The 288,358-nt window shown below is 42.1% G+C and overlaps 1 protein-coding gene and 1 long non-coding RNA gene across 13 annotated transcripts; one reads left to right on the top strand and one right to left on the bottom strand.

The window, feature by feature from the left end:
- Nucleotides 1–103,474: 103,474 nt before the first annotated feature.
- Nucleotides 103,475–252,742, top strand: MBNL2 (muscleblind like splicing regulator 2). 12 transcript variants are annotated; one of them, XR_004325892.1, is made up of 11 exons: nt 103,475–103,698; nt 150,660–151,436; nt 201,634–201,798; nt 209,472–209,672; nt 212,349–212,612; nt 219,154–219,207; nt 219,835–219,988; nt 227,082–227,117; nt 228,419–228,513; nt 237,551–237,852; nt 238,857–239,189. XR_004325892.1 is itself a non-coding variant. In XM_032496751.1 (11 exons), the coding sequence occupies exons 3-11, from the start codon at nt 151,263–151,265 to the stop codon at nt 237,584–237,586; spliced, it is 1,179 nt and encodes a 392-aa protein (XP_032352642.1). In that variant the 5' UTR covers nt 103,475–103,698; nt 138,247–138,360; nt 150,660–151,262; the 3' UTR covers nt 237,587–239,189. The 12 variants fall into 12 exon arrangements, 11 of the variants coding, with proteins under 11 accessions (XP_032352642.1, XP_032352641.1, XP_032352640.1 ...); XM_032496751.1 differs by adding an exon at nt 138,247–138,360 and having other exon boundaries at nt 237,551–239,189; XM_032496750.1 differs by adding an exon at nt 136,145–136,251 and having other exon boundaries at nt 237,551–239,189.
- Nucleotides 106,050–126,835, bottom strand: LOC116668658. Its single transcript, XR_004325894.1, has 3 exons — nt 126,580–126,835; nt 114,046–114,052; nt 106,050–106,060 (listed from the first exon to the last, which is right to left on the bottom strand). It is a non-coding gene; the product is annotated as an uncharacterized LOC116668658 (long non-coding RNA).
- Nucleotides 252,743–288,358: the final 35,616 nt, after the last annotated feature.

The raw sequence follows: 288,358 nt of genomic DNA, 5'->3' as shown, positions 1-288,358 counted from the left end.
CAATCCAGCATCTATCTCCACCAGTGGTTCTCCAACCAGGGCCAGTGTCACCCACCAGGGGACACACTTGTCAGTGTCTGGGTACATTTTTAGTTGTCACAACCTGGGGAGTGAGGACACTACTGGCATCTAGTGGATGGGAGCCAGAGATGGTGCAAAATATCCTACAAGACACAGGTCCACCCCCACGACAAAGAACTCCCCAGCCCAGAATGTGAGCACAGTGAGAAACCCTGATAAACATTTGTCAATCTGCTCACTGATGTAACAAATGTTTATTGATAACTTACTACGTATAATTCACTATGCTAAGTATTTGACGAAGATAAAATAGATGTGGATCCCGCATTCACCATTTTTAGAGATAAAACATTTATTTAAAACAGAATAGGTAGGGGGAAGGGTATAGCTCGAATGGTAGAGTGCATGCTTAGCATGCACGAGGTCCTGGGTTCAATTCCCAGTATCCCCATTAAAAATAACAATAACAAATAAATAGACCTAATGACCTTCCCCACCAAAAAAACCAGAATAGGTAATTAATAATGTCACAACAGGATGATGTCATAAGAAGAGACAGTAATAAGTGATAAGTAGAAGTATGAATAATTTCTCACCTACATTCTTTGTTTCCAAAAGCTAATGTGAAATTTCTACTTGGATATCAACAAAGCTAAAACTTAACTCACCACCTTTTCCTACAACAAACCATTTTCTAAGCATATCATTATTATTTTAATCTCCTAGGGTAGAAAATTTGGAGAGAAACTTTAACCATCTCCCCTAACTTCTCTCTTACTAAGATTTTCAAAAATTTCTCTAATTTAGTCAACATAAATAATTATTGCTTTTCTTCCTTTCCAACTGTGGGTAAACAATTTTAAGGGCATATCAGTACAGTAAAAAGTATAAGCATTTAATACGGTCCCAACATGTAATCTAGCAGAAGTATGTGATCTCTTGAAATGCCAAAAAAGATGACCATCACACAGGTAGTATGTAAGAGGCACATAAATAGTAGAGATAAATGTTATAGAAATTCTGAGGAAAATAGGATAAATATAAAAATAAGGAGCCTGTGAGCAATTTGCTTGTTATTCTATTCTAGGCTTCTCATACCTATATTGCTAAAAATAGATTCCTCTATTTCATGCTCTAAACCCAGTATGTCATTTTTGTTTAATTTTCTGAAAACATTTCTCTTATCCTGATAGTTCTCCAGTGCCCATAATGACTTTTTCTTCCCTAAGGTATTAAATGCTCAGTTCCTCTTCCCACCTTTCAAAGCATTTTACAATTTGACCCAATCCTACCTTTATTTCTCACCATCCCCCAGCATGCAAACACCACACCTGCAGGTGGGCCGATTCATGAGCCCCAACCCCGTGTGTTTGTGGGGCTGTCCTCCTCCATCCCTTTGCTGATATCAACTCAAGCCGTCTTTCCAGGTCCATCTTGATCTCCTTGAAGCCTTCCATACTCCTCCAGGGCACATTCTTTCCCTTCTTTGAACTCCCCTGCACTCTTAACAGACACCGTCCAACACTGAACATTTTTATTCTCTGGGAAGAAGCCATGTTGAAGTGCCCTTTCATCACCTGAACCCACCTAAAACAGTCCCTAGAAGATACTCCATGTCTTTGTGCTGCTTAAAGAATCATTGACGTTATGTCTTTGGAGAAATATAACTAAGATTCTAATATGAAAAAAAAGGTATGTAACTAACACCTTTAAGCAAGCAGATCAAAATCCCTTCCACATAAATGTTACATTTCAAAGCAATTAACTTGAAGAGTCCACGCATACCCTGATTTTAAAACTTTTCTAATACTCCTTTTAAAGAATTTCTTTGCGAGCCTGTGGCACATTCTTTTAATATATTCAAAGCTTACAAATCTTAATTCTGTGAAGGTGAACTTGGCTTCTTAAACTGGCATTTGGAGCCATGTCAGAGGATTAAGATGGGTGAAGCTGGGTAGTATCATAAATGGTTTTTAAAAGAGGTATAAGTAGAATCAAGAGACTCACTTTTCCTATTGATTTTAAACGATTTCTGAAGGTGGTTTTAAATAAATGCTAGTGTTCTGATTCCCGGTGGAAAGCGCCCCCATCCTACACAGGCGGAGCTCACAGACAAATATTAATTGGCTAAGGCAAGATTTCTATAGAAATCTTCTGCTTTGTGCTACTCTTCTATTCAACTACCCTTCTCCAGTAAAGCACACTCTCGGGCAAAAAAAAATGTGTACTTTGCAACACCTACGAAGCCTTGCTAATTCCAGGGCAGCCATGATAATTGAGAGACTGGGTGGGAGTTGACTGCTGGTGCAGCCCTGTTCAGGTTTTTATTGACAAGTTTTAGGATGCAGTGACCTCTCAATGAAGCTAAAAGATGGGGAAAGATGATAATCAAGACTTCAGAGATAGAAGGAACACTACTGCAAGACTCCCCCCCCCCACCGTGTGTGTATGTGTGCACACGCTCATCTGCGTGTGCTCTTGTATGTGTTGAAGGGTAGAGTAGGAGGACCAGATAGATTGAATATAACTTCAAGTACCAATATTTAGACCTTCAGCACTGCATATATTCAGTACCCATCTGTCAAACTCCCATCACAGTTGGCTGCTATGGTATATAAAAATAAATTGGATTTGAGGTACTACGTGGCTTTTCCTGGTCCTTTTGGATGTGGTACGTAGGTCTCAAGCAGAGGGGAACAGGTGTTGTATTGTGCAGATGTTTCTTAACACACATTATTTCTTTTAATTCACAGCAACTGTCTCAGGTGAAAACAAGTGTCCTCACTTGCCACAGAGGGGGAAGTAATCTTGGGACTTTAAGGATCTTGTCAAGGTCAGACATGTAGTAAATTTTTGAGTGGAACTGAAGATAGTAAGCAGCCAGGCCAGGCTCCCAAGTCTCCTAGAAGATTCTAAATCCAAGTGTGTGAGTCTTCCTGAAAAAATCTGCTAAAGTACTCTTTCCTTTTGAGTCTTCTTCAGAATGATGACCTTCCACTTTGACGGACTGCCAGGATTCAAAACTTCTTTGAATTGGGGGTTCCTTTCATCCTTCTGAACATCAGCAGTCTGTCTCTAGTGACCCTTCCTTGTTTTCGAACGTTTAAATGAGAGAGGACAATGCAGAGTCACATTCTGATATTCTGTAGCTTGTCTCTGCTTAGTCATGTCACTAAGAACCTTGTCCTGTGAGAGGCAACATATAAGCTATTTGCTGAGTGCATGAAAATAGGCTTATTTTCCCATTTACAATTTATAAAGCATTTTCACGTGTAACATCTAATTTTATTTTGCCTTGGCAAGAAAAGGTGGTGCCAAGGCCAAACGTTTCCACAGCAGTGGTTAATCAAGGTTACTTCTTTTAAATCATTATTACTTACCTCTGCACTAAAGGACGGTGAAAGCCACAGAAAAGAAATGCCTTTAATAAGTTACTGACAGGGCAAGCGAGGAAGTCTAAGCGTGCTGTCCTACCCCATGGCTTCTCAATCTGCTCTGGGTCACCTCGGGGGGCTTGTTACAAATTCTGGGCTCCCATCCTAGACCTACTAATCTGAGCCTCTGAAAGCGAAGCCTGGAAATCTGCATTGTTTTAAAAAGCTGTCCCATGAATCTTTTGTGTAATATTTTTTATTAGGATTGCCCAGCCAGAGGTCTCAACGTGGAGGCTGCTGTACAAAACAATGTTTTAAAGTCCTTCTGGTGGCATTTTCCATGATCCGCAGTATTCAACTCACTGAGACCCAGGTGAACAATCTACCAGCCCCTCTAAAAGAGTTAATTAAAATAAAAGAATCAATTTTTAGGCTACGTAGAGTGTAACTGTTTTTACAAAGCTGCTGTGGTCTCTGATTAGTTTACTTATAGCCTGAGAACTAGCCCAGACATGGATTTGGGGTTATTTTTAATTAGAATAATTTTCATCCGTTATCCAAAATTAACACAACTATGATTGCTTCAGAAAATAGAAACGTTTAGATTTTGAAGGGAAAAAGTGAAATCCTTAATCAAAGGGACGTGGATATACACTCCATCTCTGTAACAGATTTTATCACTGATATAAAATGAAACATTTAGCTCAGTGACTCCTGGAGAGTTAATGCAGCTAAATTTGGTTACCCAGCTAAGCTAACAGTTGAAGCAGTGTAGGATGAACCTAAAAGTTCTCAAATAGAGCATTCTACTAGGTAAAGAGACGCTTGACTGTTGAGAAACATAGCCTAGACCCAGTTGAGTAACTACAGCCACAACACAATGCCTGTTATGTGGGAGGAAGCCAGAAAACTGGCGTGCACGGTCTGAACCTCAGACTAATGTTCAAAACGAATAAAAGGCATGCCCACCCATCAGCTCTACCAACCCCAGGGTTTCTCAGCTTCTGCCCTCCTGGCATTTGGGGTCTGAAGAGTCTTCTCATGCGGAGCTGTTCTGTGCGTTGAAGGATGTTTAGCAGAGTCCCCAGCCCCCACTCACTAGATGCCAGTAGCGTCCCTTTCCCAGTGGGGCCTGCCAGAATTGTTCCCAAAGCCTGCCAGTATTCCCTGGGGTGTGCGTTCTCTCCCGATTGAGAACCGCTGATCTACACAATTGAATTTCTTTAATTCTTTAACTTCTGCAATACTTAAAAAAAAGTTTTTAAAAATTAAAGGAATTCCTTAAGATGTGCTTCAAGTAACTAAAAATAAATTTATTTAAATATTTGAAAAACACTGCAAAACGACATCAAGATCAAAGATGTAGAAAGGGGGGAAGTGTTCCAAATTTTACATAATGCAGCAACTTCCATTATGAGGTGATGTGGATTTATCTCAGTGCTAAGTGAAGACTCAAACTGTTAGGATTCAAGGCAGGATTAGTTTAAGCCTCCTGCAGTCCCTGCCTCTGAAGCAACCAGACAAGTTTTTTATGTGCAAAACAGACCCTGAGAGCAGCCGAAGAGCGGGAAGTGCGGTTGGAAGAGCAAGTGGTCTCCCCGTTTTGAACGTGTTCTCTTGTAATTCCGGGACATGGGTCTCTGAAAGCACTGGGGTCACGCTGCACTTAACCTCGGAGTGTATCCATGTTTCTGCGCCAGAAATGATCTCCCCGTCCATTCCTGCCCCATTCCCAGAGTCAGTGGGACCAGGGTCTTCCCTTCACATGGCTTTTTGCACTCCCTCCCAGGGAAGCCCTGTGTAAACCGGGACTTCCCAAGATCCTAACGCCTCAGGTCGGGCCAGAAGAAAGACATTTCAGGGAGAGTAGAGGTCTTAGTATGGACTCCTGGGAGAAGGGCAGAAAAGGGGCCCTGAGATACGGGGCCAGGGCCCCACCTGGACGGCTGGGTTGGGAGGAACGTGGCCAACATGAATCCAGCTACCAGTATACTTGTGTTTATTCACACAAAGTCTCCTACTCCCAGCAACTGGGCGTGGATCTGCAGGACAGCCCCAAATTAAGTTAGGAGACAGTAGAGAGGCGGGCCTGATCTGTCCAGCCGACAATGGTGAGGGTGAGGAGGGGCACTGCTCTGGGGTGGCCCTGCTCTGGGCCAGGATGACACTGGCAGTGTTATTCTAGTTCCTGCTCTTGCCAGAATCCCCATTCTGATGCTGCCTTCCTCATCTTCCTCTGTCAGCCTCTCTCTGTGGTTTCGAGTCCCTGCCGGCTTTACCTGCAGCCTCCTCACCATCACCAGCCATCTAACTTGCCTAATTCTGCCAGCTCTTAGCTTGGGCTTGGGTACCACACATCCTAACGAGGTCTTCTCTGGTCCCCCAAGTCAGGCCCAGACTCTGCTTTCGTGTGCCATGTAGCACTCTCTTTTTCTTCTGCTTCAAATTTGCTTCTTCATCCATGTCCTTGTCTGAACAGCAGGAGGAAACATGTCCTGGCTGTTCACTCATAGCCTCAGTGCTGAGTAGAGTGCACAGCACTTGGGGGGAACTCAATAAGTATTTGTTGAATGAATGAATGAACAAATGAACGAATGATGTTCTTTTCCAGTGAAGAGCAGACCTAGCCTCAAACCTCTTGGAAACACTAGCAGGTGGCATCTCAGAACCCAGAAGAGAAAACAGCAGACCTCTGTGTGATCGCTGCCACGTGCAGCCTTCTCGCAATAAAAGCTCCTTCACATCTGTGATTAATCAGTCCAGAGAGACGTCTTCTGTTTTCTTAACTGAAAAACTTAAAATTGTTTGCAGCCGTGAGGCAGCTAAATTAGATCTTGCTCTGGTGTGCCACAGATGGGGTATAGGTGTGGTGGCGGCCCTTTCCGTTCAGCATGAGAAGGCCCAGGGGTAGCTGGGCCCCTGCCCCAGGCTGCTGGCCTTGCACAGCCTCATCCCCCTACCCCAGTGTGTCACACAGACATTAACATGGGACATCCACAGTGGGTGCGGACACGCTTGCAGACACTGATGGCCACCATGTTGGCAGAATGGCCTGTAGTACTTCTTATTTTTAGCCTTAATTAGTTCTTATGTAGATGTGTCTTCAGGTGGGAAGTCCAAGGAAGCATCATATTTTCAGTCTCTGCAGAACTTAGCAGCAGTCCTAGCCCCCTGGAGTCCTGGGATTTCTCCAACTTTTTTAAAAAAAAAGAAGGAAATGAGAGTGCGTGTTATTATGAGCAGCAGTAATAGCAGGGGTAGTAATCATACTAACAGTAAGAGTGGTAAGCAGTGTCTGCAGTACTAGTCATGGTAGCCGTGCTGTAATCATATTTCTAAGGCAAAAATTTTAGGTGGAATGAAATGTCTAATCTTACATTTTTCATATGTGGGCACCCAATGGCTCAGGGGTCAATAGCTAGAAGCCGTCAGCTACAAACAAGGAATTTCCTTAAAATCTTGTGCTCTATCTTTAAAATCCTTGCAAAATTTGCTAGCTACTCCATAATATGTCAGTGCCATCTCTTCCTCCTTCCCCCACAAAAATAAAAGCTGTGAGTTACACACATGTTCCAGGAACATGGGCCAAGTTCATCCTGGGGCTCCAAGAACCCTCTGCCCCACTTCCTCACTTCCAGTCACCCTGGGGGTGCTGTGCATTCTTGCATAGTTTTATTTCTCCAGATGGAATGAAATAAAAGACAAGCCACAGAAATTCCATGTTAATAGGGAAAATAGTGCATGGAACCGAAAAGCACCCAACAAACAAACAGAAAGCCAGAATGAATTTTTTTTAAGGGACTAGGAGTAGACGTTTTCTCTAAGCTGGGATGGCAGCATTTGGGGCATGCAGCTGGACCTCGCTGCATCTCACTGTAACTCCAGAGCGGCTGGGAACCTTGTCCTGACAGCATCACAGTCTGTCAGGGGCCAATCATTGTTTATCACACTCACATTCAATTACACTTGGCATGTGCTTTCGCTCTGGAAACTCGGCCAGATACCATCTCTGACTGCAACTTGGCTCCCTCCGACTAAGCGGCTTTGATTAGGGTTTGATTGGTATTTTATCATCAGTTCAAGAGTGGACATTATTTGGGCCTTCTTAGGTAATGTGAGGTACAGTGTTTTCATGAAACTGGATTAGCCCTCCAGATGCCATGTTCAGAGAGAGAGAGTTCTGGAAAAGAGGCTAATTTATTTTTGGCACTAGACCTGACTTTCTGAGCTGGTGAATATAATAATCAGGCTGAATCCTAACTTTCCGATGGCTGCCCTGATTCTGTACTGACTCAGCTTTCCTGGTGCCTTCCTCCAACGTATGCAGGGGCCATCCGAAGTCCTGGAAAAGATTCTTGGTCTATCTCTTTTTATTGTTTCCAGAGAGCTCTCCTTATTTGGACAAATAGCTCAGACTGTCATCCATAAAATAAGGGAATGGGATCAAATAGTCTCTAAGGTGTCTTCCAGTTTGTTTGTTTATGGATTTTGAAATTTTCCATTAAACTGTCTGAGAGGCAGAGATGCTTCACACCCCCATGTGGACAAACAGATCTTTAAAATATTTTATGAGCTGAAGATCACAATGAACTAGAAGACTGTCCTAAGTCAATATCCAAACCAGACAGAACTGAAATGTCTACCCACTTCACACCAGGAAAGAACCAAACTAAAACTCCTCGAAGAATGATTCAGACTGAAAACAAGTATGCCTGAAGCACATGGTAAATGAGAAAAAAAGAAAAGAAACAAAACAAACAAAAAAACAGGGCAGGAGGAAATTTTTGGAGGTGATGGATAAGTTTATGGCATTGATTGTAATGTTGGCTTCATAGGTGTACACTTACTCCAAACATACCAAGTTGTATACATTAAATATCTACTGCTTGTTGTATGTTGAGCATACCTCAGTAAAGCAGTTTTTAAAAATATACATGGTCCCACCAGCTCATTAAGTGGGACCTTGGGGACCCACCCCAGAGAGTATAAAAATGGTCATGTCTCCTGGACCCTGGCAGGCTTGGGACGACCTGCTCAGTCGGTGGTATTCCTTTCTCAACAGCATAAACTGTGTACCTTGGTCAGATTTTTAAAACTTGAAGGTTCGTTTTTGAGAACACAGCTCTAAGATTTTGACATAACTTGGAGAAGGATGGAAGCCAGGTCGCCTCTGGAGAGTATGCCAGGGGACCCAGCATGCTGAGAGCTACAGGGTAGGGATGGGATCTGATCCTAGCAGCTTTGATGATGAGAAACACATGGTCCCCCTGGGCACCTCCCCCCATAATCTATTTCTCTGCAACAAAAGCCAATAGTAACAAAGGCTTGTACTCAGAATGGAGAGCACCGAGACTCAGCATCACTGAGTACTTGGTACAGCCCCACAGCTAAGGAATGAAAGAGGCAGGTGTAGAAACCGGGTGTCCCGAAGTCCTGGGAATCCTGAAGAAAGAACCTCATTCCAAACCTGGCTGCGTCTCTCCCTAGTCATGCTCTTCTCAGTAATGTCCCCAGTCTCCTCTGAGCCTCAGGTTGCTCATCTACAAAACAGAAGCGAGCCCCCTGCTTCCTGGGGTTCCTGTGCAGACTACCTACGTTCAAGTACATTGCTCAGTACCTTCTTTGTTGGGAAGGCACTTCCCTTGCCTTATGTTTTCGCTTTAATCGAAACGCCAAGAGGTCGGTGATTTCCTTTTCTCCAGCGTGCTCTGACTGCAGTCTGGTGTTGCATAACCTGCTGGCTGAGGATACAGGTCCCCTGGGAGCCGCGGCGATGCGACCAGACACGCCGGCGCGGGCGGGCGTTCCGTCCAGCAGAGGGCAGCAGAGCACGGCCCGAGCTCCTCCGCAGCCTGATTTGCGCACCGCGAGCCGCGAGGTTCCCCTTCGGGAGAGGCCTAACGAGCTTTCCTGCAGCGTGTTCTTTTCAGTGGAAGCGTTTTTCCCGTCTCATTTCAGTGAGGACACAATATTTTGGCAATTTTTTTAAGTTTCTGCTTTCTTTGGTTCGGTTTTGTTTGAGGGATCATCACTAGGTTTACCAGGCATCTTCCTCCCGTGCACCTGCGGGGGCACCTAATAGTCGTTACCAGTCATTCCCTACTTAGAGACGAAAACTGTTTAAGTTCCGTAACGTGTAAGAGGCAAAGAAAGGCTCTTTCTAAACCAAGGATGGGGCTGGGATGAAGGACGGGGAAGTATTTCATTTTTCTGTGTCTGCCTCCCTTCTGGCTAAGCATATTGGTCATCTATTAAGTGCCTGATATAAGTTAGGCGCTTTTATAAATGCAGGGAAACAGGAAACAAGAATACGGGGAGTCTTTTTCTTAACTTTATACGATTTTTGCTTCTCCTCTGAGCAACTGATTTGGGAGGAGGTAGGACTTGTCAGGAAGGGGAATCACAGGCCCCAGCCCAGAACTGCTGGATCAGAACCTGCAGCTTCATGGCTTCCCAGGTGACTTCTGTGCACTTTCAAGTGTGAGACACAATGCCCTGGAGGGCAGCCAGTAGCTGCCTTCAAATATTTGGAAGGCCAGTATTTGAAAAAGAGTGCATTTGTTTTGCTTTGCTCTAAAAGGCAGGTTTAGGTTTAATTAATGTAAGCCACATGAGAAGGAGTTTTCCAAATCCTTAAAGAGCAGGGGATTTGGAGTTGGACCTTATCCCAAACTTTACTAGCTCCCTAGTAGTCACCCGGCTGAGCTGAAACTAGAGAAGCCCAGCTAACCCACTCTCTCTGATTCTCATTATCTATAAAATGGGGATGTCGCTGTCCAGACGACTAAAGCTGTTCTATAAATGAGATAATGAATTTGAAAATGAGTTGTATATTTGAAAATACTGTACAAATGTCAGTTCTAACTGTTACTATTTGCAGTGTCCAAGACGGAGTGACTGTTGCCCTGCGGGGAAAGCCCTCAGCGTGGGCTGATGGACAGTGTGAAGGGGTGCAAGGAAGGATGACTGAGGCCCTTTAGAAATTCAGTTTGGGGATGGGGGTGATGAAAAGCTGGACGGGAGAGCCAATGGCAAAATTGGAACTGGAACCTAGAAGCTGACTCATCCCACCCGTGTTGTGTCCTGAGGGAGATCAGCCCTGTGCCTCCAACCCCGTCCCCTTCAAACCCTTGGCTCTTTAGAACTAACGGATCCTAGGTAGCATCTGCTTGTTAGAAGCCTTACGAATCACCCAGGCCCTTTGACTTGATCACGAGTACAGGAGAAAGCAGTCTGTTTACTGCTTCTTGCTGCCTCTGCATTCATTCAATTAAGCTCAAGTGGAAACAGTGCCAAGAAGAGCCAGTGCGTCACTTGGTTGTGACCGCTGGAACCCAAAGTAGCACTTGTCTTGTCAGCACTGTGTTATTGAGCAGGAAGGACACGGTGGCCTCTTCTAGGAGGCCTGAGGCCCTCAGAGCTGTGGGTCCAGCCCTCTCAGGGCAGCCAAAGGTGCAAGGGTGAAGAGAACCGGCAGGGGGGCTGCGCTGGGGCCGGCACACGGCAGGCCTCCAGAAGTGCTCGTGGAGGAACGACTGACAAGCAGGAAACTCAGCCCGCATCTGGCTTCGCCCCCCATCTGCATACCCCACAGAGCACCCAGGACAGGGCAAAACTGCCACCCACTGGTCCTGATTTAGCCCTTCGATCTTGGATGGCATCTCTAAAGCCTACAATATTAAGGAAAGAGCAAAATATATAGAAACTGCTTCTGTCAGGTTCTGCCTTGGAGAACATTTTCTTAACGTTGTCCTTGTCACCTGTTGTTGGATGCCGAGATCAGGCTTCCCACCACAGTCACTTCATGTTGGAGGCCTATTTGATTTTTAAGCCATCTGGTATTTTGTTTTCAAGAGTGGAGGCTGGAGTGGCCGAGAAGCTGTGACTTGTAATGCTGGGCAATGAGGAAGGGGGTAGGAGCTTGCATCCCCTCTGGGCAAGTGGTCCTGGTCCAAGCAACCTGCTCATCTATTTTCAGGCTTGTTTTTCCACTGGGACAGTTTCCTCTTAAGTCAGAGCAAGTCTTCCTGCCTCCCACCCTCCCTTCCCTTCCTCTCCCCCATCTCTGCGTTGAATCCTTGCAAGGTCCAGAAATTCCTCCAGATGCTCTGTTTTCCAGAAACAGGCAGCATCCAGTTCTTTCCAGGGATGCCGGAATTCAATACTGCCTGCTTGTCACTACTTTGTACCCTAAATTAGTAAGCAAATACATGGCACCCCTTAGTTTGAACTGAATTGTGTAAATATATTTAAGTGTATTTTTATCCTTTTTTTGAGTTTCCACCTGAGTAGCAGATGCCTGTCTCTTTCCACATTGTTGACAGTTTCCTGTAGTTGTATTTTTTCCTCTTCTCAGATTGTCTGAATCTTTTTTTTAAACTTTTTGCGATAAAGAGTATAGAATTTGGACTCAGGTTTGTCTGCACTTTAGTTCTAGCCCTGCCCCTGACTAGCTGGCTGACCCCAAGACGCCACTCATTCCGGTGAGCCTCAGTTCCCCCGTCAGCGAGCAGAGACCCTGTGGGGATGCACGTGAAAAGGTGTTGTGCAGATGTCTCTCTCTTTTTTTTTTATTTTAATTCCTCTCCTGTGTCATTCCCATTCTCTAATGTTCTTCTCTCTTCTCTCCTCAAAACTGGCATTTTAAAAACTGTTGCTGTTAAAATGAGTACTTGCCTTTTAAAAATCTTCAAGTTGCTAAGCAGCATCTCCCTCCCCCCCTTCCCTTTTATGCAGCCTGGTTGCCATAGTATCATCTGAGCATGGGAGCAAGAAGCAAAGAGCAATCATTTTTCGCTAAATAGGCTTGGGCAGACAGACAAACAGGCTGAAATGTTTCCTTACAGCCCAGCTCAAAGGGGGGATCTGCTTCATAGTACACAACTGGGTTTCTGGAGTCAGCTCCTACCTGGACTTCCCTAGCGCTGTTCTGCACACCTGTGGCTCCCTGGGTGTCGCACCAGCCCTGGCACCACTCTTCCTCCAAGGCTTTTGAAGGGCTGCTGCTGCTGCTCCCTTATTTGTAGCTATTTAGGGCTGAATGCAGACTCAGATCCTCTCAGGTAGTTGCTAAATATAGAAGGAGGAGCATGAATCAGTATTGTGACTGAAGGTACCAGGGTCACAGCGGGTTTGGGGAAGACAATAAATAAACGTCATCAAAGTGACATCAAAGGGTATTCTTAAAAAAATGGAAAAGTGTCAGAGATATGAAAATAAAGAACCTACCTGAAATCCAACATGTATATGAGGAATACAAATTCCAGACTCCTCCTCTCTTCAACTCAGAGCTCACACGGCCAGGCACTTGATTATCAACCACACAAACTGAAACACAACCAGAAGTGACTTTTCCCCTCTGACCTGTGTAGTCCTGGTTGGTCAGAATTTCACAGCCAGATGTACAGGCACAGCTGGACTGGTTGCGAAGACATTGCGGTGTTTCTCTAGCGCCTGGTGTTCCCCCTCGCTCCCAGAGTGTCCTCCTGCTGCTGTCTCCAGGCTCCAGCTCCAGGACCCTCAGGCCTCCCCGCAGTCCTGCACCTAAGGGGTCACAGCTGGCAGGCAGGGCCTCCAGGAGCCCGGCACAGAGGTGAGCATCTGTGCTGATTGGTCTATGTCCAGAGCAGAACTATTTTGAATATCAGCTCTTTACGCTGCTCTCACATACGCCAATCCTTTTCATAAATAATTCAGTATTTTCTTGAGGCAGCAAAGTTTACTCTCCCAGATAAAGCCATCAGGGAGGTGTTCCTGTGCTCAGCCTTCTTGGGGAAGACACTGCCTTTGAACTTGGGTCATAAGATTGAGATGAGCGGGCACAGTGGCCTGCAGTCTTATGCTTGGCTGCCCAGTGACAATGGCACACAACTGCCAGGCAGCTGGTTAAGACGGGAAGCTCCCTCCGTGGCCCCACAGTGCTGTGTGTGTTGATTGCCTGGGATGACGGCTCAAAAGGCAGGCCTCTCTCAGACTTGTTCAGACAAACCAGCTTCTCCCTCAGAGTGAACAAACTTACCTCCACTGGTCCTCCGGGGTCTTTTTTCCTGTTTGACAGCGTCTGCTCTTCCTCCACCCTCTGGAAGCCACTTCAGGGTTCATGACACATCTTGCCAGGGGAGTCTTAGGACCTCGGAAGGGGGCAGAAGAGATTTGCCAGCCTTTGCTTCAGCCAGGCAGGAACCGCAGACGTCTCAGACAGAAGGGACCCACCCAGCGCCTCTTACTGCCACATCACTCGGTTCCACGGCTTGCTGATCCTCGCTCTAGGAACGTTCTCTGTGATGCCTAAGGAACATGTTGTTGGAGCCCACTTTTCTTTGGTTTGGGCTCTGGCAGAAGCAGAGGTTGACTGTCAGGATGCCCTCTGCATTTACCCGTCTGAGGCCCAGCTTCCTTGGTTTTCCCAGCTTCTCATTCATCTGGTGAGAAAGGTTCCCCACTGCACACCTGGGCCACACCTGGGAAGTGCCTGCCACACTGTCCTTTCCACAGCGACTCCCAGACTCCTTGTCTGTGGCCATGTCTATGACTACTTAACAAAGGTGTGTTTTCCAAGAACTCCCTCCCTCTTCCCGGATTCTACAGACTTCCATGTAGTCCCTAACTCGACTAGACCGCGAGGGCCATTGGTCAGAGCTTCACAGCATTGTGGCTGTTTTGCTGGCCAAATTATCTTTGGATTAAGTTGCAGTGGCATGCTGATAAATATTGTATAACTGGTTCTCTGGAGAAAAAAAGGAAAGAAAAGGCCCTGATTTGGGGCATTTGCCAGTTTTGATGGTGTAAATACTTCCGCTGTGGCAATGTCAAGCTGCTGGATGTTGAGTTGGGAAGAGATGTGTGCATATGATTGTTTCTTGTAAGCTGCCCCACACGAGCCGTCTCACACTGGCAGCCCACACGAGTCGCCTCACACAAGCCACCTCACACAAGCTGCCTCACATGAGCTACCTCACACGAGCCGGCTCTGGAACATCCTGGACACAGTCCCTTTTTGGAGAAATATGACCACTGACCTTTTTCATGTCTGTTTCTGTATCTTGTTTCTACCTAACATCTAATTCTGTCAGACATACCAATCCTTTAAGCCAGTGGTTTCCAAACTGTTATTTGGTCAAAGGTCTTCCTGTTTATATAAATAAATGCGGTACATAAAAACAACCCCGGCCGGATGGAGGGACTGGGGAAGGCCCCATACCATCCTGTAACTATGGGGAACACTAGGAATCACTGCTTTCAGTTTCTTCCCGCTTTTTAAAGATTTGAAACAACCAGAATTCTATGGAAAATATGACATAGTTCTTGACATGTGATTGTTTTCTTGAACTCTTTGGAATAGATTGAAATGAGCAATGTTTCTGGTCCACCTGGAGCCATTTGTAAAATCCATTGCTTTTGGCTGGGAGGGGCTCTTGGGGTCTCTGTTAATCAACATACAAGAAATGACTGCTACGAGCTGCAGGAGAGGCCTTCGCAGCGGGAGCCCGTGCTCCACCAGGACACCTGACTTCAGTGCTTGTCTGCAGGGCTGGGCGTTCTCTACCCACAACTGGGAGCTGTGAGTCATACCACGTAATGGGCTTGTGGGTTTTCAGTTCTGCTGTTTTCTCAGTCAATACCTTTCTTTTATTTTCTCTCTCTCTCTCTCTGGGTTTTCTCACAGTGTTATTTCATGTAATTTAGATAGCCCTAGAAGGTTCTTTTATCTATTTTTCTTCCAAGAGAGTGCCTCTATTTTTATTCATCTGTTTTACAATGTAAATCATGGTTTAATGGAGATGCACCATTCACCCTTAATGGACTCGTGATTCCATCTGATGAGTTCCTTTCATTTTGTCGGGAGAAATAGGCTTGGAATTTTCCTGCGATTTCGGCATTCCAGTTATTAATAAAGAAAGAAAAATTCTAAAGCAGGAAAGGAGCCTCTGAAGACAAAAGAAATCGCAGGGATGTTCTATCTCCAAAACCTACGTGTCTCTCTGAGTGTCACTGCATTGTGTAGGATTGAAAGGTTCCTTTATTTCTGGTCCTTCCTGGACATACTCTCAGATCTGAGAGCAGTAGTAACTGGGACATATAAACGCTCAGGACTGTCTTCGGGCTAAGTGGTGATGGAGGTGGCAATCCCAGGCTCCCACCCTGCTGGGGGCACATGTGTGCAGAAGCTCAAAGGGCTTTAAGCTAACGGTGTGAAGTGCTCATAGTTGGATTTCAGACATCAGACTGGGTTAGGGAGTAGGACTAGGGGAGATCCAAAGGCACACATGTAGGTTATTGCTACCTGCACCTGCACGTGAGACCTACCTTGTCAGTCCACTAGGACCACTTCCCCATCTTCAGGGCGTTACTGGGCCTCTCCATTTAGACATTCTAACATGCTTCACAGTGAGTAGACCCCAAACGGAACGACTCAAATCCAAGCGGTAGACTGTGCTCTGCATCTCAGCTCGAGGCGCCACTCACGAGGTTGCCCAGACCACAAAGCAGGGGGTCGTCTTTGGCCTCTTCCTCTCTACTCTGCACTGAGCTGTCATGTCCTATCAGCTTTCTTTTCAAGGTCTCACATTTCTGCCTCTTTCTTTCCAGTTCCAGCACCATTGCCCTAATTCAGGCCATTTTAATTTTGCCTCATCGGGAATAATGTTTTATTCATAGGACACTTCCAGGAACTGTCGGTTGAGTGGCTGGATTACTCTAGACTCTGCTCCTGATTTGGCTGCCCCCAGTCAGTTGTGCTTTCTGTCTCCCCTTTATGCTCCGTCCTCCAGGCAAAGTCCTCAAACAGAACCTGGAGCGTGTCACTCTGGGAGGTTGTCCTGTTGGACCTGCCGTGTTCCCCTGGCCTGGCTCGTCCCTTCCCTGGTGGCCCTGCACCCTCTTCAGGTCGCCCTCCCAACCCCTCCCACTGCATTCGGCTCCATCTGCAGAAGCTGCTGGACTGTGCCGCCCAGCGTCAGTCCCACCCAGACCCAGCCCTACCCAGTCCCTGGGTCAGTCTGACCCATTGCAGGGAACCCTTTCAGGATCACATCCCATTAGCAAGTGGGGTACCATTAGTGTTCCTCACGTAGGCCTTGTTCCAGGTCATCTCTCTCCCCCTCTCTGTGCTCCCTGAATCACACAGGCCATGAAATCCAGAAACTCTGTTTCCCAGAAGCCTTTCCAGAGGTTTCCCACATAGGTTTTTCCAAAAAGAAAATCTCAAGCAAGATTAAAAGGTACGCGACAACTTGACCTCAACACTGCCTGTAGCAGTGACGGGCAGGTTTAGAGGCATCACCAGAGGACCTCGGTGAGGTGTCCAGGACTGCTTCTGTGGGTCACCTGTCGTGCAGGTCCCCTAGTGCAGGCATCTGAGATCATTGATCAGCGTTTCCTGAAATTCCTGCACTTCCTCGTTGCCTAAATCCCAAAGGCAGTTTTCACTGCCTTTTGTTCCCTTAGCCTCCCAGAGGTTTTGTAAACCTTTGACCCCCTGCATGAAATTTTTTCTTCTGGAAATATCTGGAGTAGGTTCTGTTTTCCTGATCAAACCTTGACAAACGCAAATCAGGTAGCCAATGATCTGGAAATGTGTTTAAGCCTCAGCTTGGAGCTCACTGAGCTACAACCTTCTGTCCCATCTGTGGTTGCCACTTCTGCTGCAGTTCCGGGGCTGTATTCTGAATCTTCTGCAAGAATTAAGCCCTTGCTGTGGATCCCAGCCCATCTTGCCGGTATTTCCTAAATTTTGCTGGGTTTTGTATCTGAGAACTTAACTCTGTTCCCTTATCTACTCTACCTCTTGAACTTATGCTCCAAATTAGACAACATCTGGAATCAAAGGACTGCCATCACCCAGCTCTGATATTCATTACTGTCTGAAAACTTCTGTCATTCTTTACTTACTTCTTGACTCCGATCAATGTTGGTTAACCACTGAATGCTTGCCCCATCTCTCCAGGTGACACATTATACAGTCAGGTTTGCTTCCACGGCTTGGGCCCTACACCATCCCTGTTTCGTCCTAGTTTATTTCCTTCTACTGCTAGTCTAACCTTGAAGTCCCAGCGTGTCCTTCAATCAAGCCTGTCATGGGTATAGTATTAGTAATAACATACCAGTTACTTAAAAGTATAGCATTTTTCCATCCCTGTCATTCCACTTCAAGTCTCTGTTGTACCCAACTTCAAGTTCGAGTATAATTCACAATATGAAAGGAATTCACTAGGGTCATAATGAATGGATGTTATGTTATTTAACATAGTAGCACAGACCAGTTAGTCTGGTCAAAACCACCCGTAACAGATCTTCATTATGCTGAAGTCACCTGCTCTATTTTTCCTATGTATGACATTATGACAACTGGTCTTACTTTTTCTTCATATATACTATTTGCTGTCCTGAAGAATCTCTTATTCCATTTTCAGGTATCAAAACATACACATACACTCTGCTTCTGAATCAACCTTCTGTAGCTGCTACGTGTTGCTGAAAGAGTTCTTTCTTTTCTCTGGCACACTCTCTGCTTTTCCTCTCTGGACAATTTTTGTAACCACATGTGTGCATTTAGTACTACAGACTCTTCTTTAAGAGGTAATTTATGGAAAACCAATCCATGTGCATTACAAGTGCCAATGTTATAAGTCCATGTAATCATGTAATTTTGGATTTTGTTTCAGCCAGAAAACAGGGAAATCAATCTTTGGAATGCCTGTGCAATCCTCATGTCCATATTCAAAAGGGAATACTTAGTCCAAGAAATCATAGCAGCAATTGTTTTACCTGCCTCTACTCTTAATATTTAAGTGGAGAAACAATTTTTGCTGAAAATTAGATATGGACACATCACGTATTCTTCTTGGAAATCTTTTAAAAGAGATTCCTCCCACCTATCGCATTGTTCTGCAGGATGAGTCATGAGCACTGTAATGCCACAAAGGAAAGATTCTAACACATTTACGCAGAGACCTCCTGGCCGGATGGACCGGCTGTTCAGCTCCGTCATGCTCCAGTCTCGGATCCGTGGTGTGTATTTTCATAGGCACAGCGGCAGCATGATGACCCCCTTCCTCTTCAATGTCTGACTTCATTCTGGGGCTTCAGACGTCCCCCTCTCTCTTGCCATCAAGCCTTGCTTCATCCAGTTTCCAAAATCCAACTGCCTGCTTTCCAACAGGGGTTTCCATGACAACTTCTGTTTGTGGTGAGGTTGACTCCAGCGCTCCATTTCATCTCTCCTTTGTGGCACTGAACTCTTCCTTCCTAAACATCCCTGGTTCCTCTCTGTTCTTATGTTATGCTTAACTCTGACCTCAGCCTCTCTGAGTTCAGTTTACTTATTGATGAATTTAATTCTGATTCTCTCTGGTTTACCTAAGAACAAAATTCCTATCACAGAGAACTGAGTCAGATCAAAAGTCTCCTGCCTTGTCGAAGTGGTGGCCATTAATTTTCTACCCTGGAAAACGAGGATTAGATAAGAAAGAATCCGTGGAATTCCACCCTCCAAGAAAACATACACTTACAAAGGTTACCTTTCAAAATAATTCTGCATGTTTAACCAATTAAAAACTCATTTAAGATCATGTGTCTTTTTTTTTCCAGATACATTCCTTAATAGGGAATGCCTATCAGTCATTCACCTTTTAGTATAAATGACAAATTGGCAGTCCTGGATAAATATGGGAGATTGAGGAGAAGCCAGGTCATTTTTAAATGTGGACTACAGAGCGACAAGAAGAAAATGATTCTGTAGGGAGACATTCCAAAAACGTAAGGGTCCCAGAGCCTGAGCAGATGAGACAGCATTCTATATGAGCTGGTAGTGCTGCTGATGAAGGGAGGTTGGGGAGCAAAATCACATATCTTGCAGATTTCTTTAGCACATCAGTGGCAGCACCTGCAGCAGATCACTGTGAAGCCTCTGCTCTTTGCCCTTGGCATGTGCTGTAGGTTGTTGATGCCTGCGTGTGCGAGTTATTTCACCAGAGGCAGTTTAAATCCTCTTTCTATAATATTCTTAGAGGAAGAGCAGACAAACAAATGCAGATCCATCACTCTGTACTTAGAACATGGGCCAGGCTCCTCCTCATTCTCATCTCCTTTTTTCTCTCTGCTTTAATTTCTTCTTTAAAAAGGGCTCATTAGAAATCATTTCCATGTAGTTCTATTGGTTACCTTACCATCCAAATGTATATAGTAATGACAGATATAAAAAGGAGAAGTAGACACAGTCTACAGAGAGATGAATAAATCTCTTGAAATCTTTGCAATACCAAGCATCTTTATGTGCTGGAGAGAGTAAAGGTTCTGGACTTGCAGGGTCTGAGTGTGGGTCCTTATCCTGCCTTTTCTCTAGCCAGATGCCCTTGAGAAAGTTACTTAACCTCCTAGAGCCTGAGTGTGCCCAGAGAAGGGGGAATAAAACTGTCTCCCTCTTAGGATTATGAAGATTATAAGATGAAGTTTGTAGTGTGTCTGGTAGAAGGTTAAGCCAAATTAAATTTAAATAAAGGATATCATATACATACGTATATATGGTAGAAATGAAAACATTCTTAGTTTTCTAGAGCTTTTTTTTTCTAGAAAATTTTCTATCAATATTCATCCAAAAATTTATCCAACTAAATAATTAAGGAGTGACTAATCGGTGCCAAACCACTGTAAAATTTGATATAATTCCTTTTTATAGATTTCAGTTGAGGATGTGACTTAGACCTATTTTGAAATCAATCTTTGGAACAGAGTCACCTTCATTAGACCCATGATATCTGTGCTCTTGTTGACTGGTTTGGAATGCTATGCTTGCTTACTGCATTTGAAAAGCCAGTCATGACTCATCTTATCCAAATTCTCTTGAGAGCCCTCAACCCCGTTCATTTCAATGCAATCAGTATTTATGTGCTCCTTCCTGTGTGCAGAGGGCAGTGCTAGAAGCTGGGAGTAGTTAAGGGAGAATAAAACACTGTTCTGTTTCAAGGAACAGTAAATATGGCTGAGAGCCAAAGCATTGGGCAAATGACTAATAGAAAACAATGAAGTGAATGCAATGAGCAGTGGTGTAAGAAGTGTGGGGAGAGAGGTTCATTCTGGCTCAGGAACCAATTAGTACACGAGGTAGCATTTATACTCAGCCTTAAAGAGTGAGCAGCATCTGACCTAGGAAGATGGGAAGAAAGCGAGCCATGTAGGCAAAGAAGGTTGGGCATCTGGGTTGCCATATTCAGGGAGACGATGAACGTGGCTAAAGGTATAGCTTTGGTATTGCTGGAAGGGACCCTAGAATCCAAGCCACTCATTTAAGCAGTGTGTGTTAAAGGGAACTATGGGAGGTATGTTTAGAAAGGCATGTTGGATTAATTCATGGAGAACCTGGAACGTCATTTGCAAAGCTTGTATTTTCTACCATAGGTCGTGGATATTTCAGGGGAGGGATGTGTTGAGTAGTAGAGTTGAGTGTATTTGTGGCTCTTATTCCTGTTTTGGATCTTTCTGTAGCATTGGTTCTCAATAAATATTTGGAGAGCTTGTTAAAGCATTGATTGCTGACTCCTACCCCAGCGTTTCTGATTCAGTAGGTCTGGATGGGGCCCCAGAATGTGCATTTCTAACAGGTTCCCAGGTGATGCTGATGCTGCTGACCTGGACACCTCACTTTGAGAACCGTCGCTCTAGTGTGTGAGTGGTGGTGCTCAATCCTGGATGCCCGCTCAAATCATCCAATGAGCTTGGACAAGTTGCCGAGTGCCCTACTGCAGACCAGCCGACCCGGCAGCACGGAGGATGAGGAAGAGCTGTTGGAGATTTTTAAAAGCTCCAAGTGATATCTCAGGTGAGCGCCTCTCACATTTTCTCGTGCATATGGATCACTGGGCAGGTTAAGGTGCAGATTCCTTTTTAGTACATCAGGCTGGGCTTGAGATTATGCATTTCTAATAAGCTCCCCAGCAGGTATTAATGCCGCTGGTCTGAGGACCACGCTTTGAGTAGCAAAGCTCTAGAAATATTCAATATTCTTTCCTTTTTTTCCTTCTCATTTCCATTCAGTGGTTGAGTCAGTCTCTCTTCCTCTGCTCCCAGTGTCACCTAATTCCCAAACCCCTATATGAGTTGTGCCTAAGGAAAAACCAGAGGGACTGGGTAAAGGACTTTGGGTTTGGGTTTGGTCAGCAGCTCAGTCGACCTGGAGATGGCACTTGGGCAAACTCCTGCTTGGCAGCATGAAGCCTGACGCAGAGCAGGAAAGTGTGCGTCTGCAGCGCAGACCTGGACACGTCCACCCGAAGCCTTCGGTCCCCACCAACTGCCGCGCCCGGCAGGAGCCCACAGGCCTGTGCGGCCGCCTCCCAGCCCTTCCTTCCTTGCTCCCGAGCTTCCCCTGCCCATCCTCCTCCAGCAACTTGCTTTTTTGCACAAATTACTCTTTGTTATAAGCATAATTCCCAAAGAGAGAATAAGAAGCTTTCTGGCGTATCTATTAATCATGAAGGAGGTTGAAAGCTGGGAATAAGGCAAGGGAGAAAGAAATGTATAAACTAAGTACAAAATGCCCACATGAAATGAAGATTGTCTGATAGGCTCCCTGGTAGCACGTGCTCTCCTAGCCATTACCTTAAATGCCTCCTCCCTCCCTTTTCTGTGTGTAGAGGGGTGGGGGGCCGGAAGACTTGGGGGAAAACGGAGGGACAGGGGGCCTTTTCCCCTTTTATTTTCTTCAGTAAATTCTGATGACAACTTGAAATGCTCTTGGCTATAAAACTATACTTGGAGGAGTAAAAATGAAAACATTCCAAGGTTGTAAGGCGCATCTCCTACCCATACAACCTTGGGTAGATAAACGCTAGGACATCCAAACCATTTCAATTAAAGGAAGGCTATCTGAGCACAAGCTGCACTGTGCCGTCACTGAGCAAAGAAAGAAAACAGCAATTGTTTTGCTAAGCTGTGTTTATGTTAACAAAAGCCTCTGGAAGAGTCTAGCCCTTGAAATTCTTCTTCCTGGGACCTTGGGACATTACTACTTAGGAGCGGGAGCTGACAATTTATTTGCTGATTATGGGGGGTGAGGGAATTTTCACAAGGGTTCCAAGAGCGACTTCCAGATGGACATGATTCTAGGTCCCCGCAAAGGGTGCAGGAATTCAGGCCAAGAGTGAGATTCTGTGATACTCACAGATTTGGGTCACCCTCTCAATTAGCTTAGCTCCTCATCCGTGTGAGCGCACAAACAAAAGCTACTTGGAGCCCTCGCGGGTTGGCAGAGCATCTTAAAATACCCTGCTAAAGAGGCAGTGCTGTAAATTCAAAACAGACTTCCAAAATAAACTCAGCAGGGCAGCACTCCGGGCCCCGCAGCGCCAGGCGTCCCCAGTTCTAGACGCTGGAAACCTCAGTCCTGTTGACTTGTTACAGCCCTCCCTCTAGGAGCTGCCTGTCCTGGGAGGAGTCGATCATTCTGAAACACAGTCCAGATTTCTGCCATTTCCAGACGCACGCTTTCCCGAACCCTGCCCACTCCCCCTCCTCCGTTAGTCATTATCGATCTTTCCCTGGCGGTGGAGGGAATTTGGGGCACTTAGCGTGCTGGCTAAGGGGACTTGCGTGAACGCCCAGCATTTGACACAGGACGTTGGATCAAGGCTTTAGTCTCGAGTGTTGCCTGGGAACATGGGGTGACGTACAATAACAAGCACAGTTCTCTTCCAACTAAATCCAAATCCCGTCCTGTTTGTCTCCGCCGTTTCTGCCACCAGAGCAAACTTTTCTGTTTTGGAGCATAAGTGCAGATCATCTGCTGTGCTTTAAAGTGGGTGTTTTTTTTTTAAAGAAGCTAATTTGGTTGTGCAATACCATCAAGAGGAGCCACTTGTAAAGTATATTTAGGTGTGTGTATGTTCTTCCACTTGTGGCGATGATGAATCATATCCATCTTCATTATATTATGTAACTCCGCACTTACACGAGGGCTCCAAGACCCCACCATGCAGGAGAGGCCCTAGCCACCTGTGCTCCAGCCAGCAGAAGGGTCTCTGCTCTTCCCTCCACCTGGCCTGGCCTTTCCACAGGGAAGAGAGTGGAGTGACCAACTCATCCAGGTTTGCCTGGGAGCTTCCTGGTTTTAACCAAAAGTCTTGTGTTCCAGGAACTACCCAGTCCCACTTAGTGCCAGGCAAACTGGGACAGCTGGTCACCCCAACAAGTCTGGCTGGCTCTTTGCCTATTTCTGGCCTCAGGTGATGAGTGTGTGGACATTAGCACTGGGTCCCGATGGCTCTGGATTCCACCCAGGCCTTCCTGCTCCAGCATGAAATCAAGAAGATTCCAAGCCCTGGAGTCAGGAGGCAGGTTTAGGGGCACACCAAGGTCTGGTACGGAGAGGGGGACAGCTTGCTCCCTCCACATGGGGCCATGGACAGGCATTAGGGAGTCCCCTGTGCCCAGGGAGGCAACGGCCCTGCAGGTAGAAGCCTCTAACTCATAGTAGTAAGACTAAAACCAGAAGTCCGTGTGTGTGGAGGGGAAGGGGGTGGTGAAGTGGGTGGGCAGGTGGCTCTGGAGCCCAAGTGGGTTCAAGTGTTACTCATGCCGCTTACTCGTCCTACTTCTGGGCAAGGTACTGAGACCCTCTCAGCCACCACCTCCTTGCCATTAAAATAGAGATCATGACTCTTAACTCTCTAACTTGTAGACAGTATTTTCCTGATGGAAAGGCCATCAGATTCTACTTTACTTCCTCTAGACTTCAGAATGAGGCAGTACCCTTGGCTTCTTGACCAGGTCTATGCTGTCTCTAAAAGGATATCACACGCATTTAATGCGCATAAAATGTGTGCAGTGTAATTAGGATGTGGAGAAATGTACATTTATTTTTCTATAACTGAATTAAATTTCCTCATGAGCCTTCCTTTCCACTGCTGGAGGGGAAACTCTTGCCTCTTGAAGACTGTTCAGCTGAAGACTAGACTTCTCCAGATAAAACCCTTAGTTTAAATTCAGTCCATTGAAGACCAGGCTCTCGCCGTCTGTGTGTCCTTCTCCCCTGGGAGATCAGGGCAGACGTGTACCACCGGCCGCAGGAAGGGAGGTCAGGCCAAAGCCCTCCGTTCTAGCTCACCCTGGGGCGTCCTGCGCAGCTGGGGCTTTGTGTGGAGGCCACCGCGGCTACTGGGAGTGGCTGGCCCCTGGTGCCCTGCGCCTGTGTCTGCTGCTGAGTCCGCATTCCTGCTGCAACCTCCATCATGGGGCCCGTGTGTTCCTTCTTAGTCTGAGCCCAGACCTGTGTGGCCTGCTGATCCTCTCAGCATCTTGGCTGCCTTCCCTAACACTTAATGGAAAAGAATCTATGAGAAAATCTCAGGCTCTCTTTGCCTAAACATGCAAAGGCCACCATGTTGGCTCAGAGCATAATGCAAGGTGTTCCAAATCTTCCAGGGTTCCAATAGACGGTAGGCATAGGCCTTGAGAGTTATGGAATCTTTCTTAACCTATCTGGTGTTTCTAACCTCTCACCTGTCCCTCTCCTGAACGCAGTTTTGACAAATGGGGCTGGACCAAAGCGATGCAAAAACACTGATCCAATTCCAACACTCTTCCTTGCAACAATCCTCTTGGTTCAAACTCCAGCCCTTTCTGTGCAGAGGAAACTGCTTATACCATTGCTTATAGAATGTCCTAGGCACTTCCATGTTCTAGACCTGCTGCAAAAATTCTATGGTCTGAGTCCTTAAAAGCTTGAGCTTTCAATCTCTCAAACAAAACTCTTTTCAAAACAAAACCATCTTTTTTTTTCCTTCCCTCTCCCCTCTCTTTCCTTCTTCCTCCTTTCCTCAGCCTCTCTCTTACAAATCTAATGTGCTTTGACATTCAAGTAATTATTACTCTCTGTGTACTCATTAAAGTAAAAACAACTGTCATAGCAAATCAACCCCTAAACTTCAATGGCTTAATGTAATAGAAGTTTGTTTCTTACTTTTAGAACAGTTTGATGTAAGAGAGGAAGGGGGTGTTCTGCTCCGCACTGACGCTTATCACCAGAGTTCACGTTCAGTTGGGGTAAACCAGTCACACGGGCTCCACCTCCATGCAGGAGAAGCTGGGAAATGTAGTCCTTGCCTGTGCGACCAGTTCCCAGCCACAGTTCTAACTAGGAGTTGTCCTTCCGCCTGCTGACCTTTGCAGACTTCTAGAATGTGTGGGGCACTGTGCTGGGCATTTGACAAAAAGATAATTGAGACACCTTAAATATTGGTAAGCAATTAACCTTCCTATACTGCTCTTCCTTGGCCTGAAGCAGTAAGAGTCAGCCTTTTGGCTTGTCTTTATGGATGTAACGGATAATGAATATAGAATTCAGGGGCAACGAAAATCAGCTAATAACCAAATTTAAAGCTGAGAAGCATCTCGGAAGTCATTGTACAAAACTTTTCCCCAGGGATAAAAAATCATGAGACCCAGAGAATTGAAATGACTCGCCCCAATTCTCCTACAGCTAATTTGTGCCAGAACCAAGTTAAAGCCCTACTCTTTCCATCTTCCAGTCCTAAACACTTTCCAATATATCAGGATCTTTCTGATGACTGTGCAACATACAATAGTTTGTGAGCTTAACCCTTTTTAAGTACATACAGGCAAACAGGGCTAATGGTTAGTGGAATTTGCCAGTGTGGTGCCATCTGTAGATGACACAGTCAGCATTTGTCATTATACCTGTAGAACACACAGGCACCATTGCTTCACTGGGAGGTTATGGTGTCCCTTTGGAGTATTATCTTTACATCCACCTTGGTTCTCCCTGCATTCAAACACACCTCAGCTCACAGGCCCCCGAACTGTCAATATCTGCTCAGATAATAACATCTACCAGGTTTAATTTGTCCAACTAGTGGTCAGATGCTTGATGCAGTCAGAAGTTTGAAAAGTGTTTTATTTCAACACACAGTGTTCTCTACCATGTACCCAAAGCTGCTGGCCATATCTGTAAATTAGTTTAGCTTGTATTTAATGGCATAGTTACTGTGACCTCTCCCAAAAGACCCAGGTACCTTAGCTTAAATGGCCACGTCAGCATGATCTGTCATCTGTGGCTGGATTGGCCTTGTCAGCTTCTACACAGAGATATACGGGGTGTGGGGAATTTCTGAGAGTTAATCCTGATCTGAGAATCCCTGAGCACATGGCATACCTGGTACGTGGTATGAATTCTCCTTAAAGGAGGTCTCCTTTAACGGAGATGCTCCTGACCTGAAAACTCTTAACTCCAGAAACTCCCCACCTGGTGTACACTTCTCAGACACACACTGACCTGTGAGGCTGGAATTCAGGCTGTTCCTGAAGAGCCAAAATCTCTATCCTAGAGATTTATCAGAATATGTCAGAATAAAGTGGGGAAAAACAGTTTACTATTATTCAAGGTAAGATCTTTGAGAATATAGGCCATGTCTTAATTGTCTTTTTATTCCTCATGCCCTATACTGGAGCTGTTCTGTGAATTTTATTTCTATTTCTGAATCTGGCAATTGAGACCTTGGAGAAGCTTAGTCTCTGGTTCTGAAACGAAAGAGAAGCTGTGTATACCATGCAATTATGAAGTTCTACCCAGACAGTAGGTCTGCTTTGAACCCGGAGCACATGGCAGCAGAATTTCTAGACCAGAACAATTCTGGGGTCTTGGAATGAACACACACACACATACACATCCCAAAGTGGCCCATAAATAACTGGGAAAATCTAGAAACTCTATTATCAATTTCCCAATATGTTGTTGTCTATGCTGCTAGTTATGTGGCTGAGTTAAAATCCCTGGGGAGTCTCAGACGCCACTGCAGTCTAAAACCATGCACTCAGCTGTTCAGCTGGAAGAAAGAGAGTGGGATGGGAACCCTCATTTCTTAATGTGTAAATAAAATGAAGTTTTCCTACAGTCCTAGACTAGGATATTTTTGCTACAACTCAATATTTACCTACATGTTCCCAGAAAGCTACTAAGACACCAATTAACCTTCCACAGACATGTTTTAAATTCTGTTGAAATGGCCAAGTTTCTCCTAAGTTGAAAAAAAAATCCATTCCATGTGGCTGGAATCATGTCCATTGAAACTTCTCACCAAGAGAAAAATTAGCTTGGGTTATATCAAAAACAGTTGGAAAGAACCAGCTATATTTTTCTGCACCAATATCATCAGACTAATGGCATTGTAGTCAATCAGTTGGCGCTGTTCTTTTTGGTGTGCATAGCCAGAGGGGCCCAACTTAAGCTGGCCGAAGAAACCTGTCCAGTCTTCTGAATTCTAAATTTGAATGTGTAGTTTATGTTCTTGTCCTTTTACATGCTGACATTGGATGACTTTATCCAACTGTTCACTCAGTCATCCAGCAAAGATTTATTGAAAGCTTATAGTATGTGGGACACTGTATTGGGCATTAGGAATTCAAAGGTGAGTAAGACATGACCTGTACATTTTTAGAGCTTACCTTAATGTCTGGAGGAAGAGACAAATATGGCACCAGATGTGTTCACACTGGGAGAGTGGTCAAGTTTACTCAGGACAGCATGTAGTGCTGCTCTGCTGCACACTTCCAGGAGGATCACATACATTATTTTCTATGTGAATGGCAGCCCTTGGGTACAATGTGAGACGTACCACATGGCTGTTCTGGGAGGAGTCACAGAAAGGCTTCACAGAGGATGAGACACTTGAGTTGAGCCTTGAAGTGATGAGTAGGTACACAAACATAGAAGAACATTGTAGAGAATGACCCAGGCAAGGGGTAAACTATAGATATGGTAAGACTAGAGTTAAGTGGACAAGAGGAGGTGTGGTAGGAGATGAGGTTGAAGACGGAGGCAGAAGCCAGAAAGAAGTGTCTTGAGTGCCATTTCAAGGAGTGGAAATGCATCCAGTTAGTGCTGGAGAGTCTTTAAAAGACTTTAAATATGTCAGTGACTTGCATTTTTGAAAGTTCACCTTGAAAGTGATGTGGAAGATGGACTTGTATAGGGAAAGGGTCACCTGGAGAACACGGAGCTAAGTTAGGAGGCTATTGAAAGCACTCAGCAGAGAAGTGATGGAAATTTGAGTTGGGGTGATGAGGTGAACAATGATTCAAGATACACAGGAGGTGAAATCATCAGATCCAGGTGACTACTAAGAAGTCAAGGATAGGCGAAGGGAGTGGCTGGAGGTGAAAGCCATACGGGTGAATTATAAATCATTTAACCAGGGAAGGAGACCCAGAATGAAGGTGGCTTTGGGCACAAGGATGACTTTGGTTTTGAGGCAAGTTGAATTGGAAATTGAGACCACCAGGAGGGTTGCAGAGATAAGTCTGGAGTTGAAGAGAGATGTCTGGGCCATGGAAAGCAATTTAGAGGCATCCCCCCAAATTCCTAATTTCTCCCTTCTCTCCACTCTACAATGACCTCTGATGAACTTCCCTGATGATTTAACTTTTTTCAAGGCCATCACTTGGAATCTACTCAGTCTCAGCTGTCAGATTGAATAACCACTTACATGGCCCTCTACTTGATAATCACAACTCCAAGTCCCTTCCTAAGGTTTCTCGGCTCTTCTCTTTCCCTGATTGCTTCTAGTTAAATAGTTGAATAGACTTTCTCCTGGGCTCTGGTCCAGCATAAATGCAGTGAAAAAATCGTAAGTCTGATTCCCTGCTCTACCACATTCAAGCCATGTGGTCTGGTGCAAATCATTAAATTTCTCTGAGCCTCAGTTTACTTATCTTTGGAAGTAACTGTAGTAATAACCTGAGCATGAGTCTTTTTTGAAATTTCAGTGAGATGAACTGTAGTAATGTTTAGCATACCCTATCAGTAGATGCCTTGCAAACATTAAACTTGCTCATTCATCACTCTTGTAAATCAGAATCTAGTAAAGTTGGGAGAAGACTTCAAGACTCTCTCACCTGATTGTATCAGATTAAAGAGGAGAGATTTGGGGCCCAGAAAATGAAAATGACTTGATCAAGATTATGTAACCAGTTAATGGCAATCTTTGGATGCCACGTCCTCATGTTTAAGTCTCTACCATGCTCCTTCCTTCCAGCTTGTTTTGCAAGAGTCCCTGGCTCCTCATGTATCACCAGGGCTCTCGTGGGCTTCCTGTAGGGAGATAGGAAAATGAAGGCTGGATTAACTCTGTATAGCTGCATAACAAATTACAACGAATTTAATGGCAGAAAACAATGCCTATCTGCTAGTCCACAATTTCTGTGAGTCAGGAGTCCTGGCACAGCCTGGCTGAGTCCTCTGCTCAGGGTCTCAAAAGGCTACAGTCAAGGTGTCGGCACGGCTGAATTCTCACGTGGATGCTCAGAGAGGGGAGAGTTTGCCTGCAAGGTCACTTGAGTTGCTGGCAGACACTTTATCTCCTTATTGTTATAGGACTGAGGTGCCTGTTTCTTCGCTGGCTGCCAGCTGGGGACCACTCACACTTGATACCATCTGGCCCTCTCACAGATCCCTTTACAACATAGCATCTCACTTTTGCAAAGCCAGCACGAGACACTTGTCTGATAGCAAGTCATGTATATACAGTCATGGGACATAATTACAGAAGTGATGTCCCATTACTTTGCCATATTCCATTGGTTAGAAGCATGTCCAGGTCCCATTCACACCTGAGGGGACGAGATTACACAGGGCATGATACCAGGGCTCAGAGATCACGGGGCCATTGCAGAATTCTGCTCTCTGCAGATCCCATGGCGGATTGCACTGTGACAGTGTTGTAGAGCACAGTCTGGTTGGCCGTCAGCCTCCTCTACGCACACACCAACACACCACACTGATTTTAGGGGGCTGGCTCTGCGAGGGCTCCGGAGTGACTGAGGAAGCCAGACCCCAGGTGTCCTCAGGAGACTCTGTCAGGCCCATCGTGGCACCAAATGACAGTGTGGTGCTGTTGGGAGGAGGAAATTTGTGTGTGTGTGTGTGTGTGTGTGTGTGTGTGTGTGTGTGACAGAGGGGCCCTTCCCGAGAGCACATCAGGAGACACTGTCTGCCATCCCAGCATCATCTGAAGTGGCTTTCTCCTGAACCGTTGGTACACTTTGTGACATGAGTCACGCTGCCTCTTTATTAAAAATCCATCTTCTCCCGCTGAGGCAGAGCAAATATTTACCCATCTCTAACTCTGGTCTCAGCCATGGCAGGTGCCTGGGCCTTCTCCGTGGAGTTACCCAAACCCCCAGGGTATGGCTAAAAGAAGGAACCCACTCTCTTCCCTCAACCCTCCCGGGGACTGAAACACTGGAGGGTGCTTTCTCAGTGTGCAGGCCCTGCCGGGAGTGGAGTCTGCCCCCCGCCACCGGACGGTCTTCCTGAAACACCGCTTTCACCACGCTGCTCGCTTGCTCTTGCTGCCTAAGGTGCCTCGTCTTTCCCTCTAAGATCTGCCAAGCTTGGTAACCCTCCGTGCTCCACCTTTCCCCTTACCTCCTGTAAGCTCCTACTGCTCCTCGACACCCAGGCCGTGTCACCCCCAGCAAGGCCAGCTGCCACCTACCTGATAGTGTGAGGCTACTGTCTCTTTCTCGTCCCACCAAAGTGCCCTCCTTCTCCTACCATGACCATCTTCTGAGTCCCACCTGAAGCCTCACTGCCCCCCTCCCCTCCTCGGCATCCTGCAGGCATTGGTCTGCACCAATTCTGACCTCTCATAGCATTTGCTAACTGAAGCTAAGGGCCTGTTGTAGGCAATGTATTGGGCCCTGTGTTGCATTCTTATTTAATTATTTCATAGAAATGAACCTTGTCCCTCTGGTGAGATTATAAATCTCTTAAAGGCAAGACTGACAATTTCCCACTTTTTCTTTTTTTCTTGTTCCCTCCTCCTCTCCTTTCCATGGTGTTTAACATTTGAGTTACGGGCCCGTATTTAAATCTCAGCTCCAACACTTTCTACCTGTGTGAAACTTCTGTGATAGTCTTCTCAGGTTTAAATGAGGATGATAACTATCCCATCTGGTTATTGAGAGACATCAGTGACATAACGTGTGAAGAAATTAATGTACATGTGTGTGCTGGCCTACAGGAGGTATCCAATGAATAAAAGGTCTTATAGAATCTTTAATTCCATGTCAGTGACCATTTCTGTTTAATCCAGCAAGAAATATTTGAGCCCCTTCTGTGAGCCCGGTACCATGCTTAGGTGATGGAGAGCTGACAGAAGGCCAAGTGAGCATGCTCCGATAACCTGTGGAGGCTCTGCAGCTTCCAGGAATCTCTAGAATGTGACCCAAAGCCCTAAAAGAAAAATAGACAGTAATTGTTTTTAAAAATTGCTGAGTCCCCCACGATGATTTCATTGACAGCAGCCCTTTCGGTGCACAGTGCTCACACTCAGGAGGAGAGTGGCACAGGGGTCCCAGCTGGGGGCTGTTCCCAATGTTCCCACTACCCCTGGTGGCACTGGTGTGCTGAGTGGTCAGTGAGGTGAAAGGCAGCGCCTTCCCCTTCTGCTGAGAGTGCAGAGGGGAAGCGGGGAGGGGTTCATCACCTGCAGCGCCATCTCTCCTCCGGGCTCATCCCTCTCCCCACCTCTTGTTCCTCATGCTTGTCCAAGAGACCGGGGAAGTGTCTCCTGATGCACTTGCCTCGCAAAGCTCCGGGGGACCCTCGTGTAGGCTGGTCACCAAGGTGGTAGTGTAGTGAAGCCCAGCAAACGTGGTCCGAGTGCCTCCTTCCTCTGGTCGCTGATGCCTCAACCCTCTAGCACCTGCCCCAGTTGAAAGGGATCAGCGTCCTGGTGAGAGTCCCCTGCACTCAGAGTTAAAACTGGAACTTGGGAAAATGATCTTGAGGCTGAAGTGTAAAGGCTTATCTGGGTTATTCTGCTGGCACATGAGCTTTTAAAGGAAGTCAGGCTTTCTCTGCTCCCTTTTGTGGGTGGCTCAATAAAACAGGAGACCTTCCACATTAATTCCTGTCAGGCTAAAACTGCAAGTGGTAGGATTCATTGCTTTTCCCTTTACGGAATGCAGAGCGTGTTGATTATTGAAATGAAACACTGCATTATGAACGTCCTGAAGGAACACGAGATTTCTGGTCTGAGAGGCGCCCAGGGAGCCAGCTGTTGCAGACGAGAAAGCACAGGCTTCAGAGGGCGGGGGAAGCCTGCAGTCGTGCGCCTCGTCCACCGAGCAAACCCTGGTGGATGTGCCAACCCTTCTCCCTGGCATTTGGTGATGTTCTGTTTTGCCGCCCGGCTTGGCGAGTTTCCTAGGTCCACTGATGTCAGTTTGTGCCATAAACTACCCCTTAAACCCTATTGCCCGTACACCTGCTGAATTCAGGACGTGTCCCCTAAAGAGCTTAGAGGTGGGGAAGGCAGTTCTGGCCCTTGAACCTCTTCACCTCTGTGGCCGCGTGATGGAGAAGAGCAGGGGGAAATTCCGCATCTGAGAAGCCTGCAGCCCTGTGGCATTGAGGGGCAAGACAGGGTCCACTTCAGCCCTTCTCCATCCCCATCCTTGGGTCCAGTTGGGCTTGGGGAATTTTCAACCAATGTTCCTGACCCCATACAACTACAGCTTCTGACGGTGTCCTTCCCCCTCCTCCTGTGAGAACCTAATGGAAAAATAAAGGACAAGCAAATGGTTCCTTGCCTCATCGCAGGATTTAGTAACAGAGTCAACCTCTGTACATTGATCTCCTCTTCCTGTGTGGCTGGTATTGTACTAAGCACTTTTTTACACTCTGATGTGCCCAGAAACTCTTAACACGGAAGTGCTCTTAGTTACTGATGAGGGAAGAACCCAGCAATGTTAAGTTAGGTACCCAAGAGCACAGAACCAGACAGTAAGAGAGCTGGAGCGTCAGTCCCAGTCTCCTGATTTAGAGTCTAAACTCTCAGGTGCCATGCTATACTGCTCTGTGAGTTTAAAGAAAAAAAATCTCCCCAAATTCCTATTTTTGTCTCTTCGTCTCTTCATTTCCCATAAAACTTCCACTCCTTTGTGTTCTCATTCCTGCTTCCTGCCCGTCACCCTCCCATCAAACCAAAGATTAGCTGATATTGTTAGTTTATTCTTAACTGTAACTGCCTTGGCAGACACGGTGCTGGACATCTATGAATACTTCATCTATCACTCATTCCTACCAATCACGTGGTGAGCACAGGAAACGGAGCACAGTCTTGGGGACTAGCCCAACAGGTCAGGCCCAAGAAAGGCAAGGACTTGCTGAGGGAGACTTCAGCCTGGGCTGAGGTCTGGTGCCAGCACAGAAAAGCCTGCTGGCGGGCAGGCAGTTCAGACAGCAGGTTTGGGAGTTAAGGAGTGGAGTTTGGCCAGAGCTCAGAATACCACACCTTAACCTACCGATTTGTCTTCATATCACAAAATGTGGGACAACCTGTGGATCCTGCTGCACTTTGCTACAAAGCATGCAGCCTCATCGATGAAGTCATTCTGCCAAGTCTCACTTCTAGCTCACAGGAAATATAGGGGTTAGAAACCAAGGTAAATGACTCAAGGAGCAAGTAATGAGACAAATCCAGATGGTGGGGCACTCTGAAAGAGCCCTGCCAGTCGCCTCTACCAGTCAATAGCATGGGAATAAAAATGTGGAGGTAGGAAGTGTGGTGGGGCTCTGCAAGATTCAAAGAGAATAAAGAAACGTAACAACCAAACACAAATTTGTGGACCTTGATTGAATCCTGCTGTGAAGAATGAGTCATTAAACACATTTTGGGAGACCATGGGGGAAATCTGAGTAAGGAACAAGGACTACATAGTATGTCGGTATTATTGTTAATTTTGGTAGATGCAGCAAGGCGATGGTGATCATAGAGGAAAATGTCTTTAGTTTTTAGAGATGCTGCTGAAGTCTTCAGGAGTAAAATGTTATGATGTCTGAAATTTGCTTTAAATACTACATCAAAAAATAATAAGTATATGTGGCAGAATGTTAACAATCGTTTATTCTTGGTGATGGGTGTACGGCTTCCCCTATACTATCGTGACTATGATAAATCTAATGAAACGGAAAATTACCACCTTGGTTTGGCAGTGTAAAGACAACATAGTGATTTATAAGACCTATTTATGGGATAATTGCCACATGTACAATGGCTATTAGGCATATTGTGAATATGTCAGATTCATTTTGGTGAGTCTTTTGATTCCCAAGCCACTGTGTTCAAGCACCCTCAGACGGCTGTTGTGGAGTGGAAAGAACCTTCTTGTGTGGTGCGGTCCAGCTTGTGAAGCACATAGAGGGGAACTTGCCTGAGGCTCTCAGGACACGCAAAGCCACAGGGCTGCTGGCCAGCCCATTGCATGATGCCGATAGTCAGCCCCTCCAGAGCAAGGGACAGTGGCCGCTTCAGCTTGGAGGGAGCGTGCTGTTTTCCATTCTGTCCCCCTTCACCTCCTCTACTCCTCTTACCCCTCCTGTTTTCACACACAGCTGTTACATTCATCAGCTTCCTTACATAGAGGCTGGACCCCTTCTCTTGCTCCTAACAGTCACATGAGATCTATCGCTTAGCACTTTTCCCGCTTAATTTCCCCAAGTCAGCGTCACTTCCTGATGTCTTCCACAATTTCACCTGTCCTTTCCTGAAGCTTTTCTTGTTGAATTTTTACAACTCATCCTGTTTTTACTCTGCTTAAGGATTTTATCATGATTTATACTGCAGTTCTCTGTTTGACAACTTTTTTTTTTTTACTGGTACCATCTGCCTCTTTGTAGAGAGCCAGTGATATACATACAGATTCACACACAAACACGTACACACACACCTTTGGTGAATGTCAAATTTGAAATTGTTCACGTACTGAGTAACACTTAGGGAAATGCTTGTATAAGGTGAATCCTTTGTCAAAACCACACCGTATGTTCAGCATTTGGGTCAATATGTGAGTTTCATTTTGTTTGCTGTCACAGTATCTTCCTCCCAGAGGTCAGAGCAGCTCACCTTCCCCTGAATTCTTCATCCACTTCCCTTATGTGGAATCCTGGTTTGTTTGGGGGTAATTTAGGTTTTGAGCATTCTTCTCTTGCTAGAGTCTATAATGCCTTTTCTAAATTGAAATTCTTCCTTCAGGGAGCCAAGAGCTCCAGTGCTTCTAAATTTACATCTGGGTAACAGATTTGCTACAAAGTTGGAATACAGGGGAACAAATCCATTGTTTCAGAAATTTTACAAAGTTCCATTCCTCAAGGTCTCCTCCAGTGAATTCTGTCATCAGGGACAGATGGTCTACTTTAGGGATGATCAGGAAGTTTCAGACACATGACACAATATTTCTCTCTCTTAAGATTTTTCTTTTTGGTTTGGGTTCTGAGAAACACTCCCTGTGTGCCCTTCTCATTCTCTCTTGTCAGATTTTTATAGAAATAATGTCTGGAAAGGCTTATGCATTGTCTTTTATACAGAGAATCTATTTGCTTCTGGTATATTGGCTATCCTTGACCATCTTTAGATCACAAAAATTCAGTTTTTTTCTCTTATGAAAAATAATATGCTTGATTTAGAGCAAACAGATAAACCATAAGCTTTCTGAAAAAGACTATTCTAAGAAAAGGACAAAAAGGTAATCATTTTGACCCCAAGTTATGATCAAAATTGTCCTTTATACCTGTCCTACATCTGACATTTAGACTCAAGTTCTAGCTGCAGAATCTCATGAGCTTGTTCCTAAGATGACATTTAATAGAATGGGTCTGGTGACATGATGCAAGTTCAGTGATTTTTTTAAAAATCTGAAATGCAAATCAATTTTAAACCATCTCCAGAAAAGAAGGAAGATGCCCCCAAATGCAACCGTGTCAGTTCCTTTGAGGAAGTAGTGTTTATTTAGAGGCAATAATACACATTAGAATTTTTAAAATTGTCTTCTACACTGAATATCCTTCATTTAAAAGTAGCACATGTATTTTTTCCCTCCTGTGTTGAAATGTAGGTATATCATGCCTATAATTTGTTTGAAGCTTCTGTGCCCACTACAGTGTGCACACACTGTGTCATCCCTCCCTAACATTCTATAGGTCATGTAACGTAGATCAAAGTCCTCAGAGCTCTTGGGGCTGGGGGCTGGGGCCACAGGGAAAGCGAGGACTGTGCTAAGCTGTGAGTGTGAACTCCCTAGCAGTACAGAATGACTCACGTTCTCTGTGATATGAGTCACTCCCATGCAGAACTGGAGTTGTTAGCTACTACATCGCCTGGGGCTGTTTGTTTATTCTGGAGGCAGATGGAAAGCAGCCGTGTGCAGTGGCTGGGGAGCCGCAACTGAGAAGCCACGGAGCCTTCTCCACAGAGCCAGCAAGCGCCTGGTCACCTTTTCTCCTTGCCTCTTATATCTCACTACATCCGGTTCCCTAAAATAAGGCGCTGCCAATATTTTTCACCTAAGGAACTGAGCCAAAGAGAAGGTTAATTGACAAAACAAAACAAAACAAACAAACAAAAAATTAAGTAACAACTCTAGATGGAACATTGATGGAGGGAAAAAAGGGAGCAAAACAAGAGGTAAAAGCCCAAGGGATGTTACCTTCCACATTTAATGAGAACTAAAGCATATCATTACAAAACATTAGAACGTGGTTGATTAGATAGAGAAGTTTAGTAAAGATAAGGTATTACTAATTGTGTATTTTTCGCTAAAATGTGTCAACATGGTGAACATTGAGGGAGACACTTGAAAAGCTTTCCTGAAGTGTGTCCATCACCTCATAGAAGCATCCATGTACACATAAACATCCCCAGTGTTAGACCAGTTTGTGTCTGATCACGCCACACAGCCTTCTGGCTGACTGGAGTCACGGTACTCCGGGTAGCACGATAGCATTTGTCGAAGGACCTTCCTGTTGTCAACATCTCACGAATTCCTCAGTGTCCCTACGTCATTGAATGCTACCCAGGAGGGAAGTCTCAGATACAAAGCTGCACATGACTCTTCAGTAGAGGGGCTAAGAGGCCGGAATAGTAGGCATGCTGGCTTCCGGCTTGCTGGTTGCTAGTGCTATCTGACTAAACAGTAGAAATGAATAACACTTATACCCAAATAAAGCATACTTGCCTTTCTTCAACTTCCAGGTAAGTTTACTGATAGCTAAGATTTGGGTTTACCCCAGCAATTTCCCTGTAATTTTACAATGTTGCTATTTCCTGGAATTCATTCTTACTATAGGTGATGACAAGTAACCTCCCCTTATATTTTTGCTTCGTTTCTTTACTATATATTTATAAAGTGTCGTGAGAATAGTTTTACCCTGACTTCCTTTGGGGACAGCTGAATGGTGGTTATGGAGGAAGAAAGCTTACTGAAGTAGTATCACCAAGGAGCCATGCAGAGTAGGGAAAGGGAGAGTGTGCTCCAAGTGAGTCTTTGGTCCAAGCAGCATAACTTTAGCACCAACCACTGGGAAAGACCAGTGTCCACCAAGGCTGCATCTTCCAGTGAGGCAGGAAGCCTGAAGTAGGGCCTTACAGCCTTCCCTTCTACTTACAGGACTATCATCATGTTATAACAGAGACTAAGCATTGAAAACCATGACAGTCCTCTCTCTGCCTCTAAGAGATACTTCCTGTGACTCTCCTTGGTGCTGCGACCACCCACGTGGTGGGCTGAGGGTGAAGTGGAAATCAGGAAGGGTCTCAAACAGGGACAAATGAGGAGAGCAAGGGACAGGCATGGAAGGAAAGGAAGTTAGAAACAGAAGATTGGGAGGATTCTAAAATACAACTGCAGAGTCGACGGGAGGACTGTGGTTCTCTTCAGGGGCATTTCTTTATGTTTGGACTCTCGACCACACAGGCATGTGACACAAGTCCACTGTCCACATCAACTTGAAGTGTGTCCGTGTAACTTGCTTTGACAATGAAATATGAGGGAGGTGATACATATTTCATGTCTAGGCGGAAGCTCCTATTGACAATGTGTGTTTCCACACGTTCTTTGCTCCAGCATCATTTGAGAAAATGGCTGCTCCATCAGCCTGGATCCCTGGGTGACTACAAAGTTCCAAACTGTGCTGGGCGTGTGGAATGATTAAGAAATGAACTTTGTTGCTTTAAGCATCTGAGATCTGGGGAATACTTGTTCTTGCATTGTTGAATTTTGTCTAGCCTGACTGGTGCTGAAGGAACAGATAGAAACTGAGAAAATGCCAAGCACAAACATAGTAAGAAAAAAAGTGAAAGGCTTAGAGATGAAGAGAAAAGAGAGGAAGGAAGAGAGATCAAGGAAGATATGGAGAAAAGAAGGGAACAAAAAGGAATAAAAGAGAAAGGGAAGAGCTGAGGATTTCAAGAGTAAAGAGGAGAAAAGTGACAAAGAAAAAGAACCAGGGTGACCAAGGGTGTGGTTACCCAGTATATCTGGAGTGATACTTGACGTAGGAAGTAAGTGCATGGGCCCTGATATTAACTACACGTTTTGCTTTATTTCTTAAATTGTTGTTAGCAAACCTCCTCTTGGTTGTGCCTCAGCCTGTATATTTAAGGCTAGCATTATTTTTACATGAAAACACGTGCGGCCATTGGATGGTGTTTGAAACTAGACAGTCCAGCTTTATTATGAAATAATAGTTCATTGCAAAAAAGAGCCTGACAGATCCTCTGAGTCTAAGTTCTTCAGGCCAGGCCCGTGGTGCTCCAAGGCTTCGGCACAGCTATCTCAGGGGCTGCTCCCTGAAGCAAGGCAAGGCGGACCACGCAACTGATGTAGGTTTGTTTCTACCAGAGCAGATGCACTTTTATCTGATGTGTATAGCGGCTTCCACATAAGATTTTATTTGAAGAAAGATGTTCTCATTTTAAAAGAAGAAGTGTTCTAACAACAGATCCAATCCATCATGGACGAGATATTACACACGTCTCTAGTGTTCCGTCCCAGAATCATGTATAAAATTAACTTCATTCAGAAGAAATGAGGTTTGCGATTTTAAAATATGACTTATTCATGGAAGAGTGTTGTTGGCTAGACTTGAGCAGAGGGTCTTAAAAATAACCAGTGGGTAATGAAAGACTTACAGAGAGGGTCCTATGGAGGGTCCTGTGGAGGGAGCACACTTTATACTGTGGGAATGACAGCAGGAAATTGCCTGAAGTTCTGGCTTTACAGAAAGCCTTTTCCCAAGCCACATTCTAGCATCTTCATTAGCATGCATGGCTAATCTCCCCTCCTCCCCAAAGCCAGGAATAGCTGCCGGGGATGCCAGAACACATTTTGTTCCTAGTCACCCAACAATCAGAGGGGTGATTGACTTCTGGGGATGAGGCGCACAGGACCGAATGAAGCCTTATAGACTGCTTCTGTTTTAGATATCCCTTCTTCTCGAGGAAAGTCACATTGGCCGCCTCTCAGTTGCAAGAGCACCCTGGGTCTGCAGCAGGACTGGGGGGTCCCTGCTGTACTGTGCATTGCAGCAGACCTTACTTGTTCTGGATAGTTTGGTTGAAAGCAGGTACAGAGCAGCAGCATCTGGAGGAGAGTGTTGGACACTAGATTATACTGGAAAAGGACTATAATGGCGGTGGTCCAAACAGGAGCAGAGACAAGAACAGCATCTGGAAATTTGAAAAAGTAAATGAGCTACCATGGTTGGCTCTCCTGCTCCTTTGGTTGCTTGCGAAGCTGGCAAGTTGCATGAAGCATGAGAAATGCTTAACAGTACCCCTCACGCTGACTGCACTGCCCATTCACTTTCTATTATTTCAGACTGAGATACTTGCAGGAGTGTTTTTCATCTGTGGATTGGTGAGATTTCTAAATTCAAAATGTACGAAGGTAATTTGAGCTGTGTTTATATAATCCATGTTCACGTTGGCGGTTGTCCCTAGCTCTATTTCCATAATCATGTCTCCCCACCCAGCACTGTAACTTTGGCTGAGTGTAAAGCAATAGCCCACCAGAGACTCGGAATGGTCCCACATGGACAATCCAGAATGGTTTTTTCCCCACTAACTAAATAAAGAATTTTCTTATGTACCTGATTTTTCATCTTGGAAATGAAATAGTCCACTTCTCACATTGGTTATGGTTTAGGGGGTGTTTGGTACTGTAAAAATATAATGGAGCCAATGAAAACTAGAGCTTTCTCTGCTCTTAATGTCTAGAGAGAAAGGAAACTGTTAAAATCAGCATCGATTTGGGTACCCAAGGAAGGATGGCAGAAATTGCTTCATCTGATGTCCAGGACATGCTTCCTGTGAGAAAAAAAGAAGAAGTCATAGTTTGAAGACATAGTTTGTAGATTCATGAGAGTGAGTGAGGGGGTGATTGATCAGACTCCAGAATTAAGGGGTGGTAACCAAGACACAGAATGCAGGGAACAGGAGGGGAGGGGGATACAGAACATCAAGGACCCTCTGGCTCTGGGCAGTGACAGGCGGGAACTAGAAAAAAGGAAGAAATGACTGCAAGCCAGGCATAGGTCAAGGCTCCATTCAGCCCAAATTGCCAGTGCATGAGCTTGACCTTGGAAAAAACAGTCAGCATTGTTGAGGATAAATGGCTGAGAAGCAGAGATGCTGAACAAATTTAGTTACAAGGAAAAGAATAGCAAAGCAGGCTCCATCCCTGAAAATACATTCATTTATTGACAATGTTAATTTGAGACTTCCATGAAGAAATATTTTTTTTTAAGCTGGAGCCTTGTTATATCATTAGAAAGTGTTCTAAGTAGATGGGTAACTCTGTGTTTCTTAGTTGAGACCATTCTGCCCATGGAACCTGGGAAGGGAAATCTCTGTTTTCATGTCTTTTTCTTTCAGTTGAGTAAAGACCAAAGAATTATTCAAATAAACCTTGGATGTACGGCATTATACATTTGTCAAAACCTATAGAATGCACAACAGCAAGAGTGAACCCTAAGGTAAACAGTGGACTTCGGCTGATTATGACGTGTCAGTGTAGGCCCATCAGTTGTAACACATGTCCCACTCTGGTCTGGATGTTGGTATTGGGGAAGGCTATGCATGTGGGGTGGGGCGTGCGGTATGTGGAAAATCTCTGCGACTTTGGTTCAATATTGCTGTGAACCTAAAACAACTCTAAAATAAAGTCTACCTAAAAAGAAAGAGAAAAATCTATGACCCTACAAAGAGGCAGCATCATGTAAAATATAGATCAATATTACCTTATTACTTACTGTCTTCCGTGGAAAATTTCAAGATGTTTATGCAGAGGTGTATGCCTTATACCTGATAATGTTCAGAGTTAGTGTCTGCGGAGGATGTGATGAAATCCAAAATGATTTTTTGTAGTGATGACTATTATTAAAAGTAAAAGTAAGCGGGAAGGTATAGCTCAGTGGTAAAGCGCGTGCTTAGCATATATGAGGTCTTGGGTTCACTGGCTTCACAAAAAAGTGAAAATGGACTAATTAGGTTTGATCTTCTTAGAAATGTATATGCACTCATGTGTGCACTAGCACATACACACTCACACATAGAGGAACTCACACATGTACACACACATACACAAAACTGAAGTTTCATGATTCAAAACAAATTAAAAATGTCTAGAGAGAAGCAAAGACTCAAACCCAGCTTTAAATTTGGGAACTTCCCATATGATGTGTTTGCTGTGTGTATGGATTTGATGAAATATGCCTGTGCTCAAGCCAGGACACCCCGATGTGTCACTGATGCTGTTTATCTTAGAGATGCAGGGCCCGGCCATACAACTGTGTGGGTGTCAAACAGAGGACAGAGAAAGTGATGGGGCAAGATGCAGCCTTGGCAGGCACGGAGAAAATGTACCACCATGCTTCCTACAGAACCTTCTCATTAGTGATTAAATGAGGATGTGTTCATGCTTCTGATGGATGTTTAATGCCTTCTCTTAAGTGAAATGTTCCTGGAGATAAACCCATCTGCTTTGGGATATGCTCTGGATGCTCAGTAAATATTTGATGTCAACTCTGCATCTTCCTTGGTCTCACTAAGTCAGTCTCTGCTTTCTCAGGGAGCAGGCTGGCACTTCCCCAGAGTAAACCCTGTTCCTCCATCCCTACTTTCAAAAGCAGCCACCTTGGCACAACTGTGAGCTGCCCGGGGGCAGACATGCTACCCACAGGAACAACCCATATAGTAAACACTGAGGGAGCTCATGAGCCAGCCTGGGAGCTCCTGCTTTTCACCTACTCCTCCCAGTAGCTTTCCCAGGTAGCTCTTATTATTACTTCACTTTCCAGAAGAAGATGAAGTTTAGAAAAGGACAGTTGCCTGAAGACAAATGGCTAGAAACTGGTGGAGTGGAGGTTAGGACCCACATCTTTCTAACTCCAAATGTGTGCTCCTATGATGGACAGTTTACTCTTATACTCTAGCATGGTGCCACCGTTTCCTGATGAAATCATTTATCAACTCATTTCCCACACTTGAAAGATAAATCTTAAGGAGATGGATCCCTTTCCCTCTTGTCTCAGTGGGGAAGTTGTTCTCCAGGACTTAAGGTCAGGAAGTGCACTAAAATGACCAGTCTGAAGTGCTCCCACCATGTCACACACCAGCTCACCATGAACGAGGTCCCCCAGGAATCTGGGCCAACAATTTGGAGCATATTTACTTTGGCACTACACTCCTGCCATCACAGGAGTATCTTTTTGTCTTGGAAATTGTTGTCAATCTTGCAACCGAAAGTGGAGAAGTTTTCCAATCCACAATAATCAGCCACCCTATACTCACCACTGGTAGGTCCGCCAGGCACAGAAAGAAAGGAATCAGCAGGGCCTTATCCTTGTCCAGCGCACGTTTTTTGTTAAGTAATCTGCCCAGAAATGCCATTTGTTCTTCAGAGTTATTCATGCTGAGATGCCTCCTTACCTCTTGGATCTGAAAAGCTGAATTTAACAAGATGAATGGTGTGAACCTTGCGGCTGCATGGAACAGGAGCGAGATTAGTTATTTCTCAGTTGCCAAATAAATTCTAACCAATTTATAGACCGACAGGTAATGGCTCAAATCCACAGGATCTCTTCAGGTTGCCCTGGTTCTTGGAAAGTTTTCTAAGAGAAAATATGCATGTGTTTTACAAAAGCCAATAAGAGGGAGTTTTCAGAAAGTCAGAGTTACCAAGTTTGTAGCAGTCGGCCAAGCCCTGAAGAGCATCAAGCAAGTACTTAACAAAAACATGGTAACTCCATCCTTACTTCACGTGGTTCTGCCCCGCCCAAAACGATCCCAACCTGCATATTATTACCTGGAGCCCAAGAATGGCCACCTTGGCTGTGGGGCTGCCCAGGGTCATAAGCGGTACCTCTGTGTGGGCCTGGGTTAGAAGGAGTGTTACTGGACCTTTCTGACTCTTGCTTGGCCTACCTCTAACATACTGTAAACTCTTCAGTTCGACTCTGGCATGAAAAAAAGTAGATTGAGCTGTGTTTATCTTGCTTCTCCCTCAAATCTCTGAATGAACTGTAAAGGGTTAAAAAAAAAAAAAAAAAACCCTCAACAAGAAAAAGGCAGAAGAAACCTGATTTTGCATACCAGAAAACAGATGGATGAATGGCCACTGACTTGGCAGATCCCAGAAAGCTGCAGCCTCAGCCACCAGGAAAAGACTAGAAGCAACCTGACTGCACTTTAGAGACCCAGGCGTGGCAGTGCCAGGTGCTTCTCTAGGCGAGGGTGAAGAGAGGGCAGAATACAGGAGAATCACCTGAAAATCAGAGAGGCAGTGAGATACTAGAGTCCCCCTCTCTCCTGCTCTGCACAACCTCATGATCACGCTTCCATCCCCTCAACCCTGGCAGGAGGCTGAAAGTATACTTTTAGAGGGGTAAACCAGAGGAGTCCTGGCCTAGGGACAGACCAGATACAGCTTGGGGCACGCTTTGTGTGCTCCCAGAGCACTGGTTTTGTTAACAATTCCCTTGGGCTGGGGGAGGGGGAGACAAGGTATAGTCATTGCCAAATTCAGAGGTAGAACTACTCCCACCCAAGCAAATTTCAAGCTAACAACATAACACCTCTGATCATGGAATTTTTAAGAGATGTATATAGTCAGCTTTTTGTGAACTGGGGCAAGCTGACTCCAGGACCACCAAGAATGCTCGAAATAGAGAAATTAAGTGGAATATCACACACCAAACTGTGAAATAACCTCCACATTCATCCCCTTCTCTATTTGATGTCCATATTCAGGTAGCCAGCATAATACCTTATAGACAGTATACTGGAAGTTTTTTTTTTTTTTTTTTCCTTTGGAGAATCTGAGTAGTTGGTAGGAGATAAGGGAAACCTGGAAATTCTTACAGCCATCAGTGCCCCCACTGAAATGACCAACCAGAGTGTTCTGTAATGAATCTCATCTGACAGCAAGCCCTCCCTGCAAAGAACTTTCAATGGCATGTTAAGGACCCGTGCATATGTGAGCAGACAGTGAAAGATGACCAGTTGTTCCAGGAAATATGCCAACTGGAAAGAAAAAAAAAGAAATTAAAAAAAAAGGAACTTGGAATAAAAAAAGACAATGTAGAAAGAAGAACCCTTCAAAAAGATTTAGATGGATGATTACATTCATGAAACAAGAAGAAGAAGCCTTTATAAAGGAACATTCAGAAAGCAGAAAGAAATCTTAAAAATATTTTAAGTATGATAGGAAAGCAGGAAGATCTCAACAGATAAATTAAAAGATAAAGTTTAGGAAAACCTCTAGAAAGGATAAAATACTAATAAGTGAACAATGAGAGAAAAATATTTTAAAATAGATTATTAATCCAAGAGATCCAAAATCAAATGACAGGGAACTTCATAAAGAAAGAGAAAACAGAGAGGAGAAAATAATTCAAGAAGTGCTACAAATAAAATGTCCAGAATGGAAGTACATGAGTTTCCACATTAAAGGGACCGCCAAATGTGAGCAAAATGGATAGAAAATGCCTAAGGCCATGCACATAACTGTTAAATTTTGGAATACAGGAGACAAAGGAAAATATACACAAAGTTTTCAGAAAGTAAAAACAAATGATCAGGATTCAGAATAGCATTGAATTTCTCAATATCATGCCGGAAAGGAAAGATAAGTGATCAATGCAAGCCTTCAAAATTCTGAGGGGGATGAATTCCAATCTAGTATTCTACACCCAGCCGTACCATCAATTAAGTGAGAGGGTAAAATAAAGACATTGTCAGATATTCAAAGTCCAAAAATTTCCCTCTCTTGTCCCTTTTCTAAGGAAGCTACTGAAAGAGAAAATCCTCTGAAAGAAAAGAGTGTATCAGTAAAAAGGGCATTGGATCCAGGAAACAGGTAATCAAACACAAAGAGCAGCCAAGGGAATCCACAAGATGATGGTGAAGAGAGACCCCAGGAAAACATCTCAACAGTAAATAAACAGAACATGACCTCTGGATTGGAGCAGGAAGGCAGAGGGCTCTGGAGGGATGTCTCAAAAATGGAACCAATGTTACACACCAAGTTTGTGTGGCTGCTTAAAGGAGATTGATGTTTATGGTAAAGCGTTTGGGGATTAATTGTTAGTGGGTACCTAGAAAATTAAGCAGCCCCTACAATCCATCAATCGTCAATTAATCAAAACAATTACTAACTCTACAGACATAAAAATGAGTAGAAGAAAGGAAATGTAATAGTTCACTACACGGCTCAGATGCGAATATTGTTCTCCAAACTTACAGCAACATAAAAGACCATATAAAGATCCAAGTCAACATTGCAACATAATCGTGTAAGAATATAAGGGGAGTGTGTGTGTGCATGTGTTTGTGTGCTGGGAGAGGGAGGGCTGAAAAGCCTCAATCCTAGTCTTCTACAGAGAACTAAAAAAAGTAACAGAAACAGTATGAGCACATTACTTAGATAAATATAATAAATAAAAATAATCAAATGGATGTAGTTAAAAATTAAGGTAGTTGGGAGGTCGGGATGCAGGTGAGAAGCAGCTGCTGGGATTTTTTTAAATGAGCCTTGTAGGAAAAATTTTATTTTAATCCCACAATCCCCAATATATTTGATTAAACAGTAAAAATAAAACAGGAAAGAAAATGATTATATTTAGAGAAAACAGAAAACCTTTAATAAGACTGAAACTATCTGTGAATACCTGAATATCCTCTGAATGATTATTAGAACAAAGGATAGTGTATATACTCCTGGCAGAAGCAAACCATGAAGTATTGTGCCCAAGCCCAGAGGTCTGGTGTCCACTCACGAGGGGCTGGCAACCAAAGTGGCCAACCGCTTGACCATGTCCGCCTTACCATGAGATTTCTTAAATCTTGGGAAGTTTGCCAATGTGCTGTCTTCTGGATAAATTGTGCCTATAAGTTTCTCCTACACGCTGGGACTTCCCTTCGGCATACTTCTATGCAAAAGTGACTTAACCAAACTCTAATGATTAATTTCTATGTCTGCCTCATTCACTAGATGTTGACTCTGTGAATTCAGTTTCTTACAGTAAATACTTCTGGAGGACAAATACTCTGTGTCAGACCATACAGTGTGCTCAGGAATCAAAGACATTCCTTCCTTCTTTCATTCATTCAATATTTGTGCCTAATATAAATGTCTAGGAGCTGGAGGACCTTGATTAGTGAAACAGGAAGAATTTCTTCCTCCTGGAACCCACAGTCATAGAAGGAAACTAGATGTGTAAAAAAAATTAGACTGGAGATGGACCAACCTTCTTATTCCCATAGAATCTTGGATAAGGTTTTTAGTTTTCAGAAGAGGATTTTAACCCTGTTTTTCACCCAGTTGAGTTTTTAAGCATATGGATTCACATCAGCAGTGCAAGAGGGAGTGATTAAATCTGTCTGGAAGTAGCAGGGAAGGCAGCACAGAAGTGTGTCTTGTTCTGCTTTTATTCCTAATGCCTAGCAGAGTACTTGGCGTGTTTGGTACTACATCAGTGTTTCTTGAATGCACAAATGGTGGAAGGATGGATGGATGCATGGATGGATGGCTGATTTATCTGAAATTCACCTTGGCTTATTTAAGAAGGTGATTCTAAGTGTAGAGGGACCATACATTGGTGACTGTGTAAATAGGTTGTGTTGATTCCAAAAAAGAAATCCTTTGGGCAGATCTGATTCTATGGCTTCTGTTACAAGCAGGACATGAATATTCCAGCCCTTTCAGCTTCCATAAGTGCACATTTGAGATGAGCCTAGACCCCCGGGGGCCACCCTTTTGAAACGGGCTCGTTTTTTGAGCTCTTTGTTTCATTGGTTTAGATTTCAGGGAACCATGGGACTAATTACACCCATGGACTTCAGGATATTTTTTAGCTATTTTTATTTGAGTTAGAAAGCACATTTTCCATGCTCTCATTCCAAGTTGTTCTCTTTAGCAATGGTTAATACATGTATTTTTAGATCCAGGTTTTAAATAACTTTTCTGTCTAAAATCAAGTTCTGTTCCTCCCATTCTCACCCTTGTCTGAATCCAAAGACATTATATTTGCTGGAAAGGAAGTTATTTTCTTATGTTTAAAAGACAGTATAGCTGTTAGGGGACAAATCTCTGTAACATTAACTCTGGGGTAAAAGAGCCTTCTGGAATTAAACAGTTGTCTCTCAAGCCAATCGTGTGATTTAAGCTGAGTTGTAAGGAAATTCCAAACTGCATGTAGCCCACCTTGCTGAGCTAGCTGCTTCCATCCTTGTTTCCAAAGGCAAGAAGAAACCCCCATAATACATCTCAGCTTGTTTTCATTGAAAGGGACCATTGCTTCGAGGTAAGAATAAATGTAGGTCCACCCAAAAAGGATGGCTTCTGCTTACCAGAAGTAAAGAGCAGTCATTTCTTTGTTTCTGTCTAACTGCATTTAGTTTGCACTTCATAGCTCTTTGAAGACAGTGTGGAAAATGAGACAGCACTCACTTCAGTAGCTTGACTCTGAGGCACCTAAACACACACACACACACACACACACACACACACAGAGAGAGACTGACAAAATTGGGCAGGTGAGCCCATAAATATGCTTAAAAGTTCTATGGCCAACTATAAAGGCATCTTTCGAAAATTAAAAATATTGGATCCATCAATTCTCTTTTGGATCCCTGCACTGAACTGTCTTGTCTTTGTAGGTAATTCAAGGCAGCGTTTGACCGTTTTATTTATGGCATGTAATTTATGGGGCAGTAATAAACCATTCCGGCCGATTCTCAGCCCCCATTTATTCTCTGCGCTGGAAGTGCTTTCCCTCTGGCTCTCAGGGCGTGCATCAGGTGGGTGCTGGTGAGCTGTGCAGCCCTGGGTGGCCAACGCCCACTGCCTGCAGCACGCGCCCTCTCTCCGCCGCCTGGGCGGCTGCCCCTCTGCTTCAGTAGAACTGAGCTCACCATGTTTATTGGCACTGGCTTTTCATTCTCGAGGATAAACACCTTGGAATGAGAATCGGGAATCTTGGCTCTCCAAACTTGTTCTTAGTGGCATGGATGCACCAGAGGTGAGCTTAACGGTCTGCTGAAGAGGGATTTATTTCATTTCACTCAACAATTGTTTACCGCTTTAAAATCTTTTTTTTTTTTTTTCGGACATGACTGTTTAGGCGAAAGTGAAAAGAAGCAGTTCGCACTTAATTTTTCAATAAAGATGGAGAATGCCATGCAAAGTTTTGTCTGAGATGGAAGGTGGGATTTTCTGTGGTTTGTGGGAAGATGCTGGTTAGCCCTTGCTGACCAAATTGTGGTCCATGGACCACAACATCACCTGGGAGATTTTAGAAATAAGGAATCTCAAGCCTTCTATCTTCTTTTAAACAAAATCCCCAGGTGATTCATATACACAGCCAAGTCTGAGAAGCACTGGTGACGATGTTGTGTGTCACTGGAGCCAATGCAGGTTAATTCCAATGGCATTTGGCATTAAAAGGAAAATCAATCCAGTTAGACTCCATACTCATTGGCTTTTGAGAACGCAGCATCTTCTTTTATCCACTCACCTCTGGAGACTTTTGAGTATTTGGCTCTGTCCTCATGACTTGTTCATTATTATCATCACCTTGACTCCTTTTGTAGCTCAGTTGCACCTCACCATAGAGGGTGAAGATAGGTCTTTGAATGGATTCCATGCCAGTGCTGGACCTTAAGTTCCAAAATTCCTGGAGCATGTTGGAACTTTCAGCTACTCTAGTGGCTTTTATTACTTTTACTTTAGTAACATTCTGGATTTCAAAAGTTGCAGGCAAAACTTGTACAAATAATTAAGAGTTTTCATAATAATTAACATTTAAACTATACTATTTTTAAGAATGAACAAGTAAACTTAAGAATCACTTTGGAAGTATGTAAAATATGCACTTATAATAGAATAGCAGACTTGAGATGACCATGAATTCTATCGTTACACTGACAACATAAACACTCCCAGTAGGACTAGGAATGTAATAGCAGTTGACAATTGAGTGTTTGCCATGTCTTCAGTTGTCCCAAGCTGTGAAAATTACCTGCAACTGGTAGACACATTTACTTAATGTTTGGGATTCATTTTTTAATATAGTAAGAGTGATTTTTTAAAAGACAAAAATCTCTATATTTTAACACCAGGACACAGGATCTGAGAGTATATGAAGCCAACTTTAAGAATAAAAAGTATGATGGGAAAACAAGAAACAGACTGTTAACTGGGCTCCAGCCTCAGATAAATGGAAACAGTCAGTATGTAAACAGTGGTTCATGTACACTAAATCTTGCATAGAGGACACTCTGATGTGGAGAGATGAGTGTGTTTTCTATTTAACATTTATTACTTTCAATACGTGTGTGCATCCATAGGTCTTTGTATCTTACAATGGCAGTTCCGCTACTTGTGGCTTAGGGAAATTATGAAACTGTGAAAGGCAGGTCTTAAAACCCTAACATAGGTGGGGATCTGGTGCTCCTCACTGTTCTTTCACTGTCTTCAGGAGGAAGTCAGGACAGTCACTGAGGAAGGAAACGGACATTGTTCAGCTCAGCCCCTCCCCACCGTCTCAGACTGGCTGGAGTGAATATACTTATCCTAGCATATTGCTCACAAGACTGTGAACCTGTGCAAAATTATAGGTTTTTTTTTTTATCATTTTTAAGGTCTAACATAAAATAGGTTTATTCTTCATACCTAGCCAAGGTCTGGGTGACCAGAGAAGACTTGAGGTTGGATGAGGAGATAAGAAGTCAGGACATTTGGGCAAAGATGGCAAAGACCACAGGTCTTGAGAATCTCAGGCTTCCTAGGTGGGCGATTCGGATGTTCAGGGGAAGAGGAAGCTACACCACAGAAGATCATTTCCTTTGCCAGCCTGAGCGTGAGTCCACCTTCAGCTGCAGACTAGTCAGATTGTAGACCACCACCACAAACGACCACACGATGACAACAAATGACGGGGAAGAACATGCTCTGTCCTTGCAGGTTTGAGGAGAAACAAGGCATTAAGCAGAAAAAGCCTTGCACAACAGGGCGAGTGCCAGTCTACAGCTTTCATGGCCCCACCCTCTCTTTTTGCCTCCGGGCTGTAACATCTGTGGGCTGGGACAAGAGGATAAATGAAAGTTCAGGTCGAGACCAGGTATTTAAATCTGTAAATTACAAAACGCAGTCCCTGGCCAATGGGCACCCTGGCTTTCCCGGAGCCTGGAAGGGACACAGAACGCATCTGCTGGGGTAGGCGGACTCATCAGATCCTGAAAGGGACTGACCTGCACAGCTCTGCGGGGTGCCAGGCAGCGCAGGTGCCCCTTCTCCACACCTCCCATTTCCAACTCAGGATTCCACATCAGGCACTTCTGAGCACCTCTCAGAACTTCACCAGCTGAGCAGGTAGGGGGAAAGGATGCAGCTCTAAGAGGAACCAACTTCCCTACACACCCACCTGGGTGATTTCTGTGGTCAGCGTTGGCCAAAAGCACCCACTCTCCCTCTGTCTCCCACGGGAGAGGCCGGGATTGTCTTCCGCCCCCTGCACGCACTGCGCGCTCAGCAACCACCCCATCTTCCACCCGCAGGGCCCGGTTTCTTCCTATCCTGCCCTCAGGTAATTCCTATTTGCTCAACTGGTCAATGACTTGCAAGCTATTTCTCTTGATCTGAGGGGGAAATGCCTTGTATTGTGATGCTTCAGATACGCGGGGACGCTGAAGAATAGGACCCAGTGCTGGGCTGTCCTTGCTCAGATTAAAGCGGCACTCGTCTCCTCTGGTGCAGCTGCCAACAACAGGTTCCTTTTTGCTAATGGCGCTGCCTTTGCCTGGGGTGCCTGTCACCACTACCACACACACCTTCACACACATCCCTGTTCATACACACCCCTGCACACACACACACACACACACACACACACACACACACACATCCCTTCCCATATACACACCTGCACATACATTTCTTCCATCTTGGCAACTCCTACTCGTCCATCAGATCAGCTTTGATCCTCTCCATAAAGGAAGTAACAGTTGAAGCCCTGATCTCAGTACCTCAGAATGTGACCTTATTTGGAAACTGGGTGATTGCTGATGCAATTAGTTAAGACGAGATCACACCGGAGTAGTGTAGGCCCCTAATCCACTATGACTGGTGTCCATATGAGAAGAGGAGAGAGACCCAAACAGACAGAGAGGGGAGAATGTTTGTGAAGGTACAGATGCACAGCAGGAATATGGCCCCATAGCCATGCAGGCAGAGACTGGGTTGATATATCTACAGCCAAGGAAGGCCAAGGACTTCTGGCAACACCAAAAGCCAAGAGAAAGGCACGGAACAGATTCTCTCCCCGGAGACTTCAGAGAGAGCACGGCCCTGACGATACCTTGATCTCGGACTTTCAGCCCCAGAACTGTAAGAGAACAAATTTCTAGTATTCTAAGCCACCTAATTGTGGTACTGGTTAAGACAACCTTAGGAAATTCATACAGTGACCATCGTCAAAACTTGCAAGCACAGCTGGCTGATGCCCCCTAAAGTTGGCTATACTTGATTGAGGCCTCAATCACATGGGTATGGTTAAGATTTACATGCCTAATTAGGATTCTGGTACGCGCTGCTACCCTGCCATGTTGACTAGTATCTCCTAGCACAGTGCCTGGCACGCGGAGGCACTTAATACACACTGAATGAGCAGATGAATGAGAAACTGAGAAGGTTCACGCAGGAGGAAAAAATATAAATACTTAATTACAAGTTTAGGGGAGGCAGCATCCACAGCACAAAAGGAGGCGTGAAAATGGCACCACATAGATATTCCTATTGTGCCCCAGCCTAACAGGAACTTTTAAAGTCTTCCATTAATTTTTATATTTTCCATATTTTAGAGAGAGCCAAATTTAGACAGTTTTTTTGTTTTTTGTTTTTACAATTCCAAAGCAGGTGATCACTTTTCCCTATTTCAGAATAATGCCAATGAGAAAAATGCCTCTTAGTTCCAGGGGATCCCAGTTCTGATTTTACCCGTGCTGTGATGCCATCAATGAGTAGGTCTCCTTGGCCATGTACAAGGGTCTAGTGTAGGCCTCCTGGGGGGAGAATCATTCTCATTATGTTCCCACACTTTAGAAAAAGAAAGTAACTTCTATTTCCAAAACAAATGCTAAGGTGCTCTGCAAAAATATAGCCTGAAGGAAAAGAGGAGAAATGAACATTTTTGTAATAATCTCTTAAAAGGGGAAATGTCACCTTAATTTAATTGGGGCTTTGCTATTACATTTCTTCTCTATCTGTGACACAGTTAAACTCTATTATCGAAAGCACTGACCCAAGATGAGCTACTTTTTCTCCAAAAAAAAAAAAAAAAAAAAAAATCTTCCTGACATAATTTTTCCAGTGTCTTTTGTGAGTCCTTTGGTTCTGAATTAATTATTCAGAGGAAAGGAGAGTGAATCAGAATTTCAGTTGGAAGGTTTGGGCATGAGTAGCTTGGAAATCAGATGCAACATTGTAACATAGATTTATTTCTAGAAAAAATTTTTAAATGTGTTAATGATGCAAACCATGGAAAGTAAAGGGTGACAAATCCTCACCAGCAGGCACATGTAAAAGACAGACATCTGAGTATCGGCAGCTCACCAGCAGCACCAGGACACTCCCTACAAGAGATGCTCTTTATCAGAATCTTAAACTTGAACACCAAGTGATATATTTATGCTTATTGAAAAAATTAAAAATATGAAACCAAAAAGAAAAAGAGAAGAGGGGCGTGTACTTTAAAAAATGTACCAGCCTGTCTAATAGTCTTATTTTTTGCTTCACATAATTCATATTACCCAAGACATATAGAGTCCCCAAACCTGGGAACTGTAACCTATTACTTTGAGTAGAATTCCTCCATCATTGAAAATGTGCTTGCCTCCTCTATGGCTACCATTTATCAATGTTTTAAGGCAAGTAAGTAGACACCCTTTCTAATCCTAGCAGAGAGCTGCCATGTAAACACAAAGAAATCTAACAGGAGTGGAGAAACATTTCATGAGTCTTTTTGGAATATGAAAATGGTATTCCATGTTGTTTAAAGACAATATTAGGAGCAGACATGGTGAATTTTTAACTTAGGAGACATGTTGTTTAGGATGTTTCCTCCCAAATTAAGTAAATTATCAGGCAGCACATGAATCATATGAATTCAGAAAATCCTTTCAGAAAGTCTGTTGACATGTCCATGTGCTTACAGTACTGGATGTCTTTCATCTCCACCTCAGCTTCCAGTGTGGACAAGACAGGTAGATAAGGCTTAGGACATCCACGTGCTGGGTCAGTTCTTTCCTCTGGGTAATTCTGACTCTGCAGCATGTGGGGATGGAGGAACCCTAGCAACCTGAATGTCTTCTTCTACCCAGATCTGCCCACTGAGCTCTGCTCCCATTAGAAAGTTTAGATAAAAGGAAACCTCTTGAATGCTACCCAACACAGAGTAAATGCCTAATGATATTTGTTGAACTGATGAATAAATAAATGTTAAAATATTAGGTGGCTACCTACCTGTATTTGTTGTGGAAAAATGTGTTACAGCTCAGTGTTATAGCTTGGCATTACAGCTCAGTTGTGACAGCAACCTCGATCCAAGCAGGAGACCAAGCAGCACTCGGAGAGTTGGAGAACTCAGGTTTATTATGCCAGCAGGCCCAGAGGAGTTAACACTCCAAGCTCTGGACCCCTTCTGTAGGTTTATACAGGCATTTATAGACTGGCAGTTTACACTTTACAACATCATATGCAAATAAAGTATAACAAAAATTGACCAACTAGGAACAAGCTTTGTAGAAACAGACCAATCAGGAGGGAGAGAAATAACCAATCAGGAGTGAGGGAAATGGACCAATCAGGAGTGAGAGAAATAACCAATCAGGAGTGAGCTCCATGCAAAAGAACTACTACAAATGGACCAATCAGAAGTTAGGGAAATGGACTAATCAGGAGTGAGGGAAATAACCAATCAGGAGTGAGGGATATAACCAATCAGGAGTGAGGGAAATAACCAATCAGGAGTGAGCTCAGGGTACCAATAGAATTTTAGGGGTAAGTAAGCCATTTCAGAGGCAAAAAGTGAGATAGAGGCTCTGGGCCAGGGAACCAGATGGTGCTGGCCGGAGAGTAGTGTCTCTGCCTGGGGGTCATGCCGGTCTTTCTATGGGGCTTCCCGCCTCATATTAAGAATAATAATTAGTGGGATAAAATGGCAAGGAGTCATTCAACTTGAAATCTCAGGAACTGAGGTCAGTAACAAAATAACAAAGCAAATCAAACAGAATGTGTGTAGGAGAGGATACACAGGTGTAGAAGTGTGTTTAGAGATAAGTCAATTGAATTGCTATCAGAATTGCCTCTCAATTGTAGCATTCACCTACATGCTCCACAATGCTGCCATCTTCTTTGTCCAACCATGAGAAGATCAATTAATGACTTATTTTTTTTTAAAGATGAATCTTAGAAATGGGAGCCAGAAAGTAGAAATTCTTAAAGGAAAACCTAAAAATAATAAAGTATTAAAAACAATGAAGTATTAAGACAAAAACAAACAAAACAACCAAAAAAGCAAAACAAAACAAAACAAAAAAATCTCTAGAGAATGAAGTCCTTTTATTTATTTATAAAAGTCTATATTTCATTGTTTTCAAATTGGACTCACTTTTTCTATTTTATATTTTTATAAACCAGTTTATTTAACCTATTTAGACAGGTTATCGCTGAATTTTATATTTAATCATAAAGCTAAGTATTCAACCAAAGGTTTCATTCTATATGGGTTATAGACATGACCTTAGAAGCAATGTTTTTCCTATCCTTCTAGAGTTCCTTGTGTTCCCACATGTAGAGATCATTTTGAAAATAGAAAATGAGGTCTGAGGAATGAGCACCTTCTATCATGTCCCAAAAGTGTCTGTTTTATTTGTTCCTTAACCTATATATTTGTCAAATTTTAAATTGACTAATTTCTTGCCACATTAGCATACATTGTGGCAGGGGGGAAGAAAAGAAGCTCCAAATTTTTTGTGGGTGTCTGCTTTAGTTTTAAAAAAAAAAAGTGGTCCAGAAGTTTAAAAAGAGCAGCTTCAAAACTAATCAAACACAAATAATCCTCAAATTAACTTTTATTTCTCTTGTACCTCCCCAGAATTGTTAGCAAATGAAGAACAACAAAGAAAAAATAGATACTATGCAAACAAAGGAGACTAGAAACATTATATAACTATTGCATTCTCCATTTCTGTCTCCCTTTCCCACTTAATTTTTTTCCCCATTGAACTTGCCATTTTCTAATATTCTATATGATTTTTAACTTTGTTTATTGTCCTCTACCCCTGCTAGAAATAAGCTCCATGAGGGCCCAGAGTCTTGTATGTTTTTTTTTTTGTTTTTTTGTTTTTTGATGCATCCCCAGTGTTAAACAGTGACTGGTACATAGTAGGCACATCATAAGTATCTCAGGATTTGAATAAGCCTAAGGAAGGACTACAAATAACATGCCAACACATGTAGATTGGAGCCCCAGTTTTTTATCAGCATTTATTTAGAACAGAATGTGGTATGGTGTTTCCTCAAGGACTACCAGGTCATGCTTTACAGAGACAATAAATTAAATAACATTTCGCAAAGCACGTAAGCAATTTACAAAGTGCTTTCTCTTGCATCGTCTCATTTGATTTCCTAGCAGCCTCTTGGGGAGCTTTTTCCATTCTCAACATTTCACAAAGGAGGTTACTGAAGTTCAGACAGGTGAAAGGATTTGTCTCAAATCACCAAAGACAGAAAGTGCTGGAGCTTGGATGTCTAGCTGCCTTTGAAGGCAAAATTTATCTACTTTCCCCTTGGCCACATGATTTCTTATTTCTGGATTCTTCTCAGGCTTGTCCAGTCTGCACCCAACCTGCCATCCATGCAGCATCTTGGTAAATGGCCATTTCAGCAGCCAATGACTTGTCATCAGTTATCCAGCTCTGATGGCTGAATGCTCCATAATTTCAGATAACTCTTAGACTTGAGGACCATGTTTTTGTAGTTTGTATTAGACACTATTTTGTCAAAGGAAATAAAGGTGGTTTCATTTCTTTTCATTCATATCCCCCAACAGTTGATTGTAAAAACAAAACAAACAAAAAAAAAATACAGTTGACCCTTGAAGCAGCACAGGTTTTAACTGTTCAGGGCCATTTATACACAGATCTTCTTCAGTAAATATATGCTATAGCACTGCATGATCCACAGTTGCTTGAATCAGCAGAAGTGGAACTGGGTATGCAGAGAGCTGACTATAAAGTCATATGCAGGTTTTCAACTGCTCTGGAGAGGGTCAGTGCCCCAGTGTCTGCATTGTTCAAGAGTCAACTGTAATGCAATAAGGTATCAGACATTGCAGGACACTGGGGATTCAGCAGTGAACAAGAAAGGCTTGAAAAAATGATGGTTTCCATGATAAAAACTCTAAGTAAACTAAGAATAGAGAGGAGCCTCCTCAACTTGATAAAGAATAGCTACAAAAATCCTATAGCTAACATCATACTTGATGGTGAGACTCCAAGATTTTCCACTGAGATAAGGTACAAGGCAAGGATGTCCCCTTTCACCACTCCTTTTCAACATCATACTGGAAGTTCTAGCTACTGCAATAAGAGAAGAAAAGGAAATAAAAGATATATACCAATAGGAGAAAAAGTATAAAACTGGCTCTGTTCATAAATGATATGATTTTCTTTGTGGAAAATCCAGAAGAATAGATTAAAAACGAAAAAACAAAAAACTCCTGGAACTAATCAGTGATTATAGCAAGATTGCAAGATACAAAGTTAAAGGCAATCAGTTTCCTATATAATAGCAACAAACAAATGAAATTTGCAATTAAAAGCACGATACCATTTACATTAGCATCCCCTCAAATGAAATTGAGATGTAAACCTAACAAAATATTTGCAAAATCTATATGAGGAAAACCATGAAACAGATTAACAAAAATCAAAGAACTAAATAATTGAGAGATATTCCATATTCTTGGATAGGAAGACCCAATATTGTCAAAATGTCAATTTTTCTGAGCTTTGTCTGTAAATTCAATGCAATCCCAATCAACATCCCAGCAAGTTATTTTGTGGGTGTTGACAACTGATTCTAAAGTTAAATAGGAGGGCAAAAGACCCAAAGTAGCCAACACAATATTGAAGGAGAAGGACGAAATTAGAAGATTGACACTACCCAACCTCAAGACTTAACATAAAGCTACAGTATCATGACAGTGTGGTACTGGTGAAAGAACAGACGAATGGATAAATGGAGCAGAATACAGAGCTCAGAAATGGACCCTTACAATCAGCTGATCTTTGACAAAGAACCAAAGGCAATAAAATGCAGGCCAGAATAATCTTTTCAACAAATGATACTGGGACAACTGAATATACACATGCAAAAATATGAATCTAGACACAGACTTTACACATCTTACAAAAATTAATTCAAAATGGATCACAAACCTAAATGTAAAATGAAAAACCATAACACTTCCAGAAGATAAAATAAGAGAAAACCCAAGTGACCTTAAGTATGGTGATGCCTTCCCAGCTACAACACCAAAGACACAATCTATGAAAGAAATAATTGATAAGTTAGACTTTAATAAAATAAAAAAATTTCTATTCTGCAAAACACAATGTCAAGAAAATGAGAAGATAAACCACAGAATGGGAGAAAATATTGGCAAAAGCACATCTGCTAAAGGACTACCATCCAAAATATACAAAGCACTCCTTTTTTTTTAACCGATTAGAATCACCAAAATTTAAAATAATGACAGCACCAAATGCTGGCAAGGATGTGGAGCAACAGGAACTTTCATACATTGCTGGTGGGGAATACAAAGTGCTACAGACACTTTGGAAGACAACTGGGCAATTTCTTACAAAACTAAACACACTCTTACCATACAATCCATAATTGCACTCCTCGGTATTTACCCAAAAGAGTTGAAACCTCAGGTCCCTACAAAAATCTGCACATGAATGTTTAAGGCAGCTTTATTCATAATTGCAAAATCTTGGAAGCAGCCAAGAAATCCTTCAATAGGTGAATGGATAAATAATCTGTGGTACATTCAGACAATGGAATATTATTCAGTGCTAAAAAGAAATGAGCTATCAAGCCATGAAAAGACTTGAAAGATAAGTGCATATTACTAAGTGAACGAAGCCAATCTGAAAAGACTACATACTATATGGTTCCAACTATATGACATTCTGGAAAAGGCAAAATTACGAGGAGAGTAAAAAAAAGTTCAATAGTTGCCAAGGCTTGGTGACAGGGGAGGGATAAATAGGTAGAGCACAGAGGATTTTTAGGGCAGTAAATTACTATGTATGATACTATAATGGTGGGTACGTTATACTTTTGTCCAAACCCATAGAATGACTGGACTCTTGGGGGATAATGACTTTGGACTCTTTGGGGATAATGATTTGTCAGTGTGAGTTCATCAATTATAACAAATGCACCACTCTACTGGAGGATGTTCATAATGCAGGAGGCTATACATGTTTAAGGATGGGGTTATATAGGAAATCTCTGTACTTTCCTTTAATTTTGCTGTGAACCTAAAACTGTTCTAAGAAAATAATAAAAGCTTAATGCACATACACACAGACACACACTAACACAGTCTGATGGTTTCATTTCTACCTATCAGTGTCTGGGCATTTCCTTAAATGTCCTTAACAAGAGATAAATCAGGTTGGAAATTTTGTAAAAACAAGATTTCTCTGCTTTCATCGTTTTCTGAGAAAACCCAGGCTGGTCAAAGCCAAACATTTTGCTGTATATTGAAAGCTGTTTGTGTCCCTAAATAAAATCATGAATGCAAAATGACCATGAAATTGTCTTTTGTATTTAAAGTTCTCCATCTTTCCTGGGGTTTATAGTTGTGTATGTGAAAAGATCAGGTGAGAAAGTCTCATTACAGGACTCACAGTCTTCTTTTCACTCTGCTCCTTCAGCCTGCTGTTCCATTTATTACTGGGGCCACCCTTGCTGAACCTCGTCCGGTGGTCTGACGCATAAAGTGCTTCCCTGTTGTCCTAGGCTGCTGACTCGGTGGTGCTCTGGGCGGTTATTTCCCTATAGTGCTGCCACATGGAGTGAGCCTTCAACATGGAACTCACATGGTGCATTCAGTTTCACAACTTTAATCCTAATGAGATGACTTCAATTTAACACATTTTGGAAAAGAAATCCAAGTGCTAATATAAGAAGTATCTGGTTGTTCTTTACTTTCATTGCAATCACATCCTAACAACAACTACCTAAATCATTAGAACTCCAAGGCTGAAGTTCTCATAATCTTAACGGTGGCTGTTCTGGTCATTCTGACACTACACCTTTCATTTGGGATAATTGTCTGTGACAAGGATGTCAGTTTCCTTACTTGCCTGAGATCAACCTAAATTCTGTGTTAACAGGAGATGGTTAAGAGTTACATATGGGTTTTTTTGTGATGATATTTAAAGCATGTGTGCGTGAGTGCTACTAATAATTATCACTCCCATTTATTGAACCAACTGTGAACCAGTCATTATGCTCGTGCCTTACATGTGTTATCTCATTTAAAACTCCCAGTAATAATGATAGAACACAGTTATCACTGGACTGAGTAATGGAACTTGCCCAAGGTTGCACAGCAGAAATGCTGGAATTTAAACGTAGGTTTGTCCAATCTCAAGCATTATACAGGACTGTCTCTCCACTCCAATTCTAGGATTTTTTAAAGAGTTCAACCATGCATACTTAATTATAATAATAGTAAATACATAGCAGTTAGCACTCACCCTTAGCCAGGCACTATTATTGCTTATATATTATCTCATTTAATACTCATGAATGAGGTAGGGGCATTATTATAGTTTGGAAAACTGAAGCATTAAGGATTTTGCCCAAAGATCCTTGCACACAGCTTGCAACTTACAGAGTCAGAATTTGAAATCCAGCAATCTAGTACCAGAGGCCTTGCTAATAACCATTGCATTATGCTAGCTTCTCAGCTTTACAGATACCTTTTAAGGTAATTTTGTGAAATCATTAGAAGTGTAAAAGTTTTCTTTTAAGCTATGTAAATGTATTTGTGTGTACATATAGTATACTACACCCACACACTATTTGTATATGTAAAATCCTTTCTTAATGTCTTCACCGTGTGATTCATTTACAGTCTGAAAATTTACCATGCCAGATATATCCCATCTGAGAATACATCTAGAATTGCCCCCCTTTTCCCACCAGACAAGTCTACACAGATTTCTTGGACACCAAGCCAAACAGGATAGGAAAAAGAATCAACCTGGCATGCAATTCATTTTTAGCCTGCCACTTCATTTTCATGGGTCCATTCCAGGATGAGGGAGGTGAGCTTATTTTGGTGGCATCCGGCATCACAGACAGAGATCCAAGGCACTGCCTGACACTTAGTCAACTGTGTGAACTCTAAATTGTCCTGCTCTTGTTCCAGTGTCTTCTTCTGCCTAGCCCTGGGCACATTCCTAGTCTCTGTTTTGTTCTCCACATAAAATGCTAGCCATTTATTTAGGGCAGAGCTCTGATTTGGATGTCAAATAAAACTGATTGATTTTATGATTCTATAAAGGTTACCTCAAAAGGTGAAACGATTTCTGCTGCAGAAGAATATCCATAAATCCAAGCTATTTGTGACAAGTCTTGTCCCACTGTGGGAAGATGGATTCTTGGATCTGCATCTAATCTAGAAGAGATGGCAAATTTTCCACTGGATGAGGCTAAGGAGCTCATGTCCCTTAGGTCTAGGGGAAGCTGACATGTACGAAGACAGCGTGGTCAAAAGAGAATTTGTTGTCAGTTGTTCTTAGGGTAGCACCATGAGAGTAAAAAATGAAATCACCTTGCTGTTCTTTCAGCAAGATAAAACACTTCCCACACCTGTTAGTTACCTCACTGCCATCAGTTAAGAGCCCTGGAACATATTGCCTCCAAACGATTGCAAAGGTCAGCCCATGACTAGAAGCCTTCTGACTCTCCCAGCTCTTCCAAAACTCCAGAGGGGCAAGGAGTGTTCTTGCTGGATGTCAGAGAGTAAGTGCTCCAGTAGATTTCATGCAAGCTTTGATACTTCTTGAATTTCTGATTATCCTCAAAACTGTTTGGGATTCTCAGCCTAGCAAATGGAAGGATGAGAGCCATGGGAGATGGTGAAAATGGTAGGAAAGTGAGGGAGGAAAGGGATGTGTGTGTGTGTGTGTGTGTGTGTGTGTGTGTGTGTGTGTCTATAAAAACAATGTAGCAGTGGATGGGTGGGCTGTGGTGCACATTAGTTTAACAAGAGGATCCACTGAGCATGCTTCCTTATCGTGCCAGTCGTCCTAAAATAGCTACCAAAGAAAGGCAAGACAGTAGGGAAAATGGGAAGTTACTTGAAAACATGGAGTGAGAAAAGCGAATGGAACTCCGGCGTATGTGCCAAGCAGCACGGCAGCCTCTCCGTGGGATTGTCCTCTGGTGCGCGGCACTGACCGCAGGGCAGGGAGTGCGGTTCCGCTCTGCAGGAATGAGGCTGAGTGACATAATGTGCAGATGACTGGCAGAGTAACCATTCCAGCCTGGCCTTTTGGCTACAGTTGCTGCCCTTTATTCTTCTCAATTCCTGCTCTCGCCCACCTGGTTCAGGTCCTCATTGCCAACTGCCAGCCTGCCCTGCTCTCGCTTTAGTCCTTGTGGCCTCATCAGACTGTACGTATGTATCCAAGTCAGACCACGTTGCTCTTATTTCATTCCTTGAAGCAGCACCAAAGGGCCCCTCTATCTGGCCCTTGCACTTCTAGCCTCCTCTCAGGTCACCTCTCAGCCTCCCACTTGCCCCCTTCTTACAGCTCCCCGCACACAGCCTGACATTTCTCACCACCACACACTAGCTTACTCTATCACTTATTTCTGGAACAGCTGCTTCTCCCATCTTTGCCTGGCTAACTTAGCATCAGCCAGCACTTAGCTGAGACCTCAGTTCCTCCAGGACTCTTTGCCTGATTCCTGCATTGATTTAGGGGCCCTCCTCTATGTTTCTGTAGTATTCTCTATATTCCTGTGCCATAAAAACTTACCAAATTATGTTAAAATGGCCTTTTTACATTATTTATCTCACTAGTTTAAAATTTGTTAAAGGCAAAGTCCAAACGCTACATGTTTTTGTACACACTGGTCTTTGTATGCAGTGCCTTTAATAATGTTTTAAAATTTTGCTTTTCTCTATTATGTACAAAATACATAGAAATGGGAGGTTTCTTTTAGATAGAGTGGAAATGTCATTGCTATAAACTGCTCCTGGAATGATAGTGATGGGTGGGCAGAGGGCTTGAGAGAAGATAGGCTTATAAGAGGAAACAAACAGGAGTGCATTCAGGGGGAACAGCCTCAAATCCCAACCCTACAGCCACACATCCACTGCTGTCTGTACCCAGTTCTTTCTGATTGTCTTCTGGTCACATGGAAGAGTTGGCCCTTCTCTGGACTAAAATTTATCACATCATCTCTAGATCCCATTCTCTCCTTCCTCCCGAAAGACCCTCATTTAACTGATTATCCTTCTTACCTCCTGAATTCTCAACTGATTGAGGCCTCCCATCAGAATTTGAACACGCTCCAGTCTTAGAGCTTCTAGTGAAAGAAGGTAGGTTTCATATATTCTTTTTCTCCACTCCCTTCTCCAAATCCATAAGAATAAAGGAACACAAATGGTACAGACCCACTAACACAAAGAAAAACAGGACAGAAATCTACAGGGGATGAGAAATGTCAAGCAAGTTTTGAACATGGAAAGAGGATGTATATAAATGGCTATTGACGTAGCAAAGGAAAATTACCTGAAAACTATGTGCCTACATGGAGAAATGCTAACAAGAAGCATATTGACTTGTGCTGTAAACCCAGCACAAATTGAGGGACTGGAGGTGTGAGGTACCTCAGAAGGCAGGCTCATAAGGTATGGTGGGAAACAAGATTGGTTATATAAGGAGCTGACTCCTAAATTTCACCACCCAGTTTGCAACTAACTAATTACCCTCCTTCAGCTCAGCATTAGAAGGTTTGTTTTGGGGAAAAATTGAAGCAGAGACTCTTCAGTTTCAGAAATGCCACCAGTGGACAGAGGTGAAAGTCCATAAACTCATACAATATCCTCCGTCCCTTCTGCCCTCAACTCACAGATTACTGCAACCCAGACTCGGGTCTTTAGAAAGGAGATTATAGAATCTCTCTGTTGAGAAAACAACTACCTGTGGTTGCCATAGAAGCGCAGGTGGATAATGAGTTAAACCCCAGCAGATAAGAGGAAAGAGATGACTCATCACAGAAGCTGAATTAGCTATCATGTACCGGGAGTAACTAGCAGTGTACCCCTGGGACTAGATTTTGAGAGTGATTGATCAAGGGGGCCAGAATATAAAGCTGGATGAACAAGAATATGTTGATGTGGGGGCTTTTTCTTGGAACATGGGATTAAGTACTCTGGCTAGGATCTCAGGGGTTGGGAGCAAACTCACTGTTAGACAAGCCTCAACATGCTTGCCCCACACTGAGAAAGACTGAAATGCCTGGGTTTTTCTGGCAGGTGGTAGAGGAAGGCATAAAAGGTGGAGGAATGCAGACCTGCTGGAGCAGATATACTACATGAGGCCCAAAGTCCCTCTTGGGGATTATTCTCCTCTAGAGGGCTCAGAGGATGCCATAGTCACCCAGGCCATCAGGAATGCATGTTGCAAGAGAGGAAACAGCGTCATTAAGAAGTGCAGCCTGTGCTACATACAAACTTGCAAATGCTTTGAGGGGAAGAGTCCCCCCAGATGCAGGGCTTACCTCAAAATGTTGCTCTTCTCTCACAGATCTCGGTCCCTCAAGTTCCGGATGCCTTAGTAGCCTTGTGATAGCTCGCGTCAGATGTCTTATGCATATTGCCATATATTTTTAGTTATACTTTGTAGAGGATTAGTCTGCAATGAACTCCTTTGCCAGTACAGAAGTAGATACCCCTCCAGCTTTTTCAGTACCTATGTATGAATACAAGCCCATCAATAGTGAATATAAATAGTCAATAAGTAACGAGAATGAACCAAGACTCCATAGACAATTGAGAAAATTGACTAACTTGAGAGGCAGATACAAAGAAAACAATAAAGGAAAAATAAACTGCAAGAGATGGTTATGAAGCATGCAGCAAAAGAATAAAAATGCATGTCCTCATCAGACAAATAGGAGAAGCTCTGGCAGTCATGAAGAAACAACAGGGCAGCATCAAAATGGAATATCTGAAGAATAAGTAGAAGCTTTTGAAATTTAGAAACCATTAATTCTAAAATACTATATTCTAAAATACAAATCAGTAACTCTGTAGAAGTTTTGGAAGATAAATTTCAGGATAAAGTAGGAAAAAAAAAGGTGAACAAGAAAAGGCAAATAGAAGAGAAAAATAAGAAAATGGAAAATCAATTAATTCGGTCCAATGTTTCAGAAATAGGAGACAGAAAGCAGAGAAGAAAATTATCGAGGAAATAATAGAAATATTTTTCTAAAATTTAAGAAATGTGTTTATAGAAAATTCCTTAAAGAACATAATGACTGAAAATGTAAACAAGACACATCATCATTAAACTTCAGAACACTAAGGATAAAAAAATAATCACAACAACTTCCATAAAGATAAAATGTGCCACATATAAAGGACAAAAATTAGAATGACATCAGAATTCTCAGTTACAATATTGAGAGCTGGAAGAAAATGGAACAATGTCTTCAAATTCTGATGGAAAATTATTTTCCATCTAGAATTCTCCAAGGCAAAATATTAAGTATGAGCATAGATTACTCCCACTTCCATACGTTTGAAATCTCAGAAATTTGCCTCCTAAGCATTTGATCTTAGAAAGGCACTGGAGAAGTTGCACTACCACAATGACCATGTAAACCAAGAAAGCCAAAAACAGAATCTAGGAAGCAAGGACTCCAACAGAGAAAGAGTCTGTGGGAATTAATCCACGGGATTCTGGCAAAGAAAATGCCAGATGACAGCCTTTTGGCATAAAGAGGGAGCAACCAGGGTGGATTGAAAGATAGAGGATGACAGTAAGAGAGGCTTCAGTAACAGTAACAGCTAGGACAAGGGACCAGATTTATTTACGTGCTTGACTATACTAAAAGGAATATACAATTATCTTGGAGAGGTTGGGGGAGAATTTATGGTCATTACAGAGAAATTTAATGAGAAAACAAACTGTACAAGAAAGAAAAGGCTATAATAGTACAGTTTGTAGCTCAACATAAATAATAATTATATAGTAAACATTGAATACTTAACTTCAATAAAAATTTGTCACATAAACATTTTGGGAAAATAGAGGAAAAGAAATATGTATGTGGGTACAGAGGTTTTCTCTAAGAGTGCTTTCACTTCATCTTTCATAGTAGGGAGTCAATAGAAATGTCCAAAACGAACATTACTTAGAAATGCAATGGCAAATATCAACATAAACAGCTAAAAACATTGAGCATGTTTCTAGGAAGTAAGTCTTGGAGATGGAAGGTTAAGACAGGGGAATTATGTTTGTTCTTATTAGCCTTTGAGCCATTTGACTTTTTAAAACTTTGTACATGTACATATATAATTTGAGACCTAATGATTTACATGATGAGGAAGAACAATTCACAGACATTAAGCACATACTAGTCTCCCCCATCCTCAAACGAGGAACGCCACAAACCTCGTTTGACATTTTGGCTTCTTTGACTTTCTGCTCCATTTCCCTCTCTTCACAGACCAGCTTCTTGAGCAGTGATTGTCCTCACTGTCTCCACATTTCACTGGCCACTAAGTTATCCCTACGCCTTTCTTATTGACCTCTTTGTTGCTCAGTCCTATGGATTCAATTTCCTTATGTGACAATGTCAGCAGACTTCCCTTTGGTTTACCTTCCACAATTTCTCCTACTCCATGTGCCCCTCTGATCACTCCTTATCTCCTCACCCCTCCAAACTTCTAATTTTTTCTATTTGACATGCAGATGTGCTCAGAAAACCTCTCTCCGTCCATGTAACTCAGTCCCCAGGTCATTTCCTAGGTTCCTCTCTGGACTGAGTTCTCGGGCTAACCCTTGAGCAGAGTGTCTTCTTTTCACTTTCTTGAACTTAAATTCCAAGATTTACTTGGATTTACTTGCTTCCTCACCTGCTCTCATCAGATACGAGGTCACCAGTTTCCCTTGAACTATGCCCTGAATCTCTGGGCCTTTTGCTCACCCTTCTGCCCAGCCCCATCTTTGAAGCCTGCCGCCTGGACCAGAGAATCCAGTTCTTGCTTGTCCAGGCAAACAGCAGGCATGACAGCCCTCAGGAAGGAAGGACAGAAAAAGAGGTCTAGAGGGGTCAGAGACGACAGAGCAAGGGACACAGTGACTACAGATGCAGCTGAAGAAGTGTGCTGGGGCTACCTGATACAAGGCCTTTTATTCAGCTTGAAAATTTTTGTCTTTTTTTAAGACCAGTGGAAAACCACTAAATTGTTTGGAGCACAGAATAATTGTGATCAGATTTCCATAAAAGATGAATTTCAATGAAGCACAGAGAATGTATAAGATATGGATAAGACAGCACCAGTTAAGAATGGTGCAAATGAAAGACAATGGTCCTTAGATTAGTGTGTGATGGTGGAGATGGAGAGATGGGATTGAAACAGAGGGAGATTTAAGAGGTAAAATCAACAAGACTCCATAATGACTTGGTTAGGTGTGTCAAGGGAAAGGCATCAAAGTTTCTGGCTTGAACAGTTGAGTAGTTGATGGCAGCAATCAAAGATAAAGAGGACACTGGAGAAGGATCAAGTTTTGGGGAGAAGATCATGAGTATTTGAGCTTGAGATATGTTTGAGACAACTAAGTGAAGATTTTTAAGAAGTCAGCTAGATACACACACAGTTCTGGAGCACAGACGAATTATCTGAGTTGGTAGATAAAAATGATGCAGTGACAGGTATACCGGTTTCCTGTCATTGCTGTAACAAATTGTCAAATCTATTAGTGGCTTCAAACAACACATCTAGTATTTCACAGTTCTAGAGGTCAGAAATCCAAAATGAAGATCGGAATTCCAACGTGGATTTTACTTGGGTAAATCAAGGTATGGCTCTTAGGGAGAATCTGTTCCTTTGCCTTCCCAGCTTCTTGAGACCCCTTGCATTCTCCATTCCTTAGCTTGTGGCTCCTTCATCAGTCTTGAAAGCCAGCAGTGTAGCATCTTCAAATCTGTCTCTGTGTGTTTCTCTCCACCCTCTTCTTCTCTTTCTCTCTCTGACCTCTGCTCCTATTGTCACTTCTTCTATGACTCTCATCCTTTGGCCTCCCACTTATAAGGACCCTTGTGGTTACCCTGAGGCCACCCAGATAATCCAGGATAATCTCTTCCATCTCAAGTTATTTGATCATATCTGCAAAATCCTTTTTGTCAAGTAAGGTAACATACTCACAGGTTCCTGGATTAGGATGTGGACATCTGTGGGGGACCATTATTCTTTCTACCACATGCGTAGAGACCCAACTCTGTAAATGTTTATTGAATAGGTGATTTAAAAAAAAATGAATGAGGTATTTTAAGTGAGATGTTGTTTTCCTCTAATCTGACAGAATCAAACTCAAAGATAAGGAAGTATAATGGATGAGCCCAGAGAAATAACAGAATTTACAGTACTGCTGAAATCCATGTTGTCTTTACCCAAAAAGTTGTAGGTATTTTTGCCACTAAATATATTGTTGCTTTTGAACATGTATAGGACAGAAAAATTATTCCTGAAGCCTGGCATCTTGAGAATTTGTTTCGCTTTTTTTTTAACGGAGATGTTCTAACCATGAGTTTGGCTAGTGGTAGTAATATATGGCTATCGAGTTCAATTAAGACACCATTCTGTAAGGAGACTTCTTTTCCTGGTCTTCTCACTCCAGGCACTAGTATCTTGACTTTCTTTGTCATGCCCTCAGTAAACAAAGTACCCAGTCGCCATGAAGATGACATCTCTCATGGTTATATCTGATGACATATTCATGAAAGTTTTGTTTCCTGCCCCTGTAACTCTAAGATGGGCTAGTTGAGAGATTTCAGTACCCAAGAAAATTATACTTCCATCAGGGAACACAGTGTGGTTCCAAAGAAGTAGCAACTCCCTTTAGGTTGGTTATTTCATCACGTCACTGGACAAACATGCAAAAATAAGGGTTAACATTTAGGCTGGGGTATCTGATCCTGACTTTCAAGGAACGCTAATGGTGTTGCCACACAGAGTTGGAAAGATGTACGGATGGGAATCACACTGCCTTGTAATACCACGTGCATCGGATGACTCACACAACCCAAACAGAGAGATCCACCTAGAACTCAGAAATATACGCATGGCAAGGGACTCCAGTCAAAGAGAAACTGAGGCAGAGAGGGGAAGAAGGAAGTCATGAATGCTCAGTTACCACCCAAAGGCAAGTTATGGAAATCATCATGGCAACTCTTACTCGTTCTTCCTTCTTTGTGATGCTATGCATATATTAAACATTTCACCTGAGTACCTTTCTCTTTCCTCTCCCTGCCCCACTTTCTTATATAGTCTTAGTAGTGACGTATATGCCATTTAGCTCATACGTGGAAGACTGTTGATGGGAATGATAAAACACAATGGAGCAAGAGGTGGAGAGGGCATCACTCAAGTAATCGAGACTTGGAGATGGATGGAGAAACTGGCAGAACTGGGTTATCTTCCTTTTGAGAGAAGAGAATAGTGAACTGTTGATGTGTCAGGAGAATTAACTTATGTTAGTCAGTTTGGGGCATTTTTTGAACTGTCAAGATGAGAATAAAGATGTGGTGGATTTTTTAGTCAAGCCAGTGGACGTTATTAGGCATATGTCAGCTCTTTTTTGAGTTGCACGGCACCTTTCCAAGAGTATGCTGAATTCATTCTGGGGAATTACTCCCTTCCATTGTATATTTCATCCTGACAAGGAAACTGGGTTGATCTTGGGAAGGGGAAATGCGTGCTGGCAGCCAAAAACAAAACAAAAAAAAGGGCAAATGTCTGCAGTGAATTCCACCAAATATAGATATATCTAATTCCATATTTGGAGAACAATCAAACTCAAGATTTTTATCATGTCAGTAAAAATGTCTGATTCTTTTACCACTATAGAATGAAAGTATATACAGTTTACTATGCAATTATTATACAGTGAAGTCAAGCATAAATGCAGATCTATCAAAATCAAGTGTTACAGAGTACGGCTCTCTTATCAACTCTAATCTTTCAACAAGGAATTGAAGAAAGTTTGATCTAGGCGTGCCTACAGGATGTGTCTCTAAATTTGATTTTCCCTTCTGCTTTGATGGTTCAGTACCAACAGTCTCTCTGTGTGTCTCTGTCCCAACTATTCCTTCCTGTTGTTACAGTATTTAATAGAAATTGCAGCAAATACTCTCAGAGTAACTATCAAAATTTAGCAGTTATGTTTCTCAAACTCTAGTTACCTCTGTTCTTAGTTACACAGAACTTAAGAAGATTCCTTCTGTTTCCACTGCACCCATGAAATCCCTTCCCTTTGTTTATTGCCTGAGACTGGAGTCTTTCTATTTGAGGAGATGCATTTTGGCAAATGCCTTCTCATCGCCCTGCTGATCTCTCCCTCTACCTTTTTCTGAGTCCTCCTCAATCTGCCATCACACTCTGCCAAATACCCACTGGGATTCCCTCTCTGCCCAGATATCCATTTGTGTTTCTCCTAAATACATAGTGGCAACACCTGGTGTTGGACAGCTTCTCACACACAGTCGGGCACCTCTCACAAAGCACCTTGGCCCGATCTGACTGGAAGGTAAATGTGCATCCTCCAGCGCATGCCTTCCCTTCCTCCTTTAATTCTCCTCTTAATGGTTTGTTTTTTTTTTTTTTTGATGATGATATAAAAGGAAGAAAGATTAGAATCTTAACGGTAATTTTTGATCCTTTGTCTGAGCGGATGGTGTTTACCTGCTTTCTGATATTGGTAAGAGGGAGGGTTGGTTGTCCTACCTCTTTTACGGTGTTACCATTTTGTTTCCCAGTTGTTGAATCACTTGCATAAAAGTGCTTCTAGGTGAGTGAGCTAATTGTTTGGCCTGCATGGGAATCAGACAATTGGGTATGAAACCAAATCCCGGTCTCTTTTCTTCGCTGTTGTGCTTTGGTCTAACCATTCTCATGAGAGGGTGAAACTAAGGCTTTTTAAATGGAGCTAGAGATTTCAGAGAAGGATATAAAATATTACAGCTTAAATGATTATTAGAGACCGTCTGATCCAAACCATACATGTTAAAAATGAGGAAACTGAGGCTCATCAGATGGAAATATCTTTCCCACAGTGAATTAGGGAGAGAAGAGGCTGGTCTCATACTCACAACACTACCAGGCACTGCTGCTCTTTCCTGCAAGATACAGAGTAGCAGCTAAGAAAACCTAAAGTGTATGTTCAGTACAGCCTAGCTCTTGTTACACAGCTCTGCCTGATGTTTTGGTCAGAATGGAGAAGCCCGTCTCTTCTCTTAAAGGAAAAAAAAAAAAAAAAAAACCAGCCACTACCACCACCTCACTTGCTGTACTGGTCCCTGGCTGCCATGATGTTTTGCTCTCATCTTTCCCTCACTGACCAGTGATCTCCAGCTGCTGTCCTTATGGTCTCCAGTATAATCCCTCACTGTCCTGCCTGCATTCCCACCTCACCCCTGCAACTGCTCCTCCGCCACCATCACCAGTGACCATCTTACTCTGCAATCTGCAACTCCTCCATTGCCATCATTTCACCTCCTTTCTGCATTTGGCAGTAGTGACTTATTCCTTCAGCTCATCCCTGAGCCAGACCCTTATGAATTCTTTAGTATGTCATTTTTAAAAAACAGTTTTAGTGGGGAGGGTAGAGCTCAGTGGTAGAGTGCATGCTTAGCATGCAAAAGGGCCTGGGCTAAATCCCCAGTACATCCATTAAAATAAATAAATAAATAAACCTAATTACCACCACCACCACCCCCAATTTTTTTTTAAAAGAAACAGTTTAAAATTATTTTTTATTATAGAATGTCTGAGAATTAGAGAAAAGGAGGAAAGTATGATTGGCAGTCCCATGTTTCTAATGAAACAATTATTCATTTGATGTATTTCCTTTTGGTCTGTTTTCACACTTCATATACGTGATCTCAATTATTTCTGTGTTCCTGCATATTTTTCATGCTTTTAATCATGAAAGCAAAGGTTGGGGTGAAGTGCTTTGAAAGTCGAATGGGCCATGAGCCAAGAAAGTGGGCAGCTTCCAGCAGCTGGAAAAGGCAAGGAAAGAGGTCTTCCCCTGGAACCTCCAGAAGGATTGCAGATCTGCCAACACCTTGAGTGTGCAAAACCCACTTTGGACTTCCAGCCTCCAGAATTGTAAGATCATAAAATCTGCCTTGTTTTAAGCCACTACGTTTGTGGTAATTCATTACATCAGCTGTGGGAAACTGATTCAGTCCTCTTCCATACTCAAGGCCAAAACTCTAGGAGCTCCATACAAAACACTTCTGGCTTGTTCTAGTGACTCGTGGTCTCCTGAACTCTACCTCCTACCTGCAATTTCACTGTTTCTTTTCTTTTTGCTACTTTTGCCCCATGCCTCGTTTTTTCCTATATACTCAGCCCCTCTGAATTCGGGTTAGTGAACTGGGTTAAATTTTACCTGGACGCTCTTTCTTGGTAACTCAGCTTTTGTCTCTTGAATGTCTGGCCTCAGGACCTGGAATCCTAGGCCTGTCCTGTGCCTTTTGTCCTATGGAGATGAGATTCTTAAAGATCTTATCTCATGTTTGCTAACAAATGACTGCTTAGAACTTAGAAAGTATAAGGAATATGGAGCTGTACAAACCATGTGCTTTTTGGAGTGCAGACTAGAAGGTATATAATTTTTATGTTTCCAGATAGGATCCAAACTTATTGTTTTTCTGCTTATAAAAAAAAATTCTCATTGCCAAGAAACGAAGGTAAATATAAACTAAGATATATAAAATAACTGCCATCTTAAATCCACCACTGAGATTTAGTTACTGTTTACATTTGGTTCATATTCTTTCAGGATTTTGTCTAAGTAGCAAGTATCTCAAAGACTTTTGTCTGTGCCAGAGGGGGAAAATGAAATAAAGAAGCTAAAAGGTTCAAAAATAGGAGAAGCAATCTCCTATTTGTGCTGTGGCAGCAAACATAAGGAGTCAGAGCCCAGAGCCACGCATAATACTCCCTAATGCAATTAGAAAGCCAAACCTATCTGTTTCCTTCTGCCATTGGAAGGCCACACACCATGCAGTAAGCAGCTAAAAAATTTAAAATGAAACTGACACAATATCTTTCCTTAAATGCACAGAGGACTAAGACATTCGTCCCTAGCCCACGGAGAACTGATGTAGCCCTTGATTTAGTAGAAAAATCTTCTGGGGAACAATTGTGTTTCTCATCACCACCACTGACAGATTCACGCTTAGAGCAAGGCTGCTTTAGGTTGCAGAGGGACTATTTTCCCTAAATTCACCCACAGAGTAATTGTCCTTAAAAAGGAAGCTACAAAAGGTGAGAGGGTCCTTAGGAGGCACTTGGGCTGACAAATGGCTCTGCTGCAGCCGTCTTCAAAGAGACAGGGTAACTCCATCACCTTGCCAGATCCTGGCTCTCTCCCCTGCATGGTGGGGCTAGAAATCCATGCTCCAGACTCCTCACAGGGTGCTTCCCCAAGTAATGTCCTGTACGTGGACATAAGGGCGCTCCAAGATGACCCCAGGCATGCACAGATACCAGGAATTACCATCACTCCTGAGGCCATGATCATACCCATCATCTCAGAGTGGTGAAGTTTACTGGGAGGGGGACGCACACACCTGCCTCTCCTCCTGTATTCCTGTTTAGATCACAGAATCCACATCTGCTACACACATACTGAAATGTACGATGCTTTCTCCTTAACCAGATCTACTCTTTCTTATAGCTTTCTGAATCAGCTGGCTGAGGGAACCAAGCATCTGTATGCAGCTGATGCATTACAGTTTCCCCAGAACACCGACACATGTGAGAACCAAGCCAAAAGGAAAAGAAAAAGGAGGCAAAAAGAATACATATCTGTGAAGCCTTATTTTTCACTAAACCCACCTGATTTCCTTTGGGCCCAGGGCTTCCTTGAGCATGCATTCTAGTCTCCTTATCATGACATCCAGTGTTCTCCATTGCTCGATTCCTGTCAGTCTCTTCGGGCTCATCCCTCACTGTCCCACCACCATCCCCCTTCCTCCAACCCAGCCTCCCTGACTTCTTCACCTCAGCCAACATTGCCTGAAATTTCTGAAAGAGCCGTGCTGTCTCAGGCCTCATGTGTGCTCATCTCTCCCTGGGACTCTTCCATCTCCATCTGCCAATACATCTTATCCTCTGAACAACTCTCACACCCCTTGACCAAGGAAGCCATATCCTATCATTCCGAAGTGAATGTGCACCTTGTACTCACCCCGTCACAACCTCATCCCCTCAGTTCCAGGCGTCGTCTTAGTTTCCTGGGTCCCTCACTGTCAGAGTAAGGGACTGTGCTTCTATCTTTGTTTTACAGGTACTTGGTACATGGCAGAACTCAGTAAATGTCTATTGCAGAGAAGAAGGAAGGAAGTTAGTTCAAGGTAGAATCAGTGCATTTTGGCTTTGTTCAGATGAAACTGAATATTTTGGTAGGAGAAGAACCAAAACAGTTCTTTGTTTCTGTGGGGAAGGACACACACACATACATATATAGGTGTGTATGTGCATGTATGCATATGTGTGCATGTATCAGCATAAAATGTACACGTACACATGCACACATTTATATGTATGTACATATGTGTCTGTATATATCTGTGTGTCTATATGCATAATTGTATGTATTTATATACATGCTTGGATTCATGCACACATACATGCATACTTATTCTAGACTTCCTGGATCATTCAGCAGCATATCTACGCAACCCACAGTACACACAAATGAAATGAATATGATGATCACAACTTAAAGGGACAGATAAGGACTTTTAACCAATTTTCAGCAAATGGTGATTGATGTTTACCTTTGAAACCACATGCACAGCATGTGCAGCTGGTGACGCTGTGTGGGCCACCTGCTACCTTGTGCTTCCTCAATCATGCTTGATTACAAAGATGACAGAGAAAAATACCAGATAGCCCAATCTGATATGTATTTGATCACTTAGTCTGTGTTTGGGTAAAGGAGTTGGAACCACGCATGTCAGCAGTAGATAAGGTGGCGTGGGGCTCTGGCCACCTGCCGCAGCAGGTCCCTTGCTTGGTTTCCATGTGCTCTGCTAGCATGACAGAGAGCAAATCCAACCTGTCACAGTGGGTGGCCAGAGCCAAACTCAGCCCTTCCTGAAACCAACCCATAGCCTTGCTGATCCTGACAATATTCTGAATAAATTTTCCAGTTCCCTTGTCACATGTAAATAAATTTTAAAAAGGAAACAATCATCAGCAGCGATATAAAAACATTTTATGAAGACCAGCATGATTATCCCCCCTTTCCTCTGGGTGACACTTCACAGTTTGTTCAGTGTTTCACATCTATCATTTTGTTTGTTCTCTGTAATATTAGAGAAAAGCATACAGAATGTGCTTTTTAAGACAACAAGTGAAGAAAAGAAATATAGAGAGGTAAAGTTAATTACTCATGATAAGCCTTAAAAAGTCATGTTTATTTTGTATCAGATATTTAGTCCAAAACAAAAGTGCAAAATAAGAGAAAAACAATGAGCTTAAAGGTAGAAGATCTTTGAATTTGTCCACCTACCTCTATAGGACTTGGGCAAGTCATTTGCTTTCTTTGGGACTGATATTCTTATCACTAAAAAGGAAACATCTGCCTTCTGCATGTCCAAGGAGATGGTGCATATGAAAGAATGTTGTGAGTTATGAAGTGCTGACTCCTGTCGGGGGTGACCACCACCATGGTGAGTGGTTATCATCTGCTCTGATTGTTGGTCTTCAGATGGCGATCTGACAGAGTTTGAAGCCTGAGTCTGAATTTATGATATCTAAGACACATCTGTTTCTAACACCCCTATGCAAAGGAGAACAGGTTGCGTATTGATAAATCACAGACTGGTGTCACCTTTTATTGTAACTTATCATCTGTTGGCTAATATATCTCCTGTTACTTTGATTACAGATAATGACACAAAGTTTTAATGAGAGATGGACACTTACATTAAAAATAAGTCAAATGAAATGGAAAATGTCTTTGTTTACTTGGGAATCATGAAGATGAAGTCATGCTGTTGTACAAAGAATGGAATGACTAGCTGTGATCCACAGAAGCGTTGTCACCTGACAGGCGTGTGGGAACCTTTTTCGATTTATATAAAGATTGTGCTCCGGAAGTTCGTGTATAAGTTGGTCATTCGAAATTTATAATTCAAGTCACACAGAAAAACATGTTACCCTCATCAGGTCAACCCACCAATGCCTATTTAATCACAGTGTGGGCAAGATGTAAGAGTAATAGTGCTGCTGTGTTTTGGATTAAAAGTAGACTAGCGTGGTTTTAATCTATTCACTGTTCTAATGGGAAAATGTACTCATGAATGGAAATTCAAGATGCTGTGAATACACATTCCTATTTTCAGAACAGTTGGGGAAAACACCCCCTGCCAACGAGAAGAGTCCCCTGGGGAAGGGGACTCCCTCTGCAGCTGTGCCGGGCACTTGGCACAGGATGAGAAGGGATCTTCCACCGTGCATCTGCCATGGCCTCTCAAAGGGAAGGAAGAAAATGTTCCTCCCACGCTCTGGGGCTCAGCACAGGATGTTCCTATATATAGGACATTCATAATGTAGGTGTTTATAGGTCAAGGAGTGACTATGAGTGCATTTCCTAATTTTTATTCCCTGCTATGGAATAAAGGGAATGTAAGACAGGCATTTTTTAAATATAAGATCTAAAAACCAGAAGTCACCTGGCCCCAGGATAATCAGCCTTGTTGCTGTGGCAGCTTGGTTGGCCTTTTCAAGCTTAACATTCAAATCCTCAAGTGGAAGAAAACAATATAAGAAATTAACATTTTCAGTAATGGAGGCAGACCTGATAGTAAAGGATATTTATTCAGGAAAAAAAAAGATCTTTATTGTTCATGCTTTTGCAATAATGTGTCAGCTATTTAACTGAGCTTCCATCCGACTCCATCCCTATTTTTTCCAATGTAACTTTTGCTCCTGGTACAGATGTGATCCTGGGAGGGACCTGAACTATCACTAGAGAAGATCAGATCAGACCTGGTCCACCTGGCAGATGTCAAATGCAAACAATCAGAGGTAGAAGTGAGACTAAATAACTTGGAATTGAAGGCTGGACTCATATCAGAGCTTAAGAAATTAATTAATACTCCAAAGGTTAGGTTAGTTGGAAAGAAGATGGAATTGATCCCGTCAGCTTAGACAGGGTGCCCAAGAATTGTTGAATCTGAACAGGCTCATGGGTACGTGGGAAGGTGAGCTGCCCATTTACTGTCCGTGGTTTGGCCATCAGGAAACCCAGGATCCTGAGAAGAGGTCAAGAAGAGCCTTCCTACACCAGAAGCTGGAATCACCCAAATGTTAGAATTACTCCACCTGCAGAGGTTCTGATTCAGTTAATTTATGGCAGACTCAGGAATCTGTGGACCACACCGTGAAAAACACTTTACTAGGAAATAGTATTAGATTTCATCCTAAAACAAGTAGGTCATCCGTGACACCAATGAGAGAGTAAATTAAGAAAAAGAGGAGGTGAAGTCAAAGTGCGTACGGATGCCCAGTATCAATCAGCAGTTTCACACGAACCTTGAAACAAGGCAAGCATGAAGCCAGAAGATGAAGAATAAAAACTAAAACCATTCTGGGCTTTGATCCCAGGACAACTTAATCAAGGGGGACTTGGTGGATATTTTGATGTGATAAGTCTGCCCTAAGCCTCTACCCATTTCCTATCCAAGTCTGAAGAGCCCTGCCATGTTTTTAGCTGGATGGTTACATAGAGGACAGGAGCAGCTTTGAGAGAAGGTTGCAGGCAGGGACCTGGTGTGGAGGACTGGACCAGGTGTAGATCGTCAGGAAGAGGACAGAAGGGAAGGGAAGCCCAGTGGTGAACAAGTAGCAGCAGCACCTCTGTCCAGAGGGTGGACAAGATCTCCATCCTCCTGAGTACTTTCTTCTTTAGACAAGCCAGCCCTGGAGACAAATCTACTCAATTGGTGGATTTGGTTCTGCCACATTTGGTTCACACGCCAAGGGCCCTTAGAATTGTTGAGGGCAAGATGTGGAATAGTGGAGAGGCAGGACGCTGAATGGTGTGTTTGATGGACACTGAGCTGGTGGGGACACATGGGCTTGTTGGTTCTTACTGGGATTAAAGCTGACAGAGTGGGAAGGAAGCATAGTGCAGGGTTTTAAGAGGCAGGTCTTGCAGCTGAACTGAGTTTGCATCTTGGTGTTAGTGCTTTTTGGCTTCAGAAACCATGGGCAAAATATTTGAATTTCAACTGTTTTATCAGTAAAATGTAGATAATTATAGTTTCTACCTTTTGGGTTCTTGTGGGGATTAAATGTGATAATCAAGGTAAAGTGACTAGAAATTACTGGGTAGACGCTACCTATGAGGGATGTTCCTGTAATTAAGAAGTTCTTTGTCTTCTTAGGCCTTTCTCTGTCAATCAACCCTCCTCCTTTCTATGTGCTCCCTGACCACTGACTCATTCCTCTTAGCATTTACACACGCTGCAGTCTGCTCCAAGTTTTAGCACTCCAACCCAACCTTGCTTTAAAATGAGGCTGCTTAAAGGATTCAACTGCACTCTGTCATTTCCTCACCAACCACTCACGTTTGCCTCCACCCACCCACCTTCAGCTGCTCTTGCCAGGGCCTCTGATAGGATTGCCGAATCTCCAGGTACCTCTCAGAAGATTGTGTCGAGGGCTCCTTGCCACCCCTGGCCTTCAGCCACTCCCTCCTTCCTGGGCCTGCCTCCCTCCTTGCTGGCCATTCTACCAGGCTCAGCTGTTTTTCCACTTCATGAGCCATTTGTACCTTCTCAGTGTCCCGGAGCCGTCCCTCCAGCGTACCACCCTTCCATTGCTTTGCCTGGAGCATCTCACCTCTCACTAGCCTTTTTCCCCACTGTAGTCACTTCACCAGTGTGTTATGGTAACCTTCTAATAACCATAGCATGAGGTAGGCTATGATAATAAAATTATATATAATTGCATAATTATATCTGGTATCAGATAATTAGGTGTGATAAGTGACTTTAAAAAATTTTAGGTGCATTTTCACTAATGGGTGATTCTTGGTAATCCTGGGCATTTCTTATATTACTAATTAACATGTAACTTGGCGATGATCCATTTTAGCTGTAAGGGCCTCATATTCTGCAGCATATTGTTTCCCTCTCTAATGGTACAGCAAATGTTACTTTATTCATTCGTTACATTGACAGCATCAGTCAAAGGTAAGTAGAGGATAATCTCAAAGGACTTTCATAGTCCCAGCAAGACACATATGTGCACGTGGCTTCATTTGCTTCAGCCTAGAGAACATTAGTTTTCAAATAATTTTGACCATAATCTTTCCCTTCCCGTGTCCTATATCAGTCCCATAAAACAATGACAAATATAAACCACCTTTTTGTGCCTTGCAATGTTGAAGCTCCTCTGTGGGCATAATGGAAAATCTCAAAGACTGAGATATGACTGTCTTAAGAGGGAGGCGGATCCAGTTGACTAGGGCTCCAACAGCTTTGCACAGAGCCCATAAGTCATCAACAACTTCTGCACAGAAATGTTAAGATCGCACTGCATTTGAAATACCATAGAAAGTGTTCTGGGAATTATAAGAGTATGTAGTCCCTAGTCTTCAATTTTTGTTGCCACTTAAAAATTACCTAGCAGTCTCCTGTCATTCAGGGGAGCAGAATCCAATTTAAATGGTTCAGAAGGCTTTAAAGAAGGGACTATCCACAAAGGTAGAGGCAGGGTAAAAGCAGTTTATAAGAGACATTGAGACACCCAGAGATTATCAGTGATGGGAAACCATTATCACCTGCAGGACTGAAGGGGAAAGGCAGGGAAAGTGTGGCTGGGGCTGTGGAGGAGGGGCCTGGGACAGCAGCTATTGCTGTGAAGGGTCAGTCACTTCCAGAAATGCACCTCAAAACGAGGGGGGAAAATACCTCCTCTTGAGTGTCCAAGTGATTTGGTCCCTAAAGGATCAATTCCAGGGCACAGAAAAGTGGGGAGGAGGGAGAGACAAAAGGAGAATAACCAGCTAAATTCCACAACTCTAATTACCATGATCCCTGCTACACACTTTCTTCCGAACCTTCCCCATTTCCAAGATATTCTTTGCCACCATCTGGTTTTGAAGCTGGCTCTTTGAGAACCAGCAGCCTAGAAACATGCAATTTAAATTGAATGTCCCTCTAATGTCCCTTTTGTGATCTTTGTTATTCAGATTGTTTACATAGACCAAGGGTCACCAATTACTTTGCCCCTAGAGCTAGATTGTGGAATGCCAGGAAATTGCTTTCAGTGATACTGCAAATTAAAAAGCAGAGTCACAGAACCTCAAAAGACATTGATCATCCAGCTTGCTACTTGATGGGGCAGGTCAGATACCTCCCAAATTAACTCTCCTATCTGTAAACTGGGCAAGCAGTTTTCCTTTCATTTGAGTAACAAATACACTTTATTTCTCATGTAGATAAGTTGTCTTGATATTGTACTTCTAATTCTATTAAAAATTACTGTTCATTGCATACGCAATCATTCTGCCTCATACCTACCCCAGTCTTTTACTAAATCTCTGCAATAGATTCATGTTTTTATAAGTGAAATTATCTATTGCCCACCCCTGGTTAAAATGATGATTTCTGGTATTCCTAGTTATTGAGCTTCTATGTTTATCCCATTAGTGTGTCAAGCTCAGCTTTCTGTTTATTCATTTTCCTGAAATAGTATCGATAATCTCTCTAAAGTTCTGCTACAATTGGTTTTCTTTGCATTTGCCCTAGAGATAGTTTTTCATTTGTTCAGGCATTTTTTTTGTCTGGCCAGTATTTTGCAGCCCGCTGTCTCATTCTCCCTGCTCTCTTTCTGATGCTCAGATCTCTTGATAAAAATCACATGAATGATATGTTTATGTTCTTTGATCTACAAATTCACTTCTACTATGTTTGAAGTATTTATAATTCCCCTAATTTTGATTTCAGTAATGTAATGTTTCTCTGGAGAATAATATTAATGGGTATTTGGATTATATTGGGATCCAATTAAACTAGTTAGTTAAGAGTTTTTTTAACTCCTTAAGCATTTGCCTGATTTTTTCCTTTAATTCTTTTTCTTTTCTCCCCACTGCGGTCATGTACTGAGCCCCTTCTTCTTTGCTGGATACAAATGTTAAGCAAGCACAGATTCTGCTGTCAGGAAGATTTTAGTACCAACAAGACTCCCAAGATTGGATCCCCTGCCCAGCCCTCTCCACCGAACTGCAGACTCAGATTCAGGTGCCTTATCTCCAGTCGAACCCTTGACTTCCCTTCACTAATCTTCTCCTATAGTCTTCCCTTTCTTAGTAACTGGCAACTCCATCCTTCCAGATACTCAAGCCCAAACCCTTGGAGCCATCCTGGGCTTCTCTTTTTCTATGACATTCCACAACAATCCTTCTTAAAAACCCGCTGGGTCTATCTTCAAAACATATGCAGACCCTCCACCCTTATCCAAGCCACCACTGTCTCTTGCCTCCTGAAATTATCCACAGCTTCCTAATTGGCTTCACCTCACCCACCACAGCTCCTCATTGTCTGTCTTCAATATGGGTGTCAGATCATGTCACTCTCTGCTCAAAACCCTCCAGGGGCTTCCTTATGACTTAGAGGAAAAGCAAAAGACCTTACAGATTGCCGATTTGCCCGTTCTGCCTCTCCAGCCTGTTCACTGCTGCTTCCCCCTTTGCTCATATGTGCTGGTCATCCCAGTCTCCCTGCTGTTTCCAGAACGTGCTGCCTCCTTCAGATTCAGGCCTTTGTCTGTGCTGTTCTCACTTCCCAGGATACATGTCCTCTAGGGCTCCAGTAGCTGGCCCCCTTGCCTCCTTCACATCTCTACTCAAGTATCACCTTGTCAGAAAGCCCCTCCCTCCCCCCCCCCCCTGAAAAGAGAAACCCTCTCCTCTCTACAGCTCCTGTCTATCAATCTTTTCTCCGTAGCAGCTATTGTCTGCTCACATGTAACATATCAGATCTTTAATTTGATGTGTCCCCACTAGAATATAAGCTTCACAAGGGCAGGGAGTTTGCCTGTTATGGTCCCTGCTGTATCCTAGCATGAAGATCAGTGCCTGACACCAAACAGGTACTTAAGAAATACACTGACTGAATGAATAAGCATGGGAACAGATAACCCTCGATGAATGTGGAAGGTATAATTACCATCCAAGACTCCTGAGACAAGTGCTGTGCACATGGAGATAAGAGATGACTCCTGGTAGGAAAGACCAAGGAAGACTCATGCCCAAGGAACCTCTGATCCACAGTCTGATAGGATGGAAGGCTGATGGCACCTTGGTTAAAAGCTCGGGCCTCCTGTCAGACATACCTGGATTCCAACTCTGACCTTGCCACTTAGAATTTGGGGGAACTTTGGGAAATCTCTTCAGCTGTCTCACCCTCCATCTTCTTAACTGAAAATGTGAGCAATAAGGCATGTTTCTTAGAGTTAATGTGAAGATTGAAGGGGTTAATATAGGTCATGTTTAGCAGGCACGAGAGCCACATCTCAACATGTGGTCACGCTTAGAAAAGGAGAAATTGGAGGAGGCATTCTAGGTAGAGGAGCCTAGGAAAGTAGTCGTAAGAGGTGGGGAAGTACAGGATGTGGCTGGTGAAAAGCAGAATGGTCTGATCTTTCTGAACACGAGGGCCAGGCACAAGGAACATGAGATAAAGGTGGAGAGGAGGTGGTTGTGGCCAGACTGTTGAGAATCTTAGATGGCAGCCACAGGTGGGAACTTCATCCAGAGGCACCAAGGAATCATTGAAAGCACTGCATAGGGACACAGCTGGAATGACATGATCCTGATAAACCCATTCTAGTCAGTATGAAGGAAGGATTGATATCTCCATGTGCCAGTTAGAACCTTAGTATTGAATTTATAATGAGATAAACCTGGCTCCCAGCCCCCACTCTGCAACATTCTAGCAAGCTAATCTCTCTGAGATCTCAGTCTCTTCATCTGCTTCATGGAGGCAGGAATTGTTCCTACATTACAGAGTTGATATGAAGCTTCAATAAGTTAATACATATAAAAAGCTTACACTGTTCTGATAAATGGAAAATACCCCGTTAGCTATTTTCAGATGTTGCAAGAGAAAGAAGAGGACAAATTCTAAAGACATGTTGCAGACAGATGCAGAAGGACTCAGATCTTGCAACCACTTAGGAATGAAGAGGATTCTGATGTTTTGCTCTTCTGTGTCTGCATCAGCCAGGGTTCCTAATTGTAAGTAAGGGAATCTGCTCTAATTGGATTAAGTGTTTAATCCTGCCTACCTAACTCATAAAATCTTTAGAATACACAAATCAAGCTTGGTGACTACTTGGTGACAGTGCATGAAGCATACAGACCACAAAGTCTCTCCTGTTGTCATGGGAAGCAGACACCACAGGTCCCTCCTCAAAACTGAGTAGGAGAAACCAGAACCTCAACCCTCGCTGTCCTGGAAAGCCAAAAGCATCCAACTACCACTTTTGCCAGAAAGTGAATTCTAAATGGACCCTACTCTGTCCATGAGTTTCCTTGAAGCAGATGTCTTGCCTGGCTACAACTGATGAGGACAGTCTGTCAGACACCTTCATGGAGCTGCAAGGAAGGTGGGGAAAGAGAGTTTCCTGAAGTGAGATTCAACACATGGGAAATTCCCCAGACATAGGAAGTGTTTTTAAAAGATACTCTGAGGCCACAAATTATGACAAACGTCCATTTCTGCTGTTAACAGAAATTAGGAAGTCAGCTGAAAGAGTATATTTGTAATTTGAAAAATCGAGTTTGGGGTTGAGATTCCCATGGAGTATTTGACAGAATACATCTAGCAAACACTTGGATGTGGATTTGGAGTTCAGAATGGCATTATGGGAAATTTCATCCAAAGGTGAAGACTGCTGAAGCAATGCAAGTTCATGAAATTGCTTCCTAAACTCTAAATGGATGGTTTTGGGACATTTCTCCTTGATTTTGTTTCTTTAATTTTGAGAATTTATTTATAGTTGATAAAGTAAAAATACACAATGCAGCTCAAAACCTATGACATTTAATTTCATTAAGCGACAAAATATCTTCCTGTAAATTCTGTAATGGTCAAATCATTATTTAATTCAAAAATTATTGAATGAATTGTTCAATTTTTGAATCAGAATTATTTAATGTTTGATTAAAGTATACAATTTAATCTAGATTATTATTTAGAATTTATTTTATTACATTAAATTAAATATTTAACTATTACTAAATAATAATATTAGAATTATTTCTTATTTAGAATTGTTTGCATTTTGATCTTTTAGTCTTAAGGAACAGAATATTGATTAATAAATATCTTGGTGAATCAAGAAAGATCAGCTGCAATTTTATATTCATTATTCATAGCATTTGCCAATTTGAGGGGCTTTATGTGAATTCTGGAGGATATTTTTTCCTTCAAGCACTGACTGAATTTTAATTTCTGAATGGTTTTCCTGCTTCATAAACTTACTGTATCAGTCAAGGTTTGATCAAGGAGCAGAATTGCTATGTGTACTAAAACATCAGGGGTTTGTTATAGAGGTTAGACCTTCTGCCAGTGTGGGAGCTGGTGGTGCAGTCTCTGCTGGCTCTTGGCTCTGCACCCTATGTTAAGCCAGAAATGTAGAGCCTTTGGGTCATTTAGACTGGCAGGTGGGGAAGAAAGCTGGATGTGGCTGAGAGCAAGGACAAATGGAGCCTACGTTGAGCCCCACCAAGTCAACTGCAACCTTCCAGACAGACTGGGGTCTGCACCTGTCTCTCACCTCTGCCAACCCCAATGCCCCGGCAGGGAGGAGTTGATGTTTCAGCACAGGGGTGCAAGTGCATCTGCTCTGCGCTTCGGAAAAGTGGAAGGAGCAGCTCTCCTGGGAGCTGGAGGTTTGGTGAGTCCGGATGCTGCTCCCGCCAGCTCCACCAGCCTCCTGATGTGTATGGGCTGTAGCAGTACTTGGAGTCTGGCCCTGACCTTCCGAGTGTGGAAATAGGGCGGCAGCTGCATTTCCACATCGCACATCAAATGTCTCTTGTGGCCAGAACTCATGCAGAATCGTACAAGGAAAGGCATCTGGGGAAGCATAGTTCCCGCCGAGCCAAGTTGACACACCACCATTATTAGGAATTTCTACTCATAATATTTGCATTTTATAGCTTATGTCTCTGTATAAAATATTAATAAACATTGGACAACAAAAAAATCATCTTGGATTAGATTTTTCATAATTTTACCTATAAACAGTTTTAAATAAATTTTGGCCATGTCTCTTTAAAATTAGCAAATTACTTAATCCCTCACACATTACTTGTATTTGAATATCTTATTTAATATTCTAGCACCTACAGGTAGCACTTAAAGATGACTGAAGGAATTGCGGAGCAGTCTAAACTAAGTAGACAGTGAATCACTGCACGCTAAGGAAGCACTTTGCAGTGGTCTCTATTCCTGGAGATATTCCCAGATGTGTGAGGGAGGTGGGATAAATGGTTTCTTCCAGAACCCAGGCTGCCCAACCTTCAGCCCAAGGTCCTGCAGGTCTATATGCCCTTATTTATTTCCTTTAAACTCTGCCTGTGTTTGTGGAAGTTCATTATTCATCACCCATCCTAATCCTTTCTCCCTACTTTTGACCTTAGACTCTCTTCTCTCTCTGAGATTATTTCCTCTCTCTCTCTCTCACTCATTTAGCTAATAGACTAGAAAGAAAAAAATTTCTTTGAAAGCCACTTCTTCCTTGAAGCCTCTGAGTGATGAGCTTTTAATGATCTATCATTTTCTTTGATAAAACGAAGCTGGAGGGGGGGGTGGTCAGAGTCATCTGCCCATAAGAAGAAAAGTGAAACTTCAAAGACCATCTTATCTTTGGAAACACATAAGCCCTCCTGTCTGATTCTCATCTGAGTTTGCAGTTATTTCTTTTTTCCCGCATATTATATAACAAAGCAATCACACTTATAATGTTATAATTCAGTTGCTTAACTATGGTTTGGGTTCTGTGAAAAATAGTTTCATTTCACATATTACCTAAAAACTACTTTTAGACATATGTCTTGCTAGATATATAGGTAGGCACATGGTTTGATGTATGGATAAGTGGATTAGGTGAGTGGGGGGCTAGGTAGGTGGATAGATAGGTAAACATACTGAGTGTCAGAGAGGAAGAGGCTATTTGAAATCATTTACCTATTAATCCTTTTTAACACCAATGATTCCACTTTTTCAAGTTTGAAAAGGCAGTCCACTAAGGAAATCTTATTTATGAAATAAAATATATACATAAATATATATATACATTTGTGAAGTAGAATCTGTTTTACACATATATGTAAAATAGTCTTCAGAGAGTTCTAGAATTTGAGAATTCTGAATTAAAAATCACTGATAGTTCCAACTCCTTATTTTATAATATAGGAAACTGAAGCCCTAAGGGTATAAATAGTAAACTTAAACATAGGAACCAAAACTTGAACCTAGATTTTTCTAAATCCTACTGCTTTCTGCTATGTCTCTTGGAGAAATACACGGCCTCAGCAACTTGCACTTAAAATAGTTTCATTTGATCAAACACAATTGAAGTGTCAATGCTGGAATACAAATGGTGCGATTAGTGGGTTGGTAGATTTATTTCTTCATCTGTACCAAATCATGTTGGTATATGATTATGACCTTGTAGTTAAACTACAGTTTGAGACTGGATATTTGATGTTTTTAATGAATTATTGTTAATATTAAGAATATTAAAATCTAAAATCTAAGAAAAAAATCTAAAAGATGTGATCATTATATTGTGGTTATAATTTTTTAAAGTTTTCCCTTAGAAATAAACTGAGATGTTTATCAATGAAGTGATCTGGATGTCTCGGATTTTCTTCAAAATAAAATAATGTTGGAGGGGAAACAGATGGAACAGTACTAGCCTTATTTGGATACTTACTGGGTGATGAGTACATAGGAGCTCATTATGCTATTCCTTCTACTTCTGTTCCTGTTTGAATTTTTTCATAACCAAAAAATTAACTTAAAAAAAAGAAGCACTGTCTCTGGAGCATTGAGATGATGAACACCTGGAATCAAAATGAGGGAGATTTTAATTCCAGATCTGCCCCTTGCCACCTTTCCATTTATGGAATGCATGTAGAGTAATGTCTCCATAGGGTTGTAAAAATTAAATGAGATAATACATGCAAAACCCTTAAAACAACCCCAGCATATTTGTAATGAGTCAGATTTTACCTGATATATTATTGCTGTGATTTTCATTATTTGAAAAGCTGCCTTATCTCTATGGCTTTCTGTTCCTCCACCCCTATTTAATGGTTAAAAAGGAAACATTGAATAAATAAAAAATGTGAATACTATTACCCTAGGTTTTGAGATAGAAAGAGTATTCACTGGAGTTTTTAGATGAGATGCGGCAAAGAAGTCAAAAGGTTAGATTGCTGAATGCAGAAAGGAAGAGAAAAGAAATGCTCTTGATTATAAAGATGAACCTTTACCAAAGTCAAAGCCATGTGACATCCCATACTCAGCTGAGGAGTGGGTGCCATAGGGGGCTTTAGCCTGAGCTGGATGTGTGGTCTGTCACAGCCAGCAGGTTTCATTCGTTGGCAAAGGAGTTAATTGTTCAGTGTTGACTCCCTTTGACTCCTCTCTTTCTGTGCTTGTCCTTCTTTCTCGATTCTTCCACCACTCATCTTCTTGTCTTTTTTTATGGAGAAGTGACCTGGTTAGAGTGATGGGTAGACCAGAAGGCTCTGTCTGCAAAGGCTATGCTAGGGATGGAAAAGCTGTGGAAGGGCATGCCTTTAGCCAGAATCAAGTAATTTTATTCACAATATAGGCCACTTGCAATAAAAAGATCAAGACCCACTGTTTTGTAGAAGACTTCTGGGGGAGTCATCAGTATTTAGCCAGTGCCCATTTTAAACACTGTTAAGTGTATGAATGTGGAAACAAAAACCTGGTATTGTTCATTCAAATATACACTGATAAGTGCAAAACAGATTAATAACTATGAATAGAGGCCAAGTTCTTTGGAATATTATATGAATCTATACATTGTCTGGGGCACCACCGGCCATCACCCTCATCCCCACATTGCAACTAGTCTAACCTCTTCTTCTGCCACTTCCATCACCACCCCAATGTGCTCCAGGTAAGTGCACCCCTATTTCAAGCTCTTTTTGTGCTTGTTTTTAATTCCACCTCAAACACTGACCTCTCAGGTACCACTATGGCTTTGCTTCCTTAGTGTCTCAAATACAACCTTCTTAGAGTGGCCTCTCCTGACAACCAATTAATACGGTAAACCACCACCTGAACTTGCATTCATTATCCCTTTTCTCTGCTTTACTGGTCTACTTAGCGTTTGTCATCTTTTAACACACTCTGCAACTTACTTACTTACTTAGTTCATTATGAATCTCCCCCCAACGCCAAGAAGACAGGCATGTATTTGTATCTGTTTTCTTCTTTTACGCATCCACAATGCCTGGAACACAGCCTGGCACCTAGTCAGTGTTAAATAAACATTGTTTAGTTGAGTGGATGATAATGAATGAATGAGCAAGGGAAACAGGTACTGAAAGAAAGGTAAAGCTTGTCACTACAAGGTGTTGCTCATTCATTTTCACTGGCAAAGGCCAGTTCCCTCTTCTGCCTACCTAGGATCTGTCTTCTGAGTCCCAGCTACCTGTCCGAGGGCCTGATTTACCCCAGACATTCACAGGAGTGACAGATGTCCCCTTTCTAAGAGAACTGCCATGTGATTAGCCCCTCCAGCCCACGACATGAGCTCACCTTTTCACGTCAGTAAGCCTTACTTTCCCATGTCGGGTGGGGGCTGCTGTGTGTCATAGAGGCCCAGAGTTTAACCAAAGAGTATTTTAAGGTCTATGTTTGAATTTAATGCCTTGGCCAGTTATTAAATACCTTAGGAAAAGGCTTATCTGAAATAATAAAACATCCATTTTAAATATTTTACAAAATATAGTCAAAAGAAGACAATTTTGTTAGTCTAAGTACACAGAAGAAACACACACTGTTAACAAAGTATTACCAATATGAGGAATTCCTATTTCTTGGAACATGTGAAGTTCATTTATTGTAGAAGCATTTATTTGCAGAAACTGTTTCTATGTACTGTTTAAGAAAGAAAAAACAAACCTATGCTCTCTTAAGAATGTTGAAAAAATTTTTTTAAGTTATGTAGTAGTTGAATGATGTATCCACTTATTTAGGAAACCTTTTCTTCTGAAGAAGTCAGAAGGGGATTGCAGCTCAGCCCACTTCAGCCTGTCTCCCCACACTTTCTAGATGTTGACAGCCCAAATCTATGCAGTGGTCTCCACGGCAATTCAGTGGTTTCTGCAGAGTTCTGCCTGCATATAAATTAAATGACAGAAGTACGCTGTCCCCTTGAACTCTTCCCTTCATCAATGTTCTTGCTTAACAGTAAGTTGGGATCTATGAGTCCTGCCTTTTAAGACAGAGTATCCTCTTAAAAGACTCTAAATATGACATTTAGGTTGGATTACAACTTATATCAGTTTCCCTCTTGTAAGAAGAAAACTCTCACTCAGAATAAGATTTGTCAGAAGGTGACAGCTGTTTTTTGTTGGATGTGGATTTAAGTAAACAGTTAAGACAGTGGAGCTCTTACTAAGATGATTTAATAAATCTCATTAATGTGGTTGATTTACATAGCTGACCCAAATAGAATATGAAATTCATCTCTCTGCTGCAGTAAAAAGTGTCATCGAAATACATTGATGTATTAAATCCACTGCCAATGCTAAATTTTAATTCTAAATGTAATCAACCTTGTTAAGACCAAAGACATCAAAAAGGGACAAATATTGGAAATAGATTACATGCATTTTCCTCTGTTTCTAACCCATGTGAAGTGCTCAGTCTACCTCATCAGGAAAGTATTAATATCATTTCCATTGGTATGAAAAACAAAACACTGACTTATTTTTGAGGTTATATATCAAAACTATTAGATCAATCAATATAAAAGCCAAAGAGTAGTTAGAGGAAAGCTTTAGCTCCAGTAAACATCCCACTGCCTTGCTCAGCTATATCCACAGTCATGAGTCAGCAAGAAAGCTCTTGACCCAGCAAAACTCATGCCTGTGTCTGAATTGTGATTCCTACAGTTCTGAGCCTCAGAGAACAAGCCAGTTGGATATTTTCTATTTTCTAGTTCCATGCTCAGTGCTTTCACTCTTTACCGCACAGTGACTGAGGATATCATAGAGTCTACTTGCCCCCCCCCCCTTCAGCTTTAGGGGAGAGGGGAGGGGAGGGGGATTCTATTTTACGTTTGATCCCAGTAGTCCCTGACAGTTGGTGGCTGGACCTTGGCTGTGAAACTTGCCATATGTGAGAGTTAAGTTATGAATAGTAATAATAAAAGCAACTGGCAACATCTATCGAGTATTTATTTGAATTGTGACGGGAAGTATTCAAAGTATTTTCTGAACACCAATTCCTTTAATCCTCTCAACAATCCTATGAGGATTACTGTTCCCTATGGCAGAGATGAGGAATCGTAGGCATGGGGGACCCCAGGCAAAGTCACATGCTATTATTAGTGGTGAGGGACGGCACTTGGACATCAGCACTGGTTGGAGCCTGCACTCACCACTGCAATAGTGTGAGGTTATGCCGAATGTAACCAAGTGGAAGAGCCTGGGATTAGGAGTCAGCAAAATGGGTTCAGGTTAAAGCTGTTCACCAAACCAACAGTGTGAGCTAAAGCAAGCTTTAACTTGTCTAAGCTTCACTTTCCCCATATTTAAGATTGATTTAATAAAGCAGGGCCAGGTAACAGGCCTACCTTTCTCAAGTTCCCTTTGTCACCTGTCTGTGGTTCCTTTCCCTCTGCTTACCTCTGTCCCTCAAGTCCCCTGGATCCCTCCTTTTTCTTGTATGCAGGCTGTTCGAAGCTCAACTCATTATACAATGAAAACCCATGAGGAAAACCTGTAAATGATCAGGGTTGTGCTGTGCACCCTATTATGAAGGCTAAAAACTAGCTAACCAGTGAGGAGGAGAGCAGGGAAGAGTCTTAGAGAAGCATTATTTATAGAACTTGTTTTTCTGTATGCTTACATTTCCCAAAGTGCATTTTAATAGCAATAGGAAGTTACCAAAAATAAATAAATAAGTTTGGGGATAAACAAAATTAAACAAATGTATTTCTTGCAGGACTTCTCAGAGCCTTTAATATGCTAAAACACTGTGGATCTCCAAGTAGACAGTATAATATGCAATGTTTCCCAAACAAATTTAAAAAGGAATCCTTTTTTTTTTTTTTTTTTTATTTTCTTAGATCATCTTTCAGGATCAGGATTAAGCAGGAAAAAAAAATGTGGGAAGTTTTGGGCTCTGGTGGCACCAACCAAGAAATGTAGGACTCAGTGCTTGGGACTGTTTCTGTGACTTAGAGATTGGGGCCCTGAGACTAGCCCCATACCTCTGATTCCTTTGTAGAGTTGGAACCAGAGCCTCTGAGGAAGACACAGCCTGGCCCAGATTGTACAACAGAACTAGATTGTTCCTAGAACTCTAGAAGTAAAAGCTGATTCATGGATTTATCTTATCAATCTCCTGGGACATAGAAACCCTAGTTACTAGTCCTTAGGCTATTAGGGACAATGTAGAGAAGTCTCAGGTGTAGATGTGTATGGGTCAGGGGCTTGAGAAAGATTTGAGAGAATAATGACAAGATTTACAGAAGACTAGAAGAGAGTCAGAGGACAAACACAAAGAGTATCTAAAAGTGGTAAATCTGTGACCACCCTCTGTTAGTATCTACTACCTCAATCTTAATCTGAAAATGTTAACTTGACAGACTTGTATGGTTGAGCAAGTTGTACACTGCATAACTCCAGCGGAGCACATAGTATGTTGGTTGCAGAATGTGGACTATAACCTGAATGACGCCCTGGAGATTTGCCACACAACCTCCCTGGTCATACAAAGTGGCCCTGAACATTAACCTCAGCAACTAAGTAAACTAACTGAAAATGTGTTCTTATAAAATATTACCTGGGTCTGTTAGGCTGCAGCCAGTTTGTCCATTAAGCAGAGTTCTTAAACTTAGGGGCAGGAGGTGGGCAGAAAAATCAAACAGGCCATCCAAGCAGCTAAAAACACACAAGAAATGAATTCAAAATACTGTAAAGATATGATTTGGGTAACTTAATTATGAATTTTTAAATTAAACTTCTGCATTTCAGGAAGTTCTCTTTATTTCCATGTTTCCAAGACAATCACTTTTCTTATTATTTTCCTCTTCATGAACAAGAGAGCTCATCAAAATTTCGCTTGCCAATTCCCTGCTAAAACATGGCAACTGAGTATGAATCTTTGCTCAAATTTCAGGATTAGATTGTGTCTGAGTATTTGTGCCACAGAAGGATCTAAATTTTATACAGAATCTGAGTTTACCACCCACCTCAGCTCCTAGGGTCTCAGGAGACCCAGGATGAGGTCTTCCAACTTTGCCTCAGTTTCTCTATCTGTAAAATGAAGGCAAAGAAAGTGATCTCCCAGACTGGCTATGAGTATGAAATAATAAATTATTATGAAGTGCTTTTCAAAAGACAGAGTACAATGAATGCTTATTAATAATCTTCCCAATATTGAAGAAACAAAGATAAATTAAGCAGCCCTTTTCTCTGCTCCGAGAACAATGATAGAATCTGTATTTGGGTGTCAGTTAGTCTAATTAGGCAATAAGTACTTATTAGTTGATTCAGTATGAAGAATGTGTTCTAATTGCTCTTTTGGTGAAATCTGCGTTTTTTAGAAGTTTGGGAACCTTTTGTTTCGCTATTTTCAATATTAAAAAGTCCTTTAAAAGGAAAATATTGATTTCCAAACAAAAGGCATTTCCTAATTATATTTAAATATGAAATCCTGAAAATAGAAGGTTTCTTAAAGTGTGGTCCAAATTATTAGCTCAGCAATGTTATGTAACTCAAAGTATATATAAAGTGCAGTTATAAATGCTTAATTATGTTAAAAATAACTTTAAGATTAAAATAGATTAAAAATATCACCTCTGCTTCTTAGTCAGGGATCCAGCAAATTGAGAACTTTTGAAGTCACTTTTGGAACACGCCAGTTAACGTGTGATGAGAGCTCATAAAGGAGGTCTTTGTGTTTGTAGCAGAGCTTGTGGTTTTGAAAGCTGAGAGCCTGGTTTTGCCAAAGTGTCATATGTATGTGGATAGTATTCTGTTCGCTGATAGCGAATTTTTCCTGTGAATACATACAAATGTTTATTGCTATAAATAAACATAACTTAAATGACCCTACACAACTGTGAATTTTGAAATGTGATTTATTTTGAGACCACAGCCAGTATTTAAACTTCTAAGTGGAAGAGTCTCAGTTCAGTTTCCGGTACAGGAAGGATTTCTGATGGCTGTAATTCACCGACTTGGGTGTATGGAGTTTCTGTGTATGGAGGAGACCACAGGGGGAGGTCTGGGGAGGGATGGTGGGGGGCAGATAACTCCCAATGCATGGGCTGACACCCTGTCATAAACCTTCCTGAAATTCTGGGAAAGTACAAGCTTTCAGAGGGTTAAAATCTTTTCCGTCTTTAATAAAAGCCAAGCACTGTGTTTCTGTTTCCTCACCTTCAAATAAGGGGCTAGAATCTAGATGAATAGTCAGAGTTCTTCCAGCCCTAGGATCCATGATTGTAATCTCACCATAATCGCCTCAGGACTGGACTGCTTTGCAAAATAAAATAATTACATTTGTAAGTGATCAGGCTTGTTGGGGAGGCTGGCAATCTGATGAGTTGGGGGCACAGAGGGAGCTTGTGGGCATCAGCTCAGCTTGGGAGACACAGGGGTGCAGGCAAAGCTCTAGCAAAAATTGGACTGAGTCAAAAAAGAACAATTCTCATTCTGTTTGGCTGTAGAAGAGAGACCTGCTAACAGAGTTCAAGATTATAATGACTCAGTGAATATTCAAATATGGTTATTGCTTCCTTTCTTTTAAATGCAGAGATCTATAAAGCTTTGAGATTTAAAGGTTTGAGATTTTCGAGAAAGAACACAGTGACATGAGACCAGAATGATGTAAGGTGATGACATCAGCATTAGAATGCTGTTGCTAAGGTGAACCTGTTTTTCTGTCTGACCCAGATGGAAGGCTAAATAATTGCCCATTTCTGGTAAAGAATCTATCCATGGCATGATCCCTTTTCTGTAGCAGATAAAACAAAGCCAGATGCTTTCTCTTTGCACCAATTACTTTTAAAATAAAGATAAAAAATTTTATTATTAAACATACCTCATGTTCTTGGAAGAAAATTTAAGAACACTTTACGTAAGTTTGAAATTTTAATATATGCTGATGATGTCTTCATGAGATGACAATCGGGTGAATCAACCTGGAAAGAGGTAGCGGTATTTTTAATTTAATGGAAAGGGAAATAGGGAAACATCTAAAAGTGAAAAGAAAGATCTGTCACCTTCTGATTGTTGACAGAGGGAAGGCAGCAAGGGGAGTCCTGAATTGGAAGCCAGAAAGGCAGGAGACACCGTTTACTGGCTGTCGACTGAGCTGAACTGAATAATGGCGTATGCCATTTGTCTGGAGAGAACAGGGCATAGCCGAGAAAAGCTATGAAGAAACAAGGGGTGGGATTCAGTGATGAATTGGAGGCCAGAGCAGTTGAACACGGAAGTCCCTTCCACATGAAGGTCTTCCAGAGTTCTCCCTGGAGTCTGCATCTTCTGTGTGCAACAGGCTTCTCCAGAGAGCCCATGACACACTCCCCCACGTCTGCAAGGCTTGGCTCAAAGGGCACTTTCTCAAGGAGGCCTGTCCTGCCTACTCATTGTACGTGGCGAGTGTCCCCTCCCAACGTGCCTCAGATCGTCAGGTCCCCAGGACTTTCCCCTACGTTTCCTTTTCGTTTTTTAAAATTTGTTTCTTCAAGTCTTAGCACTTGATACCTCCTCATTTACTGCATGATTTTTTTTTCTGTTACATTTAGAGCCAGCATGCTGTAGTGGTAAAGAAAATGGATTCTTGAGGCCAGTCTGCTTGGGGCAATGGGCTCCACCACTGACCGACTGTGTGGCCCCATGAAGATTACTTACCTGTGCAGGTGGCTTTCTCATCTGTCAGTTAAGGGTGGGATGATCGCGGCATGTATTTCATAGTGTTGTACTCAACACACGGTAATCACTATGTATATGTTTAATAAATAAATTGTCTCTACCCCTTCCAAGACTATGGAAACTCCCAAGAAGCACTTTTCATGAGTGGCATTTAATGGAAAAAAAGAAGAATTTATCCAGAAATTGGTATTTTCACTGGAACTTAGAATTTAGACTGGGCTAAGATTTGGAAGGGTAATTATGCCCATAGGTCGCATACAGTCACCAGGGGTCCCCTGCTGGCCAGGAAAACCTGGGCAAATGACCTCCAAGATTGGTTGAGAAGGATGGCTGTGAAGGTCTGGTCCAGCCAAGATGTCCTAGAGCCACAGGGACTTCCACGTAACTGTGGTTCCAAGAAAGGAGTAGAAAGTAGCACTAGAGACGTGGCAGACACCACACAAGTCATTGGCAAAGTTGAGGACCTTGATACAGTAGGAAGATCTGGCATCAGATAAAAGACCTTGAGGTGCATGAGGTAAGCAGATCCAGACATGGCCCAAAGAACAGGGGAAAAAAAGATTTATCTGGGCCAGTGTTTCCCTAAGTGCATCCCCCATACTAGTCAGATGTTAACACCATTACAAGTGAGATGCTTTTTAAATAAAAGGGTAAAATAAATTCTCAAACATAGCAACTACATATATCCTGTCTTGGAGACTCACAAAGCATATTCCCATATGACTTTCGATGAAAGCACATGATTAGTTGGTTATTCCAGTATTTCTTGAACTTACTTGACCGTGGACCCTTGTCTTCAGGAACATTTTGAGACTAGTGTCCGCAGATCTCCCCTTGGGGATCATGGTATAATTCTTCTCACTCCTTGGGGTCGTGTCTCGCTCATCTCTCTGCCTTTCGTATCTCAGTTGGAACCAATGTATGGCAAGTATGTGATAAATGCTAATCAGATGAGCGGAAAAGTGAACCGAGGTGGAGTCCAATCCTGGGAGAAACAAAAAGAGATGGAGATGGGAGTGAGTGCTTCGAAAAGTGTTTCATCAAGGGATGCTACATTATACTAAATCAAAGCCAGTTGCGTTCATTTTTAAAATCAAGCTTGCAATCAAAGCTGCACTTACACACGTGCCATGCTTCATTTCCCACATCTAGTCCATACTTGCGCCCCAAGGTGACAGTCGTCCTCTCTAGTCAGCCATCTCGCACACTCCCGCTGTCACAGGCTGGCCCAAGACCTCACCAAGATCTTTTTTCTCAAACTCGTCACCCGCTTCTGAACCTTTTGAAAAAGCGTTTATTCCCATTCTGTTAAAGTCCCTTTCTAGGGATCTGGGCTGCCCACCAAACTTCAGTGAAACATAAAACCTCCACTGCCAGAGCACGCACTGCTGGGTGGCACGAAGATGCACTCTCCATCCCTGGTCTTGATTCGCCCCTGGTTTTCACACATGTGGCTCTAATGACCCTTGGAAGGCCCTTAGGAAGCACCACTCCAGCTTTGATGGTTGGCCCTGTGTCTCAAACACAGTTTCCTATTCACCCTGCACCATATTTCAGTCCTTTCATATTTTATTCGTTTATTTAGCGAGTATTTATCATCAGCCCCGTATGTCAAGTGCTGTGGTAGGCACCTAAAACGTGCTAATGAACAAAACAGAAAATGCCTGCTGCCCATGGGTGCTTACGTTCCAGCAGAGGAAAGGGACAGCAAACAATGACTATCTGGTAGATTATATTTTATGACGAAAGGTGCTCTGGAAAAGAAAGGGGAGTAGAGCAAAGTGGGTAGATCTCCTTCCACCCAATTGCTATTGGACCCCAGGCCAGCTGGTCCCCTCGGTCAGAAGATGAGCAGGAGGCCGTAGACGGAAAATCTTCCAGGTGATCCACTGGGGAGCACATGCCTGCACCTTCCAGCATTTCAGGTTGGGAGCATTCTTTGCTCTGTCCAAAATGGCACCTTACCATAAGGAGGTGGAGACAGAGTCAAAAAATACTCCCCCTTTTTTATGTGTGGAGAGTCAAATTATAGTGAAACCCACAGTAAATGTGAGGGAAGCCGGGCTGGCCTAGGAGAACAATGCGGCTGAGCCGCGTCATAATGGAGAGGAATCACAGGAAAAAGACTCACTGTTTCTTCTTTGCACGTATTTTCAGAACTGACCATTTCGAAAGGCAAATGGTCACTGGCAAGTCCCCCTCCCTGGGAAGAGCTGGCAGCATCAGTATCCACTTTGTCCCATCCTGGTTTTTTCTCTTTGCCCCTGAATCATCTGAAATACTGGAGGACCATAAGGTTCACTGACGTCTCAGAAGTTTGTTTTCAGACGACCTTAGTTTCAGGGCTGGGTGCATCCTGACCTTGTCTCTGCATCGTCAAAGGCCCTTGGGCCTCAGGACAGGAGGCCTGATGCAACTAGCACACCAGAAAAAAGACAATGAGTATGGTTGATGTTGGCCAGCCTGTCGGGACTCTTGCCTTAGTGCCATGGTTCCCAAACCGTACCATGAGTCACCCTGGGAGACTGCAGTGAACTCACAGGGGTTCCATGTGATGTTTTATATTTCCAGAGGGAAACACAGCAATATTTAACATTTGTCATATGCTGTGCAAACTAATTCAAGGTAATTCAATTTCAATACTAGAATCGTACTACATTCCTTTCAATGATATCTGCAAATTTGGACTTTCAGCAGTTGCTCAGAAGAAACCAAGTGCCACACAAAAATCAATGTGGAACAGGAAATGAGAGCCATGCTTTCAATCTTATTTCAAGCTCTGAGAATTGTGTGCAGTGCCCAACAGGCACTCGCGATCCACTATAAATATTTCATTCTTAACCAACTAGGGTTATTTAAGAATGAAATAAAAATAGTTTTTTTCTTTCAGACTTTTTGGTATTAACTTTTCAATCAGCTGCAAAGTTGTTAAAACAAACCCTAAGTTGTTAGGACCTAATTACTTAATAAAAGGTGTTTCTTTTGGGCTAAGAGCACAGTGGGAAAAAAATACTGCCACAGACCGAGAAAGTTTGGAAGTCCCTACTTTAATCCATCACCACATTTTCACTCCTCAGTGAAATCTTGCTAGAATTCTAGAAACTAAAGATGATGATGATGTTGCTGGTGATAACAGCAGTAGTGGTAATAGTAGTGCTCAACATATATTGAGTATTTATTACTTACCATGTTCTATGCAATGGGTTTCTCAACATTATCTCATTTACATGCTTTATGCAATTTATTTTTCTAACCCAGAAATGTTAATCTTAATTGTTCCCAGGGCCTACTGCCCCTGGCTTTACAGAGAAAATTTAGGAACTAGTTGAACTTCTTGTGATAGATTTAATTGAAAACACTACCTTTTTGTCTAACAATTATAAAACAAATTTTCTATTTCTTTCTGCATTTTCAGCAACTCCCATATTTAAAAAAAAACTACCAGTCTCTTCTAAGTATGCAAATTTTCTCTAGAATCATAAATAAATATCCATCAACCAAAATTAATTCAGCACTGCTTCATGCTGGGCCCTGTAGAGGATACAAAAGGACTTAAATGCATGGTCTGTGCCCTCAAAGGACTTCCAATAGGATCTATACATAAAATAACCAGAATAAAATAAAAAACAGGATCTACTAAAGGACCAAGTAAGGAAGTATTGGGTAGAAATATTCTATTGAGAGAGGAATGTGCCCTAAGATTGAATTGTCATAGACCTGGCCCACCTGCAACTCACCTTCCTGTCTCATCTCTCTCTTGCTGTAAACCAGCGTCTCCTTGCTAGCCAATCTCTTCTGGAAATTCAGCACTTCCATCTGTTTTAGGACACCTATCCATTTCCACTCAAAGGCAGACTTTGCTTCTATGGAAATCACCTCCACTTTAAACATCATTAACGGTTAATTTTCCTCTTGTCTTGCGAATTTTGGTATATCCAGCAAAGGCGATGATCTCAGAACTGCATACGCCTTTTGGCTTTTATAGTATTTCTCCTTTCCCTTCTCTAGAGGAACTTTTTAAAATATATGGACCAAACCCATTGTCTCTATGGCTTCATTATCAATCTTTATTAAGAACCCGAATTTGTCTTTGCCACTTTGTTACTAGTGCCATTTTCAAGTTTATCCATTAACCATTCAACTACTATTTAGTAAATGTCTGTTATGTCACTTGTCACATTAAATGTTGGATGGAAATATGTTAGATGGGTGTAAGATGAATAAACGATGTTTCATGCAGAAGGAATCCAGTCTCTAAATTAGAAAGGGCATAACACATTCTAAGGATTAAAATTAAAATTAGTAAACTAACCAGTCATACTAGTTGTGAAGCAGGAGAGAAGTGAGTTCAAGAGGAGTAGTAAGAGAATATACTCAAGAATTAGGCAAGAGATTTACCCTGAAGATAATAGGGAGTCATTGAGCGACTTTATGCAGGTAGTGGCATTATAAGATTTGTTGTTTTCAAAAGATGAGTTTGGCTGTGGTGTTGCAAATGGAGTGAGAAGTCAGGGGCAAGATTGGAGGCAGAGAGGTAAAGAATAGACAGAAGGTGATGGGGGCTTGAATTAGGAACACAGCAGAGGAGGAGGACAAAAAAGAAAAAAAGAAGAAAGTCCAGCTAGGATCTGCAGTGTATTGTATTGATCAATTAATTCAACACACGTTTATTATTGAGAATCTCCTCTTGTGTGCCAGGCACATCCTAGATTAGATGCTGGAGAGGCAACGGTGACTTCTGACACTGACAAGCTGGTTGGGAAGATGGATCTTAAGTAATTAACCAAATAAATGTGTCACCATACCCTGTGAAAAGTGCTGTAAAGTGAACAACATCTATAAAATCTTACTACTCAAAGACCAGTCCACGGACCAGCAGCATCAGCATCACCTGGGAGCTTGTTAGCAGAGCAGAATCTCAGTATCTACCTGAGACCTACTAAGATAGGATGTGCATTTTAACAAGATCCCTGAGGGGGAATCTGCATACATATTAAATTGAGAAGCACTGCCATAGGGTACATAGAGCTGTGGGAGAAAACAACAGGTGGATGTGAACTCATCTTGGGGTCAGGGAAGCGTTCCCCAAAGAAATGGCCTCTGATTAGGCTAGGGAGGTGGGCAGGGGCTGAATAGCACAAGACCTTGTAGGCCATTCTGAGAACTTACGCCTCTTCCTAAGAACAACTCAAAGATGTTTGAAGATTAGATTAGTCGGCTTAAGCAGCCATAACAAAATACCATGTAGACTGAGTGGCTTAAACAATAGAAATTTATTTTCTCACAGTTCTGGAGGCTGAAAGTCTGAAGTCAGCATGCCAGTATCACTGGGTTCTGGTGAGGGCTCCCTTCCTGGCTTCCAGATGACTACCTTCTTAGGGTGTCTTCACTTGGCTGAGAGAGAGCAAAAAGATCTCTCTCTTCAACCTCTTTCCTTATAAGGGCACTAACCCCTTCACCAGGGCCTCACCCTCATGACCGAATTACCTCCTAAAGGCCTCATCAGCAAATGCCAACATATTGGGGCTTAGAGCTTTAATGTATGAATTTTGGGGGACACGGTTCAGTTCATAGCAAAGAAATGTGGAATAATCAAAATTCTGTTTCTGGTTATTATTCTGGCTGATATGCAGAAAAGGGATTGGAGGGATCAAGAACACATGCAGGACACCAGCCAAGAGGCTATTTCAATAGTAAAGGACACTGATAGCTCAGACAGAATTCCATTGGTGGAGATGGAGCAGAGTGAAACACTACAAAATATTTAGGTGCTAAACTTGACAGGCCTTGATAATAGATTTCATAGGGTGGTTGGGGAGGAGGGTCAAGAATGATTGCCAGATTCTTGGCTGGTGCAGCAAGGTGGATATATTATCAATTCTTGAGACATGAGTCATGCAATCAGTGAGTTTGTGCATGGCATCTTGCTAAATGCAATGAACAATGTAGAAATTAAGATAAGAATACCCATCATTTAGTGAGCATTTATCACATGCCAGCCACTGTATAGACATTTTAGGTACATTATCTTAATTAATATACTACACAAGCCTAGCCTTCTGAGATGGGAAGATCAACTCATTGCTAAGGGTTTAATGGTCTGGGAAAATGGACAGTGCAGAATGCTTTTAAAGGGGAAGAATGAATGTTAGAGAAGACAGGATGAATAGGCAAACCATCACAGAAGAAAGAAGGTGTAAGTTGAGGTCTAAAGGTTAGGTAAAAATTTGTTAAGTTAAGCTCTTGGGAGTCAGATCTGAAGATGGGATGTAGGAGCGAGGCCCTGGAGAATTAAGTCATGGCTCCGTCAGAAAATTCACTTAGAAAAACAGTATAGAAAAAGCTGAGTAGAAAGGGAGGGCCCAGATTATGAAGGACCTTGAAGGTCAGTAATTTGGATTTTATAGAGAGAAGAATCGAATATGAAAGGAACATGATGCTACATGACTTCAGAAAACCTGTCTGGCAACAGGGGAGCTTGAACGTGGGGAGGCTTGAGTCCCAGAAGCCAGCTTGTTAGCATTTGTATTAGCCAGAGAATAGGTCAGACTTGTGAACTAGCTAGAAAGAAAATATCAACCAGATTTAGTTTCATTGAATGAAAACAGAAGATTGAGTCAAAGACTATGATTTCAGGGTTGAAATTATGGGAAAGGTAGTTTCAAAGTCAAAATCAGAGGGGGATCGGGAAGAGGGTATTCATAAACCTGTGATATCCCATTTACGTGCGGCATAATATTAAGAATATTGATATTTAAAAATAATTTTACCTGTTTGACCACAGAGGTGATTTAAATTTCCAGAAAAATTATAGTAGATGAAAGTAGTTGGTGTATTTACATTGGGATGAAAAAGAGCATTATAAAATTTGAAGGGAATAAAGTGTGATATTCTACTGAAGAAATCGCCTACAAATCATATGAAACACTGTGATTTTAAAGTGCAATTGGCAAAATCAAAAGAAATCATTACATTCCACCCCAACTGTTACTTCATTACAGATGCACTGAACAGTTTCTTATAAGCAATAGTGCATTGGGTTCAAACTTTCAGATGAATAGGGCTTTGTTCCTGCCTTGGTCTAGCCATGTAATCATGACACAATTTTTTTTTAATGCAAAATGTTGTGTTTAGTGGAAGGAAAATGTATACTTTCTGCATTTTCTAAATGCCATGTACATTTTTTCAAAAGGGAGTACCGTTGACTGGGATAAAAATAAATAACCCTTACTAACCTTTCCATTTCTCTTCTCTAGCTTTATCTCAGGGAAGTTCAGCACCTCCAGACCACCCTTTGTGAAGTCACACCTGATGGCACCCCTTGAATCACCTGCCATGTGTATTCAGCTGTAAACATCTTCCTGTAATCGTTGCTTCATTAATGACAAAATGGACCAATACACTGTATTTATCAATCGGCACCTAAGAAACCTTAGGGTTAGGTGAACACATATCTAATCCTCTCATGGGAGCCTGCCAGGAGCACAAAAAGGTTAAGTATAGATACCAATTTTATTGTTCAGAATTCCCTAATTGAAAACTTAGACAGAAGATACACGGGCTGCAGTAATTAACCTCCACAGTAACAGATGTTATGCAGGAAAGCGGTGCGAGGTATAGAGGCATGTTTTGACTTTGAATAGGCACTTGGGCTCACAGGTTCTTCCTCACTAATGGAAATCACATGTACATTTTTTGTAAGGTATATTAATTTCCACGGCAGACACTGAATTGTTTTCCCTTTAAAAAATATATATATATGCTTTGTCCAGTGGGACAAGGACTTCAGTTTCATGTACAACCTGGATTCCTTTTGAATCTGCGGAGTTTGGTATTTTTCAAAGTCTTTCCAGGGCAGCCACGAGCTTTGGGCTGGCCGTCTTCAAGGGTGCTTTCCAGAGCTACCCCTCTCTCTGCTCTGCCAATTATGTGCCACTTTGTCTTGGTGCGATGATCGCTTTCTTCTGAGAGGGAAATTCCTCTTTCATCAGTATGGATGCACTGTTTTCACACACTGCAAGTGCTGTGTTGCTGTGTCAGTCATCCTATGAGGGCCAGTTTCAGACGAGTAGGGCTGACGAACTGGCTGGGGATTGGCTGCCCGCGGCTGGGAGGGATTTGTCGGAAGGAAGGGCTGCAGCTTACAGCAACAGAGTTTAGACTGTCTTTGCTTCATCATCAGAAGGCAAAATTTTCCAGATACGGCAGACGGCTCTCAGAGTACAATAAACAGGGAATGAGAACTATTTACATGGAAATTTCTTCCTCATGATGCAGCGGAGAAGCCTCGGCCGCTTGATTCTGCCAGATGTTCCTGGGGTTACTGTAAAAAGGAAGGCGAGGCAGAGCTAAACAAGGTAGGGGAACCATCCCCCCCTCCGTGGTTTTTTTTTTTTTTTTTTTTTTTTGAATGTTTAAAGAGTTTGCTGCAGTATGCTGCATTCCGTGTGTGTTGCTTAGGGAAGCCAGGGAAACCGGATTCCACTAATTCAAATGTAATACTTTCAGGGGACCCTAGAGTTTTACGTAACATTTTGATTTGAGAAAAAGAAATGGCAAAGCGTGAATCTATGCCGCCTGTTTGGGGTGAGGCATAAAACGGGTTTTTATTCAAAGAATAGGTCCATTGATTATTCACCAAAAACCATTTGAATTCTTGGGAGCATTCTTATTTTCTTATACAGAAAAATTTTCATACTGCCATCGTTAGCTCCCAAATACATAAAGTTTACACTGATCCTGTTATTTGAAAACAGGCTTGTAATTAAGGAAAAGAAAAAAAAAAAAACTTCATGGTAAATAATCATCGATTGAATGTTTAGCCAAAAAAAAAAAAAAGTCTATTTATTAGAAATTAGGGACCTACCTAGCTCCATAATGCCCCGGCTTTAATTGAGTTTCCAAAGCACATTTTTAACAAGCCAGCAAGAGGTAGCTTTCTGACAAGTTTTCGATACTGTAGTTCAATGTTTACACTTCTTTTTCTGGCATGTCTGAGCCTTTGTTTCCAGCTTTTAAGTGGGACCATTATATTCAAAAGTAAAGCTGGGTTAATAATGCTTACTGCAATTATCTGATCTTTATGCATTTTTAATGAGAACACACAGCCAGCAGAATAATTTAATGAGGGCAGGCTAGCTTTTAAAGCTGTGTTTTCACTGTGCTGAACCATATCAACTTTCTTGCCGAGAAGCAGCAGTGAGAAATGATGGAGAAGATTTATTTTTAACACACTTGGCCCAAGAGAAGGAAAGGATATATATTTGTTAAAGAATTCTTTCTGCCCTTTTCCGTTTTAAATTTCTGCCAGGCATGAGGAAACTGTGCTTTTTTGTTAGGCCTCGGAAGCATATGTTTACAATAAATGTGTAACATTTTTAGAATAGTTAGCAAGCACTGAAGCAAAGGAAAAAAAAAATCTGACTTGCCTAACCACCACCACTGTGAATGTTCTTCAAGAAACAGGACTGTCTTTTTCAAAGACAAAGGTTAAGTGGAAAGATATTTGTTAATTGAGTAATAGTTGCATTTGGGGGATAATAAGTGTTAAAAAAAAAAAAGGAGGACATTCTTATAACCTCTAAAGAAGATGAAGTTTCTTCCGCTAGCCTGCCTGTTTTGTAAGGAGCAGGAGTACTCCTTGAAACAAGGGCAATGCCACGTCGATTCTTCTAGATCCACTGTTTTTACTTTCAAGGAGAAGTGCAGGACACTAGCCCAGAACTTCTGACGTCATCTCCCAACTATTTCTGCTGTGTGTTCTTTTATTCAAGCTCGTGGAGACGAGTATTTCCTTACGTCCTGGCTGGGAATGTTCTAACTCTCACTTGGCAGGTCTTAAGTTATGTCTTCAGATTCTCATCCTTTCTAAACCCTAAACCGACCTCCAGCATAGGGCATCTTCTCCTACCTGCCTCCTCACGTCGGGCAGGTCAGAGCGGTTTTTCTGCAGGGTTCTGGCTGTGCTGACAAAGAGCGGCAGGGAGTGGAGCTTGGCTCTGCTTCTGGCCCGGCTTCCCCTCCCCTCGGTGCAACCCAGCGCTGCCACCTGGGCCGACAGTCCCTGTGGCCGCATTCCTGGTTCCCCTGGAGCCACTTTTTAGGACCCAGGTGATGCCACCAAGTTCATGGCTGGTTGTGATGGTAGGAACACCATGTCCTAGTGCAGACGGCCCCAAGGAAGGGCAGTCCAGGACTGCAGGCGGTTAATCCTGGGTCACAAGTGGCAGCCTTGGTCGTAGAGATCGGGGATGGCTAGTTTTTCATAAGGAGCCTTTTGGGAAAGAATTTCCATCAGGACAGACTGGAGTTCTTGGGAGTTCCCAGTTTTAGTTTGCATCCTCTTCAAGGCTGCTTGTTTTATGTACCTTGAGCAAACACCCATCCCAATTCTCCTCTCTCTTAGTAGAATTGAATACTTCCTACACTTTCCCTCATACTTCTAGCATTTTGAGAGGCCTTGACCTTGTAGCCAAAAAAAAAAAACAAAAAAAACCAAGTTATTTGTCTCTTGACACAGTGAGCTGGTTAAAGTACAAAGGAATAGAACCTCCGTATTAATGAAACTGTTGACAAATACCTTAGGGTATTAAGATACATAGTCACAATACACAGAATGCTTCATTCTACTTAATGTTCATGTAAATTTCCTAGGGCTATTTATCCTTAGACCAACACATAAAATTTCCGAGGAAGTCAGAGCGTTGCTGTGTGCGTCTTCTTCATTGATCTTGTGCGAGATACTAGAAGCCGTGCAAACCAGACCCTCTCAAACACAGGCCTTGTAGTGCCCAAAGCATTTAGCGTGATTTTTTTGCTTTGACTTTTTTTTATTAAATGTGTGAAAGTGGAGTGAATAAGAGAGGAAAGGAGAAAAATACGCTTGTGAAATCTGCCGGTTACGTAGCGTTGCTGGTTAACAGCCTGCCTTCTCCCTGCTAGTTGTTTTAATTTGCTGTTGCTATGGTAAAAACAAATCAATATCACATGGCTTCCAGCCAGTCCCGCTCGGGGAGTGCCAGAGAGATTCAAGATCAGGTACTCAAGATTCCAGGCAAGAATTGGGAGAAGAGGATTTAGGTATTGAGTTTAAGAGAATTCCTTATGAGAGACTGATAAGGCTCAGTCCTGCAGGCATTTTCTCTTCATTTCTTCCCGTCCTTTTCTACTGATGACAAGAAAAGATGGGTATTGTATGTCAACTATACTTCAATAAGGAAAAAAAACAACAACAACAACACAGGAAGGCGTATTGGTTTGTTTACATTTTCCAAAATGACAAAACATATTATCAACATAGAAGGAGGTTGGTCACATTGCAAGTGGTAAAGGATTCTGATTAATGAAGAGGTGGTACAACCACAGGGCATGTCGGTTGCTGAAAACATAGTTTGGGGCTTTAATAGCTCCAGGACCAGCTGCACAGGAGAGCTGGCAGGGTCAGAAACAGTTGCTACTGCCGTGTCAGGAAGAGAAAGCTGGCATCTGTGGGAGGCAGGTGGGCAGTGGAGGTGAGGGGCGTTGTGGAAAGGTGGGGAGGTATGAAGCACCAGTGACAGCAAGGGGCAAAGTCCAGAGAAAGCTGTAGGTCCAAAGTCAGGCCAGGTGAACCCTGAACTCTGGGGTCAGAGCAGAACAGGGGACCGGACACTTAGCTCTTTTCATAAAACCTGCCTGAGGCCCAACCTGAAGGCCTAGAAAGAAAGAGGGGAAGTGGCTGTAAAGAGAAGTAAAGATACCACGGGCCAGGCACCCTTTCTGGAGTGACCCAGTGGGCACAGATGTCCACTGCTATGGGGAGCAAGGAACCTGCTACTTCAGGCTTTGGTTTCTCTCAGAAGAATGAGGCGGAAGACTGAACTGGGCTTTGTAAAATTAGTCAGAACACTGTTTTTCCTCTGGCTTTTTACTCAGCTCTGTTGTTTTTTGGGTGGTGGTGTTGTATTACTATTATTATTTTTTTAATGTGCACAAACTGTTAGTGATAATAGTCGTAGGAGGGAGCCCATGGTGGTGTCATGGCCGGGCCACATCAGGCCTTTGCCCCCAACTGCTCGGCGCTGCCGAGTGGAAGCTAGTCCCCACTCTGTGCCGAGAGTGAGAACAGGTGTGAAAGGTAAGTCCGGGGGCTTTCCTTTGTCAGCCTGAGCCACAGTGCTGATGGATACGTTTTCGGCTGGCCTGCTCCCCTCAATTTGGCAGAAACCCCTGGTAATAAAAGTGGACCCACCGATTCACCTTAGTGCTTGGACAAAGAATGCATTGTCTACAAGATTCTTGGTCGGGATATTCCATCAATCAGTCAACAAGTGTTTATTAAACACCTCTTGGCTTCTCTAGCTTTGGCTGTTTGGTTAGAATAAGTCAATAACCTGATACCTGACTTGGAGTATGTGCAAAATGTAACACAGAAAGAAGTGATGCCAAATTGTAAGTTTCAAGGACTTTAATAATAACTTTATGGCTAACGTTAATTTAACCTTGTTAACCATCAGACATTAATTGTAGGTTTGAGATAGTTTTGGTGTTTGGGAGGAGAACAAGAGAAAGGATTGTGAGTTTTAAATACCTATGTGTACTTTCTTCGCCTCTATTATATTTCTCTGCATAAATACTGTTTAAACGGCATAAAAAGATGTAAGATGAACCATAGGCATTCAAGAATGCTACAAAAAAATCCCAAAATATTAGGCTACTGAGAACAGTTACCCAGTGTCAGCAAGCTGAGATTTAGCCCCAAGCTGACTGGGGAACAGGATGCATCGTCTAAAAAGCCTTCACCACCAACCAACAAAAGGAAATCCTAGACCTTCTTCCACACTTCTGAGCCTTGAGGTGGCTGGGAAGCCCCTGCAATTATGTCACCATCCCCATCCCCATCCCGGTGAGGAAACCTGATTCCTGACCCTGGAGGATTAACTACCCCTGCCCCCTTTTGAAGCAGAGTTACTTTTAAAAAAAATCTATTTCCCTTTTTAAACACAAGGTTTTTGTTTTGTTTTGCTTTTCACTCTAACATCAAAATTAGTGCATATTCTCTGGGTGCAGACCAGCCTCAGGGGAGGGGACCTAGTTTGGGAAGACCTGGGAGAGGAGACTGAGGATGTAAGCGAGCCTCAAGAATTATTTTCAGCGATGCGTCTTAGCAGACAGATGGGCAGGTTCTCAGGTCTATGAGCATCTAGGCAAGCTGGCTGCTGTGGAAGAACTTTGGGGGTGGTGAAGCCACCTCAGAGGACAGTGGGAGGAGGCAGGAAACACTGAAGACTCCCTGGTCCTGAGCAGTTTGCAGTCCACACTCGCTGGGAAACAAGATGCTTACAAACCAGATAAGAACAGGTCAGCACACAAATGCCTGGAGAAGGATAATTAACATATGTATAGTTCCGTATACCCTCTACAAAGGGCTTTCACAGACATTATCTCAATTAACCGTTCAAATAGAAGGTTTAAAAATTGGGAGCCTAAAATTAGAGCACTCCTGTGAGGATGTGCGAGGTAAAGCTCCTGGTGGAGCTGAGTTATAAACTGGGTTTTTAAAACTTTTATTCATTGATTTTTTTTTTTCAGCGGTTAATTGATTCGAATTTTGAAGAACAGGAAAAACTGGCAATTGCCCCTGGTACATGAAGGCATGTCACTTTCTCCTGTCCCCAAATGCTTCCTTGGATGACAAGTATATTTATAACTAGTTCAGCAGGCAGCTTAGGTGCAGAAGCAGAGCAAGAAGAGAGGTTGATGGGCTTCGCTTTCTCAGCTCCGACTGCTCAGAAGACATTAGGGGACAAAACCTATACCGGCTTTATGCCCCAACCCAGGCACCCAGTAGCATCGACAGTTTGCATATAACTGGCAGGGAGGTACTTCTAGAACATAAAATTCATAAGTGGTTGTAAGTGGCTCGCAGGTCAGGGTACAACCAAAGTCAACATTGAAACCAAAATTCAAAGTATTGCTTTTGCCCATGAGAGCATTTCACGGAGTTCTCTTAAGCCTATTAAGGCTAGGTGCTTTATACACGTCTCTTGTCTTTTGAAATCTCTTAAAAGAACGTCTTGACCTTAATGTTATCCCCCCAAGGTTGATGCCGGCCAGGAGTCCTGAAAGCTTCTGTAACACACCCGTGACCCCACAGCTAGTGCTTGGCAGAGCCAGGATTTAAACTCAGGCGCAGTCCTACCTCCGAGTTCTGTAGGGAGGCAACACTTTGTTTTCAGCTGAGCAAATAAAGTTGAGAAAATTAAAATAATTCATTTGCAGAAAGAAAGAAAAATTCCAGGAAGAGGTAGGAGGTTGATTATTTTAGAAATCTCAGATGTGCTTTGTACAGTTTACACTATAATACATAAATACCAGGGGTAATAACACTAGTACGGTCTACACCATGTATTATTTCTGTTTTTATGCTTATCCTCTCTTTTCATGGCCACAAAGTCCCCTTTTTGTCCCCATCTTATAAATTAAATAAAAACCAAATTTGAGTGAGGTTAAGCAATGTGTTAAAAATCTCCCTAGCCCAAAAGTAGAAAAGCTGGTCCTCAAAACTATGGGGATCTGTGCATATATTTAATGACATAAGACGTCTTTAAATGAAAGTACATGGGTAGTCTGACTTGGAGTTTTCTTGCAATGGATGTTACAGAGTGGATTAAGGCCCAACTCAAGTGATTTTGGGAAGACAGTATGTTTTAAATTGATACTGAATTACTTTTTAAAAATCTGTAAAGTTCTGGCATCCCAGATGCAAGCTTCAATTAATCAGCTACAAAGTATTGGTGAAGTACACAGCATATCAATGATTTACTACTTGTAATTTTAAACACCCCAAGAGTTCAGGAAAGTAGAACTCCTTTTGGGCTGGAGTAGCAGACAGGGCTTTGAGGAGGAAGAGATACTTCCTCTAGCTCTGAGTGGATTTACTTCGTCTACACAGGTGTTTCTAAAATGGGATGTCTACACCTCAGGCCTAGGGCAAGAACATCCTCTAAGTGAGGAAAGGAAACAATTGGACTTACATCTTATATATTATTTAGCTCACCCTTTTAAAATGTCCATTTTCACATATATTTGATAATGTAACAGTATGATTGTTATACAAATATAACATTTATGAATAAGTAGCTAATCTTACAATGGTTGTTCCTGCTCAAAAGTGTTTTTTCTGATAGGGGTCCATGATCCAAAAAGTTTGGAGAGGACAATAGTCAAAATGAGAGAAAGGAAGATTATCTTAAGAAGGAGGAACAGCATGATGTGATGTAGGGACCAGTGTGGACTTAACTTTGAAGAATAGTGATTAAACGTTGAGGAACAATGGGAAATAAGCTAAGATGAATTGGGGGAAGTCAGAATATGGAAGAGCTGAAGGGCCAGGTGGAGAAGTTTAATTTTGTTACCTACAACTTTGCATCTCATGCTTTACAAGGATTCCATGGAGACTTGGAAGGTAGGGTGAGAAGTTAGGAAATTTGTAACAAGAGATACCATTGGCCAAAACACTTCTGCAATAGGAACTGGATTAGAATGGCAGTGTGAGGATGGAGGAAAAATGGCAAATCTAAGAGGCGTCTTGAAGGAAAAAATAATAGAAGTTAGTGAGAGCTTAGAAGAGCCAAAATGACATTGGAGTTTCCGGCAGGAAAAATATTGGTGGGACCCTTACAGAAGATGGGGGTGGATCGAAAAAGGGACCAATCAGTGGGAATGCGGTCCAGGAGGGAGGGAGGGAGGATGAGGTTTGAGTTTTGAGGTCTGGTAATGGCGTTTTTAAGCTAATGATGGGTCATCCAAGTGGAAAATCCCGTAGGCATTTGACAAGTGAAAATGACAGCTTAGGGCTGCAAACGTAAACTGAGATACACCTGCATTGAAGCCATTGTTGAGGCCAGGGATGTTCACTTCCCCCAAGAAGAAGGGAGCATAAGTAGAGACAGGCAGAGGACCAAGGACGAGCCTTGGGGAAGACTCCCAGGGCCCAGAAGGGAATAAGAGCCAGCAAAGAATCAGGAAAATAGATTCCCACAGAGGAGCAAAACTGTTCATCAGAAAATGAGTAACAGAAACTGGGAAGTGCCATCCCACAGCCTCCACGGTCCCCAGGGGTGACAGTGCAGCCTCCTGCACGGCGCTGTCCTACCCCATGTCACCTCTCTGATATGAGTGCTCGGCCGTGGTCCCGCCGATTCACTGCCACGGTTAGAGCCACAGAATGCTGGATGGATAAGGAGAATTTCCTACCTGTATCTTTCACGTACATATATAGTCGACTATTCAAAAAGTAAATCTTCACCAATAACCAAAAGAAAGCATTTAAAACCAACAATTGTCAAGACGTATGCATCTGTATCTCAAAACACACATTTTGAGGGTACAAGTGGTTAGGACAGTAATTCCAGAGTGATTGGAGATATCACTGGACACTGGCCTCCTATCATCAAAGACCAGGGTTTATTTATTCCTGGATCTCACAGGTGTCAGTTGAACCCAGCCAGAAGGACTCCTTTGACAAAAATGAGACACTATCCAAAGAAAGCAAATGGTTGTTGCCCCCATGTGTACAGTGAGCACAGCAGAACAGCACTTCTCAAACCTTCATGCACACAGCAAACCACTGGGGAGCTAATTAAATGTGTAGAGTCTGATTCAGTAGATCTGGAGTGGGGTTCAAGATTCCACATTCCTAACAAACTCCCAGGTGATGAAGATGACACTCTAGAACAAAACAGTGGCTTTGCCAGTGGACACGTAGGTGGCAGCGGATCTCTAGGTCTAAGGTTGTTTTCAAGGAGTGCTCTGTAGGGCTGAGGGCCAGGACCTACCTGCTCAACACAGGAGGCCTTTCCAAGCTGCCCAGGCTCAGAGTGGAGCTGCGGTCCAGCTGACTTATCCCACAGCCTTGTACCAAAGCTGCTGTGGTCCAGGGCGTGACGGTGGGTACTTGAGCTGCTTTTAGCAGCTCTCTGGCCACAGACAGCCGGTCTGTGGATGCCTCCCTGTGCCTGCGATGGCGTACTCTCTGTGGACAAAGACTTTCACCAATTCCCCAAGAGATTTGCTCACCGCCTCCAAGGAAGCCTAGGGTGTTTGTTTACATGTCTGCCCCAGAGATATTTTTTTCCTACCAAATATGTGTGTTCAAAATCAGCCTTAGAGGCTCTCCTCTAGATGGTGGTCAGAGCTGGGGCCTGCAAGTCTGACATGCCTTCTTCAGTCCTCACACCCTCCGGAGATTAGTTCCAGGAACTCTGACAAACTTGTTTCCCTTAAGATAATGCCATTCTCCCCTCATTCTCTCCACAGAATAGGAAGAGTAAAGAAGAAGTGTTATGTGCAATTAAAACCGCATTTGTTTAAAAGTTCTAATTCTGAAGTCTTGAGATATGAGTGAAGACATTAGAAAGGATAGCTGTGTCACGTGGTAGCTTAAGTGCAATGCCCGGGCCAGCCTGTGGACAGCCTTAGACCTTGTTTCGTGTCCTTCTGACTTCCCCTCCCCTCAAGGCCTTCATTTTTTCTGTTTGTCCGGCATGTGGACCCTCTTTCCTAGAGCCAGAAGTCTCACTAACCTGATTTAGAGGAAGTCTTCCCTGCCCAGATGCCCATTTAGTCCACACACAGATGGCCGGTATTTTTACGCATTTTTAATTTACCAATAACCTTTTAGGACCTAAAGGAAACAAGTGTTTATTGAGTGTATTGAGTGCCTACTGTATGCCAAGCCCTCCGCTGAGAGCTTTATGTACTCAGTAAAACCTTCTCACGAAGCAAAGAAAGTGCAGGGAGGCAGAGTTACTTGCCAAGGTCACACACAAACAAGTGACAGAGGAAGGGGTGAAACTCTAGTTGTGAGAGGAGGTGGGGGTCTCCAAACACTCAGACCTCTTCTGACGGTGCTTCCCTAGGGGGAGCAACAAAAGGAGTCTGCTTTAGAAAAACTGCTCTTGCATTTGCACATGACTGTTAGCAGAATTCACTAAGGAGTTAAAGAGAACACGAACCAGCAATTACCGGCAGACTGTGCGGGCACGAGTTCAGTTTTAGCCACGAGCTCCTCCTCACAGAGGGACTTGGGGAATGGCCAGGGGCGGCTCGCGCATCACCTCCACCGTTTGTTGTGGTTCGTGGGCCTCTTCCTTACTTCTGAGTCGCCTTTGTGTGTGTGTGTGCGGGCAGGACGAAGCTTCAAGAAAGACCTCCTCTGAGGTCTCCTCCAGATACTTTCGGTCGAAGACACATAAAAGCGCGTGATCAGCTGCGAGGCCCGTGCAGAAGTGAGATGTTTTGTGTTGTGGTGGCTTGGCTACCCTCTCTGAGAACCTGGAAATCTCTTTCTTTGTGTCGACCTCCCTCTGCACGTGCAGGGCTGTTCGTGCTCTCGTGTGCCACCCATCCTCCAGCGAGGGCACGCGGTCCTCCTGTCTGGCGGTGCGCGCGCTGCAGGCGGCCCTTCTCTCTTGCTCTGCGGGCTCCTGAGCTGACCCGTGCCCTCTTTTCCCGGGTTTTCTTCTGGCTGCCAAGGCTGTTCCTGGCATCCCTACTAAATAGCACACAGATGCCCATGTCTCTGGGGTTCTATTCACACCTGACTCTTAGCTGGTAGAAAGGACGATTTATTTGCCCCTTTAGGAAGCTCATCATTTGAACCCTAAAGTGTCAGCTTCCTGGCAGCCACCACAAAGACCATCCCCTCAGGAAACAAAACAAACCCTATCTCTAGAGTTTCCCCGTTTCTTTTCTTCAAAGTTCCCTGTTGCAACTGGGCTGCAATTAAGAGGCAGGATCAAAGGGACTCGCAGCCTCTGGGGCTGCTGGGACCCACGGAGAGCTTTGGTCTTTTTAACTCTCTGCTTCCTGTTGCCTGCTACTCCAACTGCGTCTTTGTCTGGGTGCCCAGGTGTCAGAACGGGGAGCTGTGGGGACACACGTCAGAGGCGGTGGAGGGACTCTGCACACTGCACCAGCTTCTGAGGGCCCCTGCTCTCTGAGAGCCGCCCCATTGACACACACGTAAGATGCAAAGCAGGAGGGAATCCCAAGTTGGGAGGGACCGGAGGGGTTATCTAGCTCGTGTCCGCCGTCCCCCGCAGTCCTGCCGAGCAGCTCCTAACTGCCCTCGTCCATCTCTATACGTGGGACCATCACGACTCCACAATGCACACAAATGTAACAATTTGTTATACAGTTTTTCCTTGTGGTTAAATGAAATGTGACTCCCCATGACCTTCACTGCTCAGCCCTTGTTCAGACCTTTGGAGTGACCCTAGGCCAGTCAAATGCCCTGTCCCGTGTTCCAAGGTAGCAAACAAGCTTCCTCTGATAGGAGCAGTTGGCACCTCCTGTTATCTGCAGGAATCTTACTTTTGTTTATGCAGCCTAAGACCCCCGAGCTCTGCTGGCAGCTTTGTCACTTGCTGGCCCGTATGGCTCGTATACTGGAACTCGGAACCGGCTGTGATCAAGACGGGGGTGCGGCTCTCCACTTCCCCTCAGCTTGGCTCAGGCCTGAGCGCCGTAGGGGAAAGCTGATGGGTGGAAGTGAGACAGGGAGGGCCAGACATCTTTCCCCACCTCATGGAATGGGTTAAAGTCATCTTCCCTTCCAGCAAGAGACTCTAGGCCCCTCTGGAAATACCTGGCAAGCTCCTGGGCGTTAACTTGCAAAACTTCCCATAAAAGGATAGAAAGATGGATGTGAGATAGATGATGGGCAGATAGATTTAGACTGATATGTATGTATATGTATAATGCACCCACATTGCTAGAGATTAATACAAATACAGATGTAGACAGATACAGACATAGATTTCGATTAATATATAGATTAGTATTTTATATGCAGATAGAGATGGGTAGATAAAGATTTAGATAAATATATACTCACAAGTAGATAACTATAGATATAAATTAATATATATATGGACACAGAGTGGTAGGTAGACGATAGAAAGATAGATAAGCCGGTAATAGTCGCACGGTGTGAATACCACTCTAAGGCAGTTTTCTGAGGAAAACCACATGTTTTTGGTTTTTCTGTTGTTTTGTCATGTTTGTTTTGTGGCACAACAAAAGGGCGCTCATTTTAGCAGTGGCTCTGAGTCCTCCAGAGTGTCTCTGTGGCTCTCAGCACGGTCCTCAGCAGCTTCGAGACACACTCTGTCATCAGTAGATGCCAAGGTCACCGAAGGAACTAATTAATCCCAGCTCCAGTCAACAGCAGACGGCACCAACCTGCCCTCCTTCCTCCGAGAGGGAGAAACCAGGAAGGATTTTCTCCCTCAGTTCCGCCAGATCTACTCAGGGCCACCCTGAGCAAACAAAGGAAGGGAGGGAGGGCTGGTAAACCATTTCCCGACTTGCAGGTCAGGATGCATGTAGAGAAAGCCTGTTCTAAGGCGTTAAAACTTGAGTTGAGATAAACCTTCCAGTTTTTCTTAGGAAAATTCCCAGGTGGATATTTAACCTGAAGGCCCCCAGGCCCCTTTTCCATCACAACATTGCCTGTTCTTTTTTTTTCTTTACTACTAATCTCTCTAATGTCCTCTAAAGCCAGCCAGCATTCTTTGCCATGCTAAAAATTTGCCTTTTTAGTTAAAACTACGAATTTTCCAACTGACCGCTAGGGAGCATGAATTCACCCCCACCCTCCCCCCAGGGAAAATTGATGTCATATAACCCAGACCACACTAAATAATTGATCAGGAAAAGTAATTGAGAGGAGTGATGATTTTTGGAAACGCTGACGGGCGAAAAACACAAGATGCGAAGTTGGGGAAGTTTGCTGTTAAACGCTGTGGATCCCTGTGTTAATGTTAGCCCCTTAGCCAGGTACGCGTTGGGTCTTCAGCGAATTGTTCTGTGGCTGTGGATTTTTATTTGATGCTCTGATCTGTTCCTTCCAGCATGAGAGTCAGTGCAGAAAGTCATGGAGAAGCTCCCACATGGCCTGCATGCTTCATCAGGTCAACAGTCCAGGGCCAGTGCCACCATAGTTTGGCCCAGTGCCGTCCGTGGGTCCTCCCCGGACCCCTGGAAGCTGCTGGAGCAGGACGGGCGCTGCTGTGGGAGTTAGTTCCCCCTCAGAGTTTGGCAGAAACTGCAAATCCTGGAGTTAGGTTTGTGACACTCTCCATCTTGTTCGCTGGTTCAAAGCCGACAAAAAAATCAAAACCATATGTTCAATACAGTATCAGGCTTCTGGTGAACACTGGGCTATGAAATAATAACCAGCGACCCCGCCACATATTTGAAGGCTCGGGGAGCCGGAGCCGACCTGCTGCGGCCAAGGCTGAGGCAGGTAGAGAAGGCGATTCTGTTTGCTTCCTTTCTCAAAATGGCATGTCGCTGGAATGCGTCCAGCTTCTGATGGGGAAACCAGAGCGAGGCTGCATTTAGTGACTTATTTCCCTCCTTCACATCTTCCTTCTTCCCCTCACATTTTCAGGATTGAAAATTAGAAACACTTTTCTCCTACACAGAAAATTACTCCCTCACACGCACTTTTTTTTTTCCCCTCTGCTTTGAAATGGCAATTGCTGCCCAGAAACGGCTTCTCAAAGAACACATGCTGTCCTGGCCAGAACAGTCAAAGGGTTACTTTAAATTGCCACCAGCTAGTTAGACATCGTGGCTAGTTAGGGTGAGAGGTCACCCTTTGCAGAAAGAGAGGTGTGACCGAAAGGAATGTCGAAGAGGCCTCCTGGGTCCTGCTAATAGGTTACTTCTCATTCTGGGTGTGGGCGACGCAGTGTGTTCGCTTGGTGGCAATCCAGTGAGCTGGACACTTAGGAGATGCCGTCTTTCCTGCCTTTAAGAAAAATTTTTTAAAAAAGTAGCTGGTTGCCTGGCACTGTCTGTTATCAGATAAAGGGAGAAAGAGTTGGAAGTTACCCCTATTTCCTTCTTTGGTTTCGACTTACGCCTCCCTGCCTGTTTCTCTTCTGACCTTCTGGGCTTCCTTGGTGGAGCTGCTTTCCCACTAACAACAAGAACCACGAAGCCCCTTAACGCCCTACCCCTGGGCCAACGGAAGTGAATGCTTCACATGCAAACTTGAAAGGAAACCATCAATGTTAAACAATAATGAGCGCTGATAATGATAATTACGGTAGTAATAAAGAAGCTGCTTTGTCACAGTGTATGAAGCATCTCCTTTCTCTCCCTGTTTTTCTTATGTTTTATAAACACGTGAAAGTTGCTTCAAGGGTTTTGGGTTTGTTTGTTTTCTTTTTCTAATCCTATTTGGCAGTCAAGACTAGTGGAAGGAACACCCTGGAGACCACAGATGACAGTGTCCTTTGCCCTTTCGAGGGAGTGCAGGTTTCAAAAGGGCAGCTGAAGATGGCCAGAGCCCAGAACTTTCAGGTCATCAACGTGGAGTTGAATCCTGGGCTCCCCTGTGAAGGGTGAACAGAAGTTACCAAGTCACTTGGAACTTTGATCTCCTGGTTGGCACAAGTCAAAGTGATCATGGCACCTCCCTCCTGGGATTTTTGTGAAGATTTGGTGAAACAATGTACCAGAAGTGCCCTACATACCGGGAAAGCCCCGGGGTCAGTGGGAGAGGGCTGGCCATTGTTCATTTAATCTTCACCTGCTCTGCCTGGGCACATGTGTCTACTTTAGTAACATTTTCTTGGCTACAGAAAAGTGTATAGAGAAAAAGAATGCTTTGTCAAGGAAGTAGGTCTCCAATTTTCCTCATTTCCTTTTTTCTTATGGAATTTATGCTCTGGAATGACAGACTAAATATATAAATAAATTGCCACGGTGAAGGTAATCTGTGCCACGAGGGAGGCGAAAGTTGCCTCAGCTGTAGATTAACTGCTATCCAGGTGAGTCAGGGAAGGCTTCCTGGAGGAGACAGCCTCTAATGTGGCCTGTGAGGGAAGGGCAAGACTGCTGCCCATGCACTGGGGGAGCAGCCATGCAGGTGTCTTTGGAGCAAGGGGCAGAGTCTCCGGAGTACTTGCGGGGACATGGCTAAACTACATGGCGTGGGCTCAACTGTTGAGGACCCTGAGCACCAAGCTGTGGATTTCCAACTTTACTCCGAGTGCAGCAGAGAGCCACCCACTGTTTTTGAGCCGGCGAGTGATGGAGTCAGACCCTGCTTTAGGGAGAGAATTCTATGGGCACAGTTTAGAGCCAAGGATCGCAGGCACCCAGGAGTCATGAGGGCGTGAGCTGGACTAGTGGCAGCGAGACTCCGTGGGATGCGTGATGCACCCATGCGGGAGTAGCGCCCTGAGGTCACCAGCGGGACTTGCGGAAGCCGAGGGAGAAGGAGGGAGTTTGTGACCTGAGGTCACTCGGAATATTCATCCTGCCAATGACAGAGCCAAGCAGAAGGAAGGGGAAGGTAATGAGGCTGGTTCTGGTCACTAGAAGTTTGAAGTGACGTTGGAATGTCCTCATGGAAGTGTAAGTGTAGGTGGTGGCTTCTTCAGAGTGCAGAGCTTGGTGTACGGGGGGGGTTCAGCCACACAGGAGTGATATCTGGACTCCTGAAAGGAGCTGAGATTGCTAAGGAAGCAAGTATGATCTGGAAAATGGTTGATGGCACAGCCCTGGGGAATGTTTACATTTAAGGGAACTTCCTCTTGCTGGTAAAGAAATCCAATGTGAAGGGCATTTCAGAGGACAGGGGCTCCTTGGGACAGGAGTGTGGACCTCAGGACGTCTCCCATTGCCTTTGGATCTGTGAGAAGAGATCGTGCTGTTCACTATGTTGTAGAAATAACGCCGGTCAGTGATGCAGTAGGGATGTGGAGTAGGGTTTCCTAAAACCAGGTGACAGTGGAAACTAACGCCAGATCCTAAACAAAGTTCAGTAAAGATGAGGACTGAGGCAGGCATCATGATGCGCGGGAGTGAAGACGGCCCCCCGACCTTGGGGAGGCACTTTGGAAGGGTTGATGAAGGGGCAGCTGAACAGCAAGGTACCGGGGGAGTGGAAAGTCCACACATTCAGGGAGGGGGTGTGAATATTTAGAGCAATCAAAGGAGAAGGGGAGGTAAGTGGAAGGGAAGCAGGGTTAAGATCAGACTGTGTAGGTTTGGGGGCAGGTGGGCTGGGCTGGCAGATGGCACCTGGTGCAGTTTCAAGCCCAAGGAGGCTGCAGCAGATGGATGGGCTGAGACCACCATGGAGAAGTGGTTTTTAAATTGTAGGAAGAAGTCTGATTCTGCTGTGACGGGAAAGGTGAAAAACATGAGATATATTTGAAGGAAGGTGTAAGTTGAGGTCGAAATGCTTCTCTAGGGAGACTTCCAGACTTCCAGATGCCTTGCCTTGCAATGGAATCCTACTCTATTCAAAATAACTGTAGTGGGGTGAGGCCAACCGCATTGACCTCCCAATTACTAATTAAAGATGGGCTTTACATCACTGCAGGCGTAACTAAAATTCAATGATTGCTGCTTCTTTCTAGAGCTCTGTACCAATGCTATTTGTTCTTCCTATGTTATTTTATCATTCGCCTTAGCTTTTTCCTTCATCTCACTGGGTTCAGCGAAAAGATAATCCATGTGACTAACACTCTTTTCCAAAATAACAGAATCTGCCCATAGAGATATCACATGTGGAATATTTTTAAAGCCTCCTTATTGTAGGAATCCCCATGGAATTTAAACTTGAACTAATGTCTGGTAAGAAGTAGGTGTTCAAAAAGTGTTGGCAAAAAAAAAAATGTTTGTGGGACACAATTGAATGATTACAGTATTTTACAATTGAGACAGGCCTTTCTATAGAGGATTATTAGCTATGAGTCATAATTACATTAATCCATAGTCCATCATCCACCCAAATACACCCAGCAGTTTCTATCACAGATGCAGAGAGAATGCATTTCTCCCCAGAGGTTGTACACATTTCTATGAAGTTGTCTTTAGTACTGAAGAGGGGTCAGCTAAACCCCGACCCCTTCAGCCAGGGCTCTTTTCTCACTTAAACTCCAGAGAAGAGCTTTGACTGATGAAGGCAACAGGCAGAGAGAGACTGAGGGCGAAATGCATAAACGGGGGAGTAATCTGGAGTGCCCTAACTTTTAAAATAAGTTTTAGCTGCTTAATTGCTGTAGGACAGACACTTCTGGTTGTGTTCAGCTGCACGAAGTGTCCAGCACATCTCACAAAATGGATTGGCCTATTTATTCGCCCTTGAGGGCCACTTGAAAACTGAGAAAAAGATAAACATGCCCACAGTCAAGGCCAGGATGAGCTCTTGTTGCCACTGGGACAAGGTCAGATTTCTGCACTGTATTTGCTGCCCACCCCCAACTCTAAACTCAGGAGAAGAGAGAAGGTACCTTTTCTCTCTGAACCCATTCCAAAAGCCCTTACCAGTTACTCCAAACGTTGTTTTCATTGGCTGCACAAACTCTTGGGAAGTTTGTTTAAAAAAATAGATGACAGATTCCTCAACCTCAACTCTTGAGATTCTGACTTGGGACATCTGGGGCGGGGCCCAGGAATCTGCATTTATTGCAAAACCACAGAACGATTTGAACACAAATGACTACTAGACCTCCTGGCAAAGAGATTCAGAGACAATTCAAATCCTGCATACAAATTCTGGTTGTGCCACAGGCTAGATGCACAACTTTAGGCAAATTAAAGAATGTATCTGAATCTCAGTTTTCTCATCTTTAAAATGAAGGTAGTAATACCCACGCCTTTGGGTGATGGCTAGTGATACCTGAGATTGCCCACGTGAAAAGCTGTCCATCCTACACAGAATGAAGGCTCAATACAGAATATTTGAGACTGTTTCTCTGGGTGAACGTGACGCTTTTGAGGACTAATCCCCAGTTAATGCTACAGACCATCTAAACAGTTCCAGGCAGAGGAGGGGCTTCACCACGACTATTTCTGCAACTTCTTAAAGTCTTGTTATTACTCACAAAGATGTTACTGTTTTAGAAGCAAAATGCAAGAAGGCTTTATATTCTACAAAATCATGCGATACCAGACTTTTGGGAACACTTCTATTTGGTAGGATAGAAGACACTGGAACATATTACCCTGGACTAGAGGAATTCAATCGCTTTTGAAAACAGGAGGACTGGGCCACGTTCAGAAGTTTTCATGTAGTGCACGTGTGAACGTGGGGCTCTGTGGTAGCCCATGCCTTGAGCTGTTTTGGCAAAGATAAAATTGATTCTGTCCCCACTTAGCCCTTAGGTCGTTCAAGCAGATGGTAGCTTGCTTATATGGGGACCAAGTGCCTAAACTTGAACTTTTGGACATGAATGAATGAGTGAATGAATGAATTTTCTCTGAGGCGCCAATACACTTCTGACACCTGCCAGTCCATTCTAGCCCTCTGGTCCCTGAGGAAAGGTTGGCCCTTTGTTGCTTAGAGAATAAATAAGCAAGGATTACTCCAAGGTGTTTCCTGCAACCACGCGCTCCTTCCTTCCTGGATGTAGTGACCCAGTTGCCTGGGTTGGAAGGCTCAATGTTGCATGTCCTTTTTTTCCCACCGAGAAGCCATCAACAGCAGAAGAATTTTCACAAGTTAGGTGCTTGCTGGTGCTCCAGGTTGTGAGATCTGGGTCACACACAAACAGGAGGAAAGAAGTGTGGTATAGAGTCCATTTGATCAATACACAGGGAGAAATATCAGAAAAGTGAAAAAGAAATTCAAAAATAGGGGATGGAGCACAAAGAGAAATTTATGATACTCAGGATAGAGAAGTCTCAGTTTCAGCTTAGTGTATCTGCAGATCTTCAAATTCCTCATGAGTCATGTTCAAAAGGCTCATTTCCTCCATTCAGAGAGTGTCGATTAAAATCCAACTGTGTGCCTGTCCACAGAGGCTATGGAAAGCAAGCAAAACAAGGATGTCTGGTAGCCAGCAACAGCACTGAGGTGTTCAGACACATGTGTGCAACATATGCATACACATCTTGAATACACATGCATACAGGCACACACAGTGGAGAACCCTGACTGTCACTCTGTTTGGATTAAGGGCCCCAGACACCGAACTCTTAATCTAAGGCAGGAGGGAAGGAAAGGCCATCAGAGTTAGACCAGCTGGGCCTGACTCCAACTGGAGTGGCTCTTGGGTTGAGAAGGATGCCTGGATTTAGATAACTGGGAGGGAGAGCGGAAGACATCCCATATCAAAGGAAACCATTCAAACAAAAGCCAATAGGAGGAAATGAGCTCTTATTGTGCGCACACATGGGGCTCCACAGAAAGGAAATTGCCTGATTCAGGACACTTCCGATGCCTCCTGAAGGAAAGGCCTATGTTCCCACAATCTGGAGAAGGTGTCTTTCTCAATCCAGGGTTGGCTGCAGTGAAATGGGTAGGACTTTAGCAAAACCACCCATGTTCCTACACTTCCAGAAACTTCAACTGCAAAAAGTATCCTTGGAAACCTAAAAGCCATGTCCTTATGCTGCTCCTTGTGCTTTAGGGTGTTTAGAGATAAGAAAAGGTAGGGAGCAGGCACATGGGTAAAACTCATTCGTTCTTCGGGTCCAGTAGCCAGCTGAGACACAGCCTGTGCCCCCCAGGGCCACTGCTCTATGGGGCCCTTGTTGGCTCCCTGGGGTGGGTCAGGCCGCCTGGGTTGAGGCCCCTTCATCAGCTCAGAGGGATTTTACATCCGGGCCCCTCTGCTAGACAACAGTAGCATCACCAGTCTTGCTACCTGCCATCTTCTATCCAAAATATAATCCCGACGTGAGCTTTTGGTTTTGCAGGGTACAACGTGATGCCTGCCTGGTGCTTGTCCAAGGCCCCATGGGGAACACGGAAACACATAGGACATTCCCAGGCTTCAAAGACTTTGGGGTCTAGAAGTGAACGTAATAAGAAGTAGGAGCTCCCCTGGCCCCTGGATCCCCTGGGGTGGGGTGGGGCACCTAAGAGTTGTTAAAAAAGCATGGAATGAGCAGGATTTGCTACTTTGTTTTCTCCTTTGTGTTATTTGGTTGACAGTCTGAGTACAGTTAAGCTAGGATCTGTGAGGATGCTACTCTAAGTGGCGTGTATTATGGAGTCATTTTCCACTGACGCCATCCTCTGAAAGTAGTGCTGATGGAAAGAGAAAGGGAAGAGAACTAAGTAGGGCTTGGTGCTTAGCGCAAGGGCCAGTCCCCTCCCCCTGGCTGAGTGCATGTGGTCCTGCGGAGGCATCGCCATCTGCTTCCGCCTCAACCCCCAGAGCTTTGGCACAAGCTCAGAGTGTCACCGCCCCAGTCATCCTCTCCCCTACCCTCCCCCTCGTGACTGTCTGCAGCAGTGGCCAGTGGCAGGCATGGACAGTGGAGGTACAAGAGAGAGTTGGTCACAAGACAATGCTCCGTGAACACATCAGGTTTCACTGCAGTTCAGGGAGATAGATTTTCCATTCACTCTGAAGGACTGGAAATTAAGGCCCTTAAATTCTCTTAGGAACTGCTCTTGGATCATTTATTTATTTGATCAGCCAATCAGCCCACAAACCCTAGGTGGGTACCCAGATGCTGTTGTCAGGGCTGAGCTAGGGAGAAGGGTTAGCCTGGCACCTGGGCTCGGTTGGCTCATGTTCTAGCCAGACTCAGCGACAACCAGGTCAACTTCAAGGACATGAGGACTAAAGTAGAGGGTGCCGCAGGGGTCAGGGAGAATGCGCGTGGCTCTCTGGGGCAGTGGGGATGGGACAGGATTGGGAATGATTTTCCAAGAAGGGACATTCTAAAGGGGGGCCTTGGAGGATGCACCAAATGACAGCCAGCAAAGAAAGAGGAGAAGGCTGTCACAATGTCCTAATTAGCATGCTCCTTCTAATTAGTGGCTTCTGAGGCTTATCAAGTCTCATCTACAAACTAAAACTAATGGGCAGTTAGATAGAATTTTTTTTTTTTTTTTGCTTCTTTCCTCCAATCCTTCGAAGGAAAGACACATGAATTAAGACTTAATTTGCCAGCAAATAGCCTAATGAGGATGCACAGAAACAAGACTGTTTTATTCAGCATGGATAGGGCTAGAGAGAGATTTAGGGGGAATTCTATCCTCCAGCCTAGATCTTGTTTTGTTATCATTCATCAGAAGCAGCAGGGAAAAGGGTAGAGAAAAACTTCTCCGCAGATTCCTACATGTTCTCCCACCTCTGCCTCCCACACCATCGAAAAAGCAAGAAAAAGAACCACACCCTTCTCGGCCACAGAATGGACCATCTCCTGCCCTCCCCACTGGCTAAAAATGACGAAATAAAAAAAAAAAATTCATCTCACATGACATTGGATAATGGTGGTTTCAAAATCCCTCATAGTTTAAAGGCATTAGCATTACAGGGTTAGGTCACAGAAAGGCTTGTGAAATGCCAGTGCGATTCTTTAGTTGTCTTTAGTTTATCTCAAATATTACCACAGTCCCAAAGAAAAACCCCACTCGTGAAAATGCTTGCAGTGAATTTAAGGTCGCTTGCATTGCAAACATGATGACTTTTTTAGCCATCCTGAGTAAACACGGGCTATAATTTTCAGAACAACAAATTGAGAGGTACGGAGAGAAACGGAGGCTGGTACCCAGCAACAGCGCTGCAGAGATCATGACCAGGAAAGCTAAGGGAAACGTGTCATCTGCGAAGAAAAATATGGAAACAAATAAAGACAAGTCAACTGAAATTCAGGATGATCCCACAAACCATTGAAGTTCGCTGAGAACCATGAAACTTGGGCTTTTTCACGTATTAACAGGGCTTTTGTGCCTTTGTTTTACAATGTAGACCAGCTGATAATGCGCCTTGTTCCTCATTGACTTTGCAATCTCATTCTTTGCCACAGATATAATGGCCTGTTTGTTTTGCTACTAATGCACGCTGGCCAAAGAATCAGACCTTTGTTTCCCAGGGCTTGTTTTGAAGAAATCAGCTCTGGGTACATCTTTACTCTGCCCGTAAAAACAGAGACTTATCTGGGTGAAAGGCACTCCGGGTCTGCGCTGGGGTAGGCTTACGTTTGTCCACTACTACAGCAAATGAAATTGAAATAGAATAAACCTTCATTTCAATCTAATTACTGAAGAGCCTGAATTATAGACTATTCATAAAGATATACACTTTTATTAATTATAATGACACACAGCAATGTGAACTGGCCAAGACTATTTTATCTCATAATGGCTCTTAAGAAGCTCTTATTAATGAAGAGAGAAGAATGATTTATAAGTACTATTACAGGTATTTATATCTAAATGAATGGTAATGAAACGCCTGAGAAGTTTGGTCTCATAAGTAGGGTAAATATTCCCATTAGAATTACATTGAGACTGTTAATTTATTCAGCAAGCACGCACCTTCTGCCCCCGTTTTTCATAAGTAGTTCAAAGGTAACCTTTAGCCTAGTCTGGGGGTGGTTTCAACTCACAAGGGAACTCTGACCAGTTGGTGGTGGCTGCCTGCCTAGAAACTTGTTTTGAGAAGTTTTTGAATGCCAAGTCTAGATTCACAGGGAAAACGTACTGGGATCAATTAGTCATGCCTGCCGAGGATGGGAATGGTGGGAAGAGGGGACCTGAGTGACATCCATTTGCCAGCCTTGGTGTAGACCCTTCCAGTTCTCACAAAAGTCATCTCTGGAATAGACCACAAAGCAGTAGTAACTTCCATGTTGCAGGTCACACAGTTCCTGGTGTCTTCAAAATCCAGAGGTGAAGGTTCTTTCTTCAAGGGTGGTAGCCATTGAACTATCTCACTTAAACCCTGAGTCACAAAATTAAGTTGCATTTTCTAAATTAGCAATGTAAAATGCATTCTTATTTTCACTAAGTTTGAGGAAGCAAAATTATTTCACAACCCTTCTTTCTCCTGAATGTAATATTAGCAGAAGGGGTGGCTGTTAATACTGGAATGAGCCCTTTGAAATGGTATTTTGATATTTTGTTATAGTTTAATTTGGAGTCATTAACTATTGCAGTTTTTGAAAGAAAGTGAACAAGTGCTTATGTCCCTCCACTAAAACAAATCTGAAATTCAAGGCCAGGTCCACAGAGCAGCACAATTTTCTTTCATTCTAGATTAAATAACAGATAATGAATAGAACAGAGGAAGGGAACTGACTCTTCTAAAGCATCCGCTGTGTCCTCGGCACTTTGACAATTACTTTCAAAATGTTAAAATTTTTTTCTAATTTAATGTTCCCCACTGCCCTGAGAGATAAAATATTGTCTCATTTTATAGATAAGAAAAGTGAGGTTCAGAAATGTTTAAACTGTCAGTTCAATGTAGAGCTTCAGTTGGAACCAGCCTCTAAAGCTGGCTGAAATTTCTGTTTGGAGTTCAGAATTTAAACACAACCATTAAACACAACCACTCGTGCCAACTTTTTAACAGGACTTTAGCAGTGACGTTTTATGTATTAACTAACAAGAATTGTAGAAATTTAGCATTTTGAGAGCCCTCAATAAATGTTGGTTGCTGTTATTTCCCCCCTCTCTGTATACGTATATACGTGTGTGTGTGTGTGTGTGCGCGCGTGCGTGTGTGTGTGTGTGTGTATATATATATATATATATATCTCTTTCTGGGCCAATGCCTATTGAGCTTCAAATGTTTATTGCAAACCACTTTGCCTTTCTATTTCAAAAAGAAAACGTGAATGCCTACTCTTTATGTTAGAAAATTATCTAAACCTACAAAGGGGAAATTTTTATAGGAGGATAAAGACTGTAAAGTATACAATAAAAATCAGCAGTGTGTGTAAAGAACCAGAATATCATCCTGACATTTTATACAGTATGTAAATTGCAGCTCTAATCCAGAGGAAGTCTGCTTTTAGTTAAGCACTGTGAATATACTCCTGTTTCTAAAATTTTCTGTCTCTGTCTTTTGGTGGGAGGGGGCAGTGGGGTTGGAGGTAGGGAGAGAGGCTTTTTTTTCTTTCCCCTCTGAGAAGGCTTTTTATTAATTTCTTTTGCTGAATTTTTGACCCTGTAAAGAAAAAGAGAGCTATTGTACTAAGCCACACCACAGGATAGGCTCCCCCAGACAGGATTTTTCCTTCCTGCTGAAGGACACAGATATCAGCTTTAAGCGCTGGTTACAGTCAGCTTTATCACAAAGCCAGTAGATTTTCTTAATATGCTTATTGCTGTTCTGTAAATAGCTCTGGGGCAATCATGAATCTGAATCACTTATGGGGTCAAAATGAGACCGATACTGATAATCTGGGGAAGAAAGTGTTGAGTAGCCTAAATAATGAAACTAGTCATTGAAATTCTTCCTTACTTTGTAGGCTGACAGTCTCCAAACCAATCCTTTGAGTACCAATTGTCCACTCCCAAAATTTAATGAGATAGTGTGTTCTAGAAGCACTTTATCCACTGTATAAAATTCTATGTAAATAACAGCTGATAATATTAATAATAATAATTGTATTGAAGCTTTTAACCAAGACATGCAGAGAGCCCTGACTGACCACCAGGTTTCTTTTAAAAGGCGATTCAGTAAAGACTGCAGTAGCCATACTCAGTCCTTCATGTTCAGCGGTGTTAGGAGGAATGGGCACCTGAAACCAGGCTATATGTTAATACTATAAAAGCCCTCAGAGAACAAGCTGAGATTTTTTTTTCCCCTTTGGTACGCTACCCTAATTTTTAAAATTCTGAATTGTCTTTTGATTCCCTTTGAAAGAAGGACAGGAGAAGAGATAACATTCTAAGGTCTGGGACAGAAAGCCACCAGCTTTTCATTCTAGAAGAATGTTACTATGGTTCTTCTCAGAGCTCTTAGGGTAGGTGTCATTTCTTTCATATCTATTTCTCTTGTCTATTGGCTCAAGTTAATGATAAACTCTGGAACACTCATCTGTGGATTCAAGGCAGTGGCGTTGCTTATGTGAAAACTGTTTAGAACTCTAGATGTTTTCTTGAGTTTGTTCATTAGTCAGATAGCTTTTAAAAAAGCAATTAACAATGTCACTTACCCTATATTTTAACTACATTTTGATTGAGCGCCATTATCTTTATTTTAAATCGTTTACAAGCAGTTAATATTTGGATCTGCAGACCAATGGCTCTACTTATGACTTTTAACCCCCAAACCTAGAGGCACTCATATCTGGAAAACATTTGGTTTGAATGCAAGTAAAAATGGCAAAATCCTTCATCACACTTTCTCATCTTAATTTATCATCAGACAATCTCATTCTAGTGTAATGTTTTTATGTTGCACTAGAAACCATGTTTCTTTGCAAATATTCCTTCCCATATTTATTACTCCTGGATTTAACATGTAATTATTTATTCTTTGCATAACAATTTACTTTTCATAATATTTCATAGTCATGTTTGAGGCTCTTGTATGTGGTTGAATAGCTTCTTTGATTACAGCATGACAGTGATTATGGGTAGCTGATACCACAGACTCATGCTTCATTCCAAACCTTAGCCAACCCTTCTTAAAAAACGTGCTGAGTCCCCAAAGAGACCAAACCTCAGCCTAATATCTTCAACCATTTAAAATACAAAAAGTAACTCTATGTTCATTATTGCTGTTAAGAATAGTAAAATTCAGATACCTTTTCTTTTCTTAGACTCCACTCTTTTTTCCTAAAATCCTGTAAAATCAAAGGAGATGAAGAGGAAGTGGAGCCATATCCTAAATGTAATGTTAAAACTGTCTCATTTGGTGCCTTGGTGGTTAATTTTACATTAGTTTTGTCTTATTATTAGAAGTAATAATAAGCAGTTATAGTGTAACATTTTTATTCCAAGTTCTATGAAAAGTGTTATGCAAATTGTACTATTATTAGAAAGCTACAATTTGCAAGCTATTGTCACTCTGTTCATTCTTTCATTTAATCTCTTTTCTTAAAAGTTGGCCAGCCCCCGACCACAACCCACTCACTGTGAGTTTGAATTATTCAAATTAACATCGAATTGTTTAAATATTAAACTGTATTTTACCTTGTGACTTATTTTTCGGTAATATTTATTATTATAATTTCTGCTGAGCAACTTGGACAACAGACAATGATATATAATATGCTTATTATCTCATCTAACTGGGCAAAGTTCACAATAATGAAAATATGTCCACACTTAGCAAAATACTGTGATTTCCCTATCTTGCTATGTTCTTGCATTTGGGGATATTCAGTCTGGAAAGTGTATCCAATTTGTAAATGATTGTCCCTAGATCTTCATAACATTTGACCTATTGTTCAGTTTTAAATGAGGAAGTGACATGTTCACAAGCATAAAAGCCCAGGGGACATTTTTAGAATTTTTGTCTCAGAATGTTTTTTGTTTTATTTATTTTCCGATAATAAAATATTTGCTTCCTGAAGAAAAAAATATAAAATATTTAATATCACATGAGTGTTTGGACCTGACATTCTGTATTATTAGAAAACATGGTTTTTAAGAGCTGCTTGATGTCCAGTGATACGAAGTACCATCATTTATAGTAGCATTTCCTGTCACTTAACATTTACATTAGTTCTGTTTATTTTCATAAATCATGCTGTGATTAACATCCTGATATATGAGTGTTTAATCCCAATGCCTGATTTTTTTCTCCTTTAGGATATATCCCTCAAAGTGGCATTCCTGGGAACTGCTGTATTTTTTGATTCCTGCATATTTGAGAATATTTTTCACTTTGATGCAGGAAACCTAATATAATTGAGTATATTCTTTGGAGTAATAAATTTTCCCCTCAAAATTCAAGAGGCATGTTTCTTTTGGCTCTTAGGGTTTTGTACTGCAAAAGAGAAATCAGAAGCCAATCAATTTATTTGTAGCTAACCCTTTTTTGGGCAGAAGGGCTAATAATTTTAGAAATCTTCCTTTATCTTCACAATTGCTAGGATGCTCTAAGTTCAGAAGCTTTTTTCATTGCTTTGCTCAGGACACAGAAGTCTCTTTGGATCTTCTTTCTCAGTTCCTTTTTGAACCTCTCAAGACTTTCTTACTTACATCTTTTAATTATTGCTTCTATTTCATTTGCTCCCCGCTCCTCGCTGGGGCGTTAATAATTCTAAGCTAGGATCTTTGTTGTCTGACATCCGTATATGTCACTAGGTCTCTGATCATTTTAAACTCTTGTTCCTTTTTCTCTATGTTGTATAACTGTGTCTTGTGTATTCTCCACCTCATTGAGTCCATTTTGTATCCTGACAGTGCTCTTTACTACAGAAAATTAAGATTTTTAATCTGCCATTGAAATGTTGGTTTACTCAGATTCCTTGCTTGTGTCAACCAATTACCATTTTTATTTCTGGCTTTCTCTCAGTTCCTTTTCAATCCAGCCTGTTGTCTTTTCTTCTCATCTTTCCTTTCCTATTTTGTAAGTTCATGAAGAAAGGACGAGCTTTACTGAACTTTATTGAAAACTCAAAGCAAGATGCTGTCTTAATATTTCCTACTTATTAATGATGAATCTTGGGTGCTCCATTGTGACCCTCTTTTTGGTTTGCAGAATCTTTCCATCGGTCTCATGTTGAATCTTTGTTGCATATCTAATTTTTATCTTGTTTGTCTTTTCTTCATTCATTCATTGTGCATGAAAAGAAGTCTGTCCAGGTTTGGTCCTTTTTATTCAGACAGGGCAGAGAAGTCTTTTTACAGCTCCTAAATTGCCACCTGACTGTAGATGGAAACCTCTCCTCAAATATTAACTAGATGATTCCTTGGTGTCAATTTGATTGAGTTCAGCGGTGGCGCAGCTTCAGTGGTGGTGGAGGGAGTTCCGGCCACGGGGTACCCAGCAGGGATGTGTCATCTCTGCTCAGTTTCTCGTCATAGGAGTTACTTCTCTCTACCCAGCCTTTCCTTTGTTTAGCTTGCATGCCGAGTATCCAACCCAGCCAAGCCTCCCTGCCGTTGCTATTTTGGCTGTGCAAGGGAGAAATCACTGAACTGTTGTTTTTCGGTTTAATATAGCTCCTGGGCAAAATTTGGAGTTTTTCAGTATAACTAGTAATAGCACAGACTTCAAAACATGCTGATACACTTTCCTTGTTTCTAACACAGCTTAAAGTTTTCTTTTCCCATATTTTTTAAATCAGCCTTTAGTTATTTCACTAGGGATTTTGTGGGGGAAGTTAGACAGCTACTTATGCTCAAGTTGACATTATACCAAGAAGTCAGAAGCTTTGAGTTCCCACATATTGAAGCCATTAAAGATTGACCTTTCTGTTGTTGTTCTTTATTTTCTTTGTTTACATTGTTTGTTTTTTTGAATTCTTAGAAAGACTTGCATGCCTGTTATCCATTAAAGATTCACCTGTATTTTCTTTTGCCTTTTTCTGGATGATCTTTTTAATCAAATCAACATGGAGTTTATTTTGATGAACAGTAGAAGTTGAGTTTATAAATTAATTTTTTCCCCAATTTTTCTAAACAATTCTTATTCGATACAAATAAGGCACCCTTTCCCATGTGCAGTACTTATTATCTTGGACCCTAAGTTCTTAGTTATAGTGGGATCTCTTTCAAGATACTTGTAGTCAATTCTATTGATTTATCTATCTATTCCTTCATCAGTAACAAACTGTTTTGATTGTTTTAGATTAGTATTATATGTATGCATCTACTAAGGCCAATTCCAAATATTATAATTCTTTTTCAGAAACTTCATTCTGCCCTCATCTATTTCTTCTTCAGATAAATTTCAAAATACTTTTTAATCTTTCCCGTACTCGGAGCAACCTCTTCCAGCAACAAAAAATCCTTTTAAGACTTTATTAAAATTGTGTTAACTCTATAAATTAATTTTGTAGGAACATATTTAAATGATAAGAATGTTAATCTAGAAATAGCTCTCAATTTTACTTAAATGTTACTTTATATCTCCAGGTAAAGTTGATTAATTTTTATGTTTGTCCAGTACATTTTCAGTTAGCATTATTCCCAATTGTTTTATGTAGCTATTATGAATGATATATTTTTCTATTATATATTCTACCTGATTTATTGCTATGCTACAGAACAAGAAAACTATTGGTTCTATTTAATTTTAGTTATCTTACTTCTGGCAGCTTAACAGGACTGACTTTTTCCTTGTGAGAATTAAATTTGATTCTCTTAAATTTTCTGGGCATATAATCATATTATCTGAAGATAATGATAACATGTTCTCCCCTTTTCCAATAGTTATACCATATATTCTTGTTACATATTAATGTATTGGCTGCACAATTTCATGACTTTTTGAAAATTCTGAACAGCTGATGTTCTGAAAATTCTCAAAAATAGTGACAGAGGTTTCTCTCTATTTTATATCCTGCTATGAATGCAAGTTTCCCTGGAGAATTTTAATAATAGCAACCAGCAGATTTTTCATCTTGCTAACTGAAATCTAAGGCACTTACACATCTCATAAATATTAGTTTTATGATATTAAAAAAATTCAGGCTCATACATTTAGACTAATTGCACAAAAGTTTCTTGCTTTATAGAAAATATAACTGATATATAAATTTAAAATAAAGAGAACCAAAACTTTTTTTGTTTTGTCCCTTCCATCCATCCATCTATCCGTCCATTCATTTATCTACTCAACAAATATTGACTGAACCTTGTGCTTAAAGCAAAGTAAGGAAAAATTCTAGTCTCAACTCTAGGGAATCTCAGCCTAGACTTAGGGATGCACAGTTCTGGTCACATAATTGTACCCAAAAAAGTTCATGACTTGATTAAAGGATATCAGGTGAAAACTTACACAGTTATTAAGTTCTTATTACATTCTAATTATATAATTATATTCTTATGAGTTAAAACTTCATCCTTTGAAATAGAAACACCTGTGACACAGGAGTAAACGTTAATATCACGTATGGATACTGTTCGTTTGTTGCCAGAGTGCTCTTCCCAACTCTCCCGTTTTTCGTGTCTTCTTTAAGCTTGCTCAGTTGATTAAAGTGTGGACCTATACAAGTAAATGCAGGGAAATTAAATGTGCTCCAAGTTTACTAGTGTTCACACTCATTAAAAAACCCTTTAGCTAATCTTCCCTTTATGAAATAATGATACACAAAAATTTTCTTTTTATAGTAACACCATACTTATTATTATACTTATTACAGAAATGATCATAGAGTGTTCTTTGGAAGTTTACATTCTAGAAAATGTGCTACATTTTTCTTAGGAGTTTTCCAATAAAATTTTTTCAAGCATCTAAAAGTTTGGCTGATAAATGTTGCTGAGTAGGAAGCATTTAGATATTTAGATTAAAATATTATAACACTGAATCATTTCCAAATTTGTTAAATTTATGATTTCTCTTTGAAAAATGTATCATAATTCACACCTAGAAATATAAAAAAAAATTCCAATTTTTGAAGCATGATGGAGGATTTTGTTACATTATGTTTGATAAGGAAAGCACTTAATATTTTAAGAATTGGAGCTTATGAAAATTTTGGTTGTAAAAGTTTAAATTAAAATAAAATTAATATTACTAACTTACTCTAACAGTCTTACTGTAACTTATCTCTTCAATACCCTCTGAAAAGCATTTGCCTCTATTCTGAAAATATTTTTCTCAGTCTAAACATTTGATTTGAACTTGCACTTTGACTTCTTTTGACCTTAGACCTAGTCCCCCTTCCTTTAATATAAAGAGATATAAAATGATCTGCATTCCCAAATCTGCTTCTTAATTACTGTACTGTCCTTGGTCATAGTGTAAATTCCTAAGAAAAATAGTTAGTTTCATGGATTTCTTAAAGCAAGATTGACTCCTGTCAAATGTGAGCAAATACAACTTAAACCCAAAGGCTACTACTTTTCAGTGACATGAACAGCCCAGGTGCTCTTGGCTGGTCCTGATGTTGTAGTAAATTCATTGGCATATTAGATGTCCCGGCTCCAAAGGTGACACTAAGTCCAGAGTACACCCCCATGATCATTTTAGGCAAGTGAATGGCCTGGGGAAGGTTTATTTTCTTTTTCGAAGGGGATTAGTGATTCAGATGAAACCTTTAGCTTTAATGAACTTTTGTGTTTCTGCTGCAGTTAACAACCCAAACCCCACTAGATCACGCATCTCCCTTAAGTTCCCTCTCACTGCTAGGCAACCAGCACAATCCCTGGCATGGAAAAGTCCTGCTGTCCAGCATTTCTTACATTTTTTCCACTGAGGCATCCCGATGGCAGAGGAGAGAGGCGATGTTCTCCTGAGGCATAGAAGGACCGACAGAACAGGTTTCCTTACTTATCTAACGTTTTCTAAATCTTACCTTCTACTCCGTTATATGTATCTGCTCTACTATAAAATTATTTACCCCTTTTATACCAAAACTTTTTAAGTAAAATTGATTCCTCCATAAACTACACTATATGTTTATCTTTGGCCATGTAGCATCTTACATCTGAGTCTGAAAACCACTACTTTGTCCTTTTTTTATGATTTAGTAAACTGAGGCCTGGAGGGGGACTGCGCAAAAACTAACACTCAGCTCTTCCAGCTGCCAGCCCTACCCATTTGCTGACAGGCAGTTAGGCTGCTCCCAAGGGGCAGGCAAGTGTGTTTCAGAGGGCCTTTTTATACTTTTCCACTTTGGAAAAAAGAATACTGGTTGCCCTTTCCTTCTAGAACCTGCCCAAAACCTAATGAGATAATGGTGGTTTGGGTAGGGAATGAGGGGCACTAAGACAGTTATCCACACACTGTCCATGATCTACCCACGGACTTGTGCCTCCAAACACTCTTCTTTCTGACTCTTGGTCACCAAAGTGCTTCTCTTTCTGAAGGGAACCTTTAGGAGTTCTAAAGCATCAGCTTAAGACAGATAAGAGAGAACCCTTAAAACTGCTGGCTTGAGGACAGGGATCTTTATCAACAGTTTTCTTTGAAAATAGCAGAACTAGCGTTTGCGAAGCTACATGAGAGCTGGTGACACCTGTGGGCAGAGTTGATGGAGCATTGGTTGCAGGGCCGGGCACAGTGAGGAGCGCGTAGCCCGGCTTCATAAATGTTTGCTGCTGCTGAGTCATTCTTCCTGGGAAATGTGGTGCAGGCAGGATCCTCTCTGCCAAGTGCTGCAGAGGTTATCACTGGCCTTCACCAAGGTCTCTACCGTCAGGTGCAGTGCTCACTGCCACAGCTCGAAAGGACCCCAGGAATGAAGTCCTTATGCTAGTGTTCTGTGTTAAGTCTTCCAGATTCTTTCAGAGATAGTTTATCAGTAGGGTCTTGGCAACAACCTAGTATTGATGGGGCAAAGGAACTTTCAGGTTTAACCACTTGCTCAAGGGCACATGGTCATATAAGCTGCATCTCTTGACTCTCAGGAGCATGGATTTAGGTAAACTATCCATTTTTCATTTAGATGCACACTTCTCTTAAATCCTGAAAAAGTCATCTTGATTGCTGCCAAGCAGACCCATTTCAATAAGCAAAACATCATTTACATCTACACAGAGGTTTTTTTTAATTGAAGTACAGGCAGTTACAATGTGTCAATTTCTGATGTAGAACACAATGTCCCAGTCACGCATATATTTGTTTTCATAGTCTTTTTTATTAAAGGTTATGACAAGGTACTAAATATAGTTCCCTGTGCTATACAGAAGAAACTTGTTTTTTAAATCTATACACATAAGAGTTTTATTGTCATCATAAAAATTATTTCCACTTCATCCCTGCTAAAAAGAGACGGCATTAGGAAAATAATGCTTTCAATGCAAAAGCATTACTTCATGGTCAAGTTGCTGTTTCACACAGTGTTAATGACAAAAAAAAATTTCGGGCACTGTAATAGGCAAAGAGTGTAAGTAGGTAGCCATGTGATAATCTGCATACCAGAGAAGGTGTTATTCAGACTCTACCCTTTTTCCTCTCTCTCTTTTTATCTTGTCAGATCTGGTTTGATTCGAAGCTGTTGGCTCTCTTAGAGAAGGAGGTCAGACCAGTTTCAGGAATAAGCAGCATTAGAAGAGCAATTGAAGTAGGCACATGGGAACGCAGGTGATAAAATCATTTTGAAAAATAATGAACAGGTAACTTGAGAGCTTGTGGTGAGGGTGGTATCACAGGTTATACCAGGTTATTAATTTTCCAACTCAGCAGTATGCCTCTTAAAAAACACTTAAAGGAAAATGGATATGTCTTTGAAAGAAATGCAATTGGCAGAGGAGAATTAAGGAACTGAGTCACGTCCACAGACCAGTAGACCTGGAAAAGCAAAACTACTTGCATTTAAATAAGAATTGTGTGTTTGAAGAAAACGTGCAAGGTATGTAGTTAAGAGAGCAGTGGTTAAGACATTAAAATAGTTGTCTAAGGACCCCTTGGCTCAAAATATTGACGCACCCACCCTCACTGTTTGTTTATTTGTCCTTTTGTTCCCGTCACACTGGATGCTTGTTGAAATGACTCAGGGAACTCCATGTCAACAAGGGAGCATGTGTAGGGTGTGGTCATCAGGCTTTCCAGGTTCCTCCTCACTCACAGGAATGAGGGAAAGCGTTAGCCCGTTCCTCAGTCTCCCCTTCTGTAAAATGGGAAGAAGCACGTTTGCTACCGCAGAAGTTGCTCGTGACTAGGAGCAATGACTATTTTTCCTTTCCCCCAATTTCCCTGTTGCACTCCTCCAAGTGGTGGCCCACGGTTGCCATGGTGACACAGCACAGGGTGACGTTGCTTAGAAATAATGACAACTGGCGGCAGCGGGGAAGCAGAGCCAGAGTGGTGATTAGCCTCCGAGGAGTGCCCCGTCTGGGCGGAGAGGCAATACAAGAGGGAAAGGATGGGAGGGCGAGCCGCACTGAACAAGTCGTGCGCCGATGCTACCCGCCTCCAGCCATTAGCAATCCGGTTACCTAATAACGCCCAGTATCAGACTGCCGTACATTGTACAGAATGTACATGTTGTTGCCAGGTTTGTCCTTTTTTATTACCTTTTTATGCTCCGGGTTTTAAGCGCAGTAAATACTTGTTGTTGGTTTCGATTCTAGCAGTTAGCTCCATTTCCTGAAAGATAAGAGGAACCGTTGACTCACACCATTTTTGTAGCCTGAAATACTTGGGACTTGAGTCATGCCTTGTGGATTCAATGGCGATTTTTTAAAGTGTGGCAGGAAATTAATTTTTTTTTAACTTCCAGGGTGAGTGAAATGACAACAAAATTAAAATCCTATTTCAATAGATTGACCTCTCCCTGTTCCTGAATTCCTGGGTTCTATTTTTCTGCAGAAGTCAAATGGTGCTCTGTAGGGAAATTTTTATTTGCTTAAATATTAATGAAATGCCATCACCTGCATGCCTGACCTGCTGGTATCTTCCCCACCGTGTTCAAACAAACGTGTAGCATTCTGCATCCTTCTGGAATCTTCTGAACCCTTGGCACATCCAATCCACATACCCCATATCTGGTTCTGTGACAGGTTGTTTTCCACAAAGTTAGTGGGGTGGGGCTGGATGTGAAAAGTGGTTGGAGAGCTGGAAATTTCTTCCCAGCAGAACCTCTCTGGGATGTGTTCAACACGGAATCACAAATCTTAGGAAGAATGGGACCAAGCAATGGCCATTGCCTCAGGCAACCAGAGCAGAGGAAAACTTACTGTGTCTGGCCTGCCTTCAGAGATGTGTTAACCCCCCAGGGTACCCTATGTTGAGGGTCCATGTGGCTCAAAAATTGGGCCTTTACTTGCTAGAGAACACCAGGGCCAGGGATGGGGCCTCCTGGAGCCCAGTTTTATCAAGAAACAAACTCACATCTACTTTTAGCAACCTTTTTTTGCCGACAGACTTCAGGAGCCAGTATTGCTCCCATTCAGAAAGTTTGAGACCCTCTAGGTCTGAGAGCAGCTCCCAGCACCACACAGGAAGACAGGGCTGGGGGTGTTGAGAGCTCTTGGTGCACAGGAGCAGTCTCTGTGCTGTTCTAATAGAAAAGACAACGTCAAGAGGAAGAATGAAACCTCTGGGGTCCCAAGACCTAGATCTGTGTCCTTTTTGCAGCCTGGGACTGGAGTATTCAACACCTGCTCCTTCCTGGGCCTGAGGACAGCACCCCACCTCCTCTCCTCCCTACCTGGACACCCCCCTGGATCTGAACTCCGGAGGAAGAACACAGTGAGCTCCCCAAATACCTCCCCCACCCCGCACCGATGTTCCTGTTAGATCCCCTGGCTCAAAAGGCCAGCTAACAAATCTAGGCCAAACCCAGCCAAGCTGATAAGATTTCCAGAAGAGTTCCTAAAAATACATTTCTCCTTAACTCATCCTTGCCAATCACTGCATAATCACAGAACTTTAAGGACAGAGGTGGCCTTAGAAATTGTTGCACCCTCTTGGTTTTTAAAGCTAAGAAGTCAGAGCCCCAGAGAACTAACAGTAAGAACAACAATGGCTGAGAAATATTCCAAACCCCATCATGAGGCTGGAACAAAACAAACTCTAAAGGCAGCACAAACTCTGCACTGGGTATTATGTTCACCCATTCACCTGTTTGTCCATTCAGCCACTCAGTTATTCAGCAAATATTTATTGAGTGTTTACTGTGTCCTAAAGTTTTGGTGTTGCATCAGATGTCAGAGAAACAGATGGACTCTGCCCTTATAGACATCACATTCTGGCTGGGGGAGAAAATGAACAGATAAGTACGTAAATATGTGAGTGTCAAACAGTGTTAAGGCTTTGAAGGGAAATAAAGCAGGGTGAGCCAGAGTGAGGAGGTAGGACTTATACAATATCACATCAGGAATGGCCTCCCCAGGCTGATGTCTGAACATCTGGGAGAGGCACATTCTCCGCAGGGGAGGAACAGGTCAAAACCCCAGGCAGGCCCATGTTTGGCTGCTCAAGGCCCAGCCAAAGGTGATGATGGCTAAAGGGGAGTGGACAAAGTGGGAGGAGGCCAGGAAGGTGTGGGTGGATCATGGAGGTCCGCAGAGGCCACTGCAAGGCTCTTGGTTTTCACCCTCAGGAGGTGGGAAGCCACTGGAGGCAACTGAGCAAAAAAGTGACACGATCTGATTATGTTTTCAAAACATCCTTCAGAATAATACATTGAGATGGACCTGTAGTGGGCAAGGATTAGGAGGCCACTGCATTAACCCAGGGGAGAGAGAATGGTTTAGATGAAGGTGGCAGCAGTGGAGGTGGTGAGAAGGGCCTAGATTCTGGATCGATTAGCAATGTGAAACCAGTGGAATTTCCTAATGTATCAGATGTAGGCCATCAGAGGAAGGGAGGGAGGGAGGGATGGCAGGAAGAGGTGAGAGAAAGGGATACACATTTGGGAGTCAACATTATCTAGCAGGTTTAAAGCTACAGTCTGGAGGAGAGAATGATGAAACAGAGGCCTGGCCGATTTTGCAGCCAAACTGCCTGTGTTCTAGCCCTTCCATCCCCCTTTCCCCTCACCACTCACCATCCATAGGTATACTAGCCTCCTCCTCTCCTCTTAACACTGGCCACCAGGCATAAACTCTTTGCGCTCATCTTTATTACCTTTCACCTGAAAAAACAGTATCTCAAATGCTTCTCAGTAAGTGTTTGTTCTAAGCTAGTACCTGGGACTTACCTCGCTGTTAACCCCCAGGTTAGCACTGTCATCCCAGGAACCTATGAGTTGGCTCTGTGCACGCGCCCCCTCCAGCACCTGCCTCCTGGTTCTTGGGCTTCTCATTGACGCGTGCGTGCTTCCTATGGCACTTTCTGCGCAGATGCTCCTTCTCATCCAGGGGAAGCCTCTGGCTCTTCACTCTCACTGGCAGATCACATGTGCTTCTTATATGCGGAGCCCACGACGGATCCAGTCCCTCTTGGTTGGGGATTCTAGCCATTCCTGCTTCTGATGGCACGCACGCATGCGCACGCGCACACACACACACCCCCCCATATACTTTAGAATGCACTCAGAAACAGTCATAGGATAAACGAGACAATTTCCACAAGGGGAAAAGTACAGCCCTTTCACCCACATCCTTAATTTCAAGCCAGCTCCACGTGTCCTCTTGTTGTAATAACTCAGGCCTTTGTGTTGCTTTAAATTGTCCCATCTGCAAGGCCTGGACCTTTGAGTTTGGCAGCATCCTTTCTGTGCCCCTGCTCTGAGTGTGCCAAGGGTAGAAGGAGAGAGTGAAGAAACCATAATTGTTCATTTCGGAACAGGTTCACGTTGCCCTACTGAGGTTGTGTCTTCTGGGCTGCTTGTCACTCCCTGGCTTTAGCACTCTGACCGCAGGGACATCCCACGCTTCCAAGCTTCGGAACTCACCTCGGCCTGTCTCAAAAGTAGAACATCTTCCTGACTGAGCTGTAGGAGCCACAAGAGAAAACCTGCCCCCACCTCCATTTGCCTGCCCTCTGCCTGGAAACCAGGCTGTCGCCCTCACTTTCCACCCTCTGTTGGCCCTGTGCCCGAGAAATGAGCATCTTGTTTCTCGCCGAGGCTGAGTCTCCCCTGGAGCTAGTGGGCCCGTCCCTCACCATCCTTTGGGGGCCTCCTCTGGCCTGTCTCAGCTCTCTGGTCCACACCTCCATTCCTGCCACTTTCCCAAGCTCCTGTTGTGTTTCTCTTCTTCCATTTAGAAAAGAAAGGAAAGGAAAGGGCGGTGATGGGAGAAGCAGGTTCTCTCTCCAGCTCCCCTGGGTCTTCCCACAGGGCGACCTGACAATCCCGTGAGCAAACCTCAGGTTCACAAAAGCGACTTCCCCAGGAGCGTGCAGGTCATCGGTGCCCTCCCGCCTGCCAAGCAGTGGAGCTCAACACTCTCCCGCAGGATACCCCAGATACTCGGGAGAGCTCCGGGCGCTGGGCACCTCACTTCCCGTCCTCCCTCCCCTCTCCGCCTGCAGCCAGTGCCACAGAAACTGCCACCTGGAAAGTCAGTAGTGACTTCTAGCTACCACCAGTTGTCCCCATGCCCTTGATCTCCTGGTGACACTGAATTTGTTTGGCTGCTCGGTCCCCCTTGAACCTCTCTCCCAGAACTCTTGATGTGGCACTGCTCAGAGGACCTTTTGTCTCTCCTTCTTCTCCTGTGGTTTCACTGGCTCCTCTTCTTGCAGTCACCTCTGCATCACTGAGCAGAGTGTCCTTGACTCTGTTCAGGTGTTTCTTTTTTCTCTTCTAGATATAGGCGGATACAAATATTAGTATGTGTTTCTGTCTCTTTTTTCTCTCTCTTACTTTAGCCATTCTGTGGTTTTAGCTATCATTTATGAATATTAATTTCAACTGTGCATCCATGACCACGACCTCTATGTCCCCATTTCCAACCCCATTTCCTAATGTCCTTCCTCCTGGGAAGAGGATCAGTGTCCTTCTACCCACACAGGAGCTGAACTTTGAAGTCCTCTTGGGCTAATCTCTTTCCTGCACTCCTCACTCCCAGTCCCCCCAAATTATCTTTTTCTAATGGTTTTATCCCAGCTGCAATCTTAGTCGCCTTCCTCCTCTTCTTTCCTACCCCTGCAGTAAAACTCAGGGCCTGGCTCATTCCTTTTTTCCTGGACCGTTGCTATAATCTCCAACCAATAATGCATCCTGGGCGGTGCTAGCAGAGAGAGCTTCCTCTGGTTGGGGTCTTGTCCAGCTCTCTCCAGTGCTCCTCAGTATCTACCATAGTAACGATTTTATAGCCCAGTCCACTTAGACTTAGCCAAGACCCTATAGCACTGTTCTCAGTGGGGACAATACTACCCGCTATAGAGAACTTTGGAAATTCAAAGGAGCATTTTTGCCCCCCATTGTCCTAATGACTAAGGAACATCTCTGGAATGTAATGGGCAGAAGTACGGGATTTTGACATCTTGCAATGACTGTGACTCCCTAGGAATGAAGAACTGGTCTGCATCTCAGTTCTGAGTGTCCTGCTGGACATTCCCATAGATAAAAATCCTGTTCAGGGTGATCTGGGTCAAGATCTTAACTCTGTTTTACATATTTGCACAGACTGTTTTTTTATTTATTTTTTATTTTTTAAACAGCCTTAATATAATTGAAATCTTCAAGTGTGCAACAACTGTATGAATTGAGGCAAGATTGTTCTTTAACTTGTGAGGAACTTTAACAGGAGTTGTTTGGCACTTTGAAAAGCGGCATCACCTGTCTTTCCTATGTCATTCCGCATTTGTGCCTGTCACTTAAAATAGTGCTACATTCATACAGGTGTAAACATCTGATCACTTCCTTCTGTCTCCTAATATACTTGTGCCTGAGCGTGGACATTTTAAAACACACATTGTTTATTTTATAATTACTTCTTTTGATATCTTAGTTATATTTCAATTATGGCAATGTATTGATTTTTTTTAATGTGCATATGTTGCCTAGATTATTTACAATTTTCATTTGGTGGTAATTAAAGTTATATTACAAAAATTTTGTCAGCGAAAGGGGATATTGGCAATTGTACGTGTACGGGCAGATGAACCAGCCTTCAACTGGTGATGACGGAGAGAGAGGGAAAAGGAAAAAGTTGAGCTGAAAAGCAGTCCTGGCCTCCAGAGGCTGTGGCTGGGAAGGAAATGAAGGTTCTGACAAAGACTTCCCTGGGAATTCAGGCCTAGACTGCAGCGTGCAGCTCAATAGTCGTTCTGACTGCAGCCACCGGGTCCTGGGCATCCAGGAAGCCGGTAAGTGCTGTCAGTCTTAAACGGTATCTAATACAATTGCTTTTATTCTAATAAGACCAGGTCCTGACTGAATTATAAATGTTTAGATAGAAAACACAGGCCCAGGGAAAAAAAACGTAATTTGACTACCAATACACGTTGAATGTATTATACCTGGCTGTGCTTTTAGGAGTCTATTTAGAAATCTCTCCTCTTCTAATTGAAGGTGGGATTTCTTTCTCTGCCCATTCCTGGAAACTATAATGAAGACAGGCTGGAAATTGTCACGTGTTAAAATGAACCCTGGATTTTATGCATTTTTTCACTTGGACTTTAAGATACAAGATCCGAGAGAAGAGTTTTTGGTGGGGAAGTTTCTTTTTTTTCCTGTTGCCATGAAACATTGGCTTATCTGACTGACCTTGGGTGCCTCAGTGTTTAATTTTCCCTACGGAAATATATTTGAAAGTAGGTTTAAAAGAAAAAAGTATCATGTGAGATGAAGATATCGCTGCTTAGAATGAACAGGTGTTTGAAATTAGCTTCTAAAGAGCATCTATCAAAGGTCTGTGTAACGGGTGTTCTCGGAAGGACTTCATAGCTTGTACTACCTTCATAGAAAGACATTCTACTGTCTTCAACTTACACTTCATTTGCTTTACAGCAATGTGTACCTCTTAGTAGGAATCATATCCACCTGTCAGGTGTGTGCGTATGTGTGTGTGTGTGTCTGTGAACGTGTATGTGAGGCAGGTCGATGCCTCATCTAATGCTGATCTGAGTTAGACACCAGAGAGGACTTCTACTACTAATTATAGTTTGGTTGCAGTTCATATATATATGACTTAGGTCTTTTCAATCCCCATGATTCCAAACAAGGAAACTGAAGCCCAGAGAGCTTAGGTGACATTACACAGCTATTCAGGGTGGAGGAGCAACTGACTAGAATCCTGGGTAGAAAACTTCCTTCTTACCCCTAATCCATGCCAAGTTTCAAAACACTGTTTCATTTATATTTTCAATATATTAAAACAATTTTTTAAGTTGTCTAGAAAGAAAAGTCTTTTTAATGACAGTCACTTTTGCTGTGCGCTTTACTGTTTTTCTTCAAAAAGTCAGTGAGGTTCTTTATCGCTTTGGCAGTGGGATTTTTTTTTTTTTTTGGTCCCCTGGGGTTCCTGTGGGACGGCCCCAGTCAGGGACCTCCTCTCAGTGGCTGTGATTACTGGGCAGGGTTACACCCACTCCTGGAGGTCAGGTGGCTCTCAGCCCACTGCTCCAGCCGGCGGCTGCTCTAGGTCCCTCCTCAGCGCAGGCATCGGCACCTGACAGGCGCAGGGAGGCACCTGGGGCCCACAGAGACAAAATAATACAAAATGATACAAGATCACATGCAGAAATGCGAGGGCTCAGATACAGATTCTCAGGCCAGGGCTTTTACTTAAAATCTTTGCTTCCTAGTTTGTCGTTGTATTAAAACATGGGAGAGAGCACGTGGAAGGTTATTTTATTAAGCTCCAGAAATAGCGGTGGGGATGCTCAGACATAAAGCCACTCACAGAAAAGGAAAAAAAAAATTAAAAAATATTTTTTAAGAATGTAAAGATTAAAAATACCCAAGATGCTCCAAATTAGAAATTAGGAAACTCAAGGAGACATAGTTTCTTTATTGTAATTAGATTTATGCAAAATAAAATTAAAAGCATCCCATAAACCTCTTAATGGATAATGAGTCCTTGCCTGCCTGACTCAGAAATCGGTTTGTTTGGCAAGGATCCTTTAATCAGCTCCGCAGGAGGCCGCCGCCTGGCAGACAGCTGAAACACCTGAGCTGACCAGGAGCGGGCTGCAGGAGCCGTGTGCGGCACAACTATTTTCCTTAAGGCAGTCTTACATTTTGATCAATCTCTGTCTCAAGATCGGACACGACTGAGGCTTCCCCCTTCAAAAAATGTTCAAACTAGCTACAAAGCGCCTGGCAAGGCGAGGACACCTGGGGGTCCAGAGTCCGGGCTTGTTTGAGGGGCGTGGCCGGAGGGAGGTCCCCCCCACCCCCACCCAGGGTTGTGGAGTGAAAACCGGGCTTTCCAAACTCCGCCGGCTCCATCCCAGAGTGGCGGGGAGGGAATGAGAGCAGCGAGTTCGTTTCTACAGTCAAAAGTCACAGCTTTCTGAAAACCTAACACCTAGAAGAGTCTTAAATATGTTTTGAAAAAATGAAGTGTCACGTAAGTGAAGACCTTAAACATAGATGGGAATTATTTTGTAACGTTGAACAGCAAGTCCTTTGGCATTTCAGGAAATACGACAGATCCTCACTTATCCTTGAACTTCCATCTTGCCTCTCCTTTGAGGATGAGTCAAGCAGTGAACCTCCACATTCGTCACAGCTGGTGCTGTGTGGAGCGGGTGGGCACTGCGCAGCGGCCCATCCGGAGAGAGTCCTAGCAGGAAAGGACTGAGGACTAAGCTGCTGGCCACCAAGGACGGCCAGCCCCCTAAGACGGTCCTCTCTCAGACAGGGGTCCTGGAAACAAAGCCCTGCTCCCCGCACCGAAGGCCGACTTCATCCTTAGCAAACTCTGCAAGTTTTGAGATAGTCTATTTCTCAGATTCTTGTAGAACAAAGTCACCTGGGAGGAGTCTCTCAGGTGTTTTAGTGTATCTAGTTTATTTGGTTTTGTTTGAGTGATCAGAAGCACCGCCACTGGGGAAAGCCCCCAGCCAGCCCTCCTGCAGTTGTTTCTGTGGGAACCAGTGACCCCCAGACCTTGTGACCAGCTCACCTTGGTTCCCTCGGCCACCAAAGGATGCCTGGCAAGAAATGCTTACCACAGTGGTTGTCAAACTTGAGAGTGCTTCAGAGTCACCCCTGAAGGTCTTGTTAAAACAGATTGCTGGGCCCCGCCCCAAGGTTTCAGATTCAGGACCTCTGGGCCGGGGCCTGAGAATCTGCATGTCCACTGAACTCCTAGGGGCTGCTGCTGCTGGCCCATGCATACACTTTGAAAATTGTGGAGCTAGGGATTCGGGGTGTTGAAGCTCAAATGATTTACCCCCGGGGCAGCTCCTCACCCTCACCCTCAACCTACTTGGCAACAACAGGGTAAGCCAGTGGCATTTGCTAGAATTTTCCTGCAGAATAATATTGAGATTCTGTACTCAGAGACTGTTTCCTTTGGGTTAGACTTTGGTCTAGATTAAAATGAAAATGCTTTTTGGAGGAGGAACAGGAGTTTATTTGACAAAGTTGATCATATTCTGTATACCAGGCACTGAACTGAACTCTGGGGATTTGGAAAGAATAGACTGTCTATTATATATACACAGGAGCTACTACTGAGGGAAGCAGTTGGATAAATCAATGTTTACAGTTCTTGTGAATTAAGGAGTGATGATGTCTACTTAAGAATAATTACCAGGCTGTATTAAAAGACGGGCTGAGAGAGGCCATCGGAAGGGGAGAGAAGGAGTGCAGGTGGACCCCACGTCAGGGTGCAGGGCAGGAGGCTCAGCAGAGCCTCAAGGCCAAGGTCATGCCCCGCTCTGTGAGGGGCTTAGAAAGGCAGGAGGGGAGAGAAGGGGGTGGCTGAATGCCTGAAGAGGACAGGGGAAGGCATACCAACAAAGACACAAGGCCGGGCGGTCACTGGGAACAAGGACTTCGGAATTCTGCCCAGGTTCTGCCGGAAAAGGAGCTAATTGCATGGGATCGATTGCGAGGTTGGAAATTAGACTGAAGCACAAGGAAAAAGGAGTGAAGGAAAAAGGAGCAAGAGCGAAGCTTTAGGAGAAACTTAAACAGGAAAAAACTGGGAAATAATGTGAGCAAGAGACTCAGCCTCCCAGTGCAGCCCAGAAACTTCCAGGAAAACTAAATGGTGCCTGGTAACTCATTGGGCCAACGATGACATATACGGGAGCTTTTGAAGAATTAGAAAGAGGCACCCTCTCCACGCAGACACGTTTTAACAGGGGTCCCTCTGGGCAGGTGAACTAGAAAGCAGCACCCTTTCCTGCCCCCTCTCCCGGGGTGCTGGGGGCTCAGTCAGCAGCGTCCACCAAGCCCTCAGACCAAGGAGGCTCCCTGTCACTGCTGCCAGTGCATCCAGGGTGACTGCTGGGCCCTAGGAGTGTTCATTTGCTTCTCAGTTGGTGGCCCCTGGAGGAAGACGGCAGGCTGCAGGCCTCTGCAGTAACGCTGTGGGATGTGCACTTGGGGAAACTTCTCTGTGGGTTCTGCTCCCTTCGGCTGCAGGTAAGGCAGCTGAGAAATGAGGGGCGCTCCAGATAAGTGGCCCCGAGGGCCCCTTGCAGTCAGCTTCTTGACCTCCGTGGCGCCGTGGACTCTGTGGCTGGAGGAGATCCCCCCCAGGCATGATCTGGTTGCAGATACAGAAGTACTGCAGAGAAGAAGCCTGAAACTGCACTGATTTAATAAATATTTATGAAGCAGCTCCTCCTTCCATCCCTTGTATTGGGACAGCACTTTACTGTTCACGAAGCGTTTTAATGTTTCTTCCATAATCAGTCCTTCGTGGCAGCAACCGTGTGATATAGGCAGGAACTGTCATCACCATTTTACAGATGAATAAACTGGATCTCAGAGACATCGAGTTACCCAAGGTCATATGAAGGAGCCTTGGCAGAATCAGGGCTAGAAGCTGACTCTTAGGACAAGGTACTTTCCACTATTCCAGAAGATTCTGTGGCTACCTGAAGACATATAAAAGCCCCTAAGACAGTGCCATCCATAGAAATATAATGTAAGCTACATATATAATTCTGATTTTTTTTTGGTGGGAGTGGACTAAAAAGAAACAAGTGAGTTTAATTTTAAAAATAATACTTAATCCAGTTTGTTAAAAATATCAATTCACCATGTAGTAAATATGAAACAATATGAATGAGATATTTCCTTTTTTTTTGTACTAAGTCTCTGAAATCAGTGTGTATTTTGTACTTAGAGCACATCTCAATTAGTATGCTGGATTTTTATTGGAAATGTTTGATCTGTATTTAGATTTCATAAAATTTACAACTAAAGAGTAGATTCACATACTCAGGTCAGTCCAAGCATACTTAAAAGTATTCCAGTAACTAAACTGAAGATTCGTTTTTGAGTTAAATTTACATTAATTAAGAATAAATAAAAAATTAAATTTAGTTCCTTAGTGGCACTAGCCACGTTTCAAGTGCTCAGTAGCCACATGGGGCTGGTGGCTTCTGGATAGGAGAGTGAAGCCCAAAGAAAGAACCTTTCTCCCAGGAACCTCCAGTCTGGTAGATGCAATATGTAATTTGGCCTGTGTGTTAGCATCATTTGGTCTTGCCCTTTGATAACTATGGTAAAGGTTGGTCTTTTCCCTCCTCACCCATCATTGCCCCTCTCCTTTGGTGGCCTCCCCTAACATAATTTCAGTCTGCGCTCTCTTCCTCATTCCCACAGCTGCTTGCCTATACCCACTCCAGAAGGTGGAGATTGGAATGGCCCAAGGGAGGCGATATCTTTGATAACAGCAGCTCTGTAATTTTTAGGATTGAAACAGAGAAGAAGCTGGGAGAAAGAGTGGATTCATGAGCGGTTAGGATGGCGATGTATTTAGGTGCAACAGGATGCAACTTCTGTCTTTGACTTGCACAGGACTGGCCGTCAAAACTTGGCTCCTCTGTTTTTGAAAGCAAGTTCACCTTGATAGAGTCTGACCATCTAAATTCTGGTTGGATTTTCATAGTCGTAGAAAGAGCAAAGTCTCTCCCAGTGGGGGAAAAAATGTCTTCTTATCTAGAAGTCTACACAAAAGTATACCCCATTCACTGGAACCGGTTTAAGAGCATTGTTCCTGTGTGGTTTTTAGGAATACCTGAGTAGTTATTCATTTGCCATCTCTGCGTAATACATGTTTGCCTGTTTCTTTTCCTACACATGAAGGCTTGGCAAAGACTGTGCTGCCTTTGAGGAAAAACGTCCCTGCATTGTTGTTGTTCTGTAACCCCGTTGGACACAGGTCTTTAGGACTCAAGGACCGGTAAAATATTTTGCAGATATGAACTACATGTGTCCAGCCCCTCGCTTTGTCTCCGCATTATTGGTGCCTCAGCTCCACTGAATACACAGGCAGAGATGTTTCTTTGTCCCTTGCTTCCCTCATCCTTTGTTCTCACGGGGGGTTAGAGGTGGGGGTTGAGGTAATGAGGGTGCAGGTCCAGGCTGGTCGGTGAAACCCGATCCAGAGTCTTTTTGGTTATTAAGCTCATCTTCTTAAACTCCTGAAGTTAAGACAGTTGATGTTAGCTGCTGGGAATGCAGTGCTGCCCAGCAGACAAGCGGGAGCCTGCCTGGCCCCTCAGTCATTTCACAACTGGAGTTAGGAATGTGTCATAGCCTTCGAGGCTGCCAATTTCCTTAAATGTACATACAATTGTAACTCATTCAAACACTTCTCCTAACAAGTCAAAGAAGTATTGGGATGAAGAAGCGTTTCCCACTAGTCCCAGGCAATGTCCTTCTGAATAAACGTTCCTCAATCAGATAAGCTTGAGAAACGCCATTGCTTCTTTTTCTGTCTTAGAGACTCATTCAAGGCTGAAAAAGCCCTATTGCAAGGAAGCCTGTTCAACTTGGTCTGCCTGGAATTAACTAAACTTATGATTGTAGAACCTACTTTTTCAGGGAACACTTGTGAACCACTCAAGAATTATTGCTCTCTGAACTTACTTGGTTCAGACAATTTTAAATAACCTGCTTCCAGGCTCCATTAAGTTCTTAGTTATAAATTTTTTAGAAGGACGTCAAGGGTAAGCACGTATCTAAGGTAGCCTGTGGCATATACAATATATGAAAATGATCAACGTCTAGTATTTAGTCCTTTATTCATACTTGACTCAGTAATGTTCAATTTTTAATATTTTAATAATTTCTTAATTCTTGGAGGTATTAAAAGAAATGAAGTATGCTGATTTTAGAAATCAGAATTGACTCATTATATTTTGGTTGTAGATATGTGATTTAACTCCAGCATTCCACAGAATAGAAAGTTTTTAGATTGTGACTCTGTTAAAAACTAAATTGGACTAAAATAAGATGAACTTGCATTCATTCACTTAGTCAATGAGTCAATCATCAGTTAAATCAATTGGTTAATATTTTTTGAGAATCTAATAGCCATGAACTAAGGCACTAGGAAGGCAAATGAAAAATACAGATGGTCATTACCCTCCGTGTGCTTACAGCATAGAGAGGAACAGACATCGAGCGAGTAGTAACAGTAGAGGGAAAGCATACGTGATCTGGGAGTAAACATCAGGCGGCTTTTACCTGTCCATCTCAAAGTTCAAATCTCTGTGAACTAGAAGGGATGTAAAAGTGAAGAGCCCACACTTCATCCAGAATGACAATATCCTCATTCTATAGGAGAGACACATCCCAAAACATTGTTTATACCATTTCCAACAATAAAATCAATGGCCTAAATGTGAAATTAATTGGAAGCCACAGTTCTAATACACTGTTTTGGCGATTAAGCACATTAGATTGAACTGTTTCAGAATGCCTAATTATTGTGTCTGCCACACTCGTCTGTTTGAGTCACTCCTAACTTTTGGACCGCTGCCTAGACCATTTCTGCAATACGGTTGCAGTTTCGTATTCTCTCTCTCTCTTATAATGTATAACTTTCCTGACTACATTCCAAGCTGAAAGCTCTAAACTGCACTTTCGCAAATTCTAGATGAGAGCTAAATAGTTTGTTAAAGTGTTGATTCCATTGAGTTTGGGTGTAAGTTGATATTTTATTTGTGTTTTGCAGGTTCATGATTTAAAAGTGCCTGTGTGAAGTCACTTTTGCTGGAAACTGCAGCCCAGGAGCTCTTGTGTTCAAATCTTGTTTTCCTGTCAAGTACACAATTACCGTGACCTTACAAGTGGATGAAGATACCTCAATTGTCTGACTTTGCCAATTGCTTGACTTCAGAATTTTGAAAGGTGGAAGGGAAAAGAAATCCTGCTAAGATCTGAACATCTCAGTGGCTTATTTTCCAGCATCGTCAATAGCTGTGAGCATCAGAACTAAATACTCTCCCAAGGAGTGCCATGATATTGAAGTCACTTTATTAAAAACAGTTGTGTCTGGAAAGCGATCAAGAGACCCGGACGTTTACAGCCAGAGATGACACTGAGCATGCTTTCATTGCGGCGCGCAGTCTTCGAGTGGGGCGTGTTGATTGATGAGTGACTGCCTGCCGATAAATTCTCCCTTCACTCTGTTTCCTGGATTGGACTTCATTAAGCAATTTATCACTTACCTTCAGACTTACATGTGGGATTTTTCACAATAGTTTTGGAATCATTGGAACTTGGATTGATTTCATCATTTAACAGAAACGAACAGAATCCAAATTACTTTATCATCATGGCTTTGAATGTTGCCCCGGTCAGAGATACAAAATGGCTGACGTTAGAAGTCTGCAGACAGTTCCAGAGAGGAACCTGCTCCCGCTCTGATGAGGAATGCAAATTTGCTCACCCCCCCAAAAGTTGCCAGGTGGAAAATGGAAGAGTAATTGCCTGCTTCGATTCCCTAAAGGTAAGAGGATGCCCTTCTGTGTCCCATTGATGCCGCATTGGACTTTGCAATGGAATGTTTTTCATTGTACTTTTACAGAAGTTTGACAATTGATTTTTGATTGTTTTCTTATTTGTGGTGACTATTGGGAGATTTTCAGTCAAATGTTTTCATATCAGGCATATATAAATTTTTCACAGATCCGTGTTTAAATTAAAAATACATCACGGTGTATTTTTGGTCTGGCATGACATTCATGTACCCAAGAGTCTTAAATCAAAGTCTGGCTTGTGACAACTAAAGATAAATATTTTATTAACGTTTGATCTTCTGGAGGTTATATAAAGGTGAAGAAATTGAGTGTGTCACTTTTATATACCAGTTTCTCTGATTCACCTCCTGAAGAATTTTCTACTCGTGTGGCTTTCTTTCTTGACCAAGGGCTTCCTAAAGTACTTCTTAATAGGTTTTTCATTCTCTTTGACAATTTGTTGTGGCAAACAGAAATTATTGAGTGCATATTTAATGATCCTTGAGAACCTACTATGTGTAAGTTAACCAATAACATGTAGAATGAATGTGAATAGAAGAAGTGAATATGATTTAGATGGTACCCTTGATGAGCTCACAGTCTGGTAGGGAAAATACAGCAAATAGCCACAATGCAAGACAGAAAGGGACAGGTGCCCTAAGGGAAGAATAGGGAGCAGACTTCTGTGGGGATCTATAGAAGGAAGGGCAGGCTTCCAGTTGATTGTTTCAAGAAATATTTTTGGTTGTATACTGAGTTGGGTAGAGTTTGGACTTGAATTATAATGAAATATCTAATGGAAGGAACTGGGGATGACTTAACCCGTAATTCTTTGAGGTTGATTTTTCCCTAAAATGATGGATTGTATCAATCCCCAATTGCCTAGGAAACTTCTAACATCATCATGATATTGTTTTCAATGGATATAAGTAAAGTATATAGAAAAAAGAGCTTACATTTTAGCTTACCAAACAGTTAAAAAAATGTAGACTCATGCTCTTGATATATGCTTTGGGAAATCATAATGCTGTGAGTTTACAAAATAGTGACCTTAGCCTATTCTTGGGTATTGAAGGGACTGGATTTATTTTTTTGGAAAATTTCATATTAAAGTAAAAAATTATGTCTTACAAGATTTATAAGTGAAAACTGAAATATAAGATTTCAACTCAGATATTAAAGGGAAAATCTGTCTATATGCTAAAAGCAGAAGAATACAACAACAGCTCAATAGAATTATTTTAAGGATTAAAATTTGAAATATTAGATAATACTACCCCTATTTTATTTCTTTTTTTATCACACGAAGTTTATTAGATTAGACTTTAAAATTATTATTTTGTCTACACAGGAATGAATAGATGGATAGACCACAATTCATTTAAACTGTAACAGCATGAACACATTTTTATATTAGTACTTATTTTGCTTTTAGACAAAAAAATAAACAAAAAGTATGTATTTGCATCTATGAGTATCACTAAGTGGAAGCATTCACTATAAAAAGCAGCGTAGATCAAAAACTAGAGCATAAGAACATATCTGGAAACAGGTCAGCAGTGAATAACTCATTTTCAGGTCACCCCAATCCCTTCATTTTATTCATCCAACTCTTCTCTGGTTGAATATTTACTATTAAAACAACACTTTAGCCAGTTCCCTAAAACTTTTAATTATTTTAACTAGTTAGGGAAATATGCCTGAGCTATTTAGGCTAAGTGTTTGTTAAATATCAACAGGGCAGCAACTGCCAGATCCTTATAATTCATTACCTCACTGTGGAGTCACCAAGGCCGCAACTTTTTGAAGATTCCAGCCCATGGAGAAAGAATCTAGAACAGTTATGTTTAGTATAAAAACATAAAATAAGCCATGAGAATGTTGAGCACTGTTCCAAAAGGAGCTTTAAAAATCATGTTCAGAAGTGTCTAGTACAACCATTTTCACGTGTGGAAGCATAGCTGTATATGCCTCAAGTTGCTAGTCCCCTTTTAGAATTGTGAGTTTTGGGGTTATTTAATCTGAGTGTGATGTTATGTATTTGTGACATTGTCAAACTGTAAAGAATGTGGAAAGAGCCCACAGGCACGAGGAGTAAAACAGATTCGAGTCTAAATACCTGCTCAACCACTTCCCAGCCTTGGGTGGGTCATTTATCACTGCTTCGCTTCGCTGTCTCCTGGGTGAAATGAGGACATTCACCAGAGAAACTGGCTAAAGTGTGCGTGGTGGCCAGCACCATGCTGGCCTGTTCACCTTGCTAGGTGATCATAAGGAATACAAATCCTTACGACAGAGGCTGGTGGGGAAAAAAAAGGGAGAGAGACACTCTAAACTAGCAGCTAAGATGAAAAATTATGACGATGATAATAATGAACTATTTAATTTGTTTCATTTCATGTATTAAAAAAGACGGTGTCACTCAGTAGAATTGGCCTGCAGTAGAAAGGAGGACAAGGGCTTGAAGGAACCCTGGCGGGGGAGTCATTTGACACAAGTTATTTTACCTCCTTGACTTCAGTTTCCTCCTGTTTGAAACTGATATGATAATTTCTACTTCATTAGTACAAGGAGCAACCGACCTAAGACATGCTGGATGCCCCAGCTCAGGGCCAGACACGGTCGGGGCTGGTGATGTTAGTTTCTTTCCCTTCATAATAATGCATCACGGTATCAACACTGATTTTGATAACTGGCTTTACAAGCAAGATGTGGCCAACTTTTAAAGTGTCCAGTTTTTAATGTGTCCAAACTCTTAAGAATCTTCCGTGATAATACCCCAGTGAGGCAAATTAGTCATGACGTTAAAAGAAGTCAAGTTCGAGGCAGACATCATTTTTGTTGTTGTTATTTATTACAAGATATTTTCTGCAAACACTGTCAGGTATTTTTATTTATAAAAATGGATAGAAGGAATCCAAGTTGGCCTGTGTAGAGGCAAGTCAATTATAAGCCTGAGAGATTTTTTTCTTTCTGTTTTGAGTTGTTTGTGTATGTGACCAAGCTTCCATAAATACATACTAAAAGACTTGTGGGTGTTCGGAAAAGAGATTGCTGAGGTCTTTAGAAAGAGAGTTTTACAGATATACTTTTATAAAAGATGTTTCAGAAAATACAGCAGAGTTCTTACAGCACATTTGTACTTATTCTCAACTGTTACCTCGCTGCATTTTATGTGAAACCACAGGACATGCAAGCATTTACGTTTTTTTTAAGTTACAGTATTATTATGAACAATGGAATTGCTCAAGGCTTCTCCAGAGGGCCAGAACATTCCAGAACACCGTGTTCCACAAGTTAGGTTAACATGACAAAATGCAGATTGCTTCATGAGTAACTTAACTTCCCTGTAGAAAAGACCTTGACCAAGTTAACCCCGTCTCTACACCTTTATAATCCGTGGAACAGTTTCCCTCGCAGTTGAGATGTTGAGATTTTTCTTCTCAGATTCCATACCAGCCCCACTGCCTCTGTGATGTCCCCTGAATATGCCAAGCAGCCTCCACCTCTGGCAGCTTGCACTTGCCTTCTGCTCTCCTGGAATATTCTTGCCTCAGTTATATGAAGAGCTTGTCTCCTCCTTCCATCAGGCTTCTGATCAAAACTGCCAACAGCTTAAGCCTTTCTGCCAACCTCATTTCAAATAGTAACTCTCTCATTGCTGGGATCCCATTTCCCCATCGTCTTGCCTTACTGTTCTCCCTGGCGCTTATCACCATCTGATAAACTTTCTATTCGCCTGGCTTTGTTCATTACTTATTTCCCTCCTCCACACTCCTCTGCTCCACGTAGACAGGGATCATGCCTTTTTCGGTCACTGCTGTATCCCCAGAGCCTAAGACAGGGTTTCACACACGGTAGATGCTCACTAAGTGTTTGCTGAATGATAGAGCACATTCATCAGGAAAGTGCTCAAGCCCCTCAGATAGGTGTACTGAACAATAGAAGTGGGTTTCTTACCATAGTCAATGTGATGGGCACCCCGTGTAGTTGTGCAGTGCACAACCTGTGCAGCTGTGTACTATGGCCCTGTTCTCAATATCCCAATAGACTTCAAAATCAGGGAGCTCTGTGCAAGAATTGGAGACACAGCTGTGACTCTGGAAGTATTATACAACATTGGAAAATTGACAAGTAAATTATTCCATTTTCTCTGAAGCTATATATGATGCAAAAACTACTTTGTATTATTACTCTCCCATTCTTTCTAAATTTTAAAACTGTAAAAAAAATATGTCCTGCTCATTTACCTATGGGATGCTGACTAAGTGGGCTGATGGCAAATAATATTTCAGTCTCCATGTTTATGGATGAAAAATTCAAAATTAGTAGTGGTAGATATGTTACCATTTGGAAAGTTTTTTTATAACATACCAAAAAAGGCATCAGAAATATCAATGGACTTTGACCTTAACTTCATGTTCTTGAGCTGCTACTGGGCTCTTAAATAGAGGCTAATTCTTTGCAGAAATTGCTTGAGTGTTTTCTAAGTTACATGCCTAATTTTAGCCCAGTTTGAAACTATAATCTCAATTACTTCATTATCAATAGAAATCATTGTAGTCATATGGAACCTACCGTCTGCTAGGCATTTTTCATGCAATTATTTATTCCTTCCAACAGCTCTGTAAGGTAAATATTATTCAATCAACCATTATAGATGTAGACACAGATTCAAAAATAAAAGTATTTCTCAGATAACTTATAAATGGTGGAGAAGGGGCCTGATCCCAGGAAAGTGTGATTCCAAAGCTGGTACAATCCCTTCCCTCCTCCTAACTCCTCTTACAGAATAATCATCGATGGAATTAATTCTAAAACTCTTCATAGCTTATTAATTTTTATGTTTAACAAGTTTAGCATATTGAAGTGTAAAAAAAATTCCGAAATAGAAGCCCCCATGAATAAACCTGTTTTAGGTATTTGAAAATTAAATATTTTTTAAAAAGAGAAAAACTGTAAGAGAAAGCAAGTCACTTGTATTTATTTTTGTTTGTATCTGCATACAAATATTTTACCGTCGCTTACTAGATCTCAGTAACGAAAATGGTTTGGGTCTGAGGTGTTGGGGTGTGTGTGCGTGCCCACGGTGATTCTGAACTGTGCGATTTCAGATGTTATGATAGCGTGATGACGTGTGGGACAGCTTCATACTTTAAGGATTCTTAGACCCACCAATTTTACTTCCTGCCTGAGAGATCCATTTTCCTGTCATAACTTCTGCCCCCCCTCCACCTTGTAACTCAACCACTTCCCCTCGCGCCCTCCCCCGACACTAGTCAGATCTCCACATAGTGCTTTAGTCTTCTAAGCGTGTGTCCCTGAACAAGCGTGTAAGCTTCCCAAAGGCAGATTTGTGTCTTATTCGTCATTGTGCCCCAGAACCTAGCGTGGCATCTGGCACGTGGCACAAATGCATAAACTAACAAAGAATCCCCACAACTTTTCAGAAGGAATTTACTGATGATCATCAGTGAACTTCAGACCCTAAACTTTTCTGCATGACTGTTCAGCATTTTCTTTAAGTGTTTCATTCTGCAAGTCTGGACAGCCTCTCCTTTGAGTTCTCTCCTGTTGCTCCCCCCACGGTGTGCACGGGTTCTTTTCCCACTCTCATCTTCCTTCCTGCTTCCCCTCTAATGCCACCTCTTCCTCCCTTTGCTCCCCAGTGTAGACACTCCCCAAGACTCAGCATAGGTATTTCCTAGGTCAGGTTCAGTGATCAGCTCTGAAAGTGTACCTGCGCTCAAATACTCAGTTCCTGCCTTTGTGCTGATCAATCCCAGTTCTGGGTGTGTGCCCTCTCCTTGCCAACTGTGTGGCTCCAGATGCCTCCTTAACAGCCCAGATGAATGGTCCACTGTCATCTGCAGTTCATCATATCTAAATCCAAATTCTTTATCCTGTGCCCACCCCAAGCCATGGCCCTACTGTATCCCTGTACCTTGTTCCCCGAAGCACAAAACCTTGGTTTGATCCTGACCACCATGCCAAGCACCCTTTAATGCATTTTTTTTCTTTCCTTCTTGTTCTGGTTGTGGGAAAGTCTACATCTGTAAGAATTAATCAAAACTATGGAATCTTTACTCAGAAAAGTAGTCTCACCTACAAACTGTTGCAATCTTAAAATCTCAAAGATCTCACTGTTAGCCTCTTAAAAACTACCTATGGGCTGCAAGTTAAACTCTTATTCAAGGGGAAATCTGACACATTAAAGTGGGTACATGAAGACTACAGGGTCATTAAGTATACTTTTTATTTCCCAACTCTTCCTAGAGCCAAGATTAGCACCAAATTCTTCCTAATACACAAGATATTCTGTGCTAAGGAAGGATATACTTACAGCACTTTCCTGGGGGACAACCTCCTGCCAGTGAGTACCTATATTCCAACACAGTTTAAAATGAAGAGTCAGACAAGATAATCTCTGTGTCAGTCTCCTGGGGCTGTCATAACAAATTACCACAGACTGGGTAGCTTAAAACAACAGAAATTTATCATCTCCCAGTTCTGGGGCTGGAAGTTTGATCAGAGTGTTCACAGGACCATGCTCCCTCTGGAGCTTCTGCTGGAGGGTCCTTCCTTGTGTCTTCCAGTTTCCTGTAGCTCCTGGGTTCCTTGGCTTGTGGCAGCATAACTCTGATCTCTGCCTCTAGCTTCAGATGTCTGTCTTCTTATCACGTCATCTTCCCTGAGTCTGTGTCCAAATTTCCCCTTCTGACAAGGACACCAGTTGTATTAGGTTAGAAGCCCCCTTCTCCAATATGACCTTGTCTTAACTAATTACATCTGCAGTGACCCTGTTTCCAAATCAGGTGACATTCTGAGGGACAGGGATTAAGATTTCAATATATCCTTTGGCAAGGGTGGAAGGGTGGAGGGAGACAACACAATTCAGTCCATGACATTAGAAATCAAGCATTGTGATCTAATTCAATGAGCCCAAATTGGGGTTAGGGTTAAGGTGAAGGTTAGGGTTTCAGAGTTCATCTCCACACACTGCCCTGAATAGCCATCACTGGAGTTGGCAAAAGAGAGAAGGTTTACATTTGCAGAAACATGGATGGACCTGGAGTTCATCATTCTAAGTGAAGTAAGCCAGAAAGAGAAAGAAAATACTATATGATATCACTTGTATGTGGAATAAAAAAAAAAAAAAGACGCAAATGAACTTATTTACAAAACAGAAACAGACTCACAGACTTAGAAAACAAACTTATGGTTACCAGGGGGATAAGGAGGTGGGAAGGGATAAATTGGGAATTTGAGATTTGCAGATTCTAACTACTATATATAAAATAAACAAAAAGTTTCTTCTGTATAGCACAGGGAACTATCTTGTAGTAACCTATAATGAAAAAGAATGTGAAAACAAATATATGTATGTATATGTATGACTGAAACATTATGCTGTACACAAGAAATTAACACAACATTGTCAACTGACTATACTACAATAAATAAAAACACTACAATAAAAAAATAAAAAGTAAAAAAAAAGGCTTAAAAACTCTAGTTGAAACTGAGTAAAAGAAGGAATGATAATAAACTGTCATTCTATGATTATAAAATTCTGTTTAAAATATGTAAGAATAGATAGCAATAATTCAGAGAAAAATGGCAAAACTTATCCTCCGCAAAACTAGTAGAGTAAAATATCAATTTAACCTTAATTATATTCTTTAATAACTGTATTTGTTTATGATTCACTTGGCCTTGGGCAGTGATGTTAACTTTTGTTAGTCTGTGTAGCAGTTCTTATGAAACCATTTCTCACCGAAGCTTAAGGAGAAAGATAGATTTATCATGATAAATGATTTGTTTAATATTCTGTTTTTTCTGAACATGCAGATAGCATTTTGTCAATACCATTCTTTCATTCAAACTTTCTGCTTTATTTTGGATGTTTTCATACAACTACAAACTAGGAAGCAAAGATTTTAAGTAAAAGCCCTGGCCTGAGAATCTGTATCTGAGCCCTTGCATTCCTGCATGTGATCTTGTACCATTTCGTCTCTCTGGGCTCCAGGTGCCTCGTCAGTAACTATCCATTCATTTGTTCATTCATTCCCTCTTTAACTAAACAAGAGGTTCAAAATCAAAATCTGCAGGAGCCAGCAAGTTATATGAATGAGTGACTCAGCACTCCCTGCTGGGGAGACCAGGGCTCGCTGAGACTGCAGGAAACCCGCTGAAGAGAACATAACCCCTCTGAGTGTGGCTGCTGCCACACAGCCACAGACAGCACTGCCTGCCCTGTGAGACTCCTGGGGATTTTTGAAAAAGAACCACAAATACAGGTTTTGACGTGAAGTCTCCCAATTCTAAATCTTGGCAACCAATTAAAATATCTTTAAACCCTGACATTCAAATAAAACACATCTACAGGATGGATTCAGCCTGAAGACTCTCACATTTAACCTCTGAAATCAACAAACAAATATCCATCATGTGACAGGAGCTGCTAAACCCTAGGAATAGAATAGCATGTACAGCTTTTCCATCAGTAGAGCTAACTGAGGGCAGAGGGAATTTATAAACTGCTCTTAATCATCACTCGGCTTTGGTGATTCACTCCCTGGTTTTCCCCTTATCTCACTGGCCACTCCTTCTCTGTATCCCTTCCTGAATCTTCCTTCTCCTCCTGACCTCTCAATGCTGGCATCTCCAGGCTTGAGCCTTGAGCATCTTTTCGACGTTTGCTCACGTCCACAGTGGACACCTTGCTCTTTTGATAACTCACCAAGCATGTTCTTGCCTCAGAAACTTTGCACTTTCTGCCCATCTACCAGAAAACTGGACTCCCTAGATGACCTCATCCAACCCAAAGTCTGTAAACATTTTCTACAAGCTGGATATTTCTTCGTTTCTATCTCTAGCCTTGATTTCTCCCCTGAACTCTAAATTCGTGTATCCAGTTGCCAACCTATCATCTCTACCTGGATATTTAAGTGACCTCTCAAATTTAATATATCCACTAATAGGTTTTTGATACCCCCTTCAACTGTTCCCATGGTACCTACTCTCAGTAGATGGTACCATTTATTCAGTAGATCAAATAAAACATCTTGAAACCCAGCTTGAATCTTCTCTTACCATTACCACCATATCCAGTCTCCCTGTCTATTCTATCAGGATGTCCTATTCTCTCTGTCTTCAGAAGATGTCCTAAATCTGAGCACTTTTTGGCACTTCGATCATGACTTCTCTGGCCCAAACTACCATCCTGTCCCTCATGGATTGTTACAATAGTCCACTTGCAACTTTCACTTTGGCCATTTGCTACTCTAGCAGACAGAGTGGCCCATAAATCATATTGCTCTCTTGCTCAAAACCTTCCAGTAGTTGTCCATTTCATTTATGAAACCCAAAGTCTTTCAGGCTCCATGTGGTCTGCCCCCTCTTGCTGCATTTCTGGTCCTACTGTGCGCTCATCACATTGGCCTCTTTTGTCCTCAGGGCCTTTGCACTGGCTGTGCCCTCTACCTGGACTGCTCTTCCCCCAGGTCACTGCAAGCCTCAGTTCTTCATTTTGGTCTGGACTTTGTTTAACTATCACATATCTATCCACAAAGGCAACCTCAGAACTTACCCTTAAGGGATGTTATCTACCTACATGTCTCTTTCTTGTACATCTCCACTGCTAGAAGGTAAGGCTGTAAGGCAGGGGATCTCATAGCTCTGTCCCTGTCCTGGCAGCTGCTGGGTGCTCAGTCACATTTACAAGTGACTAAATATATCCTTAAACCCTATACTTTAAAGTATTGCTGTTGTAACAAAATTCAAATCCTTTTTCTGGCTCCCTACTGCTCATTTTTTCTATTAATCTCAGGCTGCAAACCCCTCAAAGTTAAAGGCTTTGTACAAATAAATTCTTTGGTTTACAACTCAGAAGGTGTTTTGGGATCACGTTCATGGTTTTGACTGCCCTGATAGGCAGATCACATGGAGACTTGCCCCCGAGTGTCAGCCAAGAGCTATTAAAATTCCTGGAGTGGCTTGTTGGACCCACGTGGGCAACTAAATCAGCAGTTCCCAAAAGCCTGGCCATAGACTGAGGCTAGTGTTGGACATTTTCACTAGTCTGCTAGAAAATTAGGACGCTGAAATACATCTTATGTTTTGTTCTGTTTTGTTTTCATTGTGGTGAGAACACGAGATGAGATCTACCTCTTAACAATTTTTTAAGTGCACAGCACAGCATTGCTATCTGCAGGCACAGTGCTGGACAACAGTTCTCTAGAACTAACTTATCCAACTGAAGCTGTATGAAATACATTTTTTTCATGAAGGTGAATTCTTTAAATTTAAAGGTTACTTTTTTATTCTGAGATTGTTTGCTTCTTGTTTTTTTTTCTGATTATCATAGTATTCCTTTCTTTTCTAAAATGATGGTGTTAATAGATGCATTTTGTTGTTCTTTTTTTCATAATGTTCTTACTCAGCAGAAAAAAAGTGGACAGCTCTCCGTTAGTTTCCCACTCTTATGAAATATTACTGCTCCATAAAATGCACAAAAATCCATATTGTTTGGTCTGAAATCCCAACCATCAGACTCATTCCTTTGAATCATACACACAGGAAAGGCTTTGTCATTAGAAGGTCACTGTTAAGTCCGCATGTTACCTGAGAGGACCCTAGAAGTTCCTCAAACTCTTTCCTGTTAGCAAATGAGGACAGTTTGGCCCATCAGATAAGAACTGACCAGAGTCTTTGAGACCTAGGAAATGTTTGTTTTGTTGTACAAGAAGAACATGTTCCCAAGAAGCCAAAGACAGTTGTCACTCGGTGTCAAGGTCTAAACCATGGTGGGGGCTCACCCCTGGGCTGGGGAGACCAGGGTTGTTCTGGGGGAGCTTCACAAATGATGGACTTCACCTGATTTGCAATTTCTCAATGAATTGACCTGCTAATACTGAAGAGCATATTCTTTCCGCTTGGTTTGGTTCCGTTTCCTCTGGCTCGAAGATTGTCGTCTAGTGTGTGTTACTCTTTCTCAGCACTGTCATTGACCAGGAAGGATAAAACTCAGAGTCAGAGGACAGGTCCTCCCCTGAGCACCCACCCTTGGGATTCAGGGAGTGAGTGGATGCTGACATATTTGTTTGTGATCAGCCTTTCCTTGCCATCCTGCCTGGCACTTTGGGAATATGACCGATGAGACCATTTTCATATGACTTCGGTCACATATCCATAATGAATATTAAGGCCTGTAGAAGATGAGATCCTTCCAGGAGAAAAAGGAAAGGAAAATGACTCAAAGGCTTCAACGTAGTTAAAGCAAAACAAAACGGCTGGATTCAACTTCGGGCATTTTTATACATTTCATTTAGATTACTACCATCTTACTAGAGCATTTTGTATTATTTAAAAATTATTGCTTATAATTTGTGATTGAATATGATATGGACAGTAAGGCATGCTAGCAATCAGTCTTAATATAAACACTTATTTGTTGAAAAGCACAATACAGTCTATGTAGACTTTTAAAAAATGCCCATCTGGTCCACATCTCAGATCTTACTCAGAAGAATATTTCAAGTGCTCCCAGCCCTTAGTAAAACCATTAATAATGACACTGAAGGTGTCATTTCCATACCTGCTATGACACTCAGCGCTGACCCAGATGCTCAGGATCTAAAACTAATCAGCAGCAGCTTGAGTTGAGTGATTTAATGCGCATTGCTTCTCCCCCTTTCCCACTGAGCACCCCATTGTTAACAGAAACAGGGATACCTCAAAAATACTGGGATAGCAGAATTCTTAATAAAGGATTCTAGTAGATTGAGACCTTCTGAGTGGTGCATAAAGCAGAGACGAAAGAAATTTCATTTCCTAGAGAACTTCGATATCTTTATTTATTGATTTACTCTAGAAATAGTCACTGAGCCACCCCTAAGTGCCAGGCACTATGTTTGGTGCCTAAAAGAGTCACAGGAACCTTGTTCCTATGGAACCCACAGTCAAGTGAAGGAAACAAGAAGAGAAAAATAAACAAACTAATCAAATAATCACAATTTATGGAGACTCGTGTTCACTCAGGAAGTGCTGAGTGCCCTCAGCGTGGAGGCAGTACAGCATGGTATAAAAGCAGACAGCTTTCTTGACCCGATGGGGGTCTTCAGTCTAATGGGAGAGACAGAAAAGAAAGGGGGTGCTATTTGCAAGTTGTGAGAAGTGCTAAAAAGGAAATAAGATATGTGGATAGAAAACAATGTGATTGAGGGAGAATTTAAACAGAGAGGATGGTGGAGGATGCCTTCCCCAAGGCGGTGCTTTCTGAGCAGAGACCTGAAGGAGGAGAAGGCTTCCCCGGGCACAAGGACCTGAGAGCTCTAAAGCCTGGAGATAAAAGAACTTGGCCGGTTTCTGGAAACAAGAGGCCAGGGTGACTAGAGGCTGTCCAGTCGGTCAGGGAGAGAGGGGCCTGAGTCAAGGAATAAGAGAGAAGCTGTAGGAGCTTGAATTTTATGCTCGGTGCTGCGATTTGAGTGGGAGGATGTTTTGTGTTGTGGGAAAGTGAGAAGGCCCTCTATCTGGAGAAGGAGTTGCAGGAGGAGGTTGGGCCAGGAGGTCAGTTCCGGAAGCTTTGCATCATCCAGATCACTGCCAGTGCTGCCTGGGTGGGCAGTGGTGGTGGAGACAGAGGAGTGTGTAGATTTAAAATACATTTTGGATGGAGGTATTATTAGGAAAGGTGCATCATGGCAGGTTATTAAAAAGGCCAATTAATATGCATCCTAACCTCACTGGCTCCTTCCCTTCATGGCACCTGGACTGACTGACTGGAGAACTGGCTCTTTCCTCTTGAGAGTGCGTTTCTCCTGGCCCTGTTTGCCCTGCTGGCCGTTTTGTTCTTAATGTTCTCCAAGGATAGTCTCTCTGTGGTCACTCAGGGGCTGGATGTGACCCAGAGCTCCAGGGAGAACTTGGTTTATTATTTGTTTTTCAGAATAATTTATTATTTCCAATTTCAATCCTAAACTTAAAAACCGAGATTATTCTTACGTGGAGTTTAAATCCAGTTCTTTAACGACATGGCAGAAAACGTTCCCAATTCCTTTCTGAGAACCCTATGTCCCAAATTTCTAAAATCTCTAATTGAAGTAAAAATAACTTTGATAAGTGATACAGTTTCTTCTTTCTTTGTTTATAGGTGAACTCATTAAGTTCACCTTTATTTACATTCTCTCAGATAATTATTTCACTCAAGTTTTCAATTTAATCACTCAAAATAATTTATTTTACTGTTACAAGCCTTAATCTTCTCTCTAAATGTTATTAAATGATTTTTAATACATTTATTTATAAATGTTATAATTTTTCCTTGATTAAGTTTTCCAGATTTGCCAGAGATTTATCTGTTTTATTTGAAGAATATGTTCTTGGTCTTAGCTATCAATTCTACAAAAGATAGATTTATTTTTTTCTTATTTTCATGCTTCATTTATTTTTTGTTTCTATCTTTATTATTTTCTTTCTCTCCAGCTTTCCTTAATTTCTTTTATAAATTTTTTTTGTGGATTCCTATGTAGAATGTCTAGTTCTTGTCTCGTAATTTTTTTCTTTAAAAAGCATTTATGTCTGTGAATCTGCTACGTTAGCTTCGGCTGTGTCTCATGGGTTTTTGTTCAATGACATTCTCACATGTGTTATTTTCTGGTTTGTTTAATTCAGTTATTATTTATGTGATTATTTCTAAAATATCCAAATAATTTGGAGTGTTTTTTCCCTTGAGAGCTCCAATATTAATTTCGAGTAATATTTTATTATTAAAATAGTGAAGTTGTGCATTGGAGTATTTTATGGTCCAGATCATGATCAGTGTTTGTGAGGCTTGAGAAGATGTTCTTAGGTGCAAAGTTTTATCAATGCATAGATCTATTTATATAAGCATTAAATAAATCATTTGCTTTATGTCTTTAATTACTTATTTTTGTCTCCTTGACCTTCCAGAGAGGTGTAGTAATGCATGAATTGCATGAAAACTCACGTGATTCCTTCTACTTCTAGTAACTGTTGCTTTTCATGGAATGACACTAAGTTACTCTGTGCCTAGTGTTTCATTACTCTAATGGCTTATTTATGGTTCTGCTTGTATCAATATTCAGTTAACCTTCTGTCCAGTTTGTTCTTTAATATAAATGTACCACTCCTGCTTTTTTTCTTCATGCTTTCCAAATATATCTTGTGTCATTCTTTTATTTTCAGCTTTATTATATCTTTTACCTCAGATAAGTGTCATTTCTTTGAATTTGATTTTTAGTTTGAATTAATTTTGAAATCTCACGTGTCTTTGATACAAAAAAAGCCTATGTAACTATCTAAGGAAACCTTGAAACTTTTATCAGGGCCTACACTACCCTCACTACAGACTTGGTCAGATGATCAGATTGCACCAAATGATAGAATTTGTTTATGTCTGGTGTTCCAAATGGGCTAGAAACATAGGAAATTATAGACCTCTGGCCATATTTATTTGACCTAGTCTAGTGGGGTACTGTCTGACATCTTCAAAGATCAGGTCTGATGGAGGCAGAGAGCTCAAGCATCACCCACGGACTCTCACTTACCCTAGTGGCAGGCCACAGCACAGGGCAGGAGAAACTTCTTTCAAAAGAAAAAGACTTGAGTCTCCCTAACCTTAAATTTTTCCAGTGAGATTCCTACAGTATCTGTCTCCCTTTTGTCTCTAACTTCTTCCACTGCCTCCAGAACCCCTCACCAATCAATCAATGACTCTATTCAATGTTGTGCCATATTCCTTGGGAGAGACACGGAAAGGCGAGACTCAGCTCTTGCCTGCCCTGAGGGATTTTATAAAGTAACTGAGACATGCAAAATTAATAATTAAATACCAAACTATTTGGTACTATTAGTGGAAGAGACTTTTTTAGAAAAGAGAGAGCTCGGCTGTAATAGGCAGCCAACAGGTGTCACAGAAGACTCGTGCTTACAGGCTAGGGAGAGTTCAGCTAGAAGGAATGACTGATCTTCACATTGTGTCCCTTATTTCCGTGGCTCCCAAATGCTTTTCCTTTAGGGACTTTTGGAGGCACCTGTTCAGTAGGTCTGGGTATGGATCCCAAGAATCTGTATTTTTAGAAGCTCTCTGGTGATTCATATGCATGGCCAAATTTAGAAAATATTACTTTAAATGATCTCATCCCACGCTCCGAAACTGTTTGTTCCTCTGCTGCATTAATCTATGAAGCGTCCCTGAAGGTCTTCCCTAAAGTTTCCACTTGTCTTTCAAGGTTCCAATAAGGCACAAATGCTGTTGTTTCTCACAGGTAGCATTTTCCAAGTCAGGATAAAAAACAAAACCATAAAAACAGGTACCTATCCCATACCCTTTGACTTCTTATTCCCACATCAGTTTTCATCACAGTGTTCAACAACACAACAGCCTACAAGTAGTCATAACTGTAAACTATAAAACAACCACCAACCCTAGTTATGCCCAGTTTATAATATGATGGTGCCATTGAGAGCAGAGAACAACCAGGATGTGAAATAAGGGGGTGGATAAGGGAATGGATCGGGTGTGTTTACTCTGTAGAAAGAAAGATTTAAAGAAGACATGATACCTTTCTTCAAGTAGTAGAATTGGCCTGTTGAAGAGGAAGTAAACTTGCTCTGTGTAGAGTGGAGCCTAGTTATGAAGTCTGTAGAAAGACAGGCATTTGTTCAATGTGAGGAAAAAATTGATAAGCATGCCTGGTAGGATACAAGTTCTCATCTCAGGAACTTCAAATAATGCAAGCCTGGGATCTGTATTAAATGTCCTTTAAAAAGTTATTTCTAGGGAGCAGTCCCTCATAACAATCTGGGAGGCTGTCATCCCAGGCTGAGTCCTCAGAAATGTCCACCAAATAAAACATAACTCTCAAAAAAAGAAAGAGTTACTTCTACACCAGAGATAACTATGAGACAATCCCATGAGTAACTAATTACTAAAATGGCCAATCCTAGCTCAGCAAGAGGAATTTTCCCTGATGTCATGGGGCAATATTTGGTTGCCTAACAACCAGCAAATATCTATGATGCAATGGAAAATCATTAGTTTGTGTCTGAGTTGATCGTGTAGTTCTTAACACCACTCTTGGTTGGCTTCATTGATGATAAGTATTTCCATTACAGTTTTGTTACATATCAAAATGGCGTTGAGCTGCACCCTACACCCTTCTAACTTTTATCAAACACTGGCCAGCTGCCCAGTGAAGCCATAACACATACAACGGAAATAGATGTTTGGTTCAGGCAGGAGGTGACAGGATAAGACATTGAGAACAGAATAATCTGGGGACTATAACGCTGTTACATAATGTTAAATCTAGTAGCATCCTTAGAGTGATGGTACAAGTTTAATCATGAACTCTTCAACTTTGGAATTGTGTGGATTTTTAATAAGTGATTAATACCATCATTTAAGGTATAGAACAAATTTTAAATATATAACATTCTTTAATAATTTAATCATAACTTCCCATTCACAGTCTCCTAGGAAACCGACAAAATATATCCGAGTAGTTTAAAAGTTTGATCTCACTTATAAAGGGCTGCTTTACATTATAAGAACCCAAGAACTGTTATTTGTCAAACTTCCACATTAAACATCTGCCAAGATATCTCATTAGGTTTTCTGAGCAATAATGACTCAGTATAAAATAAACGATGGAACCCTGTTGGATTCTATCCACACTGAATACCTGAGACACTCATTTTCCCTCCCTTGTTTGATCTCTCAAACCCAAATCATAATTTTTAAAAGTAATTGATATGGATTAATTTCTCTTTCTCCTGGTAAAGATTTAGAATTGCTTTAGGTAACTTTTTATTAGCCAGTCGAGGACATTTGTACAACAATATAATTAATAGCATTTTTAATGAAAATGATGGCATATTAATTGGTAATTTTTGGATGACTGTGCTTCCTAATTACTTATTAACCTTTAAATCAGATATACACAAGGGAGCAGAGCAAGATTCATGTCTTTGAGTATCTGAAACCTCTTTTCAAGGTGCTTTTTATAAAAAGAATCCAAAAGAACTGTTTTTGCCCCCAGAGGAAGCTCAAAATTATTATCAGGAGCTAAGTGTGGTATGATGCTTAATGCATTAATATGCTGTAGAGGTTTTTAGTGTATCTATTCTTGACACCGGTGAATCATCATTAACAGAAACATGGTTTAATAAGATAGTAAAGATGACGCCATCAATTTTTCTTTATCATTTAAATTTGGAGGTAGTTGCAAAAGGCACCGGAAAGAGGAAAAAAGACCACTATTAGTTGAGATAGTCTATTTGAGTATTTCAGTATATATACTAGAAAATGAGGAAGGCTAGACCTACAGAAGGTTTCCAGATCTTTTGCCCCAAACATCAAGTCTGACTTCACTGGAGCTAAAACAGGCTGTGAAGATAAGACATGGTGTGAACCTGACCTGTCAGCGTTCACACAGCAGGTCCATTGAAATAGTTAAACATCAACTAGATGAGGAGACAAATAGGTGGATTTCAGAGGGCAGGAGTCCATTTCACTTTCTCCAGTAGGAGTGCACATCTCACTCTGGAGATCTCCGTGGACCTGCGTTTCTCCAGGTTTCTATTTGGCCTTTCTGTCTATTTAGCACTATTGAATGAGAGCTACTCTTTGAGGGTCAAAATTGCTTTTCACTCCTTCTGGAGATTCATTTTGTACCTGTGCCTCACCTCTGGACCTTTGCCCTGTTAACTTTTCTATTTGCTTTCTCTGTCTCTGCCTTATTTCATTCTTCAAATGTATTTATGAAAGCCGCTACGTCCCAAGTTCTGTCTTTGGCACAGAGAACCCAGCAGTGAAGATGCTATCCTGCCTTCAAGGAGAGTCTGGTGGGGGTGGGGAGGAGTCAGAGATGACCACCAGGCAACTGCTGCCCAGGGTGATGAGTACCAGGCAGGGTATCTGTGTGCTCCAGAGCTCTGGAAGCACACTGGGAGGTAGCCAGCTCCGACTGGGGGCTGGGCAAGGTCAGGGAAACGTCTCATCAGACTTTACTGGGAGAATGGAGGTGGTGGTGGTGGATAAGGCAGAAGGTACCACCTCTGAATCTTCCTTCTCCAGCTCCACGAAGCCACCTGTTTTCTCAGTTACCCCCATCCCTGCCCTTTTGCCTGGTTTCATACGTCTCCATCTTCCATGTCTCCCTCTGCTTTAAGAGTAGACCCTGTGAGAACCATCCACCAAACCGTTAGGCAACGATAAAGAACAGGACACTGCCTGAAGGCCCAGCTGCAGGTTGAGAATTCTATCGTGCCTTGCCTCCCACTTCCAAGAGGTCTGTTGCAGACGAAGTTATAACCGTGGCTCTGCTGCCATTCCAAAGAAGGGATAATCATCAAAGACAAGACACAAAGACAAACACTAACCTGTAGAGAGAGAAGCAATAAACACATGCATGCTCTCACACTTAAATAAACAAATGGATAGAAAAATAAACCAAATATCTCATGAAAGGAGAAAAGCAGACAAATGAAAGAAAATAGTACCAATCCCAGCTGCATTTGCTGAGCACGTACTGCGTATCATTGGCTGGACCAGCCATTTTCAATATATGGATGTCATTCTTAGACAATCCTGGGAAGCAGATTCTTGAAACAAGCCCTGAGACAGTCTTTGGCACAAAGTATGAGCTCAGTAACTACTTCTTGAATAAATGAATAAATCGGTCTTTCTCTTTGCTTGGAGTATCTCTCCCCGCCTCCACCCCCAGAATATAAGTTCCTTGAGGGCAGGAACCTCATTTTGCTTCTTCTTTGTCCCAAGCACCTAGAGTGGAGGGTGGCATATGGTAGGTACTCAATAAATATGCCTCTTCTAAAAGACGAAGAAACTGAGACTTAGCACAATTGGGTATTTTATGCAAAATCACACATAAACTGGGATGATTGGGGTCTTGATTGTAAGTCAGTCCATACTTTTCTACCCTCCACATCATGCCAATATGGCCTTTCCTTCTGTACAATTATTCTTTAATTATCTCAGGCATACTTGTATTCCAGAGATGGTTTGCTGTCTCAATTCACCAATACAGTTTTGTTTAAAAGACCCAGCACAATAGCATATATTGGTTGATGTTTAGCACATACCTATTAGAGTGGCAATAATCAACTTTCCAAAAACATAATTTTGGGGGGAAGAGAAATGGGAAAGTTGTGTTCCTCCTGCTCGTGTTGGAAAAGCACTAGAGGAGCACACAGGCAGGATGGCTTGCTTGTCCCCCACAGCTGCCGTGGGCTCTCGCTGTTGGGATGATGCAGTTTAGTGTCCTCATCAGAGTTTATTTATATTATTAAAATGTAAAGACAGATTCACTGCTCATCCTCATAATTACCTAAGGTCATTATGGTAACCTAGCATGCGTGTGCAGACTATAAATCTCATGGTCTAAGAGCACAGTGAACTGGGTAAGCTGTAGTAAACCTGGCTGTTTGGGGAGAAAGGTGGAAGGAAAGCGGTGGGGTGACAGGAATTGCACCCCTAGAACTGACAATTGTTGTGATCATCAGACTGGTACGAGTGGCTCAGAACTTCACAGAACTTCACAGTTGATGGGGTTTGGGGATAGCTTGTTATGTTAAATTCCAGCTACATTCTTCTTTCTAGTTCTAGGGGTTTTTTTTTTATTCTTCCTGTAATCATCTTTTGTCTCTGTTTTTCATCATTAGCTGGGCAAAATTAAAGGTTGCTAACATTGACAGTATTAAACAGAATTATGCACTCACATATGCTGTGGGAGTATAAATTAGCTTAGATTTTTTAGAGGTCAATTTGGAAATATAAATTATATTCTTAAATGTTCAGTGGTATTCAACTCAAGAACGCCATTTCTGAATAGCTATGCTAGAGAAGTACTTATGTATATGAACAAAGAGACAGGTACAAGGGTGTTCCTGTCAGTAGGCTTAGTAAGAGTTAAAAGTAAAAGCAGTCACAAAACTGGTCAACGGGGTAATCCAGAGAAGAAACTGCTTAAACAAACTATGGATTACTGATACTAGAAATACACCTGACATTTCAAAAATAAGGTGAAATTACTTTATCTGCCTGTCGTCTATATTAAACACATACACATTTGAATTGGAAAAAATCTCCAAAACATATTATTTTATAGGAAAAAAGGGCTAGTTACAGTATTTTATACACTATTATCTATCGGCATTTAAAATATATTCCATGAGATATATTTCTGTAAGCATGTAGTACCTATTATATATGTATTATATATAATAGCATTATATCACGTTATATTAGTATATTATACATTATATAATGTTATCATCTATCATATGCATATTATATATGATAATATACAATATGTATCATATTACATATAATATGTAGATATAATATATTTTATAATGTATAAAATAGATATGCTGCAGTTGAGTTGCTGCAGCTAAGCTATAACAGGAGACCCAGCAATCATGTGGCTTTTAACCACATGGCAGACACAAACAAACAAGAAGCTTATTTCTCTCTCATAGAGGATGTGGTGGGTGTTGCACAGTCATTCAGGGCTGGGGCTCCTTCCATATCATGGCTCTGCAATTCTTTAATAAGCCTTGGAGTCTTAAAATCTACATAAGCAAGGCTGGGTCACTGCTGCTTCCAAGTTCCAACCAGCCTTAAGGGAAAGGAGAAATATGGAAGAAACCCACTTACTGTCCCAAGGGTCCCCATGCAGAGATAGCAGACATCACTTAGACTCACAGTCTGTTGGTAAAAACTTGGTCCAGCATCCGCCCCTTATAGCAAAGAAAGATGTATATGCAGCCCTGGCTGGATGACCACATACCCAACCACAGATTATTGCAGTGAAAGTGAAAGGGAATAGATTTTGGTGGACAGCTGGCTGTCTCCTCCACCATACAGAGAACAGAAACACAGACAGAAAACAAAGTGGGGTGTGGAGTTTTGCTTATAATGAGGGTGGGGCAGCATCTCAAAGGAATGCTTTGCTTTATCAGTGTTCTTTGTATTGTTTAATGCGAGTAAGAGAGATGATGATGGCCTCGGAGCTGGTAATGAGGTCAGCGGGCTAATCTCTGCCTAATTCTGAGGGAATGATCGCTCTACACAGCCCACTTGACCTCCCAACTGACCTCTCTTTACTCTTGCAAAACTGCCTCCTCTCCATCCTGCACTCCACCTCTGCTGTCTTTACCCCACTGCCTCTTCACTAACCACCATTGAAATGCTTCAAAAATAGATGCTCATCACCTACTGGATTGTAATTTATTAAAAAGTCGGGTTGCCACTGACCTTTATCCATCCTTGCACTGCGATTTTCTCCTTCACTCTGCAATTCACACAAATACATTGGGCATTTATAACAATGCTAGATACAGTAGAAGGTTGGAGTGATGAGAGAATTTTCATTGACACTAGCCTTCCCCTTTAGGAGAGTCTGTCTAACTGGCCAAACAAGACATCAGTGCCTGAGCAGATGAGTAATAGTGACAGTTGATATGCCCAAGTTAGTGGTAAAACCATTAAAGTAAGAAAGACTTCAGGATGATGACTGGAAAAGGAAGTTTAAGTGAAGATTCCTCAGTGAGATGAGACTGGATCAGTCCCCCAGGCGTATGTGGTATTTATCTAGACATAAAACATTAACATGTTCTGGGGGGATAGAGTGAAACTTTACTGACACCTACAACATGCTGTGTACGGCGCCAGGCATTTTGTGTTCATTATTCCACTTATTCCTACAACATCTCTGAAGGCAGACCCCCTAATTTTATATACCACGAACCCGAGGCAAAGAGAGCTTATATTAACGACTCAGGATCCCAGGGCTAGTAAGTGGAAGGGGCAGCACGGGGGTCTAGATCTATTTTCTGGATAGCTCTAGAGCTGTCTGGTTCCTGATTACCTCACTGCGGGAGCATTTCAGGCATTTCCAGAGGAAAAGCAGAAGCGATGGAGTGGAATGGGGCTAAGCGTGGTCTGCGAGGTACAGAGAGGAGAGCTGGCTGAGCGGCAGGATGTCAGCTCAGATGCTTTGGGGTTGAGGTCACCCTGATGTCTGAGTGCACCGTCCAGTGCAAGAGGGTTGAGTCACTTGTAGGAAGCGCTATATTCTGCTTCATTTGGCACTGAGTTCTCCCCCGCCCTGGGGGAAGGAAGCTCTAGTCCAGTTCCACTGGCCCAATTTAACAATTTAACCAGTTTAGTAAAGGGGCTTAGTTGGCGGAAAACACCTCCGGCCTGTGTGAGTTCAACAACAGCAAATGGTGAAGAGCCCCGCACGGCCCCAGGTTGCCTGTCCTCACCGGAAGCCAGGCCAGGCGGGGTCTTCCTGTCCCTGTGTGGGCTCAGGAGCAGTGGGCTGCACCTGCTTCTCTCGGATCTCTTCTGCTTGGACCTTCCCCAGCTCTTCATGCTACTGCCGTGTCTTCTCAGAGGCGGTGCCTTTAAGACACCTCCAGACTCCTGTTCCCTAGCACTTTCCGCCTTGGCAACTGCTCAGCGGTCCCTCCCGGCACTGCAGCCTTCTTCCCCACTTCTCCCTCATGAAGCTGCTCTCAGCTGGAAAACCTAAGCCAAAATCCTCTTTCTAGGCCATTTCCCCCTCTTTCATTCTCTGACTCAAGCCATAGACAATCCCCAATACTGTTTAAAGAGCTTCCTCCAGAAGTGCCTCATTATTCCAATCCATCAAATGGGAGGAAAAGAATCTCAGTCAATTGGATGTGCAGGGGTGTCCTGTATTATGGAGAACCTGAATGCCAGAGTCATTCATACATTTTCCTAAAACCATTCTGGTTGCCAGGGGTGATCAAGTGGGGAAAACCTTGGTGTTCCTTGAGCAGGAGACGATAGGATAGGATAAAATTGAAGTTTTATGATGCACGATCTAGCAGGTAAGACTAATTCCAAGTGACAAAAAGACTGTGTCTCATTACGATTACAAGGAATTACTATACACCCAGCACTATGCCAAGCTCTTTAAAGGCATTATTTCACTTAATCCTCACAACCAACCCTAGGAGTTTGTGCCCATTTTGTGGATGTGGCAACTGAAGCCTAAAGAGCTTCGTTTTTCCCTGTTCCCAGTATGTGGCAGAGCAGAGTCTGATCCTGAGAATTTCAGTTCAGATACAACAGGTGCAAATGCGTCACCGGAGTGAAGACAGGGACACGCCCAGGAGGCTGGTGTGAGTCCTCAATTCGTAAGGGTCAGGACTCTGTTGGCTTCAGGAATCGACTGGAAAGGAAGGGAGAGGGCGTTCACAGAAAAGCCTGAGAGTAAAGAGGACAATGCGTGCGCCTGCGTGCCCTGCCTATGCCAGTGATTACGTCATGGTTCTCCACGATTACTGTGTGGAAGAGACCTTATTTTGCCTGTTTGATGTTTGGAGAGGTAGGTTCAGGGATTTGAAATATCAGCTCCTGAATGGCAGAGCTGGGATTCGAACCAGACCCCTTGCATCTCCCAATCCAGCCCCTCATTGTACTGCTTCAAACATGGCTTCAAGCTGGAGCCCTGGGCCTGGGGAGAAATCACAGTACCACTCCCAGAAATAGGGAGTGTTGGGGAGAGAAACATGTGAGCAGGCACGCGGACGCTAAGTTTGTTGAGGGTGAGATGGCAGAAATCTATTCAAGTAGAAATTTCTGGCTGATGCCAGCCTTTCAAGGGAAACCAAATAGAGTGAGAAGTGGAGGGCCCTGGGGTCTGGACAGGGGGCTGCCACAAACAGGGGCCAGGAGAAACCATAGGCGCCACCCGGAGAGATGGACAAGGGCCAGTGGGCACCAGAGGGGAAGATACGAGGTTACGGTGATCAGACACTCTCAGTGTGGAGGACGTGCAGAGAAAGTTCCAGTCCAAGGGCATCACAGCCAGCCAGCCCTCAGTTCACTCTAACCTGTCCAGGCGGCTCCCACAATATTTTGAATCATACCAAATTTATTAAGAATATATTAAATTCCATTAAATGCTATAACCATGAACAACGACGCAGTATTTACTCTCTCGGGCACCATTGCTTTGTGTGGCAAAATGCCCTGTTTCCACAGCAGCTCCCTCCAACTGGTTCTGGTTTCTGATAAAGGACCTGCTGAACATTTGCTGAACATAAACAGATAGAAAAATACTAATAGTGTGTCTGTCCTCTGAACATTATAGGAGTGTGTAGGCTCCCATTTAATGAGGTTTGGAAACAAAATAGCAATTTTGATGTCCTGTCAAGCTTGTTAAATTGTGATTCTACCAGGATTTTACATCGAGCCAGAACCAGCACGTCCCAGGGTATAAATTAGACATAATTGGATATGCACTGATTCTTTCAGGTCACTGGGATATAATTTAATGCTGTAATTGAATAAATGATACGGCTGTGACCTGAAAAGCCCTCACGCAAAACTTCTAGCCCACTCTCTGGAAGTAACAGGAGAAGGTGGGTCCACTGTATGATTTTTTTCTGTGTTTTACAAGCCAAACGCCACATCTGAAGAATGGCTCCAATCCAGACCTACTGATTTGTATTTTCAATCCAGGCAGCAGGAATTTACATTTTTTAAAAAGTTCTCTGATTAGTCCTGTTGAAAAGCATAGTTAGAAAGTGCTGTTCTGTTGCTCAGGGAGGAAAGCTTTGTCACATATTTTTCCCACCTAAGCTTTGCAGGGATGGGACCTGCAAGCAGGGAGGTATTTATTTGTTCGTTGCCCGCACCAGCTGTGATTTAAAATTTTATATGAAAAAATTTATGTACCACTTTCCATAGATCAGACATATGAAAACAGATGTGTTTACTTTTTAACTTTTAATTCAATAACATTTGCTATTGTCCTTTAGTATGTTATCCAGAAAATACTCTGACCTGGACCAGGAGTGTAATGAGCTGACAAGTGAAGGATTTTATAGTGTATCAAGGTAGAAGATCTCTGAACACCTGGCTTTGGATTGCAAGTCTATCACTGAGAAGTCAGATGACCTTAAGCAAGCTATTTGCAAAATGGCAATAATAATACCAATATCTAGCTGCTTAGCTCATGGAATTTTCATGAAAATCAAGTGATGTAATGAAAGTGGTAGCGCTTTGCAAACTATTAAATGCTTACAAAGGCAATGCAGAATTAAATGTATAATTAAATATAGTTAATTCTAATATAGATTAATTAAATATATAATTAAATATATTTAATTCTAAATATAGAATTAAAATAATGAGCCTTGTGTTGTTACCTCCAGGACAGTCCCCAAGGAGAGAAAGAGTGGGAGGGGTTCCAGCTCTGCTAATTTAGAGAAGCTCTGTTTGATTTTTCTCCCTTATATCTGATTTATACACTGGTTTTCTACATAAGGCTTCATTGGAAATCTGCTGCTTAAAAAAAAAAAAAAAAAGGTTGGAAATCACTGTTCTGTGGTCTGTTGGGCTTTCTGCCCATATTCTTCTTTCTTTAATTGCCAGCCCACCCTTAAGCAAGTAACTGCTCATTATCACCTTCGAAGAAAATTTTAAAAGGTAAAATTTCAGTTAGAGTCCTTCCTTGACTTCTTATCAGGAGTTTTGGTTAAATTCTTCAGTTGAGTTTAAAACTAATGGTTAAAGTAGGTTTTTAGATGAATTACTATTATTCCCAAATTTTCTTTCTACTGTCCCTATGCATAATTAGGAAATTACTATAATGGGAGAATTCCTTCTCAGCTAATCACAATCTACCACTTGGAAATAAGAGTGATCTCTTAGACTTACCCACACATCAGGCAAAATGAGGAAATCAGAAAACTCATCAGTCCCCAGGGTTCAGCTAGTTTTAGGTCCGTATAATTTTAGGTTAACTACTTACAAGCCTAAATAATTACTTCACAAATCCCAAAGCATGTATTTGCAGGCTTTCTATATATTTTTGTCAGTTTCTTATGGTAGATTTCTCATGAAAAGTTCAAGATGTTTGACAGAAAGTTACCCAAAAGTAATTAGCATTTCTAAGAGGAACTGAGCAAGAAGGGAGAAAAAGAGATGGAAAAGGAATAGAACAAATGCATTCACACACACACATACACACACACAGATACACACACAGACACACAGACATATACACACAAACAACGCACATACACACAAAGACACATAGAGATGCGCATGCGCGCACACACACACACGCACACACACTCTGGTTAAGGGGAAACAAAACAAATCAAAACAGGATTCCAGTGGGGTTTTCTCTCCCCCAATTAGGGAGGCCATTGTCAGTGCCCTGGCTGAGCACCTTCCACTGCTGGTCTGCACATAGTCCCTTTTGTCTGCTTATACAGAGGAAGGTGGAAAAATCGAGGCATTTCCCACAACATTAAACATCATTTTATCTCCTCTTCCCCCAACATCTCTGACCAGAAGGACATAATTTACTAGGATATCTCGGATGGAAGAAATGTCCAACCTTCTCGGCACTTCCCAACCCTTGTTCACTGCATTGCAATCTGAGTTTTGTTCCCAACACTCCACCAGAGCTGCCCTTGATGAGATCACCAATAACTGCTGAATTGCCATGTTCAATGATCATTTCTGCAACTCTTGATTTTACCTGACCTCTCAGCAGTGTTTGCCACTGCCGGCCACTCTCACTTTTTCACCCAATACCATTCCTATCTCTTCTTTCCCCAAGACCTGAATTTGTGGAGTATTTGTATTTGTAATGAACCAGCTGAGACCAAACTGATGATGGCCACCACTGTAACTTAAATAACACATGTTACCTTACATTGCAGTGATTTTTGACACTGTTGAGAGTCTGACCCTGGGCCACCAGTGTGAATGCCTGGGATATAAACGGGAAGCTCAGTGATCCTCATTTAACTTGCTCCCTGTGAGCAAGGAACAAAGCAGCAAATGCTTCTAGAAAAATCTGATGGGATTCCCAGCACCAGAAAGAAAGGAGGAAAAATAGGTGTCCTACTTATTAGCTCATTTTCCATGTGAAAAAAAAAACATGCATGGAAGTTGCGAGCCTTTGGACATTGGTCTCCTGGGGCTCAGTAGAGCCTGATGTTGGTTGCCAGGCAACAAGAACAAAGTTCAAGGACTATACGTTCTTGTCTAGTAGCAAAGCTGATTTGGATGGGTTCTCAGTGGGATTTCTGGAATTCCTAGGGAGGCTCAACCTTGGTTAGATCCTCAGTGTTCATGAGATCGTATGCATGCTTCGCCCTTCAGATGCTTGATTCCTGATACTAACATAGCACCTTTTTTTTTTTCAACATGGCCTCTTATTCATTATTGTTCTGTACGTACTCCAGTTATCTCCCTAATTAGATTGAAAACTCTTTTGAGGCTAGAAAGGAAGCCTAAATCTCATGGGCCCTATCTCCCAGCATCCAGCAAATAATTAACTTCTGTTAAACTGTATCGGTTGATTATTCGACCTACCATCCTAGTTGGTAGTTAAAGTTCCCCCTTTTATTTTTCTTAGTGGACACAAGTTTGGTGACACATGTAGAGGCGAACTTTTCCTTTCAACTTTCAACTTCCATTGATTTTTCCATTGTATGTGCCAAAGCCTTAAATTGATTCCAGTTGCTTAAAAGAGATGTATATTTTTCTTCTACACATTTTACCAAAAAAAAAAAAAAAAAAACCCTGAATATATTTTCCCTAGACTAAACCAAAATCAGATAGTTTTTCCAGGAATGTATGAAGGAACAACAAAGTGGTTACTTTGGAAGCTGACGTGCCATTGTATCAGATTTCAGAGAAGTCAAGTAATCCCATACTTCACGTGACTCTAGATAAAAGAAAAAATACTTAGTTGGCAACAGGAAAGGGGAAAATAAATCTGAAAGCTCTCTTGTGCAGATTTGTGGTATGAAAACTGAACAATCTGAGATAGGAGCAACATGGCAAATTATATTAGGGAATATGTGAATTGCCTTTTAGACAGAAGACTATTCATGGCATTTTTGCTGTTTAAAGATAAAACAGTCCTCTTTCTTGGTCATAGACTCGCAAAGCCTTAGATCTGTAGGAGACTTTAAATGATTTCCCACACAGGGCCAAGACAGTGCCTCCTGTAGGGCAAGGGTCACATTTTCTGCCTCCTCTTCAGAATGTCCACAGTGCTGAGTCAAGAGCTGAGCACTCAGTTCCCTTAAATAACAGCCAGTGATGTGGATGCTGCTGATTCACGGCTGCTGGGGGCGAAGAGAAAATCTCGTCTTCACTTTCTGGATTTGTCTTTCTCTTTGATAACAGCCCGTTTTGAGCCACAGAGCTATTATAATAATAGGGATTACATCTTGGGGATTTTGTCTGTGCCGCTCGCTCAGATGTCATTCGAAGAGCTACGCTGGTGCTTTTGTCGCCTGACGAGCCCAGCGTTGGCCAGCTGCATTAATGCCCGCAGGCCCCGCTCCCCAGAGGGCCTGCGCGCTGACCTGCCCATTCAGAAACCGTGGCCAGGGCCCTACCTTTACATCACCACAGCGCAGCCACTTACAGGGCCTCCAGATCAATGCTCCTCGCAGAGTTGTCTGGGAAGTCCTACCAGCTGTCACGCAGGGTAATTAACACATCTCTCTCAATTATGCATGCTGGTGGAAGAATTTCAAACATTTGGCTGGAAAACAAATTCATCCCCTCCTAAGAGAAAGGTCATTCCTCTGGCCATCTGGATATTTACTTTTCTTTAGAAATGAACTTCATGGAATTTTCTGTTGGGAGGGGGAAATGATGAGGACAAAAGGAACTTCCTAGTAAAAATAATCTCTTATTCAACACTGGCCATGCCCACATACCAACCACCTTAAATTTTACATCCAGTCCTTACTTTATTCCACAATTAACATACACCGTGCTTGGACTGCACAGCGTTATACAGGCGGTGTCTTAGGTGACCTTGACGTGTCACTCATGCTCTCTAGAATAGCAGGAGGCAGATCTCTTTTACTGTCTATGTGTTCATAAAAAGTACTAGCAGCCACTTAGGGGGAAGCTGGAAAAGAAAAGGCACTGGGAGGAATGCAAGGATGGATAAGTCCCCACTGAAAGGTGGGATACAGGCTAGCAGGAGGGAACACACAAGTGATTGTAATACATTGATCACCATCCTAACTGCCAGCAAAAAAACATAAAGCAAAGCCTGGTGAGAGGAGGAGTCATGTCTGCATGGGGCTAGGACGGCTCAGCGGAAAAGAGAGTGCCTGAGATAGGCCTGGGAGATGGAGGAAGAGGGCATCTGAGGCAGAAGTTGCTGCATGAGGGTGAGCTCGGAGGCAGGAAAACGTGGGCTGTTTGGAATCTGAGAGTCCTGCAGTTGGATTGCAGTGTGGAGAGATACAGGGCATGGAGGGAGATGAAATAACAATATGTTAAAGCAGGCTCGAGGGAGAACAAGAACGCCGCAGTGAGGAATTTAGAATTAATTTGGTAGGTCAGGACCATGAAGGATTTTGAGCAGGGAGATGAAAACTTAGAAACATGACCTTTGCGACTGTTACCGATTGAACTGCACCGCAGCCAACCCCCACCCCGCCTCATTTCACACCCTCTGTGTCTCAGAATGTGGCCTTGTTAGGAGATAGGGACCTTACAGTGGTGACGGGTTAAAACAAGGTCGTTAGGGTGGGCCCTAATCCAGTGTGATTAGTGTTCTTGTTAAAAGGGGAAATTTGGGCACACAGCGATGCGTGCAGGGAAGACAAAGCAGAGACGCGGGGAGAAGATGGCCCTCTACAAACCACGGAGAGGGGCCTGGAGTAGATTCTCCCCTAGAGCCTTGCCCTGCCAACACCCTGACTTTGGATTCTAGCCTCCAGAACTGTGGGACAATACATTTCCGAGGTGTGAGCACCCCCCACGTGTACTTTGTCAAGGCAGCGCTAGCGATCTCGTACAGCGCCAGTGCGCGGGGTGGGCTCGAGCGGGCAGAACTGGGCTCTAGGAGTGAAACAGCATGGGCTTCGCAGAGGATGCTGGCCGTGGGAAACGGCGCAAAAGGAAGAGAGGAAGACGAGAAGTGTCCCAGAGAGAGATGCTTCATGACTGAGCCCCTGGCAGAGGTGTGGGCAGCAACTCATGCTTTGTTCAGGGTTCAGACTGGGCAGGAAGAGGCCTGGGTCCTAGTTAGTCTTGTCTCCAGCTCCAAAGGGTCCTGTGATCCCAGACCAGTCAGGTTCTCTCTCTAGCCCAGGGTCTCTGCGGTAAAAGGAGGGATTGCACTCGATCTTACAGATTCCAGATCCAAGAATTTGGATTTTATCGTGGTAATTACATAAAGAAGTTGTATGTTAGATACAATACATACACGTGTGTATGTATGTGTGTGTGCATGCATGTGCTTTATAACTCACTTGTTTCCAAAAGGAATTTAAGGGAAATTTCAAAATTCAGCATTGTTATTTCTAAAAGGGACAACAAAGTAGAAATATTGATCCAAAGGAAACCTATTACAGTTCACCTGAGATGAACTGATTATTGGATTTGAACCTTAGCTCTGAGTTTCCTGGCAGTTAAAGCAAAAAAGAAAAACATGCTCATTGTCTCATAGAAATCAGTGTAATATGATTAGTTCTTGAGAAAAACATCTAGATACGCCAAGTGCTCAGATAAGATTACATTTAAAAATCTGTTGATTCGAGATACATTAAGGACCATGCAAAAATCCATACTCTTAAATAACTCCATTTAACCTGAAGAAATAAAAATGGGGGTGGGGAATGGGGATGACTATGTATGTGAAAATGCTTGTCATAAAGTTATTTATGAAAGGACAAAACTGTAAGGAACCAAAAAGAGAAAAATAGTTCATTTAATGGTACCTCCTTTCAGGGTAGTGTAATGCAGGCATTGTCAACAAGACTCCCCAGCAACAGAGAGGAACAAACATGCTGATGATGGTTTCAGTGGGAATAATCAGGAGATGAAATGATTTGTTCACCAAGTTTATAACTGTATAAAAATATGGAAAGCACCCAAAGCGAGTCCCCCAACAGTAATAATTATGATAGCATGACACTCTTAAGAGTGACTCCCCCCCCATATTTCCCAAATGTATAATAATGTTTACAGTTACATTTAAGAGAATAAGTCAACTCACCTGCTTTAGGCTTTGTTTTCTAGTTATTCTTTATGGGGTTTTATTTTTTAGTTCAAAGGAAAGGAAAAGTTTTCAGAAATGCAAAAATAGCTAACTGAAATTGTATTACTTGGGAGAAGATGTTAATCGATTTCTTGAAATAGCTTTTGGTTTTTAGAAGCGATTCTGTTTTCAACATGTGTGGAGCTTGGTGGTCATGCAGGAACTCTTCCTTGTTTGCTTCTGAGGTTCCTGAAGGTGGCAGCACTAAGCATGTGCTGCAGTGTTGTTAAGGGGCTAGTGAGAGGTTGGGACCCAACAGTCCTCTGCCCATAGCACCTTCCTAGGATTCACACTGGGAGTAAGTCTCTTCTAGTGACCTCCTGGCACCCATATTCCTCCTCTCCATCACCTGCCCCGTTGTTCATTACAGATCTTTCTTCTCTGTGTCTGTCCTGATCTTGTTATTTCTTTGAAGTAAGGAAAAGAGCTTCCACCCGGTACTAATTCGAGTGAAACCAACTAATTATGACCAAGAACTAGTTCTTAGTGTTGAGCTGAAACATTGGAAAGGTTTTAATTTTCAAACCCCCGTAGTACGTGAGAACAATCTAGAAATAAGCCATCCTAGGCAATGATTTGAAAAATTGGTTCATAAGAGAAAAGTTTAGGTGCACGTGTCCACAAAATGGTCCAGCTTTTGGCAAAGCACTTCCAAACATAGAAAAACAATCAATGTAATTAACCACAGTGATAGAATGACGGGGGAGTAAAGGAAACACATCACTTCAGTTGATGCAAAAAAAGGTATTTGATGAATTCCAGCACCCTCTCATGATAAAAAAGAAGTAAATTGCTCCCCATTTGCAACACTCCTCCCACTTTACCTCTTTTTTCTAGGTTCTTTTCCTAATTTCATATTTTTTTCATGATACCTACTACATTCCTTTACTTGAGCAAAGTGATTAGCAAATTGTTTCACACTGAAGTTAATGATTTTAGGGTTATTTTCATTATAAAAGGCTTGGACCTGAAAGAGTAGGAAATATCTCCACCAGATGAGTCTACAGGGGCAGAGCTGAGACCCGGGAGACCCAGGAATGGTTCTCTGCATCGGTCTTGCTGACTCATGGTTTACTCTAACAGCCATTGAGTTAAGACTTGAAATGTCAGTAGCCCACAACTTACATTCATTTATTATTTATCAATTACTACTTACAGGTTTTCGAAGAATTAAAATTTCTTTCTAACGTTGAAAATTTTTCTCAGCCCCTCGACTCCTGTATTTTTATTATCTGTTGATTGAGAACATACCTTACAAGAGTTACTGTGAATTCTGTTAAGTATATCCTGACAACACATTGTATAACCTTGGAGGCCATGACATGGATACTTGCAGGACGTTATTTACACGGTCTGCAGGCAGTGTTTGCTGGCTCTACATCCACGCCCCACCCCTCGCCCCCGGCAAAAACTGCCTCCACTAGAGTAGCAGTGCCCTACAGAGAGGCACTGATCGTTTCAGAGTAAAGTTAGTTCCAGAAAATTCTTAGAAAGAATTGCATGTCTATACGCCAAAAAGAAGTAAATTCCCCAAAACCTCAGGACCATGAACTTGAAATGGAGACACCCAGATTCTGGATGCACCCTAAGTTCTAAAGATGCAAGGGCTTTTAGCATCCCGACGTTTGCCATGCTAAAGGGAGGTCCAGCGTGTTCACTTTAACTCCTGAAAGTAGAAACCGAACTGTCGCTTTGATGATTCTGAGACAAATTTTCGGTGGTTCCCCCCGCTTTCCTTCTTTCCCGCACAGCCAGCTGCAGCCCTGCCCTCTCACCACATGTTATGAGACCCAGCCCCTCACAGTGGGTGGAGCTGGAGAAACTAGGGTTCTAATGAGCCAGGATTCTCTGAGTGAGATGCTCCTCAAGTTAAAGAGAAAAAAACCTTATTGAACAGCAGGGTGAAACCTGGGGAAATAAGACTGGAGGGTCGCTTCACATGGTAAGGTGTAAAACGGGTTGGCAGGATTGCGGCCTGGACTTCTCCGCGCTCTGTCGCAGAGACCTTTCCTCCTCTTGCTGGTCGTCTTAGAGGTGCGCCTGCAGCTGTGGTTCACACAGCCTTTGGTGGGCGGTTTATCCCCCCAGCGCAGCTCCAAGAGGTGGTAGCAAAGACGGCCTGATCCATGCCCAGTAGTTTGGATTTTAAGCCACCCGTCTCCTTCCAGGGAGGAGAGTGGGAATTGTCAGGGGGCTGGCGTGCTGGAGGTATGGTTCCCCTGCCCCGCCTCGTGTCTGGGCCTCTCGTATTGAGGCCTGCCATGCTCTCCCAGCCTCTGCCTGCTCCCTGGTCACAAGGGCAGTGCTAAATGGAGCTCTGTATGAGATCAGCAATATTTAGTGATTGGAAGTCTGACATAATGCACTTTCTCATAATTTATTAAAGTTGCTAATACGTTTTAAAAATATGTGAAGAACATGGAAACCTCTGGGTAATAGCGGCCAGTGCATTAACCCTCCATTGATTTTGCACCTCAATCAGAGTAAAAGCCGAAGTCCCTCTGATGAGCCTGGTCACCAGGCTCTGGTCACCTCACCCTCCTCACCTCTCCCATCTTAGTTACGACTCTCACCTTCGCTCACTCTGCTCCAGCCACACCGCCCTGGTTGCTATTCTGGAATACTCCAGGCACACTCCTGCCTCTGGACCATTGCACTTCCTGTCTCCTCTTACCAGAATCTGCCAGACTTGTTCCCCTGCCACTGTCAGGCCTCAACTGGCATCTTCTCATTAAGACCTCCTTCAGCCGCTCTACGAATAACTGCAGAGTTCCCCAGCCACACGCTTCCTGCCGACCTTAGATTCACTTTTCTCAACAGCACTTATCACCGTCATACTCACTATATATTTTACTTACTGGTCTTGTTCAGCGTCTGTCCTCCCCCATTAAATGAAAACTCCATGAGGGCAGGGACTTTTGCCTGTTTTTCTCCAGCGCTGAGAACAGTGCCAGCCACACAGGTGATGCTCATGAGATAGGCACTGAGTGAATGAATATCTGGCAGTGGTGGTGAATTCTAAGAACCTGCTTATTGGAAGCATCATGCCGTGATATTTTTCCTCTTCTGAGACAATCAGCAGCTTGGACACTGACGTCCACAACTCTACGTTTGAGGGCTTCCAGGTGGAGGGGAGGAGATCAGATAACTGGGTGCAAGGAGTTTTGCCCTTGGCTTTCGAGGCAATTAGGTTACAATCCTGACTCTACCACCAACAAGCTCTGTGAACACCAACAAGCTATATGATGTAGGTGAATTATTGCTCTCAATTCATTCACTACGTAACAGGAAGATAATGATACAAAGTACCAGGGTCATTGTGAGAATCAGGGTCAACGTACATAAAACGTCTGCCACAGAGCAAGCCTTCATGAAAATTTTTATATATGTAAGTTATTTACATTAATTTGTATGGTTTGCTTTATTGGTAAAAGTAAGAATTCACATAGTTGTTGGTATTATCACTTTAGGGAACACACTGAGTCATTTTATAACTCCTTGTAATAGTATTTTTGTCCTTATAGGAAAAAAAAGCCCTACTATGTACACTTTTATTAGATTCTGGTATGTATTTGTACTATTTAAGGATCCTTAAGTGGGACGAAATAGCCTCTAAATCAGTGAAATCATCTTCAAGTTATATTTGTTTCCCCCTCCTCCGATCCATCCCTCAAGGTTTACAAAGGTCTTGGCTTGCAAAATCTGTGTCTCCGCAAAGTTTTTGTTAAGCAAACATTGGTGGTGCACCTGCTCCACCAGGCACTGTGCTCTCCATTGTGGCTACTCTGAGGCCAATGAGAGAGCTTCTGCTCAGGAGCAACTTACAATCAAGGACTGAGACTGAGTCCCGACAGCCGGGATGATAAGAACGGGCATCAGGTGTCGTGCACGGCCGAGCGGTCCAGGGATGGCCAGGCTGCTTGCTCAAGAGTGGAGTGGGGCTGGAGGGTGATTTACATGGAACAAGGTTGGTTCACCTGGGCCTTGGAAGGCAAGTGGGATTTGGACGATGTGAAAAGGCTAAGAAGACAGAGGAATGGATGTGGCTTGGACAAGGTCATAGAGGAGGCAGGGAGACAGCAGGCCTTGGGTGTCCCAGCTGCAACTGGACTTGGCTCTAGGTTGCATGAAAAGAGAACAGCGGGGGTGAGACTGGAAAGGAAGCTCGCTCTCTGCAGCAGGGGAGCCTGGCGCACAGATAAGGGCACCTGGACGTGACTCAGGAAGGAGTAGCGTTCCACGAGGCTCTGCGGGAGCGTGATGCACCCCGGGCCATAACTGACGAGGTTTGTCCGTGGCCATCAGCATGTTTCACGTGCTCAGGCCTTCCTCACGGCCGCCTCTGCACCACACCTCTCTCTCGAACTTGAGATTCCTACATCCAGGTGCCTACCTGACACCCCTGCTTCGACATGTTATAAGCTCTCAAACTCAGCATGTCCAAAACACAGCTCCTGCTGTTTCCCCTGCTTGAGCCGTGCCTTCTGCATCTCAGTTGATGTCAATTCCCCCTTTCCGGTGGCTCAGGTCCCAAACCCAGTCTCCTCCTTGACTGATCTCTTTCACACTCCCATACCCTGATAATCTATAGGAAATCCTGATGGATCTGCCTTCAGAATCTCACCAGAAGCCACCACTTCTCACCGCCTCACAGCCTAACCGGTCTCACTGTGCTATTTGGTCCCCACTGTCTATTCTCAACACGACAGCCAGGGTGACCCTGCTGAAGGATCAGGCAGATCGTGTCACTCCTCTGCTCAAAATCTCCACTTCCTTCAAAGTACACGAAGCCCTCACAGTGGCCCACAGAGCCCTGCGGGACCAAAGTTCTGTTGCTCTCTGACCTCCTTGTCAGCTCTGCCCAGCCTCCAGGTGCCCAGAGGCGCTGGGCTACTGCTGCCCAGCCAGGTGCACTGGCCTCAGCCACGCCGGGCACGCTGCCTCCTTGGGGCCTTTATGCTGGCTGTTCTCCATACCTGAAATACAGGCCGGGCCCACCTCTGCACCTCCTTCAATCTTTGCTCCAAAATTACCTTCTCAGGAAGGCTGACCCTGCCTGTTGAGTCTCACAGGGCAGCCCAACCCCCTCCAGTCCGCCCCATCCTACTTCCCTCCCTCATTTTCCCCATAGAACTTGACGCATTCGACTCCATAACTTCCTCCTCTGTAATCTGCACTGCTCACTGCCTGTCTGCCCTACCTGGAACTGAGCTCCATGAGGATAGGGTGTTTGTGAGTTGTGTGACTGATACAGCCTGTGTTCCTAGAGCATCTCCTGGCACGCAGTAGACATGCAGCGGCGTACTTGGAGTGAGCGAAGGTCAGAGCACTGCAGGATGGGAGGCGGGTGAGGGGCCCAGTGTCGGCATCCGGCCACATCAACGGAGGCAGTGGGATGGAAAGGAGGGGTGCGGGAGTTGGAGTGGGTGTGTATCCAGGGCCAGGTGACTCCACGTGGAGGTGCGGGGTTTTGTGAGAGATGAGGCTCAAGCCATGGGTTCAGTCCCGTGCGGTCCTATGAGAGTGGCCGCGCCCCAGAGCCAGGGGCTGTCTGCCTCCCCCTGCTCCACTGTCCTTACAGATCACAGAGACAACCAGGTGAAAATGAGCAGGTAAAAATGAACAAAGTCCCAGTCCTGTAAAAACAGTTCCAAACCCCATGTCCTCCCTGCGGGTCCCACAAAGTGCCAGACTCGGACATGACAGGACTGGCAGACGGTTCTGCTAGGATCGTCTCGAGGAAGAAGAGATGCCCGACCCTGCACCCGACTCTTCCCGGGAAGCTGCCCTCACGTGGGGCTTTAAGCCTTTTCAATACGCGAAGCGCAGATGTATGCCTCGAGCCCCCGCACATTATTCTGAAACTGTGGTCTGACATTTGCACAATCCACTGATCTCCCTGGAATCCAGCTGCCTCACTTGCAGATTTTGGAAGCTTGTGATCTGCCCAAAACAGGGTAGGCCCTGGGGCTGTGGGTGGTGCCTCCTTCTGCCCTAATAGCTGGAGATGTGCTGGGAGCAGCCTACCTCAGTTGTTCCCTTCAATTATTAGTTCGATGTATTAGAATTCAACCATATTCATCAAATGTACTCAGTCACTTTAATTGGATTGTAAGAGAGTATGATTTATGAAACATTACATGGATCCTTCCAGCTAATATGAGACTTAAGTATTACTTATTACTATGGTTTCTCCCCTCTCTTCTATTCACGGGCACATGCATTGCAGATCTATGTATCTGGAGCTTGTTAAAGTTAGGAACAATTTATTTTTCATCGTTGTATCCACTTGGGCCTGACATAGTACCAGGCTATATTGTAGGAATTAAGAATTTATATTCTCAGAACTTGAAAGTTTTGACTGAGCCAGGACTGGTAGGTTCAAATCTCGGATCTTCCCCTTACTCTCTGTGTGATCTTGGGGAGGTTACTTAACCTCTCTGAGCCTTGGTTTTCACATCTGCAAAGTGGGGATAAAAATAAGATTTACTCCAGAGGCTTGTAATGAACACTAACAAGATTATTCCTGTAAAGCACTTGGCACCGTACTTGGCATGTCACAGCTATCGGTAAACATCATTTTCATAGGTAGATGAACATTGAAAGAAGCTCAGTGATTAAGAGCAGTGGATCTGGAGTCCTGGTTCTTCCTCTTGCTCCTTGTATGACCTGGGACAAGATGGCTAATCTCGCTAGGTCTCATCTGTTTTCTCACGTGTGACAGTCGGGGCCAGTCCAGGTAGATGACCCTCAGTGGGTCTGTACGTGGACAACAGCTGTCTCCCCAGTGGATCACAGGGCCCAGGCTGTGGGCAGGGTTTTCCAGATGCAGAGGCCAAGCAGAGCTCTGGCCCAAGGAAGGAGCCTGGGGTGGGGGGTTGGGGAAGGCAGTTTCTCCGACCTTGAACTTGGAGGTGAAGAGAGAAGCCCTGTGGTACCCAGTGGGTGAGGAAGGTGAAGGGGAAAGCAGAAAGTTGGGAAGTAGGACAAAGCAGTCATCTAGCCATCAAAACAGGGACACTGAGTTGCCATCAGCCAGAGGCAAACACCCAGCCTCAGTTTGGGACTTGTCCTGGGAACAAACCTGGGAGAGAATGAATGAGTGATGTGGTCAGAAGAGTGGGAGCAGGGGAGACCTGGGCTGAACACCGCAGGCCTCTTCTCTGCACCCTCTCCTCTCTGAGTGTCCCTTGGTGCATCAAAGTGCCTGTGAAGGTGCCCTCGCTTCACAGAAACGCGCATTAACCTTTTTAAAAGCAACTTCAAAATGCTGGCCAAATTTACACATTTTCTTTGACTTCCCCCCTGCTTGACTGAACAATTCCCCACCCCCCTCCCCCTCCCCCCTGCACCCACCTCTTCCATGCCGTTTTAATATCAAGGACAATTTTTATCAAGTCTTTCTCTGTAATCAGGATATAAAAATTATCCCAACATTTCTCTTTGAAAATGGATCTTCAGAGACTCAGTAGGCCTTTATGCATTACTAATAAGTTCTTTAGTGAAACATTTTGTCTTTTACTAAAATAAATCTCTCCTATTAAATCTTCCGTATGAAAAATCTGACAGCGTTTAAGCTGACTGGTTTCATTTGCAGAAAAATCACTGTACTCGTTAAGGACTTGGGAGTTGTCGTAGTTTGTTTTTGATAAGACAAGGGGATCTTGTTACCTGAGTTCATGAAAAAGATGAGAACAACCATTTGCAGAGCCAGATCTTTGTGTCAGAAGACAGCGTAGTGTTTTGCTAGTGTGGCCGCCAATCTCATGAGAAAAATACATCGTCCAGTATTTCTTACAGTTGACTGTACCCATTCCCCAGGGCTGCTGTAACAAGTACCACAGACCAGGTGGCTTCCAACACCAGAAATTCACTCGCTCCCAGTTTTGGAAGCTGGAGTCTGAAACCAAGATGCCAGCATGGCCATCGTTCCTCTGAAGGTCTAGGGGAGGAACTACTCCAGGCCTCTGGCAGCCTCACAGTTTCCCTGGCTCAGAGACAGTCGTCTTCACGTTGTCTTACCTCTGTGCATGCAGTCCCTGGGCCTGAATTTCCCCTTTTTGTAAGGACGCCAGTCACTTTGGATTAGAGCCCACCTAGATAACCTCGTCCTACCCTGATCACCTCTCTTAAGGCCTGTCTCCAAATGAGGGCGCATTCCAAGGAGCCGGGGCTTAAGACATCAACACACCTTTGCAGAAAGACGTAATTCCGCCCAGAGCTTGGCCATCCAGTGTCAGTCACCTCCCTCATGATCATTATTACACACGGCTGCCCATTCTGTTCTAAAACAGATCTTTTGTATGTTGAGCCAAAAATCTGTTACCCCATAGCTTCCCCCACTGACAGCAAGGGGTGAGAGAGAGCACTGTTTTTAGTAATGGGGACCAGGATGTAGCCCTGGCTGGCTTGAACAACACGGCCTTGAAAAGTGTCTGCAAATCTTGCTGCGCTTCATTTCCTTACTTCTAAATTGGAGTAATAGATTACAGGAACGCTGTGAAGCTGTAATAAGATACTGTGTGTGAGAATGCTTCTGAAGGTATATAGGACTGTTCCATTGGATTTCAAGTTTCTTAAAAATAGCTCCTCAGAGGGACAACGGCACAGACTGCAATCCAGCCCGGCTCGAATGCCCAGCTCCTCCACTGACTACCTGGATGGCTCGGGAAGTTATTTCCCCTCTCTGTGCCTCCCTTTTATCCCTTAAAATGAGGATATTAACAGTCCCTCTGTTAAGCACTTTTATTGAAGATTAGAGTGTGATTTACCAAAAGCACTTAGAAACTGCCTGGTCCGGGATGCGTGCACTATTATATAAGTCTTAGCTATTTTTGCTGAGGGTAGGATCACATCTCAGTACCCTGTGTGCAGTTCCCTCCCAGTTTCTGGCCTAGAACAGATGCTCCACAAAGTTTGTTGAATGAATAAAGGAACAGACAACCGTGGCTCCTGCCTTCAGGAGCTGGATGCAATGAGCCCTCCCTCTTCTCTGTAACCTGCTTAGCTTCCCCCCACCCCAACCCGCCGTGCAGGGGCCATGTTCCCTCCTCCCCAGGCTGTGCGTCCTGAACCCAGCGTGGCGTCCTCCTGCTGCGGCTCAGTTTGCAGGTCAGCCCCAAGCCAGCAAGTAATCCAAACCAGACGGAGAGGAATGTGCTTTTCTTTGTTACTAAAAATGAATGCGCTCAGAACAGGACTCTCTCCCCTTCCATATCCTTCCAGTGCTTCTTCACCGCAACATCCCTGTTTTCCCAGTGTTCCCACCCCTCCCCCCCCCCGCCCCCCCCCCCCCCCGACGTTTTCCTCCCCTTCCTGCTCATCGCTTCCCAACACCCGTCTCCATAGTTCGCCCACCCCTTCTCCCACCTCTTCCTGGAAGCCTTCCCAGCTACATACCAAGCAACAACCAGGGCACTTTGGTTTTGTCACAAGTATATTTATAATCAGGTGTGAGATGTAAAATATTTTAATATAAATTCCTCCCAAGCGGGCAGCAACCAATCAGAATGCACCAAAGCTAGGTCAGGGAGCACCACCCCCCACACCCCACCCCATCTGCTGTGCCAGATTTAACTCTTTCATTCCTGGGATCCAGGAGGGAGAGGTGGAAGAATTTGGGGGAGGGGAATAAAGTGACCAAGAAGTGGGGAAAACACCTGACCCTCGACTGATGTGGGACAGTGACTGTTTTCTAGGTGGAAGAGAAGTATTCCGACCCACTAAATGTCAGACTTGAAAGCTAATTGTCTACCTGTGCCTAAATTCCAGGAAGTCCTCTGTTGGGGTAGGCGATGCACAACATGGTTTTCAAATCAGACTGAAAGAGACTAGACGATAACAGAAGGTGTATCATCAGGTTTGTGTCTTTGGATAGATTTTACTTATTTGGAAAATGACCAGCTTTTGATCATACAGATCAACTGATGATCATAAAAATAGTAGCCAGTGTTTCCTAAGCATTTACTTTGTTACAGGTGCTGTGCGAAGGCCTTTATAAGGCTTCGGGAATTCGACCTCCACAGAGTGGTTGTGAATTAGCTTGGCTTGTTTTAATTTTCCCAATTGCCAACCCTTACTTCTCACCCACTTACCTCCACGTATACCCAACTAAATAATCCAATAAAGATCTTAGTCTACATGTGGTATGTCCCTTCCTCCAGAGTCATCTCTGGCCCCTAAGCTAGGTAGAGTTCCCTGCAATGTATTCACACAGAGCCCTGAATTCACTCACTCTGTGTTTTGATTGCCCATTTGATATCACAGGGCTTGGCATGTGATGGGGCTCAGTGAGATTTGCTGGAGGAGAGAAAGGAGGACAGTCATTGGATAACATGCACTGAATGCCCACTCTGTGAGGGTCCCTGTCTTGTGGGCTTTGAGGAAAAGCATGAGACATAGACCAGAAAGCCCTGCCTTCCCCACAGGAAACATCTAATGCTGTGATGGTAATATTTCATAAGAGTTTCTGTTTCACCCACAGCCATGGCGATGCACACATTTATGCATCTGATGCCAGGAAATCTAGATTCTCCAGAAATCAAACAAGGACCAGCCCAGTTTTGTGTTACGTTGACATATTGCCACCATCCACACTAACCAGTGTACCTCTGTGACTCAGAAGACATTTATCATTTTGTTAAATACAGTTATTTTTGAATGAAGCATCTGATGCCTAGAAATTAGTTTCCTTACATCTCTGGAAACCAGAGGGACTATTTTTGGCCTCATTGATTTCCCTTAACTGGCACATTTTCAGTTAACATACAGTCAACAGGATGGCTAAGCCTTATTAGTAACGACAGGGCTTGGGCCCTCAGTTAAACTGGCAAAAAGCTCTTTCCAATCATAGAACACAGCAGTATGAGAAACTTAAACTGCCCAGGCTCAAGGACAGAGGAAAGGACAGAAGTCGAGGAGAAAAACAATGAAAAAGGCTTCTTCACATAATTGGAGAATCAGAGGAAGGAGCGATGCTTAGTATGTTTTTAAGTGTACATGAAAAAATAAACTTGAGTCTTAATGTTAATTAATTAATTAGTTAAACTGCCCAGGCAGCCAAAATGCATTTAAAAAAACATTTAAACGCGTTTTGAAATGACAAACTACAAACAATTCACCCTTTTTGCCTCTCCTCCCCATTTATTAATTTATACGTTTCTCCTATTTAAAATGGTCACAGGTTAGCTCTCAATGGCACATGCCAAGTGTGTGAAGCAAGAGGGCAGCTGCCTTGGCACGATAAATATGAGTCCCACGTCTGCTCCCAAAGCACTGGTGATGGCCCCAAGGTTTTCCAGCCTCTCCCAGGTTAACAGGCAGCCCTAACAGAAAAATGGGCAGACTCGGAGGCATTTGCAGTTTGCCGTAAGGAAGGTGCAAGCACCAGCCTCAGCTCCACAGTCGAGGGCAGGATGTGGGAAGATGCATTACGCCTGTTCGTGTGACTTTGTGGGGAGAAATGCAAACTAAACTACGGTTCCCATTGTGACCTATGCCATCTACACTGCCTGACTCACCCTTCTCCTTATCCCCCCCTAAATTCAGTTGTGCAGTGATTGGCGGTGAGTAAAATCAGAGGTGTTGGTAACTGCCTCACAGCATCTGTGATTTTCCCTCGTTTACGCATCCGGCTGCTTCTCCGATCTTCCTTGTGTTGTCCTGCACAGTTCTTCTGTATTGTGGAAGCAAAAGAGAAAAACACTCAAGAAAAGAGAAGTTTGTAAATGTTCCCCTTTTATCTGTCTTTAATCAGTACGATATTTTATGCTATTTAGCAAAAGAGTATAGCATATATAGACTATAAGAGATGGAGTGTGGTATAAATTGAACTAAGTTACTAATAAACAGAAAGCGTTTATTATAAATTCATACATAATATTGATGATATGGGCAGTTGTTCATTTTGATGGGACTTCTGGTTGTCACTGGCTTGGAGTGATTCCCCAAATCTAGAGTTTCTTCTAACTCTGGTGCCTTTATGTGGTTTGCATTTTATTTGCTGTGTTATGTAGTTGGAACTAATAATGCAAGGAGCTCATGTAGTTCAGTTAGTTTATTTAAATTCAAAAGAAGCCTGAAGGCCTAATCTCTCACTTGCCTTAGAGGAGAGCTATTTCAGTCCCATAGTTAATGTTATGAATTAAGCCCTGGTGTAAATAACCATTTTATTCCCCTGCACTTTTACTTGCCCACATCCTTCTGGAAATGTGCTGGAAAAGGAGAAGGTTCATGCCAAATGTTAAACTTGGCCGTTGCACCTGACTTAGACCCATAAAAATGATGAACCAATATAAATCTGCTCACCTGCTCAAATCTAGGTCATTATTTTATTCCCACTTTCAAAAACCTTGAGAGATTTTGAAACTGTAGGGACACTGAGGTTGTGAGCATCTGATTCACCCGCCAGTTTAATCACTTCGAAAACATCTGCTAAATGACTTACATGTCACAAGGACCAAAGCAGTGGTCTATCTGATTGAATTTTCCACTTGCAAGCTGTGTACACTGTCGGTACTTAATAAATCCTCCTAGACTTAATCGATTTTGACTTAATTTGCCACTTCTGCTGATGCGCTTCATGCCTCGTCTGTCACAGACTTCTCACAATTCTCAGAACGTATTGGGACTGTTGCCAACATATGCCCCTGGTGTCACTTTTTACTGTAACGGTTGGGTTATGTGGCATTCTCCTTTTACTAGATAAGGAACATTCGAGGGGGAATTAGGTGTGGAATCAACAACGTATAGCGAAGTATGACTTTCTCAGAGCAACTCTGGTTGTTTCTCAAGCTCTCACAGCCATTAGGAGTTGAGATACAGGAATGTGATCATTCCCATTTGACAGATGAGAAAATTGAGGCATGGACTATTATAAATTATTTGTAAAAGTTCACCTAACCATTTCGAGATAAAGCCCCTACCAGAATTCCAGGATTTTCCAACTATAATGCGTAGCTGCTCTACACTCTACGTTAGTCACACCATGTTAATCAGCCCTGGCAAGTTTCAGCAGGAAAGATATCAAAGAAAAACAGACACAAGGCTCGTCTGAAGGGAGAAATGGCCAGTGTTGGCACTGGTTGTGAGAACAAGAATAATAAAGTGTTAAAGACCTTGTAGACAGGCCAGAGAGGAACACTGTGATAGAGAAACTGAGCGAGTATCAGGGAGGTTGATTTTAATCCCATGTGTTTTTATCTACTGTGCAGAGAAAATGTCAGTAATAGTAATATTGAGGATGATTATAATGTTAATAAAAACTTTAGAGGGCTTACTACATGCCAGGAACTGTTCAAACACTTTACATGCATGAACTCTTAATCATTACCAAAAGTCTACGAGCTGGGAACTGCTGTTAGCCCCATTTTACAGATGTGGCAACTGGAGGCCACAAGGTCCCATGGCAAGAACAGCAGAGCCAGACTTTGAGCCAAAGTAGTCCAGTTCCAGAGACTGTTCCCTTGACCAGTAGTTTAGACTGCTTCTCCCGGCAAGGTTTCAAGATAGAACAAGTTTCAGGAATATTAACTCCAGGATGAGAGCATTCGTCGTGGCATCAGGATTTTGCTAACTTGGTTGCACGCATGTGGAATGCAAGGGACTCTAAGAGGTTCTTCCATGGCTTCCATGGAATCCAGAGCAGGCCCCTGGGCCCAGAGTGTCCCTGCAGGCCGCTGTGGGAGCCCACGCTCCCTGACCCGAGTCTCAGAACTGGCGTGCTCCACTCCAGAGTGTGGTCTGTTCCCTTGAAAACTCCCAAAAGGGCATTTTTAGAATCTGCAGATCAATGGCCTGGCCCTCACCAAGAAACAATTCAAATTATCCCTGAGTAATACGGCAGGGGCCTAGTGTCAGCTGGAATTATAGATCATACAAAATCTATTGCTTTTCCCATGGAAAACTAATGGAATATAGTTGTCTGTTAGCTATTCCTATGGGCAAAAACTCCTATTGGCAATCCCTTTAATAGTCTCCTCATTGTCTGTTTTCTTTTTTGCTTCCATACTTTAATTGACTTTTTCAATTAGGAGCATACTAGGAAAAGATTCTAAAAGTTACTTGTTTTAAAATAAGCAATTAGAAAAATCTCATTTTCCAATTATGCTTTTTCTTTCTCACACCAACCTGCTTCTGAAATCTTTTCCTAGCCAAAGCTGCGTTTATTCTCTCCCTTGTCGTGTAATGTAATGACCATGTAATTGTAATAGCTCCGATCTGTTGTTCTGCCAAGTACATATTACAGCAATTTTAGCATCTTTCTTCATCCTGTTGAGAACCAACGTGAGTATTCTGTATTAGAATCTTTCATGGTCACTTCTTTTAATAAACTTAATTCAGCTTGAAATTCTTACTTGCTTCTAACCATCCTCCCTAAACTAAATGTTCCTAGAGTAGAGATTATTTTGGGAGGTAGAATGAACTGCACAAATCCTATGTAAACTACAACAGAATTCTGTTACTGTTTTTAAATAAGCAGATTCCAAACAATGCAAACTGTAACAAAAATAGAGATAAAAAATTTAACAATCGGGGTAAGAATTTTATATTTGGATTTTAAAGCACAAATCTGAGTCCTTTGTTACCTGGTTCCGGTCTACTTCTTCCTGTTTTATCTCTTATCATCCCCGACTCCAGCCCACACCCCCTTCTGTATTCCAGCCTTGAGAAACTTCATGAAGGTCCCCAGATGGTACATTCTTCTAGCACATCCTCTTCCTCTTATTCTCATTTTGTATTCTACCCCCTCACACAGACACACACATTTCACTTACCACTCACTCCCTTGCCAAGTTCCTTCTTATCCTTTAAGTCTCAGTTTAAATGTTACTTCTGAGAGCCCTTCCCTGACCCGCCTCCCGCCCCCGTCTCAGTTCTGACCCTTTCCCACCATTCTCTCTCAGTGTTTGCTTCCAGAACACATTCCCCAATTTGTAATTATACATGTATCATGTCATTATTTGGCTAATGTCTGTCTTCCCTACTAGACTGCAGGCTTCAGGAAGGGGTCAGCGTATCTCGTGTTTGCTCACCTTTAGTTAACTAGCACTTGGTGCAACGTCTGGCACTCAGGAGGAGCTCAACGAATATACGTGAATGAATATATTTCCCTCGCCCGGAAATCTACCAAGAACAATGGCGAATGTGGTCCAGACCACCTGTCGTTTCTATACCTCGTGCGTCCTGCGTGGGGTGAGCTGAACCCCTGGGGGCTGCAGTCTCCACATTAGTCCCTGGAGTAGGTGCGTCTGTCTGGACTTCTCCGGGGCTCCTGTTTTCCAGCTTTAGAAGGTTCTTCACAAGGACTCTGGAATGGCACCCTCCCACTCCATCCCGCAGAAGCTGTGCCAGTCCCCTTCTCCAGGGGCTGGACTCTGCCTCTCTTATCTCTCCGGAAACAGTGTTTAACCAAGGGAGGAAGAGTTAAAATAAAACACAAAACAATCCGAGCAGCCACAGGAAGACTTTTCCAAGACATTTTTATCTTTATTTCTTGGACTAAAATTGGGAGACTATTTTTGACACCTCTGTTTTGTTTCAGAACGATACACGAAGATGCTTTACATTTCTGCTCACTGCCCTTTCCCATTTGGTTTTGACAACTTGCTTGATAATCAGCAGTTTTTGTGCATTGACGCGTATCCTGACAAATCTTACGCCTTAACAAAAACTTCCTTACAAATTGTTTACTTTGTCAAATAGTTTGTTATATTTTGACAGTAGCTTTTCCTTTAGGATTTGAGAGTCCTATAGGATCCCTTACTAAAATTCTGCTGCCTAGAGTTTCCCAGGACTTGAATTCATATGCCTCAGACATCAATGCTACACCACCTTTCAAAATATTAATACTAGCTTGAACTAGGTCTGTCTCTTTAAATATGTACAGAAATATCTTGTAGAATTAAAAATAATTTTAAATATAAAATACTTGAGTAAGTGTAATTAAGTAGCTTTTATCATGTTTTGAAATGAAAATTTACTTTGTGGGAGAACCAAAAAGCCCATCAAAATACAACTAAATCTGTAATCCTGAACTTACTGTAAAGAGAATGTCATTTACAAATATTTCTTCTTTCTATGGTAATATTAACAACACTTCCGTGCTTGCGTGCCAGGCATATCTCTAAACCTTGTGTCTGTATTAGCTCATTTAATCCCGCGACAGGCCTTAGAGGAAAACACAATAATTATTTTCATTAATTAGTTAATTAATTAATTTTTTTTCAGAGCTGAAAAAAACTGATGCCAAGAAATGCAAGTAATTTTCTCAGTTACCCAGGCAGGAAAGGGCAGAGCCAAGTAATGTGCCAGGCTTCTGCCTCCAGAGCCCGTGAGCCTAGCGACTCCCTCTCCCCATACTGATAGAAAAACCCAGGCAAATGATCTGTTGCCATCCCCAAATCCTCTTCTATATTCTATTATTTTTTTAATTGTATTAAGCATTCAATTATTTTATGAAGGATAATGCCAAATTTTCATCCTCCTTGGATTTTAATTACTGCTAATTAATAGCTTGATATAGTGATGTAATTGAGTCTGATAAACCTACATTTGGAATCCAGCCCCGACTGCTTACCAATTATATGACTTTGGAGAAGTTACTTCATCTTTCTGAGCCCATTTGCTAGTTTGTAAGAGCTGTTGTAAGGAGAAAATGAAAAAATCATGTATAAATTGTCTGCACATGGGTAATCAATAATATACCTTACTCCAAGCGTGTAAGGACAGTGGGAAATTACAGTAATTCTCATGAAAAAGAAGGTTCCATCAATAAATTCCTAATTCGATGTTATGAATCATGTTCCATTGGCTGAAAATAGTTTATACAGTTCCTTAAGAGCTGCAGTTGTATCAGGGGATAACGGCATTTGCAAGGAAACCCTATTTTCCCAGGCTAATCGAAGTTCTTACATGCAGCTACAAAGCATCACATTAGAAGACTAGTGATCAAATTGACATTTATATGAATTTATATGACGTTTCACAAATTTCAGCTCTGCTCTGTGGAACTCCACTCTCCCAAAGCCCCACATCCGTCCCGTAAGTGTACCTCGTATATATGAGCCTTTCTGAGCGCCAACTTCCAAGCGAACTGATTGTGCTTACAGAGTTTGGGTTGAGGTTGTCAGAGAGGAGACTGGGACAACTCATCCTCTATACAAGAAATGGCTGCTCTGTTCAGTTGTGCCCCATGTTGCTGCTGGGCAGTGGCTGTGTCCTGTATCACATGACCACCTCCCATGATAGATAACAATGTATCTGGGCACCTGATATAAAAGCAGCCAATCCAGAGACTGGTCACACACCTGGGTTGTAGGAGCTGGCCCAATCTGAGTGGGATTTCTTGGAGATTTGATTTTAGCAAACCCAGAGACAAAGGCAATTGTCAAGGGAAGGCAGAAAGGGAAGTAAAATAAAAGGTGCCTGAAGTAGTTGGTAGGGCTGGAAGGAGTCTAAGACACCACAAAACAATGAGCAAAGTGAAGTTTAGATAAAAACTTTATCACCCAAAACTACAGAGAGAAGTAGATGGAGAGAGAAAGAGAGATTGCTAGACTGCTTTGATTTGGATTATTTTAAATTCAGGGTCCAGGCTGCCTGTATTTTTACAACAGACATTCCAATACTTGACCTAGGATGTCCCTTTCATACATTAGGAAGCTGAATGAAACATCCTCAGTATGAATGTGAGACCAAGGAGACATGCTGGCCTTGCCTATTGTGACAGAATTACTTGAGCACAAATGTGACCAGTGCCTTCTGATGTCCCCAGTGCCTGCCTCTGTGTCGTCCCTGCAGAGGGTGGCTCAGCCTCTCAGGCTGCTAACCCTGGGGCCTTAGGACAGCATCGGTCGATGAGCACAGAACCCCAGGACTGAGCCCAGGACCACTGTCTGCCCGCTCCAGGGAGGGGGTGGGGGACTCACACTGGAGAGGGAGCCTGCGCTGCCAAAAGTGCAGCTGAAATTAGCAGGAGGCAGAGTGAGAACTCCAGATGTTTAGAATTAGGATGACTGTAAACAAATTTGTTTCCCCAGATCTACCCAGCTTGCTTTTTAAAATTACTTTTATATCTGGTAAACAAACCCATATTCTCTTTTCTTGGTTGCAAATAGACTAATTCTTTAGGGACTGACTGTCCTCATACTGGTTAACACTGTTCGCTTTTCTTTCTCCAGAAATTGCATAATTCACACAACAGCATGATTCTCTCAATTGGTAGTTTTCAAAACTTGGGAATTCAGTACAAACACTTCCATTTGCAGTAGCTCTTCGAGACTGGTTTTATGCACACCTGTCACCTAATTAATTTTTTTTCATTTTGCCAACTTTACCATCCCAATGTTACTTGAGCCGTAAACAATCTTCACTGTGTCATATGATATTCATTTTTACACAACTGTCACGAGAGTGGGGCGGGGACAAGGGGCAGCAGCTTTCATGTAACAAACTAATCCATTGCAGGTGGTTATCTGAGTTTATGCCTGGAATTTTCACCTGTGCATCTGTTACTAAGAAATGGCCACTCCTATATCACCATGAACTGCCTCTTCTTCAAGGATTTGAGATGTCTTCAACCAACCTGGAGCACACATTTCAAGAAGTTCTTATTACTATCCCCACTGCACTAATTTGGCACATAATTATGCATATTTTCTCATCACTCCAGCATGCACAAACCAATGTTTAGCACGTTCAAGGCCTCCTTTTGATACATCACAATAAATATGCACCTCTGATTGCCTTCCATGCTGCCAGCAGTGTCTAACTCTACTCTCAGCAGTCACATTATTTTGGTGTCGATTTTCAGAGTTAGAATCCATTGAAAGCAACAACAGCACCTCAGGAAGCTTCTCTGGTCAACAGGTTTGAGCAAGGTTGATAGTCATCTTATGCCAGATTTACTCCTTGTATGTTCTAGCTCTGTTGTACATTCCACATATGCGCGCACACACGGATACACACCTTTGTATGTATGGAGTCATTGTGAAATGGCTGACAGAGTTGAAAGCTACTTATAGCAGTCCTAAAATCAAAATTTTTTCCCCCTACACAGGGCCGTTGTTCAAGAGAGAACTGCAAGTATCTTCACCCTCCAACACATTTAAAAACTCAGCTCGAAATTAATGGGAGGAACAATTTGATCCAGCAAAAAACTGCAGCAGCCATGCTTGCCCAACAGATGCAATTTATGTTTCCAGGAACCCCGCTTCATCCAGTGGTGAGTACACTGCCTCTAGTGATGGGCTTGATTAAAGTGTGGGTACAGGCAAGGCCACATTGACCTGAAATGACTTCCCTCTGCTTGGTCTCTTTGGCTACAATTAAAGCAAATAGCTTTGAAGCTAAATAGATGCTGAAAATAGTGGAGGTGGGGGTGGGTTAAGGTTATTTAAATGGAGAAATGCACGTGGAAACAGGCAAAGACAATTTCCAATCAATATCCGGGAAATCTGTGTGACTCCAACTCTTTCTCACCAGTAAACTCCATATCTGAACCATCTTAGAATGGGAATAGTTCTACTGTACTATGAATTGATGATCTATGCAAAGGAGAGGTTTTGATGCCTAAAACATTTTTAGCCACTTAACAGATAATTTCATGCAATGGTATCATTTTAAGGGTGGGAAAAACGAGAAACCAGAGAAGTCAATCGATTGACCCAATGTCATGCAGCTAATAAGCTGAGGGGCTGGGACTGGAACTCGGACATCTTGACTAGGGCGCTTCCCGTAGTCTGCTCCACGGGAGCCTGACGGCAGGCCGGGAGGGCTGCTTTAGCCGCTGTAGCCGCCTGGCGCAGAGGCCTGCACAGGGTGTGGCAGTGGCGCCCAGTCTATGAATATGTATTGTGTAATACTTTTCCCTGACTTCACAGTGTTTGAAAGTACTTCCTTAAAGGTCTAGAAACTGTTTTAGGAATGAGGCCCTGGGAGAAAGGAGTGCGTTTTTGGTTTTAGTGGATTTCGTTTACATTTGTAAATTATTTGTCAAAAACAAGCAAATTAAAAAAAAAACAACAAAGCCCACGAAGTGAGTGAAATTTGCTTTTTTGTAAAAAAAAAAAGTACATACACAAAAGATGGTTGTTTAAAAATCAGTCTTTATTGTATGAAAACTCTATGTTATTGAAAGCTGCTAAATTGAAAAGGATACTTACCAGGGAGTTAAATTTTCTTATTTTGTTTCCAGTAGGGAGATGAGATGGGGAAGTTGCGGGTGGTCCAGGAAGAGGGGAGAGAATCTGGGCAGACTGTTAGCAATTCTGCTTGTCTCCAGGTTTCTGCTCACGAATGGTGGCACAAAGGAGCCAAGAACCAGCAGTTCTCAGAGTAAAGAACGTGCCGGTGCAGGGACCCCAGGATAAACCAGATACGGGCTTTGGGGTGTAGACAGACTCATGGAAAGGGCAGAGTAAGGTTCAGGCCTGGGGAATTCTGATTTTGGATGAGACAGGAAGGGCTGCTTGGAGGAAATTGTAAATAAATACCACCCAAAGGATTAGCCTAGATGCAAGGACAACACAGGTAGGGTTCTGAACACGTTTAACACCAAATATAGGCATTTAAGTGCACCTGTTTAAAACCACTCACATGTATAATTTATGGTTCTATTAATACACACAGATAAATGTTTATTAAATTACCTAAATGCTAAAATAATTTATATATATTAAGTAATGTCTATGGGAATAAATTTAGAACCACCTAGATCAACATGGTAACAGCGCATTATGCCTCCCTCATTATAATCATTCACTTCTTACTTATTAAGAATTTGTAAGGATTGACCCTGGTGCTCAGTAATGGCAATATTCATAAGAAGATTCCATTCCTGTTGTAAACTATTCGTCAAATTTTTCGGAAAGTTCTGTTTACGCGTTGTCTCAAGTATTAATTAGAAGATAATAATCATGATTTCTCTGTGAATATTACACTTAAAGATTTCAATAGAGGTCTTTACATCGCAAGAAAAATTGGAACAAAAAACTGTGAGAAACTTAAAAATCATTAATTCTATAAACAAATAACTTCAGAGTCTGAGGAGTGACTTAGTGACCGAGTACAGTGTAGTAGAACAGGTAATAGCCCTCAAAGGTGCCTGGAATGTGTACATGTCGCCAGGAAACAGGGTCTTTGCAGGTGTGATTAACTTGAGATGGGGAGATTCTTCTGGATTAAATGCAATTACCAGTAACCTCTTAAGAGAGGCAGAGGAAGAGCTGACACATACAGAAGACGAGAGAGGCCATGTGCCCATAGAGGCAGACTGGAGTGATGTGGCCACAAGCCAAGGAATGGCAGCAGACCCCAGAAGATGGAAGAGACGAGGAAGAGATTCTTGCCTAGAGCCTCCAGAGGGAGCACAGTCTTGCCAAAACCTTGATTTTGGCCCAAAGAAACTGATTTCAGACTCACGACCCCCAGAACTATGAAAGGATAAATGGATGTTGTTTTAAGCCACCAAGTTTGCGGGAATTTGTCAGACCAGCCACAGGACACTAATATATGCAGAAATTGCTTAAGGCAAATAAATTGATAAACAGAGAGTAGCAAGTACCACTCCATTTTTAGGTTTTCTCCTAAGGTAAACTTCTCTAAAGAGCTATGGACATTTCTTCCCACTCCCTCTACCTCCCGTCTACCCTGAACCCATCCACTGAAATTTCTCACCAGTGACCTCCATAGTGCTAAACCAGTGGTCACTTTTGCTTTCATTGTATTTGTTCAACCTCTGAGGAACACGTGATCAATCTCTCCTGCACAGAACACCCTTTCCTTCTGATCATTCCTCCCTCTCCTTTGCCCATCACTCCCCTCTCTTGTATGTTGAGGCTGCTGTACGTTGATGTTCCCAGTGCTGGACCTCCATCTCATCTACCCTCTCCTTCACGGTCTCATCCATCCCTGTGGCTGTAAATCATCTACAGGCTGAGAACTCGCAAGTACATGTTTCCAGTTCAGACCTCTCCTCTCAGCCCCAGGCTCCTATATCCAACTTCCTACTAGAGTCACCTTTAAATTTCTCACGGGAACTTGATAGGTTCAGGACCCATGTTTATTCTACTCCCTTCCCACCTCAATAGTTTCACACCAAAACCGAGCAGATTCTCTCACATCCATCTTCAAGTCCATCTGCTTCTCTACCTCCCTGCACCCTCCTCTGAGCCTCCATCAACCTTTTTTTTCAAAATACTTTATCTGTGTCACTCTTGCTTTATTCCAATGCATCCTATGGACAGCAACCAGAGGAATCCTTCGAATACATCGGTGGCATCATTATCACTCTCTTACTTCAAACTCTTCAGTGCTTTCCCATTTCACTGGGGACAAGGCCTGAACACGCAACCTTGACTTTATCTATGGCATTGTCTGCAATCTGTCGCTACCCAGCTCACCAGCCCTCATGGGCCACGCTTCCTGTATGCACTGAGACCAAACCAAACTTCCAGTTCTGTGATCACAAAAAGCTTTCGTTTGCCTCAAGGCCTTTGCTCTTTCTGGAGCTTCCCCGCTACTCTTCACTTACCAACTTCACCTTATTCACCAGGACTCCAGATCTACAGCTTGTGACCCATTACCAGTCTCTGCCACTGTCGGTGAGGCCTCCTCATGTCTGCGTCTCCATGAAAATGAATCGTAATTTTATTTCTTTGTTCTTCCCCATTAGGGTTTAAGTCCAATAAATGCAGACACACTGTTCTGGCACCGTGTCTGCACCACCAGTAAATATTTATTGGATGAAAGAAGATGCAAAACATTCTTCTTGTAACTCTTCTGTCTCAGATCCATCATATTTGAGATGTCTCATTAGGCCTATTCCTCCTCGCAGTTCACCTTCCTCCAGTTCCTGGTGGAATATAACAGCCACTCTCCTTCCCCTTCCCTCCCCGCACACTGCCCATGCCTCCCACCTCCGCACAGCCTTCATATGCACACTCAAGATAAAAAAGCGGCCGGGTAGCCGTTAGCAGAATAGAGATTTAAGAGCCTGTGAAATCCAGTCCTTGGGGACAAGGTCTTGCATTGAGTATTCTGCCCTCCAGAGATGCTTCTGGGAGTAGAGGGAGAAGGCTTAAGGGATGCCCTGTTTTAGGCCTTTTAGTCTGACTGCCAAATGCCTCCCCTTTGAAGTCAGAGCTTCCTAAATGTATGAGCTCTCATGCTCTTGTCTTCAGAAGCCAATGGACTAAATTTTAGAGCCACAAAATATCTCAGGCCACTTAGTCATCCCTCCCCAGCACTGATCCTTCCTTGCCACTACAAAATATCAAAGAGCACGCGTGCGTGTGTGTGTGTATGTGAGTGTGGGATCTCTGAGCCCCGATCTACTGCTGTAAGGTGCTGAGAAAGAAGAGCGGAGAGTGAGGAACCAGGGAGGAAAACCCAGGCAGCTGGCATGGAGTCCAGAGAGAAGACAGCAAGACCAGCGTTTCGGAAGCGATTTTCTTCCAGAGCTCTTCCTGCAGCTCTTGCCCCCCTGACCCCTCGTGTGCAGTGAGTGCCGGGAGGCGATGAGGACCAGCTGGATCTCGGCTCAGGAAGCCTGGCTCTACGCTCCAAAGATGAGGGCGACTCGTGGTTTTTTGTTTTTTTTTTTTGTTTTTTTTTTTTTTCGCTCTTCTGTTTTAAGAAATTACGCACAGAATCTAGTGCGTGCTGAGGAGTAGAACCAGCCCCAGCCTGGGAGCCAGGAGTCCTGGGTGCTTTGCCTTGACTCCGTCTCAGCGGCATTGACCTTGGGTAATCCATTCAGTCTCTCCTCTAAATTGCTTTCACCTGCGAGACTGCGCAGTTCTCACTGCCACACTGGCTTCCCACGGACGTTGAGAAGATTAAAGAAGGCGCCGTGTGTGAGAATGCTTTGAAAACACCCGAAGCTGTCACAGTTGTAGGGTGTTACTGTCACGAATAATAATAACAACAACCAACAACATAGAGCCCATCTCTGAAAATCACCGCAGCTGTATTTTTTTTCACTATTCAACTTCAACAAAAAACACTCTACATTGAAAAAAGAGAAAATATCTAATTGAATCAATCTTCATAAAGTCCATGAACTTCTAACTTTCAATTTCACGTGAAAGAAAATACATACTTTCCCAGCCTATGTTTCAAAAACAGAAGACGTTTATCCCTCTATTATTATATTGCTATATTGATTATATTCCCGTTACACAATTAATGGATAATTTGGGGGAAAAACTTTATTAATACTAATTTTTACGTTACTAATGATAGCTGCTGTTACTCTTGTGTTCGAAGCACGGGAAGAGAGAGAAGTAGCACCTTCCTCAACCCAACTCTAGGTAGTTTTACTTCCCTTCTGCAGGTGAGAATCTAAAGGTCAAGAGGTGATTTCCCGCCCAGGGGAAAAGTTAATAACTGGCAGAGCCCAGGATTTGAATTCTGGTCTCTCTTAGTCTAATATTTGTGTTTTTAATTTTAAATCATACTCTCTGTGAACTATGTTATAGCCATCATCAGTAAAACAACCCGCAACATTCATTTTCGATCATTAAATGAGATGAACAAGCAAAGTTTAGCTAATTGAGATGGAAAGCAAAGTTTAGCTAATTGCAGCAGATTTGTTGATATCCAAAAAGGTTTTGGGAAATGAGTTTTGAGGTTCTGACTGCCTGTTGACAGTCAAGATACAGCCTGAATTTGTGTCATCATACTGACCTCATTCCCAATGATCTGAGGAAGGTAGGGAATTTGCTTGAATACAAATTCAAAAATAGAACTGTAGGGGAGGATTCTTTTCTCTATATGTTTACTTTGATCATTAGTCTCTAGGTTAAATTATACAATTAGTACTAGTTTTTCTCTTTTTTTAATGGAAGTACAATCATTTACAATGTGTCGATTTCTAGTGTACAGTACAATGTCCCAGTCATGAATATACATGCATATTATATTCATTTTGATATTCTTGTTCATTAAAGGTTATTACAAGATATAGAATGTAGTTCCCTGTACTATGCTTATTTTCACTCCTCACCTTTGACAGTGGTCCCCGAACTGGTCTGCACATCAGATCATGTAGTAAATTTTTTAAAATGCAAATTTCAAGGGCCCTGCCCAGAGCTATTGAATCAAAATTTGTGATATCTCCATTTATGAATTTCCCCCCAGGCATTTCTGATATAGCTGGTTCTTTGACTCCCTGATCTGTTGTGATTTATGACCTTTCAGAATTGATTTTCTTAAATCCTAACATTATATAGTCCTTATACCATTTAAATCACTTGGCTCCTTTTCAATCGTACTAAATTATAAAAGCTACAGTTACTGAAAACCACAACGTTCTATAATGGTGACTCAAATGGGTTGAAAATAGGAAAACATACACGTAGAAAATTTTGTAGAAAGTCAAGGAAGAAAAAAAAAATCCTAACTGCCATCAATTTCCCATGCTGAGACTTCATGTTGCAGCTTTCTCCTAGAGTGAATTTTATGCCTGAGCCATTAAGATGTAAGAGCCCCTGCTGGGAGTGCGGTGGCAGCAAACCTCTAAGACCGTTAGAGTCACCTCTTCCGGCACCCCCACCAGCCACCTCAGTAAAGACTTTCAGCCTCTCCAAGAACTCCCCACACAAACTATCAGTAATTCACTGTTCTCTAACACAATCGTTTGTAAGAGATATTTTTGTTACTGCTGTCAACAAAAAATTTGTTTAATACACATAGATTATTTCATTTTACCATATGTTCAGCAACTCATTCTGAGCTATAAATAGACAACAAGAATGTTACCCACAGTGTACAAATAGAGAAATAGCATGACATGGCCAACAGCATGTTTCAGTGTTAGAAAATTGCATTAACACGTGATTGCAAATATCTGAAAACTGGTTCTAAAAATAAATAGGTTAAAAGTCATCCAATAACTAAAAACAAACACAGACAAACCAACAAAAATCACTCAGGCCCAATTCAGGGCAAAATTTATTCCAAGAAAAATCTTCAGCATCTTAAATTGTCAACATTGGTTCTTTTAAAATGAAGCAGTTTGTTATTCTGTTAAATGTACCCCATTTCCTTTCTGAGAGGCATATTTTCAGGTGAAGCTTTTAAAAATAATCATCCCATCAACCTTGTAGCATATTTCTTCTTATCTCTGGACAAAGAGTGTAGTGATGGCGAAGTTTAATAAGGTACTTTATCACTGCTGCATTGATTTTGTGACCAAGGAAACTAAACCAGCATTTAATGGCCAATTAAAAAGTTTAAGCTCTTCTGTCCAACCTTTCAGGAAAGGAAGGTTGGATCTAGACATAGTTGAGCTAGAGCATGAAATAGCAGGTCAGTATGAAAACTGCGTGTGAATTTTGGGACTGTACACGCTGGTATGTAGTGCAAGTGATGGAATATGGCAACATACGTACGTCTGAGCAAAATAAAGTACCAAGTAATCGCTACATTTGGAGAATGTATCAACTTGGTCAGCTTGAAAATCAGGCTATCATCAAGGTCGTTCTTTCTTCCTCTCCCTTTGAGAGACACGTAGGAGAAATCAAAGACTATGAGTCGTTCCGTATGTTTTACTACCTTAGAGTTATAACATGCTATAACAGGAATGGTGAGCAATTAGAGTGAAATTATTGTTTCCTTTTAGGAATAAAATTTTAAACTGTTCCCTGTGATTAGGCTCCTATGATGCCCTCCCGTGCTTTTGTATGGTTTGGGGAAGAGAGGATCTATATGGATTTCATTTTTATTAAGCAAAAAAAGAAGTTTGATGAATTTTCACAGTTCAGGATTGATTTATGCAACTAACGCAAAGAGTTTTGTATGCAATGAATAGATTTTGCTCAAATGACACTTGCTGGTGATTTTTTTAAAGTTGCATTCTAAAAGTCTTTGTCCTGTGTTATCTTCCTTTAACAGCCCACTTTTCCTGTAGGTCCCGCAATAGGGACAAATACGGCGATTAGCTTTGCGCCTTACTTAGCACCTGTAACCCCTGGAGTTGGGTTAGTCCCAACGGAAATTCTACCCACCACACCTGTTATCGTTCCTGGAAGTCCACCTGTCACTGTCCCGGGCTCAACTGCAACTCAGAAACTTCTCAGGACTGACAAACTGGAGGTACTTCAATTATATTTGTGGCTGGAGATGCATTTGTGATAGAAGTGTACTTCTGCATAAGTGAATGCTTGTAAGATACTAACTCAGTCTTGCAAAACAGCCATACACACACATTCACCTAAACGCCACGCATTCCTAAGTCTATTGTCGAACTTCAGGCCAAGTGTAAAGGAAATTAGTCTGTGGGAGAATAAGTTTCATAGAAACAAAAATCTGTTATGTGGAATGTGTGTTCAAAGGCAGAATATTTAACCACCAATGGAACATTCAGTCAATCTCTATGCAAGCCATGGAGATGCCCCCCAAAGGCAACCAGCTGTAGGAAGCAGGACTATGACTACTGACCGTATTTTAAGGACTAGCACGGCTGCCCTAGCACGTTCCAGAATATCAGCCCCAGTTGTGCGTAGGTAAACAAGGGGAACTGGTGGCTGGGAAATTTTAACTATTTATTTGAGAGATCTTCTTTAAATTAAATTCAGGTGTTCTACAAAAGTCACGAAAACAAGGTCATCCATTTATAAAACCAAATTTTTAGGTCAGGAATCAAACCAATTCACCTGTACTTTATCAGGTAAAATTTCTCTTTAATCAGTTAGGGGATTCATCCACTTATCTTAATTACCATGTCCTATGATAGCTAAGGGAGCATTTTATATGGGTGTGTGAAGATTCTGATAGATTTTTCAAAGAGCTCCTTTAATTCCACTACCGATTACAGGTGTTAAGTGATATATTTATGTATGGTTAGGAAGTACACACTGTGCTTTATGTGGGATCATCCGAGAATGTTCTTTCAATGTGCATTTGTTTAAATATTTACCCAATTAATCTTGAAAGCAATAAAAGGTTGCCTAATATCTTCCATCTGGAGTCTGTGGATCCCAAAATGAAAAGACCATAGACTCGTCACTACTGTTTTGATCAAACCTCGCCTTGTAACTATTAAACAGATCTTTCACGGGACTGGAAAAGTGTTTTGGGCTCCACCTGGTGGACCCACGGAGCTCTCATGTTCAGTACGTGACTGTTTGGTTTAGAAAACAAATTAAATCAGCCCAGTTGGGAACAAGTTGTCCTTCCCAACAGGCCTGGGAGACAAAGACATATGTAAAAATGATTCACAACGACTTTAGCAAAGCAGCTTTCAATTCATTTCAAACCAGGAATGAAGTCGGCTGCACACAGAGCCCCTGGGTAAATGCCTGATGGCTGGTCCACACCTCTGATGCAGTCTCAGTCTGGAGTCAGGCCACTTATCGAGGGAGGCTTACTCAGAATCTGTGGGAACATCTTAGCAATTTTTATTTTGTACATTTTATGAGCTAAAGATGGAATGTTGGATAACATCCGAAGTCGAAGGAAACAATTAATAACTCTGTGATTTATCTGTTTACTCTTCAAACTCACTTGACCACTTGTCAGTGAAACTGTATTTCCCAAGTATGTTTGACTCTCACAAGGCTTGAAGGTCATGTCGGTGACCCTTCCTATAACATTACTAGTGACCAAGATGTGAACCACTACTTAAATGCATCAGCTTTGGAAGCGGAGCCTGAGAAGAAAATTACTTACAGTTTTACTTGTAATTCTTCTCTGATAAAGATATTTATAAATATAAGTATTACAGATACATGTTATTTATGTTATTTCCTGATATTGATATTTAGAGCAAGATTAAGAATACTCTTTAAATGCCAAAGAAAAATTTCTTTATACAGTAAACTCTTGATCCACCAGAATTCTCAGAGGATGGAGCATTTTAGTTCCTTGAGACTTCAGGATAATTAAGGATTAAGGAATTAAAAAAAGAAACAACACATCGACACTGCAAACTATTCTGCTTCCCTCGGTTTGTTTCTTTTGCTTTATCTCCTCCCATATTTCTGTTCTTTATCTTTTCTTTCTTTTTTATCTTCTTTCTGTGCTGTCAAGAATAATAATATTGTGACCTTACATAAGTTTTGGTGTCTTAGATATTGTAGTTCTTCTAAATGTGTGGTTATAAGCATACATTATCTTTGTAGAGCAGCACCTGGGGGAAACAGGAGTGTTCAGATCCCCCCCCCCCCCCCCGGCCCCCTTCCATCCTCAGAGAAGAGGAACAAGTTTGTCATTTCCCCTCTGTTCTTTTTGGAGTTGTGCAGCTATGACCTTGTGGCTTGATCTTTGGTGAAATTTTCCCTCCATGCAAAAAACCTGTAACATCCCAGAGCTGTCATGGTGGAAGAAGTTTTAGATATTTATAGTTGTCTAAATTATACATACATATATAATCTCCAAATTAGTATATGTAAAATAAAATATACTTTCTTTGTTTATATAAATAAAACTCAAGGACCGTGGTGGAGGGTGGGGGCAGGTCTTCCTTGTTGATTTTTCTTTGTTATTTTAGCTAACTTGCAGATTTGGACTTACTTTCTCAATATAGATTCTCATCCCAGAAACGAGAGCGAAGCAGAACTCAAATTAGTTTGCCAGAGATGATTCCAGTTGGCTACTTGAGTTCTGGATAATCGAATTTGTATTGCAAATGGCACCAAAGCCACCGTTAAAAGGAAAAACATCTATCCCCCCCTCCCTTTTTTTTTCTAACACCCACGGCTGCGCTGGCAGATGCCGCCCGCGGCCCCAGGCCTCCTTTCGCATCGTCTGCTCTTCTTCCCCGTGTCCTAGGTATGCAGGGAGTTCCAGCGAGGGAACTGTGCCCGGGGAGAGACCGACTGCCGCTTTGCACACCCCGCCGACAGCACCATGATCGACACAAACGACAACACCGTAACCGTTTGTATGGATTACATAAAGGGGCGTTGCATGAGGGAGAAATGCAAATATTTTCACCCTCCTGCACACTTGCAGGCCAAAATCAAAGCTGCGCAGCACCAAGCCAACCAAGCGGCGGTGGCCGCCCAGGCAGCCGCGGCCGCGGCCACAGTCATGGTAAGTGGGGCGCGCGCGCCGCGCACCTTCCTCCGCCCCGCGAGCCCGGAGCCGCGCCTTCCACGGGGACCGAGGTGCTCCCCGGCCGCCGGGAGATAGGGCGGGCTGCTGCTCCTGCTGCTCCGCTGCCTAAGTTCTGTTGTGGTTCCCCCTTTTTGTTCTGTTCCGTTTGGTTTTGTCCCTCCCTCCTTGCCTTCTTCAGCACAATAAGTAAATCCCTGGGGCGCAGGGAACCCGGGGCGCGCAGAGCGCCCTTCCCCACGTCCAGTCCTGCCCTGAGACGTGAGACCGGCCGGACCGGCCTGGGCTCTTCCTCGGAGCTGGGATGAACAGGAAGGCGGGCCCCGGAGCCCGAGAGGGTGGAAAAGAAAGCCGGAGGCCGGCAGCTGCGCGGTAGACAGGCAGCAGCACTTCCGAGACAGCCGCCCGGAGCCCGGGAGCCCGGGAGCCCGCAACAGGCGGCCGGCGGCGACTGGCTCCTCCCTGCTCCGGCTTCCTCCCCTCCTCTGTTACTTCTCACGGGGGCCATGCTTTAGACTTGCTCCCCCGAAATGAAATTTTATGCGGAACATCAAATCGTGAAACAGACGAAGATGGAGCTGCACTGGCTGGCGCTTAAAAAAATTTTTTTTGGAAAGGCCTGGAACGCAGTCTCAAGTCCCTGAGTCACTGTCCTGTCCCTCAGAGATGAGCAGCAACCCCCCCACCCCACCCCAACCCCGAGCCTGTGCCCCACGACTCTCAGGCCCCACGCCAGACCGTTTGGATCAGAATTTGAATGTTAAACTATCCCCAGGTGTTCTGTGTACACACTAACATTTGAGAAGCACCTGCCTAGAACACTTAAACTTAGCTGCATTTTTGAATTACCTGAGAAGCCTTTGAAAGGTTCTAAGGTCAGTCCCTCCGCCCAAGTTTCTTGTTTAATTGGTCTGGGCAGGAGCCTTTTTTTTTTTTTCTTTTCTTTTTCTTTTGAAGGTCCCAGTCGATCCCAATGTGCAGCAAAGTTTGTGTCATACTAGGTTGTAGAATTAATTTGTTTTAATGTGAGATCTCTGGCTTGTCAGAAGTCTGTGTTAATATATGATAGGCACTGGGCATCCATTTATTCAAAACATAATGAGACCTGCCAGGCATCAGGCATTGGCTGGGTAGAATAAATAAATTACACAGGTTTCCTTGCCCTCAGGGAGCTCGGAGTTTAGTAAGTGACAGCGATAGTGTTCCTCGGTGACAGGATGGAAACGCATAAAGGGGTCCAGTGGGCCAGGAAAGACTCGGTGGCTAGTCATCCCTTGGGAAAGACAGATATGGCTTCAGAGGTGAAAGATATAGTTTAAAACACATTATTCTAACTAAGGACCACCACCTCATACACTGATAAGTGATCAACATGCCAGGGTAGCTTTTATACAAACAAGTTCCTGTTAGTCCACATTCTTTCCACAAATGTTTTTAAAGGCCTGACCCCGTGATAAGCATCAGGGATACGGACAGAAAGGCAGAGCCTGCCTTTACGTCATCGCCCCTGAGTGTGGCCTGTGTGCTCATTCAGACCTTTCCAATCTGAGCTTATTTCCAGTATCTTGAGCACTGAGTCCTTCATCTCTCTCTGTTTCCTCTCAGAGTCCTTGTCCCGTTAGTGTATTTTCCTCACGTCCTTCTCATTCTTGTGTCACTGGACATAACTGTTCTGGATGTGTGAGTTTCTGTGTATGTGGGAATGTATGCATCCCCTAAAAGGCAGTCAGTACAATATAGATAAGTTCTCCCCTTTTTTGTTCTAGTAAAATAGTGGTTTTCAAAACTGATTATAATTCAGAGTAGGGGGTGAGGGGAATGGAGGGGAGATGAGAAATTGGTTACTTAAGGCTGATGAAGAAGGAATTCTTTTAGAGAGCAAATGAGGTCTTCTATGCATTTCTGCAGTCTGCACCTTACCAGCTCTTAGTGAAGATCTCATCCTATGAGAAGTAAAATGTTTTTCATTGTAATCGTTCTCGTAGGCAGCCCAAGTTTATTCTGACTGGTATGCTGATTGTTGGGCACAGAGAACACATTTTTACATTAAGCTAGTATTATAAATCATAACCAGGTACCAAGGATGTCTCCAGGGCTAGTCAGGACTCTGATTTCGAGAGACAAGAGCTCAACCAAAGTAGCTTAAATGAGAAAGTTGAGCTTTCCTAGATCATTTAGTGCCGTCAAGGATAGTAGAGATAAAATAGGGTTCAGGGGTGCCTGGATCCAGAAACTTGAAAACCAGTAAATCTTTGTCTTCATTTTTTTGGTTTTTCTTGGTATATCAGCTCTATTCTTCAAGACCAGCTTCTTCAGACAATATGACCATGGCTTTGGACACCTGTAGGGACACATTCTCACCTCTTTTGACAAGAGAGAAACCAGTATCTTCTACACCAGCTCTAATTAGAAAAACAAAAAAAGGAGCAGGTCATTTTAGTGGTGTCCTTGTGGTCAGAGTCATAGCATGCCATGACTGGCTCAACCTGGATCATGTTGGCTTTCTCTGGCCACTAGGGTATGAGAGGAGATTCTGAGACTATGAAGAAATTAGTCCCTATACCTCACATACCTGTTAAATACAACAAGTCACTGGTACTAATAGTGACCTTAGAGCTGAGCCCTGAAAATTCATCTGCACCTTGATTTATCTGCCTATTACCTAGAAGTACCAGTTCTTACACCCGCAATCAGTATGCTGTACAGTCACTGAGGGACAGTGCACCTAGAATATGTTGATGGTAGATGACCTGGGTTGATGGAGGTAAGAGAAGAAATGGCCATTTGCACAGACAGCCTGATACCTGTACCTCGACTGTACTCCTCTCTGTGCTCTTCTGCGCATTTTCACCTCGTACCGGCAAGATGCACAGAGGTGGTTGCTGTGGATGTATGTCAGTATATTTAGTTACCATGTTTCCTAGATTGTTACACTGTGCCCAAGTTTGGAGTTCTGATATTTCAGGTGATCTTGGCAGCATCCACAAAGACAACCCCGAGGAACGTAGTTTCAGAACAAAAGCCAGCTTCTTTCTGACAATGACATGAAAATTACTGAACCTGTCATGTCTTTTTAGTTGAAGTGAGAGGCTCATGTGAAACCAGTCTAGTTGCAGTTGGATAAAGTGAAGATATTCTTAGCTCTAGTGGCAAGATTACTCAGTATACAGAAGAAAAGCTATTATTTTATTGATTTAAAAGGACAAATGGGAGTGATGATTGCAGTCAGAAGATATTAATATTCTATTCACCTGGGTTCCATATCTGACTACAAAGAATTCCTGTAGCAGTTTTTAATTATTGTCTGGGGATTTCCCCTTCTTTTGATTAACTGGACCCTGAAAATGAATTTAAAGCTTTGATTCCAGAAAAGGAGACATTTATTTCCTATAGAGCCTTATTCTTTTACAACCTCTTAAAATAGGAGCATCCTCCGCTCCAGCGTCCTTCAAACGTGAAAATCAGCCAGTCAGAGCTTCTCTTTGGTCGTTTTAGCACAAAGGATAGCTGATCTCCAAGCACGCAGCCTTTCCTCACACACACACACCTAAATGGGCTGCCCCAGGAGATACTGATTTTGTGAAAGGAAACAGGACCAGCTGCCACCGGCCAGATAAGTTTCAGTTGTTCGAGAAAACACATACAGGAACTTCGAATTCCACCCTCCTTGTCCACATCCTCCTCTTCCACATGACAGCGGCAGCTCTGATTGTTGTCGTCAGCGTTTCCTGGCTCCTCAGATTTGGCCTTTGCCTGGCAGGCCAGGCCCACAGTCTGCTTGCCTTGCCGTGAGGTTGGCTTGCTCCTTGATCCAGAAAACGGAAAGCCTGGCTGCATGTCCACAAGGCTGGGGAAGGCCCAGAGAGGGCAGGGGGTCAGAAATGTTGGTGAAGCCAGCAGGAATGGCTGCCCAGTGCCTGGAATGTAGTAGGGGCTCAATTAAACAACACCTCATTCTCTGCATATAGGCGCCTAGGGAAACTCCCAGAATGCATCAGGCTCGGCGGTCTCTAAGGGCTGTTCTGAGCCTGAAGATCTTTCAATATTGCTAAACATATTGCTGCAGCTAAATCGTATCCTCTAGAATAGAACATCTGTGTACTGCAAGGCCGTATTTATAACATGACTCTTAATCCATGCAGTGTTTTAAATACATTCTACATACGTGCCTCAAAGTGTGAGGTGTGCAAGCTACTGATATGTACGCTCGACCTCCATGACCTCCTTGAAAAGACGAGATATTTGCATCCAGTAAAGATAACCCACAGGAGGGAGCCGTGGAGAGGGAGATACTGTCACAGTCCAGCTCAATTTAGAGCTCTTCGTTTCTTTCAGTTCCTACGTTATTATAATTTCTGTCAAAATTACATTTCATCAAATTAAGATCAGAAAAAAAAAAGAACATTAACCTTTCAGGTGATTATCCTAGGGAGAAATATCTAATATTTCTTTTTCTACTTGGAGACCTCGTTAAATGATGCCTTGTTAAATCAAAATTTTGTACATAAATACCAGCCTTTGGAGACATAATCACTCTTCGATTTCGCATATCAGAAAAGATCACCCCAAAGTAGATTCCCAAGGGCTGGAAAAGTGAGGGAAGAATTGAATCCAGAAAGTCGAGGCCAAAATGATTTCGAATTTAACCATCCAGTTAATATTCTCAGTGTACTCCGTGAGAACAGGCTGTGTAGCCTTATATAGTTAATACAAACTCATATAAGCAAAAAAAAAAAAAATTGCATTGCTTAGCCATGTAAAGCTATACAGGAATGAAAGATTTGAAACAAAAGTGTTGTCCTGAAAGTTACATCATGTCAAACTTACATTTGAGGAAAGAATGTTCAGTTTCAAAGACGCTCTCTTATTGTGAATCTTGTTGGTTTTTAAAAATGTTCACAGTCCTATTTGCAGAACAATGATTTCATATTTTTGATGGCCTCTATCCAGACTGCCTTCCAAAACATTTTCTCCATTGGCCATTTTAAACCTCTTCTTTACCGATAGTCCTTTCCAGTTCATTTCTAGTCTCTTCTCCCCGCCACCACCCTTAGCTGTTTCCTTTATCTCCTGGGATCTCCGTGCTTTTAATCCTGAGTCATCAAATGATAATGAACAGCTCTTTATTTGCCGAGGAGAGTATCATTCATTGTTTCCCATTTTGAGGATTTAACACTATCCCATTTTCCTTTCAAATGACCTTTAGAATATAACATTTTGTATTTATTTTACAAGCCTTAGGGATTTACCTATTGTGCTAAACATAGAAAAGGGGTATTTCATTTTTTTATTTGCGTTGGAGCTATTCCTTTGAATTTCTTTATTTTCACAGAATTCCATCATAAAATTTTTAGGATTTTCACAATTATCAAGGAATAGGAACTTTTTTTTCATTGGGGTCTAAATCAATCACTAATTATTATTATTTTAGCTGTTTAAAGGAAACTGTCTGCCCCAAAGTATGGTTATAAGTTAATATATACTTCTATTATTCCAAGCAGTTCTTTGCTATTTTTAGCTGTTGTACTTGTTCTAGCCAAGAGTTCCACATCTCAGCTGGGTTTGTCACTGATCATAGTTAAAAGTACAAATAGAATTATTAAATATAAATTATTTTGATACCTGAGGACACTAAATACCTTTTAAAGGGTATCTTCTTAGTGTAATCCGGTAAGTTGTTTGAGATCAATTGAAAAAAAATTTCAAATGTGTTGGAAAACATAGAATGGATGATAAGTTAGTCATTAGAAACAGTACAATGGAATAAAAGTGGGACATTTGAGAAACTTACGACTCAAATTCAAAACTTGTTAAGTTTGGAATCTTATTCCACATCGCCAGATCCACACTAGCAGAGTGAAGAGAAAAATTGAGACAATTATCCACATAATTCAGACAAAAAATTAAGATCCAAACCCAAACAGTTTTGCCTAAATAATCTTGTGTTTGAATATTTTTTTGCCTGAATTGTTTGTCTCAGTTTGCCGCTTCATTTTGTTGGGCTAGATCTTCATTAAAAATTATTTTCGTAAAAGTTTAAGACGTCTTTTTTTCAACTTGGATCTTATACTTAGTGCATTTATTATTTTATATTTGAAAACTAACTTATCAGAAGTTCTTCAATCCTGTGGCCCTTACAAGTTTTGCATTTTTTTTCTGAAGCAATATAAAAAATGCTTATGGTGTGTATGCAAGCTGCTGTTTTAATTAACTTTCCTGAATTTCAAACATCTATATTTTACTCTCTTATATGCTTTTAACTAAGGTATAGTAGATGCATTTTTGCTTCAATACTAATTTAAGGTGTAATATTCATTTCTTTAGAGAACATTTTTGTTGTTGTGCATGCCTAGTGTTTTGTACGTTGTATATTGCATTCAGAATATTTTTTTCCTTCTCACCTATCCACAATGCAATGCCGTTCCCATGATGCACCTCTGCTTGCTGTTTACCTGTATGTTAATTCGCTTGAATCCCATTGGCCCACTGCCATCATGTGCTCGCTGCCTGTTATTAAAAGACTCAGTCGACTGCCAAAGCAATGAAGCGACCTCTCGAAGCATCTGTAGACCTGGTACTTTGACCTTTCACCTTTCGCTTTGCATGTAGCTTTTCAGAGAACCATCTGAGATTTGTATTACTTGTAAAATATTGGTTGCAAACAATCATTATTATTAATTAATGAAAAAAATTCAATAAGGTGTTTATCCATCTCATTTTCATATGTAATATGTGGGAGAAATTAATCCTAACAAATTTTAATACCTTTTCCAAAAGAGTGAAGCAAATTTAAAATTACTTGGCTCAGAAAATGCTCATTATAATTCTAATTAACCTTTAAATTCAAGAAATTGCCATTAGTTAAAGGAAAGAATAGGTATTAATAATAACACACATGCTTCTTCCCCCCCTTAGAATAGTTTAACTCATTTTAAAAGTCATTTTTGTTGTTGTTGTTGCTTGATAGTTTTTCTTTTCCTTAGTTAAGATGCTACCATTTTGGGTTACAGAAATCATGCTTTCGCTCTCAATAACAAATTCTCACCCATGCGACATTGCCGCTGTTTAAATTAAGGTGCATGGCAGAGGCATCTCCTTAGCTGTCATTTTAAAAAAGAATGTTGCGATTGATGATCTCTGTGGACACTGAAGGGGTGTTTGCTTTGAGTTATACATGTCTTATCCAATTCTTCCCTTCCAGGCCTTCCCTCCTGGTGCTCTTCATCCTTTACCAAAGAGACAAGCACTTGAAAAAAGCAACGGTGCCAGCACCGTCTTTAATCCCAGCGTCTTGCACTACCAGCAGGCTCTCACCAGTGCGCAGCTGCAGCAGCACACGGCGTTTATTCCCACAGGTACGTGCCCTGACAGTTCCAAGTCCTGTGTCCGTGTGCCCTTCCGGTCATGTGCTTTCTTCTCATTCCTTTCAGCTGTTTGGTGGCATCTAGTTGGCTTTGAAAGGTATGATAAATACAGCCTGAAACTCATCACTGTCCTAGCTGTCTAGGTAGATCTCCCTTGCTTGGAATGATAGCCAAAGACCATTAGGATTCTAAAGCCAAATATTTTATAGACTTAAGTGACAGGTGGAACCCGTGAGAAGCAAATAGCAGTGAGGGCTTTTGGTTTGTTGTATTTACACATGCTGTGTAAAGTTGTTTATGTAAATAAGACCTCTTATGTGTGACAGTTGAAATGTGTCATTAACCCTGAATGACCTAAAAATAGCAATCCCAGTAAATACTAACCTTTTTTTTCTGTTCCTATTCAGAGCACTAAAAAAAACAAGACTATTCAAATTTAAGCAATCCTCTACTCATGTTTTTACATCCATTCTGTCTCTTTCTCCATTCTTCTCAACTTCCACCAAGTTCACAAATCTAGAGAACTCTTATCCTCGGTTCCTAAGCCAGTGCCTGACATTATTAGGTGCTAAGGTGCTTTAACTGTCATTCCACTGAAAGATGAATTCTGTTAATCATACAGTCTTGAACTTTAAAGGATTCTTAGTGATCTCCTCATCCAATTGATTGTTTTACAGATGAGAAAGCTGAGGCCCCCTAAATGTGCAGTGACTTCCCAAGGTGGCACTACTAGTGAGAACCAGACCTAGAACCCAGTTGCTCTGTGACCAGTTCCATTTACATGACATGACACCAGCCTCCTCTAGAACTTGGTGTAAAACATCAGATAAAACTGAAGAAACAAAAGGGCAATGCATACCAACCCTCCCCCATTTTTTACCCACCTCCCTGACCACAGACCTACACACACTGCACACAAACATGGAGTCATTGTAAATTGACTGTGGTTTTGACCTTTTAGTCTGTGCTGAAAGCAGGAATAATATTTGCAAAATAAAACTTACTAGAGTGTCCAAAAAAAAAAAAAAAAAAAGGAGTGACTTAGACCTTAGTGAGAAGACTGTCCACTGAGTTCTTAGTTTGAAGTCAAAATTTTCATCCCATGATAGTGACTTGAAGGTCAGTATAGATGAGTAACATTTTTATCAAAAAGAGCATACTGATCCCAGTCCACATGGTTGGACTTTTCAGATTTGTTCTCCATTTTCTTAAACCTCATAGCATATCAGAAATTAGCATAGGAGGAAGTTGAATAAATATTTCTCTCAGATTCTTTGTAGAAAATCTACATTTTGAAATATTATTAAATATATTATTTGAATTAACTTTTTAACAATATTTATTATAGTGAAAATATAAATTACATTAATAAAGTGGTTCTTAGGATTCAGTTTTCTAATTTCAGTTCTGCTCTTCTCTTAAAATAGGTTCATAGGCCTGTAGAGACAGTCTCTAAATCAGCACTTTCTGGGGCTTCACTCTTGTCCTGTTACAGCCGTAACCAGTGACATTTCAGTGCAGTTATAGCACAGCAGTAATTGTTACAGTAATGTTTATAAAATAATTACTAAAAGGTAAACTTACCTCGAGGTCCTGTGTGATTTTTATAAGTGTCTTATTTTATAGACCTTGTTACTAGATATTTTAAGAGAAAAAAATATGGAAGAATATACTGAGGGGAAAAACATAAAAGGCCAAGTCTGCTTCTGAAGACTGGGTAGTAACGCCGCTACCATTTCCTGGGAATGCCTCTGACACCCTGGAGCTAAGCCGTGCAAAAGACCGAAGGCCTCTAACTCACATTTAACACTTAAATTCAGTAATGACCGATTTGTTAAATCACTGAAAAAGTTCTCACTTAAAAATAGTTCACCTGGAAACCATTTAAAACCTTCCAAAGCAAGAGCGAGGAACATCCCATCTGCAATGACCTGATTATAGTCGATGAGATGCTTTGTACCAAGGCTCTCAGGCTGCACGGACTGCTGTGGTTGTGCACTTCCGCCCTCTGCTGGATTCTTTAGGAACTGCTCAAGTGTCTCCGGCAGCCCTCAACTGAGCGGGCTTTAGGAGCCGAAAGAGGGTCCTCGCCCCCTTAATTCTGTCGGTTAGACGTATTCCCACCTGTAACATGATATAAATGTCATAGGGAACAAACATGTGGATCTCATGCTCTGAAATGGTATTTCAACTTCTAAGAAGTTTTTGCATGTTTTGAATGATGAAAGAAAATAGTTTTATAGAAAGGAAATTAGCATAATCTTTCTCCCACTTAAATCCGTAACAGAAAGTTCAGTGTTTATTTTGGCTCTAGTTTTTATTTCAGGCTTTCTTTCTTAGAAGCCACATTTTCAACCTAAATTAAAGTGATAATGATCATAATTATTCATTGTTAATCATTGTTTTGAACTCGACAAATTAAGTGATGATGTTCAAAAATAACTTTTTTAACTTGATAGCTAATGGGCTCATTACTTTTAAACTGAGAGATTTTGATTTTTCTATGAATACTTTACACTAACAATTATCATAAATATGAAACAAAAAACCTTTTATGTTCTCCTGGAAGTTACCCTTTATTGAAAGATCATTCGTAGTGAAGTTTTTAATATGCTACTAAAATTCTCCCATTGACACAATGTGACTGTGGATTTTAGGAATTCTGCCTCCAGGCTGTGGAGATATAAATACAATATATTATGCAAAATACGGGATTCTTCTTCAAAACCATGCTAATATAATTATCACCTTGGTTGATGCCCTAGCATATTTGCAGTGAGTGGGATTTTTTTCTTTTTTGATAGGAATTATTTTAACCTAGTAGTCTTACTTTTTCTTTGCTATGTTAGGAAAGTGACAGAAACCACACACACTTACAAAAATAGCAGCGTAATAATTCTTGGCATTTCTCTGACAGGTTTATTCTAAGTTACTGTAAATGCTCTCATAGACATTATCTCATTATTCTTTAAGATAGTCCGCCAGTGGCAGGCATAATGATTTGCATTTTGCAGATGGGGAAACTGAGGCTGGGCCTGTGCTGCAAAGTAGAATATATAACTCATGGTTTGTCCGGATAATTCTGACTCACAGATTCTAGAGCTGAAATATCTGTGCAACCGAAGCAGAAAACTTTTGAGGTTTGGTTGACAGGATTAGTGCCTTAGCGAAATGCTTCTGCCAGTCAGAACAAGACGACCCACTGACTCCTCCCTTGATTTCTTTCATTCTGTTGGAAATACAGAAGAAGTAGAACAGGGGCGTACTAACCCGGCTGTCACCTAGTGATCAGAGACCATGCTGTTCGTAAGGTGGTCACCCACCTGGGTGAAAGATTTGTCAGTGTTTGCTGGAAACCGTATCTGTGCAACCACAGCAGAATTTATTTAGCCCATTCAGTTCAGCAAGCGGTTCTTGAACACATAGTATGTTCTGGGTTCCAAAGCCAGGATGGGCATACAAAGGGCTTCAGAACAAGGCAGAAACCAAATATAATCCAAAGCGTGAAGGGCTTTCTTAGGAAATGGGCAAAGCTATTTGGGAGTGAAGGAGAAAGAGGCAATGTGTTTTGGCCACTGGACGTGCAGTAGGTGGTCACAACAAAGGATACAGAGAAAGAAAGACTTCCCCAAAAATGAGAAATTTACTTAGGACTTTGAAAGGAAACTTTTACCAGTGGGGAGCACCGTCCCAGGCGGGGGAGCCGCATGGATTGGGAAGAGCGTACTTGAGGAGCAACAAGTCGTCTGTTGTAGCTCTAGTGTCAAGTACTTAAGGGGCTGTGTTGGGCAGGGGGTGGGGGGCAGTGAGAGGGGTGAAAAGGCGGAGATGGGGCTTGAAAAGAAAATCAGGACCAGAATCCGGTATTGAGGAAGACAGCCACATACTGCAAAAAGTATGTGTTTCCAGTATTCATATATAACCTTCAGGTCACACAGAGAAGACACTCATCAAATTAATCTGATCGACCATTTCAGCCACATTCTGTACTTAAGGCAAAGGACGTGTCCACTCCTAGCCCAGTGTGCCTGCAGGAGCTGCTACTGCTGGCTTGCGACCCAGTGACATTCACATGCGCTCCAAGATAGGCAGACGTTCCAAGAAAGCCCATCCACGTTGGAATGCAAGAGGAGAATATGGAATTTTTATAGGGATAACTTTGAATCCAGCCATGGTTGACTTTAAAATGAAATCAGTCACAAACTGGGTCCTTTAATAAGTCTTAGGAACAGAAAGCTCCCAATACACTCTCACTGATGGCTGAGAACACTCACTCAAATGATTGGCTACCTACTGTGTGCCCCGTAGATGTAGACAGACATGGACCCTACCCTCCAGAGTTTACAGTGGGGGAGGAGAGGTGGATGTTCAGTAAATAGCCATATAATTAATATAACATATATAATATATAATTAGAACTTTGTATGAGTACAGTGAATGAACCAGTAAAGTGTTCAATAAGATTTAAAATAGAAAACTGCTTTACATGGCATGTGGAGGTAGGTAAAAGAACAATTAAACAGTTTTCTAAAGAAATGGCATGTACTTTGGGACCTGGAAAATGAAGAGGGGTGTAAAGATGATTTGGGCCAGAGGGGACAGCTTGTGGGAAGCACAAAAGGAGGACAAAGGTGTGATGAGTTCAGTTCAAAGAAATGAAAGGCTGATCTGTCTGGAGCATGGTGTCAGGGGGAGGGGGCTTTAGGCTGAGTTGGGGAGATGGAGACTAGACCATGGGAATCTTTATCCTAAATGCAATGAAAAGACAATAAATCATCTCCAGCAGAGAAGTGACCAGACTGTATTGGGGAAAGGTTCACTCTGCCAACAGAGTGGAGACGAGACTAAAGAGGGGACAAGACTGGAAGCAGGAAGACCAGTTAGGATGTTACTGAGTAGCTGAACCCAGACACGGTGATCAGGACTTGAGAAGTGGCAGCCAAGATGGACCAACAGACAAACACAAGATGCATTTTACAAATAGAATTGCTTTGTCTTATTGGTGAGTTGGACCAGGGAATTTCACGAGGGGAAGTGGTGTCAGGGAGAACTTTTCAGCTGAGGCTTGAGCTTCTCCACCATTGGAAGATGGTGATGTCTTCCCAGGATGGAGAAAAGGATTCCATGGGAAAGACTGACTCTTGGACCTGTAAAATTTGAGACATTTGTGAGATGTCCAAGTAGAAAGGCCAGGTAAACAGTTAGATGGAGGACCTGGAGCTCAGAGGAGAGTTCTGAACAGGATACATATATTTGGATGCCTTGAGCATGTAGATAGTATTTAAATCCTAGATCGAATGATACTGCGGAGTGAATGATATACCAGAAGAATAGTATAGAATAGCTGGAAAGGAGCCAGACTGAGCCCTGAAAAACTCTAGTATATAGAGATACTCTGTGTGTGTGTGTGTGACTATTAGAACATCCAAGGAAAAAGAGTGGCTTATTACAGAGAAAATAGCCAAGTGCTAAATGTTACCACGACTTAGGAAATGGATGAAGATGGAAGGGTCCCTACTGACTGCAGAAATACGGAGCTCTCTGATGACATTAGCAGTCTGAGTGGAGAGGTGAGATGAAAGATTGGAGAGGACTGAAGAATGAATGGGGGCAAGGGAGTGACAATTTATGTGCAGGTAACTTTCCAGAAATTTGGATGTGAAGATTAGGAAGATAGGGCTGGAGAAAGACAGGGTGTTGTGAACAGGATTTGGAGGGGTGTGTGTGTGTGTGTGTGTTTTCAGTAAGCTATGTTAGCACGTGTTTGCTGAAGAATCCAGCAGTAGCCCGATTAAGTAGCCTCTTTTCCTGACTAGTTAATGTTAGCCTGATCAAAATGAAGTCCAGGCAGAAAGTCTTCCGCAGGTGTGAGAATAAAGACCTACACACCTCAGGATTCTTCATCAAGATCTCCGAAGGCAGTTCTAAAACCCTAAGTGGGCACACCTTCATTAAAAATGTTCTTTGGCACCCACATGACACCCAGTCTTCAGTTATCTCAATCCTTATGTTACCTTGATTTTTCACACTAAGGAAGTGAACCAGAAGTAGATAATTCCTTTCAATATAATTCTTTTTTCAGTATTCCACAACATAACATCTCTGTTCATGATCAGGTTTCTGATTCAAGTCCATTAACAAGGCCACTTAAAAGAAAGGCAACTACTTCCAAGGAAGGACTGAAATCCTCCCTCCCTCCTTTGCCCTTACCCACCTAGACATCAACTTGAGATTTCCTAGGAGTTTTGCCAAAGGTCCCCCTCAGGGATCACCTAATAGCGGTCATAACAAAAATCCCTGGCCGTGGTCGTATTGCAGCCCCAGTTCTGTGCTGTTTTGCCTCTACAGTGTTTGGATTATATTGCTCGCCACCACTCCTTTATCATAATGAATCTCATGACAGAAAATAGGTCACAGACACATCCAGGTCATTCCGTCACAGGAACTCAGTCTTCCTACGTTGAGGGCTTTCAAATTCACCTGCCCTGCCACCCTTGGATTTGGAGGGTAAGGAATCTTAATTCCTGTCTTTATTTTCCTATTGTTAGCGACACAAAACATTTTACAATCAAACAAGCAAGCTTTTAATGCAATAAGGTCAGTCTGATCTAGTGAATACAAAACCTGACCTGGATTTAGGAATAGCATTCTATTTCCATCCTTGCCCTTGACTCCCATGCTGCATGACCTTGGAGTAGTTACTATGCCTCAGATTTTTCATCTGTAAAATATCCACATCCTACCTCCGAGGATTAACTGGAGAATGTAAGATACTGTGAGGTCTTAGAGAAAGGAGCTGCCGCATTATCACATGCCATTCTTACTAGAATCATGTCGATGGATAAGAATCAAAAGTGTGAAAAGTGTAGTCGAAGGAGTGCACTTCGAATAATATTGGCTTAAACTAAGTCAGATATGTTTGTGTCCGCACTGAAAAAACAGGAATGACTCTAAAGGACTGTGTTAACTAACCCTACTTATTTCTGGTTGTGCTTCAATCTCACTTTGAATGTTAACTCTAAACCGCTAACCTGTTTCTTTCCCTTTATTCACTTTTTTCCACCCACCATTGCATGACATGCAGGGTCAGTTTTGTGCATGACACCCGCTACCAGTATTGGTAGGTTTCAACCTTTTTTTATTTGTCTTTTATATTATGTACAATTCCTTCACTTGTTTGAGATTTATTTCAGAGATGGTAGAAATGCTTTAGGAACTGGTAGATCTGAAGGCTTATTTGGCTTTAGAGTTAACGTATAGGCTTTTTAAATGTACTTGTATATTTAACGAGATGACCATTTCAGTGTGACTAGAGCAACCACTGTGTTAGAACAACCACTGCAAAACATAAAACCACAAGTACGAGTCTGCTTTTTAATGATATGTATTTTGTTTCTCTTTATAGTTTTTACGGTTTAGCATAAGAAAGAAAAAAAGCTCTATCAGAGAGGCAGGCTAATTTCATCAATGTTTTAAAGTTTCATGTGGTGTGCCTGTACCTCCTCTTTGCTGTGTGTTAGAGTTATCAGAGTTTCCCAGAAGTATTTATCTTAAAAGATTATGAATGGATGTATTTTGAAAACAAATGTCTAAACTGCCTTGCTTTATTATTCCTTTTTAATTCTGTGTTAATTTCTTTGTAATGAGTATTTGCACTTTACCATTCCCTTAGATGTTACCTTTTCATGCTGAATACATAGCTACCCCCGACACATTCCGACGCCTTGGTACAAAAGGCTGTCTTAAGGACGTATGGACTGGTAGTTCCATTTAGAGTAAAGGAAAATATACATTGGCAAAATCTGTCTGGCTATTCCACAGTGACTATGTTAGCATTTACATCAAGGCCGTGATTTTTGCTCCATTGTTTATTGACCCAGCTAGACCACCATCCCCAGTAATTCCAGTTCAAACGAGCAGCCCCAAATTGACCCCCCAAAATTCAATTTAATCACAATTAATTAAAAAAAAAACTCTAACCCAAATTAGGCCTACATATTGAGCCTTTGATGTTTTAGAATGATAATTAAAAATGAACATCATGTACTCTTACTCGTTTGGACATTACATTTCGTGTTTTTAGAAGCGCCCTTTATTTCAGGCACCGTAGGCTCTGAATTGGGAATGATCTATTGTTAGACGTGAATGTTTATAAATACATCAACCAAAGTAATCTGCTTTGGCCTTTCTGGGAATCACTGATTATGTTTTAAAACTTCCTTTAATTGTACTTGTAATAAGCTATTTTCCCTTTTTTATTTCTCTCCCATGCTTCCTTGCTTTGCATTGTGATTGCATGCCATCTGCTGGTTTAACCCATGATGGCTTGCTGCTCTGATATTCACCATGCCAAAATACCACTTCTATTACCATAATGCTACACCCTCCTGTTCATTGCTCCCATGGTTCCCCTCCTGAAAGTACCCATGATGCACAGCGCTACGTCAGCCACTGTCTCTGCAGCAACAACTCCTGCAACAAGTGTCCCCTTCGCAGCAACAGCCACAGCCAATCAGGTTTGCTCCTTTTAAAGCTTTCTTTCACAAATCCCAAACTCTAAATGAGTGCTGATATTTAAACAAAAAAAAATTCTCAACGAGAATTTTTTTTTCATGTTTATCCATCAAATTTTATTTTTTTGATTAGTTTACAGCCAGCATTTACGGACAGGTTGCACTTATTTAGAGTTAACATTTACTGCAAATAATGATGTAGCTATGTTTTGTGTTGCACTGTTTGTTTTCGTACCTAATATTGTGTAATTAACCTGACAGGCTTCAGTTCCTTTTAGTCCAGCAGCACGTATCCAGTGGTTTGTGAATTGCCACAGAAAACTTGCAAAAGCACGCCGGGGGGTGGGGAGGGGGTGCTTCAAAACTGGCTCTGTGCTGATTCAGTTCATTCAGACCCTATTATCTGTGGTGGAGGAAAAGGAAATTCTCCTCTTAGAAAAGTCTCCCCTCTTTTTCCTTCACGTCATATTTGAGGTCTGAATGATTCTTGTTAACATCTCACCTTGGTCCTGTGTGCACCCAAACTCACTTGGTTCCTGCTTTGCGATCTGGTCAGATACTGGCATAAGAGCCAAACCATCCTGGAAGAGGAGTGCTGGGCCACCGAGTTCTCAAAGGCTGGATGTAACTGATTAGGGACGTTTAATCCTTTGGTTTAATGCACGTGCCAGTAAGACCATGGATGGACTTTTTCAGTGAGGGCCAGTTGGTGTTTCCCTCTCTAGTCCTGACCCCAGGCAGCCAGCTTGCAAACACGTGCCTCTGGTCACAGGAGAGGAATAGGAGCAACAGCTCTCACCTCACCCGGAAAACACTTTATTGTGCATGCCCTCCCCTCATAGAAGAGCAATTTGGGTTTTATTGTTAACACAGCCTTTTTTTGTTTTTAAACAAAATCAACTGTATTGGTAAAAGATGACAAGACATATTATAGGAGGAGGCTGGAGGGAAGGTCCCAGCGAATGTGAGAAACTGGGAAAAATCATGTCTGTGCATAAATGGCGGATTCCCACCTGCGTTCTGCCGATTCACTCTCCTTCCCTGTTCCAGTGAATAAGCGAGTCCAGAGCTAGAGGTTTCTGCACAAGAAGAGAGAGATGTGAGTGCACCTGACTGCAGGAGTAGAAGTACAATCCTGTGGGCTCCTCCCAGGCCCTCTGAATTGTGATTAAAGCAGAAAAGAACGAGGAGGGAGGGGGGTGCCCAGTGGGCGCTCAGAGGCAATATTGACGATGCCTCAGTTCCTCACTCGCCCCCTCGAAATGCCCACTGCCCACGAAGGAAAGCCTGCTCAGCCTCCTAGCAGGTGTAACAAAGAACAGCACATCAGTTTCTTGAGCTGAGAAGGTTGTTTTAAATGATGGGGTGGGAGAAGGGGAGACAGTGAGCATCCTTCCATTATTAGGTTCAAAGCACCTCTTTTCACTTGGTCATTCTTAGTAGAGACACTGGAAGTGTTTCTTTTGTGTCTAAGTCCTGCCTTCTTGAACCATGTTTTTATGCTTTTTGACGGAAGTTGTAACAGTGCCTTCATAAGAAAACAAGTTTGTAGTGTGACACAGTATTTGCTACGATGGAATTTAACATTAGACTTTGTGGCAAGTTAAGGACTTTTAATACATTCCTCTTTCCTAGGACTGGGAAAGATCAAGACAAATCTATTTATTATGATAAATTCTTAATCATATCTCATAAATATTTTTCCAGCCTCGTAAATTTTTGGCTCCCTTTAGTAGAAAAATCTTTGAGAGACTGCATACAGGTGTGTAAGTTTATGAAGGCAGGAAGCATGAACTATTCAGAAGCTAAAACACACCACTTCACAGCAGAGTGTGGTTGGTAAAGGAACTAACAAGTTAACTTCAGTTAAGCCCAAAGAAGTATAATTATAGGAGTGCCTGGCAGTAGCTTCAGGGATCCTAGATTCTGCGTTTTGCAGTTCATCAGATGTGACAGTCCCTGGACTGCACCTCCGTGATGGAGAAGAGAAATCCTCTAGCAGCTCTCGATGAAGGTCTGCTTGCACATGAGAACAACAGGAAAAGAAATAGTGGTAAACGTAGATTTTCAGATAGGACATTCTTAATGTATTTTCCACAAGTTTCAAAGAGCAAAGCAGCTACAAGAGAACTTGGAAATTCCTTCAGTGCCCAAGAGTTTAGAATTCAGAGTGATTGCTGATGACTGTGAAGTGACAAGTTCTCGTCTTGGTAGAATTTCACCCTTTAAACTCCCATGGAACCGTTTCCATGTGAACTGTAGGTCGTTTAGACAAGATGACTCTGTTTCCTCGTTTGTGAAAGGAAAACTAGAACTAGACAGACTCTGAGGTCCCTTCCAGCTCCGAGACCCAGCCGACCCCTGGTCCCTCGGCAGGTGTGCCCGCCCCAACGCGGGAGAACACAGACACAAACAGAATGGAAGGTGGTGCTGATGAGTTCAGAGCTCAGCGAATGAGAAGCATCCTGCCTTCCTTCCCTTCTCTCAGCGATCTGTCTTTAACACAAAACGTGGTAGGGTTTTGGCAGTCTTTCAGTTCATTTGCTCTCTTTAGTCCGCAGTTCAAATAGTTCAAATCTCCTACGTGTCTGTAATTACACACAAGTCCTTCATAGAAGGAAGAGGATAGACCAGAACGTCCCATGACAGCCTGGTCCAGTGTTCCTTTCCACGTTACCCCACGGTGAGTCAGGACGCACGAGCAGCAGACCTGTGAATGCCACCTACCCTCAGGGCTCCGTCAGGGTGCCCGCGTGAAAGTTTGAACTCAGCTTAGACTTGTCCGTTTGAAACTAAATGACAACAAAATCCAGATACTTTGGGGAAAGAGAAAACAGTTTTTTGGTTATTTAGCTCTGGGAGTAGATAAGTAAACAAAAATACAATCAACAAATTTACTGACAGCTATCTTCTGTTTCAGTTAGGATCTCTGGGCCTTAATACACAAATTATACCTAATAATTATATCATTATTATTTATAAACTCCTTATATGTACAAGATACTATTCTAAATGCCTTCTATAATACATTACGTATTCTATTGTATATCATATCATATATGAGAGAGAGCACGTATGTATAAGGTACACTCCATCCTTACAACAGTGTTATAAGTAAGATTATTGTCATCCCATTTTATAGATGGTAAAACTGAAAGAAAGGTTAACTACCTTAGCCAGAGTGAAACATCTAGTATATGGTCTTGCTGGAATTCAAACCCAGGGCAGTTTGATTCCGGAGGCCTTGCTTTTAACCACCACACTATACTGCCCCTCTCTAGAATTATAAATAGATGGAAGTCACATCTTCCACAAACAAACTGTCTTTAAAGTGAAACCCAATAGCAGCACGCTCTGCTGCTTTGGGGAGAAATGAAGGAGCTCTGCTAATACAGCTCAAACTGAGGTGAATCCTAAGCTGGGGGAGGAGCTGAGTCTGAGCAGAGCATCCACCTAGTTCTGTAACAGCCAGGTCATGCCTGGAAACCACACACGCAGTTGATATTATTAATTATAGTATATAACCATTTATTGATATTCTTGGTAATACTATGCCAGTGAGTAGGCTGAAAATTATGCGTAACTTCTGTACCAGTAAGATGAGGACTAAGGTGAGAGGTGAAGAGGAACTAGCTATTAGTCCTAGTGAAGCAGATTCCTGGCTGCTTTTGTGTGAATCACGGCCCTGGACTTTACTCCCAGCCTCTGCCGGTCGTCTCAGAAGTAGCTTGGTAACAAGGGAAATCAGCAGTGAAATGAGTGCTGTCTGCGTCCATCAGTTTCAGTCCACTAGCAGATGCTCCGAATGTACAAATCTACAGATGCCTGTACTAAAACCAATTTAACCTTAGGGTGTACATTAAAAGCAGTAGAGGTGAACAGCTCTGGGTTATCTAGTCTTTTCCATTTATAAGAAACGTTATTTAAAAAACTGAGGCTGCAGATCGAAATTCCTCTAACTTGAATTTTTATGGTTCTCGATCCTGTCATTGCTTTATTATTTTTTACTTGAAAAATACATTCTATTTCCAAAGAGGAGAAGATAATTTCCAAGTAAATATACTTCAAATCTTTGGGGTTTCTTCTGTTTATATACAGAGATTATTCAATGTACCTAATAACATCCTTGAAGGCCCAATTAAAATACAATTTATATTCTGAGTCTTTCCCTGAACCCCTGCAGCTAGAATTTCTTATTCTGTCCTCTGAATTCCACAAGGACTTTATCTGCATGTTCCTTAAAGCATCGTCATTACACTGAAGGAGTGACAGTGCAGATGCACAGAGGGGGGAAGTGGAAAGCTTAGCGGAGCAAAGCTAACAGTGCAGTTGGTCAGAGAGCCAGTTGACGGGAGTGGCTGCAACACAGGTTTGATTCCGATTGTGCAAGACTCAGGCGCCAAGGTAAAAAGGGTTCGGCCTTTATTTGGCCACTGGAGGTTTTCGAGCAGGAAGATGACGGAGCAGAACTCTCAAAAGAGCGAGCAGATGGATTCGCGGCGAGAGGGTCCGCGAGACCACAGGGAGGTTTTAACAACAGCCCGAGCTGAGACGGGGCGGCTGGCAGGTGGCCTACTTGGTCTTGCCTTTGCCTGTGACACGGGGAGGGTCACTTTTAGCCAAAGAGAAACACGAACACTACTTCCTACTATGGCACAACCTGTCCCCATAACTGTCACACACAGCAGAAGAAGAGATCTGGGCTGACAGGAAGGGTAAACCACAGGATGTTGCCCTGGAGGCCCGGCACCCCGCCACTCCAAGGCCAGCAGGTGGGTGGCCTCCCTGGTCAAATGCCTCGCGTGTGCTCACCCTTGATGTGTGGCCCCCCCACTCCCTACCGAAAGGAGACTTAGAGCCACAGAAGCTGCGGGACCTCTCGGGCCTTTGCTCGAAAGAAAGAGTCCCTGAAGGTTTGGAGTGAGTATGTGCTGTCTGTGTTTCCACAGTGAGAGCTGTGTGGCCATCGGGTGCAACTATTCCATCTAATTCATTCTGGGCCATGAGTCCACGTGGGGAGGAAAAATTCTTGCATATTGAATACTAGGAATATTTTAATGGAGCACCACAAGCAGGGTCTTTAAAGCTGGTGAAATCAAATTATGTTTCTGGCAGTATGTTAACAGCACTAATCACATCTCCAAAAAGTGCTGACTCATGTTTCAGATGATGCCCTCAGGTCTTGTCACATCTTCTGAATCCTTCGCCCAAAACAATCTATTCAACAGGAAGTTGGCCTTAGGAAGAGTTTATTGAAAATGAGTTACTAATATATCATACATGCCTGGCCCTCCATTTGTTGGGATGTTTGGTAAGTCAGAAAATCCCATTTTGCAGATCTGTCTGATTTGTTTACTATATATGATAATCAATTTCTATAATATCTTACCAGACAAATAATAACATGCAACCAAATTCATGTGTTATGCTTTATCTGTCCTGCTATAGATTACTAAAGAGAGACGAGAAAATTTTAAGAGCATCAGATTTTACTTATTTCTCATGTATAAATATGAACACAACTTCAAAGCTATTTGACATAGATTCTTGGATATCTATACACAGAGTTATAGTCAATTACACTGTCCTAACCAAGAGATCTAGAAAGGCAAGGTCATGTTTTACTTACTCTCTCATCTCAGAGAGTTGTATAAAACATCTATTATTCAAAGCCATCTGTTAGGACTATATTCAGACAAATGTAGGAGGCATTAAACATTCCCCACTATTCACCACTTGACCCATTTGGAGCCTGTGTTTTTTCACAAGAAAAGTCTTGGTTCTGCCAAGCCCCAGCGTGGGAGGAGTAGCCCCCGGTCAGCTACCTCTCCTGAAATACACAGCAAAGTGGCCGGCCTCCCCGTCCCGTACTGATGATCAAGCCGTGAGACGCTCCTTTCCCGAGGTTTGCTGGTTCCTGAGACCAGAGGATAGAAAGCAGCTGGGCCCTCAGTGTACTGTGCTCCAAAAAGGCCAAGACAGCAACTGTCCAGATCCAGCCCCTGTGCACAGTGCGGGACATCTGTCTCTCAGCGTTGTGATCATGCTGAAGTTGTGAACCACCTGTAACTTTTTCCCGATGGTCTGACTATAGAGGAGGGTTCGGTTTCAGCAATGGAGCTGGTTGCTTCAAATGAGCCAGAATTGCCGTCTCACTCAGAGAGGCAGTGAGCGTGTTTGTGTGTGTGTGTGTGTGCGCAAAGGGAGAGGAAGTAGGGGGAGACAAAGGGAGAGAGAGATTGATTGGAACGTGATATATCTATTCAAGTAAAAAAACCAAACACTTAAAAATGACGATGTTTGCATTTTGCATTCAGTGAGTGCTGTTAGTTAAAACGGCTTGGCCATTTGGGTCTAAACTCCATGGTGTAACGTGACGAGGGCACTGGAATGCAAACTTGCTCATCTGGTCCAAAAACAATTAAGCGTAAAAGGAAGGCGAGGTGGGAGGGGTGCTCTGTATGTCTTCGGTGGCCTTGGATCTTTGAGAGCCGTACAGAGGTAGATCAATTTTTTTCTCTTCAAAAAATGAGAAAATAAGAAGAAAAAAGGTCTTTTCTTTGCCTGTCTCCAAAGCAGCCGCTTTGCAGAACTACCGTGAGGTTTAATTAATATATGTATTTGCAGATTCTCCAAGGAAAGGCTGAGTTATGTAAGTGTTGGAATCTAGTACATTTTCATTTTTCATGAATAATTTACACCTCATGGTGGGAAACTGGAGTAGAATTCTTTTGTATGTAGCACCTGAAGACATCGTATCAGTTCCATTTTCGTGCGGCTGAGGAGAAAATGTCAAGGGGCCTTCGTGGTACTGCACTGCCCGGTGGGTGGTCCTGCTTCCGGTCCCTCAAAGCCCATCCTCTTTTGCATTTTGATGGAATTTGTGGAGGAAGGATCTTTTTCGACTGAAAAGTCATGTTCCCAGTAGTACTTCGGCTTTTGTTGACGGTAATAAAAATCGTGCTCATTTTCCTAATCTTAGTTTTTGTCTTTTGAGAGGAATAAATAGACAGTTCATCCCAGAGTATGTTTATTTCCAGCTCTAGATTTGTGGGGGCAGAGAGACGAGGTGCAGTGCAGGAATTTAGATCCATTGCCAAGGGTCGAAAGATGAATGGGGTCTCGTTCTTAATAAAAGTTGCTACGAACAGAGTAGAATTTTGATTTATAGGCGTTTATCTCCCCAAGCTCTGCCACTGCTGTCTGCCTCCACTCCCTCCTACCTGTGTGTTTGGGGGAGTCGCCAGCCTTGCTGCGAGGGTGGACCAAGAGAGCAGCCCCTCGCTGTCTCCTGATACAGAGGAGGGGCAGTTAGCTAGCCTGACTGCCACCCCGCTTGCTGAATATGAAGCCACCACAAGTCACAGACAAACAGGCATGAGGTCTGGCCTCAGCCCCTTCCAGCATTCCCTCTGGGCCACATCGCTGGAGGCAGTGGCTTCCAAGGCCAGACCTGAGTCAGCTGACATTCTAGAGGCCACCAGTGTAGGGAGGTGGTAAAGGCACCTGGGAGTTTACTGCCTAGTCAAAGAGATGTGAAGCAAACTGACAGTGTCACTAAATGAAATAGTCAAACGTCACTGTGCGGGAAGTAAGCTCCAGGGCAGGGCCTTACCCCTTAAGAGGGGAAGTAGATCTTGAAGGATGTGCAGGGATTAACTAAGGAACAGGCGACGTTGTTCCTGACCAGGGTGAAGTTTAAGGGGTGGAGCAGCGTAGGGTACGGGGCGAGGGGACTGGCGTTATAAATGTCCCAGCATTATGTTTTACACGCGTCCTCGCGTTTAACCCTATCAGACGGGTCCTGTTCTCACTCTTTAACGTGTGAAGAAATCAAGGCTCAGATGTGACTGTGGCTCTAATTGGTCGAAGAGCCTGCATTTGACCTCAGGACTTTGACGCTGAAGTCAGTGCTTCCCCGTTACCCCACAGTCTTCCCCAATAGCCTGCGCAGCTCAGACGGGAGTGTCAGGATCAGCCTCGGACTTTCTCCCCCTGTAGACGCAGATGGAGCAGCTGTGACTATGTCAGATCTAAAGAGGGGGGACCCTGGCTGCCGTACACTAGACGATTTGCTTTAGGGCACACTGCAGTGAGTGAGAGAGTGAGGGGAAGGCACATTTGGGCAGTGCTAGAAAATTCCGTCGAGCAGGTGAGGAGGAGTTAGGTTATCGAGAGCCTTGGGTGGCAGAACGAGAGCAGGACAGCAAAATGCAAACGAGAGACTTGGAAACACTGATCTGCTGGGAGTGAGTGGGTAGGTGTGAGCTGGGATAGGCTGAGTGCAGGTTAACTGGTGAGAAGCTACTTCATCGATGAAGTAGCTTCATCAATGGTAAGAGAAACTGGGGTAGAGAGAAAAGAGAAACTATGGGAGAAGGATTGGTATCTGCGGGGGACTGTTTCCGGGACCCACATGATACCAAAATCCACGGATGCTCAGGTCCCTTATATAAAATGGCATATCTGCATATAACCTCCACACATCCTCTCTTAACACTTTCAATCATCTCTGCATTACCTAATGCAGTGCAGATGCTATGTAAATAGTTGCCAGCCCACAGCAAATTCAAATTTTGCATTTTGGGACTTTCTGGAATTTTTAAAAATATTTTCCCTGCAAGCTTGGTTGAATCTGTGAGTGCGGAACCTGCAGATAAGAAGGACAGACTGTAATTAAGAAAATCAGGAAAACTCAGGGAAGCGTTTTGACCCTTTACTCTCCCAGTGGCTCTTTCCAGCTTCTCAAGTATCTGTGAATTCACCCAATTTCTGCTCCCGGCCACATCAGCCTTCTACAAGGCGTCTCTCCCAGTGACTTACATAAAAAGGATGGTTCCTGTTGACACTTCTTCACTTTTGCTTGTGCTGTAAAGAACACGTTTGTCGACTGGTATTTTCTGACATTGGTTTATGAAAAGCCATGGCTATGCTAGCATTTAGACTCCATCGTGCCCTGGCATCATACAGAGTATGCTGGAGCTTTGGGTCTGGCTGTTTTAACTCTCGGTGATCAAATTATTCTATCTTATCGTCACAGCCCTTGCTCTGGAGTTTTCAAAGACCTCAAAGTTGATGTCGATGAGCCTCCTGTAATCAAACACAGACCCTCTTCACTATTTGTCACAGTGCGTTTCGGAAGCAGCATCATTAAGCTGATGGTTGTAAAATGTCATCCGTTTTCCCATAGTCACCGTTACATCAGGCACTGTGGGTCTGACCCGGGATCTGCATTGACTACGTCAAAGCTATGAAGGTTGACAAGTCATAAGAGTCAACTGACCACGAACATGCCATACTTCTGCAATAACAAAAAAGGGAAATGGTGATGGAGGTTACATTGTAAGTTGGAACAAGACCCCAGATCAGCTTACCCAGCTCACGTAAATAGAGAACCAGGACTGGAACCTGATTATCGAGTCCTGCATAGGGCAGGGCTCTCTCCCTTTTACCACACTGCCTTCCTGAGAAGGTGCTTCCAACCATCATTAAAGGGCCCCAGGTACTACAGAGCATACAGACGGCAGAGTATCACGTAACGTCTCTTTGTTAGTAAGCCCTTACCAAGTGCCAGATGTTGCGCTAAGCTTTTATACGAATTCTCATTAAAAACCAACATGGCCCCTGTAAGGGACTGTTCTTGTCCCCAGTATATAGATAAGGAAACTGCAGCTGTGAGAAGCTGAAAAATTTGTTCAGGATTATCTGTTAATCAGATTTAGAGCCTCCCCCAAGCTCCCAACCTTCCATTTTAGAATGAGGAAGAAGACCTAGAATGGTTATGACTCCCTCAAGGTTACATAAGGGGTTAAAAACTCATCTCTTACCACGGAGCTTAGTCTGCTCTGCTGCCGTCAAACCGCGATCCAGCCAGAATGTGCTCACTATGCATTTTTGAACAATCAATAGCTTTGCTTCCTCCTTAAAATTGAGAAAGGTTTTGGAGGAATCAAAAAGATACCAAGGGATATTAAACTCAATTCCTCCTTTTTCTCCAGTAATAATTTCATAACTCTTCCGCTAGTCATTCTTTCAATATTTGTCATTGTTATCCCGACGTATTTGAAAGGGCCGGAGGACCATTTTAGTTATGGAGATTCAGGAGAAAAGAAATTGCTTGAATCGATTCCAATTATTCATCTTCTTTTCTTTGCTGCTCTCTGACCCCTGCAATGATAAGGATGGCCCTGAACAAGGAGAGAAGTTAAAATAGGGAAATCTAAGGAGTGTGTGAAGAATGAGAAGAAAACCCCATTGTATTCCTTTGCCTTGGAAAAAATGGTGTTTAAGAGTTGCTTTCTTTTTCCTTTTTTCTTTTTACTTTTTTTTTTTTTTTTTCACATAAGCTCATAACGTAAGACCCCTGATTTTCTCTGCTGTGTGTGTGGACCTATGTGAGAAGAGGTGAAGGTTCGAAAACAGAAGTATGGATGCTTCTTAGACCAGCCTGGGTGTGCAAAAGTGCCCACAGATAGTGGTTTGCTGTAAGCACAATTATCTCAGGATTATTAGTAAATGTGCTACCTTGTCAAAATATTCACATTCGTGTTTTGTGGCTTAGCCTAGGAAACTAAAATGGGTGAAATATTGCCATATGGTAACAGTAGTATTTTGTGCTTACCACCACCAGGCACTCGTTAATTACACTATCTGATTCTCACAAGTTAGGGACAGCATTGGATTCCCATTCCCGAGATGAGGAATACGAAAAATAAAAGACGTTGAATCACATACCCACGGTAACATGCATATTAAGCCTGGAAGCTGGGTTTGACCTGGAGCTAAATCTAAAGAGGGAGATTCTGCCTTTCATAGGATGTAACTTTCTACCACAGACGACACTAGTCATTGTATGCTACTGGCTGTTGGTTCTTTTATAATAAAAGATTTTAGTTTGAAAAATGATTACTGTGAATGGCAGCCAAGACTCATGAATAATAGAGAAATTCAGCCTATATTTATTTAGCTGTCAGCAACAGGTCAGGCTATACATATGCAAAAAGGGAAATGGATTTGACATTTTAGAAAATCTTACTCTCATCAAAATCAAGTTTATTATCAACATATGCAGTGTCATACAGAGCATATCATATTTAAATGCACAATGTTATTATTATTTGTATTCCTATTTCAATAGAAGCTGAAACCAAATTTTATTTAAGATTATGAATCTTAAAGAGACTAAGGGAGGGGAACCAAAGTGAGGAGGTACAGCTCAAGGCATGCTTAGCATGCACGAGGTCCTGGGTTCAATCCCTAGTACCTCCTCTAAAAGCAAATAAATAAATCTAATTACTTCCCCCTTGGGGGAAAAAAAAACTTAAAGGAAGGGAACCAATGTTTATCAAAAACCACTATTCCATATCTGACACTTTACAGACATTATTTAATTTAATACTCAACAGACCTCTGTGAAGTGCCTTATCCATTTTCTAGAGCAGAGCAAAGTTTAAAGAATGATGTGCTTAAGATTCAAGCAGGTTGGAGGTGGCTGGACAGTTTCAGAACTCAGTTTCGCTGGTCTCCAAATCCTGTTCTCTTGTCTCTCCACCAAACTCAGATTAGATTGGAGCTTATGGTCGATGTAGGACCAGGGTTGAACCTCTTTATGTGGTTCCCTTAAAAACTTCCAACCACTGAGTTTAACTATTGGTTTAAAAAGTTCTAGCCATTTAAGAAAAAAGTCCCAGTAGAAACAAAGCTTTTGAAAATCCAAGTTCAATATCAGAAATGGTCTGAAAATATTGTTAGTTGATGAGACCAAAAAAGAAATTCAAATTTCAGTCCAGTAAACAAGAGCTAGAAAGCAGATGGACGAGGGCACCATTTCCCCTGCCCAGGGTGGTGCACTGGCAGGAAACTTCTGGCCAAAAAGAGAGAGATTGTTTTTCTCCACTGTTTCCACAGAACCTCACCTTCACATAAATCTCAGGTTAAATGAACATCACTCCTTGAGGATGAATCTTACAGGCAGCCTGGAAGAGGCGACTGTGAAAGGAGTGACTAGAGGTTAATTTCATTGTAGGTAAAACCATTGAGCTAAATTCGAGAGTGAGCCAAGGAATTTTAATGATGATTCAGGTACACAGACAAGAAAGAGCCAAGGATTCCATTCTGAAACAAAATTGGGAGAATAAATAGAAGGGCGGGGGAAGAAGGAAGAAGGCATGAAGAATTGGCAGGAAAGAGAAATATGGAGTCACTGTTTAATGGATACAGAGTTTCAGTTTGGGATGGTGAAAAACTCTGGAGATGGATGGTGGTGATGGCTGCACAACACCGTGCGCATGCTTTATGCCGCTGATCTATACACTTAGAAGTGGTTAAAATGGCTAATTTTATACTCTGCTTTTTATCTTTTACCATAGTATTTTAAATTGGGCAAAAGATCTGAACAGATATTTCTCCAAAGAAGAAGGGATTAGGGTTAGAAAGAGAGATGCCTCATTGTACTTAGGTTTTTGTTTTATTAAATCCACAGTATAAAGTGATTCTTTTCACATTAAAAAGGACTTCTTGTTGCTGTGTGTTCCTTTAAGAATTCCGTTTTCATGACATAGGTAACTGAGGGCAAAGGCAAGTTCTTCCTCAGTGAACCGTGTCGGTTAGGCTCTGGGTCTATTCCGAGGCCTTAATACAAGCCCACTGTTAATTCCGTGTGATGGATCTTCATACTTTTTTCTCAACAAATGTCTATAAGAGCACATGTGAAATTCAGAATTCTGGGAGCATGGCTATGAACAAGACAACCCCTGTTCTCGTGGGTCTTACACTGTCGGGGGACAGGCAGTAAACCGACAGGTAAATAATTACAACTAAAGTAACGGCCCTGTGATAAGGACCATCTCAAAAAGCAGAGATGCTGATAGAAAGGGCCTGACTATAGAGCTTTGAGGGAGGACCGTTAGTAATAAAGAGTTAAGGGCAGGCAGGTGCTTGCTTTCTTTACACATTTTTGTGTTACCATTTTGCCGTCTTTATGAGGAGTTATTAAGGAGGACGGATGGCAGCCTGGTTAACTACCCCCCACACTGCAGAGAGGCCAGTGCGGTACAAGCAGAGTGAGAAACTAAGGCCCAGCAGGGCCACAGAGCTGCTTGGTGGCACAAATAAGCCCCGTGAAATTCCACTCCAGGACTTTCTTTGATTTTTTCCTTCCCACAAATCAAGTGGTTTTGTTCATCTCTCTCTTTCTCTCTCTCTCTCTGACACACATACACAAACACACAGACAAAGAACTAAAAAAGAAGAAAATAAAGCAAAACAAATTTTGCTGGAAATTGCGTTCGATGGCAGTGTCATCCTACCAATTCAAGAAATGTGCAAGCTGATCGCAATACACAAAGACATACTTCATGCCCTGCACAGGACATTCATCTTACCATGCTTTTTACTGAATCCCAACGTTTGGTTACTTTTCTGCTTTAGTGTCTTAAAAGCCAGTTCTTAGCAGGCTGAATTATACATTCTGCTCCACTGTTACAATGAATACTGTGGCCAAAATGTGCCCAGGATTCTAAGTCTAACACAATGTAGTGGATACAAAAGCAGGGCATTGAGCAGGATCAGGGACTTAATGTTGAATCCAACAGGATCTTGCTTCTGTGATTTTTCTTGTCCTGATTCTTCAATGCGTTACTGGGAGCAGAACCCCACATTGAAAAGAACAGGTTTCAAGGAACGCTTTTGAAATTTCTTTTCAGTTGCTGCATAAACTGCTTTTTAAAGGTATAAAAAAAGTTTTCTTAGACTTTACCTTCATGCCCCGAGGTCGTCTTCAGTGAAGCAGCCTCAGATGTGGGCAGCCTGTCTAATCCCAGGTGGCCTCGCTTGAGCCACCTCTCACTGTACATACTCTAAATATAATAGTCTTAGGAAAAAATGTATTACCTTTTCTATAATATTTTAGAATATTTTAAAATAGTGTGGCCCAATTATTATATATCATTTCTTGATACAGTAGAGGAATTTAGCTTTCCTTAATTTGCATACAGTCCCTAATTTTTAAAATATTTCTTTGTTCAAAATTCCCTTTGCCACTTGGGTTGGAACTCAAGTAATTTTCCAATAGAGACAGTGATGGACTTGATAGTTAGGTCTCCAGGCTGGCGGACAATAGGTTGTTTAACTCTTGACATTGCTCAAGGATAGTACTGTGCTAACAGCATGGAAGAGGCTGAATACCATGTTCATGGATGTGTCCATGTCTTTAGGATTCAATAGATGCCAAAAGCATATGCTTAACCCAAACCCCCAGGCAGCTGTGTGATAGGAAGTCCTTCACCTCCTCCGCCAGCCGGCCATAGAGGAACCATCCGCTAGGTTACCTCCGTGATTGGGATGTTTCTTGGGGAAGATGTGTGGAGTAGGAATGATGTCTGTGTGGAGTCAAGAATGCCAAGTGATGAATAGGAAGATAAAAGCTGGAAGCTGGTCCTGGGTGGCCACCACCTTCTTTCTCATTTTCCTTGGATGCTGGGCTTGATTTGCCCAGTTCTCTTTTCCTGGCTGTCGTGGGGCCCTTTTGACCTAGCATTTTGTTTTCTTGTGACCTTCTCTGGCACCCGCAGAGCCGTGGCTTCATGGCTTCTCTCTTCCTGAACTAGAAGACTGCACTCCTGAGTGTGATTTTCTTTCAAACACGTCTGTAGTATCGGGGGAAACGAGGGATAAAGGTCTCCTCTCTAATGCCTTTGCCTTCTTCCTCATGTGTATCATTTTGGAGAAAATGTCACCCTCGGATGGTGTATAGATCTTTAGATGACCTGAGGACTAGATTCCCATCTCACTGTGAAAGCAGCAGAAGTGAGTCTCAGGACTCCCTCAAGGGAACTGAGGTTGATCGCAGCTGGCTCTGGGATGGAGAAGTGGATCATGGTCAAAGCATCCCGTAATACTCACAAGTCCAGATTGTTCCATGTGACATGGACTCAAGGAGTGGAATCTTACTCAAATCAAGAATCTCCATGTATGTATCTTGTCTAGATAATACAAATTATCAATGTGGACCCTAGTCAGTAATCATTAGTGAGGCCAGTGTTACTGCCTTTCATGCAAAAGTTCAAATATTAATATTTTAAATGAAAACATTTCACATATTAGGAAGTATATCTGAAAACCCTTTTTGTTCAGATATAGAGTGAAAAATATTAGACAGTCATGAGTCATCAACAAAATGATATGTCATTGAAAATACAGGAATTAGAGCTGTGAAGGGAAACTTTCTATTAATGACAGAGGGTAAAACCATAGTCCTGACCAAACTCTGCTTTAAGGTCTGCTGAGTACTGCAGGCATTCCAATCAGCTTCAGGTTGCTCTTCTCAAGAGTGAAACTGATGGTCACACTTGAGAATTTTCTCCCACAACTCCAGTATATGCCTTTTCTGTGTAAATAAAAATCCATTTGGAAAACAAATCAAATATGGCAGGAGATACTTGCCTTCCCCCAGAACAGTATTCCCCTCCAGTAATGAATGGGACTGTTTTTCAGAGGGTCTTTTCCTATACCACTAATTATCTTTGGACTTTTTACACAATTAAAATTCACAAATAGTCACGAAATAGGCCAAAGTTCTTGAAAGTGTTCTTTAATTAACACATATCATGAGAATTACTCTGATAACAGATGTTCACCAAGAGACTAAAAGCATTTGTTTTTGACTTTGGTAATTCATAGTATGGCAATCCACTGTAATCCATGCTAGGATGAGGGACAGAATTATTGGGCAGCCAAAAAATGTGCAAACTGTGAGACTCAGTTGTCCTGGGGACCCAGTTATGGTAGCAGCCCTGCTGGGAAATGTCTACTTGAGCTCTAACGTTAGTGGTATCCAGCTCCACTGAAAGTCCTTCAGATTCCTGCGAGGCCATACTGATATTTGATAAGTAATATTTTATCTCCCTCTCCAAACTCAACATGACAAAGATAGTATTGGATGGTTATTCACAGGAGGATTTAACTAAAGCATCTATTATTCCTCTTTTCTGATTGTTTCTCATAGTTTGGATCCATTGAAACAGTTGGTTTTTTCACTGAAAAATTTTTTTTCTATCAACTAAGCCAAAGAGTTTTAGTTCTTACTGAATTTAATAGAGAGCTAGCATTTTAAAAGGTAACTCATCTGACACCTCTGAATGTCTGCAATGAACACATTTACATGAGAAGTGTGAACATGTCCAGAAGTCATCTAGAAGCTGACAGTTTCCAAAATTATTTTGTATGTACATTTCCTAGAGGTCAACCCCCAGGTAGAAAACTCAGCAAGTATTAATAGTTGATACCTCTGACGCACTGAGGAAAAGACACATTGATTTGTCTTCTTTGCACCCTCTCGCAGGACGGCTAGTTTAGCTACTGAGTTCATGGTGCTCATGCCTTCAGGTTTCGTGTTTCAGCCTCTGCACAGACTATTTTGCTATCAGCTGAGTGCGCTTCTCACTCTGTTCAGCTCTTTTTCAAGTGTGCACCGAAGGGAACGGCACAGGGAGGGCTCAGTCTGCATCCGTTATCATGTTGGAGAAGACAAGGCAATATGTGTATTTCATATCTGATGAATCAGTCACAGGAGGGACAGTAGTTTCTTCTTGGGTAGAGGGCACCGATCAGCCAAGTACCCTGTTCCTTTAGGTGGAAGCCATATGTTGGAAAGTTACAGGATTAACTCCCCATTGGACCTACTCCCTTGATCCTGCCCACCACCCCCACTGCTGCCTCCCGGGATGATGCCTATGACCTTGGCTGCTGCCTGGCTCAGGAAGCTAGCAATCCAGCCTTCGGATTCTCCTCCAAGAAAACAAATGTGGCAGGAGAAAGGAAGGCTCGAGGAGAACACAACCTGGCAGCTCACAGCTGAATTCAGCCCAAAGATATCTTTGACCCATACCGAATTGTTTTCCATGATATGAATCAGTGGCTGAATTTCCAGCTTCTTTTAGCAAATGGAGAAGTCAGGCAACACAGAGCCCAGGTTTCTGCAGGTGACAGTTGGCTGGAGCTGAGTAGCTGCTGCTCCACTCCTCCTAGGCACAGCCCTTCCATCTGCCACCCTCCCCAACTGACCCGCCCACCTATGCACATTTCCTGCCTGTCCCCCAGGAAGCCTAGTATTCAGGCAGTACCTAACCCAGTCCTCTTTGTAATCAACTTAACTGAGTCAGTGGCAGCCACTTCACGGGGATGCAGGGATTATGAAATGGCTGCTCATAACACATTTGATGGGGAAATAATCCATTTGATGTTCTTTGGGGCCACTCATACTTTGCCTTCAAGAAATAAAAATGAGACTAATTGTGTACTGGGCTCATATGGGAGTAATGAAGGGATATGGATTAAGCAGAATCATTACATTCTTAAGTCCAACCACCTGGAGGAGGTGCTCATTGGTAAGGAGACGGTTGCAGCCGGCAGGTATTCCTGCATCACAGACGCTTTTGTTACAGCTAGGAGGTCCCCTAAGATTTATGAATGCAGTCATGATTTGAGATCAAGTGCATCTGTGTTAAAAATAGCATCACCAATTTTTGTGGGCATCAGCTGTTCTCATTTCTGTGTGTTCTCCTTTTAGTGGAAAAAGGAATTGAAAATAATGCTTTCAGTTCAAGATTTTGATCTTATTAAAATCTAGAATCTTATTTTAATAATTGAATCCTTTTCTTCATCGTGGCTCTGTTATGTCAAATAACACTTATTTGAGGAACTAGGCAATCAGAGAGACAAACAGAACGTGTTCAGTATGTTGGATTTCTGTCCTATCATATGGCTTGCCAAGGCTCCCTAGAAGTGGGAGCGGTGGAACTGTGTTTGGGTAGGGGCTTCTGTTGCTGTAAGCAGACATGTTTGCAGCACCCATCTGGAGGAGACCTAGGATAGGAGGCGGGTGACCACCCAGGCAAGGATGACCTGGGATGGGGGATGGGGGACTAGCAGCCCACAAGTCTGTCAGCAATTTCTACGGACCTGGTTCCTGCAGACAGTCAATGTCGCCTCCCGTCCAGCACTCCAAGCTCTATTTGCTGTAGGCCTCACCCCTTTCCCTAATTCCCAAGCTCCCAGGGGGTTCTGAGCACAGACCTCCACTGGCATCACAAGCGGTACAGAGCTGCTCTCTGGAATCCCTTATTCCCCTGGTCCCATTGCAGACTGTCACTGCACCCTGGAGGGGACTCCCGTGCCAGGGAGCAGTGTGAACTAACATCCCTAAGCTCTTGCCTCGTGCAGGCCAGCTAAAACTGTTCATGCTGTCTTTTCCAGGTCTGTAAAATATGACTGGCAATACTCACCCTAGCTCTTAAGACTCTAATTAAAATTTCTCAGCACTTCCTAGAAAATCAGAGGCGTACCTGTTAAAATTAAAACTAAGACAATAACGATGCTTTGGGGAGGGGACTTTCAAGGGACCCAGTGTGGTAGCTATTTCTCCACAGACCCCAGGAGAGTGTTCCATTGCCCTTTCCAAGAAAGCACGGGCAGCAGTGCCTGGAGGCTGAGGAAGGAACCTTGGATATCAGTCTCAGTTTTGATGAATGCGGGACAGGAGGGACGCCACTGACAGCCAGTCTGTCGAGGTCACTCTAGTGAACCACTTTTTTAAATGGCCAGGCTCAGGATTAGGACTTGTCAATGTCAGATTCAGAGCTGTCGTCCCGGGGCCCCACGTAAGCCTGTGCTTTTCAGAGTGTATGTTTTGTACCCCTGTTGAAATAGGCAAGACCTTCTGAAGCGTTTGATCCTCCTGGCCGTTGAGGTTACAGTGGAGACTGAAGAAGTCTTCACATATAGAACACAGTTCATGTGTTCATGTAGAATTGGTGTGGGAGAGAATCTCCAAGGAGAGGCAACAGGGAAACACGCAAGGTTACCTAATTATCTGTTTTAAATTATGTTTTTTTTTTTTTTGGTGTGAATTAAAAATAAAATCTAAGTAAAGAAAAGCCATATCAGAAACTGGAGAGAAGTTCCCTCTTTTCCTCAAAATGGCTTCTGCACACCCTTCCCGCTTCACACACCCCCACTCCTCTTCGTTCCAGAGGTCTCCTTCCTGCGGGAGACGGTCGTACCCTCCCTATGGGCCCTGAGACCTGTCATGTCGCGTGTTGCCTAACTCCAGAAGCAGCCATCAAACGGGCCGTACTTAAAGGAGGCCCTGTTCATTATCTGAAATCCTGTGCTGTCTGTATTTCCAAGATATATTTCACCCCAGAGCACACTTAATTCAGACTGTACCAACAAGCTGTGTTTCTCAGAAAGATCTGAATCATCAAGCAGTATTTCTGAGAAAAATGCTATATCACCAAGAAAAGGAAACACTGAAACACCCAAAGCGTTCCTACTTTCTAAGATCCAATCTCTCAAACCTCTTGAAGCTCACTGCTGCTGGGGGCACAGTTTATTTTTTCACACCACACACAGAGTCCTCAGGATAGCCCAAGACACAGACCAGGGTATGACCAGCGTCTTCCAGCCTAGATTCCAGGTGGCGGCACAGCTGAGAGTCCAGTGGGATCAGGGGTCGTTTTTATTTATGTCTTTGTCCATACGATGCATTGTGTGTAGGCTGGGGCCAGAGGGGAGAAGCGGTCTGAGTGAGCCCAGTGAATGCCTTTAGTTGACGTCAAGGCTGACTTACATTTCAGTTAAACCTGGGTGGTTGTCAACTTCAGATCCAAAGCTTTGTTGTAACTAATTTCTACCGTGCGGATCTGCCCATTATGGGCTCTCTGTAGGATCGTTTTTCTTTCCAGGTGGCTAGGAATTTCATTCTATATGGCTTTTTCATTTCAGTTCATAAGCTAAAACGTGAATAAATTCTAAATTACATATTATTTTGTATCAGTTTAAGAAGCTGCAAGTTTGTTTTCTGTAAATATTTTAGAGACACTCATGCTAAAGTAAAAGGAAAGAAAAAAGAAAAACAGGACAAGATTTGATGTCCTGGGGTCCATTTCTATTTGGAAACTTTACAGACAGGATTGAAGCTAACAAGTCGAATAGAATAATCCCTATTTAATAATCAAATATCTAAATCTAAAAATGAGTTATAAGCATCTGAAGAATTTGAATATTGGCTCTTTGAAATGACTATTCAAGATATTACAATAATATTTAGACATAAATCATTGTATCTCATTATTATTTTTATTTGTCTATCAGTACATGAGACAAGGAATGCCTTTTTTTCCCAATTAATTTTAAATTCCTAGGACTCTTTGAAAAACAAAGAATGATCTTATCTGAAGTTCCGAGTTTCCATTTAGTGTAAATATTTAACATGCCTGAATTCTTCCTCTATTTTTATCAATTCCATACACATTGGTATGTTCCAATAAAATAAAGGATATTCCTATTTATTTCACGGGAGAAATTATTTAATTCTATATACTAGAGCTTTTTTATATAAACTGCAGAAATACCCACTTATAGTGAAAAATATCCACATGTATAAATTCAAACGTAATGAGATACAAAATTATACTTGTAGAAATGAGGCTTTTATTGGGAGAATATTAGCTGACCTTGATCATGAAGAATTTTTTACTGGTTATTTCCTAAACAAAGACTCTTGGCTCTTTTATAAATAAACATTTTTGTTTATTAATTGTGCAAAGTTTGCTCGAAGCATTGCACAAAGAACAAATATTTTTGTTCGAACGTGTCAGCTGCTTGGCTTTTAAGCTTAACTTTGAGTGGATGGGTCACAGAGGGTGAACTCCCTGTCCTCCGCAAAATTACGGGTTTGGAAATGAAATTAGATCAAACTCCAGGGACCACGGTTTGCATTTGATAGTTTAGTTTTATTGGTGCTTTTGGAATTATCAAGACTGTTTTAACTGCTTTCTTAGAATGTTATTTCTTTTTTCTTTAATGTGAGGCGTTTAAACAGGCCCTGAATTTGAAACTGGTTGTTATATTATATCTTGGGAACAAAATGACTTTTGATGGGAACATTATCTTTGAATTATAAATGCAAGTTAATAAATAAATAATAATTTATTGCACATTTTTAAATGTTTATATTTAAACTTGACTAATAACTTTTCATGTATGAACTAATTCTCTGATTAGACTTCCTGATCACACTAGCAAATATTAATTCAATGCTAATTGAATATGCAATAAAAAGATACGAAGCCAGAACTAAAAACAGAGGTTAGGGTCTAAACACACTGCATGTCCACATATATGCAGTCACAGTTTTACAGGAAATACTGTGCACTTGCATCATTCTTTACAGTGGCCACACAGCAGAAGTACTTAAGTGTAAAATATTTCAGCATGAAGGGTGGGGATTGGGTAAAACTTTAATTGCATCAAAATTATGAGAAATTGAAGGAAATTCCTATTTGCAAATGTCTGTTTTCAAAGAATAAAACGTAAACTAGCTATGTTCCCTCACAGAAGGATGTCTAAATCACACCTGTCTTTTTCTTCAACAGATAATTCTGAAATAATCAGCAGGAACGGAATGGAATGCCAAGAATCTGCATTGAGAATAACTAAACATTGTTACTGTACATACTATCCTGTTTCCTCCTCAATAGAATTGCCACAAACTGCATGCTAAATAAAGTTAGTTCTTCTGGACAGACCACAACTCTAAGACGCTAGTGCTGCTATATCATATATGAGTGTTAAATACGGTATGCTTAGTATATTCCAACCTAAGATAGTTAACTACCTGAGACCAGCTGTGATGTTTAAAGACATAAAGGATAAAGTTTACTTTTAAAGGGTTTCTGAACATAGTTTCTGTCCTAGGAATATTGTCTTATCTCCATAACTATAGCCGATGCAGAAAGTCCAACCAATGTACTCATTTTGACGCAGAATATTTCAAAGGTAGCAATAAACAATTAGCATTAGTTAAAAAAAAAAAAAAAACTATTCCAAGGGCAGGTTCGATTCTGACTTCAATTCCTGTCATTTCATTTACCCACTGGATCAAAGATAACGTTTCACTTCTTGACGACACGAATGCTGCAGCAAAGATGAGAAGTGAAGTAAAACCCGTTACCTGTCCTGCAGGTTAAAAGTTGAATGGAAGTTCAAGCACAAGTACGGGGGACACATCCAAGTGTGATATTTGGTTTGCCTGGAGATGCCGCATAGAATCCTGTGATTCTAGAGTAACATTAACTAGATTGAAAAAGAAACTTTGCACGGTATGAGCTTCATACCCCACCAAACAAAGTCTTGAAGGTATTATTTTACAAGTATATTTTTAAAGTTGTTTTATAAGAGAGACTTTGTAGAAGTGCCTAGATTTTGCCAGACTTCATCCAGCTTGACCAGAACGAGAGGCCCATGCCAACAGTCTAATCAAAGGGATTAGTCTTGGGAACTCACCATCCAGTTGCCTGTTACAGAATAACTCTTCTAAACTAAAAAACCTAGTCAAAACAAGCTGTAGGTGAGGAGATCTGTATAATATTCTAATTTAAGTAAGTTTGAGTTTAGTCACTGAAAAATTTGACTGTGACTTTAATCTAAATTACTATGTCAACAAAAAGTAGATAGTTTCCGTTTTTAAAACATCCATTACTGTTTTGCATTTCAAAAGTTGGATTAAAGGGTTGTAACTGACTACAGCATGGAAAAAAAATAGTTCTTTTAATTCTTTCACCTTAAAGCATATTTTATGTCTCAAAAGTATAAAAAACTTTAATACAAGTACATACATATTATATATACACATACATATATATACTATATATGGATGAAACATATTTTAATGTTGTTTACTTTTTTAAATACTTGGTTGATCTTCAAGGTAATAGCGATACAGTTAAATTTTGTTCAGAAAGTTTGTTTGAAAGTTTATTTTAAGCACTATCGTACCAAATATTTCATATTTCACATTTTATATGTTGCACATAGGCTATACAGTACCTTCATAGTTTTTAAATTATTGTTTAAAAAACAAAACAGCTGTTATAAATGACTATTATGTGTAATTGTTTAAAACATCCATTTTCTTTGTGAACATATTAGTGATTGAAGTATTTTGACTTTTGAGATTGAATGTAAAATATTTTAAATTTTGGCATCACCGCCTGTTCTGAAAACTGAGTGCACCAAGCATATCATTTTTGTTTGAAGAAAAGAGAAATCTGCCATTTTAATTAATGTTGGTCAAAGTCTAATGACTATTTATCTTCTATCATAGATTTGATAACCCTATCAAAAGAAAATCACATTCTAAGTGTAATCTGACATAGTGCTTGTGTTGTTGCGTTTGTTTTAATTTGTGGAAAAGTATTGTATCTAACTTGTATTTCTTTGGTAGCTTCATCTTTGTGTATTATTGATATTTGTAATTTTCTCAACTATAACAATGTAGTTATGCTACAACTTGCCTAAAACATTCATACTTCTTTTCTTTTTTTCTTTTTTTTCTTTGTTAATTCAGTTAAACTCATTGAAAACATAGTAGACATTACTAAAAGGTAAATTATGGGAATCACTGAAATATTTTTGTAGACTAATTGTTGTAACATTGTCTTCTTTTTTTCTTTTGTTTCATGATTTTGATTTAAAAAATTATTGATTAGCACACGACTATTTTCAGCCCTTTAATAATGGAACATCAAAAACATCACCTGTTCCCCCAAGAAGATAGAGAAGACTGTATTTTTACTATGATATCCATTTTCCAGAATTGTGATTATAATATGCAAAGAGTCATAAATATGCCATTTACAATACGGAGGAGGCAAGGCAAATGCATAGATGTACAAATATATGTACAACAGATTTTGCTTTTTATTTATTTATAATGTAATTTTATAGAATAATTCTGGGATTTGAGAGGATCTAAAACTATTTTTCTGTATAAATATTATTTGCCAAAAGTTTGTTTATATTCAGAAGTCTGACTATGATGAATAAATCTTAAATGCTTTGTTTAATCACCAAAACAAAATCACCAATATCCAAGACATGAAGATAGCAATTCAACAAATACTGTAGTGAAGAGATGAACTCGCCACTTGTACAGGAACTACATTTCACTCTTGGTTTTCAGGATATAACAGCACTTCACCGAAATATTCTTTGAGCCATACCACTGGTAACATTTCTACTAAATCTTTCTGTAACACTTAAAGAATTCCTTCATTCATTACCTTACAGTGTAAACAGGAATCTAATTTGTATCAATTCTATGTTTTGGTTGTAATATTCAGTTCACTCACCCAATGTACAACCAATGAAATAAAAGAAGCATTTAAAAGGATTTCTAGCCTCCCTTCCTCTTTTTTGTTGTTGAGGTAAGATTGATAATTAGCCAAACAAAATGGTTTTTCACATTCACCTAGATCCCATTTGGTAACTTCATTGAAGAGCAAGCTTTTGATTTTGGCTTTTCTACAGTAAGAGAAACAATTTAAAAGGGTCACTTTTGGAAGAATTTTTAGTATCCTGTGAAATGAGAAATAAAAATAAATCCCCCCCCCCCACCTTTAGCTCTCAGAATTCTGACCGAAGGTGAAGCAGTGCGAACACCGGTAACCAAAAGGGGCGCAAGACGCCAGTGCCACTGAGAGACCAGAACATACCCACTGATCCCGAAGACCGGCTTCTGCGGAGAGCCTGACGGAGCCGCGTGTCTTGGACCTCAGGCTGCAGGAAAAGGCAGAACGGTGAGCCCCGTTCTACACAGGCTTGCTGGCCTCCGGACTGAGGGGAGCGCAGGAGCTGAGCATCGCACCTGAGGGCAGGTGCTCAACAAATCGAGTCCTCTGAGAGACACTGGACGCCTTCTCCGTCTGCTTTCTCTGTCCTTTGGGGCCCCTGGTATTTCTCAAAGAAGGTGGGATCGTTCCTGGTCATGAAGGGGTTGGCAGACAGCTCCTCCTCTACGGGCCATGGCAGGAATGGGGAGATTTTCTCCACAGGCAGGTTTAAAGCGTCAGACCTTCTGAGGTGCTGTCATACCCCTTGCTGGGGGTAGGAAACGCAGACACTCAGCACCCCAGGCCTTACAGAGAAAGGCACTTGCTAGATGGTATCTGCAGGAATTCCAAGGGTAAAAATACCTTCATGCCTTTGTGGATGTTTGAAAAACTGGCTATATGTTTGGATGAGCAGTTTTCTTTTCCTGTAATGCAGAGAAAAAGCAGCCAACCCATTAGTCACTTCCTACAAGAAAACATACTCTGTTAATATCAAGTTCAAGATGCCAAGTTTCAAGAACAAGTTATTTTAAGGGAAAAAATCTAAGACGAATTATACTTAAAATCTTTAGCACCTAGTTGATGATGTGTAATTTTCATCGGTAGACTAATGTTTCAAAGTACTACATCAAAATCAAAAGTGAAATTTAAATCTGATAAATGTATCTCTTCAGCATAGAAAATATTTAAATATAAAATATCAATTGTTCTATAATTATCTGCCAGTAGGAAGGTGTGACTTTAGTTTGGGGCAGCCCAAACTAAAAATAATATTTCAAACTCAGAAATATATTCTGTTCATTATTAACCATAGTTCATTTGCAACACTTTGAAGCTTTGAGGGGCAGCCAGACAAACCAATATATAGCTTGGCATTCTATTTACGTCAAGGAAGGAAATGCTGGCTCGCTATAGAATGATTTCTTCTTCCCCCACAATATCCTGGGGTCCCTGAAATACTAGGCTCTCACTGCTGTCGAACTGGTCTGTCTCCGTGGAAATGACTGAGTCACTATGAATCAGTATGATTCACACGAAATGAACACAGTAGTGACTTCCTTCAGGCTCTTGGTGGGAGAGGCAGACGGCAGGGTTGGGCAAGGGGTGGAATCGAGAATGTTCACCGCCCATGCCAAGCGCTTCTGTGCCAAGTGCTGTGCAAAACAATCTATAGATGTTTCCAGCAGGCCCATCCTGTGTCGTTGAGGAGAATTACTAACAACCAGGTTCTAACTGCTGCGAGATTCTGCTGTGACAAGTAGCTTGATTCTAGATCAACACTGCCTTTCAGTGTCTGCCCTCGGTGATGAGATCCACAGCTCAGCTGAAAACCCCTGTGCAGAGGATTCCAATTATGTGACCACCGGTCACGTGACCTCACTTTCTCCCTCCACTTCAGCGACTTTGAAAAATGATCATCCATCCATTCGAGGTGTGCTTTTAGGCCTCCAGGATAAATATCATATTTCCTTCTTGGCCTGTATTTTAATCAAACCATTTCAGATATCCCCTCCAAATTTGGTGAAAACCATACAGCTGTTTTCACGAAATAGGGTATCATCAGAAAGTAACTTTGTTTTGTTCATACACACTTAGCATTATGAAGATGCTGGTATGCCTGCAACATAGGTGAGAAGTCAAGACACATAAAAATTAAGTAACTCTTTCAAGATCACACAGAGCAGCAAAGCTCTCAAGCCCTTGCTTGTCCTGACTCTGCAGTCGTGTTGATATACGAGTTTTATTTGCGGGCAACCTTCAGGTCAAAATGTCAGCAAAGAATTCAGAATAAAGCATTCATCCAGGTTTCAGAGGAAGTCAAAAATAAGACTCCTTTCCTAGGATCGATAAACAGCTTTTCTTCTCTATCATGAGAATACGATTTATAGAATATTTTGTAGTCACGGGCTGCAAAGTACTGCTCTGGGTTTAGGACAGAGCCTAATTCTTTACTAGGACCAGGGGCAGCTGGAAGGAATGGTGCATTGCACCCTGTCTCCAGTATTACCCAGTCTTTAAAATCAAACTTCAATATGATTCTCTTGAAACACAAAAATATTGAAATCCAATGAATTTCTCCCAATAAGAGTAGGTCATTAAGTCATGATGAAGCAGCCCCCTAAATAGATGTAACATGTCACACAGCCAGAGAGAATGATTTTCTGGGTAAAAGTCATGCAGTCACATATCCCCCAAAATCCACTTGTGTCCAGAGAGTTGTTCCTTCCTCTGATGACTATTCTGGGTCTTTTCAGGACCTTGGCTTCTATAAACAAAGGAAGAAATCTATGTATCAATCCTCAGGTGTAAACCAAAGTGATCTAAATTAGAGGAATCTCACTTTTCTTTTGCTAGAGAAACTTTCTTTCAAAACAAAAGGGGGGTCACTCCACAAAAGCACAAAAATAGCAAGGCACTGTCCTTTCTGGGGCCTCCACAACCCTGACAAGGGCTGTGGTGCAGACGGAGGTGGAAACCCACTCACACATGGAAGCTGTGTCTCCACGGAGGGACAAAGTCCAAGCAGCGGCGGTGTAGGAACCGGCTCATAAGCTCCAACTACATCTGAGCAGAGGGGTGGGACGTATTTGGAGGTAACAAACATTCCATAGACTGAATAGATACTCAGCAGTCTCTCTCACACACGTTTATATTGAGAGCAATCTAAATGCATTATCATGCATAAAAACAAAGTTGGGGTTTTTTCAGTCCCGCAGGAAGATCGGTGTCTGCATTTCCCAGCCGTCTAGTGTGTAAGAGCAAATTTTACAGTCTTACTGCCCAAGTTTGCCCCTCACTCTGCTTTCCACAGCTTCTAGGCTTCAGTGTTTTTCATCCACAAGCTGGGTCTAACCACAGGCTCTCCCTCCCCACCACGTTATGACGATGAAATAAAAGAAGGTACAACAACCACGTGCCACAAAGTCTGACACAGAGCAAACTCTCAGGGAGTCTTAGGAACTGGTCTTAAAATAATATTAAAGGAAGCTCTTGTGCTTCCCTATCAGTATTTATGTCCTCATTCTAGCCAAACATCTCTTGGCAACTAAGAGGCACCTCTTCTATTTCCTTGATGACAACGTCACAAGCTGACGGGAGGCTACAGGGGACAGTTCACCACAGCTAGCCACCTTGTCTCTGTGGAAGCGTCCAGTTACTTCAGTCCAGCAGATGCTCACTGAGCCCTGACTAAGCCCTGCTGAGCGCCTCCGGAACATGAACAGGAGCAAAGTCCGGTTCCTACCCTCAAGAAGCTGTCCGCGTCCAGAAGAAGAAAAATAAACTGGGGAGAAAGAGCACAACTAGAACCAAGCAAACAGTTTAGGTGGAGGGCAGCTTCCAGCAGCAGAGGTGTGTTCCTGCAGACTCTGCTGGAAAACAGGAAAGGGAAAAAACCAAAAAGCAAAAACAGAGCATATATTCTTATTAGATTATAAACAGTCTGAAATCCTCATAAACTAGGTACCCTCTAGCTGGAGAAAGCAAAAACACAGGGCTGAAAACAAAATGTATGTATTGCCATATTTCATGATAAATTCCAAATGGTACAGTTGCCGGTGGCTGCCACGGGAGGCTGGTGAGCGCTGGGGCTGCCACAGGGGGCTCCCTGAAGGAGGGGTTTCTTGAGATGGACACTGAGGAGACGTAAACTCAGTAGGTGGCAAAGCCAGGGGTGCGAGAAGCAACAGGAATGGAAACACAGTGGCCTGCGGTTGGAACGAGAGGCCATGAAGGCCCCCAGCTAATTCTGCACCATCACCCCCAGCTCCCCACGGCCTGGGCTGAGGCCTGCAGTGGAGGCGGAGTCCCAGCCCAGCCTCTGCCTCAGCCCAATCCTTCGTCGCCCCTTCCGCATGAGTTGCAGTCTCCACCTCACAGGCCCCCTCCCAGAAAAACCCAGACTTTGACGGAGAGGCCACTCCACCCTTCATTCGTTCCATTATTCAAGCATTTGATTTCCTTCAAAACTGGTGTAAGAAATATACTCAAAGTCATAATGATTCTTTTCTTTGAAGAAAATGATTTGCTATAGAAGTGTCTGGCCTGAGAGAGGACCTGGAACCAAGCAGGACCCTATGGGGCCTTTCTGGGACAGACCTCACCCCCATGGCCCCTGCTCAGCTCCTCCCTGAAGGGCCCAGAAAATACTATCTCGTGCATCTTTCCTGCATGTTTCAGATGCTAAAACCACCACCCAGTGGAAGAAATGAACTGCATGATGATCATGAGCACGTAGCCCCCAGACTTTCTGGCACCTAAGGATTGATACCTTCGGCCAATCCAAGAATTGTGCACAGCTGGTCACAGACGGGGCCGCCCCGCCCTCAGGGGCCTTTAAAAAGGCTCCGCTGAAACCCTTCAGGGAGTTCAGGGTTTTTGAGCGCGAGCCGCTTGTTTTCCGAGCTCAGCCCTGCAAGAAAAGTTCCTCTGCTCCGAACCCCAACCTTTCGGTTTATTTGGCCTCAGGGTGCATCTGGCACATGAACTTTCATTTGGTAACATTTATGGGGAAGCCAGCCCAGGAGTCTGCGCCCAGAGCAGGTTGATCCCGGCGGGGCAGCCCCTTCCCTGGGTCCCAGCAGCTGCCGGACCTCACTTCGCTCCATGAAACGGGAGGGACGGTCCCCGACAGGTGCAGCCGCCCCAGCAGGAGGCCATTTGGAGCAGAGAACCGTCTGGAGCTGCGTCCTCACTCGGTGTCTCTCGGGGTGAGTGGCTCCAGCTCACACGGGCTGGGATTTCTCTCCACTCGGTCCCAGCTTATTCCCACTGGGAAGGATGCCGCTCTGGGCTCACGGAGCGGCTATGGGTCCATTCTCTGTCGGGAGCTGGGCCCGTTTGTTTGGAGGCCTCCGTCTGGGAGTGGAAGTGGGATTTTTAGATGACACCTCCTCTGGTTGTCTGTGCCACCACAGCTTGTTTGTTGTTTGTGTTTTTTGTATGTGTCATTTTGGGGTGAGCCACTCCAGCTTGAGCAGGATGGAAAGTTCTACCCTCCCCACCTGGGCTTACTCCCCTCCAGGAAGTGAGCCATCCTGAGCTAAACGGGAGCCACTCTGGGTCCATTCTCCTCTGGGAGCCAGGCCACTCTGGACACTTCCATCTGGAAGTGGAATTCTGATCTTTTGTTTGTGGGACCATGTTGGTTGGTTTTATGTATGTGTGTCAATACTTGCACTGGCTGGTTGAGACATCTTTGGTGAGTAACAGGGCTTTCGTTCAGCTTCATCTCTGACGGGGCACTGGTTGGGGTTCTCCCTTTTGGGGCTAGGGAGCTGTGACCCTGACAGACCATTTTGCATTGCATTTGTTTGCTTGAATAATTTGCTTAAATAACCACCAGCCATGAATAATTATTATGGGACTTCAGAGCTCTGTTGCATCTTATAGTCCTCTTAGGGTGTATTTTGCAAAACTGGGAGATCTTCAGCAATACTCCCATAAATGAAAGAAAATTACATTTTTAATTGTAACACTGCGTGGGCTTGTACTCCCCAAGGTCTGGAGAATAATGGCCCCTAATGGCTTTACTATTATATCAAAGTGGGCCTTCTGCAAGTTGGCTTTTATCGTGTGTGTGTGTGTGTGTGTGTGTGTGTGTACAAGTTAAATAATTATAAGCATAAAAGAAGCTACACATAACAAATTCAGATTCATGTGGTCTAGGAAATATTCAATATTGAACTGACATCTGATATTAAAGCTAGCTTAAGCTTGTTGGTATAATCAATACAGACATGTCTTTTATTGCACCTTGGTTTACTGAAGGTCAATAAGTTTGTGTTTCTGTTGCAGTTTGTCAGTAGAAAGAAAAAAATTATCTTGGTATGATGAAATTCTCATAAGTGAATTACATGCAAATGAGATAAAAGCTTTTGGGTGAACTCTATAAATAATTATGCTTTAGGAATGTCTACTTAAAAATGATCTCTCCAGATATTTGGTAACTGGAAATTTTACAGTTGTGCTAAATTAAGTTAAATGATGGAAGTTTATTGAATAATTGAATAGCTAGGTCATTCCCAAAGAAACAAACAAAAAGATTCTGAAACATTCACTAGAGATTAAGATTTTTAAGAGCTGAGAATCTAATTTGGATGTGTAATTAAAGCTACTAAAAATAATAAAGGAAATTTTTCAATATACATTAGGAAAGTAGGATATATGTTTTGAGTTAAAAAAAAAAAAAAGATATGAGGAATGGAGTTGCAGTTTGTTAAGGGGAAAAAAAATAATTTGGTCCCGGAGCTGGTTGTTGCAGGATGGGGAAAAAAATAAGGGACAAACTAGCATGGATACAGAAAGTTGAGGGAAGTTTGTAGAAAGGGAGCCCCAAAAAAGGAGTTCTGTGCACGGGATCCGATGGAACTTAATTAACCAAATGGATTTTGCTGTTACAAGTAGGCTGGTGCAGGACTAGATTTGGTTCCTCTCTGTAAAAAGAACAAGTTTACTTAGAATGCTTCTGATAACAGATTGTGTGAAACTTTTTGACATTTTGGCAAACTTCCTATCAAATTCTAATTAAGGTTCTTTTGATGTCAGCTAAATTTGGGGTGCTTCAGAGGCCCCTAAGGCACCTGAGGAAAATATTATACTAACTAGGATTGGTTGGTGTGTTGAATTGAACAGGAAACGTTGTTGAATGGGTGATAAGCCTCCTCGGATTGTACAGTGTGGATAAATGTTGACGTGGACATTCTGGAAATTGGAGTTTCTGAAATTTGATATGTCCAGGTGTGGTGCTGTCAGTCATGGTTCTGGTTGTTGTCTTGGAATGTTGTATGTCACAGCAACGTGATTAAGTTTCTTTGTCAAAAACATTGCAGTGAAATCTTCTGTTTTGCCTTTTTAAGTCTTTTGCCATCGACTGTTAAGTTTCATGCTTTGCAGGACTGCTTCATCTTCAAGAAGATTCATAAAAGGGACTTGTTGACGAGTACAGGTTTCTTTTAAATCATACTGCTGAGCTGAGGAGGATATTTTAAAAGTCTACTGAAAACTGAAAAGTCTACTGATTTTATACAACTGTTGGTAAAAAGGATTGATTACATAGGATCAAGGGAACTGATGAATATGGTTGTAATTTGTTTGGTTTTTGTCTAAAATATTATTGGCTTTTGATTGATGTTTTTTAAGTGAACTGCTTATCAAATGTTTATCTCCCTCTCAATATTGCTCTCAATGTTTGAAATAGAAAGAGAATTCTCTAATGGAGTTGTCACAGAGGATAACTACGCATGATATATAACAATGGCGGCTTTAAGTCTATTGCTAAAAGCACATGTACAATGCTTGTGTTACAACTGGGTGTAAATGATAAAATGTATAGCCTATAAAATGTTTCCCCATTCACATAACTCTGAGCCTGTTCACCATGTCTGGGTAGTTTTCCCCCAAAGTGGATAACTAGGCAAAAAGAAAGGAGGCCTAGCACTGAGGGACATGGTCTAAAGTTGGGGCAGGAGCTAACACCCCAGCATCAAGGGACAAATGTTTTGATCATCGATGCTTCCTGTTGAAAGATTTATAATCAAAAGGGGAAATGATGGGGAAATCTGCACTTACTGAGGTATGGAGAAGTCACTCTGGCTTGTGCATGGTTTGATTTAAACTTTACTGACCAAAGCAGCCTGTTTTATGGCCTTTAGGACATGACTTGGACATCTGAGTTGGCCTTGAGGGGAAAAATGCACTTGGAAGTCAAAATGAAGTAACTGTGGTTCAGACACCCAAGGTGACACTAGGTGGTCATTGTGAATGTGACTTCAGGCATATTCTTGTGTTGCTGAGAACTCTAACCTTCTGCACTGTGTCATACTTGGGATGCCACCAGCCATTCCCAAAGCAGTGTCTGCTGGCAGGTGGCAGCTGCAACCTTATGACCTCAAGGTCTCCTTGTGCTACTATTAAATTTTTAGACAATAAAATTGCTTTAGATCAGATATTAGCAGAAAAAAGGAGACATGTAGTGGCCAACAGCTCTTGTTATGTATGTGTTAATACCACATCAAATGTTAAACCTGGTAACTGGCTACCTGGATACAAGTCTCCCCCAAAGTGCCAGGTCCAGACTGATTTTCAGGCTTATTCTCCTGAATTTCTCAGGGACGAGACTCAGATCCAGGACTTGGAACTAGGGAATATTTCCAACAGGGTGTCCATTCCCCAAATCAAGGTAGGGCTACACCCCTACTTCAGCAGGAAGGAGCCAGAAAAGTTATTGATCACCCCATTCCCTGAAAGGTTTGGGGAGATTGAATCTGAGTTCTTCTGAGTTTGTGATGAACCTCTCCATCCAAAATACTATTCCCTTTCTTGTCTGACACCTGTTCTCCTCAAGATTGAGGGGCGTCAAAGAAAAGGAGGGAATTATAACCTTATAGCCAAGCAGGACCCCATGGGACCTTCCTGGGGACAGACCCCTCCCCCATGGCCTCCGGTGTAGCTCCTCCCTGAAGGATCCAGATCATACTATCTCGTGCATCTTTCTTGAGTGTTTCAGATGCTAAAACCACCACCAAACAGAAGAAATGGGCAACTTGCTGATCACGAGCATGTAGCCCCCAGACCTCTGGCATCTAAGGATTGATACCACCAGCCAGTCCGAGAACTGTGCACAGCTGGTCGCAGACAGGGGCCGCCCTGCCCTCAGCTGGGCTTTAAAAAGGCTCTGCTGAAACCCTTCAGGGAGTTTGGATTTTGGGGGGCCCAAGCCACCTATTTTCCTTACTCAGCCCTGCAGTAAACCTTTCTCTGCTCCAAACGCCGACATTGTTTGGCCTCCCTGCACTTCAGGCTCCCAAACTTGCCCTCGGTAACAAGCTGAATTAGCCACAGAAGAAAACAAAGAGGAAGAAAGAAGTCAAAACTGAGGTGCTTCTCTACTGTGGATTCCCAAAATCACAAATTTACACCAACTTTACGAGGAAACATAGCTTTTATTTTTTTAAGGCACTAGCAAAAGCCATGTTTCACCTGGTCCAAATTTTCACTTAGTCTTTTACATTCCTGAACTCTGTCAGTATTTCTTTGAAAAGAAACCAGAACCATATTCAATATCTTGTAGTAACCTATGGTGAAAAAGAACATGAAAATGAATATACGTATGTTCCTATCTGACTGAAGCATTGTGCTGTGCACCAGAAATTGACACAACATTGTAAACTGGCAATACTTCAATAAAAATATATTTTAAAAAAAACTAGAAAAATGATCAAACTGAAAGGAGTTTATCTCTCAGTGTCATTTCTCCAGGGTGACAGCCTCTCAGCTCTGCCCCTGGCGAGGTTAATGGGATAATCGAGTTGCTTCACAGTGGAATTAGGTAAAAACCAATAGCTAGTCATCAGACATTGGTTAAAGTCTGCAGATAACCCATCTCTTTATATCCTACGGTAATGAACCTTCCGGACTTCCATTTCCAGGGGGCACAACAGAATAAATACAAATGAATGAGCCTCTGGAGGAAAATAACGAAGACAGTTGGATAAAACATTAAAAACGTCTCTTCATGTGCTCTGTGGAGCTATCGAGAAAGTAAGAAATGCTCTGAGATGGAAAAATAAAATGTGAGTCACCTGAGCCAGCACCAGCCCGATCCGGTGCCTGGTGGCCTGTGTTCGGCTCCAGTAAACTGGAGTCTCCGTGTGGCCCAGGGGCCCAAAAGCAAGACAGGGCCTGTCCCAGGCAGAGAGGGGCCCCCCAGCTGCACCCCAAAGGCCCACACGGTCAGCAGGCCTGGATCCATGTTGACTTGCCCACTTCAGTCGGCAAGTAAAAATCCCAGTAATGAAGATAAAGAGTATTTTTAAAAATTTTTATTGGAGTGTAGTCAGTATTGTTAATATAAATATAATACCTTAAAAATCCAAACTAATGAAAAAAAATCCATGGTGAACAAAACATCAAAATTGTTAACAAAGACTGTCTGTGGCTGTTTGTTTGATGTGCCAGCCTGTGTCACTGCAGCGGGAACGGTCCTTTCCAGTTGGCCTGCATGTCCCCACCGGGTAGGCTTAAGGGGTTAGTCACTGGCCTCACGTCAGACTGAGCCACACGGGTGTCTGAGGTGGTCTTGTGGAGCTGTTGTCACTGTTACTTTGTTTTTACTGAACTACTGTTGACTCACAATGTTGTGTTAGTCTCTGGTGCTCAGAACAGTGATTCAGTCATACACATATGTATACTCTTTTTCATTATAGGTTATTACAGGCCATTGAATGTAGTTCCCAGTGCTCTACAGCAGGACCTTGGTGTTTATCTGTTTTCTATATAGTACTTATTCTGCTAATCCCAAACTCCTAATTTATTCCTCCCTACAAGTTTCCCCTTTGGTAACTACTATTTTGTTTCCTATGTCTGTGAGTCTCTGTTTTGTAAGTTCATTTGTGTCATTTTTTAAAGTTCCACGTATAAGTGATATCATATGGTATTTGTCTTTCTCTGACTTACTTCACTTAGTATAACATTCTCCAGGTCCGCTCATGTTGCTGTAAATGGCACTATTCATTCTTTTTACGGCTCAGTAGCATTCCATTGTGTGTGTGTGTGTGCGTGTATCTCACATCTTTATTCAATCATCTGTTGATGGGCATTTAGGTTGCTTCCATGTCTTGGCTATTGTAAATAGTGCTGCTATAAACATTGGGGTTCATGAATCTTTTCCAACTTGAGTTTCCTCTGGATATACACCCAGGAGTGGGATTGCTGGATCATATAGTAAGTCTATTTTTAGGTTTTTAGGGAACCTACGTACTGTTTTCCGTAGTGACTGCACCAGATTACATTTCCTCTGACAGTGTAGGAGTGTTCCCTTTTCTCCACACCCTCTCCAACATTTATTGTCTGTGGACTTTTGATGATGGCCATTCTGACTGGTGTGAGATGATACCTCATTGTAGTTTTGATTTGCATTTCTCTGATTATTACTGATGTTGATTTTTCATTGGCCATCTGTATGTCTTCATTGGAGAAATATCTGTTTAGGTCTTCTGCCCATTTTTTGATTGGGTTGCTTGGTTTTTTTGTTATTGAGCTGTGTGAGCTGTTATTAAGAAGCTAGAAAAAATCAGTGCAAATCCCAAGAAAGTACAAAGAAGAGCATAATAAATGTAAGAGAAATTTTTCCTAAAGTAGAAACTAAGCGTATCCCATAGAGAATCCAGAAAGCAAAAAGATGGCGGCCAGAAGAGAATGATGCAGCAGACAAACCTTTGACAAGATTAATCGAGCAAACAAAGAAAGGAGGCATAAAGAGTAAATGAACGTAAAATGACATAACTAAAGATGCGGTGCAGACTAAAAGGACAGGAAAAGGATATTATGCACAATTTATGCCAATACAGTTGCAGGAAAGCACCGTTACCAGACTGCACCGAAAAGAAATCGAAAACAAGAGTCTATAATCTACTAATCAATCAAGCTAACTGAATCAGTGGTTAATGTTAATCACACCCATACACACGCTCTCACATACACACACATACACATTACCAGGCACAGACAACTTTATAGGTAATTTTTACCAAACATTCAAGGAACAGAGAATCCAACTTTATACAAATGCTTTCAGGTGACATAAAAATAGAAGCATGTCCCAACTCGTGTAAATATCACAGTAATAATAAAATCAGGAAAGGGCCAGGAAGGAAAGCTAAAATTATGGGAAATGTCACTCATGAAAATAGATATATCAGCACATTATCAGGTTAATGAAGAAAAACATATGATCTTCTCAAAGATGCAAATATATCATTAAATCAAATAACATCCATTTGTGATTTTAAAAGACTCTTGACAATTTAGTAATAAGAAGGGAATTTCCATATCCTGGTAAAGGATATATACAGAATTATGCGAGGCATAGCAATTAGTGGTAAAATGTTTAAAAAAAAAAAAAAAAACCTCCCTTGAATATCAGTAGCAAGGCAGCTTGCAAACCATTGCTGCTTTGATTCAACACCATATAGGATGTCTTAGCAAGAAAACAACCCAAGCTCATTAATTACAAATGATGTAAGCCCCTTAACCTCTCTGTGCCTCAGTTTTCCCATCTCTAAATGGGGACAGTAAGATTGAACATTTAGTGAATGGTATTATGATGACTAATTCTTTTGAATTTTCCACTGGAGGTGAGGATGACTGTGGTAGGGGGTAGAGGTGGGGACCCAGACAGAGACAACGCCTGCTGACAACAGTGTTTCCTTGTCTTCTGGGTTTACTATCTCTTCTAGACTGTTCTGTAGGTTCTGTCTCAGGTGAAGACCAAGTTTGGTATAACTTCATGTTTCTTAGCTAGAATATGGCAAGTCCCTAACAATTTTATGTGAGTTAGAAAAAAAACCATGAATTCCATGTCTAGCTTCCAAGCATAAAGGAAGAAAATGAAGTCGCTGCTATTTTAAGAGCTAATTACTAGTAAAATACTTTCATAGTCACATTTCCTATGAAATAAAATTCTGCCTTTGAAGTAAAGTTCTCTGGCAGAGCTACTCCGTAACACCCCAGTTCCAAGCAGGGGTTTTCCTTCAGTACAGAACGTGCTGTACCCTACTCAGAAAATGACTGATTTCATTCTAAAGGGGAGACAATTAAAGCATATAATTTTTAACACACCTTTTAAAACATCTATCCCATCTCACTAAAGAGATATGGATGTTGGTGAGTTCTTTCAGTTTTGAATGCTTTAGGATGAATAAATGAAATAAAATAGGTAAAGATACCTAGTTTAGTGTCTGGAATTAAAAACAATAAACGAAGAAATTTGACCACAAGCAATCTACATTTGGACCACAGGTTTTAAGAGACCTTCATATCATCGCGTTCAGCTTCTATGGAAGAATGTTCTTTATAAGTATTTTCAGTGATTCAATACTTTCCATTTTGATCATTTTTCTATATGTATACCACTGGTTCTTCTCAAAAAGCTTTATTAGTTAGAAAATGAGAAAGAATATAAAGAAAAAAATCATGTTTGGCTTTTTGCTTCCTAGTGATTTAATTCAACATAATTCCAGATGGTGTGTGATTCAGATCCTGTACCTGGTGCCATCCAAATAATAAAAATTACCTCAGAAAGTTGGATAGATTGAGTTTGAGCTCATAATTCTACAGTTTCACATGTCGGTTCACCTACAAAATGGCATAAGTGTTTGAACTCCCCCAAATTACTTGGTGTCAAGAAATAGAACATAATCTCTTTTCTTCTTCCCTTCCCAGGTTAAAAAAAAAAAAAAGTGGAGAGAATGGTCTTCACTTGCCATCTCCTCATCTCTGATTCACTCTTTTCATTTTAGATAAGCATTATGTCCTATATAAGGCATAAAATGGTACACAGAATAAAACAGCAAATGACCATGTACCTGCCTCGCAGCCTTGTAACATACTCACAGCACAGGTGAAACCCTCGTGAGCCCTTCCACGTTGCTTAACTCTCCCTCCGGCATTTGAACTATAGCATTCCCATGCATGCCCGTAATTTTATCGTGTATGTATCCTTAAACCACGTGCAATGCTGTTTGAATTTTTTAACTTTGTATATATAGTGTCGTAGAGTATGTACTCTTCTGCAGCTTGCTTTATTCACTCGGCTTTGTGTGTGAGTTCGGAGTTCATGTTCATTCATTTTCACTGCTCTATAATGTTCACCTGCATAAATACACCATAATTTATGTCCTGATTCAGTGAATGCTGCAAATATTCATTCATCACTGCAAATGGACATTAGTTGCTCCATTTCTGTGCCGAGTCAATTTACATTTTTTGCCAGACTGCTATCCCACCGTGATTTAATTTGCATTTCTCCAATTACGAGTACAGTTAAGCCTCTTTCTTACAAGTTTCTGGCCACCTGAATTTTCTGGAAATTGTTCTACATACCAATCTTATTTTTAGGGGGGAAGTTTTTTTTTTTTTAATTTTTAACATAGTCAAATTTATTAAGCCTTTTCTTTGTGGTTTATAATAATTCTTCCTTACCCTGAGGCCAGAAAGATATCTTCCTATATTTTCTTCCATAATAGTTTTGCCTTTCAAGTTACTCTACTGAGAATTGATTCGTGCATACAGAGTGAAGCAGGGACCCCATTTCATTTTGTTTTTCCCTTGAGAAGAATGAAATGCCCCAGCCCATTCACTGAGTCATGTATCTTTTATTCACTGGTCTGCAGTGCCCATAAGTCAATTTTCTGTGTGTCTGTGTTTCCTCCTCCTTCCTTCTGGGTTCATCTCTTTTCAGTTAAAGTGAATCCTTTAGCAGTTCCCGCTAGAAAGTTCAGAAGGTGGTAATTGTCCTTAGAAATGTATAAAAACATTTGCCTTTTCTTGAATGACATTTAAGTGGACACACAATGTAATTGCCTCAAGCATTTTGAAAATCTCATTGTCTTCTGTTACCTACCATCACAGAGATCAGATGTGAGACTTCAACTACTGATGTGTTCCCTTTACACACAACCTGTCTTACCTCTTGTAGCTTTATGTTTTTCCCTCTTTACCTTTGATGTCCTGTAAACGTTTCTAGATGCAGATTTATTGCATTTACCTTGATTGGGGTTCTGTGTGCCTTTTCAAATTTAGGATTCTTTTTTGTTTAACTCTAAAAACTTCTTTACTTGTTCTTTTTGACGCTGCTTCTCCACCACGCCCTTTACTTCCTCCTTCTGGAATTGCCATTAGCTGTGTACTGAAGCTTCTCATTTTATCCTCCATGTGTTTTCATTTCTATTTCCATATCTCCCATCTTTTCATTTCTCTGTTCTGCATTCTGTGTGGCTTCATCAGGTATGTTTGACAATGCAATCAACAAAAGTCTACTGATTTTTATTTCAATGACAATGTTTTCCATGGCTTAAAATGTCTACATGCTTCTTTTTTCATATCTAGATACCCTTTCTCCCCAGAAATGTCCGGCTCTTGAAGCAGGAACCTTGTTCCTTCTTTTATCCCTTTGAACATTCTAAACATTCCCAAATGGGAACTCCCCTCCTTGCGGCTCAACTTCTTCAGTTCCCAGGTGTCCCCTCCATCTCATGCTCACGGTCTTCGTTCTCTTTCTTTTGATGCTCTTCTCTTCTGTTCACATCACAAAACCATGGTCATAAAGCTTCTGCCCTTGGCCTTCTTATCTTCATAGTCTACATGCTGACTCTTGGGAAATGCCTTTAGTTCCTTAGTATAAACTGTGATAGGACTCATGACCATCAAATCTGAGCCAGATGTAGCTTCCTAGCTGCCAGACTACGGGAGGAAATGCCAATAACAAAATCTACAAAGCTGAAATGAACATCAAAGTCCATGGGCAACACTAAGTCATGCTTTGAGTCTTGAAAAAGAGTTCATGCAGGCCTGCGAGGCAGTGGAAAAGGAATTGTTCCTCCTCCACCGCCATCCTTGGAGCTCGAGGACCCTCCTTGGAGCTCGAGGACCCAGAGTCATTATCAGCCAGGACACTGGGCAGCCAGCTTCTTTTGCAGATCATACATTTTAATGCAACCTGAGTATCATTTACCCACACCACCTTCCAACCAACAAAGCCCGTGTACCCATCTCAAATAGGTTAAAGCCCAAAACTAGAGAGTAACCGGACAAGACGTGAGCAAAGGGCCAGCCTAGTTTCTTCTCTCTCACGACCTCATCAGAATAGAATCCCAGCTACCGTAAATCAGACTAAACTAAAACTTTCTAAAATTCTGATAAAAGTAGTCTTTCCTGAACAGACACTCTCTACAAGATAAAGTTCCAAGGTCTCGCACAACATTCAAAGCTATTCTATGGATTCTATCTACATCTATAATCTTACTTCTCATTCTATCTCCAAACGTTGGGAACTCCAGCCCCACGGTATTATCATGTCTTTCTAAAGCCCTCCCTGTGCTGTCCTGCCTTCTTGTCCAGGTTTCTCTTACTCTTTCTGCCCAGGAGACCCTCTTCGTTCTCTCTAAGCTCACTGAAGCCTTCCCCACTATTAACAATCTACCTTCAATGTTCAAATTCTTCACAAAGTCTTCCCAAATCCCTCGATTGGAATTAACTTCTCCCTCCCCTACAGAATTTCCTTTGAACTCCTATCTTAATACTTATTGCCATCTGCCTTATATTGCTAGCTACAACTTGGCTTCTCCCATTTGACTGTGAATCTTTTGTTTAATCAACTAACACACATACCATAGTGCCTTCTGTACCATAGCTTTGCAACAACCATGGATTGAATTAATCAAAGCCAAGATGAAAAAGAACCACGCAGAGCTTCTCATTCAGATCTCAATTTTTACTACTCAGTTTATACTGATCCTTAAAACAATAGCTGGGTTTTGTCACTAAGCCAAACAGCAAGCTGAAAAGGAACTAAACCTTGAATTTCCTTTGCAGTTCTGAAAAGGAAACCCAAAGGTGACACCTTCCCTGACAAAGGAAACAAGAACTAAAGGCCACAATGGGGGCTGGGGGTATTGAACAAAAGGAGGTCCTGTTTTCTAATCTTTGTGAGATGATGGAGTTGCTGATCTGGCCTGTTGCACTAGAGCAATAAAGTATGTCATGGAAGGTCAGCAGATGTTACAGTGATGGAAAAAGCAGGAGTGATGTGATTAGAAGTAAGCCAAAATGCTCAGTAGGTCCATCTCAATTTTCTCTTCTTTCCTGCTTCTAATTGAATTGTTTAAAAAAAAAAAAAACATTGTTAATTTTAAAGCCAGTTATGTACTTGTCACACAATAATGAATCAACCATCTGAGCATCTTTCACAGTTATTTCCAAATTAGCCAGACACTCTTCTTTTTTTTTTTTAATTGAAGTATAGTCAGTTACAATGTGTCAATTTATGGTGTACAGCATAATGTTTCAGTCATACATGTACATACATATGTTCGTTTCCATACTCTTTTTTATTATAGGTTACTACAAGATATTGAATATAGTTCCCTGTGCTATAGAGAAGAAATTTGTTTACCTATTTTATATATAGTAGCTAATATTTGCAAATATCAAACTCCCAATTTATCCCTTTCCACCCTTTTCTCCCCGGTAACCATAAGTTTGTTTACTATGTCTGTGAGTCTGTTTCTGTTTTGTAGCTAAGTTCATTAGTGTCTTCTTTTTTCTTTTCAGAGTCTACATATAAGTGATATGGTATTTTCTTTATCTTTCTGGCTTACCTCACTTCAAATGACGATCTCCATATCCATCCACGTTGCTGCCAATAGCATTATTTTATTCTTTTTTATGGATGAGTAGTATTCCATTGTATAAATATACCGCAATTTCGTTATCCAGTCATCTGTTGATGGACACTTAGGTTGTTTCTATGTCTTGGCTATTGTATATAGTGCTGCTATGAACACTGGGCTGCATATATCTTCAGACATTCTTCTTGTGAAGTTCACACAGTCATCCCTGAGCTAGAATACCCTGGAGAACTTGTCCCTTCGTATCAGTCATAATTTCAAAACGCAGACTGGTTTTGAAAGGCACAGAGGTTGGGATTTGCATTCCTTCTCTCACCAAAACTAAAAGCAAAAGTGCTCTTGTTTTTCAGTCATTTATTCGACCAACATTAATCAAGTTTTGCCTGTGCTCTGAGTACTGTGCTAAGACCTAGAAGCAAAATGATGAGAAATAGAAGGTCTGGCCCCTGACTTCATGGGGCTTACTGTCCCTTAGAAGAGACAGATACCAATAAAATTATTTCCTGATAAATTTTACTGCTGGGAAAGAAGATCTTGTGAAAAGTATATGAGACAAAGGAATCCAAGTTAGTCTGGAGAATTACACAGTGTCCTTAGAAAGAGATTGTACACAGCAATTTGAAGGTTGAGTATGAGTTAAACAGGAAGGGTGCAGGGAAGATGAGGACAGAGAATGTTCTAGGCAGAGTGAAGCAGTGCACATGAAGGACTTGCTGTCTGAGAAAAGACATTTATGAACACTGACGTAGAAACAGCCTTCAAGCTGACATCCTCAGCAACCCCTCCTCTCCCTGTCTGCAATACTGCTTAGTGGCCAAGTTTCTGGGACTCTACATAATATTCTATTTAATAAAAGTTAATTATTTAGCAGTTGGAAAGCTTAAAATTGCAGACTGTTTATTTTTTATAGTTTGGTGAAAAGCGTGTCATTATATGAGGCAGGAAAATGTGAATACCTGAGTGTGTCCTGAAATTTTTAAATTGTTTCTTTTTTGGTGGCCAATCCTCCTTCCTCCTCTTCCTCCCTGAGCTCAGATGTCCAATCACAGGGTCTAAATCTTCCCTGCCTTTATTCTCCACTTTTCCTTTCAAATGAAAGGCAGTCATACAAAAACCAGCTCGGAAAGGATTTCAGGATCTTCTGGGAGTCTGTCACTGGACTTACTATCGAATAGAACACTAAGCTAATGTAACACTCTGATGCGTTTTGCTTGTGGATCCTTGGATAGAAACCAACATTATTTTTTCCTTAACTATCAGATAATAAGAAGCTGGTGGGGTTGGTACATCTGAGAGTTTGCTTCTTAAAATTTCTAAAGCTTGTTTCACTGATTCAGAATGACTTCTGAAGCCATATTTTAATTCAATGTTTTTACCTATTGGCCGGTGTGTTCTGATTCCTGCCTGGGCAGGGGCGAAACATTCATCTCCCACCATCCTGACATGAAGGATTGGAAGAACATTTATTAATTCACCTTTCACTTAGATTGTTTTTCTTTTTGCTTTCATCACATCCAACATCTTGGTCTAACCATGTCTATTTTTTTAGCATAATATAAAACGGGGTCAAAATTCTACTTCCTGAGCTGGGTTTAGTAAATAAAACTAACTGCTGAGATTGATTGCCCATTTAGACAGCAAACTACAAAACCTAAGATGGATCGTGTAATTTGCAGCTCTATGAAACATATTAAATTTTCAGACATAAGATAAATAATTCATATAAATAACCAAGAGAAGATACCCAAGAATGATACTGTGTGGTTATTCTTTCACCGAAGGCAAAATAAATGACAAATTTCATTAAACCTTGACTTAGGATGTCCTATAAATGCATTTTAACTAACTACTGTCTAATTGAAACTGGTGTATAGATGAAGGAAATTCTGTTATCTGTCCTTACTAGAGGCTTTCTTAGTTAATATCTAGACCCCTCAAAATTGGTCTGTTAGCCCACAGTGTTCTTAACACTACTCTAAGTTCTACCCACCACCTTGTGATTTAGGGAATTAAAGACCCTCAGATAACTATGGGAGGAAAAGAGCATAAAGGATCTGAGTGCTAAATTCTTCTTTGGTGCTAGGAGAGTAGAATCTAGTGGATAAAATATAGAGTCCGTGTTGAATTTTGTTTATACTTCCACGTGCTTAAATCAATGTGCTTAACACAATCACTTAACCCCTACAGTTTCATAGCTCCCAAGGTAAGGATGAAAGTCCATTCCATAAGGTGGCTTCATGGTTTAATCAGATTTGAGGGCGCCAAGAGAATCCTCATATCCTCCCAGGGAGACAGACAGATAGAAGGGACGATGTGATTATTTTTCAGAGCCTTTAATGAAGAACTGTGCCCACTGGCCCTGTTACTGGGATGTGCCAGCCTGGGACAAGAGAGTGGCTAGATTGCTAAACTGTCAAGAACATGATCTGTGACCAGACAGTGAGGATCCACAGGCCTGAGGTATGAGAAGATGAGTCCTTTGGATTTTCAGCAGCTCAGAAAGTACATGAGTGCTGGTGCCAAGTGCTCACACTGGACACTACTTTGGTCAGTGAACTCCTCCTTGAGCATCTACAAGGCAGCAGACTGGGTTTTTCTGGAGTATTCTAAAGACAAAGAGAGTTCCTGCTTTCTAAGAGTTTATAAGTTGTTTTTTTAATAATAGGAGCTGTAAGCAACTAACTTGAATTTTTTAATCTTTAGAAGAATCTTTATTATCATTATTATCATTCCCATTTTACAGATGAGAAAACAAAAGCACCGAGAAGTGTTCAGTGATTTGTCCAGTGTAACAAAGATATATTTACAAAACAGAAACAGACTCACAGACATACAAAACAAACTTATGGTTACCAGGGGGAAAGGGGTCTGTGAAGGGATAAATTGGGAGTTCAAGATTTGCAGATCCTAACTACTATATATATAAAATAGATAAACAAGTTTCTTCTGTATAGCACATGGAACTATATTCAGTATCTTGTAGTAACCTATAATGAAAAAAGAATATGAAAACGAATATATGTACATATATGTATGGCTGACACATTACACTGTACACCAGAAACTGAAACAACACTGTAAACTGACTAGACTTTAATTTAAAAAAAAATAGGGCCACAAATGAGATTCAGCTTGACCTCATTCTGTACTGTACTGTTTATGGAGAAGTAAAGAGATGGCACTTGGAGTCCTTTTTTGTGCTGAACTTGGTTCTTCTCACAGGATTCAAAGTTGGCAGACTTTTCAGAATTCCTGAGGTTTTGTTTAAAAATGCTGGCATGCTGATAGTTCTGGGGGTCTGTTCTCCCCAGTAACCATTTGTACTTTGGATACATAAAGTACTAGATGTCTAAAGGCACCGTATTGAGTGGTGATTATGGAGTCCTCTCGCTACATCAGGTATCAAACCAGCCTGTGAAAAGCTTCTGGGAAGATTAGAAATGAGCGAAGAGGTAACATTTTGAGGACATTTAGATTGAAAGCTGAGGCTTTGTATTGTCTGAGTGAGGGAAGAGTTTAGGGGAGTTGATTGTGTCTTTGAGAAGCTTCCAGCAGGTTTCATAGCCACAACAATCCCAGCAGCTGCTCTCCTGGCCCAGGGGTCGGAGTCACCCTATTGTCCACTCCAGCTCTGCCCCTCCCCCATTCCATGTGGCATCTTCAATGACAAGATGGCTTTCCTTATTAATTTTTTTTTTTGCCAGCAACTGTTGGTGTTTCCAGGCTACTGACTTCTCCACCACCCGCTCTGGGATAACATGTTTGCCATGTTAACCATTTTTAAGTGCACAGATCGGGTATTAATTACATTCACAATGTTATGCCACCATCACCACCATCCATCTCCCCAAATTTTTCATACTCCAAACAGAATCTCCATTCCCTCCTTCCCCTAAAGCCTGGTAACCTCTAGTCTACTTTCGATGTTTGTATTTGCCTGTTCTAGGTATTTCATGTAAGTGGAGTCACACAGTATTTGTCCTTTTGTGTCTGGCATATTTCACTTAGCATAATGTTTTAAGGTTCATCCCTTTTATAGCACGTGTCAGTTTATTCCTTTCATGGCTCAGTAATATTCCATTGTGTGTATATACCGTATTCTGTGTATCCATTCATCTGTCAGTGAACATTTGGATTGTTTCCTAACTTGCCTTTTTATCGAGGGAGTGACGAGGGCTGGGGGGAAGGAGCAGTGGAAGTGTAAGAAAATCTCGGCTTGGTTCCCCAGGCCCTTCTTTCGGTTCCATTAGAGGCCACAAGACAGAGAAAGCCCTGACTCTCCAGACCCACGTCCCAGCACCCAGGAACAATCTTCAGCCAGCTTTCCTCTGGGAAGCCTGTAAACTTGTGTGGTTGGCAAAGCGGTGCTCACTTACTTTAATGACCTTCCAGTATATTTTTATTCACAGTGCAATCTGACACTTTTCAAATGCCAAAAAGGAAAAAGAATATTGTTAGTCTGTGCACATCCCTGCTGCTCCAGACCTCGTCAGTCCCTATCAGAGCACAGCCCGACTCAGACTGCCCAGTGCTGTCACCAAGCCTCAGGGAGCCAGCCCCCCAAACCTGCCAGAAAACACAAATGGGAAAACCTGGCATGAACGTGAGTGTTTGAGTTTAAGGAAACAAAATGCTTTTACACCAATTTACATTTTGCTGGAAGACACAATTAAGGTACCAAGTCCTATAATTAAGGTAACCGAATAACAAACTTGCTCAAAGTCTGCAGGACCTAAGAAACTGAGAACAGCGTGACTTACTGGCAAGAACCCGGACATGGGAAGGTGAGCGTCCATCTCCACCCTGACTGCACTCCACATGCCAGGAGGGTGGCATTGACGGCGGTGGAACTTCTTAGAGTGACCACCACAGGCCTCCTTAGAAGGGAACACACCACAAGCCCTACCTTGAACATTCCACAAATCCAATTCGACCTTTATGCTTATTCCTAGTAAGACAAATAATCCCAGTTTCCCCCCAAAGTTGAAAATATACAGCCTCACTGTCATTGGGGTTTAAGATTTGTGCCTTTTACTCCAGATGTTAAATATTTTAGGATAGGAGACTTTTGTTTTCTTCTGTTTTTCCAAATAACCTGCTGTATTGTGATGGACTCTGAGATTTTTGATCCAGTTTCTTTCACCAGTTCTGTGCATGACAAAGTTAGACGTGGCATTCTGGGAGAGCTGAAAATTGAGAGACATCAAATCATCTTCATACCAAAATCTGGAACCTAAGCTGATGGGTCCTTGGTCTTATTTCAAATCCTTGTAAATGTTGGATGAAGTATATCAAATATAATTACACCAAAGCCAAAATTGGAAGATGAAATGGGACATCGCTGGATACAGACACAGAGAAGAAACTGAAACCCAGAGTGGAGAGTAGGAGCTGAGGCTCAGGCTGTCCACAGCACCATCAGGTCCTGAGAGACGTCCAGGTCCTGCGATCGAGGCAGGATGGGGCTCTAACATCCACGTGGTTCCCACAGTTTCCACCTCAGGCAGGCGGAGAGTTAGGATAAAGCCAAGGACCTTGAGAAACTGCCAAATCTATAAATCGAGGACTAGAAGTTGGCCAAAAATCTACCAAATCTAGGTCCCTCTCCTCAAAACGAATTGGATAGCAGGCTTCAGACTCAGTTGAAAAAGAATTGAGGGAAAGGTTTTTTGGCACCAGAAAATTTGAAATCTTTACTAAGCAATGAAACTTTTGACCCTCGTCCACATCATGCATTTTTAAAAATTAGAATTAACTGAGACAATGCAGGTAAAATCAAGTTGTCGACTCTGTTTCTGATGCACATTACGTGCATCATCATCCTCATCCCTGTTGTCTGTCCTCATTAAAATCCAGCTAGAACTCCCTAAGTGGGATCATCAGTACTCCATACTCGATTTCTTATCAACGAATTATAGGAGTGGGTTCCTCCGAAATAGTGTTTACAGGGGGAGCAAGCAGGGCTCAGGCAAAATGAGTTAATTGCTCATCAAACTGTTCTGCCTCATCCATAAAATGATTCAGAGCAACTTCACACTGTTTGCAGAGTTCATGGAGCCAAGCCTTGATTTCACTGTCAGAAGTCCCGTCTGGGGAAACATATCGGCAACCCTTCTGTAAATCTGGATTCTTAGGGGTCATAGCACTGTGGCCAGTCCATGACAGATGGCTCAACAGTGACCATGGATGAGATCTGCCCAGGGGAACCACACAGAGCTGACCAAGTGTCTACGGGTTTGTTGTGCCAACTACCCTTCTTCACTTGAAGATCCACGCACTGTATAAAGTTCCTCTTAGGGAGACGTCTCTGTTCCCCACTTTAAGTGGAGATCTTGACTTCTGTTGTCTAAAATAATCTTAACTACATTAATAGTAATGATAGTTCATGTTATTGACTATGAACTAGGCCTTGTGCCATGTGATTTATATACATTACTCATTCATTGTTTGCCGATGAGGAAATAGAGACTCTGAGCCACAGTAATCTTTCCAAGGTGATACACAGAGAAGGTGAGAGAAAGGTATTTTGCCCCAATTCTGATAATGCATATAATTATGGATGTGCTTTTGTCTAATGGAGTTTTTGCCTCTAACAGGAAAGCCAATATTGGGAGTAGAAAAGTCCATTAGCAGTCCACACTAACGACAGAGATGTTCAGTAAGGACACTGACATTCCAATAGGAACAGGGACTTGATTGTGTACATCTGTTTCTCTGGGACACAGAGGATACTTTAACTACTACACATTTAGTCCTCATAATATCACTAAAAAGTAGCTATTCTTATTCCCATTCTACAGTTGAGGTTACTCAGGCTCAGGATGGCTAAGTAACTTTCACAAATTCAGAGGAAATAAGTGCCTAGATTCTGGTCCAGCTGCTTGATGCTACACGATGCTGTCAGTGCAATTTCGTAAGTGCATCATTAAGGTTACATTCATACTAAGTATATGTTTATAAAACATATTTACATTATTATTTCATGGACATACATAGTTTCTATTTTGTATTAAGGATTGCCCTGAATCAAAATAATCAAAATATCTCCAAAAAAAGTAAAGTTCTTTTATGTATATATCACTGATTATACACTGTTAAGAGCTGAAAGGAACTTTAGGTTTATGGAATAGAAGAATCCACTTAATCTTAAAGGTGAAGAGATTGATGCCCCAGAGATGCCCCAGTTTAGACAGATAGTGACTAGTGGTGGGGTTGTAGGCAAGACTCCAAAGTGGCAGCTAAACTTTGGTGTGTTCAAAAACCATGCCAAGGAACAGAACAAAAAAACAAAAACAAAAACAAACATGTCAATTGTGAAAATAAAAATAAATAGCACTATGTCTAGCATGTAAAAATGTTAGCTAGATGATTATTATCATTGCTACCAACATGACTGTACTAAAATTAAGTAACTCAGAAACTGTGAACACTAAAGCCAAGTGTAGGGGGACTGTACCATCTAGTTTGCCTGTGTCAACCCCAATTTATGTCCTGGCTTTATTATTAGTAGCACCCCTTTTCATTCTCAAAAGTGTCCACATTTAGATGAATGGTATGGTCTAAGAGTTTCACTTCCACATTGATTTAAAAATTAAATATTAAGCTATCGTAGAGCTGATGGCAAGTTTACAAGTGTGATCTGGACTACAATCTAGAAGCCCTAGTGCCCTTCGCTGCAGGTGGGACAATAAGGAGTTTTCTGTATTCACAAGAGAAACTACTGTCTGACAGAGGAACTGGATAATTTCATACTACTTTTTAGTTTCTCCAGAAGACAAGAGCGTTGCCTACATAAACAAATGGTAAGTTGAAGCAAAACACCTCCTCTGCATGAAGAGCTGCAGGAAACACTCAGACCCTCCTGGCCAGTCCATGCGCAGAGGGCTGGCACTGGACTCTACCCCTGGGTCTACGAGATAAGCTACATCCTAGCCTCAAGTTGCATGACCTGGCTGTTGCCTGGAGGTGTCGTGTGGTATCTTGTTATTAACATGGATAATAACATTTTTGAGAGACAATATTTCCATCATTACAGAAAGGACGCGCTGTAGTCTCTAGGGAATATTGCTGGACCTTGCAACTAACCAACATGCAGCGGCTGCAAAAGTCATTGTCACAGCTATCCGCAATTATGTTGTGAACAGCGCTTGGGCCATAACATGTAATTAATGCTGACAAACTGACAGCAGGATGCTAATCATTTCCCATGTAAACCTAACAGAGGCTTAAGGGAACACATCCCAATGGGATAATCTTGTCTTTGTCAGGAGTCTTTGGGTTACAAGTAATAGAAACCCACTGATATTAGCTTAAAGTTAAAGGGACATTTAGTATAAGGTTGGAGTGGAGCTAAGCGGGCCATCCCTGCTTCTTTACCTCTTTTTATGAGTCTGCTTCATTCTTGGGTTTTTCTCTGTACATTGGCATTCTCTGCTTATTTATTTGTATATGGAGCCCAAAAAGGGCCTCCTCAGTGTAGCTTTCCATCGCTGCCTGGTTCAAGTGCCCAGCTGGTTGCCAATCCCAACATCCCGGGAGGAAACAGATCAGACTGGCCACTCGATGTGGTGTGCCAGCGAGCTATGAGCAGAGAACTCACATGCTGTAAACATGGGTCCTCAGGAGCCCGACTTGAGTGAGTATTCCCAAAGGAACCTATAAATGGATACAAAATGGTCATTTGCATTTTTACTACATCTCTCGAGTACCAAGGAAGCCTATTTTCCATTTTCCCAGATACATTTGGAAATAAGTTGGGCATATGGGCACACAGAAATATCATGTTCTGAGTAGGTAGTGATGCCGTTGCACACTCTCCACTGTGCCTCTGAAAACCTCCGTACAAAAGAAGATCTGATTGTGTAATTCATGAGTGTTATGCCAAGGGCCCCGACCAAGTCTCCTGCTGTGAACTCACAACCAAGGAGGCTGGCATTCATTACCTCACTCTGTCTGCTGCATCTGGCTATTCTTGTCTGAGCTCCCGTGGAGTTTCTGCACCCACCACCACCTCTATGCTTTCCTATCCTGTCTACACCAGACTTCAGGCTGGAAAGAAAGAAGGGGTCTTTAAGAAAGGGCTTAAAATCATAATAAATATTTCCTTTGGCAGCTTGTCCAAGTACTACTATTCAGACATCCTTGATTTCTAAGCAACAAGAAAATATCCTGAAACTTTAAGGGACAGAGACAAAACTGTACCAAAGGCTTGTTTAAGTTCTTATAAATAATCCTAACTTTTTTTAACCTTGATGGCTCACATCTTTTAAAATTCATCTTGATGATTTATTTTATAATTGTTTATATTTTTACCTAATTAGAATTGTCTTATTGGCTATTTTTTATTGAAACAGAATTTAATGTGATTCCTTTTAAGGGTGAATTTCCATGCAGTGAGATGGAAAATGGGAGCTTTTCTGTATTTTCCACTATTTTGTCAGATCCAGAGTTTGTGTTTCAGTCCTAGGATTTGGTTAGAAAATTAACAAATGATTACCTAAAGGATGTGACTCAGTTGTGGGTTTATGAATTAGGCCTATGTTACTGCTTTTTTAAAGAATTATATTTTTAAAGAATTCCTACTGTTATGATTTTAGCTGATTTAGAGTTTAAGTTCAAAATTTTAAAACACCATTGATTTTAAGTACTATGACATCTCTTGATAGAGAGGATAAAACAATAATTTAATAATTTAGAACTTGATCATAATTTTAACACCACTTAATATTTCATATTAATCCAGCCGTCATTTATTGAATATGTACTATTGACTAGCCAAAGCATTATAAGGATTAGAAAGGGGAGGGGAGGGGATTACAGCTTCTCAGCCTTTCTCTCCCCTGCCCCAGACTCGTATGAGTCCACAAACTAGCTGAAAGGATAGATGAAGATCAAAAAACTATAATACAAGAGAAATCGCAGTACACATCAAAAGAAAAGTATAAAATGTTCAGGGAATATGGAGAGAGATTAATTTTAGCCTGAGGCACACATGGGGAGATGGAATTTAAACTAGGTTCTGGATCTGGGGTTGGTAATCTACTTAGTCAGTATCCTCTATAGCAATTTTTAGGATCACCGCTTAAAGTATAATTTTTACTTTAGAAAATACAGAATTAATATTGTTATATTTTCACCACAAGGGATGGTAAAATCATCTAGAGAATTTTGTTCAATATATATAATATTCCCAATAAACACATACCCACCCCTCTGTCCCCCCGATTCCCAATTGGTTGGTGAGACTTGGGTGGGACCTGGGCATATCTCCCAACCTCAGTCTCACACACACACGCAGGCACGCACGCATGCACGCATGCACTCACGTGCGCGCGCGCGCGCGCGCGCACACACACACACACACACACACACACACACACACACACACAGGAAGCAAGATAAAGTGTGAATGCCATGCTGAAAGATTTTACATAGACATTCTAATGTGAAATACAGTTTCTATAAATACATTTTTGGACAGATAATGTTTTCTTGGAAAGATCTCATTTGACTCTTGGAATTAGAAGATTTATCATTATACTTAATTTTTATGAGGGTAATCTTATGTGTATTGATGAAATGTTCTTTAGTCCTTTCTCAAACTGAGTGAAGTGAAAAAAACAAAATAGGTAGACGACCTGAACGACTTAGTGTTCTCTGTTTCTACTTTTGGAGAGCTAGAATTTGAGGAGCACTGCTATAGAAAGATCGGTTCCCATACGCACGTGACTCCCCAAGCCATGGTTAAATGTCTTACTGAGCTTCATTCCCATCACACACAGATCCAGACAGAAAATCCCCAGGCCTGAAACAGTCGACAGCCCTAATATCCAGACAGCACTGAGCCCTTTGAATCTTTGCAATTTCAGTATAAAAATCTTAGTAACTGGTCTCCTTTGGCAGTTAATTTACGTGGGTTTCTTTCTTTTGAGCACCATAATCATAACTTGAGAATACCATAAATTGCCCACCTTAGCTCCTTTCACTTTGGCAGTGTGCAGTGCAGAACTGAGTTATTCAGTTTCATTCCTGGAGCTGATTGTTGCTCATGTAATCTAATTGTGTCAACAGATTAATATTTCTCAGATAATTTACATACGTTGTAGACTCTTTCCATTGGAAACATTAGTTTGCATGGGAAATAGCCAAAATCCTTATTTTAAAAAACCCTATAAAAGGCGGGGAATATAATAGTTGTAGAGTGTGTGCTTGGCATGTATGAGGTCCTGGGTTCAATCCCCAGTGCCTCCCTTAAGGGGAACCCCCCCCCCCACCAAAAGAAACCCTATAAATAACAGAGACTAGTCCCCAACAGAATGGAATCAAGGCAACTTGCATTATAAGGTAATTTAACTTTGTTCAACTACCCAGTACCCCAAGGAAAATGAAAAGGCTTAATATTCCTGAAATGCCTTCCTGAACTTCTCTTACTCGGATGTAACTGGAATCAGTCCTGCCATCAGTGCCATGGCACCGAGGTAGCACTCGGACTAAGTAAACAAGATTGTTTTTCAACTAGTGCAGCCATTTAAATGTGGTTAAATTATTCACTGTGTGCTAATATTTTGTGAAGCTGGGTGAGACGTATTCATTAGGATCCTAATAAAAAGAGGATCTACTGTTCTTGCAAAAGCAGGAAGCTGAGTTTTGAGGTGCTAACCCTGGAGAGCAGGATGAATAACTTTCCTTGACAAAATAACTGGCTGGCTGCTGAGAAGAACAGTAGGATGGGCTTCCACTGTGCCTCTGATCTGTCTTCCCCAAGGAGCCCCAAACCATCGTGGAACACTATATATTGTGTGAGAAGCAGAAGAGAAATTGATGGAATCAGATGAACGATGTAGCCCCAAGTTTGGAAAATTCTCGTAATCACTTGAAGATAAGAGTATTTGAATCAAATTGAAAAATCTAGTAATTGGGAAGGCTGGCATTGTTCATGTCATACCATGCAAAGAGATTAATCTTATTTTAAAAAATTGGCTTGTGACAAAAAATACAACAGATTCCTGTGGTCCACACATGCTCACTCAGGGTACAGACTCATACCGTGACTTAAGCCCTGATTTAACTTACTTTCTTCTATTTTATTCTCCTTGTTTTCTTTTCCTGCCAGGCAAGCATAGCTGAATGCCCCAAAGTTTATAGGACGATGGTGCAATTTAACTGCATATCTGCCATGTACATTACAACTGCGGGGGGAAAAAGCCTTTACATCAAAAGAGCCAGACTGTAAGTGTTGAATTTCAGGCAGCAGTCAGTTGATACAAGAGGTGATTTTTCAAATTCTTCTTGGCACTTTTACATTCAAGCCCACAGACTGACACCTCCCTTGCCTATTTGCAGACTTACTCTTTTTGAGCTGAAAGTTTCTTTGGGGATAAGGCCTGCTTTAGAGAAACATTTGTCTCTCCCTCTCCTTGATATTGAGAAAAATCCCCATTCTTTTCCCCTGTTTTCATCTTCTCTGTGTGAAATAAAATTCATATTTTATGGCAAGACAAGAAAAATTCAAACATAAAAAATCCTTCTCTGCCCTTTGACCTTCTCTCTCCACACTGTGCATTGTGTATCTGCGTTACGCATGGACCAAACCTCCCGCATCAGTAGGAATATCACAAAGAGCAACATTCTCCTAGCATCCACAAGACAACTCCTTAAAACATAACATTCCTTCTTGATCTTGTAAGGGGTCACATGACCCACCAGGATGATGCTTAGATCTGGACTATGTAAACTGTCAAGAATACATCATTTACATCATTTGATGTACAGCCCTCTGTCTCAAAAAACTTACAAAACCGTGCCTTGATTTCTAACTGGCAGAACAGTTCTCAGAGCTTTCTAAGATGCTCTTTCTGGGTTATAATCCTCAAATTTGGCTTGAATAAAATTTTCCATTTCTTTCTTAGATCAACTGATTAATTTTTCATCGACATCTGTTTGTTAAATGCAGGATTTTCAAAGGCAAAGTTAGAGTCCAGTCAATCATTCATTTATTTGCAAATGTTTTATGAGTTCCTAAAATATTTTATGCCACGTGCTGAATGCTGCTAGCATTCAAATGAACAAAACACTGTCCTTGACTCTGTCAGTAGAGAAGACAGTAAAATAATGTGCTATTGACATTAAGACAGAAGTCTGCTCAGGATTACACAGGGGGTCACAAGCAGTGAGTGGTAAATTCTGTCTCTGGTATCCATGTCTATGTGAATTGATTAATCTCTGACAAAAGAATACTCTACCTACTGTGTAAAAAAGATAGAATATTGTAACCCCCAGCAAGAAACTAGCAGTTGCCCTTACTTCAAATGGAAAAAGTTATTTTGGAAAATTATGTTCTAAGTCAAAGTCATCAGGTTAACCACACACTTGTCACAAGCGTGACAAGAATCGTAAAACTCACAGCCTAAATGTAAACCAGAAAAAAGGATGTCAGAGAATGGACCATACATAGAAATGTATGTAAATAATCCTGTACCTACACTTTTGTAGGCCACTTTTTCAAAGCAAAGCCTAATCTTTTATGGCTGATTTATATCTACATAAGATGAGGAAGTCGCCTCTCATTCCTAGCATAGTGCCTTGCACATAGTAGGTGGACATGAATGCTAATGTTAGAAACTGAACAGCATAATGCAAGGCATAAGTATTTGCTCTTCCTCTAACACAGGTATCTTCTTACTCTCTATTGACTTTTGGAATTTTTGATATTCTATCTTGATCTTCATAAGTATGCAGTAAAAGTTATCATTTCTTTATCCAAACTCCTTTCAGTTATTCAGGAGAGATGTATTAAGTGTTGGCTTTGTACGAGGCACTGATCTAGGGACCGAGGATTACAATGAACAAGAGAGAACAAGAGCTTGTGTTCTAGTAGGGTAAACAGACAATAAACAATCAAAATAATAGGTAGTGATGATGAGTGTGTAAAAAGTAAATTTAAACAATAATTACAAGAGTGTTATGAGTTTTCTAATTCCAGGTCTTATATCTAAGTTTTTAATCCATTTTGAGGTTTTTTTTTATATGTGGTATAAAAAAATGCTCTAGTTGTATTCTTTTACACCTAGCTGTCCAATTTTTTCTACACCATTTCTTGAAGAGACTGTATCTTCCTCATCATATTCTCCAGAATTCTTTGTCTCTTTGGGGTCTTTTGTGGTTCCTTATCTACCTGTACACACAGCTATTTGTTTTAAGCTGATGGTCACTTAAGTTTGAACACATTCTCAAAGCTCAACATTTTTTACCACCCCCCACATTTTATGTTTTTGACATCATCTTTATCTTTTGTGTATCCCTAAACTGTTTACTGATTCCATGTCTTTTGGCTTTTAATCTTCATACTAGCTTTTCAAGGGATTGATCCACTGCTGTTACTATATATTTGCCTTTATCAGTGAAATTTTTTCTTTCATACATTTTCTCATTTCTAGTTATGGCCTTTTCTTTTTTCACTTAAAGAAGACATTTTAACATTTCTTGTAAGGCCAGTTTAGAGGTGATGAACTCTTTTAGTTTTTGCTTGTCTGGAAGACTTTCTCTCTCCTTCAATTCTGAATGATAACCTTGCTGGGTAGAGTATCCTTGGTTGTAGGGTTTATCCTTTCAGCACTTTAAATATATCATACCACCTCCTTCTGGCTAAAAAGTTTCTGCTGAAGAAGTAACTGATAGCCTTATGTGGGTTTCCTTATATATGACTCATGGTTTTTTTCTTGCTGCCTTTAAAATTATTTTTTTATCTTTAACTTTTGCCATTTTAATTATGATACATCTTGGTGTGGATCTCTTTCATTCATTTTGTTTGGAATTCTCTGTGCTTTTTGGACCTGTATATCTGTTTCCTTCCCTGGGTTAGGGAAGTTTTCAGCCATTATTTCATCAAATAAGTTTTCTGTCCCTTTCTTTCTCTCTTCTCCTTCTGGAACCCCTATAATGCAAATGTTAGTGTTCTTGATGTTTAAGGGACACAGAGGTCCCTTAAACTATTTTCATTTTTAAAAATTCTTTTTACTTTTTACTATTCTGATTGATTTCCACTATTCTATCTTCCAGGTCACTTATGCATTCTTCTGTATCATATAATTGCCTGTTGATTCCTTCTTGTATATTTTTCATTTCAGTTACTGTATTCTTCAGCTCTGATTGGTTCTTTCTTTACATTTTCTAATTCTTTGTTGACAGTCTCACTGTGTTCCTACATCCTTATTCTGTTGTACTTCTTGCTTCTTATGCTGCTATTGAAACATCTGATGTTAATGCTAAAAGTCATACTGTAGACTTTTAGAATTTTCTCTTTGTCCTGAATATCCCGAATTTCCCTATAATTTGTGTAGGTGTGGGTTTTCCATAACATTCTCCTTTGAAACTCCATGGGTCCTTCCATCTGAAGTCTTTTATTTGTTCATTCATCCACCCTTTCATTTATTGGAAATTTAACACTATTATTTCTCTTAAGGAATCATCCATGGAGTTTTCCTTCTCTTTCTTTTGGGGATTCTTATTATCTGCATGCTGCCACTTCTACTTCTGTTCTCCATTATCTCTTGGCTTTCTCTTTTTCTATTTCTTTGCACTTCCCTTCTTCCTTTGGGGAGATGACCTCAATCTGGTCTTCCAATGCACTCATATGCTCCTTAACTGTGTGTGTCTCTTCTGCTATCTTACCTGTCTTTCTTGTTCTTTATCTCAACTACTGCATATTTGTAATATGTCCTTTCATTCCTTTTTCTTTCTTTGTTTTCATGTGGCTAACATTATCCCTTATCTTTTTTTAATTCTATTTTTGCTAATTTAAAATTTTGGGTCCATTCTAATGTTTCTGCTTCTGATGGAATCTATAATCTACTCTTTTTTTTTTTTTTTTTTTGTCTTTTGAAATTACTGTACTTCTCAAAATATCTTATTTGGCAGATGCATTCATTTTTCTCTGGAAATGTGTATAAGGATAGGACTAGGGAGATCCACTAGCCCTGAGGGGCTTTCTGGGATGCTGGACTAAAACCAGGAGAGTTGCAGGTAAGCAAGGATGGTTCACCACCTTACTAGACCCCACTAAATCATGTCTAGTTGCTCAAGGAGTGAGAGTAAATGAGCTCTAGAGTGAAGTATCCCAAACCCAAGAAACTCACAGGCAATCACTCCTTAGATCAAGAGTTAGCCTTCTGCTTCCCCAGAAAGAAGCAACCTCAGGAGGAGCAGTCATTAGGCTGTAATTCACCAGCTCTGGGAAATTAGAGAAGGAAATGTGGGTGGGCAACTGCCCTAAGTTGGTTAGGACCTAAGGAGTTTCTTGGCTCCTCACAAGACAGAGTTTCGGTGCAGCCCTGATTTTCCTCTTAAGTCCACAAGGACCAGAGCTCACAGTCACAGTGCATGTGGGGGCAGGCACCGATTTTCCCAAGGCAATAGTGAGGGAGAGGCACGAACAGATTTATAACAGTTCTTTTCCTATTTTATTCTCCCACAGCACGGCTGGCTACTTACTGCCCCAGGCCTACACAACCACTACCTTCTTCTATTCTCTTTACCAAACAATTTTTTTAAAAACCCTCATTACTGGGTTTTCTCACATTCTTCTTCATTTGAAGGTGTATCCCCCTCTGTGTCACTCCAGTGATCTAGGAGGGAGGAGCAGTAATGCTAGTTCAGCATCTTCATATACATATTTGTATAGTTGCTCCTAATTACGTTTAAATTTCTTATTAAAAACAAAAAGCATCTTGGATATGTGGGAAAGGGCTTTGGAAACTGCAAAACACGATAGCTATTAGTTATATTATTATGAATAATATCAAGATATGTTCATATGCCTACTGTAGCTTATTTTTTTAAAAATCTAATATTTGTATAGAAAACAGCATTAGAAAAATTACAATGATATTTGACCAAAAACCACATAATGTCTGACAAGCTTTTGATGTTCATTACAAGTATTTGTTATTGTTGCTATACTACTACATTTGGCACATTTATAGGGTTTTTTTAATTTCCAAAATGTATCATTAAGCCATAACTTATTATTCCCTACAGCTTCTTTATTAAAAAGATTTTGCTATGGCAAGGTATGAAAAGCATTCTAAAGAAAACATTTTAAATTACATTATTTACCAAAAAGACTATCTTTATATACTCCTGGTCTGTTGAAATTTTTCTTTTCAGTCAAATTCCACTCATTTTCACATAATGCACGTCAATAACAGCTACCATGAATAAAAAACTAGAAGCAAAAATTGTTTTCTTACCTATCTTCATTTTTTGCTATTCCTTATTTTTCTCCCTACTTCTATTTGTGAAAGTGTGAACCTCTCCTTCTTGATGTCCTCAGTCCATAATTACTTTTTATAAGTTTTTCATGACACTCACATTATAAATTATTCATTATTTTGAATAATGCCTTAATTTAAAGTGTACCTTTGCACTCTCTCTACTTTTTCTTCTCTGCATTATTTTTACCTGTATTAACTTTATACCTTTTATAATCTTGCTTTGAGACTTCTGGCTTCTGATTTTTCCCCTAGTAGCTGTCCCCAGAATGGTGTTGCTGTAGGAATTAAAGAATCAAGTGATTCTGGATTCCCCTTATTTCGCTCCTGCTTTTTTCTTTTGCTCTTTCGGCTCCCTTCTGCACCATCTAGTCTATTCTTTGGCCACTTCCTTCAAAACATGGCTCCTTATTAATTTCCTCAGACAGTTTTCCTTGACCAAAGCCCCTCCAGGTTATTCGGTTTCTCTTGACCTCTAGGAAGTCATCCATTAATGATACATAATATTATCATGTACTTGGGGAAAATGTTTGGTTTTGTAATTTTATTCAGTTATATTTAGTTATATATCTTACAATAGTTTATTATCTATATTTTATTAGACACCCTCGTAATCTCTGATTTTTCCTTCATATTAGCATTAGTTATAGCTGTTACTACATAATGTAAATGTGTAATCAGTTGTTCAATGCCTGTCTCTTCTGTTTATAATGTCTATACCTCC

The sequence above is a fragment of the Camelus ferus genome, chromosome 14 (genome assembly GCF_009834535.1).
Source record: "Camelus ferus isolate YT-003-E chromosome 14, BCGSAC_Cfer_1.0, whole genome shotgun sequence".
NCBI lineage: Eukaryota > Metazoa > Chordata > Mammalia > Artiodactyla > Camelidae > Camelus > Camelus ferus.
Note: the sequence above shows the minus strand (reverse complement) of the source record. Positions and strands in the feature narration are given on the sequence as shown.

What these genes read in the sequence shown, in the direction of transcription:
- MBNL2 (XM_032496748.1), top strand. Translation starts at nt 151,263, where the DNA reads ATGGCTTTGAATGTTGCCCCGGTCAGAGATACAAAATGGCTGACGTTA. An exon ending in TCGAAGCATCTGTAGACCTG is followed by an intron (nt 219,208 to 219,834) that starts GTACTTTGACCT and finishes CTTCCCTTCCAG; the next exon opens with GCCTTCCCTCCTGGTGCTCT. An exon ending in GACACCCGCTACCAGTATTG is followed by an intron (nt 227,118 to 228,418) that starts GTAGGTTTCAAC and finishes CCCTCCTGAAAG; the next exon opens with TACCCATGATGCACAGCGCT.